The sequence below is a fragment of the Schistocerca nitens genome, chromosome 3 (assembly GCF_023898315.1).
Source record: "Schistocerca nitens isolate TAMUIC-IGC-003100 chromosome 3, iqSchNite1.1, whole genome shotgun sequence".
Lineage (NCBI taxonomy): Eukaryota > Metazoa > Arthropoda > Insecta > Orthoptera > Acrididae > Schistocerca > Schistocerca nitens.
The window spans coordinates 362,941,553-363,211,514 of record NC_064616.1 but is presented as its reverse complement, the minus strand read 5'-3'; the positions used below and the strand labels follow the sequence as shown (position 1 = coordinate 363,211,514).

Genomic DNA, 269,962 nt, shown 5'->3' with positions numbered 1-269,962 from the left:
GTGTTGCCTTTAAGGGATGAGAAACATGAATGATGAACGGTTCAGACCAGGAGAGTGTGGAAGTTTTTGAAATATGGTGTTGCAGAAAAATATTGGTAATAAGATATGTAGATTGAATGACTAATGAGATAAACAAGTTGCAGAAAAAAATATTTTTTTTAATAACTTGACTAGAAGAAGGGATGGACTGTTAGGACACGTTCTTATGCATCAATTAATCATCAGTTCGGTAATGGAGGGAATTCTGGGGCTAAAAATTGTTGAGGGAGAACACAGTTCAGATACTGTAGGCAGGTTCGAGTGGATGTAGGCTGCATTAGTTACGCAAAAATGCAGAGACTTGCACTGGATAGACTAGTGTGGAGAGCTGTTTCAAACCAGTCTTTGAACTCAAGAGCAAAACAACAACATGTTGAAAGAAGAGGCAAACAACATATTACTTCTTTCTACATATTTTGGGTCATCAGTATTTTGACTGGTTTGATGCAGCCTGCAACAACTTCCTCTCCTGTTCCTACTTCTTCACTTCAGAGTAGTGCTTACACCCTGCATTCTCAATTATTTGTTGGACATATTCAAATCTCTCTCTTCCCCTGCAGTATTTGCCCTCTACAACTCCCTCTACTACCAGGGAAGTTATCCACTGATGCCTGAACACACGTCTTATCATTGTGTAGTGTCTTATAGTCAGTGTATTCCATATACTCCTTTCCATTCTGCATCTCAGGAGAACCTGTTCATCTCTTATTTTATGAAACCAATCATTTTTAGCATCCTTCTGTAAAACCACATCTCAAGTGCTTCAATTCTCTTCTTTGCAAGTTTTCCCACTGTCGACGATTCACTTCCATAGAATGTTACACTCCAGATGTACATTCTCCGAAATTTCTTACATAAATTAGGGCCTCTGTTTCATATTAGTGGACTTCTCTTGAGGAGTACACTTTTTGTGTGTGCTAATCTGCTTCTTAAGTTGTCCTTGTTTCATCCATCATGAGTTATTTAGCTTCCTAGGTAGCAGAATTCCTTCTCTTGGTGTACTATGTGGTCTCTGTATTCAATGTTAAATTTATCAATAGTCAAACTTGTTCTACTCCTTATTACTTTCATTTTTCTTTCATTTATTCTCAGTCCATGTTCTGTGCTTGGTAGACCACTTATTCCATTTAACATGCCCTTTAATTCTTCCTCACTTTCACTAAGGATAACCATGTCATCAATGACCTTTGTCATTGTTGCCCTTTCACTCAAAATTTTAGTACCACTTTTGAACATTTATTTCTTTTCCATCATTCCTTATAAGTGTACACAGTGAGCTACAGGAGAGAAAGATGGAACCCCACTCCTCCCCACATCGTTTTTAATCCAAACTAATATCTAATTTTGTTCCATCCTTACTGTACCTTCTTGGTTCTTGTACATACTGTATATTACCTGTCTTTCCCTATAGATTACATGTATTTTCCTGATAATTTCCAACATCTTGCATGATTTTATACTGCTGGATGCTTGCTTTGGGTGAGAAATCCTATAAAACTGTCTTGATGTTTTTGACTTTCCAGTTTGTTGCGTTTTCCTTTCACGAAGCCAAACTGCTCCTCTTCAAACAGATTCTTGATTTTCTTTTCAATTCTCATGAGCAACTTGGACGCCTGAGCTGTTAAGCTGATTGCACAATAGTTATTGCATTTATCTATCTTTGCCACTTTCAATATTATGTGGATGATATTCTCCCAAGAAGTTTGATGATATGCCTCAAGTCTCATAGATTCTACACACTAACCTGATTAATCAGTTAATTTTCACTTCCCCTGATGATTTTAGAAATTCCAAAGAAATTTTTTCAAAACTGTGTCAAATTCTAACACTTAATACTGGATCCTGTGTGCCTTTCAAATCAACACCAATTTCTTCTTCAATCACATCTACAGACAATCCCGTCCCCTCATGGATGCCCTCAATGTACTCTTTCCACCTATCCACTCTCTCCTCTGATTTATCTTTTGTGGCATTCTTAATGTTGGGGCTTTTGCTTTTAATTTTGCCATAATTTATTCCAACTTTTGTATATACTGAATCTGTCCTGCTGCGGAAAACTTCTTTCTCATTATCTTCACATTTTCCCTTCGGCTATTTTGCTCAATCTTCCCAAGTGAATTGTACTGCTGTATTCCTTTCTTTTTCTGAACGTTTTTGTATTTGCATATTTTGACAAAAATATATATTCCCCTTTTCATTGATTTTCGTTAATATTGCATATACCATAGTTACATAAAAACACTGAATTCTTATTCATGCAATATTTCACTAAACTTCATCAATCATAGTATAATTTTTCAATCACTGATGACTGGGGTATATTTAGTTAATATGGAAACATTTTATGTAAATAAATATTTGTAATTTATGATTCTTACAAACCACGTGCATGGCAGAATTCAGTACTACTAGAACCTGTTTTTTTTTTTTTTTTTTTTTTTAATTTTTTTTATTTTTTTTTTTTAGATAGACCTAGTTTGTTTGAAGGCCCTCATTCTCCTCTTTCAACCAAACATTTTACTTTTTCTGAAAACTTAATATTTCAAAGTTATTTGCATCTAAAATTATCAAGTTCCAGAGTATTCCAAACTTAAGACTCAGTTGTCTCCAAAACCCTATGGTACAACTTTTAGCTGTGTTCTTTTCATTCCTCTTTTTTTCCCTTCAATTTTCTTAAAATAAATTGTTGGTTTAATAATTATTCAAATTATAAAATTTCAATTTCTATGAAATTCTTGGCAAATCCCTGTGCATATTAATACTTCCCTCTCATAAAGTACTAACTATTATTTTGACATTTTGTAATTATACAGCTATTAGTTAAACAAACTTGCTTCATTGCCTATTGTATCTTTCATTTTTTCTACCTTTCCTGTTAATATCCAAAATGCAATGGACATGTATTGTACCATTTTGTAATTTCTGTAACATGTATATCTACAAATAGGTGTTCCACATGAAGCCTGAGGCTGTTGCTATGTAGTCATCAATGAGTGCACAGTCTATGTTTTCATTATGTAATTTTCAACAGTCAGTGGCTGCTAGCTAAAAAATGAAGATATATGTCAGTTAGTTAAACTTTTACGAGGGCAGTTCAATAAGTAATGCAACACATTTTTTTTCTGAAACAGGGGTTGTTTTATTCAGCATTGAAATACACCAGGTTATTCCCCAATCTTTTAGCTACACAACACTATTTTTCAACGTAATCTCCATTCAATGCTACGGCCTTACGCCACCTTGAAATGAGGGCCTGTATGCCTGCACGGTACCATTCCACTGGTCGATGTCGGAGCCAACGTCGTACTGCATCAATAACTTCTTCATCATCCACGTAGTGCCTCCCACGGATTGCGTCCTTCATTGGGCCAAACATATGGAAATCCGACGGTGCGAGATCGGGGCTGTAGGGCGCATGAGGAAGAACAGTCCACTGAAGTTTTGTGAGCTCCTCTCGGGTGCGAAGATTTGTGTGAGGTCTTGCGTTGTCATGAAGAAGGAGAAGTTCGTTCAGATTTTTGTGCCTACGAACACGCTGAAGTCGTTTCTTCAATTTCTGAAGAGTAGCACAATACACTTCAGAGTTGATCGTTTGACCATGGGGAAGGACATCGAACAGAATAACCCCTTCAGCGTCCCAGAAGACTGTAAACATGACTTTACCGGCTGAGGGTATGGCTTTAAACTTTTTCTTGGTAGGGGAGTGGGTGTGGCGCCACTCCATTGATTGCCGTTTTGTTTCAGGTTCGAAGTGATGAACCCATGTTTCATCGCCTGTAACAATCTTTGACAAGAAATTGTCACCCTCAGCCACATGACGAGCAAGCAATTCCGCACAGATGGTTCTCCTTTGCTCTTTATGGTGTTCGGTTAGACAACGAGGGACCCAGCGGGAACAAACCTTTGAATATCCCAACTGGTGAACAATTGTGACAGCACTACCAACAGAGATGTCAAGTTGAGCACTGAGTTGTTTGATGGTGATCCGTCGATCATCTCGAACGAGTGTGTTCGCACGCTCCGCCATTGCAAGAGTGACAGCTGTGCACGGCCGGCCCGCACGCGGGAGATCAGACAGTCTTGCTTGACCTTGCGGCGATGATGACACATGCTTTGCCCAACAACTCACCGTGCTTTTTTCCACTGCCAGATCACCGTAGACATTCTGCAAGCGCCTATGAATATCTGAGATGCCCTGGTTTTCCGCCAAAAGAAACTCGATCACTGCCCGTTGTTTGCAATGCACATCCGTTACAGACGCCATTTTAACAGCTCCGTACAGCGCTGCCACCTGTCGGAAGTCAATGAAACTATACGAGACGAAGCGGGAATGTTTGAAAATAGTCCACAAGAAATTTCCGGGTTTTTCAACCAAAATTGGCCAAGAAAAAAAATGTGTTGCATTACTTATTGAACTGCCCTCGTATGTTTCTACTTACCAATCTTCTATGTTTCTACTTACTGATCTGTTTTATGAAATCTACATCATATTACCAGCAAGCTAACACTCTAAAGAGTGGAGTAATGATACATATCAATGGACTGAAAAGGTAAAAATGTGTTGTGTTGCATCATTATTAACTTTTTGTATAGCTTAACAGTCATCAGAAGAACATTAGACTGATGGATTTTAATGAGACTAAAGATGCTCAAAACAAGCCAGTAAGGTTCCTCATTACTTCAGGATCCCATTTCTTTACACACTGGTTCTTCTTGATTAGTCTTTTAAACTTCAACCTACTCTTCATCATTACCAAATTGTGACCTGAGTATGTACTTACTCCTGGGTATATCTTACAAAACTGTGTATGATTTCAGAATCTCTTTCTCACCGTGACATAATCCAGGTGTTATCTTCTGTGTCTGGAGGCCTTTTCTAAGTATACCTCCTCTTCATCTTCTGATTCTTGAATGGTGTATTTGCCATTACTAACTGAAATTTATTACAGAGCTCAAGAAGTCTTTCTCCTGTCTCATTCCTAATACAGAGCCCCTATTCTCCTGTAACTCTGTCTTCGATTACTTCCCCTAGTATGGAATTCCATTCCCTCATTATTAGGTTCTTACCTCTCTCTATTGAGGTACCTGTTCAGTATCCTCATATATTCTCTTTATCTGTTCATCTCATGCTTTTGATGCCATCATGTATACCTGAACTATTATTGTTGGCATTGATTTTCTTTCAAATCTGATCATAATCCTGTCTATGAACTGTTGACAGTAACTCACAATTGCCCTACATTCATATTCATAATGAATCCTGCTCTCATTATACCATTCTCTGCTTATCTTCATGTTACCCTATATTAATCTATCCAGAAAACTTTTCAGTTTACTGACTCTTACTGTAGCCATATGGAGCCATCCTGATTTAAGTTTTCCATGATTTCCCTAAATCACTTCAGGCAAATGCCATGATGGTCACTTTTTAAGAGTATGGCCACTTTCCTTCTGCAGCCTTCCCTAATCTGATGGGACCGATGAACTCCCTGTGTGGTCTCTTCCCCCAAAATCAACCAGCCATATGAAGCCTTGGAAGTTTCCTTTTCAGATTTCTATTTTCATTATCACATTCAGGCTGTGGCAGTCCATACTCTGACTAATAGAGTGTTATCCTATTGTCAGTTTTTCAGTCTATTTATTATGCTGGGCTGCCCTTCAGCAGTCCCATTCTAAATATTCAGCCTAGGGACTGATCTGAAATCTTTTGGAAATGGAGAGATTGTCATGATACTTTTTCAGTTATAGACCACACTTCCTGAAGGTACACATCGTGTGTCTTTAATACAGTGGTTCTCCTTTGCCTTCTGCATCTTTGTGTAATTGATCATTGCCAATTCTCCTGCCTTTTGAAGCAGTTCCCTTACCTGAGGGCAAGAAGGTGCTCTGAATTTGTATCCCCTCCTCCATTCTCTTTGAGATGGCTAATGGCATTATGAGGGTACTCTTGATATCGGAGATCTTTGGCTGCCATTGCTGATAATTTTCATTCCAAATCTAAGAAGTGGCTGGGATCAAATCCAAGACACGAGGCTTATTTTTCCTTCCACATAAACCATGCCGAATAACCATGATGGGGGAAGTGGAGAAATTTTGAACTTGTGCTGATGCTGACTGCCAGTTATTCCTCAAATGCACCGGTGATGAATTGACAAGAAAGGGAGGCAAATATAGTGGTACCAGCCACACACACACCATGAGATAGCTTGTGGAATAAAGTTGCATATTTTGGTGAAGTACTTTTTTCATATTATTCTTCGATGAATTGCCAGTTATATCATACCAAGTAGTTCCAATACTACTTTTGGTGATATAAGTGTACTTGTTGCATATTCAGATGAGGAACTTAATAATAAAGTAAATGATATATTGGGAAGAATCAATTCTTGGCTTGCAGCTAATGAATATGTTAGTTGCATTTGCAATAAATTTCTGAACATTAAGTTATTCATACAGGATTCATTTAGTGGTGACATTCTATTTCTCACAATGATGACAACATTTATTAAGCATCAGACATAAAGTTTGTGATACTGAAGGAAGAAGGGACAAATGTTACATGTTTGTGGGGAAATATTGTTCTTGTAACAAAAAGTTAAGGTCTTTAAAATGGCCCAGGGAGGGCCCAGCAGACAAAAAATCAGTCATCACCAATAGATATATTACCAACACTATGTAACAGTATCTTTAGCTTTGATAATGACCTCAATTTGACAAGAAAGACCACAAGTTTCTTTGGGTATGCCACATCCAACTGATGCCACCCACTGATAATTAGCTCCTGTAAAGCTAGCACATTGTGTTGAAGTTGTTTGCTGTGTTCCGCCTATTGTTCCAGATAGTCCAAGATATTTTCTATGGGATTAAGATCATGTGGATTGGTGGGCCACTCAAGGTATGATGGGGTATCTGAGTGTTTGCTATACCAGGAATGTGTAGACCAGTGAACATTACTGTTGTTATCTCGGAAGACAATGGTGCCCACAGCATATTCATACAATCGGTCACTGAGGATGTTGAAATAAACATTGTCTGTGTCTGTGTTCATGGTAAGTTGTATGAGTGGGCCCAAGTCATGGTACAAAAAACACCCTCATAATACGAGTTGCTATCCAAAATTTTTGGGACTGATGCTGCCATCTGTTGAAAAACTTAACTTTGGACTAATGGTCACCATCATCCTTGAAGCAGTTTCCATCCACACATATACACCAGTCCCAGCGCTTCTGCCACTGGTCAAACGTTTTCTGGAAGTCCTGTTTTTTGACGGTGTTTATCACCACCAGCAATGCTTCTTGAATTCTCTCTAGACTGGCAAACCGATGGCCTTTCAACTTCAGTTTCAGTTTTGGGAATAGTGCAAAGTTGCAAGGTGCCAAATCTGGTGAGTATGGTGGGTGGGTTACAACTACCATGTTGTTTTTTACCAAAAAGGTCCTGGTGAGCAAGAACGTGATAGGACGCGTTGTGATGCAGCAGCCAGTTCCCTTGGCGCCAAAGTTTGGGCTGTCGTCGCCACATGTTTTCGTGGAGCCGTCACAAAATGTCACAGTAGTATGCGGAATTCACTGTTTGGTTGCGTGGGATGAAATCTTTCTGCACAATTCGCTTGGTACCAAAGAAAATGATGACCATGCTCTTCACTTTGCTCTTCACCTGTCTCACTTTTTTGGGTCTTGGAGAGCCCGGACTCTTCCACTGGGATGATTGTTGCTTTGCCTCTAGGTCATAACCGTAAATCCAGCTCTTGTCGTCGGTGATAACCTGTGACAAGAAGGTTGGATCATCAGATGCAGTCTGACGAAGGTCTGTGCACACTTCAACACACTGTGCCTTCTGATTGACAGTCAAGATTCTTGGCACAAATTTTGTGGTGACACAATGCATGCCCAATTCATCAGTCAACATTTGTTGACATGTCACATAACCAATACCCACTTCACCTGCAAGGTCTTGAATTCGACGTCAATCCGTACGACCCAATTGTTGAAGTTTGGCAACAATGTCTGACGTTGTGTAGCTAATGGGCCTTCCAGTGTGAGCATCATCTTAAAAGTCTGTACGGCCGGCCCTGAACTGAGCATGCCACTCAAACACATGCATACGGCTCATGCTCTGTCCCCCAAACACTTGTTGAATCATTTCAAGGGTCTCCGTAGCACTTTTCCCAAGATTCGCACAGAATTTGATACACACGTGCTGTTCTGTTTGTGGATCCATCATAAAATTGCCACACACCAAACACAGAGTATTACGGAAATCACTGTGTACACGCAACACGTCCTCCCAGGTGAATGCCACTCCGCTCACTGACTCATCAGATATGCAGCTCTCGCCACCAAACGGTGCAAAGATCTACTACTCCTACTTTCCAGATGGCAGCACCAGTCCCAAAAATTTTGGATTCCACCTCATATTGCAGAACCACCTCTGGCCTGAACTATACCCTCGACACGTGGTGGTGGGTTAAACGCTGTACTGGGCAGTCTTTGCACTTGTTGCCTTACATCATTTGAAGTGAGTGAAATTGCAACTCATCAGACCACACACATGCCTACAGTCATCTACTGTCCAGTTTCTGTGTTGTTCATCTCGGTGGTGTCATGCAGCTTTATGTGCCACTGTGAGTAGTGGCCTTTTGTGAGGTACCCAACTCCGAGTGTCCATTCCATGCAGTTTCCTTTGCAGTGTTCCTCCTGAAATTGGTTGAGATGTACCTGCATCCACTGGTAGGAGCAATTTCTGTTGTATATGAAACCAGCTGCAACTGACAAGGTGTGACACTCATCTGATGTCCCTGTCAGTTATGAATGTTTTACATCACTATTCTTATGCCACATTACATTGTTCCAAGTCGTACACTATTTATTGTACACCCATTGGACAGTCCACATTAATACACCAACACATTGGTTAACTTCATTCCCATTATGGTCATGGGCACATCTAAACATGATAAAACCTTTCCACCATTCTGTCACGTCTTCATGTTCCCATTTGGGTCAGGTCATCTAAAGACCACTCGCCAATTTCAATGCTTCCACTTTTTCGTTCTTTCTTCTTCCTCCAGTATTCTTTCCTCTTCTCATTATGTATCTTGTTTCTCTCCTCAGACCATTTTGACCCTGTCTTCTTCTCGTCCTTCCTGGAAATACTACAATTTTTAACACTTTTCTCTTAAAAATCTCTCTTTCTGTTGCATCTTTTTCACTTATGTTGTTTCTTTCCTAACTTCTTGAATCCAGGCTTCTTGTCCCAACGATATTAAAAATCTTTTTGGTTAACCTGTTGCCATTCGTTCTATGTTGCAGCATACTTCTTAATTTCCATGCCTCTGTATTTATTAGGGGACCAAATATTTTTTGAATGATTCTTCTTTTTAGGACTTCAAGTTTGTGTAATTTGTAATTCAACACTAAACATTCACTTGCATAAAGACATTCTGGTTTTATTACTGTGTTGTAGTGTTGTATTTTCAAATTTTTGGACAGAGAACTTTTGTTGTGTTCCTGGTTATACCATACACTCCCTCCATTTTACATACTCTTTCTTCTGCAGCAAATGTTTCTAATCCATTTTCTCGAATCATTTCCCCCAAATATTTAAATTTATTAACCCTCTTTATCTGTCAAGTATCTGTTACTAGGACTGCTGGACCATTTTTTATATTTGTCATAACTTTTTTTCTACAGAAATTCTTAAACCTGCTTTGCTAGTGATTTTTTCTAAGAGATTGATTTGTATTTCTGCGTTTGGTAGGTTTTCAGAAAGAATGACAAAATTATCTGCAAATGCTACACTGGATCAGTTTACCTGGTGTTTCCCTGTCAACTGAATCAAATGCTTTTTTAAAATCTATGAATGTTACAACTGTTCTTTAGAATTTGTAAATCTGTTACAGATTATGGACTTCAACTTGAAACTTTGTTCTGAGCAAAATCTGCCCTTTCTAAATCCACTCTGATATTCTCCCAAATGGCTCTCAGGTGTTGCTTATACCTTGTTTAGTAATATTGTTGAAAATATTTTACAATGCACTGGCAATAGAGATATACCTCTATAGTTATTCACATCATGTTTATCACCTTTCTTGTGCAAAGGATGAACAAGAGCCACTTTCCAGTCTTCTGGAATCTTTTCATTTTCCCATATTTCTTCAAACATGATCTGAAGGTTAGTTATAATTTTTTAAGTTCAGTTGTAATACAGTCTTTTCCTCTAACTTTGTTGTTTTTCAGGGTATTTAGAGATTTTTTAATTTCTTCAGCTCTAGGTGGTGGATCTGTTCCTTTTTTTCATGAGTATTTGGAAATTCTAGCTTATAGTTTGGTTCTTCACAGTTCAAGAGTTGTTCAAAGTACTTTCTTAGTATTTCACAGTTCTAAGTACTGCTTAGACCTATTTTACCACTTTAATCTCTGAAGCAAAGACTTCTAGCTTGGTAGCCCTTAGATGATTTTTAAACATCTGATACAAATTCTTGTAGTTACTTTTAACATAGCTGTTTTGTATGTCAAGAAGTTGTTTCTTTCCTTTGCATTTTGAATTCATCAAGATGCTCAGTTTTCCCAGAACACTTCAATTTTTTCCACTATTTTGTTCTTTCTGCAACCGCTTTTTTACATGTTTCATTCCACAGGACTTCCTTCTTCATTTTTGTTGATTCAGATGCATTCTTCACTCCCCTGTTGATTTCTTTGGATAATTCATCCCATTTCCCTGATTTACCTATTTTAATTTCTTCTTGAAGATGTTTTATTGCCTCTTTTGTGATGTTGATCTTGTCTGTGTTATATTAATTCAGTGTTTGCTGTATCTTTTGGTTTTTATTAGGGATAAGTTTCAGTTTAATTTCACTCGGACAATGATTAGAGTCAAACTGCCTGTTTCTTGTTGCTTTTACCTTCATGATTTCCTTATACTGCATTGAGAAATAGCCACACAATCTAACTGGAACTAAGAAAGAACCAATGACTTCAGCAGTTTGGTCCCATAGGCACTTACCACCCCCCCCTCCCCACCCCCCCATCAGGGGGCTCAGCATTTAGTTGCTGTGTACGGGCTTGTCGACCCCGGGGTCCCTGAGCTGGGGACTGGGAAGCGCCACCAGTCCTCAATACCATAAGCTCTGAGCGTGCTTCAACGACCACCATAAGGCGTGACGGTGGAACGTTGTATGGTACAGAGCCCAGGGATCTTGGCTTAACTGCCTGGGTCGCGAGGATGGTATAAACCTCTATAAAAAAAACCTCAATCTCAAGGTGTGCTGCGTGCCGAGGAGACGCATGGCTGTTGAGGTAGAACAGTTGCTAGCGGGCGACTTCTGGGGAACCTGTTGCCCCCCGGTTGTATTAGGCTTACCCAGACAAGCGGGGCTCTGTCTGGGTGGACATTCCTTTCCCTAGCTGCTCGTGGGACCACCATGAAAAGAAATATGAATAGTGCACAAGCACAAGTCTCTAAGAAAGGAAAGTTCAATGCCTTAAAGTATGACCCCCAATTGTTCCCTTCCCTGCCCACACAAGGGGAGGAATGGCGGTTTAAATTACCTGGTGAGACATATTCTCCTCGATTTCTGGTTTGCAGCCGAACAGATGGGGACTCATTTCTGACCACAAAGCCTCAGCTTTTTGTGGAAAATTTAGAGGACAAGTTTGGAGAAGTTGAGGGCATGTCTGAAATGAGGTCTGGAGCAGTCCTCATACAGACAGCATCCCCAGCACAGTCACGGGCATTGCTTGCTTGTGACAAGCTCGGTGATGTTGCAGTCTCCATTACGCCTCATAAGAGCCTCAGTATGGTTCAGGGACTTATTTTTCATCATGACCTGTTGTTGCAGTCTGACGCTGAGCTCCGTGCAAATCTGGAACGCCGCGGTATCCACTTTGTACGACATGTCTTCAGGGGACCGAAAGATGGTAGGGTCGCCACTGGCGCCTTCATCTTGGCTTTCAAGGGTGACACCCTGCCTGTGAAGGTCAAGGTGATGATACATCGCTGTGATGTTAAGCCTTATGTCCCTCCTCCCATGCGCTGCTTTAAGTGCTGGAGGTTTGGGCATAAGTCATCGAGATGTGACGCCAACCCTACCTGTCAGGATTGTGGATGTGCCTCCCATCCCAATGTCCCATGTTCGCCGCCCCCTGTTTCTGTCAACTGCGGACAGAACCATTCAACTTGCTCGTCAGACTGTGCGATTTATCAAAAAGAACGAAAGATTATGAAGTATAAGACCTTGGACAGGCTCACTTTCACCGAAGCTAAACGCAAGTACGACCGACTTCACCCTGTGCACATTTCATCGACGTATGCTGTAGCAGCTTCGATGTCGCCATCCCTGGCGATGAGCCCCCAAGCTCAGCTGCTTTTTGTGGGCCCTCCAGCCCGGCCGTCTATTCCTGTCCCCCTGGTAGTTGGGGGAACACCCTCTTCCGGACCTCTGAGCCGGAGAAGTGCCCGCCTACTCTGGCTCTCCTCGCGCAGAAGGGATCAATTGGTGCCCTCCCTTCCACGGTTACTGCCCCTCCAGATGTCAGCCAGCAGCTGAAAAAGCCACCATCTGAGGGCTGTAGGGCTTCCAGGTCTTCCTCGGTCCATGAGACTGGGTCGAAAAATCCCACCCAGCCCGATAAACCGAAGGACAAACGGGACCCTACCAAAAAGAAGAAAAAGCAAAAGGAGAAGGACATAGAGACAGAAAAGGAGTTCACTACTGCACCTGAAGATGATATGGAGCATCTAGCGTCCACTCAGGAGCTAGATGTTGCTCGACCTGCATCTCTTTTGGATGTTGATCAGACTACTCCGCAATCGGTGGTGGCGAGCGCTTCTAAGGCGAGACCTATCTCCCCCCCCCCCCCCTCCCCCGCCCCGGATTCTTTCATGTCTTCACAGTCGGATACCATTATCCTTTAATGGAATTGCCGTGGTTTTTTCCACCACCTTGCTGAGTTGAAACAGCTTCTGTGCCGCTTCCCTGCCACTTGTCTTGCCCTACAGGAAACCTGGTTTCCTGTTCGGTGGACCCCCTCCCTCTGTGGCTACCGGGTTTACTATAAGAACCACGTACAATGCGACAGGGTGTCTGGAAGTGTCTGTGTTTATGTTCTTGCCACTGTTCCCAATGCCTTAGTGCCACTTCACACGGCTCTCGAGGCTGTGGCTGTTAGAATCCGGGCAGGAATGGAGCTTACCATCTGCTCCCTCTACCTTCCCCCGGATGAGGTTGTCCCTCTTGCTGACCTAGCTGCCTTGTTCGCCCAGCTCCCCCCGCCATTCCTCCTTTTGGGGGACTTTAATGCCCACCACCCATTATGGGGTGGGGCCCAGATCTCGGGCCAGGGTAGGAACGTTGAGGCTCTCTTGGCACAACAGGACATTTGCCTCCTTAACATTGGTGCTCCCACATATTTTACCTTGACTCATGGCACATACTCAGCCATTGACCTCTCTCTTAGTAGCCCAAGTCTTCTTCCATACCTCAGTTGGAGGTTCCATGACGACCTCTATGGAAGCGACCACTTTCCTATCCTGGTTTCTCTTCTTCAATTCCAACCCCCTGACCAGCTGCCACAATGGTCTCTTTGTGGAGCTGATTGGGCAGCCTACACCTCAGCTACTATGGCCATTGCTCCACTTCCTGGTGACATTGATTTGGCAGTGGATGAGGTCACTACGGCCATTGTTTCTGCTGCCGAGGCAACTGTCCCCTGCTCTTCAAGTACCCTAGATGTAAGTCAGTCCCTTGGTGGACACCAGAGATTGCAGAAGCTATCCGGGGCCGCCTTCAAGCCCTGCAATGACACTGGCGTCATCCTTCCCTAGAGAATCTGGTTGCCTTTAAACAGCTGCAGGCCTGGGCTCGGCGGTTAATCTGGCGGAGCAAACAGGACTGCTGGGAACGATATGTTACCACCATAGGTTCTCGAAACTCCCTATCTCAGGTGTGGTCGCGGGTTCGGTGCATTTTTGGCTTTTGCCCTCATGCGTCTGTCCCTCGCCTTTCTCTTTGGGGTACAATTTGTACTGACCCAATCGCCATCACCGAACATCTGGCAGAGTACTTCACTCATAGTTCTGCGACAGCTGGCTACAGCGCAGAATTCTGCGCCATTAAAGAGCAGGCTGAGCGTACGCAGTTGTCGTTTCGCACACACTGTTGGGAATGATACAACGCCCCGTTTAGTGAATGGGAGTTCCAAAGTGCCCTTACAGCTTGCCCCGATACCTCTCCAGGTCCAGACCGAATTCACAACCAGTTTCTTCACCATCTCTCGGCGCACTGTCAGGGTGAATTACTCGCCCTGTTTAACTGCATCTGGACGGAGGGCATTTTCCCAATTCGTTGGCAGGATAGCATTACCATCCCGGTGCTGAAACCTGGTGCAGATCCGCTGGTGGTTGATACCTATTGCCCTATCAGCCTTACCAATGTTACGTGCAAACTCCTGGAATGGATGGTGAGTTGGCGGCTTATGTGGATCCTCGAAGCTTGGGGCCTCCTGGCCCAGCAACAGGGGGGCTTCCGTCAGGGCCGCTCAGCGATCGAAAATTTAGTCTCGCTAGAGTTGGCTATTCGTACAGCTATTACCCACCAAGAACATCTAGTTGCTGTTTTGTTTGATCTTCGGAAGGTGTACAATACCACCTGGCGCCATCATATCCTTGCTACGCTGCACGAATGGGGCTTACGGGGTCCACTTCCGATTTTTCTACGGAATTTTCTCTCCAATCGCTCCTTTCGGGTTAGAGTTGGCACTTATTTTAGCTCTGCTCATATTCAGGAGAATGGTGTCCCGCAGGGCTCGGTTCTCAGTGTTCCCCTCTTTTTGGTGGTGATTAATGGTCTTGCAACTGTGGTGGGCTCATCGCTCTGTTCCTCTCTATATGCCGATGACTTTTGTCTTTATTACAGTTCCCCAAGCATCAGTGTCACTGAACGGTGGCTGCAGGGAGCTATCCGTAAGGCACATTTTTGGGCATCCAACCATGGTTTTCAGTTCTCAGCCTCTAAGACCCGAGTAATGCATTTCTGCCGTCGTCGAACGGTCCACCTCCATCCAGAGCTCTACCTTGCCAATGAACTCCTTCATATTGAGGAGACGCATCACTTTCTTGGCATGCTGTTTGATGCTCAGCTCACTTGGACACCTCATCTTCGTGAGCTTAAACAACGGTGCTGGTGGCACCTCAACATCCTTCGTTGCCTCAGCCACACCATTGGGGGGGGGGGGGGGGGGGCTACACGAACAACCCTCCTACAGCTCTATAAGGCCGTAGTGCAGTCCCGTCTCGACTACGGGAGTGTGGTGTACGACTCAGTAGCACCTTCAATGTTGCAGATCCTCGACCCGATTCTCCATTGTGGCGTCAGACTGGCGACAGGTGCCTTCCGCACTAATCCGGTGACTAGCCTTCTTGTAGAAGCTGGAATCCCTTCCCTACGACTCCGCCGACAACAGTCGCTTGCGTCATACATCGCCCGCGTCTATGCCTCGCCCAACCACCCAAACAGCAGGCCCCTTTTTCCATCTTCTGCACTCCCCTCCCCACGACGGTAGCCTAGGTCGGGTCTCCCGATCGCGGTCCGCGTTCATTCCCGTCTCTCGTCACTCGAGTCTTTTCCCCCTCCTCCATCCTTCCGGCCCTCGTCTACTACCCCTCCTTGATCCCTTCCTCGCTTGCGGCTTTGCTTGGATTTGTCCTGAGACTCCAAGTCCTCTGTTCCACTTGCCAGTCTTCGTCAACAATTCATGGCTCTTCTTGCCTCATTTCGCAATGTCAGTTTAGTCTACACCAATGGTTCTGTGGTCGATGGATGCACTGGGTTTGCTTTCATCCACGGTAACTACATTGAGCAGCATTCCCTGCCTTGTGGGAGCAGTGTTTTCACTGTGGAGCTGGTTGCTCTTTATCGTGCGCTCGCTCACCTTTCCTCCAGCCCTGGGGAGTCATTTGTCATATGCAGTGACTCCCTGAGTGGATTGCAAGCACTCGACCAGTGTTTTTCTTGGGACCCTTTGGTGCACGGTATTCAAGATACTGTTTTTGCTCTCGCCGAGTGTGTTCGTTCAGCGATGTTTGTGTGGACCCCGGGCCACATCGGCATTCCAGGAAATGAACGTGTCGATCGGTTGGCCAAGCAGGCCACCACTTCGCAACCCATGGAGCTTGGTCTCATGGAAAGAGACCTCCGGGCAGCCCTACATCGCAAGGTCTGCAATGTCTGGAGCTCTGAATGGTCTGTCTTGAACACGCCAAATAAGTACCGCATGGTAAAGTCGTCCACGGCCGTATGGAACTCATCCTTGAGGAGCATACATAGGGACTCAGTTGTTCTCTGCTGTCTCTGAATTGGACATACGCAGTTGACCCACAGCTATCTCCTTCACCGTGAGAACCCGCCCAAGTGTCGCTGTGATGCAGGGCTGAGAGTGGTCCATCTTCAGATGGCCTGCCCCCTTTTAGCCCCCTTGTGGCAGTCCTTTAATTTACCAGCAGCACTTCCTTTAATTCTAGGTGATGATGCCTCTATAGTTGACTCAGTTTTACGTTTTATCTGTGCAGCTGGGTTTTATCACTCACTCTAGTGTGGGCGCTCTTGCATGATTTCTCAGGCTACACCCACTTCAGCGACTTATAATTGTGACGTGGCTACCAAATAGTGTCTTTTATGGCAACAAGTTGTGTTGGTACCTCTATCAATGCTTTCCAGCTGGAGGTTCTTTGTTTGTAGTTCAGTGGTTGACCTTTTCCCTGATCCATCAACCACTGTAGTCTGTTTTACTCGAGACAACTATTTGCTCTGCCCCTTTTAAGTGTCCTCAATTTGGTGTTATTGTGGTGTTCATTTTAGCTCTGTACCCCTTGGTGTTCCCTCCCTCTGGGTGCAGAGGTTATGCTTTTACTGTATAGGATTTTTACAAGTATGTCAGTTTGGAACAGGGGACTGATGACCTCAATGTTTAGCCCCTATCAAACCCAAAAACCAACCAACCAACCACCACCACCACCACCACCACCACCACCACCTACACCACTAACTGGAGCTCCCATACTATTATATTTCGAGATACCCATATTTTTGATTTTCTTGGCAATTTTTTTGAAGGAAGTTGACAGTAGCTTCAACTAAAATATTTTACAAAGATTAATTAGTTCTGTACCATTTTTGTTCATTCTTTTATGGGCTGGTTATTCTTCTACTATTTTTCAAAAAGCTTTCTCCCTCCCTATTATTGCACTAAAATCCACCAGAGTATCATTTGATTTTGGAATTTTTAATATTTCATTTCCTAAAAGTTCCCAGAATGCTTCTACTTTACTTGGATTTTTCTCATTGTCATCATTGGTTGGAGCATAGCAATTAACAAAGATATATATATTGCATTTCACTGTGAGAAGAGAGAGTCTTTCTGAACTGGATTTGAATTCTGTAATGTTATCTGCTAAATTATTATGAATGTAGAAGGCCGTACCCAGTGTCAGATACATATGGGGCACACACTATTTGTTCATTTCTTTCATCAGTCGACTTGACTGAATTGAGTTATTGAGTAGTTGTACATTTCTACATAGCACGCACGTCTGCATCATCGTATTTTATATGTTTCTGTCTGGCACATAGATAGCTAACACATGCCTACGAGAAAAGTCACAGCCATTGTAGTGACCTTGATATGTTATTCTGTCTGGGATCTGTTTGAGAAAAGTCACAAATATTCTACGTTTTCTTGTAAAGAGAACCTTCAATACATAGCATTATAAATATGGACTTTTTACCAAATAGGAAGATAGTTATGTTCAGAAGCAGAAATATTAAGACTGAAGAATGAATAAGTAAAAAGTCCTAGTTGTACCAAGTGCAAGTGTGAAGATTAGTCAAGAGTGAGACTGACCAGTTGATTGTGAAGTATTAATAATAGTAATTTCTCAGTAAAAACATTGTTACAAGACATGCAACAATATTTTTACTGATACTGTAACAATAGTTTCCCATGCCTAACTCGTAGTAAGAGTTAGGTATGGGAAACTGTTGATGTGTATATCTCTGGTATTAGTGACTTTTGAGAAGATTCCTAAAAATGCATTGTTACTATATAGGTCCTAATTGAATGCACTAGAATAGAACATAATTGATAATAAAAGTTCCACACACGTAAATTGCCAGATGACATCATCATTGGAAACTCGTCCTTATATTATATGTTGTAAGGTATATATTGGCTTATTGCTTTCACAGTAGGTATTTGTTCACACTCCATAAAAGACTGGAAGTGAACATTCTGGCAGTGAATGTTCTTGAAACAACCAAGCCACAAATGTAAGGGAAGTAGAGTCACTGCCAGGTAGTCAGCTTGAAAGCTACAATCGTGTCATAACTTGGAAGTGATAAAAAGTGAACAACTGCGATTATTGGTCTTCAGTCACTGTTGGGCTTAGTGATAATAGAAATACATGGAGTATGACCGCATGTGTTTTAGTGATAAATGTACTAGTGTTTCATTTTTCAGTGTGAATAAAGTGTTTATTCGAGAATAATTTGCATCTAATTTACCTACATTGTAACAATATAATAAAATGGATCATTATGTAATAAAAAAAAAGAAAAGTAGAAACATCTGAAGATCCCAGTCACCATTCAGCCCCAAAAACACCACCAGATGTACAGGCAGAGCCCAGCACTTCATCGAAACTTCCACAATGAAGTTCATCAACTGATTCCTTTAATCCCACCAGTATTGACAATTATTTGGATATATTAGCATTAGGAAATATTATTTACGATATAAAACACAAGCTTCTCACAGCTCCAAGGAACCTGAAAAAGGTTATATCTTTCCTACTTCTGAGCACAACAAGAGGGACGAGTTGAACGCAGACAAGTGCATGATAGTCACTTTGAACAGTATCCATGGCTGGTGTTCTCACAAGTTAAAAAGGGACTTCTTTGCATTAACTGCTCAATTTTTGTGAATAAAAAATGGTTGGAGGAAAGAAATCCATTATCGCTAAGAAATTTGTGACTGAACTACTAACGAAGTTTGCCAAACTTACTGATGAAGATGGTGACCTTGAGACCCACTCTCAGCTCAGGTGCACATTGAAGGATCAACAGATGCAAAATTATTTTTGGTGACATGAGACAATTGTGAACTTGAGGTCATAAATCTGTTGTCAAGACAGAGAATACAGCATAATCTTCAATGAGACTATGGACATAGCGCACATCGCCCAACTCAGTTTAGCTGCAAGATATGTTGATGGTGATGGCAAATTGCACAAAAGATTTTTGGGTTTTGTTGACATCCATAAAGACAGTAATTGTAGTGGAGACATTGACAATGAAACTCGAGAGGCAAGATGAAGATCATTACGTTACTGATGAAGTATTAGGTACTATGATTCTAAGGAGAATGGAAAGCCTTTTTCTGTCACTGGAGAACTGTGTGGGTATAGGCTGTGATGGCTGCTCAGTTAATATGTTCAACCTGAAAGGAGCTGTGGCTACAATAAAAAGAAAGCTATCCACATGCAAGTAGCACCAAGTCGAAGTCATCAGCTCAACCTCACTGTCTCTTGCAGTTGCAAAGTTACAAGTGTGAGAAACTCACTTGGCACTATTGAAGAAGTAATATTGTTCTTTACAGCATCTAGCAAGCGGTTTGCAATATTGAAGAGTCACCTAAAACACTTGTTGCAGTCACATTGTCAAACAAGATGGGTTGAGCAACATGGTGTTGTTATTCAATTTGCAGCTGACCTCAGAACAGTTTGCAAAGTTCTCAAAGAAATCCAAAGTTCCAGGGATAGAACAACAGCTGCCAAAGCCTCAGTTTCACAGAGGGAGACTGCACTGTAGTTCCTTCTCTAGATTGTTGCACAGATGACAGAATGGTAGATATCGAAATAGATTACAGAGGGATAGAGAAACAATTAAAATCGCTCAAAAGAGTAAAGGCCGCTGGAACTGATGGGATGCCAGTTCGATTTTACAGAGTACGCGAAGGAACTTGCCCCCCTTCTTGCAGCGGTGTACCGTAGGTCTCTAGAAGAGCGTAGTGTACCAAAGGGTTAGAAAAGGGCACAGGTCACCCGCCCCATTTTCAAGAAAGGACATCGAACAGATGTGCAGAACTATAGACTTATATCTCTAACGTCGATCAGTTGTAGAATTTTGGAACACGTATTATGTTTGAGTATAATGACTTTTCTGGAGACTAGAAATCTACTCTGTAGGAATCAGCATGGTTTTCAAAAAAGACGATTGTGTGAAACCCAGCTCACGCTATTCGTCCACGAGACTCAGAGGGCCGTAGACACTGGTTCCCAGGTAGATCCCGTGTTTCTTGACTTTTGCAAGGCATTCAATACAGTTCCCCACAGTTGTTTAATGAACAAAGTAAGAGCATATGGACTATCAGACCAATTGTGTGATTAGATTGAAGAGTTCCTAGATAACAGAACGCAGCATGTCATTCTCAATGGAGAGAAGTCTTCTGAAGTAAGAGTGATTTCAGGTGTGCCGCAGGGGAGTGTCATAGGAATGTTGCAATTCACAATATACATAAATGCCCTTGTGGATGACATCGGAAGTTCACTGAGGCTTTTTGCGGATGATGCTGTGGTATATCGAGAGGTTGTAACAATGGAAAATTGTACTGAAATGCAGGAGGATCTGCAGCGAATTGACGCATGGTGCAGAGAATGGCAATTGAATCTCAATGTAGACAAGTGTAATGTGCTGCAAATACATAGAAAGAAGTGTCCCTTATCATTTAGGTACAATATAGCAGGTCAGCAACTGGAAGCAGTTAATTCCATAAATTATCTGGGAGTATGGATTAGGAGTGATTTAAAATGGAATGATCATATAAAGTTGATCGTCGGTAAAGCAGATGCCAGACTGAGATTCATTGGAAGAATCCTAAGGAAATGCAATACAAAAACAAAGGAAGTAGGTTACAGTACGCTTGTTGGCCCACTGCTTGAATACTGCTCAGCAGTGTGGGATCCGTACCAGATAGGGTTGATAGAAGAGATAGAGAAGATCCAATGGAGAGCAGCGTGCTTTGTTACAGGATCATTTAGTAATTGCAAAAGCGTTACGGAGATGATAGATAAACTCCAGTGGAAGACTGTGCAGGAGAGACGCTCAGTAGCTCGGTATGGGGTATTGTTGAAGTTTCAGGAACATACCTTCACTGAGGAGTCAAGCAGTATATTGCTCCCTCCTACGTATATGTCGTGAAGAGACCATGAGGATAAAATCAGAGAGATTAGAGTCCACACAGAGGCATATCGACAATCCTTCTTTCCATGAACAATACAAGACTGGAATAGAACGGAGAACCGATAGAGGTACACAAAGTAACCTCCGCCACACACCGTCAGATGGCTTGCGGCGTATGGATGTAGATGTAGATGTAGTTTCTCCTTTGGGCTCTCTCTAATTGTGAGTTTATCATCACTCTGTTTACACTGAGTGGCGTTATAAGCATTACATATCCAGTCAGCAAAATCTTACAAGGCCCTAGCTTGGACATCGTGAAGGCAAAAGAAAAATTAGATTTGATGCTCAAGGTGTATGATGGCATGAGAGCTAATACTGATACCCACTTTGCTCATATTGTTGAAGAGGCGAAGGCAGTTATGGAAGAGTTAGACCTGGAAATGAGTGTTCCTCATCTAACAGGCAGGCAAAGACACAGGGAAAACTAGGATCATAATGATGATGTTATGACATATTGGAAAAGAACTGTTTTTATTCCAACACTGGACCATGTTACAACTGACATGAGAGAACGTTTTGCTGAAGAAAATATTTATCATTTAAAATTCAAAATACTTTTGCCCTCACAACTCCTAAAAGGTGATGGCAATGATCTGGTGCACAAATTGAATCAGTGGTTAACTGAAATATCATTCTTTGCAGGAGAATCACTCTTTGTGGTTAAAAAGACACTAATAGGAGAGGTTCTCCAGTACAAGCAAATTATCATAAATGCCCTTAATGGTCATGATTCTGTTACACAAGCATTGCCTGTTTGTCCTAGATCTGACTGTCCTACTTTGCACACACAGTACAAAATATTTTCTTGTGTACCTGCATCTATTGCTACAGTAGAAAGAAGTTTTTCAACATTGTGGCATACAAAGACATGGCAGAGGTAAACAATGAAGCAGGGTCGACTTAATGGGTTAGCTCTGTTGAACACACACACTCACATTGATTGTCCTGTTGCTGATGTAATTAACCAATTTTCCAAGAAGAAAAGGCACATAGAATTCATCATCTAAAGAAGAGAAACACAATTGTGACTTTTTATATCATAAGATGGCATTGTCTTGTATATGTGTGTAATCAGTTTAAATAAAACTTTCTTAAACTTTGCATGTAACTTGATCATATTTTATCACAGTATAAGTAAAGGTAGCTCAAGATATCTTTAGCACCCCCTCCTTGAAGTTTTTCTGTATCTGCCACTGGCAGTACCAAGTATTGGCATGCTTTTCATGATTTTTGTTGCTGATTTATCCTTAAAAATTCTGTGGTTTTTGGTTTCTATAACATTTTTGTTCAAAAACCTGGTTTCTTCTACTACTAAAATTTGTATTTCATTCTTATCTAAGAGAATTAAAAGTTCTTTCTGTTTACCAATTTTTAGTAATGAGTTTACATTCAAGATCCTTGTGAAGAATTTCCTTTTGAACTTGAGTTTGGAAGGATATCAAGGATTCTCTGACTCTCCCTTACTGCAAATGTTGGGACTCCCCAGAACCCTGGGCCCTGATGCATTGCATAAAGCGATGGTGGATTCCTCTTTTGAGTTACCATGTTGGGTAGTGCTTACTTTTAGTGGACTTTCCTTTCTGCAATAGAAATTGTGTTTAAAGACTGAGTTTTCAAGGTGTATGTTAGTTCTGCCTTGTCGGACACCTTTATCCAGGAAAACGGTGTGTCTCAGGGTTCCATCCTCTTTGCTATCGCACTAACACTATAATGGCCTGTCTTCCACTGGACGTCTCTGACTCCCTTTTTGCTGACGATTTTGCCATCTATTGCAGTTCTCCATGGACCTGTCTCACTGAGTGGCGTCTTCAGTGATGTCTTGATCATATTTACTCCTGAAGTATCGATAATGGCATTTGCTTTTCCACTGCCAAAACCATCTGTATGAATTTCTGGTGACACAATTGGTTTCTCCCACCATCATTACATCTTGGGCTTGTTGCCCTACCGTTCATTGAAACTACAAAATTCGTGGGGCTCAAGCTCAATAAGAAACTATCTTAGTCCTCCCACCTGTCTTACCTGGCAGTCCACTGTGCGCAGTTCCTCAATGGCCTACATGTCCTCAATGGTACTTCCTGGGATGCCGATCGAACCACCCTCCTCTATTTGTATCGGTCCCTTGTCCATTTGAAACTCGACTATGGGTGCTTTGTTTATGCATCTGCATGTCCATCCCTCTTACACCGCCTCAACACTATCCACCATTGTGACATCTGTTTGGCAATGGGCACATTTTACATTAGCCTGGTTGAGAGTCTGTATGTTGAAGCTGCTGAACTACCACTGTCCTACTGCCGCGACCTTCTCCTCAGCAGGTATGCGTGCTATTTGTCTGCCATGCATGTCCACCCATCCTTTGATCGACAGTATGGGGTGTGTCCCTCTTCTCTGTTATCTCCTGGAGTCCGCTTTTGGCACTTGCTACAGCGGCTTAACTGCACACTACTTGCAACTTTCCCAGTGGGAGTGAACCCTTCACCACCTTGTCTTTGTGAAGTGGCCCATGTTAATCTTGGCCTTCATTTGCTTCCTAAGGACAGTACTCCAACTTCAGTCCATTGCCTTCAGTTTAATGACCTTTGCATGGAACTTCGCGATAGTACCTTTGTACACACTGATGGCTCTGAAACTGACCGTGGGGTCAGGTGTTCCTTCGTCATTGGCACCCGTGTCTTTCAGTATTGGCTTCCGGCACACTGCTTAGAATTTACAGCTGAGATCTTCGCCCTGTATCAGGCCATGAACTACATCCAGTGACACAGCCTTTTCAATTGTGTTGTCTGCTCAGACTCACTCAGTGCCCTTCAAAGTCGTATGTGCACTGTACACTGCCAATCCCTTAGTGCAGTGGGTCCAGGAAAACTGTCGCTTGCTCACTCTTGGTGGAGCCAGTGTGATGTTTCTGAGGGTTCCTGGTCATTTCAGTCTGCCAGGAAATGAGGCTTCTGACAGTGCTGCCAAGGCTGCAGTCCTCATATCCTCATACCTCAGCCCGCGAGTTCCTATATTCCCTCTGATGATCTGTGTGTTGCCGTCTGTCAGGAGGTGGTGTCTCTTTGGCATCGCCAAATGTCCTCCCTTCATGAGAATAGGTTCTGGCTTATTAAGTCTCTCCCAGTGGCTTGGATAACCTTCTCTTGGCCCTCCCGCTGTGAGAAGGTCATTTTAAATAGGCTGCGTACTGGGCATTGCCTTTTTAGCCATTGTCATTTGATAAATGGTGCTACCCTACCACATTGTACACATTGCACCCAAGTTTTAACTGTCTGCCACTTCCTGATGGAATGCCCATTTTTTAACAGTTTACCTTCGCACTTGGGTTTGCTGTCTGAGTTATCAGCCATTTTAACGAATGACGTGTGGGCTGTCGGCCCTGATTTACTTTTTCCTGCCAAAGTGATGTAGTAAAGGCCATTTAATTTTTAGTTTTGGACCTCTGTTTCTGAATGGTGTCTTTTTCATCTTTTTTTCCACTTACCTGTTTTTAGCTGTCTTCAATTATGTCAATTGGGACTGACATATAGCCATTTTTTAACTCATCTTTGTCTTTGTGTTGTATAGTTTTGACTTGGGTGCGTATGACCCCAGTTGTTTTTTGTGCCCTAAAGCAAAACAAAACCAAATAGAAATTGTACATGGTAGGAAATAAATTCCAAGCTAAGATCAATTGTTAGTCCAAAATGATTACTTTTCATGGTTTTCTCCATTAGATTTTTCCAGTCTCCCTGCTGTTGGGAGCTAGGATTCCTCCTCCACCTCTGAGACCATTATATGTTCCAAAACCATTTGCCTGTCTCACAGTGACCCAGTGGACTGATAAGTAAATTCATATGGGAGGCATAAGCATCTTGTACAGGGAGAGAAACTTCTGCTACAGAAAAAAAGAGCCATTTTAAATATTCTAATGCACCTTTGATAAGGGGCTTAGAGACTGGATCTAAAGAATGAATGTGGTGAACGCGATGGGAAAAGCAGAATGAGTTACTGATCAGTAACATATTATTCCTTGCCAACATCTTCCACCACTGATTTATAGGCGGTAAATCTTATAATCTGTGTCTCATTCTGCTGACAGTACCTGTCTGGCCATGATCCTCCATACACTGAAGCTCTCAAGATCATTTTTGCACAACTCCAGTTTTCCTTGGCCAATTTAATGAAAAAAAGTAGTATGTGCACATACAGCCCAGGCTGTCTATTTATTGAGATAATCATTGAGCATCATTTGTCATTTGATACAGTAACAGACAATGATCACCAGTGCTGAAACGCAGTTGTTCTTCCCATTCATCTACCATTTTGTTCTCATGCTCTTGGTGATAGCACTCATTGATGAGTGGTAAAGCACATGCCTAGAAACCATAAGTTCAAGGTACAGAATCCGGATCACAACTTGAAATTTTTCCATCTTCCTTTATGCTGGTCTTCACTTCTCAATGATATGAAGATATATCAGGAATGGTACATGGTACAGATTCCAAATTATGCTTTAGCCCCCTATCCTTGGCAGCATTACTAGGGTATCTTAGGGGGATGCAAATCGCTGACATGGTGTGCTATTGGAAGACTTGCTCACAGCTGAATGTCCCTCTTGAGGGTCTCTGAGCCAGTCCTGCCATATAACTTGTTACTGAGTACTCAGTCCAAATGCAATTAATGTATGTGTGCCAGAAACCACTTGCTAGTCTGGGTTCATTTAGCAGATAGAATGGCTTTTGAGACATGGAAATCAAAGTCAAAACTTATTGGATTCTGGTCATACATTTAACTGGCCACTACACATCCAAATGGATGTTAGATCGAGGATGGCCTTATTTAAAACCATGAACAAAATCAAGCATATGTGAAATTATACCACAAGCAAGGTTGATAGTGCTGCTGAGGCATTCATTCTACATTTCTTAGGTGAACTAAGAAGCGTGTTGTTCCACAATCAGGGCAAGTATGTGGCAGATATTTTCAGCTGAACTGGTGAAATGTGGGTATACAATAAATCTTAAAGTGATCAAATGAATGACTAATGAATTTCAGGTATTCCTGCCATGACAAATAACCAGTTTCATCCAAATGGATGTTAGACGGAGGATGGCCTTATTTAAAACAATGAATAAAATCAAGTATATGTGAAGTTATACGACAAGCAAGGTTGATAGTGCTGCTGAGGAATTCATTCTACAGTTCTTAGGTGAACTAAGAAGCGTGTTGTTCTATAATCAGGGCAAGAATGTGGCAGATATTTTCAGCGAATTGGTGAAATGTGGGTATACAATAAATCTTAAAGTGATCAAATCAATGACTAATGAATTTCAGGTATTCCTGCCATGACAAATAACCAGTTTCAGAGGATTTTTGGCAAAGAAAGAAGGAAGGTAAGAAATGTCAACTGTGCTGAGTGATGGCTATGTTGTAACTAGAAATGGGAACATCACCTAGACAACAGAGAAGATTTTTGTAGCAATTTTTGCTACTGGGAAGCTGGCATTGTACAGGACTGATGACAGCATACTGTGTCCTATAACTACAAAATTTATTAAGCATATTTAGTATATCAATAGAATCCATTCTCTGTACTATTACAAAGTTACTGCCTGTTTTCAATTTGTATTTAAAAGTGTTCTGTGCAAATGACATAGGCCTTCTTGCCTCAAAATTGTGTACATAGTCCACCATAAAGCAATTAAACAGCTGAACATTCAAATATAGTGTTATACATCCAAGGCCTGGGCAAAGTAAAACAAAGACTTGCATAATATGCCGTTGAGGGAATATGGTATAGTTGTAGGTAAAAAACTAGAATTCTCTCATATACAGATTTATTCACACTTAGCGTCTACACAGATACAAGTCCGGAGGCTAACTGCCGTTAGCATCCAACATGCTCTCCAAAGCCCTCTCCTCAAAGATAGCACACTTACGCACAGAACAAATATCGATTTTTATGGCGCTCTACACCACATAGCTCCCCCCACCCCCACCCCCCACCCCCGCGCAGTATGGAGTACGTCCCTGTGAATTGGGTGGGAGGGGGGGGTGAGAAGCTAGGAAAGTAACGCACAGTTCTTCTGCATCAGGCGGAAGCGGTCGACTGGTAGGAGACCGGGGGGTGAAGCCCGGTACGTTGACGGTGAAGTCAGCAAGTGACGCCGGCGGCAGAAGACGACGTCCCGTCCTGGAGTGAAGGTGTAGCACTTCGTCAGCCGGCAGGCGGAGAATCACCTTGCCAGAAGGCCTAACAAAGGCACGCAAATTGCTACATGCAGCGCTTCTGTGCACTTCCTCCCTCAATATTGTCACATGCGAGTACCACACACACTGTATCACCATCTACGACAACAGATAATTAATGTATGTCATCAGGGTGCACATGTGTTGTGAATTCTTGGATGGCACCTGTACGAGCAATGGTAGGGAGGCAGGGAGGTGTGGGAAAGCCATGGCAGGGGGAAGCATCTGCTAAGAGGGGGGTGGCAGGTGCACTAGACTGTGCAGGAGACAACCTCGGGCGATCAGCTGACAGACGAGGGAGCATGACCGAAGGCAACGAGGAGCCAGCGTGGATTGAACGGCGTGACAAAGAGCTGTCACACGAAGATGGTAACACAATGGTAGAATCCGAGTGGTTGGCAGTTCGACTGCGAGGGCTGTGAGGAGTGAAGCCCCGAAAAGATTGGCCACTCGAATTAGATGAACGCGGAGAAGGAGCAGTGCTCGGCAGAGAAACACGCTGTGGAAAATCAATACCCAAATGCATGGTGTTTGAAGATGGATGGCCACTCGAAGCAGGAGTGGGAGAAATAGGGGCAGAATCAGGGAGGTTCACCTGAGGCTCAATGAAAGCTGGTTTCACTCGGTTGAGTGAGACCGTGGTTACAGAGTCTTTTATGAGGAGATCCATGTTATTCTCAGAGCGTTTGACGACCTTGTAAGGACCTGTGTAGGGCGACTGAAGCGGGGCTTTGACTGAGTCGTCTCTGAGAAACACGTACTCACAAGAGTCTAGCGTGCGCGGTACATACACGCACGGAGGTGTATGAGCAGCCGGAGGTGGCGGCTGAATTTTGCTGCAGTGCAAGCGCACCCGCTCGAGAAGTGAAGGAAGTTCAGAGGGCCATGGAAGTGGGGTCGGAGTGACTAATTCTCCAGGCAAAGCCAGAGGTTTGCCATATACAAACTCGGCTACGGACCCCTTGAGGTCTTCCTTGAAAGTCGCACGAAGGCCAAGAAGCACGAAGGGCAGTGCCTCTGTCCATAGTGAGTCATGGCAACGCAGGGCAGACTTCAGGGTCCGATGCCATCGCTCGACAAGCCCATTGCTTTGGGGGTGGTATGCAGAAGTATGAATTTTGACAATACCACACATTTTACATAAGTCAGAGAAAACTGAAGACTCGAATTGTCGCCCCTGGTCAGTGGTGAGGCAAACAGGTGAGCCAAATCTAGAGATCCATGAATCTAAGAATGCTCGACTTACTGTCTCAGAGGTAATGTTCGGAATAGGCACAGCCTCAGCCCACCGAGTCATCCTGTCAATAGCTGTAAACAAGTAACGGAAACCCTCGGAAGGGGGCAAAGATCCTACGAGGTCGACATGAACATGGTGAAACCGGCCTGGAGGTTGGGCAAAACAGCCAAGGGGTGGAGAAGTGTGCCTGGAAACTTTGTTCTGTTGACACACCATGCATGCCCTTGCCCAAGACTGACAGTCACAGCGCATGTTTCTCCAGACAAACCGTTCAGCTACCAGACGGGTGGAGGCTTTGACACCGGGGTGTGCTAATGTGTGTAGTTTGTCAAAGACCTGGCATTGAAGGGGCTTAAGAATGAATGGCCGCAACGTACCAGTCGATTCATCACACCACACTAAGTCAGATATGCCAGGGAAAGTAGAGTGTACCGGTTGGAGAGAGGAGCTGTGGTCTGAAATTAACTGCCTGGTATCGGGGTCTGCCGATTGCAACCAAGGTAGGTCCGTTAAGTCAATTAAGGTTGTGACAGTACCAACACGTGAGAGAAAATCAGCGACCACATTGTCCGCTCCTCGGATGTAGCGAATGTCATTTGTAAATTGCAAGATGTAATCAATGTGACGAAAGCGTCGTGGGGGCGGATCAGCCACAGGATTTTTTATGGCAGGAACCAACAGCTTGTGATCAGTGAGCACATAGAAATCTCGTCCTTCAACATCAGTTCTGAAGTGTCTTATGGCCTTGTAAACTGCAAGTAATTCTCTGTCGAATGTTGAGTATTTCTTCTGCGCGTTGTTTAGCGCTCTCCTCAAAGATAGCACACTTACGCACAGAACAAATATCGATTTTTATGGCACTCTACGCCACACCGTCAAGTCATCTTTGGCACCCTAAGCAACATTAATCCTCATGGGTTCAATGAATGTAAACTGTGAATATTGTCAATGGGATTTTATACCATTCCTAGCAAGAAAACTCTTCAAATTCACTGAGAGATGCAAGAAGATGTTAATGTTCTGTTAATTGATCTTTTAACATAGGGCACAGAAGATCAATAATATTAAAATATGGTTATTATAAGATATCAGAGAGGATGTGTGGTTTCATCATCATGCTCATCACCCAAATCTCGGACATTTTGACCTTTGTGAGTAGGGGCATCTTCTAAGATGCAGCCCATGTCTGGGAACAATATCACAGAATGAATATGATCACCCACAATAGTCTAGACCTTGCTACTTGCCTTTCCTTGTTGTGTAACCACAAGATACAATTAATACCACAATGTGATGACCCAAAACATCACAGAACCTCCACCCATGCAGCACAATTAAAATAAGACTGACTGAGTTGTACTGTTCCCTTGGCATTCTCCATCTGAACATGACTTGAAATTGGCAACAGTAGATTTGTTGGTCCACTTGATGTATGTTCAGCTTTTGTGATTCTTGTATTGCTGAAACCATTTCTTTTCATTCACTTGTTTTAGTAAATAGATAGGCAATAGCAGGTCTTTTGTGAATACCATGTGAGATGGTGCAGCAGTTAAAACATTAATGCAGTATGCCTGGACTCTCACAATCTTAGGCCTGCAATTGCAACATTTATCTTTTGCATGTGGTCCCATGGCCTTCAGAGTTATTTGGCTTTACTGATGTAGGGGAGATCACATACTACCATAGTGTGTCCCAATTAGGTTGTTCAGTCCTGATTCAACATTTTAATTGGGACACAGTAATAAATGAAAGATTTATGGAATAGGATTGTGAATGATTACACATGTAATCTTCATGTGCATATGTATACTGACTTTTAACTAATAGCACTTTTTGTAAGTCTTTCAATATGAAATCAAATTATAGGCTCATGCATGACCAAGTATTCACAGATTTAGTATAAAAAAAATCAGACTTCTCTTTCAACATGCATACTAAATAAGCTCAAAATGTGACCAAACTCATCTAAAAAATTCTGCTCTATGTAGCTGTCTTCACACTGCAGTAAATTTCAACCTATTGCATTGTGGGTCCTAATATTGCAGAAGTCAAAAGTCTTAACCTGATGAATTATTCTATTTATCTAAGCTCACCAAAATTAAACAGTCTCAATATCAACTCAGTGAAAATTCATTAGTGCATAACAGCTGATGAACTCTTTCTAAATACTGACTTTGTGGTAAGCTAATTTTTCCTAAGTAAGGTAATAAGACTGCTGTGAAATACACTGTTTGCCATTAAAATTACAGCCCCATGGAGGATAAGAAATAGCACAATTTTATGTATATTGTGTATACAACAAAATAGGAAGAATAAATTATTAAATTTTTAGGTGGTTTGGGGGTATACAGGAAGCAAAATTTAGTACAGAGAGCTGCCATTGTGACTCTAATCCAGCTGAACAATGAGTCAAACTAACCTTGTCTTGAAGTAGATTTCTTCACTGTACCATAGGGACACTGCTTGCAGAATATGCAAGGTCCATAGAGAAGACTATATAAATTCCTGTCAGAGAGAATTGAAAAGCTCCATTTGTTTTGCCAGTACTTGGGGAAGCTGAATTAGGGATGGAAGCAAATGGCAAAGCACTTCCCTGAGGAGGAAGCCACCATCTCGGATAAAGTTTATAAGCAGATAGAGAATTACATGAGGGGAAAAAAATAGTGTCTCTCATTTGAGCATATCTTTATTCCTCCTAGAGTTTGTCACATTTTGTACAGACTGTAACAAATGTTAGTGACAAAACGTAAAGTCTGCAGAATGTGCTGATGTGTCACCCAACATGTTGCAAGTTTGTTGTTACGCACTTCATCCATTCCTCAAGGAATTTAACACACGTGTCTACTGCAATGCATGCATAATCATCAACAATCTGCTCTCTGAAGTGTGCAGAGTTTCTGATATTCACTGCATACATAACTGGCTTCACATGTCCCCACGGATGGAAATCTAATGAACTTAAATCCAAATACTGTGGTGGTCACTCTAGCAGGCCTTATGACCTATCAACCTTGGGGAAACTGGATATCTAGGTATGCCCGGACAGCTAACCTGTAATGCTGTGGGGGACCATTATCACCATCATACTGAAAGAAATTGTAAATGTCCCACCCCTTCAGACAATACTTGACAGCAGCAGATCTTTACTGAACAACTGCAGATAATGGGTTGCTGTTAGTGTACTCTGAATAACTGAGGCCCCAGCAATATGAGAATCCTATTTTCCAAACAAAACTATCACTTTCAGTGTGCCAGCTACCTTCAGTGGTTCCATCCAATGAAGATTGACACCTGAGTGGCATATGTGATTATGTTTATTTATCTCTCTGTTCACATAAAAATTAGCTTCATATGTAAAAAGTATGTCATATGTAACCTTTGCATTGCTTTAAAGGTTGCTACTTACATCTGGGCAAAATTCTCATTATTGTTGTATGGTTGTCCCCCAGTCTTCAGTGAGATGCACCGAGTACTGTGTTCTTGACTCTAACTGAACAGTGTCAGAACAGACATTGATGTTGATTCACCTGTAGTCATTTGTGATCATCCAGCTTTCAGTTTGTGTGCAATGAAGCCAGTTTCATGAAATTTTGTAAGACATTCTACCACCTTGCTGTGGATAATGAGTGGTTGGTCTGGGTGGCATTGGTTGACATCCTCTGTCACAGGTGCTTCTCTCTTCTGATGTCAGGATGATCTAAGTTTATTTGTCTTAAGTTAAAGCAGTCAGAATTCTCAACACACGTAAGAAAGAAATGTCAGTCGAAACTTGAAAATGAATAATGCTATGCTCAAATGAAAAATAACTTTGTTTTCTTGTGTAATTCTCCATATAGTATGTTACATGACCCTTTTTCCACTTGACAACTGAGCTGCAGCCAATATGGTGGCTTCCCAAATGGCTGCCATGTTGGTTATATGCCCCCCCCCCCCTCCCAGGTTTCCCACTCCACCATATCATACTTCTTCCTGGCTCTACAGCCCTTGATGGGTCTTGGAGTGCTCTACGACATCATTCCATTCACTCCTGTCCAGTGTCTTACTTACATCTCCATCCTCTGACACCAATAATTTTTAAAACTTCTTGTATGTCATCCAAGTATCAAAGTCTTGGTGTTACCCTGCTTTCTTGTCACACAGGATTTTGGCAGCAGTGCTATTACTGTTGAGTTCTCATGTTCCATATGAAAAACATGGCCAGCCCATTTCAGGCAGTTTATTTTAATGAACTTTATTATTTTGAGATCTTTATATAATCTGTAAAGTTCAAAATTATATTGTCTATGCTGTGCTTCATTTCCATTAGTCACCCCATAGATTTTGTGTAACGCCTTTCCTTCAAAACATCCTATTAGCTCTTCACATTGTTGTGTCAGTGTCAGGTTTCTGAGCCACATGTTAATACTTGATATATGAAAGTTTTATGCAATCGCAATTTTGTTCTGGATTGATTTCTGGACTTAAGTTGTGGGGCCAGCCCATTATAGAATTTATTAACTAGGTGGATGTGCTGCTTTATTTCCATACTAATATCATTTTGTTATGTTACTTATGTTCTCAGATAGACAAATTCAGTAACAGATTCTATTTGTACCTGGCCAATTTCTAACATTGTATTTAGTTGTCGTTGTATGTATTTTGTTCTAGTGATGTTCACTTCCAGTCCCATTTCTATTGCTACTACCACCAGTGCCCTATGTGTTTCTTTAGCTGCTAGTTCTATTCTTGCAAGAATATCCATGTCATCTGCATAGGACAGAAGCTGCACCATTCTGTTGTATATTGTGCCTGTTGTGTTGATTTCAGCTATCTTATTACCTTATCAAGTGCTATGTTAAAAAAGTATAAAGTCCACAGTTAGTTTCAAAATTTGGTGTTAAATTTCCTTGTATCCATACTTCGCACATTACTTTCTCCATAGTCAAACTTATGAGGCATATTAAATGTTGTAGTAAGCCCCATTCATTCATGGCTACAATATGGTTATTTCTTTTTATGGTGTCATATTCTACTTTAAAATAAATAAATATATGGCATGTTTCTATATTGGACTCACCTGTTTTTTCCAATAACTGCCTCAGGGTGGATATATGGTCGATAATTGATTTGCCAGATCTAAAAGCTGCTTTTTCTGCAAAGGGTTTTACATGGGTACAAAGCAGGGAGGATAATAATTTTATATGCAGTGTTCAAAAATGTAATTTCTGTATAGTTTGTACATTCCAGGATATCCCCTTTCTTATGCATAACACATATCTTGCCAATATCCCAATCATCTGGGATGACTTTTTGTGTCCATATACCTGAGATCAGGGCATGCATGCATCTAACTAAATGTTCCCCACCACACTTAATAAGGATGTCATTGTCAGGTGATTTCTTGGCTAGTTTCTTTATTGCTAGTAGAATCTCTTACATTGAGGGCATTCCATTTCCCTCTTCTTCCACTTGTTGGTTTTCAGTTTGTTCCCATGTTTCAGCATGCTCTGGGTTTAATAATTCCTTAAAATATTCTGCCCAGCAATGTAACACTCCTTACTGTGATGCTATTAGTTCACCATTTTTCCTCTACACTGTGTTGTCTTTGGTTGAAATTCCTTTCTAAAGCTACTGTCATTTCTATAGAATTTCCTGCATTTCTTTCTTGCTTGCAGAATTTGCTTTTCTGCACACCTTTTTTCTTTATAGTCATCCACAATAATTCTTGTTCTTGAGGCCTGCATCTTTTTGTATGCTTCATTCCCTGTTCTTGTTGCCCCCTCACACTCTTCATCATACCATTCATTCCTCCTGTTCTGTTTTTCCATACCAATCACTTCCTCTGCAGCAGCCTGTATTCCATTTCTGATTTTATTCCACTGCTGATTTATGTTATAATTCTGAAGGATTCCTGTCAATGTATTTTTCAGACTTATAGTTAGGTGGTCAGCCTTCCTAGGCCCTTAAGCTCTGAAATATTATACTTATTTTGTCTTTCTCCTTTAACTTTATTTGCATTTGAAATTTTCTGTTTAATTTTTGGTGTGAGGCGATAATGATCAGAATCCATATTACCACCTATGAAACTATGGCACTCTAGTAAATCAGAAACATGTCTGGTATGTATTAATATATGATCAGTTTGGTTCCTAGTATTATTGTCTGATGACAACTAGGTCATTTTATGTATACTATTACAACAGAACCATGTGCTACAAACTGTCATTTTAAGTGATGCTGCAAAATTTATCAGGCAGAGTCCATTGTTATTACTCTGTTTGTGGAGGCTGTATTTACCAGTGGTAGGGAAGAATACCTGCTCCTGCTATACCTTAGCAGTCATGTATCTTGTTACCATTTTACACTGTTGATAAGCTTTCTCCACTTCCTCATAGAAGAGCTGCTCTTCTGCTGTCTTCTCCTCAGGAGGGGTATGTGCATTTGGGAGACTTTAGTTAAGGAATTTCCTGTTTATTTGCATATAACATACCCTTGAAGTTATTGCTTTAAATCCTATTACTATTTGTTCAGTGCTTCAATTGACTATCAACCCCACATCAAATATGTGTTCCCTGTGATGGCCACTGTAGAACACAGTTCTCTGCTGTTTCTGGAAGGAACCCTGTCCAATCCATCTTATTGCTTGCAAGGCCATGATATCCACCTTCTATGTTTTCACTATTTCAATCAGGCTTTCAAGGGCTCCAATTCTATATAACATCTGTACATTCCATGATCCAATTCTCATGTTCCTTTTTACTTTGCCATGTCTTTGCGTTAGGGTCCATCTGGCTGTATTTCCTTGAGCTTCCATAGTAAGCATTTCTTCTGGGTATGTGTTATCAGCCCATAGCCCAACCCCTATTCTTTGAAGGACTATTTCTCTCACTCTCATTTGCCCTGACCCTGTTTCCCACTAAGGTTGGGTATCCAATCTTGCACAGGGTTGCTCAGGTTCCCGGTGTTCACCAACATGGAGGTGAGAAACGGAATTGAGTAGGAGAGGCTAAGTGATCTTCACTTGCTTAAAATCATGTCTTACACATCACTACCCCTATTTGAACCCTGCCCTCCATATCATACTACTTGACTTTAAATTTATATTTATCCACTTGTTTTTGTTTTAGAAGGCTGTGTCCATACTATTAACCACACTCTATAGTGTGTTGTGTGTGTGGTGATTGGTGTTGAGAATTGAATGGACATTGTAACTCTAGCTTTCTACATCATGAAGTAACTTTCTGGAAGAATGATTGAACAAACCAATATTCTACTCAGGAGGATGGAGGCTTTAATCCCCATCCAGCCATTCTGATTCGGGTTTTTTGTGGCTTCCCAAAATCACTTCAGTCAGATACCAGGATGGTTCCTAATGGAAGGTTATGGCTAAGTTGTCAAACTAGACCTGAGAGTATGTAAATACTTGTATGCAGGGTAAATTGCCTAAAACTTGCACCACAGATATTGTGGAAATGGAAAGTGCTATTGGTGTACAATTTTCACAGAATCAACTGACAATAAGGTGCTCATATTGTTAGCCAATCAACATATTGTAATAATACTTAGAAAGTGTATTTTTCTGAAAACGTCCACTTCTTTAAATTGAAAAATGCCTGTTCACATTAACAGACTGAAAGTAGAGTAAATTAGAATCTCAGTGATGTTTGTTACAGGATTCTAGTGCGAGGGATTTATGAGATATCGTACTTTGAAAAGTTCCCACACCAACACTTGTGCAATACCTGTGGTAGCACACACTACAGAACAACATAAGTGGAAGCACTAGTTATGTGGATTCTGACCATTAATGAGACAAATGACCATCACAGGTTCTGTTCAAAATGACCACCGGCAGCGGCAGTACACACTTCCAGTTTTGTATGGAACAACTGCTGCACACATCCTAACATTTCAGCAGAGAAGTCTGAACAGGCTGCAGTAATACATCATTGCATATCATTGACTGTAATTGATATGTCCTTGTGGACAGCGTCTTTCAGCTTTCCCCACAGAATAAAGTCTACCATCATCAAATCCATGGAATGGGCTGGCCGAGGTGCTGGCCCTCTGTATCAAATCCAATGATTTTGAAACAATTCGTGGAGACATGCTGTAGTATTTTGTGCACTATGAGCTGGACAGCCATCATATTGACACCACAGGTTCCTCTTAATCGGCAGAAGAACATTGTCTAGCATCGTTCTGAGATGGTCTGTTAGGAGGCTGCAATGCTTCTACATGTTCAGTGTCCTGTCTACAAAAAATGGGCCTATGAGCACATGGTTCACTATGCTGCACCACATGTTTATACTCAATGGACGCTAACATTCCACCTGATGAAGCCAATAGGGATTGTTAACAGACCAATAGCACTGGTCATTTACCTGGCAATGATTGGTAAATGTGACTTCATCACTTAATGAGATACATGATACATCTGAAGTATCCTGTACTAATGCTCATGTACAGAAGTTAACACAGCTCTCATAATCACTTCCATGCATCTGTTGATCGAGAGAGATGTGATAGGGATGTAACCTATGTCAATGAAGAATGTGTAGGACACTTGCCTGACTCATGTCACTTCCTCATGCGATTGAGTAGGAACTAACATGCAGAGCAACTGCAACAGCAGCAAGAGCATTAATTTGCCGGTCATCATTTGTTTCCTTCTGTTATGTTGTCTAGGTGTTATACTACCACTTCCACATAAATAGTTGAAGAGGTTGATAAATAATTGCCAAGGTGGTTGATGTCTGTTGGGATATCTTGCCATGTGTACCATACAAGAATGAACTGCATTCTTCCTACATTCTTCATACATCATGAGCATGTTGGCTTTTCCTACTCTGATAAATCCCATGATCAACTCATGATCTACTGCTGGGACTGTCACACACTAACTGATCAGCAAGTCATAGTGCACTCAAGGAACACAGAAGCACACTGTGTAAGCAAGTACAATGACATCAGACCTAGCAACTATGCAGACTGAATGACATATAACTGACTCTCACTAGAATCCTGCAACAAACACCACTCATAGTCTAATTTACCATACCTTTAGTTTGTTAATATCATTAGGCACTACCCATTTAAAACAGTGTATGTTTGCACAGAAAAAGCACTTCTAAGTATTATTACACTCTGTTGAGTGGCTAACAATATGAGCCCCTGACTATCAATCAATTCTGTGAAAACCACACATCACATCAATAGCACTTTCCATTTCTGCAATATTTTTGGTGTAAGTTTTAGTTGATTCACCTTGTAAATGAATCATGCTTTTTTAGTCTTTCATTGTAATACAGCAACATGTCCAAATCCATATAAAACTGATGCACAGATAAATGAAACCACTACTACTACTACTACTACTACTACTACTACAACTGCTACTACTTCTACTACTACTACTGGATATAGATTGTGTTTTTGATGCAAAGCACTGTTTTTTCTTGTTACTCAAACATATTTTGGCACCTATGTGCCAGCATCAGTGGCATTGATGATGGCACAGAGGTGCCGAAACATGTTTGGGTAACAAGAAAAAAAACAGTGCTTTATATAAAAGGCGGAACCTATACCCAATAATTTTAACTGCTGACATGGAAAAAACACAATAGCTGCAAATCCAAAAGATGAATATTACTACTGCTACAACAACAACAACAACAACAACTACTACTACTACTACTACTACTACCACCTCCACCTCCACCTCCACCACCACCACCACCACCACCACCACCACCACTACCCCCACAACCACCACCTGATATATTGGCGTGCTGTTGGCCAGCAGTTCAAACCCGACCACCAGCAATTAGTTATCATTTCTGTAATGTTCTTGAAACATCTTATGTTTGTATATTCTAGAATATTTAATGTTTATATAAATACCAGCATTCTGGAATATTTGATGTTTGTACAAATAACTGCAATCTCTGTCCAGCAGTTGAGTTCTCTTTTGTCATTAATAAATGTGCTTTCAATTCTGAGAGTTTGCTTCATTGATGACTCTGCCTTCAGATTTGGACTTGATTGTGATTTTGACATGACAATATTACTTCAGGTCTCATTCCAACAGGGCTTGAATTTAATTTAAGAACTGCATAATTTCGTTTTCTTAAAACCATAATTGTCTCATAAAAAGTTATAAGTATTAACCATACTGTGAAATACTCATCCTTTTGTGTACTGCTACTTGTTGAAAATTTTGATCAGTTTATTGAAAATGTGAGATGTCTTGTTATGTCATTCACATCATATAGTAGAGCTCTGTTTTGTAAACCCTCGACGCCAATTTTGTAAAGGCCTTGTCGCTACTGCTGTGGAGGCTAAGTTTGTGGGTTCGTGAAATGGCTTCTGGTGCAGTACACCGCTAAGACAGTTTCTCCCTGCCGCTTTTACACAGCTATGCCTCAGGGTCAGGTAACAGGATAGAAGAATGAAGGTTCTACAATACTCCAACAAATTAGTAACAAAATCACACAAATGAGTTAAAAGGTTTACTTACCTTTGTGACTTGTTGAATGATTAAGTCTGCAACACTGCTTGTAATATAACACAAAAAAGCCCCTCAATGGCTAAGTGCAAATAATCATAGATAGATTTCACAGTACATAGCAAATGCAGTTTACAACAACTGTCTGTTCACTTTAAGAGTTTACTACATGACGTTCTCTATCTAAGTCAGTCTGGGATGATGATCTATAACCAAGTGGGCAAGAGCTGCTCTTCCACCTTGCGAGTAGGCTTCTGTCCATTGTTGCCCAGTCATTGGTGGATTGGCAATTGCTGAGGCAAAGTTGATATCTTCATCCGCAGTGCCACCCGTGGCGCTGGTGGAACTCAAGCAAGTGACGAGTCTCTATGGCACTGGCACCAGCTCCCATCCATCTTTGTGCCTATGCTGCTTTTGCCCTGCCTGTGTCTTGTTTGGATGACTCAGCACACTGCATACACAAGGCAAACCAGAAGAGTGACACTGATTCCCATCACTTACTTTCATCACTCGACTTCACTCAGCAGGCAGTTCCCTTAGTCACCTTCACGGAGGTAAGCACATGGCAAGTATTACAACAAATACACGACCCTTCCAGGTGGCTAAGGAAACATGGTTGTAAACTCTGTCACGCTGCCCTGTGAGGTATAGTGCTGAAGTAAGGTGGTGTATTGCACCTGCACACAGTGCAACTTCACAGCCTACGTGCAAGTGAGGGCTGTCAAGTGAGATTTGTGGGGCTATAAATGCCATTCAGGTGTTTTTTTTCATTAGATGATGTGGTATTTGCCATCTTTAGCAACTTAATACAAACTAAGTGCAGTTTATTCATCCTATCTCTTGCATGTGGCAGCCAAGTAAAGACCACTCAGATTGCCTACATACTTGCAGTGCTCTACTGCTCAGCCTATTAAATCCCAGAATTTAGTATTCTATCTTTCTATTAAATGCCACATTCAGGCAAAATACTTATGCTAAAAATGATGCTGTTTTTCTATAATTCTCATTTCTTTTACTTGCAGCTGGTAACTTAAAAAATGCAATGGTTTCATTGTGTGCTATTCCTCTGTTTATTAGAGTGGTGGCAGATAATAGTTTCCTTATTATGGTTAGATTGTTTGCCATTACCGTTTAGTATATATTGGAAAAATCTGTGATATCTCATAAATCAAAGGTTTTTATGTAATTTAAATAAATTTCCTATTGCTGTGATTGTGTTTCTGGGTTATATAAGAATGTTATGTACACACATTGTTTGCAAATATTGCCTCAGTAAACAGCATCAGTTATTGAGGAAACACCATAATCTTTTGGCAAATTTCAGAAAATGAGTACTGAGTTGTTGGTAGGAGAATAGAATGTCATATCTGACACTTTAGAGATAAAGCTTCCTGGAGAGGTTTAAATATACAGGGTGTTCATTTTAAATGAAGACACTGAAATATCTCAAAAACTACACATCAGATAAAAAAAGTTATAAGTTCAATTTCTTTTCTCAGATGAGGACATCCAACAATACCACACTCGACCCACCACACTACCCTGTCTGTGGGTGGTAGGGGGATGGGGGGGCAACTTTGAAATCTTCAGTGGGAACCACCGTTTATTATTGCAGATAACAATCCTACAGAAAACTCTACATATGTCTTGTCTGAAGCATTTTCTTCATGACACCATAGATGGTGCTGTAATCAGAGCAACAGAAATGGTTACACAATAGTAATTTATGATGTGCTACTCAATGGCCTTCGAATATTCAATGGCATGTGAGACTCCACCTCCATGGTTGCCCAGCACATTACGCAATTGGAGCACAGGAGGTATTAGACCATGTTTACACTGATCAGTAGATCAGCAGAGGTGGCCCCCTTATTTGGCGCACTACATCACCAGATTTCTTTATGTGGCGATATTTAAAAGATAAGATGTACCAACAAGTGCCAACAGGTCGACTGCATCAGAAACACCAGTGCTGTCATTCCCACAGATATGCTTCTGTACTGTGCACAGTCATTTGAAAAATGGATCACAAAGTGTATTGAAGTTGGTGGTACTATATTTGAACACTTACTCTAATTGGAAAGGTAGAGTAGCACTCGCCTCAAGCCATGGCCACAGCAGTCCCTTGTTTGATATGTTGGAGGAATACAATCTTGTGAATGGGGTTTCCAATTAGAAGTTATGAAATACTGGCCTGTCTTATCCTTGCACCATGGAGGTGGGGTCCTACATGCCATTGGATATTCAAGCGCCATTGAGTAGCATATGGTAAATTATGATTATGTACCCATTTCTATTCCTCTGGTGACAGCACCATCTGTGGTGAAATGAAGCAAATGCTTCAGACAAAATGCATGTAGATTTTGCCATAGAATCTTAATCTGCAATAAAAAATGGGGGTTCCCATTGAAGATTTCAAAGTTGTCCCCTGCCACCCACACACAGGAAGGGGTGGCGGGGTTGAGTGTATTATCATTAGATGTCCCCCTCTGAGACAAACAAATTGGAATTATACCTTTTTTGATCCTATGCATAGTTTTCAAGGTATTTCAATGTATTCACTTAAAAGGAACACCCTATACAGTTAATTACCAGTTAGTTTGTTTTGCTTTGTATTTTATCTTTTTTAAGGCTGAGATCTCTCTACTTTCAGCATTCGCATATTTGTGTAAAAGCGTAACAACTAATTTGGGTATTATGTTTGCTCATTGTATGACAATACATGACATTCTCTACTTGGTTAGTTCAGTCATTATTGTTGCCTTCCACTACTTGTGTGGAAACCTATGATACAAGTAAACTAGAGCAGTCTCATGATTGTGCGGACTGAGAAATCTGGAGTAGGTCCTAATCTTTATAAGTTATTTGATGGACAAATGGTTTCAGAAGATACAATTAGAGCTCCAGTCTGAGTGATTGCTACAAATGAAGATACTGACCAGAAAGCCTAGAATGGCATTTGCCCTTATTAACTTTGTTGCAGTTTTGCTGTAGCATCTTATTGAACCCTGAACTCCATGATATTTAGATCCTAGTAATGTGAAGCAGTATATCTGTGAGAAATTTTATATCCTTAGTTGTAAAGGTTGCACACAAATAGCTGATTGATGTGATGATTCCCAGGTTGAATTTAGTTACATTTTTATTATAGCATCATGAAAAAGCAAAGTTCAACATTAAAAAGAATAACAAATTAAATTATTGTCTTTGATCAGATGTGAGTAACAGAATCAAAGTCTGTAGAGATGTTGGTCAAGTGATCATACTATCACAACTATTCAGTCAAAGTTTCACAGTAGCACTACCAGTACAGTGGCATGTGGTCCTGGGAAAGCCAGGATCAGAGGAAGCAGGAGGCTCAGACAAAGATTGCTGGCCACTTTACGTGGAGTGTCTTCTCTGGTAGCTGCAGGAGCAGCATCATGGAGCAGTACAGTGTAGACTTGGTGGAAAGCTCAAATAGATTTGCCATGAGATGTGGTCAGCACTTGGCCAAGGGCTGAGTGAAGAGTTACCTACTGGAGATTGAACTGCCACTTAAATACACAGCAGGCAGAGAAATATTCACATGGACACTTCACGGGCACATGACCTACGGATAAAAGCTATTTTCCACAATTGCAGTGCCAGTGTTGCTACAGCGCACAATGCCTATGAGCGATGATGGTGCCACTGGTGGCACCTTTTAGCGATTTGTGTGTAAACAGATTGTTTATTGACAATACAGGCTCCATATGTGATTTATTGTGAGACACATAAACAGTCTCTGAAGGAGGTGTGCCTAAGGCCCTGGAGCAGACAACCTGCTTGTCATGGGCATTGTGCCAAACGTAGGAATGGCCCACAAATGTTTAGATACTAGACCTCTCTTCTCGTTAAAGAAAAGATGGCAGATCCATCTTAACACTAGCCAAAAGATGCTGCAAGCTACCCCTCAGATTGGGAGCCAACCAAAGAATGAGATCACAGTGCTGCCAGGTGTCCACTGGAAGGGGCTGCCTCCTCCTGAGTTGATGCAGAGGCTATCCAAGAGTGATAGGAGCTCTTGGTGGCTAGAACCCTGTCTCAAGAACCTGGGTCCTTAAGTGGAGAAGTGGTGTCCACAGAGGTGGTGGGCAGCCTGGGCATGATGTAAAGGAGCTGTAGAGCTGAAATGAAAAAAAAAAAGTGCAGGAGAACTGTGGCACTAGAGGTGCATAATGACATAGCTGTGGTGTCCACAGAAGTGGTGGGCAGCCTGGTCATGGCTGTAAAGGAGATGTAGAGCTGAAATGAAAAAAAGTGCAAGAGAACTGTGGCACTAGAGGTGCAGAATGATGTAGCATGCTGGTGGAGTGGGTCTGGAAGGAATGACCATGGGATCAGACATGCCCAGCCGGTGGCCCATGGAAGCAAACATGGTGACTGACTGGAGCCAACTGGTAAGGTGCACATACACTGCTGGAAATAGTCAACGAAAACCACAGGCACAGCCAGCAGTGTGAAGATGTCAGTGGGTACTGGCAGCACTGAGAGACAGGGCTCAAACAATGTGGCAGCTGGAAAATGGAAGGTATTGGGGTAGATGAATCAACAGGATTCCAGCAACACTAGGAGACCGAGATCGGCCAATGCGGCCACCAGTGCAACAGCTGACAAGGTCTGATACATACAGCTGCTGGTGCAGTGGTATGGTGGCTGATGAGCTGCCAGGAGCAGTGGAAGACAGGGCTCGATCAATGTAGCCATTGGGAACACAATGGTGCTAGTGGACAATGCGGCAACAGCAGAATGCCAGTGGTACTGGGAAACAGAACTCAATCAAGTGGCCACCATAAACGAAGTGCCTTGTGGCTAGGGTTTCCTGTCGGGTAGACCGTTCACCTGGTGCAAGTCTTTCAAGTTGACACCACTTCAGCGACTTGCGTGTCGATGGGGATGAAATGATGATGAGGGGCAACACAACACCCAGTCCCCGAGCAGACCCAGTCGGGAATCGAACCCAGGTCATTAGGTATGACATTCCGTCATGCTGACCACTCAGCTACCAGGGGTGGATATCACCAAAATATGACAATGTGACAGCCAGGAAGCTTGTGGGGCAGAGGTCCCCAAAAAAAGAAATGTGTGAAAACCATGGACAGAGGGAAACACGTGGGAGTTGGAAATGGGACTGTGTTGTGGGAGTGCTGTGGGTTCTGAGAAAAGGAAGAGCTGAAAGGCCTGAAAACTTGAAGAACAGAACAGAACAATAGTTACAATTCAGCATTCACGATGCCTGGAGCATGGATAATATGGAATGTGTAGGAGCCTGTGAAAGGAAAAGACCAGGAGAGGGAAAAAAGCTAAGGACCATGAAAAATATCGTCAAAGAAAAACTGACACAGGGGCATGAGAAGAGAGAAAAGCACTACCACTGCCCTGAAGAAACAGGGAGGATCTGAGAAGGACCTACACCACAGCAACAAAATGCAACAAAATAGGTGTATGCAAGAATGCCAGTCAGATCACAGTGCAGAAATGACAAAGGATTAAGTGAGTTAAGAAAAACAATGTCTTATTGTAACTTACCCAGAAGAAGATGCACAAAGTGTTGCACCACACTCTCCTGGACAGCCAACCACGTCTGCATCGTCTCGAATTTATTGGAACAGTATCAGGCTTAGACAGAGGGCAAAAACTAGGCAGGACATAATGGGAGCAAGGACCAATAATTCTGACACCAGACGATTACACTGAGAAATGCTTCTTTTCTTCTTGTTGTCAGCTTTTATACCTGTTTTTGTAAATGTTGCACACAAATAGCTGATTGATGTGATGTTTCCCAGGTTATGTTTAAGTACACTTTTATTACAGCATCACAACAAAGCAGAGTTAAACATAAAATGGAATAACAACTGAAATTGTTCTTGATCTGATGAGTAACAGAATGAAATTCTGTAGTGGTGTTGGTCCAATGCTCACACTAACACAAGTATACAGTAAACATTTCACAGCAGCACTATTGATGCAGTGGCATGGGGTCATGGGATAGCTAGGGTCTGAAGAAGCAGGAGGCTCTGATATACATTGCTAAGTGGCATTCCTGGTAGCTGCAGGAGCATGGTGGTTCAGTGCAGTGTAGACTCAGTGGAAAACCCTGATGAATGGGCCATGGGATACAGCTAGCACTTTGCCCAGAGTTGAATGAAGTGCTGCCAGCTGGAAGCTGAGCCACCAAAATACACAGCAGGTGGAGGCATGTCCTCAGGTGGTTCACAAGCATGGGCATGTTGCTGCTGTGTACACTGCCTATGAGTGATGATGGTGCCCCTGGTGATGGCTGTTAGCCACCAGTGTGTAAACAGGTATTTTATTGAAAGTACAGTTTGTGAATGTGCAATGCACTCATGAGGCATGTAAACAGTCTCCGAAGGAGAAGCACCTGTGGCCCTGGAGTGAACTACACATGGTCAAGGGCATTATGCTGGAAGCAGGAGTGGCCAGCAAATGGACAGATACTAGAAGTTTCATGGCATTGTAGGTAATAGTTTAAAAGTGTCCTATTTCTTATGTAGGAAACAGTTATGGAAGGAAAATAAAAAAATACAGAGACTGACTATAACACTTTTAGTTCATTTTCCTTTTGTTGAAAGAGGTAGAGAGCACATTTTGTAGATTGATGAGTAGTTGACAAGATGGTTAGGCGTGTTTCCATGTTACTTATGTTTTCTGAAGCAGCATGTTCTTCACAGTGGGAAAACATCTTTTCAAACACCATGCAGCATGTATTAAATTCTAGATTCCAGAAGTTTGTAGTAAAATCCTTGTAGCTCAGTTTGCACAGCCTCAATTTGCAGATTGCATTTTATGTTTACCTTATGTAGATTGTCACTGAAAGTGCATTTTATGGACATCTGAGATAATTTATGAAAAGTTGGAGTGTGTATGCCTCCAAAGAGACTTAGCTGAGGTTATCAAAAGTTATTATGCAGAACGAATCTTTTACCCTGCAGCAGAGTGTATGCTGTTTTGAAATTACCTGGCAGATTAAATCACAAACCAAGAACCTTGCCTTTCATGTGCAATACTGTTACAGACTGACCTATTGAGTCACAACACACGACCCATGCTCACAGGTTCGGGTGAGAAGTACTGATGTGGGGCTGGATCATGAGTCATGCCTGGATAGCGACCATTGCCCATGGAAGTCAAGGTTCTAAGTTCACGTTCTACATGGGCATACAGCTTTAATCTGCCAGGAAGTTTCAGAAGTTGGTATAATACTTCTTTTTTAAGGTAATAATTTTATGTGTACAAATGAGCTGCATGGTATATAACATAATCTGACTCCACAGAGATCACGTAAGTTCAAAAATATGAACATAAAAAATAAAGTTGTGTAATGGGAGTAAAAGTTACTTATATTTCCCTACATGTTATGGGTTGAGAATGTACTGTGTATGTCATAATTAAATTATTTTTGTGACAATGTACGCAGTCATATTGGAAAAATCAAAACTGGTAAGTTACAAATTCCAATTAAATGGCTCATGGCATATAAAGAGGAAGTAACAGCTTTTGTATAATTGATACAATGAAACAAAAATGCATACTGCTGTTGCATTGCTACAAATGTAGCTTATTTATTTAAATTAATTACATAAATAAACTTATGAAATGTAGAATATATACAAAATATGAATAGCAGCTGATACTGTTACTTACATGCTAATGAGTATTCTTCCACCACACCCACAGCCATTATCCCAAAATGTGCCAAAAAGCCTTGTAAATAATTATTTACATGAGTTTTGAACCCTCATTATTCCTAGGCTTTTTGTATTCATCAATTTTACTACAGTATCATATGAATAAGACCCAAATCTTCAGATTTTGTTGGCAGCAAATGGCAGCTATGTCTAAGGTACATAATAATCTACTATTTCCAAAAGATTTTTCAAATAATAGTATCACTTTACCAACTGTTCATTTAACTAAATATAATACAATTATCAATCTCTTCTGACATTTCAATCCCACATCAAGTTTTCATTGCATAATACTGATCATGCCTTTAATTAGTATGGTGGTGGTCTTACAAAGATGATCCAAAAAATGTTTGAAAATTGAAAAATCAGATTGTTTATTGTTTCTATCTACACCACACAAACTATAAAATTATATTTATTTTTGCCCTGGATTATATTTACTACATTCATTTAAACTTCTAATGAAAGTTTAACTTATGGGACATGAAACAAAATGTGTTCCAAATACTGGCCATATAAATAATAATTCAGAATTTCTTCAGGAGGCAAAATATTTAGTACAAAGAAAGAGGTTAGCTAAACATGAAAAAAATATCATAAACACAGAGAAAATGTAGTACTAAATATATCACTTCCTGAGGGAGCAATACTAACTTTGACTCATGAAGACAAGTACGTTTCAATGATCCTGCCTCATAATTTAATGGTTTTCTCAAGTGAATTTTCTTTTTGATACAATTCAAAATTTCTTTAATTTAAAGTAAATCACTGTGCAACCAACATACACTGACAGCTGAAGATTTGGGCTTAATCATACGAAATTAGGGAAGTCCCACTAATCAGTAGGACTTAGAGTACATGATGAGCAAAAGAGCAGAAGTGTTACGGCAAAATGGGTATCACATATCCACATCCATAACAAGAACATTAAAGCATTTTGCATCAGTATTTTAAAATTTCACTTCTGAAACTGAGAAGAATTAGTTTAAAGTGAAGTATTTCACACAGCACTTCAAATGTTTGATCTGAATGGTTCTTCATGTTTCTTGCACGCATCAAACTTAAGTTCAACGTGATGGCAGTAATTATTTCCACTGGGCAACATTTATCATACAGCAACCCTCTATGCATAGACATGTAGCTGGATGTCCCTATGTGTAAAATTAATGTTGTCTGTTGAACTGTCTTAGACTTTGTTGCTGGTATTTTGATTTCACATAATAATGGAAATATCGTGAATTTCAACCCAGCACCTTCCTGGGAGACATCCACTTCTTCATGTAGTAGCAGAAAACTGTGCTGATGTAAATCAGTATCAGAAGTGCACATGTGACTCCGAGAGCAAGAACAGATGTTTTTGTTGGACAAGGTTCCACAATTGTAACTGTCTTATCTGGAAAGAAAAGCAGAAAAATAATGAACATAAGCAAACGTATGAGCTTTATCAGTGATTTAAACATATCGTTCTGCTTGTAATTTTCTGAAGCAGTACCCAATTAAATGGCAGCAAATAATGAATTATAGATCTATAAACATGAGACTTTATGGAAAATTCTCATTAGTGTCATTATAACCTTTCTCTCTTTACCTTTTGAAAAATCTGAAAATGGAGCTTCATTGCGAAGAAATTCACTGTTTTTCTCATCACCAAAATCAAGAACCAGAATTTCCTGGCTAAGAGTCATATCATCATTTTCTGATGATTCAGTGTTGCTGTGATTGGAGGCAATAGATCTCTTACGTCTCCCCCATGATTCGACAGAGTCATGTCCCCACTCACAGACAGCCTTAAAAAAAAAAAAAAAAAAAAAAAAAAAAAGATTAATATGGAGCTCATTAACTGAATGTGCCATTTTGAAATTTTCATTCTAAGGCACATAGATGGAGAACATTTTCTACATATCTAGTCAGCTGTACTCACTGGTTCACAAGGCCCAAGGCAGTACTTCACATTGCACTGAAATATGACACCATAGGATTCAGTGAATCTGAAGGCTTCATAAACTGACTGCAGCCCATTTCCATCTGGAGTGAATGCTGGGAATATACTGGGATCTATTGGACAGCTAGAACAAAATAAGTTGTACCAGTACAGAACAAAATAAGTTGTATCAGTGCACATTTTATAATTTTTCACCACTTTGTTATCTGTCATATTAATTTTTTCTTACCCCTCATCATCAATTATCTGAAATGTGCTCTTTGAATCTTTTGCCATTGCAACACAGCTTCTTGCAAATATACCATATGGAGCTAGAAATAAAAACACATTTAAAATTAGTTACAAATGCTATGTATGAATGAAATACATATTTGAAAAGAAAGGAAAAAGAGAAACTAAAGTAATACAATTAGGTGCCAAAATGTAAACGTTCATTTTAATGTGTGTTACTTTAAACATTGGTGGTTATAATTTTTAATAACTATGAAGACAGGACTATATCAGTTCATTCTGTAATGATATTTGTTTGCCTATGTACCGTGCAAGAAGATACTACTACCCTCATGCAACATCAATGAATTGTGGTCATTTGAGGATCAGGAACTGGAAATGTTAATTATCTTATTTCCTTGCAACTATACTGTTTACATAACCATGATTTTCTAAACTGCAGACATAACTGTTTTGGATGCATTCATTACAAGAAATATTTTTCATTGTCTCCACAGCATTTTTTCATCAAAAATTTTAAATTCAGTAGAAAACACAAGTTCTATTAAATTATATTATCTGTATTTGTAATCATTACCATTAAGAACCAATTCTGATTTTTTTCCAAATTTGCAGTGGATAATGAATGCTTTGTTTATTTTAGATTTTTCCTCAATAATTACTAGTGTTACCTTACTCTGTATTTAAGTTAGGGTAGATGAAGAGTTTAATGTATGTAATACCACCTTAAAAAGTCTGAGATCATTCTAAAAAGAACTATGACTTAAGAAGAATGTTTTCTGAGAATTGCAACAAATTATTAATCTTCAAAATCACACAGTTTTAGTGTTCTAGCTAGTTTTTTTTGCTAAAGCTGTCTACTAAGAAAAAATAATTTTCGAAATTTATACAGAATGCTTTGTAACTATAAAATTTGCTACCTAAAATCTAGGTTAATATATCTTGGTTCTTAGTTTAAGGTTATAATTTTCATTTATGTGCAACTTTTTATTTGCCACTATGAAACTGTAACATTTTCTGATAAAATTACATAATATTCCTTACTATCATCTGGAATTTCAATGCGGAATGTCAGCTTGTCACCAATGCGCACTGTCTCCACCTCACGACCTCTACTGTCCAAAATTCTGATACGTGGTGGAGGTGCTTCTGGTGCAGAAGTAATACTGATCATCTCTGGATCCCTAAACAAAAATGATAATGGTTGTTATTATGTGATGTAATTTGAAAGCATAGACACTTTCTTCTGTTCAGAAGTTCTCACTGTTGCTTTTACTTGGGTATATGAGCTCCTTAGAGAACAGCAGGACAAATATTTTGATGAGAAATAACCCTTTGAGACCAACATTTCACATTATATTGTTGATAAATTTGTTAAAACAAAACAGGGTAACATGCAACCAGACTGTTCAAAACCTTTTATTGAATAAATCATGGTAACCTAGTGACAAAAGTTACTGAAGGAGAGGTTTTCAAGGGCACAAAATATATATCAGTGGTGAAATTTTTGTTGCTGATGTATACTTCAGTCCACAGAATCTAAATGATGAAAAAGTATTTATTATGGCAGCTATGTTCTTGTTATATAATCAGGAAAGTTAGAACAAATTGGGCAGAATTATAAGAAACTTAAGCTTAAAATAACTAAAACCTAATTAATAGGTCTCAGATATAAGCTGTTGGTTACAAGGGTATTGGAAAATGGAAATATATAAAATAATTTGATGTTATAAAATACACAACAGAACAGAGCACTTTGTTGGGAGGTACTAGAGATCAGCTAGGATCTCATGATGAGGCACTGGAGATAAAAAAAAAAAACCTAGTGAATTATTTATTCACATAGGACCTACAGACTAGATGTCATTTTATTGTCTAAAACTAACATTAATAATAATAAGAACAACAATAACCGTACACATGGTACGGGAAGGTTATCAGAGTGGAAAAATTCCAATATCTCCGGGAATATGTACAATTAGGAGAATCTGACAAAGTGTCCAACATAGAGAGAACAGGAAAACTTCACAAAGTGTACAAACTGACATAGACACACTACAATAAAAGAAATAAGAAATATTTCAAGACAGGCCAAATCTGGGCACTACAATACAGTTGTACTACTAGAAATACTCTACGGGTCAGAAATGACCACAACCATAGCTTCAGGCATCACAGAGACAGTAAAAATTGAGCGTAAGATCCTCAGCAACATTTATGAAGTAGTACACTGGGATGGTATATGGATGAAGAGACCAACCGAAGAATTATATCAATGCACAGACAGGCTCACAGATATGATCAGGAAATGCCAACTAAGATGCTGTGGACACATGCTTAGAAAGAACAACAACAGACTCAAAAAGAGGATTTTTGATGTAGTAAACAGTTAAATGAAAAAAGACAATTCATTTCAAGAAATAGAAGAAGATCTGAAACAAGCAGGGATCAGTACTGAAATGGTAAATGAAAGAGACAAATCCAGAAACAAAATTACAAACTTTGACAACTGGACGAAATGTGATGGCATGTGAGCAAGGAGAGAGAGAGAGAGAGAGAGAGAGAGAGAGAGAGAGAGAGAGAGAGAGTGGGGGGGGGGGGGCACCTCACTCACATTGACCTGCACAATCACTCTATCTCACATGGCTTAAGACAATGGAAAAAGGGTGAAATGTGATATACCTGGGATTAAAAAGAAGAAAAATGACAGAGGAGACAAGAATAAGGCACAGGGAAGTGTGACTAGCTGACCACTTACAAAAAACAGTGGGTCTCCTGTGACCTTGTTAAAACATGAAGAACATTACCCTAAAGTATCAGGAAATAAGTTGGACAAATCACAAAATCTTTAAATTTTCATAACATTCATTTGGATGTTACTTAAAATAGAGGGCAGACCTCTGAGCAAGTCTGCCACTGTCATTTGGTGTGAAAATAAAACACACTCTTAATAAAATGTGGTGCAAGAAGCCATAAGTCAATAGGGCTGTGGCCTATGCGAAGATGAGTAAGGAGAACCTTGTCTCATCTGTGTAGCTGGAAGGAGGTACACTATTGCCACATTTTGCACTTTCCTAGACAGAGCTACTGCCTGTCACTTCCAACCATTCATATTTCCATCAATGCATGACTTTGTACCTCAACAGTGAGATGATAGCATGCAGGGGGATGGCACACTGAACTAACTGAGGATCATGACATGTCTCCTCGGCTGCTACTTCCACCTTTTTGCTCCCCGCAATACCTACGTTCCCTGCCATCCAGCAGAAAGTCACCTCCTTCCCCAGCCTTTGTATGTGGAGAAGGGTGTTATGGATATCCTGGACTACATTATCAGCTGGGTACGAACTTCACAGAGACAGAAAGGCACTCAGTGAGTTGGAATGGATGGGGAATTCAGCAAGCATGGTACATCTCATCTGTTCCAGTGCCCTCAAGATCACAGAAAATTTGGCATCAAATACAGTGAATTCTGGAGGCAACTGAATCTTGAGCACTCGATCTGGGAAAACAACAGAGAAAGCAATGGAGTCCCCCTGTTTAGACCCATCTGTGAATACAGCTACATAATTGTGGTGCACATTTAAAATACGAGAGAAATCATATTAAAAACAGAAGCAGGAGTTTAGTCTTTTCTGTAATGCACTAAATCCAAAATTACTCTGGGCCTTTGTAGTAACCAGAGTGACAGTTGGCTAAATCTGGCCTGCTTGCTCGATTAGGTGTTGGAACCTACTAGCAGCCCACCCTTTCCCTTGGGAGGAGAATAAAAGAATTTGGAGGGCTCCATCTTGGTCCCATGAGCAGCTAGGGAAATAAAAGTCGACCTAGACAGAGCCCCACATGCCTAGGTAAGCCTTATACAACTGAGGTGTTGTAGGTTCCTCAGAGGTTGCTCACTAGTGACTGTTCCACCTCAACAGCCATGCATCTCATTGTCACACAGCACACTTTGAGACTTTTATATATATATATATATATATATATATATATATATATATATATATATATATAACAGAGGGAAACATTCCACGTGGAAAAATATATCTAAAAAGAAAGAAAGTGATGAGACTTACCAAACAAAAGCGCTGGCAGGTCGATAGACACACAAACAAACACAAACATACACACAAAATTCTAGCTTTCGCAACAAACGGTTGCTTCGTCAGGAAAGAGGGAAGGAGAGGGAAAGATGAAAGGAAGTGGGTTTTAAGGGAGAGGGTAAGGAGTCATTCCAATCCCGGGAGCGGAAAGACTTACCTTAGGGGGAAAAAAGGACGGGTATACACTCGCACACACACACATATCCATCCGCATATACACAGACACACACACACACACACACACACACACACACACACACACACACACACACACACACACACACACACACACACACACACACCCCCTACTATCCTTGCAATCCAGGTGGTCAGTCCCAGGTTCTCATTCTCTGTGACACACAAGGTTCCATCGCCATGCTGCACGATGGTTGCTGAAGCATGCCCAGAGCTTACAGTGACAGAAGACTGATGGTGCATATGAGTCTGCAGCTCAGGAACTGTGGGTTCACCAAATGAATGCTGAGCCCCGGAGGGCATCAGCAAGGACCTAACAGCCTAGTAGGTGATGCATGACAGAAATAGTTCTGTATGTTTTTATTTCCAGTCTCTTCATACAAAACACACATTTAACAAAGTTTGGGGGCAGCAGCTAATATTCAGTTACTGAAAACAATATGAAATTGGAGGAGTTTTGTGTGCACTGTGCTACCTCATGAACAGGCACATAAGCAAAAGTGCGAGTAGATTAAATACAACAAATAACTGCTGGCAATTAATGGCAACAGTCCACTGGCTCCTTTTTCTCAACTGACAGCTAGTTGATTCAGATATGGTCACTTTTTAGCGACTTCTACAAAGGAACATGTCACAGTAAATAAGACACTGGTCAGAAAGAATAACTGCAACTCTGACATCATGATTTAAGTTTCCAATGGATCACAGAAAGTCACATCAGGGATATTGTACAAAGAGTTCTTAAACAATCTATAGCGATTTCCTTCTCAGACTGAAATGTTGCTCTGTCTCTAATGGTCTCAATGTTGATTAGGTGTAAACTCTACGTTTCTTTACTTCCAGAAGTTGTCACCTAAGAAAATCTGCGTCTGCCCTCAGATGTGAAAATCCATTGCCATCAATATTTTAGTATTCAAAATGAATTCTGCTCATCTATTGACCCATGCAGGAGAGACTGAATGGAAATACTTACAGAATCCTTGCAGGATATCTATGACACAGAATCCATAAGCAAAATACTACTGTTGTAGGGCACTGCCTTCTCAACATGTTACAGCAATCAGGAACTAGACTATATGAGAATGGGTACATAGACCTTCCCTGCCCCCCCTTTCCCTTCTCTTATTTTCCTGATGTGTGAACTGGTGCAGTGAGTTGCCCAGTGGACTTACATTTGGAAGGAGTGAGGTTAAAATTCACATCTGACCATCCTGATTTAGTGTTTTTCTGGTTACCATTAATAACTCAGTGCAATGCCAAGACAATACCTTGAACAAGATCATTGTTGATTTCTTTTGCTAAGATCGTCAATTCTGTGCCCTGTTTCTTATGATCTTATCATCAATGGGGTATTAAATCCTAGTCTTATTTCATTCCCTGTTCTCATAATGTAGCAACAATATCTTCAATAAAAACTGAAAAAAACTTTAAGAAGAAGGACGTTCAATGATACAAATGCCCTACAGGAGGCTGTCCACTAGTGACACCACACGATTCAAGCGGAGAGGGGGGGGGGGGGGCCTTGGGTTGTTTGGAGGAGGAGACCAAACAGCGAGGTCATTGGTCTCATCAGATTAGGGAAGAATGGGGAAGGAATTCGGCCATGCCCTTTGAAAGGAACCATCCCGGCATTTGCCTGGAGCGATTTAGGGAAATCATGGGAAACCTAAATCAGGACGGCTGGACGCGGGATTGAACCGTTGTTCTCCCGAATGTGAGTCCAGTGTGTGGAAGAGAGGGGTACTGCATCCTATAGGTCATCACGAGTAATACACAATGATACCATCAGTTCATAATGCTGGAAGGAGACATCAATGGCATCTGGATTACAATGTTTATTCATTGCATCATTGTAATTTTATGATGTTGATCTTGCTTATGAGTGTTTCATATGTAAAGGTTTCTTCATTGCAATACCAGTATGCTTTAAAATATATTCCTAGACAGTTATGACATAGGTGAATACTTCTGCTTGTTGTCTTTCCTTAAAAATAATAAAACTGAATATTATATGGCAGAAATAATTATTACTTCAGGAACTACAGTATTTAATACACAGCTGCACTTAATTTTTTGTTTTGAGTATTGATTTTTGTCAAATTCAGGCTGTCTTTGAGTCACAAAAAGTGTATTCAACAGTGCATTCTAAAATTGCAGTAATTAATCATCTTTGAGCACTACCTATAGAAAATAAATATTATGTCATTAAAAATTACCTGATTGGCATCATTCCAAATGTTATATTCTTTGAAGACATGTCATAAGTACATTTCACTTTGTATATCTTATCAGCCTTTGTCATGACCACACTGTGGTGTTGCAGAACTACAGTGTTAGTATAGACACCTGTCTGTAAAAGAAAAATTAGTAGAGCTTATATTATTTAATGCTTGCACTTCGTTTTTTTTCCAATTTGCATGTAAATAGCAGACAAAATATGTGAAGTTTAATTAAGAAAAATATTTAAGTGTAATTAAGAAAATGTTATTCCCCTTAATGGATTTTTCTTTGTATAAACCTTGTAATTTTTTTTCCTCATCTTTCATGTAAAAAGAAGACAAAATATGTAAAGTGTAACTAACAAAATGTTATTTCCCTTAATTGTTAAAAATATAAATCATGCTCTCTCTCTCTCTCTCTCTCTCTCTCTCTCTCTCTCTCTCTCTCTCTCTTTCTTTCTTTCTTTCTATATGACAATTCCTATATCATGTATATGATAAAATAGATGATAATAAATTGAATTGAATTAAATTGAGTGTATTGCTTCTGCCATTCTTACATAACAGTAGTATAACACTAAAAAATAAAAATTACAAAACAAAAAACATGTATCTGTCCATTTTTAACATAAGAAGACATCTGACTCTGTTAATAAAAGTGTTTTAGGGCAATAAAGAACACCGTAATTGAAAAGAACAGGCACAATTATACTGAGTACTACATTACTGAGTTGAAACTTCATTCGACAATTAATGAGATTAGTGATGCTTATGTAAGGATGTATGTAATAAATTCTTTGTGTTTGAATGAAGCATATGAAGTGTGGTCTCTACATGTCACAAATAAATAATTTTGAAAATAAATTTGTTAATAAAAAATCTTTATCGTGACTGAAACTACTACTTACTCTTTAATCAATGGTAAAATTTTTATATGCAAATGTGTATATGCAACAATGTGTAGTGCACTTTTTTTTTTTTTTTTTTTTTTTGTAATGTCTTAAAATTGGTGTGTACGGCACGTCAGTGGCAAGATCCAAGAAAGGAAATACTCATGTAAACCACTGTTTCACTTAATATGACACGGACTTTGGAAGAAAAGAAAACTGATTGATAAAGATTGTTTTTAATTGTTTTAATTTGTTATCCCATTTTTCTTTGAAGGCTGTTCATAAATTATTTATGTGCCTTGCAGAGAACACACTTTTGAACAAAATTTATTTTACCTAGATTTAGTATCAAGAACTAGAACTAGACTGAATGTGGAAAATGGACATGATTCATGTGAACTAGAGATTTACGGTTCAGGTGTGCCTTGCTGTGTCAGGCATAATGGAGTTCCTTGCCAGAATCTAGGCTTTTTGATGCCTGGAATCAAAAATGGAACTATTGTTTGACAATAGCATACTTTTGATAAGTTGATCTTGTATGTGAAAGCATTGCTGTGCTTAACTTAAGTGTGGAGCCTGTCAGTGTTTTCTATTATGCTAATGGGAAGTTTGGTTCACTCAGAGATGTGATATTATGGTTCAAGTGGTGGTGGGAGTGAGGAAGAGGGGGGGGGGGAGGAGAGATGACAGAGTGAGAAGACAGAGCTAATGATTATAGGTGTTACCATCTCATACACTGTCAGTTGAAGAGTTGCTGTAGCTGGAGACAAAGTTTGGTAAAAGGATCATTTAAGTGATGTGCTGAGTCTTATTATTCTAAGGTAGTTTTGTGTTCAGGTGGAGAAAAATATTCTGAGGGTGTTTTGGTGCTTTACTGTGGGCTTGCTGGACTGATTGTATTACATAGGGGGGGGGGGGGGGGCATGTTGTAGGGTTATGGTGTGAAATAAATGAATGCTACAATCCAGAGTAGGGATGCAGTGGTAGTTGGTAGCAAGAAGGGAAGTACAGAAAATAATGACAAAAAGGAAGTGATTCCTAGGGATGAGTGAAAGTAGAAAACTTAGGGGCAGGAGCTAAGATTATACAAATCTACATTTACTTTTTAGTGCTGCTGCTTACTGACAAAAAGTGCGGAAGACTTAAACAAAAAATTCTTATAACAGTTTGAGTTAAAATAGAGAACAGCCTTTTGAAGAAACATATGGTGCTCAGCAATAAGAAAGAAATAATGTTTAGAGTTTAATGTGTCACTGATATAAGCAGAGGTAGGTGTAGACAGGACACAACAAACTTTCAATAGGAAATTGAAAAAGAATGTAGGAAAGTCATCGAAAAGGAAGAAAGTTTTGTTGTTAGGCAGTTCTCATGCCAGAGGTGTAGGCCAACTTCTGCAGGAGGAATTAGGACCAGAATACCAGGTCACAAATTTTTTCAAACCAAGTGCTAGTCTGGATCAGGTGACAGAGGATTTAGGTTCACTCTGTAAAGGATTTACCAGGGAAGACACCGTGGTTATTGTGGGAGGGCCAGGGAACAGCATCGACAGAGATCCTGGGTACAGTATAGAGTGTGACCTGGTAAAGATTGCGTCGGCATCGAGACACACCAATGTTGAGTTCGTATCTGTCCTGAGACGCCATGACCGGCCTCATTTGAACTCTTCTGTTGGGAGAGTTAATTTGGAGTTGGAACGGCTGCTTGGGTCGGGTGCGGGGGCTCATATTGGTGTGGTTCCTGTTGATTATCTCAGTAGGTGGGACTATACCAGGCACGGCCTACATCTCAACAGGAAAGGGAAGGGGAAACTGGCTGGGGTAATAGCAGGAAATTTAAGGGGGGGGAGGCACTGCCATGAATGGTAAAATACCAGTGGTTACAGGTGTTGGAGCAGCACCTTTTTTTAGGATAGGTAAGACAGAAAGATGTCAAGTTCTACGAGAGGTCAGGATTGAAACAAATCTTCAGTTTAGGAAAGAAATTAAACAGCACAATTCTAGCACATTGGATCACCAATCACAGCTATCAATTATAAATTTTCACCAATCACCAGAAATTTTATCTCCACCAAGTTGTATCTCAGTCCTAGGTAATTGCATTGATGAATTAAAGTCACCCAACCCAGTTGACATAATCTGCCTCTCTGAACACCGTATGACCACTGGTATAGGAACTAGCCATAAGCACAATGAGAAACTCAGACAGGAGAGTACTGCAAATGTTAGAATAAGGAAAGGTTCTCATAAAAGTATAATTAAAAATAATGTAAGTATATTTCATCAAAATATTGGGAGTTTAAAGAATAAAGTAGATGAGCTTCTGGTTTGTTTAGAAGATTTAGAAGCTGAGAATGAAATAGATATACTATGCCTGTCTGAGCATCACATTGTTACTGATATGGATAAGGTAAATGTAAGTGGATATAAGCTCTCTGCACATGTAAAGAGAGAAAATATGGAGAAAGGAGGAGTTGCCATATATGTCAAAAGTTATCATTGTGCAAAAAGTATAGAAACAAAAAAGTTTTGTGTAGAGAAACATATAGAAGCATGTGCCTGTGAGCTTAAATTAAATAAAGGCACATTTATAATTGTAACTGTATATAGGTCCCCATCAGGAAATTTTCATCTATTTCTGAAAAATTTGGACTCCTTGTTGTGCTATCTGTCAGACAGGGGGAAGCAAATTATTATTTGTGGGGACTTCAATGTAGATTCTCTGAAAGAGGGTAATAGGAAAAATGACCTTGAAGTATTACTCGGTTCTTTCAATTTGACACCCGTTATTGATTTTCCTACTCGGGTGGTAAAAGATAGCAGCTCACTGATAGATAACTTCTTTATAGACCAAGATAAGTTTAACCAGATAAATGCTCAGCCTGTTGAGAATGGTCTTTCTGATCATGGTGCACAGCTAGTTACAATATATGACATAGCTCCATTCAGCAATACTAAACAGTCCTCCAAAGTAGTACGTCCAGTCAACGATTTAACAATTGCAAATTTCAGGGAAAGCCTACAGCAGTTAGACTGGGATGAGGTGTACCGTGAACCTGATGCCAATTTAAAATATAATTTATTTCATGACATTTTTGTAATTGCATTTGAAAACTGCTTCCCCAAGAAAATAGTTAAATATACTCGTAAGAAACCTTGTAACAAACCATGGCTTACTAAGGGTATAAAAATATCTTGTAACCGGAAAAGGGAAATGTATCTGACAGCAAGAAAGAGTAGTGACCCAGAAACTATCAAAAATTATAAAAACTACTGTGTTATATTAAGAAAAGTTATTAAAAAATCCAGGAGTATGTGTATCATGTCTGAAATCAGCAACTCTGATAATAAAATTAAAGCAATTTGGAATATTATTAAAAGAGAAACAGGTCAACCAAGAGCAGAGGAAGACAGTATTACCATCAAATTGAATGAAAACTTTACGAACAAAAAGTCAGAAGTTGAAAATATTTTTAATAATCATTTTCTAAATGTTGTGGATATAGTAGGATCCAGGTGTTCATTAGAAGATGCTAGGCTGTTAATGGAAGAGGCCATACCTATGCAATTTGATACAATTGAAATCTCACCCACTTCTCCCTCTGAAATTAGGAAAATAATAAACTTGCTTAAAAGCAAAAACTCACATGGAATTGATGGCATTTCCAGCAAAATACTAAAAGCTTGTTCTCAACAGATAAGTAAGATTCTCAGCCACCTGTGTAATAGCTCTCTGGAACAGGGCATTTTCCCTGATAGACTGAAATATGCTATTGTTATACCTTTGCATAAAAAGGGGGATAGATCTGATGTCAACAATTACCGTCCAATTTCCCTTCTAACAGCTTTATCCAAAATTTTTGAGAAAGTAATGTATTCAAGAGTAGCTTCACATATCTGTAAAAATGAAGTACTAACAAAATGTCAGTTTGGTTTCCAGAAAGGTTTTTCAACAGAAAATGCCATATATGCTTTCACCAGTCAAATTTTGAATGATCTGAATAACCGAACACCACCCATTGGGATTTTTTGTGATCTCTCAAAGGCTTTTGATTGTGTAAATCATGAAATTCTGCTAGACAAGCTCAAGTATTGTGGCATGAGTGGGACAGTGCACAAATGGTTTAATTCGTACCTAACTGGAAGAGTGCAGAAAGTTGAAATAAGTAGTTCTCATAACATGCAAAGATCAGCACATTCCTCAAACTGGGGAACTATCAAGAATGGGGTTCCACAAGGGTCAGTCTTGGGTCCTTTGTTGTTCTTATTATATATTAATGACTTGCCATTCTATATTCATGAAGAGGCAAAGTTAGTTCTCTTTGCTGATGATACAAGTATAGTAATCACACCTGACAAACAAGAATTAACTGATGAAATTGTCAATACTGTCTTTCAGAAAATTACTAAGTGGTTCCTTGTAAATGGACTCTCACTGAATTTTGATAAGACACAGTACATACAGTTCCGTACCGTGAATGGTATGACGCCATTAATAAATATAGACCTTAATCAGAAGCATATAGCTAAGGTAGAATATTGCAAATTTTTAGGTGTGTCCATTGATGAGAGATTAAATTGGAAGAAACACATTGATGATCTGCTGAAACGTTTGAGTTCAGCTACTTATGCAATAAGGGTCATTGCAAATTTTGGTGATAAACATCTTAGTAAATTAGCTTACTACGCCTATTTTCACTCATTGCTTTCATATGGCATCATATTTTGGGGTAATTCATCACTGAGGAATAAAGTATTTATTGCACAAAAGCGTGTAATCAGAATAATAGCTGGAGTCCACCCAAGATCATCCTGCAGACATTTATTTAAGGATCTAGGGATATTCACAGTAGCTTCTCAGTATATATACTCTCTTATGAAATTTGTTATTAACAACCAAACCCAATTCAAAAGTAATAGCAGTGTGCATAACTACAATACTAGGAGAAAGGATGATCTTCACTATTCAAGATTAAATCTAACTTTGGCACAGAAAGGGGTGAATTATACTGGCACTAAAGTCTTTGGTCACTTACCAAATAGTATCAAAAGTCTGACAGATAACCAACAAGTATTTAAGAAGAAATTAAAAGAATTTCTGAATGACAACTCCTTCTACTCCATAGAGGAATTTTTAGATATAAATTAAGAAAAAAAAAAACAAAAAAATAAATAAATAAATAAATAAATAAAAATAAAGAAAAACAAAAAAACACAATAAAATAAAGATGTTATATTAACTTAAGTATGTTGTTAAATTAACCTAATTATGTCATGTATTGGAAAATTCGACTCGTTCCACATCATTACGAAATATCGTATTCATGATCCATGGAACTAGTATTAATCTAATCTAATCTAATCTAATCTAATCTAATCTAATCTAATATTGAAGTTATAGATGAGGTAATAGCTCAGCAGAATGATAATGAGGACTGAATGTAGCCTAGCCTTGGTGAAGGGACCATTATGGCATTTAGGGAAATCATAGGGTAAGAAATAATAAATTAACAGATTTGGCATGAGATCTTTCAGATAATGAAATAGTTGGGTGAGTTAAAACTTTACTGGGTCATTTACCCATTTCCAAAGATAATGAACTTTATTCCTTTTATTTTCTGGTGGTAATTAAAGTGTCTGGTGTTATTATAGGAGTCGAAAGAGGGAAGGGTGAAGTCTATGCCTATAATAAAGTCTAATCCTGTTTATATACAATGAATTTTTCTCTGGCAGTACCAGAGGGTTGGAAGTATATGAAGTTAAAAAGATATTAATGCTTACTCACAGAAAGAGTGTATCTTATGATCACATTTGACTATGAAAGGTGATAGTGGAGAGAAAGAAGAGGTCTATGGGTCTGCCATTTAAATATATTTCTGATCAACGCTATTTTATGACATTTTAGTGGGTTCAGCATTTGAAAACAATGTTACATTACAGGTAATATTGGTAATGAAATGAATACAGTTCAAGAAGAGACCGTAAAATTTAAGTTTACCCCATTTTTTGTTTATGAAACCTCATCCAAGAATTTTCTGTTAGCTCTTTTATTTTTTCATTCTATGTTTCTAAATTCTTGAGCATTCATATTAATTTAGAGTCACCTGTCTGCAATTATCTATCATAGCCTTTTCCTTCCCTATTGCTGTGATGATCATTTCCTTTTTTCTTGTCTTATTTTAAGATACTTCTTCTGTTAGCATTTTAGCATTTAGATTATTTTTTTGTAAAATTATCAACTTTTTTACTTTTGTTCCCTTCTGTTTTATCCTTGCAATATGATTTTCCCTTTCATCACTTTTTCATCATCCTTCATACATTTTAGGAACTTCTAACAGCATCCTTTTTTTTTTAAATGTCCTGCTTCTTAAAATGTGTTTTGCTCATATTTAGTGAATTTTAAGTATGTTTTACTATCTTATGTTTTTTACTTGTCATGCGATGGCCATCTATTTACTCTCAGCTGTACAACTACAAATAAGAGCCAATGAATATTTATTAGCTCTCCAGTATTATCTTATTGATATGGGATTTATCTTTCAAACCAGCTGTTTTATGACATCTCAGCTATTCCAGCAGAGTATTCCATTCATATTTTCAATTCTTGAACTATGTATATTCAGTCGTATAAATTTTCATCTGTATGTGTATTTTCTATCTTTCTCAAATTCACCCCTTACTGTTGCCGCATCTCTGTTTCATCTAATATCTTATTTCCTATATATTGTTCATTAAATCCCCATTTAAATGTCACCCTTCCATCTGTTTCCATTTAATCTTTGACAAATCTAAAGAATCCAATGTCATCAATACACTGAGTTACTGAAAGACCTTATTTAAACATTTTATAGCTGCACCATAAATCTTAATTGCAACATTTGCTATATGGATGGTTTGCTCTCAAAGATAGGGTTGTGCAAATATGTAACTGAAATAGTGGGTCATAAAACAAAGTATTACATGCCCAGAATGAATATGTAGGATGTAAAATATGAATAGTTAATTATTCCAATTGAAGTTTCGCAGAACATTGTTGTCAAAATATGTATATGTGAATACTGCTGACTTGCATTGTTGTATGTTGGGGAGTTGATAATGCACAATGTCAAAAAATGCCATATGATTATAACATACTTTCATGATACTGTTACATGGTATTTAAATAAGATACCTTTTAAATGAATTTTTGAGCTCCCCACTTCTCCCTACATAGTCCGTACCATTACATTCTTATTTTCTGCACATTTCATACCACACAGTGCTTACTATTAAGATGATATAATTATTCTATTTGATAAAGAGTAGATTGAACGATTCCACTTTGGACTAGATAATCATCACTTTCTCATGTTCCTACACATGTACTAAATTTTTTTATGAAGCACATTGTTATTCTGTAAGTCCTGTCTCCAAGGAAGGTGATGCAACAGTTATGGCACAGAACTTGGTTCAGGAGGAGTGTTGTTCAGGTTCTTGTGTAGTTATCAAGCTTTAAGCTTTGCATAGTTTGCTTAAATTTTGATCAAAGTGAATGCTGGGCTGCTTCCTTTGGGGGGAGGATGGGAAGAGGGAAGGATGTGGGAAATCATGGCCAATTTCTTCTCCATTCTTGTTTATTCTAAAACTGTACTTCATCTGCTGGCCGCAGTGGCCAAGCGGTTCTTGGCACTTCAGTCCAGAATTGCGCAACTGCTACGGTCACAGGTTCGAATCCTGTCTCGGCCATGGATGTGTGTGATGTCCTTAGGTTAGTTTGGTTTAAGTAGTTCTAAGTTCTAGGGGACTGATGACCTCAGATGTTAAGTCCCATAGTGCTCAGAGCCATTTGAACCATTTTGTACTTAATCTCTAATGACGTTGTCACTGGTAAGATGCTTAAGGCCATCTCCCTTCCTTTGTAAATTTGGTCTCAAGAAGTTTCCTTGTAATTCATTTCCTGCAGACTTGGTGATGAGACAGGTTTATTGAAATTTCACTGTAAACAATGAGAGAAACAACTAAAAGTGCTTGTTGTGGAGGTTCATGTTTTTGCCTATGAGTCATTTTTAATTAATAGATTCAGCCATTCTTCATCTTTCATTGGCCTCATCATGAAGAACAATACATAGAAAAATAGAAAGAGTGACACTGTAAATCAATAAATAGAAGCAGCTATTAGAAACTATCAGTCATAGCTGATTATCTTAAACTGCTATAAACCACATTAAATGAGGACATTTTAGGTTTGAGTTCACCATGACTGCTGTGAACATTAAATGAACTACAAGTCTGATGTACGGTATCTTTTTCATGACTGAGTGCAGTAACTTTTTAGTTTAAGGTTTTGTGATAACTTACACTAAATTTAACATGATAAAATTAGGAGGAAAATTTCTACTTTTAAAAAAGCTGGTTGACAATTTGCAATTAGATATTTCAACCTTATATTGATGCATATTAATCCTACGTAAGTTTATGAGAAAGTTCAAACTGTTTTCATAACTTAAACATTATTAAAATCACAACAGAGCCAATTATGTCTCAGACATCATTTGTGACTTAAGTTTCCATAATTAATTAAACTATATTCCAAATTGGGAAGTTTACATTAAAATATACTTATTCTAGATCCAAACACTTTTCTCAATATCAAGCAACAGCTAAGATGAATGTTATCAGAAAGTGCACTTACAACTGATTGTGTGTTGCAGTCTTGGCCACTCATTGTTAAATCCAACCGGAAAAGGTTGCTGTTCTGAACATCAATGTTACAAGTTTCTGATCGTCCAAGTGCATATATGCGCCCATTGAAAGGTTTGTTTGTACGCACCTGGACAGCAATTCTGGTATCTTTACAGTTAACTGAAACTGTGTAACAGATTAGTGAATTAGAAAATTACTTGTAAGATAAAACACAAAAATATCAGACAGTATGTGTTTGTAATACTATATCTGTAATTTATAGTACTTTATAATTTAGGATTACATCCTGAATGAGAAATAAAGTAGTTTTATCCACATATAACTATTGTTCCACAAGACAATGTCTATGTGTGGCCTGTTATGAGAGTACACCTAGTAGGTCATATGTTTGACCTCAGGTCAACAGCTGCACAGTAGGAAGTAGGGAAGTAAAAAGCACTGGACTCAGCATCTCTTAACAAACATACAACAGTTAAAATTATCAGTAGTATCAAATATACACTTCCCTGTGGTGTGAGTTTACTAGCTGGATGAGTGTCAGTTACAGCTGCAATAGAGTGAGAAAAGGATAAATAAACTCTATTACACCCCAACTAGTTTGCTAGTTTGAGAATCATGTACACAATGTTCATTAATATTTAATTATTATTCTTGGTGAACCTTCTAGTAGATAATAATACTGACATTACAAAACTGTTTGATTTTGTGACAGTTCTTGATTTTGTGTAATGTGTTCACAAAATTTTATTGTGATTAATATCAGAGCAATGTAAGAATTAAACTTGCTTGTCACATATATGGGTGATAACTATACATTCTGCATTTATTATCATCATAGTACTATTCCACTGAATTTTAAAATGTATAGTTTTATCCTCACCATCATAACAGGTGCCGGTCTTATCACAGTTGATATCTGTACGACTCTGATTGTTCACACTAGGATCTTCTGTAGTATCAAAGACAACTGGTAATGTTTCCAGTGATGGATTGCTTGACTCTGTTGAAAAAAGCAAGAATTACATTATTAATGTAATGTATTTGTAGGAACTGATCTAATCTTAAATAATTATTCCATTTACTCACTTTCACACGCATTTTCATAGTATGAACCAATGCGCTCTCCATTGTCTATAAGTGGACGCTCAGCTTTTAAATAGGTGCTTGGTCCATCAGGTAGTGTTTTGTGATCAAGATGAAACAGGCGACAATTGTATGCACTTCCAATTGGAGGTCCTTGGTAAAGAAATGACCGACAAAGAAACTCACTCTCTATTTCACATGCAAGCCGGCAAGCTGCTTCACTGTTCACCTGTACAATGATGGAACAGAGGATGATGAAACGTAGGCATAGAACTGTACATGGTTACGTGCTTATTAGAAAAAAATAGAAGTGATCAAGTTATTCAGGACTAATAGCTTCACAAAAAGTTAGATATATGAAAACTATTCATTTGCAACTAGAAGGACATGAAGAAACAAGGCAGTTTCATACAAATTAAATCAAGTTTTTTGTTTTCAATTTGTACTGCTATAAATGATATTAATAGAAGTGAATCCTCAAATCTTTGGCCATTACCAAATGAAGTTATCATTTACTAAAGATAACAGGCCTCACTCACTTGAATAGAAAATTGAACTTCAGTGACAAATATTTAGTGCAGAAGATTTAGCTTCAATATTCACAATGACAGAAATTGATACCTCTATTTGGTCAAAACTCACAGTCATGGGGATCAAATAGGTAAAAAGTTAAGGCCTAATGGAAATCATTGGATATCACAGGAGATATTGAATTCAAAAGATGAAAGGAGAAAATATAAAAATGTAAGAAATAGAGTAGATGAAAGTGAATACAGATGTCTATAAAATGAGATTGACAGATAGGGCAAAATAGCTAAGCAGGAATTGCTAGAGAACAAACGCAAGTCTCTTCTTCTTCTGCCAATCCATGATTAGGCCCTATGACCTGTTCCAGCCTCATCATCTCTTCCTTGCCTTCCCACACCCCTTTGTCCAATAGTATTGTATTCCACTGTTTGTTGAGGGTTCTCTGAGGTGACATATGCAATACATCCTGCTTCCTTTCCAATCCTGATTTTGTTGGATTATTTTTCCAGTTAATGCCTGTACCCCTGGTTCCTTCCTTATTTCTTCATTTCTTATTTTCTTCTCTTGTGCAGCCTTTCACTGATCTAAGGAATTTCATATTTGATGTTTCAAGTTGTCTTAGGTCTTTTGATCTTAATATCCAACTCTCTGCTCCATATAGTACTATGGGTAATGCCATGACTTTACAACATTTCCAGTTTTACCCTTTGATGTTCTTTTCATCATGCCACATATTTGTTGATAGGTATTAATTTTCTCATTTATATCTTTCTATTTTGCAACAGTTATGTCACATCCTAGATACTGCAAATGAGACACCTGTTTTGTTGTTATGTTATTAATACTTACAGGGTATTTTCATAAAAAATGCCATTGTTTATGTTATTGTTGTTGATATCTTTAGATTCTAATTTAGGCTTATATTGTTTAATCTATGTACCACTATTTGTAATTTGTCTTTACTGTCCTGCATGATTACCTGACTGTCATCAAAAAAGCATTGTATTTAGAAATTTACCTGGTGCAATTCTTATACCTTGACATATCCTGCCCATCATCCATTCCCTGACCCAGTTGTTGATGTAGGTGTTGAACAGTGTTGGTGACATACTACAGCCTTGCCTTACTCCCTGGTTTATCTCTATTTCAGGTGTCATCTCTTTGCCAGTATCTATTCTTATTTTGGTGTTTCTATATAAAGCACAGCATACTGTTACCAGGTGTTAGGGAAGCCTGTTTTCTTCATTATTGACCAGAGCTTTTTCTGCCGATACGGTCAAATGCTTTCTCAAAGTCAATAAATATAAAGTGTGTCTCAAAACTGAATTCTCAACTTTTTTGTATAATTTGTTTCAGAGTGAAAGCATCATTTGCACAAGGTCTTCTATATGGAAGCCTGCTTGCTGTTCTAATAAACTTGAATCAGAGATGTTTCGAAGCCTTTCAATAATTAATTTACTGTAGATTTTATAAGAAGCATTCAGAAGATTGATCCCCCTGTAATTACTGTGTTACTACTGTCTCCTTCTTTCAACAGTGAAACAGCTTTAATGTTCTTAATTTGTCCTGTATGCCAACAAATGTTATATAGAGGAGCATATTCTGGGAGCATATGCAAAAAGGTGAAATACAGATACTGCTTGTAGGAAAATTAAAGAAAAATTTGGAGAAAAGAGAAGCAACTATATGAATATTAAGAGCTCAAATGGAAAACCAATGCTAAGCAAAGAAGGGAATGCTGTAAGTTTGAAGGAATATACAGAGAGGCTATGCAAGAGAAATGAACTTGAAGGCAATATTATAGAAAGGGAAGAGGAAGTAGATGAAGATGTGGTAAGAGATATGATACTATGAGAAGAATTTAGCAGAGCACTGAAAGATATAAGCTGAAACAAGGCTACTGGAGCAAACAACATTTCCTCAGAATTCCCATTATCCTTAGGAGAGCCAGCCATGACTCAACTATTCCACCAGATATGCAATATTTATATGAGACAGGAGAAATACCATCATGCTTCTAAAATAAGGTAATAGTTCCAGTTCCAGTACTGAACTATCAATTTAATGCCATGGTTCCAAAATACTGACACAAGTTATTTACCGAAGAATGGAAAACTAGTGGAAGCTGACCTCAGGGAAGATCAGTTTGGGTTTCGGAGAAATGTAGGAACACACAAAGCAATACAACTTATCTTAGAAGACAAACCTACATTTATAGCTTTTGTAGATTTGGATAAAGCTTTTGACAATGCAGCTGGAATACACTATTTGAAATGCTGAAGGAAGCAGCAGTTACTTTATAGAGGGTGAAAGGTTATATACAAGTTGTACAGAAACCAGATTCCTGTTATGAGCCAAAGTGTATGAAAGGGAAGTAATGGTTCAGGAGGGAGCGAGCCAGTATTGTAATCTATCACAGATGTTATTTAATCTGTACACTGATCAAGCAGTAATGAAAACAAAAGAAAAAATTTGGAGTAACAATTAAAGTTCAGAGAGAAGAAATAAAAACTTTGAGGTTTGCCAATGACATCATAATTCTTTCTGGGAAAGAACTTGGAAGAGCAGTTGAACAGAATGGGCATTGCCTGGAAAGGAGAACGTAAGATGAACATAAACAAAAGCAAAACAAGGGTAATGGAATGCACTGAAATTAAATCAGGTGATACTGAGGGAATTAGATTAGGAAATGAGACACTAAAAGTACTAGATGAATTTTGCTATTTGGGGTGTAAAATAACTGGTGATGGAGAGATTAGAGAGGATACAAAATGTAGACTGACAATGGCAAGAAAATAATTTCTAAATAAGAGAAATTTGTTAACATTGGGTACAAATTTAAGAGTCAAGAAGTCTTTTCTCAAGGTATTTGTCTGTAGTGTAGCCTTGTATGGAAGTGAATCATGGATGATTAGCAGGTCAGAGAAGAAGATAATAGAAGCCTCTAAAAACTTGTGCTACAGAAGAATGCTGAAGAGTAGATGAGTAGAACTTGTAACTAATGGGGAAGTACTGAATAGAATTGGGGAGAAAAGAAATTTTTAGCATTACTTGACTAAAAGAAGGGATAATTTGATAGGACACATTCTGAGACATCAAGATATCATCAATTTGATACTGGAGGGAAGTGTGGAGGGTAAAAACAATAGAGGGATACCAAAAGATGAATAGAGTAAGCAGGTTCAAATGGAGAGCTGCATCAAACCAATCTTTGGACTGAAAACACAACAATAACATGTATAATACCAAGGCCTGCGCTAAAAAAGGGAGGGGTGGGGGGGGGGGGGGAGGGCAACTGGTGGCAACTCATGTTAGTTTCATAGTGAATGATGCAATAGTTGTGAGATTTCTCTGCTATATTAACATTATTAGTCTTGTTTACTCTTCATTGCGAAGAAAGGAAGGAAAAATGAAATGAATGCCATTAGTCCATTTCCATTACATGTTCTGGCTTTGTTCAAGCTGATACTGAATTGATAGATTTGTCCCCATCCTGTGTCTAATTCGTGATATGTCCATATGGTCATATTCTACATGGGGGGATAGCATTCCGGTCAATGGCCAACCATTCCAACTATGACGTCAAGGTATCTAGGAAATGAGGTTATGATTGCTGGGTAGCCTCACATCCACAATTGTTGGGTACACAGTCACAGACACTGCAATATGGCACACAGAAGATGTGGTAGAGGGCAATAGAAAGAAAGGAAATGGGACAGTAGCAAACTGATATGGCCCAATGGCTTAATGTGAATCATTCTGTTGTTTCTCAGATATGGCGACAGTTTATACAGACTGAAACTGTATCCCACAGATGAGGGCAGGGCTGACCACATGTGACTTCAGAAGAGAGGACTGTTATTTGACTGTGAGTTCATGACATTACCACCTTAGTACTGCATGGCAACTGGCATATGAGCTCGCAGCACTCGCTGAACATGTTGTATCAAGGCAAACGGTATTCAGAAGGATATGTATTCATAGAAGGGAATGTTTAGAGTGGAGTTATCAACATGCCACCTGGACAATAGAACAGTGGGACAATGTTGTTTTCACAGATGAGTCCCGATTCAGTCTGGAGAGTGATTCTTGATAGAATCACATCTGGAGGGAATGTGGAATATTATTTCAGGACCCAAAAATTGTGGAAGGCGACCAAGATTGAGGAGGATCCCTAATGGTGCGGGCAGGGATTGTGTTTACCCCTTAAACCACTCTTCATGAAATTGTATGGGTCAATTGGCAAGGTTTAACTGCTGTCAGATATCGTGATGAGATCTTGGGATCTCATTTGCAGTTGTTGCTAGGTACTGTGGGCCCAGATGTCTTACTGATGGACTATACTGCTCGACCTCATAGAGCACATTTGGTTGATGTTTTTTTTTTTTTTGTAAACAGAAGATACTGTGTGCATGGCATGGCCTCCTCAATCTCCCAATTTGAATCCCATAGACCATGCCTGGATGCACTACGGAGATGGCTTGCATCACGTCAGCATCCACCAACCACTCTCCAAGACTGCAAGCAGCTCTGCTGGAAGAATGGGTACTACTGCCTCAACACGAGATTGGTGACGTCATTCACAGCATGCCCCATCATTTTTGTTTACTGTTATGCATGTTGCAGTTGTTTGAATTCTGTATTTTTTACATTGTTTCTACTTTACTACCACCTGCTTATACTGTTTTGTCGCAAAATAAACACAACCTTGCAAAATTTCCTTTTGTTGCTTTAATTTTGAACTCCAGTGAATCAAAAATCTTTCTCTAAATTTTTATGAAATAGCATCACACTACTTTCAGTACATTCCAAACAATTTTTCTCCCTGTTTTCTGTTACTTTTGGATCATGTAGTACTGTACAAAGTGTCCATTGAGACCAAAGACACATCAACTGAAGAGGAGGATACAAGAAGAATAGATTGTTAAATTATGGCTGTTGAGATTACTTTCCATATAGTGTATATAGCTGTATAGCAGTGACCAAATATATTATGCTGTAATATCCAGTTTATTTATATTTTAACTAAAGACAATTATTTGATGGCATTGAGATATTAAACAAAATTTTGTTGTTTCTTCTAGAGAAAAGAGCTATGCTGTGTTAAATTAACACATAGAGTATTCATCTCATTCCCTTCTCAGTGCCAAGCAAGGGAGAAAACATAAAATGTAATGTCATCTACATCTACATCTACATCCATACTCCGCAAGCTACCTGACGGTGTGTGGCGGAGGGTACCTTGAGTACCTCTATCGGTTCTCCCTTCTATTCCAGTCTCGTATTGTTTGTGGAAAGAAGGATTGTCGGTATGCTTCTGTGTGGGCTCTAATCTCTCTGATTTTATCCTCATGGTCTCTTCGCGAGATATACGTAGGAGGGAGCAGTATACTGCTTGACTCTTTGGTGAAGGTATGTTCTCGAAACTTTAACAAACCCCGTACTGAGCTACTGAGCGTCTCTCCTGCAGAGTCCTCCACTGGAGTTTATCTATCATCATCCGATTGCGATTACTAAATGATCCTGTAACGAAGCACGCTGCTCTCCGTTGGATCTTCTCTATCTCTTCTATCAACCCTATCTGGTACGGATCCCACACTGCTGAGCAGTATTCAAGCAGTGGGCAAACAAGTGTAGTGTAACCTACTTCCTTTGTTTTCGGATTGCATTTCCTTAGGATTCTTCCAATGAATCTCAGTCTGGCATCTGCTTTACTGATGATCAACTTTATATGATCATTCCATTTTAAATCACTACTGGCATCCAAGTCATTAAAGACAGAATATAAATTCAGATTGGGTAAGAATGGAGAAGGAACTTGAATGTTGCTTTGTTTAAGGAACAACCATTACATCTACATCAGGTGACCTCAAGAATCCATAAACACCTAAATCTAGGTGGTTAGATGGGGTTTATAAGCACGGTCCTACTGAATATGAAACTGATCTCTTTAACAGAGTGCTAAAGGTCTTCATTGTTAAACTCACTAATTTGTGATGTGAGAGGAACCAATGATAATAGTAATGTATTTATATTTTAGCTGGAATTGAATACTGTGAATATGACTGTTTTTTACCACATTACTCACCCAGATGGGAAAACTTAGTTCTGAAAGTCTTTAATTTATCAGAGGAACTCCAATCACACACATGAGAAGATGACTGAAATCTTTTGGACATAGCCATTTCAACAAATATGTCACAAATTTGTAATATCGAACAAATTATTAATACAGTATTAGCACGGTGTCATTTACACTATACAAATAATCAGGATATAAAATTTAGTTGAAATAAAAAGACAGAGCAAAAATGTTACAGTGTCCTATAGGATGGAAATCAAATGAAAAATGACATTATTTACTGTCACTTCTTTTTCTGGCAAAATACGTGGTTGCTGAATTTACTATTTTGTTTCAAAAGAAGGTGAAACCCATTTTGTCAAAATGAATAAATAAAAATTGTAATGGAAGAGAAAAATACAATTTTTCATTAGCAGAAGAGCAAACTCATTCTTAATTATTTCTCTGATGAATTAATTAATTAATTCATCCATACCTCTTCGTGTTCTGTAGATCTCACTGAGGAGGATAACCTTCAGGGATGTGGTACAAGTCTAGGTGTATGTTAACAAAAAACAAGACAATAACAGAAACTGTTTCATATACTATATTAACAATAAACTTTCACTAAGTAGTATTGGTTAGTTCTACTCATGCTTATACCATCTAAATGTAATTGACCAAATTAGGAAGCAAGCTGTCAACTGCTGCCTTCTCAGTTATACTACAGTGTTCTGTTTTTCCTGCTATTAGCAGCTTCATGTATACTTGATTACAATGGTATTTTTCAAGGAACATATGTACCTACATCTGTAAATATTGATGTGAATCCTATTTGCAGTATATTACTGCTTACCATAGCCTTACAACAAACAATGCTACTTGTCTTGTAGCTAGTGTACAAACTTCAAGGAGCATTTCAGTTTAGCATTTCTTTACGAAAGGTTTCATGATCATATTACAGGATTTTGTATTATAATATGTGTACCTGTAGTTCCTTGTCAACATAATAGTGTAGACTGGCATACTGTGCAACTTTATCATCTGAAACTCCAATCCTTGGGGAGATATACTGTCTGTTGCCTTTGCATGCTTGGTTAGCTGAAATAGAAAAACAGTTTTTTTCTGAAATTACATGGATGAAAACTGAAATCATCTCACTATAGATATATTGCTCTCCAATATCATACAATTTGTATTTCATACAGAAGAAATGCTTATTTTGAGTGTACAATGCTTCAAAAACTTCCATTTATTATTTGAATAAAAACATTGACCGGAAGATAAAGCCAAAAAAGTGCTAACAAGAGAATTTTTCTTGTTTATGTCAGCCAGGTCTTCATTTGTAATGCTGTGTATGCCATACTCAGTAGAGAATCCTTTATTGAAAGGCAGTTACTAAGCTCTACTCAGAAAAGTGGGTCAGCATTTCATTATAATGACGTTATAAAGAACGTGTAGGAACTCTGCGACAACTGGAAGAGCTGAGCTGTGTCTGTAGTTTATGGACTGATTATGAAGATAGTTGTAGGGGTATCCCATTGAGACAGCACAAATGTTTAATATTTTATTAGGAACACTAAGAAACATAAGTAAATTATAGGTTTTCAGTGATCTAATGAGATTGGTAAGACAGAGATTTAGGAACCAGGTTTTAAATTGTAAGACATTTCCAGGGGCAGATGTGGACTCTACCACAATCTGTTGGTTATGAACTGTAGATTAAAACTGAAGAAACTGCAAAGAGTTGGGAATTTAAGGAGATGGGACCTGGATAAACTGACTAAACCAGGGGTTGTACAGAGTTTCAGGGAGAGCATAAGGGAACAATTGACAGGAATGGGGGAAAGAAATACAGTAGAAGAAGAATGGGTAGCTTTGAGAGATGAAATAGTGAAGGCAGCAGAGGATCAAGTATGTAAAAAGACGAGGGCTAGTAGAAATCATTGGGTAACAGAAGAAATATTGAATTTAATTGATGAAAAGAGAAAATATAAAAATTCAGTAAATGAAGCAGGCAAAATGGAATACAAACGTCTAAAAAATGAGATCGACAGGAAGCGCAAAATGGCTAAGCAGGGATGGCTAGAGGACAAATGTAAGGATGTAGAGGCTTATCTCACTAGGTGTAAGATAGATACCACCTACAGGGAAATTAAAGAGACCTTTGGAGAAAAGAGAACCACTTGTATGAATATCAACAGATCAGATGGAAACCCAGTTCTAAGCAAAGAAGGGAAAGCAGAAAGGTGGAAGGAGTACATAGAGGGTCTATACAAGGGTGATGTACTTGAGAACAATATTGTGGAAATGGAAGAGGATGTAGATGAAGATGAAATGGGAGATACGATACTGGATGAAGAGTTTGACAGAGCACTGAAAGACCTGAGTCGAAACAAGGCCCCCGGGAGTAGACAACATTCTGTTAGAACTACTGACGGTGTTGAGAGAGCCAGTCCTGACAAAACTCTACCATTTGGTGAGCAAGATGTATGAGACAGGCAAAATACCCTCAGACTTCAAGAAGAATATAATAATTCCAATCCCAAAGAAAGCAAGTGCTGACAAATGTGAAAATTACCAAACAATCAGTTTAATAAGTCATGGATGCAAAATACTAACGCGAGTTCTTTACAGACAAATGGAAAAACTGGTAGAAGCTGACCTCGGGGAAGATCAGTTTGGATTCCGTAGAAATATTGGAACATGTGAGGCAATACTGACCCTATGACTTATCTTAGAAAATAGATTAAGGAAAGACAAACCTACGTTTCTAGCATTTGTAGACTTAGAGAAAGCTTTTGACAATGTTGACTGGAATACTCTCTTTCAAATTCTGAAGGTGTCAGGGGAAAATACAGGGAGCGAAAGACTATTTACAATTTGTACAGAAACCAGATGGCAGTTATAAGAGTCAAGGGACATGAAAGGGAAGCAGTGGTTGGGAAGGGAGTGAGACAGGGTTGTAGCCTCTCCTCGATGTTATTCAATCTGTATATTGAGCAAGCAGCGAAGGAAACAAAAGAAAAATTTGTAGTAGATATTAAAATCCATGGAGAAGAAATAAAAAATTTGAGGTTCGCCGATGACATTGTAATTCTGTCAGACACAGCAAAGGACTTGGAAGAGCAGTTGAATGGAATGGATAGTGTCTTGAAAGGAGGATGTAAGATGAACATCAACAAAAGCAAAATTAGGATAATGGAATGTCATTGAATTAAGTCGGGTGATGCTGAGGGAATTAGATTAGGAAATGAGACACTTAAAGTGGTAAAGGAGTTATGCTATTTGGGGAGCAAAATAACTGATGATGGTCAAAGTAGAGAGGATATAAAATGTAGACTGGCAATGGCAAGGAAAGCGTTTCTGAAGAAGAAAAATTTGTTAACATAGAGTATAGATTTAAGTGTCAGGAAGTCGTTTCTGAAAGTATTTGTATGGAGCGTAGCCATGTATGGAAATGAAACGTGGATGATAACTAGTTTGGACAAGAAGAGAATAGAAGCTTTCAAAATGTGGTGCTACAGAAGAATGCTGAAGATTCGATGGGTAGATCATATAACTAATGAGGAGGTATTGAGTAGGATTAGGGAGACGAGAAGTTTGTGGCACAACTTGACTAGAAGAAGGGATCGGTTGGTAGGACATGTTCTGAGGCATTAAGGGATCACCAATTTAGTATTGGAGGGCAGCATGGAGGGTAAAAATCGTTGAGGGAGGCCAAGAGATGAATACACTAAACAGATTCAGAAGGATGTAGGTTGCAGTAGGTACTGGGAGATGAAGAAGCTTGCGCAGGATACAGTAGCATGGAGAGCTGCATCAAACCAGTCTCAGGACTGAAGACCACAACAACAACAACAACAACAACTATAAAATTGGTAACATTTTTAGTACCAGTAACAGTATGTTTTCATATTTACTGTCAGTAGGGTCGTGGGACATTAAACTCTTGTACACATACCTGTAATATGACATGATTAAAATTTGATCCTTAGCTGCAGATTCTCTGGCTGGAATGGAATACAAAGTGGTGCTACTGACATGGAAAATGATGAGAGATTTGCAAATGCAGCTAACTCTTTTAATTTTGTGACTAAGTCCTATTCTTTTGAATATCCAAGTGATTAGCACAATGTAAGCTTATAGTTCACATGAATAGAAACAGATGATGTGGGAGAACTGTGCAGAGAAGTTAACACTTCAGTATCTACATTCTGAATGTTATGGGATGAATAAACTACATTCTACATTCTACACTCTGTAGCTAAAAGCCTAGAGCAAAGAATATGGCATGTATTATTTAGAAGTTTATTTACTTATTATTATGTATTGTAATATATGTTCCATAGATATATTTTTGCATGTAGGTCTGGAAAGGGAATCACATTCTGAGCACAAAAATACAAATTAATAATCAAAATAAACACTCAATAAATACTGATTAACAATCACATGCAAAGGTCAGAAACAAAAACCACTGATATTATCTAAACAAAGAGTTTAATTTACTAAGTACAAAGACTATTTTCATTACTTACAGAAACAAACACTGTGATTTATTAGGTGTAATTAAAGTAGCATGAGACATTAAAGCTGGAAAACAGAAAGATACAAGGGACAGTCATATCTGTCTCTGTTAAAGAATTCATCTAGACACTAGAAACTTTTTTCCTAGCAAAGATTCCTCTATATTACTTATAAGTCAACGATTATTACCTTGTGCGGACTTAATATCACTTGTAAATGTGTTCAAGATATTTGTGATGGTGTACTTTACACCTTCTTGCCCCAGGAAAAATTCTTCAGGTCACAGTGTATTTCACATTTCCTTCTTGTGATATAGTAGTTGTATGCCTCTCTCATTTCATGTTGAGAATAATTGTCAAGCACAAATGACATGATCAGAAAGATATATTGTGAGGCAGTAGTTAATATCACCTCTTACTTGAAAAGATTATGAGAGGAGATTGTTGGACACACTCTACATACAACTCTGTTGATCTTTTTCTAAATGGTACAGACTTTTTTCGATATCAGTCAATTGCCTCATAAGATGATTCTGTAACGCATCAATGGTTGGAAGTAGTCAAAACAGGCAGATTCTGAGACATTGATGTCTCTGATTTTGGAGATTATCAGAGGACAAATGTTGCTGAGCTAAGCCTTTCCAAGGTTTGGAAGATTTGGTGTTCCCAATTAAGCCTATTATGGGCATGGACACCCAGGAATTTTGAACAGTGTACCCTCTGTTTCTGCTGGCTCACATGTGCAATATTAATCTCCTGAGGGCTTTGTGACCAGAATGGGGCTGAATGTAATTAGTTTTGCTAAGGTTTATTGGTACAGAATATACTGTGAGCCAGTTCAGAATCTCTTCAAGTAATGGGTCTTAAGTTGGTGGATGTTTTATTGTCTATCATAATGCTTGTGTCATCTGCAAACATTGTGAAGTTGCTTGCTCTGTTGGAGGACAGGAGGACAGAGGTAGGTTGTTGATTATATAAAAAAAGAAAGGCAGCAGAATACGGACATAACTTTTTGGGACTCCATAATGTACTATGCTCCAGTCAGACTCTACCCATACTACCTGTGTATTGTCTCCATCTAACATTATTTTCTATCATATGTCCTGCAGATAGAATATTACCCAATTATCCAGTTGTACTTTGATTCCACAGTAGCATTCTTTCTCCATAAGTGTCCTATGGCTGACAGAATCAAAAGCCATAGACATTTTTCAAAACATGTCAACTGGAAATGTTTTCTTGTCAAGACATTCCAAAATTTTATTTGTAAAGAAAAAAAATGGCATTGGTTGCAGAGATAACTGTTCTGAATCCAAATTGGTTTCTTCTAATTACAGTATGTCAAAGTTGTCAAGGTGAGTGATAATCCTGGTATATAATTTATTTTTCAAATACTTTAGAAAATGCAGTCAAAAGTAAGATAGGACTAGAATTTGTAACATATGTAGCATCCCCTTTTCTTGTACAGGAGCTTTATAATAGCACATTTTGTCATGTTATGGAAGACACTGCAATTGGGGGACACATTAAATATACGAGTGAGGACTTAACTGTTTACAGCAGGATTTTAGCAGTTGCTCAAAATATTGTTGACATCTGTTGAGTTATTGATTTTTAAAGAAATAATGGTTTTCCTTACTTTCTTTACTGTTACAGGGGCTATACTTATCTGATCTCTAGAATTAGGGTAATGTTCTTTCAGTATTTTAATGGTCTTTGCTAAATAGCCATCATGCCTTTTTTTTTCAGCAAACTTAAACAGTACACCATAAAAAATTTTATCACATTTTTACCACAGTCTCTTCATGACATACATGCTGATTTTCAGTATTCAAAACAAGGGTTTGGAACTTACTGGGGCAATTAGCACCAGTCTCACCCTTACCACTTGCCATATTGCTTTGATTTTTGTTACTAGGTTTATTAATTTTGGAGCTTAAATCAAACTTTTAGACTTGTGAATAACTTTACTCATTATTTTACACTATTTTTTATGTTGATTTAACTGGGTGGTGTTCTTTAAATTTTTTATGCAATATACAGCTCTACGTTTCTTTTGCATGAAGTCTTTATGCCAGTAGTGATCTGTTGTTCTTTGGTGGGCTATTTAGTTTGGGCCTTACATCTCTTTTTTGAGAAGGTACTTTCAAATATTAGTTCCACTTTGGCACTGAACAAACTGTACTCGAAACAGGCATTATCTAAATTACATACATGACTCCAGTTTATGTCTTGGAGACACAATTTAAAAGACTGAATAATTTCATCATTAATTGTTCTAGCTACTTTCCAGTATGGCCAACTTTCATTCTCACAATTACTTGCAGTGTTAACTTCAGTGTTTGTTGATCATGATCAGGGAGACCTTTTAGGACTTGCCTAGTGATTATAGCACTTATTTTGGTCCAGCCTATAAATATAGTGTCAATTAATGTGCTTGTTCATGAAGATATACTAGTATGGAAACTAACTACAGAAGCAAGGTTGTTTGTGAATATCAAATTTTTAAATCTCATGTCACCGAAATTTGTTACAAAATTTACAGTGAAGTTCCCAAGCACTATCACATCCCTCCTGTAAGATGCGCGTTAGGAGAGTGTCTAACTGCTTCAAAAAGAGACTAAAATTTCCTGAAGGTGCCCCATATGGTGTTATTATTGATGAGTAAGAATTACACTCACATTCAGAAGAAGTAGAACACCTTGAACGACTGGAGACAGGACATTCATATTCACAGGATATGTACTTTAGTATGTTCTGAAGCAATGATTAGCGTTTGAACTATGTCAGTCCGCAGGTGCAAGGTCAGTATCAATATTGCAGTGCAACACCACCTACCGGTAAAATGTGTCTGCGCCTCTTGTTGTTGCTAGAAACTGAAGGTAATGGATCAGTGTGACTTGAGCAGACATGTAGGCTGCCTTGCAGACATACGCACAAACCATACCATCAAATCAGAGAGGTGAAAAGAGGGTGCATTATTGGCATGAGAGAATGTGATCCATCCATTCAGGAAATTGCTGCTCATGTGGGATGAAGTGTTTGGCAATGCAACAGGTGTGTGCAGAATGGTTCATGGAATGCCATAGAACATGAGGAGATGGGTCAGGTTGCGACACCCAGACCGTCCCCCAAGAAGATCAACACTTCATGCGAATGGCATTGCAGGACAGATCTACATCCTCCTCAATGCTGGTGAAACAGTGGAACAGTGGAACACATCATACACTACCAGGGGTGAGTCTATTACCGTTTATTATGGCATAGGTTATGCGCACATCATCCACTTCGCCACCTACCTTTGACAAATGTGCAGAAACATACTAGATGGCAATGGTGTATGGAATGACATCACTGTGGACAGGAATAGCGTCAGTGTCGATGAAAGAATCCAGGTTCTATTTGTGTGAAAATGATGACCACATTTTGGTTTGCCACAGACAGGGGAAGTGGCATCACAGTGACAGCATTTGCACAAGACATGCAGGTCTTATAGTGTGGGGTGCTATTCAGTACAACCACAAATCACAGTTGGTGTGTGTCCAGCACATTGTGATCAGTGTGACCTATGTGAATAACATCCTGTGTCCTATAGCCATACCCTTTCTGCACAACACCCCAGACACTATTTTTGAGCAAAGCAATGCACGACCACATGATGCTGCATTAACACCTGTCTTCTTGGTGTCTCAGGATGTCAGCCTTTTGCCCTGGCCTGCCAGACCATCATACTTGTTGACAATAAAAAATGTATGGGATATGGTGAAATGACAGTTGCAGTGGTATGACCCAATGCCAACTACCACCACAGATGAACTTTGGACCCAGGTGAATGCAGTATGGAAGGCTATACCACAGGCTGCCATTCATGCCTTATACACATCGATGCCACCACATATGGAACAAGTTATCAGGTTCCATGGTGGACCCTGTGCCTACTAGGCAACAGGATGCATGCCGAACAGATGTGACTGAAATGCAACTCATTTCTGCAGAACATACTAATGTACTTGTCCTATGAATATGAACATCCTCTCTCTAGTCATTCAAGGTGTTCTGTTTTTTTTTCTGAATATGCATGTCTTTAAGGACAGATGTGTGGCACAATTTCCATTCTAATTACAATTGATTTTGTGGTTTCAACACTATCAGTAATTTTCAGAGTCAACCCTGGATGACATTCAGAAAACTATAGTTTAAAAGCCCATCAACAAAATGATTGTTAACCAACTTTGGCAACAAAGATGAAGGAAGAAATCAGTTACAGCTTTGTTGAATGCACCATACTTTCATTTACTGCAAATGATTTAGGGAAGTTACACAAAATCTAAATCAAGATGACTCTATAAGTATCTGATTTTTATTCGACAATCTTTAGAAACATTGTATTCAGCATGTGCAAATTGTTCCTAAATTTTTTTATGTAAGTGCCTTTGTCCAAGACAGTTGCATTATCAAAGCTTATTATTAAAAATTTCTTGATACTCCCATATAATCAGAACAATCAGTGGCTATACATTTGGTTCCTTTCTGTACATATACACTACTTCTCTTATTTGTCATTATGATACACCTTGGAAGTATCCTTCACAGTGAATCTGTATTTTTGTATTTGTATTGCATACTGGTATGATTTACACCTGAACAACCATAGAAATGAATGCTATTATGTTTATACAGTTTTTGATTAACCATAAGTAGATGTCAGACACTAAATAAGTCTATGGCCGTACTGAATATTCAACACAAATGTGTGTGTGTGTGTGTGTGTGTGTAATGTTTTACGGTGGCCAAAGATTACTGAATACACGAACCAAGAATTGCATACAGTACCCTCTCATGTGCCTGGCCAATATTTTAAGCAGCTTATTTCTTATTTTTATTTATTGCTTTCAGGCTGCTGCACAATTTGGCATACAATATTTCAATTAAGATTATATGTGTGGAACTTCATATAAAACGTACTTACATTTGAGGCACAGATTTTCAAAGTAGTCTACTCCTTGAGCATCAACAAATTGAACATACTGTCCTGTAGTACGCCTATCAGATTCACTGAGATGGCATTGCAGCGTAACATAATTATATTCCAGTGAACGACATATGAAGCGGTCCTAAAAGAAAGAACATTCATTATTTAATATTTATATCCTTCATCAGTACACTGTAAATTATACAATCAATGGTGAGAAAATTTTTTTTGGATTTAATTGTTTCTCTCCTTTATATCACACTTTAACAGAGAAGCCAAAGAAAAATTGTTTATGAAATTTGTGCTGTCTATGAAAGTAGCAAGATAGCCTAAAGTGATGGGCAAACAGTATGTCTGGAAATCAAATTTAATTAAAGTATTTTGGATGAAATTCACTGCTAAAAATAGCATTTAAATAAATTTTTGTTATCAGTTTGGAAATAGTGAAATTGAACTTAATTTTCTTTGTTTAATTTTTTGAATATGATACCTCTGCTTGTTGTGAAAGCTAAATTGACACATTGTTTTAAAAATGTGAGCCATAAGTTGAAATGGCTAGTTATAGTCATAAACTTATTTGCACAATATTTACAACTTTGATTCCTACAAAAGATGAATCCTTAAAGTTTACCTGTGAATAATATTCATATAGGTCAAATACATTACTTCATATTTTAACTTTTGTTAGGTATGATATTGAAAATTTTCAATTTATAGTGTTATTGAATTACCAGTTTTACCTCTGTACCTTTGTTTTTCACTTTCATAACTCAATTTACTGTATATCCAATAACATCTGATTAAAGAAAAAGTACTGAAATAAGACCCTGTGTCTGAAAACTTGAGATAACAATCAAGGCTTAGATGAGAGCTGAGAGTCATAGTGTAGAGAGATTAATTTTGTGTAATAAAACCTGTGTTTGAGGAGTCATTAAAGTTTCAAATATAACCTTGGAAAAAATAAAGCTGTGACTATGATACTTGTTGATGGTATTAGTCATTCTCTACATATTGACCCTTGAGTGTGTCACATTTTTCACAATGGTGGACAGTTTGGCAGAGAGCTGGGTTGTAGAAATCTGCATTTTTGCTGTTCAGGAAATGTTCCACCTCAAAAATCAAAAATCACATTTATGTCATTCTGGAAATGTCTGTCATATAACGATTTCTTCATATGAGGAAACAGGAAGAAGTCACTGGGTCCCACGTCAGGAGATATGGGGAACGTGAGGGAGGGCAGCAAGCAAAATTTTATAGCATAAAGAAGCAGCATGTGTGACTGTACACTATGAGCTGGGGCACTTTCAAGGAGCAAAAACATCCTATCGGAAAGCTTAACGAAGCACTTCATTTTGACAACACCCTGTAACCTCATCATGAGATTTTGCTAATATGCTCTTGTGAAGATTTGCCTCTTCTGAGCATAATCTGTTAGCATCACACCATGGTAGTCCCAAAAAACACTCATAATCTTTCCTGGTGGTATGTGGGTCTTCAAATTTTCCAGTGATGATGAATCCAGATATAGACTGGGACACTCAGATGTTTAGGACGGGTGGTAGGGACAGAGCATCGAGTGATATTATACCTCGACCAATTAAACAGAGAACCAACTCGTGGAGATAACATCAAGGACCCAGCGATAACAAACAGACCTAAACTTTTCGAGTCTGTAAGTGCAGAATAGGGAATCAGTGATCATAAGGCCGCTGCAGCATCCCCGAATATGGAAGTAAATAGGAATATAAAAAAAAGGAGGAAGGTTTATCTGTTTAGCAAGAGTAATAGGAGGCAGATTTCAGACTACCTAGCAGATCAAAATGAAAATTTCTATTCTGACACTGACAATGTTGAGTGTTTATGGAAAAAGTTCAAGGCAATCATAAAATGCATTTTAGACAGGTACGTGCCGAGTAAAACTGTGAGGGATGGGAAAAACCCACCATAGTTCAACAACAAAGTTAGGAAACTACTGCGAAAGCAAAGAGAGCTTCACTGCAAATTTAAACGCAGCTAAAACCTTAAGGAGGGCTATGCATGAAGCATTCAGTGAATTCGAAAGTAAAACTCTATGTACCGACTTGACAGAAAATCCTAGGAAGTTCTGGTCTTACGTTAAATCAGTAAGTGGATCGAAACAGCATATCCAGACACTCTGGGATGATAATGGCATTGAAACAGAGGATGACACGTGTAAAGCTGACATACTAAACACCTTCCAAAGCTGTTTCACAGAGGAACACCACACCGCAGTTCCTTCTCTAAATCCTCTCACGAACAAAAAAATGGCTGACATCGAAATAAGTGTCCAAGGAATCGAAAAGCAACTGAAATCACTCAACAGAGGAAAGTCCACTGGACCTGACAGGATACCAATTCGATTCCACACAGAGTACATGAAAGAACTTGCTCCCCTTCTAACAGCCGTGTACCGCAAGTCTCTAGAGGAACGGAAGGTTCCAAATGATTGGAAAAGAGCACAGGTAGTTCCAGTTTTCAAGAAGGGTCGTCAAGCAGATGCACAAAACTATAGGCCTACATCTCTTACATTGATCTGTTGTAGAAGTTTAAAACATGTTTTTTGCTCACATATCATATCATTTCTGGAAATCTAGAATCTGCTCTCTAGGAATCAACATGGACTCTGGAAACAGAGATTGTGTGCGACCCTACTCGCTTTATTTGTTCATGAGACCCAGAAAATATTAGATACAGGCTCCCAGGTAGATGCCATTTTCCTTGACTTCCAGAAGGTGTTCGATACAGTTCCACACTGTCACCTGATAAACAAAGCAAGAGCCTACGGAATATCAGACCAGCTGTGTGGCTGGATTGAAGAGTTTTTAGCAAACAGAACACAGCATGTTGTTATCAATGGAGAGACGTCTACAGACATTAAAGTAACCTCTGGTGTGCCACAGGTGAGTGTTATGGGACCATTGCTTTTCACAATATATATAAATGACCTAGTATATAGTGTCGGAAGTTCCATGCAGCTTTTCGCGGATGATGCTGTAGTATACAGAGAAGTTGCAGCATTAGAAAATTGCAGCAAAATGCAGGAAGATCTGCAGCGAATAGGCATTTGGTGCAGGGAGTGGCAACTGACCTTTAACATAGACAAATGTAATGTATTGCGAATACATAGAAAGAAGGATTCTTTATTGTGTGATTATATGACAGCAGAACAAACATTGGAAGCAGTTACTTCTGTAAAATATCTGAGAGTATGCATACAGAACGATTTGAAGTGGAATGATCATATAAAATTAATTGTTGGTAAGGCGGGTGCCAGGTTGAGATCCATTGGGAGAGTCCTTAGAAAATGTAGTCCATCAACAAAGGAGGTGGCTTACAAAACACTCGTTCGACCTATACTTGAGTATTGCTCATCAGTGTGGGATATGTACCAGGTCGGGTTGACAGAGAAGATCCAAAGTTGAGTGGCGTGTTTCGTCACAGGCTTATTTGGTAAGAGTGGTAGCATTACGGAGATGTTTAGTAAACTCAAGTGGCAGACTCTGCAAGAGAGGCGCTCTAGATCTCGGTGTAGCTTGTTGTCCAGGTTTCGAGAGGGTGCATTTCTGGAGGAGTTATTGAATATATTGCTTCCCCCTACTTATACCTCCCGAGGAGATCACGAATGTAAAATTAGATTGATTTGAGCTCACACGGAGGCTTTCCGGCACTCGCTCTTCCCACAAACCATCTGCGACTGGAACAGGAAAGGGAGGTAAGTACAGTGGTGTGTAAAGTGCCCTCCGCCACACACCGTTGGGTGGCTTGTGGAGTATAAATGTAGATTTAGATGTAGGATCCACGTATTTTCAGTATTTGTTTTGTTTCTGTGTCTTGAGCTCACAGGGATACAAGCTGAACTTGTCTGTGGTGATGAGGTGGTTAAAGTAGTCATCTGGATGTCCTAACACAACTACAATGTTTCCACTGCTGTTTTGGTCTGGCAGGCTTTTTTGAATGGGTATGAGCAGTCACAGGACCCAGTTGGCACTGACCTTGGCCACATACAGAATTTGTGTGAGATGTTGAGAACTGAACTATGACTGATTTTCACTTCTTCCACAATCCACTATCACTCTGACTGCAATATGATAGTCTTTGAGCACCTAGACCTCCACCTCTCTCACAATTTCTAGTTCTTCACAGAGGGATGATTTGCCACTTTGTTGTTTGTCATTCAGACTTATTTGGCCACAATGAAAGCATCTATTTCCATACACTTCCACTAACTCAGGATAGATTGTTGCAGTGTTCTTTTCCTTAAAATAAAGTACACAGATTACCATGTGGTTCACCACATTATCAATGGGCTTTGCCATTTTGTTTTGGTTCCTCTTGTGGGGATTTCAGTGTGTACCAGGAGTGCAGATGTACACCTGCTAACAAATAAAAATATTAATTATGTAACTTCCTTGAAGTGATAATTAAAACTTTATGACTATCCCTCAAAGAGTTAAGCTACGGTAAATTTCTCGAATTTTCTTTTTCTTTTTGTGTTTAATACCATTCCTTGACTTCTGAATGGTATCACAGGTCCTGTTCTTGGGAAACATGATCCATTTCCCATATAAACATGGTGGATTTTTATATGATTATACCTAGAAACATACCTCATTCAGACAAGCAGCTTGGCAGGCTTCTTTTGTAGATGTGTAGATAAGAGCATTGTCTAGTCCACGTATCATTTTATTTGGAACTCTTTCAAACGCCCAGGGTCGAAGGCACACATTATCTGAAAGTCATTTTATAAGTTTTAAATTTCTTGCAATAGAGAGTGGGGTACTCACAACACTTTTGGCATACACAAACACAGATATCAGTCACAATCCAGTGTTTGTAATGGTCAGCAGTAGTTTTTATGGAAATCTTGTCAAAAAACTAAATGACTGTATATCAGGTAACTTGTTTCTGCAAGAAGGAAATTTTGAAATCTATACTAATAATAAAACTGTAAAAGCATCATGTCTGTCTGTTTGAACATACTATCTCCAAATCAACTACACTTGAGTATAGTCTGGAACAATGTATAGGCTGTATTTCCTCAAAATTGGAACACAGAAAAAGCCTATTATAATTTAAAGTTTACTTAAAAATCATCTGCTCAGGTTAATAGTTTGGATATTTAATCATTATGGCATAATACACTAAGGAACCAATAGGTGGCACTTTTAGTTTTGTAGTACACCACAGAACCAGTAGATGGCACTGTTAGCTTTCTTTTACCTCTGTGATATAAGTATGTTTGGAAGTTTACATCAGTGACAGAATTAAGTTCCACAATCTCATCTTTGCAAATACAACCTAACATTTAATTTACTTGGCTAGGATATACAGATTTACTGATTTCACTTTGTGTATTAAACACTTAATGACAGTGTTTTGCTTTTTTCGATAGGTTTTATTTGTATTTAACTTCTTTTCTAGGAAAGTTTGTTTTACCTCAGCAACAGAAGTGTTTTCCGAATTTTACATCACTGAGAGAATGAAGCACCACAATTTTATCTTTATGAATACAAATTAACATTAAATTTATGTGGGTGGATATTATTTACATTCTTTGCCAAGGAAAACACATTTATTAAAATTGCTTTGTGATTTGGGTGTTTACTGATTACATTTTGATTTCCTTTTCATTACAAGTAAAAATGTCTAAAAGGTGATCAAGTCTTTGTGAATACAGCAGAGCTGCTAAAAGACTGAGCAACATTCTGTCTCAAGAATCCAGTGAAGATCATGATGTAAGACTCACTGTGGCTCAAGATCATCAGGCTTTCTCACTCTTTGGAGACTCATTCCAAAAGCAAAAGCAAGGTGCAATGCAACTCTGCTCAAAAGCATCATGCATTATCTTGCTCCTCAGAACACTTCACTCACAGAGGCTGAAAGTTACTTCTCTCCAATGTAATGTTGTAGAAGCAGAAATTTTGATGGGAATGGTGCAGGTGAGTGGGTTTTTGTACCACTAATCTTGCTTATTCCTAAAAATTTACCACTTTGCATTACATTTGTAGAATTCCCAGTGAGCTTGAGTTATGCTATGACCATAAACAAAGCATAAGGCCAAGTGTTGCGTGTTGCGTGCATGGACCTTAGTGTCAGTTGCTTTTTGCATGGCCAGCTCTGTGTGGCTCTCCCATATTAATGAAGCAAACAAGCTCTCTATTTATATCCCCATGTGTGTGTGTGTGTGTGTGTGTGTGTGTGTGTGTGTGTGTGTGTGTTTTGTCTATTTCTAATGAAGGTCTTGTTCGCCGAAAGCTTACTTGCCAACAGTCTTTTTGTTGTGCCTATCTGTGACTCAGCATCTCCACTAACTGTTGAGTTGCAACTATCCTTTTCATAATATTGTCATATTCCATCATGGATTTTCCATTGTTTAAAAATAAATTCCACATGCACAAAGTCTTGATTACAGCTATAAATAAATATGTGGGCAACAGCAGCTTTATCAGTCATTAACACAATAAATTAACTTCAACTGAAAACATGTTAAAATTAAAAGAAATTTCAGTCTCACAAAAATGTATTCTCCCTTCCCAAAGTGTATCTCAGGAGGTAGACAACACTACAAAGTAAGTGACTGTTTGTTGAGGTGATACAGTATGGGACTCCATATATTGCAAGACTAGTGATGACTAACATGGTATGAAGTGTTCTGCAGCAGCAGTAGTGGAGAAAATGGTGATAGCTATAGTGAAGTGAACGAGGAATACAAGCTACTTCCTTGTGAAGAAGAGGGATGTTCAAAGATTAAAACCTGGCAGCTCTAGTATGGAAGGCCCACCCCACAACCATTGCATATTCTTCATGCTATTAGGAGACACCATCCTTCCTGCCAAAAAATCAAAATAATATTGGAAATATTACTGGAAGTGTGGAGGACACCCCAATAGATAGCAATGTGGGGAACATCTTTACTCACACCACTGTTTGTATTCCAGATGGAATCTTTTGGAAAAATCTACATACTTCAACAATAACTGAATCAGGAACACATATTTCTGACATAACAAAGCATATAACTGGAATGTGAGAGAACATCAGTCAATAACAGATAATTTTTTTACAAGTTAAAAAGTAACCTTAAGGAATGTAAAGAGGGAGAGAGACAAATCATTGTATACTAATGACAACAGTATGTATTAAAATTAGATGGGTGAAGCAAAAGTTTGTGAAAGATTATAAAGAAAAGAAATGAAACAAAAGTAGTGTACTACTATGTGTTAAAATAATTTTCCATCAGAATACCATAAACATTAATGAAATAGATGGAATGATGAAATAAAGGGAAGTCTAAGCTATCAAACAGATAAAAAAATATTAGAATGAATAATGGGAAGTGGCAGATTTCAAAACTGGCTACAAAACAAACAATTAATAATGAATATGGATGCTTAGTGACAGAAGTGAAACAACAGAAAGAGTATAGCAGTTCAATTACTTCAGAAATACTTTGTTTCACACAAACACACAGACATCCAGACACCCATCTCAGAGGTGGAGATCAACATTTAAGAAAATGGGTCATGACATTGAGAAGGACAAGCTGAAGTAAATTTGGGAGCAGGTGTTGAGGTTATGCAGGAAGAAGCAAAGATTGTCCTTCCCATGAGTCCAGATCATGAAAGTGTCATCAATGAATGTGAACCAGATGAACTGTTAACCATTCTGTCAAAAAGTCTCTTCCTTACAGATATGCCACCAGTGGATGTTACATTTGCAGTTGAAAACAATTATCAAAATATACTGCTAATCTTACCAAAGTATTTATTGACAGCATTATTCTATTCATCTCATCCATAAACAGGTCTCCCATGCTGTCTGCTCCTCTGACAATAGTGAATCTGTTAACCAGCCACAGCTAGCACACCCAATGTCACCCTCACCTTGAAAAACTCAACCACATCCTTCATCAGGACTTCGACTACTCCTCGTCATGTCCTGAACCAAGGAATATCTTGTCCAAAAACCTACTTGCATAACCCAAAGTAGTGTTCTGCCATCCACCCAACCTATGGAGTATCCTTCCTTGTCCATCCCTACTTTGACACTGCTTCCAATCCTGCACCACTTGGATCATTCCCTTGTGGTCGACCCAGGTACGAAACTTGTCCCATACATCCAGTCACCACCTTCTACTGCAGTCCAGTCACAGATATTTTCTACCCAATAAAAGACAGGGCCATGTGTGAAAGCAGTGATGTTATATATCAGCTATGTTGCAGTTACTGTACAGCATTCTATGTGGGCATGACAGGTAACCAACTGTCTATTCGCATGAATGGCCTATGGCAAACTGCAAACTTGACCAGCTAGTAATGAAAATTCTGCACACCATTATATAAATAATTTTAACAGTTGAAAAGGAAGATTAGACTTTAAGATCCTGTCGACAACGAGGTCATTAGAGGTGGGGTACAAACTCAGATAGTGACAAGGACGAGGAAATAAAGCAGTTGTTCTCTTTCAAAGGAACCATCCCTTCATTTGCCTAGAGTGATTTAGAAAAATCACAGAAAACCTGAATGTGGATGGTCAGACACAGATTTGAACTGCTGTTCTCTTAAATGCAAGTCCAATGTGCTAACCACAGTGTTGCCTCACCCAGTTTTAACTGCTGCTGCACTACACAGGCTTCTCTGAACTATGCAGGTGGGAGTTGTCTCTGTAGCATGTCCTCCACTCTCACAATCCCCCTTTCCCCTAAACCTCTGCTAACGTGTTCCCCACTGTCTCTCCCTACCTTTTCCTTTCTCTCTTCGGTCACTGTCCTCTCCACTCCTTCACTGTCCAGACTGTGTACTGCCTTCTGCCCCCACTGTTCCTCCCATGCCTCCTCCCATCTCCCCCCTGTGGACATTCTCTCTCTCTCCTCTCTCTCTCTCTCTCTCTCTCTCTCTCTCTCTCTCTCTCTCTCTCTCCCTCTCCCCCTCCCCCCCTCTCCCCCCCCCCATCCCTGTTTTCTCCCCCCTTCCTGTCTTCTTCTTCATCTCCAACTTCCTCTACTTTCCCTTTCTACCTTTTTTCCTTTCCCTCTCTCTATATCTCTTATATACTCTATCTTTTGAACTCCTTTAGTTTTGTTGTTCAGCTGCTGAGTCATCTGCTAAAGACCTGCCTCGCACTATCCTGCTACCCTCTCCCTCCTCCCCCTCCTTTGCCTCATGCATCCTTCTCTACTCCCTTCCCACCTCCATCGGTCCAGACAACTCCTCTCAAAAATCTAGAATCAGTCTCACCACAGAAGTGAATATTTGGGTGTCTGGATGTCTGTCTGATTGTTTGTGTGAATGTGTATACTTTTGCTAGAAAAAGAGCCAGAGCTCTAAAGGTAGCGAATACTGTTTTCTGTTGGATGTGTCTACGTACCACATATTAGTCCACTGTGGGTGAGTGGTTGCCTTTCCCTTATGTCATACATTGTTCTGTCCATGAATTTCCAACACTGTAGTATAAAAATTCAATTATATGAATGTGGCCACTTACAATATCCTCAATAGCAAACTGAGAAAATAAACCTTCTTGACATTATTACAAGACAATGGAAATGCCATATGTTATATATGGCAGTGAGACTAGGGTAGTAACAACAGGAAATAAATATGGACTCCATACTGCAGAGACAATATTTTTTGAGAAGAGTCACTAGCTGCAGGGTACATGATAGGAAACTAAATACAGTAATCAGGCAAGAATAAGGAATTAAAATGTGTTTACAGGAAGATTAAGGAGAAAAATTGGAAAAACTATTCCAAAGAAATGAGATAAAATAGAACGCCGAAAAAGATGTTGATCCCACTGGCAAAAGATCATTAAATGGACTAGAGAACAAGTAAACTGTAATGTATGTCCATGATATAAAAATAACAAGTAAATCTCCAATAGCCAAGAAAGAACTAGAAGCTATCCAGTTCTAAACTAATAGTGTACACTTTATAAATAGAGAAAGAAAAGAAATTTTGAACAATTGCCAACAATAACTGGTAGCAGAAAAAGCATTTTTATCTTGCATGTGTACGAATATAGTCAGATATGTTTGGTCACATCAAATACCACTAACTATTCTTGTGTGTTACCACTTCCATGTTTTATTCTAAACAATATATCAATAGTACTCTGAAAAATGAAATTCTGTTTATGGACACAAGTGGTGGACATTTCATTCACTAAGTTTTGTTTTAACATCATCACATTTATAATACGATAACCATCATTAGTGATTTTGGCCATGCATTGGCCATCTTCATATTGTATACATTGGCCATCTTCAGACACTATAGGTACAGAAAATGAATATGGCCAAAATGAGTGATGATTCTTATCATATTATAAATGTGATGGCCCCTAAAATAAAAATAAAAATGTGTAATTCTCTTATTGTTTTTATTAAGTTACCACTCCAGGACTTTGCTAATGAATGTTACAGTATTAGAGTGTTCTACAGTTATATAATAAAAAGAGGAGCAGGGAGAAAATATGTTTCTCTGCTGTGTATCTTTCCATTTCCTCATACATCATGTTTCTAAAGATCCATAGTAAGAGTGGATATATATTTGCTGAACATGGAAGATTCATAAGTGCACAATCATTAAAAGTCTTTTAATTTGGAAGTATTGATATTAATGAGTTTTTTTATATTAATTATGATTGCCTTATCTCACATATGATTAAAATACGTATTCATTACCTGATCTTATCTGAAGTTTGACCATGTAATACATGTTAACAGACCGCTGAGGTGTTACTGATGGATTTGTTGCTGAAGTTTCATTTTGGAGTTCACACAATGTTTCTTGCTTTGGTGTTAATGGATTAACTACAAAGCTGCAACAACAGAAACAAAAGATTTATGTGGACTATTCTTATTTATATTTGAGAAGTCAGGGTAGATTTCAAAAGGCTTCAACATGAGACTTCTCATTAACTTGAGGAACGTGACACAATATTACGAAATTTTTGTGTCACTTCTTAAGAACATGTATCATTTATGCAAATTTCATACTTGAGTGAACAATTAATAAAACTGAAAGCAGGAATACTTTATACATACATTTGCAATTGAAAAATTTTAATACTGCATATAGCACAATTCAAAATGTCATCTCATTCTATCAGGTAAAAAAAAAAAAGAAACTAGATCCACAGTTCTACATTAGTAGCAAGTAAGTGACTAAGTGAGTAAGTAATTAAGTAAATTGACAATGGAAGAACTATAACTAAGAAAGATTCATAGGATTCCATTTACACATCACTCAAAATTCCATGAGATATATGTGGCATTTAAATACATATACATATAGACATATTTCCCAAATTAATAAGGCACGCCAGTCTGTGGTGCCTCACTTTATGATCTTGTGTGTAATGAAGAAGTGCATGTGTCAGTGAGCCAAGGCAAATACAGAGTGTGATCAAACGAAGGAGTATTTACTGTAATAACTTAATGGAGTCACACACATCTGCTTATCTGGAAGAGCTTATTGACTTATGAGAGGAATGCCAGACTAAAAATCCAGAATCTCAGGAACTGTCCTTGGTCAGTCCTGAGACTATAAACTGCTCAAACAACATTTTGTATGACTTTTATGACTTGCATAGTTAAAAACAATAACGTCTTCCTTAATACTTGTTTTGGTACATGAAATCATCACATACCTAGGAAATTGAGGAAAAGTAAATTTCCATTTTCAGTGCAGTTCAGTAGGCAATGGACCAATGTAAGTTGTGTACATTGATCATCTATCAACATGCCTCAGAGGATCATTTCTAGCTTAGACCCTGTGTACCATGTCACTTTACAGTGAAAAGAGTTGTGGGCAATTGCTTGCTGAAGCAGTATGAACCATGGTGGCAATGTTAAAATATTCACCACTAATGTGAGGCACAAAACATTGAATATCTACCTCACCATAGTCACTTGTGATCCAAAACACCAGCTGTTGATCACTGCCTACAAATAATGGCTTTTAGATACCCTTGACAGAACCCAAGAGAATTGTGTGCTGCCTTGTTGGAGGCAATGTGAATGGTTGTATTGATCAGGCTTTATGAAGCCTTGTCTACATGATCAATTTTGTCTTTAGGTATCCATTACAAACAACATTACAAACTCATCAGCACCATGTTGCACGTGGAAAGTGGGCAAGGGGGCACCTAGAATGGAATCTGGAACAGTAGCATCAAGTTCCCTTCACTGACAAGTAAATGATTTGTTTCATACTTGGTGATCATCATAAACAAATGTGGAGATGGCCAGGTACCAATGGCTGGTTCGAGAAAATTTCTCCACATGAGTGACTTATCATTTCGCACATCTCCCCCACTTTTCCATGTGTACACTTTCACCCATGTCAGTGATATGTGCTGTATACAAAGGTTGCATATGGGCATCCCTGGCCTTGTACAAAGGTTGGTGCCCCAGTGGCTGCTTCTAATTGTGATACGTACTGTATGGAAGTCTTACAGTTGTCACACCTCTGGCACATCTCTTAGCTTGGCACCTCAAGTGGCTGTTTGTGCCTTTTAGGCCTTAAACCAGCCCTGTGTGGATCACTCATGGTTTTGCCATATCGTGTATGGAAGGTGGAAGGGGATGGGGGCCAGTCATGTTTCTGCATTTTAGTGATGAGTTCATCTTTCAGTGCGATAATACATAAGAACACCACACCCAACCTCCTCCAGGAGGCAGGAATCAAGCGAATGGAATGGCTTGCAGTATCTGCTTACATGAATCCAGTTGAGGAGGCTTGGGACCAGTTGAAATTTGCAGTGCCTTGTTGCATGAATGGTCTAGACACACAGGATGTCCAGGAGAGCTTCTGTTGAATAGGTGGACAGGCCTGAGCAGCATAGTCTCAATCAAGTTGTGGACAACATTCCAAGGAGGATCCTAGTATGTTACAGTGCATAGGGTGGAGTGACATTATGTTGATTGTTACAAGGAGCAGATTTTGATTTCACAGATGCCACAAAATTAACAATTTCAAACAGATTGCTTTTATTTTGTTTATGGTTTTCTTTTTGTTTTACAGTAAACAAGTTCCTTTTTCCTTATTCTTTCATTCCCTGCTCCTCATGAGCCTAAGCTCAAACACTTTTGTAGACATATGGGTGGTGCAAACTTTTCTGAGCTGATGTATTGCCTGTTGTCTTCTGTGTAGGGTTCTTTGGCCAATGTTTCTTTAACAATTTTCCTGACTTTTGCTAGCATGAGTGGCTGACACTGTCAAAGGTTCAACCTCCATTGCTGGTGGCAGACTGAGAGGGTGAACCTTTGACAATGGCAGCTATTCATGCTGACAAAATGTCAGGAAACAAACAAATGTTGACTGAAGTACCTGAGATGGAAGACAACATGCAATATGTCAAAAAGTGGCCACAAAAGCCTCAAAACGTTTTTGAGCTTTTTATTTTCATGCTCTTTACTTCAGTTTCACCTCTGAAAATATTTTGTGTAAGTTAAAAATGCCACCATGATTCAAATGTAGACCCATCAATGGATGGTTGAATAAAGGTACAGGCATATGGGAATACCATCTAGAATATTGTACTGCCTTATATAGCACTGGAGTGCTGAAATCAAAATTTGTATTAGAGACTACTTTATATTTTCTTTTAACATACTGGGGGTGTTTGAGTGGTTAGTTTAGACAATGTCATTTGTAGAACTGAGAACTGTACAGACCCATTGGTTGTTCCTCATACATTGTCTATTCTGTGGAGTACTATATTACTTGTTAGTAAATTAAGTGGAAAATATCTGGCATAATGTCATTTTCTTCGGTCTCTAACATTTTTTTGCAGGTTACTGGGACATCCACATGCCAGTATTCAATTTTACTCAGCATGAAGCAATAATGGTAAATCAGCTTACCTGAAAGCAGCTGCTTGGCAGTCAGCTTCTTCCCGGCACCAACCCTGGCACTCATACAGTGTCAGATTCTTCACAGAGTAATATGTTGTGCCCCGATAGTCCTGGTCTGTAAGCTTCTCGAATGCTGTACGACCTGTAAAATGAGAAAAAGCTTTAAAACTAAGATGATGAAGTTGTATATCTGCAGGTATTTTAGCTCTTTTTTCCTTTCTTTTTCTTCCATATAACCAAGCACCTTTATACTTAAAATGAAATGAAACTATTATTTAATTGGTGGCAGTAACAGATCTTTTCTCTTTTAAAAAAAGCCTATGACAAGTTTTGGCCTCTCAAGTTACATCAGGTACCTTGGTAAGTTAAAAAATAAATGTATTGAGCTGTCTACCAGCCATAATTGAGTACTCTAAAGCTGATAAACTATCTGTAGACAGAAACAATGAAGTACATAACACAAAATGAAAAATACACCATTAAATGAATAACGTGTACAACCTAATAAACTTAACTGTTAAATCACGCGAACAATGTCAAATGTAAGAATACAGTCAAAAGCTGGGAACATATAACTATCAGTGATGAACAGCTCTTATAAGCAAGCAAAGTACATATTATTCTGGTCAGCAGATTACTGGTATGGCATGTCAGTCTAATAGTCTGATAGGCTTCACATTTATCTGCAGATGTTTTGTTTGGCAATGTGATGATAATGTTTTTGCTTAGACCTGAAACATAAGTTGCATGTTTCATAGATTTTTGACACCAGTTCAGATAACTTCACAGTTCCTACATCTAACAAAGATTTCAATATCTTTGAAGGTATGTTATTGACTCCTGCTGCCTTCCTTAGCTCTGTTGAACTGTCAACTCATTACTGGATCACTTAACTCTTCCACACCGACTTCCTCCCACTCTACTATTACACTTCAGAACAGTTCCTCTCCATTATACAGGCCTTTGATGTACTCTTGCCATCTGCCTGCTCTTTCTTCTGCATTGAATAGTGGTTTTCCACCTGCACCTAGTAAGTTTAAACCTTTGTATTTTATTTCTCTGGAGTTCTGTTTAACCTTCTTATAGGCTGTATAATTCTTTACTACAATTATATCTTTCTCAGTGCCTTGAGATGTTTCTCTCATCCATTCTGACTTTGCTTGTTTGCATTTTTTGTTAATTTTATTCTTAGGTAACCTGATACTAATGACTTTCTACTTCAATATTAAGACTGTTATTTATTCTTCTTCTGTCTGTAAGATCAAGTATTTCTTGAGTTATTCATGGTCATGGCTTCTCTATCTTTACTTTTGCTACATGTTAAATGTCCTCTCCTTCCTTAATTGCTTCCTATCTTTGTTAAGTTCCACTTCTCTTCTACTGAATTACTCTTGACACTTTTACCTAGGCCATTTGTCACTGCCTCACAGGATTTCCACTTTGTCTGATTCTGTCCTCAATTTTCAGTATTCCATTTCATCAGAAAGTCCTTTCTTATCCTCTTAAATCTCAACCTGCTATTCATCACTGCTAGGTTATGGTCTGAGTATGCATTTTGTGACAGTTCTGCCTTCTTTCTTTGTACTGTGATGTGATACTGCCTGAAAAATAAGGTGCAGAAGTACAACACTGACTACTTTAAATAATGTAGCCAACAGGTGCACAGTTGCATTCCACAGTAGTTTACTTTCACTGATCAAAAACCCCCAATAATCCACAGTTATATATGGCCAGTGCAGTATAGTTTTAACTTTCCATAAGACTCATTAATAGTTTCCAGGCAAACCTCCACATACTGCTACAATGAAATTAGAATTATATTAATACCTTCAGCTGCTGATAAATAAATAAATAAATATATATATATATATATATATATATATATATATATATATATATATATATATATATATATATATATAAACGAGGACAGGTGAAAATGTGTGCTCCAACCAGAACTCGAACCCAGGATCTCCTGCTTACATGGCAGACGTTCTATCCATCTGAGCCACCGAGGACACAGAGGATAGTGCGACTGCAGGGACTATCTTGCGCACACCTCCTGCGAGACCCACATTCTCACCTCGTATGTCCACATACTACATTTGTAGTGTCCCACCCCAACATACTCATTAGTCGTGGAAGACATTCTTACCAAGTCCTGTAAGAGTTCGAGGCATATGTGTGCATCCGCACAGAAGAAGAAAGTCATAGCCAGTATTGCCAGAACTATATACTTATATGGATATGGTGTCTGTTCTTTCAGACATGTCTGAAAGAACAGAAACCATATCCATATAAGTATATACTGCTACAATAGTTTACTATTGAACATCTACGAGCAGTAAAAACCTAACTACAAAGTTCACAGTTCTTGAAGAATAGAAAGGTACATGTGGAGCAGACACTGTCATTGTTTTAACACACAGCCTAATTGTGTAACACTTATTTCACAATTAAGTTGAAGCATGTTGTTGTTCTAACCAACACAGGTTTCTTGTCTGAAGCTCGGTCACGGACTGACTGTCTCGGGACCAAAAATTGGGCCCTTACATATCCTCACAATAATAGGTATGTAAACTGCACATTGTTCGAAGTTAAATTTACAGAAATTACAATTGAAACTTAACCCATTAAATTAACTGAATACATCAAAAAATTGGTTCTTTTAAAGAGTTTCTTCTACTAGAAGGTTTAAGCCGAATTATTTGTTTAAATGATGAAATTAACATATATAGGTATGCAAACAATACTTTTGACAAAACTGTTAATTACTTTGGAATTTATTAAGGACGGGCTTTGCTAACATGTTTTCGAATCAAGTCAAATAAATGCTTAAAGAATGTTATTAGTTGTTCATCCAAATGTTTATATTTAATACAGAATTTATATTTGTTTATACATCAACAATAGAATTTAATTTATGAAACAGTCACTGATTTCACCCTATAACAAAAGATACTAACTAGGCATAGTCAAAATAAATTGGAAAATCAATTACATACATAAAACTAAGCACAAAATTAGATCTAGTGTTATATTCTTCAACACTGAGATCAAACCTTTCTCTTTTATGAAAATGCAGATTATGCCCACATATGTTAATGGTAATTAGTTAAGAACAAAATGAATTTTAAGGTGTGTGTGTGTGTGTGTGTGTGTGTGTGTGTGTGTGTGTGAATCTTTAAGGGATCAAACTGCTGAGGTCATTGGTCCCTTGACTTACACACTACCTAAACTAACTTACGCTAAGAACGACACACACATACATGTCCAAGGGAGAACTCGAACCTCCGATAGGAGGGCGAATTTTAAGGAAGCAGATGGCAAAACAAGAGGGGAAGTAAAATTATCCCAGCTTGCTTCATAACAATTTGAGTACATTTTGCATTTGAGTATTTGATTTCTAATTCTTGTCTAACCATGATGAGGTCTAATTGATATCTCCACAGCTTCCTCTACTGTGATTCTGGAAGACGGACTTTTCTATGAGTTGGGACCAGTGGAAAAACTCTAATAGACTCTCTCTACTCCCAGTCTTTTCTTCAAGGCTATATTCCCCAAGAACTCTATCTTCCACTCCCATTCCTATAATAGTGGTCCCCACTCCCATTCCTATAATAGTGGTCCAATCACCTAGGACTATCAAATTTTCATCCCCCCCTCACAAATTTTATCAGTTCCTCTGTTGCCACATATATTATGTGTGTTTCTTCATGATCAGTTTGTGATGTGAGCGTGTAAACTTCCACAAGTGTGGTTGGTGTTGGATTACTTTCAATCCTCAGAAGAATCATTAGGTCACTGATGCTCTTGCTATCATCTTACAAGGGAACCTCCCCATCGCACCCCCCTCAGATTTAGTTATAAGTTGGCACAGTGGATAGGCCTTGAAAAACTGAACACAGATCTGTCGAGAAAACAGGAAGAAGTTGTGTGGAACTATGAAAAAAATAAGCAAAATATACAAACTGAGTATCCATGTGTAAAATAGGCAACAACCAGGAAAACATGAGACGAGGAGCTCTGTGGTCCCGTGGTCAGCGTGAGCAGCTACGGGACGAGAGGTCCTTGGTTCAAATCTCCCCTCGAGTGAAAATTTTAATTTCTTTATTTTCGCACAGTTATGATCTGTCCGTTCGTTCATTGACGTCTCTGTTCACTGTAGTAAGTTTAGTGTCTGTGTTTTGCGACCGCACCGCAAAACGGTGCGATTAGTAGACGAAAGGACGTGCCTCTCCAATGGGAACCGAAAACATTTGATCGCAGGATCATAGGTCAACCGATTCCTCAACAGGAAAACACGTCTGATATATTCTATACGACACTGGTGACAGATAATAATTGTCTGAAAATAAAAAATTAAATTCTTCACTCAAGGGAAGACTTGAATCCAGGACCTCTCGTTCCACAGCTGCTCACGCTAACCACGGGACCACGGCGTTCCTCAACTCATATTTTACTTTATGTTGCCTATCTTGCACATGGACTACTCAGTTTGTATATTTTGCTTATTTTTTTCATAGTTCCACACAACTTCTTCCTGTTTTCTCGATAGATCAATGTTCAGTTTTTCAAGGCCTATCCACTGTGCCAACTTACAACTAAATCTGAGGGGGGTGCGATGGGGAGGTTCCCTTGTTAGACTCATCTCACGAGAAATCTTTGTCTTCTTTCCATTTCACTTCACTAATCTCTACTAAATCTAAGTTACACTACTGGCCATTAAAATTGCTACACCACGAAGATGAGGTGCTACAGACACGAAATTTAACCGACAGGAAGATGCAAATGATTAGCTTTTCAGAGCATTCACACAAGGTTGGCGCCTGTGGCGACACCTACAACGTGCTGACATGAGGAAAATTTCCAACCAATTTCTCATACAAAAACAACAGTTGACCGGCGTTGCCTGGTGAAACGTTGTTGTGATGCCTCGTGTAAGGAGGAGAAATGCATACCATCACGTTTCCGACTTCGATAAAGGTCGGATTGTAGCCTATTGCGATTGCGGTCTACCGTATCGCTACACTGCTGCTCGCGTTCGTCGAGATCCAATGACTGTTAGCAGAATATGGAACCGGTGGGTTCATGAGGGTAATACGGAACGCCGTGCTGGATCCGAACGGCCTCGTAGCACTTGCAGTCGAGATGACAGGCATCTTATCCTCATGCCTGTAACGGATCGTGCAGCCACATCTCGATCCCTGAGTCAACAGATGGGGACGTTTGCAAGACAACAACCATCTGCACGAAAAGTTCGACGACGTTTGCAGCAGCATGGACTATCAGCTCGGAGACCATGGCTGCGGTTACCCTTGACGTTGCATCACAGACAGGAGCGCCTGCGATTGTGTACTCAACGACGAACCTGGGTGCACGAATGGCAAAACGTCCTTTTTTCGGATGAATCCAGGTTCTGTTTACAGCATCATGATGGTCGCATCCGTGTTCGGCGACATCGCGGTGAACGCGTGTACTCGTCATCGCCATACCGGTGTATCACCCGGCGTGATGGTGTGGGGTGCCATTGGTTACACGTCTAGGTCACCTCTTGTTCGCATTGAAGGCTGTTTGAACAGTGGACGTTACATTTCAGATGTGTTACGACCCGTGGCTCTACCCTTCATTCGATCCCTGCGAAAGCCTACATTTCAGCAGGATAATGCACGACCACATATTGCAGGTCCTGTACATGCCTTTATGGATACAGAAAATGTTCGACTGCTGCCCTGGCCAGCACATTCTCCAGATCTCTCACCAATTGAAAACGTCTGGTCAATGGTGGCCGAGCAACTGGCTGGTCACAATACGCCAGTCACTACTCTTGAAGAACTGTGGTATCGTGTTGAAGCTGCATGGGCAGCTGTACCTGTACACGCCATCCAAGCTGTGTTAGACTCAATGCCCAGTCGTATCAAGGCCGTTATTACGGTCAGAGGTGGTTGTTCTAGGTACTGATTTCTCAGGATCTATGCACCCAAATTGCGTGAAAATGTGATCAAATGTCAGTTCTAGTATAATATATTTGTCCAATGAATACCCGTTTATCATCTGCATTTCTTCTTGGTGTAGCAATTTTAATGGCCAGTAGTGTAGTTAAACCTGCTCTTTATCTCTTCAGGTGAGGATCCAAGTGGGAGGGGGAGGACGGTCATTACTCCACATCCCAAGAAGGAATTAATAGAAGTGTTTGTATTTTTACATATATAATTTCCAGATTTCGTCGCTAAAAAATTGGAAAATAAAGCAGCGTGAAAACTACGAGTTCCAAGATGGCAAGAAAATCTAGAACTTACAAGCACTGTTTAATTCAGTGCTTGTGAGGACCTTCTCAAGTGGATGGGTTTGCTGCCTGACCAGTAACATTTCAACCAGGTTAGGCGCACAGGTGACCTACCAAATGTCAGCAACAAATGGCTCATGAGTTCACAAGAAGAAGAGGCAAATTACAGGTATCTGAGTAAGGGAAGAGAGAAAGGGTAATAATCTCCGCTAAGGAAAACCACAAGCGAAAAAAAAGCAGAAAACAGAAAAATATAGGTAGAAATGATTCAAAGAAACAGAATTTCCACATTAATATGTTTGTATAGTCATAGTCTGCAGCCCAGAGTTCACAATTGTATTGCTTAGTGAAACACTTGTAATTGTGAGTGCGCAATTTTATACTGTGTGCATGATGCCATTATCAAAGGTTTTTTTGAGGGTGCTGGGAAGACACAGGCAGTAACAAACTGTGATCCCCCCTAGAACCAAACCTTGGATCTGCACCTTTATCTCTTTATAGATTCTCCAATTTCTCTATGAAATTCAGACGCCTAACATTCGACACCCTGATTCATAGAACAGTTTCCTTTATTCTTCACCCTCCTGATAACCCTCTTCTGACCAGTCTTCATCTGGAGATCCAAAACGGACTTATTTATCTCTGGCTTTTTATGCAGAGGAACTGGTCATCATGCGACTATGATAGAGGGCTATATGTCCTGTGGAGAAACGTTGTGGTGACTCTAATACAGTGGTTCCATTGCCTTCTGCATCCTCAAGTAATTTAGCATTGCTTATTATTCCATCTTTACAGCTAGTTTCCCATGTATAAAGCAAGAGAGTACCCTGAACCTCTATCTGCTTCTTCACCCTCTATTGACAAGGCAACTAGTAGAATGAGGGTCACTCCTTACATCAGAATTCTTCGGCTGGCATAGCTGATGACTTTTTATTCAAAATTTAAGGTGTGGCTTGGCTCAAACCCTGAATCCATGACCTCTGATTTAGAGGTACTTGAAGACACTACCCTAGACCATAGTACCCAGAGGATCATACACCAATCCTAATCTATCAGTAGTTGGTTTAGTAACAACTTGTGAGATTTAACTGTAAAAAAGAACAGCAGTGCAGTGACAAATTAGGCTACAAAGTGAAAGAACTATGATTAGTTCAAAAAATGGTTCAAATGGCTCTGAGCACTATGGGACTCAACTGCTGTGGTCATAAGTCCCCTAGAACTTAGAACTACTTAAACCTAACTAACCTAAGGACATCACACACATCCATGCCCGAGGTAGGATTCGAACCTGCGACCGTAGCAGTCGCACGGTTCCGGACTGCGCGCCTAGAACCGCGAGACCACCGCGGCCGGCGAACTATGATTAGTCACTCATACAAATACTGACTGGCTATAGGACAATGTGTAAAAGTACAGTGGTCAGTTTCTCACCGATTTTGTTTTCAATACTGTGTCACTAGTAACAATATGGGTGCAAAATCCAAAGTTCAAATTTTAATGGGAATGCATGAGAGATAATGAAAGGTTGATTTAGTGACTTGATGACATCTGATGGATTTTGTACTGCAATAAGAAATAGAAAAACAATCCCCAGTGTCAAGTGGGGTTGAATCCATGAACATGGAGTGCGGAAGACCTTCACACTATCCACAAATCCGTCGACTGCAGTGATGATGATAATCATATAATAATAATCATGCAATTAGTAATAAAGCTTCCGGAAAAATAGGGCTAGTTATATAAACTAAACTTGTTTTGAGTCTTAAATGAAGAGAAACGTTTATGAAAACATGGTATTTTTGACGTTTTATTGGAAACGCTCTTCTAGCAAATAGGGCCGAACTTGGCTGGTGTTTTCTTGGCTGCAATAGGAACATGAGGATATTTATAATGTACGCACCGTGACTGGGGAACTCACCTCTGACGGAAGCGACCCCGCCCAGAAGAGCTGCAGCAACGACCAGCATCCATCGCAGCCGGGCTAACGTGCTGCTGCTCATGGTGGTCTAAAACAAACACGCAGACCATTACATGATTGCAGTCCAAATAAGCGCCGAACTGCAAATATATGCAAAACAAAGCAGCAGCTGCACTAGCCGCTCCAGGTGAATTGATTGTATTATATAGTAAAGATGTGTCGGGTGCGTCCCCTACTGAATATTAGCTGAATGTGAGAGTGAAGGCTGCTCATTTTAATAAATCGTTGAGATGTCGTTGATTAAAACCACTAAAATAAAGACGCAGTTTGTTAAAATATAGGTTGACTTTCAAATATATTAGTATTGCGTCTGATGAGGGAATGCGCTGCCTTAGATTTTAAAATTTAGTGCAGAGTGGAATTTCCCAATTGTCCGCAGCCTTGACACTCATTTTCCATGCCTAAACTTTCCTTCAAAGTGGTAACATTGGCTAAGGATCTATTGCATGTTGGCTTTTCTTTCGGGATCTTCGATCGACGTTCGTTTAACGATATTTTCCACGTTTCGCCAACGCTAGCGGTTAGCATTGTCAAAGGTTCACCCTCAACGTTGACTGAAGGTCCCGGCACAAAACCCAACAAGCAATATGTCAACAAGTGACCACGAAAGTCTCAACAGTTCGGTAACACAATGGTTTGCCACTAGATTACTAGGTGATTATCGACAGAGCAGTGTATTTCGATTGCTACGCGCTCGCAATCTTCTGATATTAAATCGCTGTTAAATGGTCAGGAATTCAGAATATCTGCTCGTCATGTCTTTTGCCCGTGGTGGTGTTACATCGCTGCATTTTGTCGCAGGATCGTCGTGGGTCTGGCAGATTGTCCTTTAGCAGGTTCCCATTGAAATTTTTTCAGCACTTTGATATGGGCTATATTGATCTGCTACACCCCCACCGGTGCGCCTTAGGTGTCGTTCGATTTCTTCTGTCAAGTCCATTGGCTAAGGATCCCAAAACTGGAGCAGAACCGCACCGAAAATGTTGCAGTAGAATCTTGTACTCTGTTTCACTAATAAATACACTGCGCTTTTCCAGGATTATTCCATGCCAGTACCAGTATGCATCTGTTGCCACTTACGTCAGGTATTCGCTCCATTTCACATCACTTCGTACTGAAAGGCTCCAAAAGTTCGCGGTTAGAGTGCTGCATCTGATACTATATTGTTCTTTCCCTGTCTATCTGCAGTTGATGAATAAACATGACAGCCGGCCGTTTGACCGAGCGGTTCTAGGCGCTTCAGTCTGGAACCGCGCGACCGCTACGGTCGCAGGTCGAATCCTGCCTCGGGCTTGGATGTGTGTGATGTCCTTAGGTTAGTTAGGTTTAAGTAGTTCTAAGTTCTAAGGGACTGATGACCTCAGATGTTAAGTCCCATAGTGCTCAGAGCCATTTGAACCATTTTTGAATAAACATAACAGCGCCGTTTTGAATGATCTGAAGTGGGATGTGGCAATCGTCTCCTTTTTTCCCAGCTTAAAACTCGCTTAATGGTCACAAGGGGAAAATCAAAAAATTTCGGGAGAGTTCAGAGAGTTATCAGTACCGCTATCTTTCTTAACCACATCACCTGCTAATGGAATACAGAAGCAGATGTATATGTAGATGAAGGCGATGCAGACTGAGAGTGCAGTCGGGTGTAATATTCCGCGGACTTCATACACTGAACAGCCAAAACATTACGAACGCTGTCCAACACGACGTTGGATGCCTCCTGGTAACCGTGCGGGCATGTGACGCGGTAACAAAAGTAGTATGTAAGCGGAGCAGCCACGGACTGGGGACCACCCTAGCGAAAATATGGGCTGCAAATGGGGAAATACATTGAGACAAGTGGCTTTGAAAAGGGCAGATTATTATTACTCTCTCTCTCTCTCTCTCTGAACGACTATCTAGAAAGGGACACTACCACTAGGCGGTAAATCATCAAGTCCACAACTCTTCACAGAACGTGGGGTTTGGAAGCTTGCCTGTTCTGTAAAGTAGGGTAGATCGTGATATGTGGCATCTCTGTCTAAAGAGCACAATGCTAGTGCACACTCACGTGTTTTGGAGCACGCCATTCGTCGTACATTGTTGGACATGGAGCTCCTCAGCAGAATATTCATACATGTTCACATGTTGATCCAACGGCATCGTCAGTTACGACTGCAGCGAGCGCGGGACCATCGGGATTCGACCTTCGATCAATGGAAATGTTTCGGCTCTTCGGGTGAATCACATTTTTTGTTACACTAGGCCGATGATCGTCTCCACAAACGCCGTCATTGAGGTGAATGGCGACTTGAAACGTGCAGCGCACCACGGGCGCAGACTGATAGAGCAGTATTATGCTATGGGAGACATTCTCCTGCGCTTGCATGGGATCTGTGGTAGTAACCGAAGATACGCTGACAGCTGCGAACCACCTGCGTTCCTTAATACATAATGCCTTCTCCGACGGCGATGTCACCTTTCAGCAGTATAATTGTCCGTGGCTCGGAGCCACAACCGTGCTGCAGTGGTCTGAGGAGCATTGTTGTGAACTCACGTCAATGTCTCGGCGACAAAATTCGCCTGATGTAAATCCTACGGAACCCATCTGGGTCGCTATAGGGCGCCATCGCCGCGTACGCAAATCAGCGGCCCGTTATTTACGCGAAGTACATGACCTGTGCGTAGACATCTAATGCCACATACATCCACAAACCATCAACAAACTGTCGGATCACTGATACGCAGAATCAGCGATGTATTTCATCCCACAGATGGACAAAGGAGCTATTAAGCAGGTGGTCATAATGTTTTGGCTCATCTGTGCATAGCATCTAATCAATACCCTTTTTCAACCTGCTACTCGGAAAGACGTCCAGCAGCCTCGGTGACTAATGTTAATGTACCGGTAATTCATTGTTTCTTACTCAAACACCCTATCACCCACAATAAAACAACAACGTGTCTTTTTAAATATAACATCATTCATAACGTAAACTTGAAGCTGTCATCAAAATATTATTTGTAGGAAGTTAACCTGTAAAACAAAAAGGGAAATTGCACACAGACTCCCTACGTAACTGTCATCGAAGATAGTTAAAGTGAGCCATTAAATAAACTAACAGTGCTTCTTCCGTAATTCCTATTACGATTTGGGGCACATCGACGACTCTTTCCTTGTTTTTCAAAATTGTGAGTGGATGTTGGAATAGTGATTCTAACAGTTTCTCGTCGAACTTTCGCCGAATTCTGTTGCAGGCAGGTTCATTACTATTAACAATAATCCGAACATAGTTTTTACACCAGCACACACAGTCTGTAAACTACTGTAACGTGCTTAGTTTATAAAATTGTAGGTGCCGAAACACATCTTTTCCGCCAAACCACCCCCCGTCCCATCCCCTGCCCCCGCCATCCCCCTCAGCCATAAAACTCAAAAGTTTCGATTTTTGAAAACTTGTTATAAAACTTAGTGACAAATCTTTTTTCACAAAATAGTGCTCTAAAATTCAGGCGTTTAAAACATAATTTCTTATTATGAAAACAATAAAACGATAGTATTTCATATAAATGACAGGTCCTACCATCTGTTTTCGTAATAGTACCACTTTGCTCCCTAGTTCTGCTCGATACTTATCCGCACAAGTCAGTAGTTTACGTTACTATCAAGTCATGTTTTCAACTTCTGCTAACAGTAACGTTTAAACAGTTGTATTATAGCTAGCTAGCTACCCATTGTCACGTTCACTGGTGCCGGCGCAGTGCCAAATTATAGCTACGTTGCGATTTAATGCAAGAGTACTATTTTAAAATCTCCGGTGCCGACTTGTTCCTGTGAGTTAAAAAAATTCCTAGGAGCTGCTGGAGCACAAACATAGGTCTCTTCACCATTGTACCAGGTATTACGATTTCTTCCCGTTCCATTAGCGAATGGAGTGCAGCAGGAAAAGCTGCTTAAATGCTTGTGAGCGTACTAAAATAGTTCTAATCCAGTCTTCGCGGTCGCTTTGGGAGCATCAGGTTGTGGACTCTGGTATATTCCTATATTCCTTCCTTAAGACTGGTTCTTGAAACTTTGTAAGTAGGCTTTCACGGGATAGCTGACGTCTGTTTCGTCTGCCTGTAGAGTTTTTTCACAATTTCCCTGATACTCTCCCTTGAGTCGAATAAACCTATCACCATTCGTGCTATCCTTCTTTGTATACGGGCACTATCACATGGTGGTTCAGTTTGGTATGGGTCTCACACATTTGAGGTTCTCACGAGTGTTTTGCACGCAATCTCCTTAGCAGTCCTTCACAGACTAATTACTTTTTCCCAGCGTTCTACTAATGAAATGATGTTTCTCACTTGTTTTACCTACGACTCAGCCTACTTGACCATTCTGTTTCATATCGTCACAGCTTGTTATACATAGCAGGGATATAGCCAGTTTTTTTTTTTTTTTTTTTTTGTGAAACGGGCGGGGGGAGCGATTTGTTAAAAATGGCTCATGTTTTTCATTTTATTCTGAAAATACTTTTATTTGTTGTATATACCCAACAGTAATATACATGGAGAAGCGAAATTCGCGCACTCGGGCTTCGCAGCGCGACTCCTCACATGCCAGCGACAAAAAAATGTCTCTCACAAAATTCCGACTGGCGAGTACATCCGGCAGAAAAAGGTCGTTAAAAAGTGGCAATCTGGAAACACTGTAACAACACGTGCCGTAGCTACCTCTGACAGGACGTACTAGTCGTCTGTACAGTTGGTGCAGTGGATAGAGTTTTGGGTTAGCATGCAGGAGGTCGACAGTTCGATCCTGAGTTCAAGCATATGCTTTTTATTTGGTAAATGTAGTCCAGGTGGTATGGTATCTGGCACCTTAATCGTCAACAGCGATTGCAGCAGGTCATCTGGATAACATTTGCACTTACATACGACAATCGTAGAAATGGAAGAGTGGCCAGCTTTGAAAGAAGCCCTTTCCACATCGTGGACTCGAATTTATTCGCACCACTTCATCTACTCGATGCGAAACCTGTTTTCTTTGTACCCTCCTCTAATGGTCACGTACATTAGTACCAACTATTATTCTTGCCTCGTTCAAGTCCATTACATTTCGTTAGGGCCTTACGTTACCAGTAGGACTAGCAACGTCCTTTGCGAATAATATCAAAATGGTTCAAATGGTTCTGAGCACTATGGGACTTAACATCTTAGGTCATCAGTCCCCTAGAACTTAGAACTAATTAAACCTAACTAACCTAAGGACATCACACGCATCCATGCCCGAGGCAGGATTCGAACCTGCGGCCGTAGACCGAATAATATCCAAACTCGGTTACTATTTGTATGTGTTATCACCATAGTCCCATTAATTGTTTCAACAGTCTATTTCTTATTTGTCTAACCACGTATTTGTTGCATTCAGCGTTACAAAATGTTGTAAATTTAGGATACATGTGACATAAGAAACGGTGTATATATTACAGTATGAAATTTCAGAATGAAATCAGTAAACAAAAAAATGCACCCCATCCCTGGACTGAACCCTCGACCTCCTGCATGCTAACCCAAAACTCTATCCACTGCAACAACTGTACAGCACAAGTAATAAGTGCTGTCAGAGGCAGCTACGGTACGTGTTGTTACAGTGCTGCCAGATTGCCACTCTTTAACGTCCTGTTTCTGCCGGATGTACTCGCCAGACGAAATTTTGTGAGAGACATTTTTTATCGCTGGCATGTGAGGAGTCGCGCTGCGAACCCGGAGTGCGCGAATTTCGCTTCTCCCTATATATATTGCCTCTTTGCTAACAAAACACAGCTCAGTCTTCTAATACAAGGTTCACTATCGCAGAGCAGAAGAATCTTAACGTTGGGTTGAATAACTTATAAAGTTAAACGGGTTCATACCTCCTTTGACAATAGTCATTTTTCTCCTGCTATAATCTTATGTACAATTTATGGTTTATCTGAAGCAAGTCAGATTTCTCCAGCACATCAAAGCATCCGAAGTTCCTCAATTCAGTCTCAAGTTTTATTAAATTATCTCTCATATCATAAAAAAAATCTTCAATTTCCTTAAGTGATCAAGAACTTTTTAAAATTATTATTTCAATAATCAGCTTGAAACCGTAACAATCAAATTTATTAGTGAAACAAAACAGAATACACAGATACTATGAACTTCAGAAATGGGATCTTAACATTGATTCACGCATTAATTTCAGCTAAACTTCTAATGTATCTCTTTCTCGTCGTATGATTGAAAATCAAAACATAGGGACGATCAAGAAGTTTCTGTCTGGAGGCCGTACAGTCCAGAATCGGTATGCCACTCAGGCAAAAATCGCCTTGGGCATTGAGGCAATCATCCCATCATCATACCAGGTTGAAGATATTGATAAAACATCGTGTACTGCTGCATGAAGGAGTCCGTAACTGCCTGCTGCAAACTCTCATCCAACAGGAGTCGTCGACGCTCCAAGGCCTTTTTTGAGGGACCGAAGGCGTGATGATCGTATCGGGAGGGTTCGAGACCATAAGGCAGATGCTCGAGTGTCTCCTACTTGAGATGGCGTAACTAGTGCGTTACGACATTTGCGATATGCGGACGTGCGTTATCATGAAGCAGCAGCATCCCTTGTCGCACCATTCCACAACGGCGCTTTTCGACAGACATGCTGCCCATTATATATTTTTCATCTCCGATGGATGTCAACCAGTGCTTGTCCTACAGCAGTCAAGAAAACAATAACAGCACGTTGGTCCTGTTTAGATGCATTTGGTAATAATGTCGTCATAGTTCACGTTTCCTCATTTACCACACGCGCATCGGAAAGACACGAATGCCACACTAATCCTTTGCCTACATGTCGGTGATACGTTGCATAAACTCTGTAGTAACGCCCTCAAACAGAAACTCATTGATTGCCCCTTATATTTTTCAGCTGGACTATATGGCAAATAGTTCGTGTGAAATTTCAGTTAGGTTGTGGGGTGGGGGGGTTTGTCTGGAACTCCTGCAACCTCTCCTACCCCTCTACCTCTCCCCCGTTTGGCTACGTCTTTGCACGTAGCTATTTGTATGATCTGATTGATTCCAACTGTGACCACGTTTCTTAACTGCATTATCTGTAAAAAGTTTGACGTTACTGTTAATATGGTCAGTCAGGTCATTAATGTACAGCGTGAACCGCAAATGTTCCAACACACAGCTCAGGGGCTTGCCTCAACTTACACTATGTGATCAAAAGTATCCGGACGCCTGGCTGAAAATGCCTTACAGGTTAGTGGCGCCCTCCACCGGTAATGCTGAAAATCAGTATGGTGTTTGCCCACTCTTAGTCTTGATGACAGCTTCCACTCTCGCAGGCCTACGTTCAATCAGGTGCTGGAATGTTTCTTTGGGAATGGCACCCCATTCTTCGCGGAGTGCTGCACTGAGGAGAGGTATCGATGTAGGTCGATGAGTCCTGGCACGAAGTCGGCGTTCCAAAACATCCCAAAGGTGTTGTATAGGATTCAGGTCAGGACTTTGTGCAGGCCAGTCCATTACAGGGATGTTATTGTCGTTTAACCACTCCGCCTCATGCCGTGCATTACGAACAGGTCTCGATCGTGTTGAAAGATGCGATCGCCAACCCCGAATTGCTCTTCAGCAATGGGAAGCAACAAGGTGCTTAAAATATCAATGTAGGACTGTGCTGTGATAGTGCCACGCGAAACAACAAGGGGTGCAAGCTCCCTCCATGAAAAACACGACCACACCATAACACCACCGCCTCCGAATCGGGCATTCGCCGTACCCACACCCTGCCATCGGACCGCCACACTGTGTACCACGATGTGTCACTCCACACAACGTTTTTCCACTGTTGAATCGTCCAACGTTTACGCTCCTTACACCAAGAGACGCGTCGTCTGGCATTTACCGGCGTGATGTGTAGCTTATGAGCAGCCACTCGACCATAAATCAGTTTTCTCACCTGCCGCCTAACTGTTATAGTACTTGCAGTGCAGCCTGATGCAGTTTGGAAGTCCTGTGTGATGGTCTGGATAGATGTCTGTCTATTACACATTACGAGCCTCTTCAACTGTCGGCGGTCTCTGTCAGTCAATAGACGAGGTCGACCTGTACGCTTTTGTGCTGTACGTGTCCCTTCACGGTTCCACTTCACTATCACATCGGATACAGTGGAGGTAGGTATGTTTAGGAGTGTGGAAATCTCGCGTAAAGACGTATGACACAAGTGACACCCAATCACCTGACCACGTTCGAAGTCCGTGAGTTCTGCGGAGAGCCCCATTCTGCTCTCTCACGATGTCTAATGACTACTGAGGTCGCTGATATGGAGTACCTGGCAGTAGGTGGCAGCACAATGCACCTAATATGAAAAACTTATATTTTTGGGGGGTGTCCAGATACTTTTGATCACATAGCGTACTTGTACATCCGTCAATGACTATCTACCCAAGTACATGTGCTGCGTCCCCTACAAAAAAATCCTCAAGCCAATTAGAAATCTCGTTTGATACCCTATATGATTGTACTTACTTTAATAAGCGTTGTTGCGATATCGAGTCAAGTGCTTTTCGGTAGTCAAGAAATACTGAATCCATCTGATTACCACGGCTTTCAGGATGTCATGTGAGCGCAAGTTTGGTTCTCATGCTGGCTGGTGTGCAGAAGGTCATTGTATTCGAGATACCTCAATGTTCAAAAATGGTTCAAATGACTCTGAGCACTATGGTACTTAACTTCTGAGGTCATCAGTCCCCTAGAACTTTAGAACTTAGAACTACTTAAACCTAACTAACCTAAGAACATCACACACATCCATGCTCGAGGCAGGATTCGAACCTGCAACCGTAGCGGTCGCGCGGTTCCAGGCTGTAGCGCCTAGGACCGCTCGCCCCCCCCCCCCCCCCCCCCCCCCCCGGCCGGCGATACTTCAATGTATCTGAGTCCAGAATATGGTGTAAAATTTTACAACAGATGGATTTCATTGATAATAGAAGATGTCAATGTACATCCACATCCACTGTGAAAACTACCCTGAAGTGCGTGGCAGAGGGTAAGTCCCATTGTACAAGTTATTAAGGCATCTTACCGTTCCATTCGCGTATGGGGCTTGGAAAGAATGACTATTTAAATGTCTCTATGCACACTATAAATAATCTGTCTTGTCCTCACGATTCCTACTGCCTACTGGGGCGATACAGAGAGGATTTTAGTATATTCCAAGAGTCCTCATTTAAGGCCAGTTCTCGAAACTCTGCAAGCAGGCTTTTATCGGTATAGTGTACGTCTATCTTCAAGAGTCTGCCAGTTATTCAGCATCTCTATGAATGTATCACACGGGTCATCTACATCTACATCTACATCTACATGACTACTCTGCAATTCACATTTAAGTGCTTGGCAGAGGGTTCATCGAACCACAATCATACTATCTCTCTACCATTCCACTCCCGAACAGCGCGCGGGAAAAACGAACGCCTAAACCTTTCTGTTCGAGCTCTGATTTCTCTTATTTTATTTTGATGATCATTCCTACCTATGTAGGTTGGGCTCAACAAAATATTTTCGCATTCGGAAGAGAAAGTTGGTGACTGAAATTTCGTAAATAGATCTGGCCGCGACGAAAAACGTCTTTGCTGTAATGACTTCCATCCCAATTCGCATATCATATCTGCCACACTCTCTCCCCTATTACGTGATAATACAAAACGAGCTGCCCTTTTTTGCACCCTTTCGATGTCCTCCGTCAATCCCACCTGGTAAGGATCCCACACCACGCAGCAATATTCTAACAGAGGACGAGCGAGTGTAGTGTAAGCTGTCTCTTTAGTGGACTTGTTGCATCTTCTAAGTGTCCTGCCAATGAAACGCAACCTTTGGCTCGCCTTGCCCACAATATTATCTATGTGGTCTTTCCAACTGAAGTTGTTCGTAATTTTAACACCCAGGTACTTAGTTGAATTGACAGCCTTGAGAATTGTACTATTTATCGAGTAATCGAATTCCAACGGATATCTTTTGGAACTCATGTGGATCACCTCACACTTTTCTTTATTTAGCGTCAACTGCCACCTGCCACACCATACAGCAATCTTTTCTAAATCGCTTTGCAACCGATACTGGTCTTCGGATGACCTTACTAGAGGGTAAATTACAGCATCATTTGCGAACAACCTAAGAGAACTGCTCAGATTGTCACCAAGGTCATTTATATAGATCAGGAACAGCAGAGGTCCCAGGACGCTTCCCTGGGGAACACCTGATATCACTTCAGTTTTACTCGATGATTTGCCGTCTATTACTACGAACTGCGACCTTCCTGACAGGAAATCACGAATCCAGTCGCGCAACTGAGACGATACCGCATAGGCCCGCAGCTTGATTAGAAGTCGCTTGTGAGGAACGGTGTCAAAAGCTTTCCGGAAATCTAGAAATACGGAATCAAGTTGAGATCCCCTGTCGATAGCGGCCATTACTTCGTGCGAATAGAGAGCTAGCTGCGTTGCACAAGAACGATGTTTTCTGAAACCATGCTGATTAGATATCAATAGATCATTCCCTTCGAGGTGATTCATAATGTTTGAGCACAGTATATGCTCCAAAACCCTACTGCAAACCGACGTCAATGATATAGATCTGTAGTTACTCCTACTACCCTTCTTAAACACTGGTGCGACCTGCGCAATTTTTCAATCTGTAGGTACAGATCTATCGGTGAGCGAGCGGTTGTATATGAGTGCTAAGTAGGGAGCTATTGTATCAGCGTAATCTGAAAGGAACCTAATCGGTATACAATCTGGACCTGAAGACTTGCCCGTATCAAGCGATTTGAGTTGCTTCGCAACCCCTAAGGTATCTACTTCTAAGAAACTCATGCTAGCAGCTGTTCGTGTTTCAAATTCTGGAATATTCCATTCGTCTTCCCTGGTGAAGGAATTTCGGAAAACTGCGTTCAGTAACTCCGCTTTAGCGGCACAGTCGTCGGTAACAGTACCACCGGCACTGCGCAGCGAAGGTATTGACTGCGTCTTGCCGCTTGTGTACTTTACATACGACCAGAATTTCTTCGGATTTTCTACCAAATTTCGAGACAGTGTTTCGTTGTGGAACCTATTAAAGGCATCTCGCATTGAAGTCCGTGCCAAATTTCGCGCGTCTGTAAATTTTAGCCAATCTTCGGGATTTCGCGTTCTTCTGAACATCGCATGCTTTTTCCGTTGCCTCTGCAACAGCGTTCGGACCTGTTTTGTGTACCACGGGGGATCAGTTCCATCTCTTACCAATTTATGAGGTATGAATCTCTCAATTGCTGTTGCTACTATATCTTTGAATTTGAGCCACATCTCGTCTACATTTGCATAGTCAGTTCGGAAGGAATGGAGATTGTCTCTTCTAGTGACACTTTATCCGCTTTTTTAAATAAAATTATTTTGCGTTTGTTTCTGGTGGATTTGGAAGAAACGGTATTGAGCCTAGCTACAACGACCTTGTGATCACTAATCAATCGAACATGTAACCATTTTTGCTGACCTTCTCTGTATTCGTTCAGTGTCCTATTTCGTACGGGTCGAACATACCTGAGCAATAGTCTAGGATGTATCGCACGAGTGATTTGTAAGCAATCTCCTTTGTACACTGATTGCATTTCCATGGAATTCTACCAATAAACCGAAGTCTACCACCTGCTCTGGCTGTATCTGAGCCTACGTGGTCGTTTCATTTCACATCCCTACAAAGAATTACACGCAGGTTTTTGTATGAACCTACCGGTTCCAGCAGTGGCTCGTTGATATTATAATCAAAGAATATTATGTTTTTTCGTTTTGCGATGTCCACAATTTTACGATTCTGAATATTTAAATCAAGTTGCCAGTCTTTGCACAACTTTGAAATATTTTCACGATCTGACTGAATATTAGTACAGCCTCTTTGAGACTCTACCTTATTACAGATGACTGCATGAAGTAACTGAGTTTACTGTTAATATTGTGTGCACGATCATTAGTAGACAATAGGAACAGCAAGGCTCCCAACACTCGTCCCTGGGGCACTTCCGAAATTACTTCTACATCTGTCGATGGTTCTCCACGCAAGATGACATGCTGTCTCCTCCCTATCAAGAAATCTTCAACCTAGTCACAAATTCCGCTTGATATCACATACGATCGTTCCTTTAATAATAAGAGAATACCTTTTGGAAGTCGATAAATACTGCGTATACCTGACGGCCTTGTTCCGTGGGTTTCAGTACGTCATTTGAGAAAAGGGCAAGTTGTATTTCACATCATCGATGTTTACGGAATCCAAGTTGGTTGCCATGAAGACGGTCGTTCTGTTTGAGGTACCTCATTACGTTTAAGCCAAGAATATTTCAAAGATTCAGTGGTACTGATTAAACATTAACGCGCACGACTGACGTTACGAGTTACAGAAACAACAATCGGATGAAATCAGGGTCTCTGCTAGGACAACTGAAGGAAGGAAGATTAATCTTTAACTTGCCGCCAACGCCTAGGTTATTAGAAGCAGAGCATAAGTTTGGTTTGTGGAAGGGTCCTAAGAGTGTAGACGATGTCCTTCCAAAGAAACCCTTCCTTTATCTGTCTTGAGCGATTTTGGGAAACCACGAAAAAACTAAATCCGGATGGCCCGAGGGAACTTGAACCGCTGTCCTCCAGTGAGTTACCACTGCGTCCCCTCGCCCCTCGGTCGGTCCGGAACACCTGCCACACAGCAAAACGTTATGGGGGTCTCAATGAATATGTAACACTTGGCGTGCGTAAATTAAAGACTGCGTGTGTTATTTGTTTCTGAAAAGGGCTGTTCGTCACAGCTAACGCAGACAAAACAATGTACCCGTACGATCGCTTCGTAAAGCAATATGAAATGAGACGACCGTAGATCACAGACGTGATAGAGAACAGCAATGACCAATGAAAACAAACAAATACGCACAAAAAAGAAGAATAGAACTTTTTCGATGGATTTATTGTTTCTTATATTTAACAGTTGCGGCTGAAATCTGTCGCGTCATTGCTCCATAAATAGAAATTTTTTATATGAGATGTTGTTCTACTGAGTATTTGCTGACTGTATTCGATTAAGGGGGGTAGGACGTCAAACTGGCCGATTTGGAGCAGGAGAGGCACCACAGGACATTTTAATTTGCACTGTCGACACTTTTACAAATAAATTCATAAAACTTTGTCAGCATGACCAGGAAGGATTCAGAATTCACACTCATAGCAGTGGAAGTTCGAAAACATAACGAAGTAATTTTCTTACATGTGAAATTTCATCATTTTTTTCACTTACTAATGGCAGCATTTGTTGCTATAGGTATACTTTTCTTCGTAAGTAAGAGAGATTCTTCGATGAATTTTGCACAGCATACAAACCATACTTAAAGGTGTATGAAACTCTAGAATTTTCCAAATCTATTAAAAACTGTGGTAAAAATTGAGGTAATTAACTATACAATTTGTGTTTTTCCTAAACATGAAGTTTAAAATATAACAGCTCATTCGTTTTTTCATAAATTAAATAACTTCTAGAGTTTCATACACCTGTAAGTATGGTATGTATGCTGTGCAAAATTCATGGAAGAATCTCTCTAACTTATGAAGAAAAGTGTACCTATAGCAACAAATGCAGCTATTAGTAAGTGAAAAAATAATGAAATTTCGCGCGTAAAAAAGAAAATTATTTTGTTATGTTTTCGAACTTTCACTGCAATGAGTGTGAATCCTGAATCCTTTCTGGTGATGCTGACAAAGTTTTATGAACATATTTGTAAAAGTATAGGCACTAGAAATTAAAATGTCGTGTGATGCCTCTCCTGCTCCAATTCGGCCCGTTTGGCGTCCTACCCCCCTTAAGCAGATGCTGTTAGATGTCGGGGTTGTTAATAGTGACAGCTGTTCTAGTGGCAAGATGTTTGATGAAAAGTGTATACCGTAATCTCTTAGACGTTTAAATTAGAAAGCTCCCAACTATTCGGGTTAACGCGGACCTAAGACTGCAAGGATAAACGGAAAACACGTATATTCCGAAGTACACATATTTTTACCGGAACATACTACAATGATGAGCGAAAACATTATGACCACCTGTTTATTAACTTGCCTTTCCGTATTTGGAACGAATTACATCACTAATTCTGCGTATCTGGCATCCGACGGTTCGTTGCTAGGTTTATTGAGGTATTAAATGTCTACACACAGGTCATGTACTTCGCGTAAATAACGGGCCCCTGATTTGTGTACGCAGTGATAGCGCCCGATAGCGACCCAAGGCAGGTGTGTATCGTATTCCCTGTAGCTGCGGTATGGCATATATTGGTCAAACTATCAGGACCGTGGAGGACAGATGTACTGAGCATAAACGGCACACACGATTACAGCAGCCAAATAGATCTGCTATTGCCGAACATTGCTTGGATACTGGTCACCCCATGTTATATAATAACACCGAGATATTGGCATGTACGTCCAGCTATTGGGACAGTGTCATTAAGGAGGCAGTTGAGATTAAACTAGCGAGCAACCTCGTTAACAGGGATGGAGGTTTCTGTTTAAACTCTGTTTGGAATCCGGCTCTCTCCCTTGTCAAAAAACAGAGGAACAGAGTCAATGCTGCCTCACCTGTGAATTCATAGTCTCACTATCGATAGCTCTGACTTTGGTCATCTTTGGTGGCACTAGTGTTCAGTGTGTGTGTTATCTTTCCTGCTTCTGTCGCAGAACCGAGGTATTAAATTTGCATGCACGCCGCCTGTCCGTTGCAGTTTGCCTTGAAAATGGCGGGGTGTTCTCCCGCCGAAATATCGGCGGTCGCTGAAAGTGTTACCTGGCTGAATTCCCGGAAGTTATTTGAAAGTTGTATACGCCAGGAGAAACTCAGGTCTCACAGCTGTCAGCGTGTCTTCGATTACTACCACAGGTCCCATGCAAGCGAAGGGAGATGTCTCCTATAGCATAATATTGCGCCTACCAGCCTCCGTCCATAGCGAGCTACACGTTTCGAGCCGCCGTTCACCTCGGTGACGGCGTTTGTGGAGACGACCAGCGTCCTAGTGTAGCAAAAATGTGATTCATCCGAAGAGCCGACACGTTTCCTTCGGTCGACGGTCGAATTCCGATGGTCCCGTGCCCACGGCAATCGTAACTGATGATGTCATTGGGTCAACACGCGAACGAGTACGGGTGGTCTGCTGAGGAGCTCCATGTTCAACAGTGTACGATGAACGGTGTGCTCTGAAACACTTAGGCGTGCGAAGCTCTTATCTTCGCTAGGATGGTCCCCGGTCCGTGGCTGCTCCGCTTGCATACCTTTGTTACCGCGTCACGTGCGCGCAACGTCACCAGGCGGCATCCAACTTCGCGGTGGACAGTGGTCATTATGTTTCGGCTCATCAGTGTACATGTCATATCACTACTTTATTTACGCGTCAGTCGTAGAAAACTGACAACATATTTACAAAATTACACTTAATACACATTTTGTTTCGAATTACTTGCTTTCATTTCACTTTAGAGAAATAAGAGTCAATTTTTTTTTTCTGTTTCTCGTTCACTTTTACCTGACGACGGTCCTCATTTTCTAGACAAGAAATGGGTGTATCCACACGAATTTTGTCTTGCACACACTAATAACAGTTTAACAATTTCAGCGCCTCTGTATGCGTGACGACGAGTTCCTCGATAGCCTCGCCTCTGCTCACCTCCACTACCGAACGTACTTTATCCACTCTCTACGCGTCATTTAGCTACTCGAATGCCGTTTTTTCACTCGTGGAAGTCTTGATCATCTACGTCTTCACAACCAGAAACTTGCATTCTAAACGAAAATATTTGTTCAAATGACAGCATGCCAGAGTATTTCAGGCTTTATTTTTTTTCTCAAAAATCGCCGAACTATGCACGGATAATCCGCAAGCTCGATACTCTACACACGGATAATCGGGAGCTTACTGCCACTGCAACCTGAAGGATTTGTTCGAAATAGTTTATACTTGGCTTGTAGATTCCACATCGGAAGACTCTATCAGTATGGCAGGCCATCGCGTAATCGAAAATGTTTTCACTAAATTTTTCCGACATGCGTTCTTACTAAAATCTTATTTATTAAGTGTTGCGGTGAAGCTGCCCCTAAGACGTCAATACTACTTTACAATGATGACGTGCAATTTTATTATAGACAGCCCAATTAAATTACGCAGTTATGTGGTCCGTTCCGAAATGTTGGATCATCAAGATGTTGCTGCTATGTTAGTTGCCCTACTTTGTTGTAAGAAGAGGGGGAAAATGCATGAAGAATTCGTGTAATATGATGGGAGAGTTGAGCGGGAACGACGTTAATGTTACCAGATCTTTTTATACAAACACTTGATACATCACTAGAAATCCAACAAAGAGATATTCTGCTTTAGGAATTTGTACATATGAGAAGAGAAGTTTGTGGCACAACTTGACTAGAAGAAGGGATCGGTTGGTAGGACATGTTTTGAGGCATCAAGGGATCACAAATTTAGCATTGGAGGGCAGCGTGGAGGGTAAAAATCGTAGAGGGAGACCAAGAGATCAATACACTAAGCAGATTCAGAAGGATGTAGGTTGCAGTAGGTACTGGGAGATGAAGAAGCTTGCACAGGATAGAGTAGCATGGAGAGCTGCATCAAACCAGTCTCAGGACTGAAGACCACAACAACAACAACATTGGTCTTCAACGTGTAGAAGTTATTTGTCAGATATTTGCACAAAACTGTGGGTGACTTTTACGTGTCTGAGCAACAGTAAGCATGTGTTACTTTTCTATTGCCTGTTGTTATATTCACACACCTTCACATTCCAAATTGCCTGTAAAATACTGGCAGTTATATGCATTTAATAATGAATGACCTTCTTTCATTTTTTGCCTCTTTTTCCAAGTAGCCTTCTAATAACGAAAAATATGAAAATCGAACATGAACTATGAAGAAAGTAAGAACGAAGATCAAGTCCTGTAAACGAATCTTGCGAGCTGCTGGCAAGGTATTGCGCAATAATGTCCACAGATGGCACGCAATTTCTCATACCGTGCAACAAATTTTAAAAGTTGACGGTAGCCGATAGTATTCAGACTGATTTGTTTAACGGAAACTGCTTCGTGCGGAAATGCCTGTCCCTAGCGACTGACAGTGCTTCTGTTGTGTTTTCCGCTACCATTGATTAGAAACGTTCAGCAATTGTCTGGGAATACATGTTTTCGAGGTGCTATATTTAAAGCAAACAATGAAATCACAATACTGCCATTATACTGCAAAGACGGTGTGTGCTGAATCATTCATTGCGTTGTGATATCAATGGAGAGATACCTTTCGTTATTTTCAACGAAGCGCCACTCCACAGTTTTGCTTCACATTTCCACCTACATAAAAACGCAGAAGTAACACAGTAACCCGCTTGAAGCCGACTTGACTAAATAGATGGGTCATACTGTATTACAACACATGCACGGGGACTTATGGATAAAAGAATTCAGACCTCCTCCTTCCGTGTTTTGTCACCCATCAAAATTTTTAACATCTTATCAAAAAAACTATGGGTTGATTTGGAGGGGGGGGGGGAGTGGAGGACCGATTTAGTCGAATCCTTTTCTGATTTTTTTACGACTTCCTAGTCCTTACGAAATGTAATCAGTAATACGTAAAATGCAACAAGTGCGTTGAGGCGAGACTTTCAAATTTTTCGACTGCGTAAGTGGAGGCAGCAAATGGAAAAGGAACGTTTTGGAAGAGGTGAAAGCTCTGACTGTCGTTTTAGAGGCGAGGCATAAGGCTTCTGTCGGGCAGAACGAGACACGCAACCCAGTTGAAAGCTGGAAGCTGTGCGTGTGAAGCCTGAGATCCCCGCGGAAGTTTTTTGCGTCTATTTCGGGGCGCAGGTAGAATTCCGGCGAAGGTAGCGCGGCCGGTTGATGACCCGCACAGCTGCAGCGCAGCAAGGACGCCTCGAGCGTTCCCTCCTGCTGCCCGCTGCCACTCTCGAGATCTCAGGTCTTCTGCTGGACGTTATCCTACCCGAGTCGAACGTATGTCATAAATTGATTAAACACGTGCACACGATGCTGCAGTAAGAATGTTGGTACAAACGGCTAAGCACAGAGCTACTGGCACGTCCACGTGTACGAGCTTCGCCGTGCCAAATGAACTTGCGTGGGCAAAATGTTCGGGAGATTAATGGCCACGGAAGCCGTGCTTATCGCTTTGCACGAGCTGAAAGTCTTCACGTCCGCAAGTACTTTAATGAAATGTTTCGTATCACATTCGTCTACATCAGGCCTGGGGAAGATTTGTGCTTCGCAAGCGCAGCCGAGTCTGCTCAGCGCTCCGGCTTGCTCCCCCCCCCCCCCCCCCCCACCCCGCCCGCCACTGCGCTTTCCCGAGCAGGTGTAGGAGTGAGACGGGTGTTCGCCGGCGGCTGCACACGCAGGAAACTTAGCAGGACGAGTTTGCAACACAGTGCGACTACTTCTAATAGGCGAATACAGTAGCATACGACAAGACAAAGACAAACTACCTTGCGGAAGTAGATATGAACCCTCACTAGCAATAATAATCTCAGAAACCGGTATAGTACGGTAAGCTAAGATTTCCCGAGTTTCAAAGGATTCCAAACCGGCTCTTCCTGCATTGTTACAAGCAACGAAAGCTACAGTTAGCCATCCGTTACCCAAACTGGAGGAAGAAGAAACTTTCATTAAAGAAAAATTTAACTTCGCACCACAAAATAAAGTAGGTCCATTAATAAGAACAAATTGAGTAGTTTTACCAACTCCTCTTACTTCGTTCTTTTTACCCTTCGCAGAAGATGTCGAAGCACCAAGAGTGCCGTCCACATTGACAAGTGATTTGTAAATCAGCATTCGCCGGCGACGACGAAAACAACGTTTACGCATCATTGTAAGCAGGAATTTGTCATGTGTGTTTATTTTCAACTTTTCATTTTTTCTGCCAAAGCAATAACTTTTATTACTTCATTAAGTTCAAAAGACAATGCTAATACGGTGAGCAGAACTACAAAAAGATTTACATATAGGCAGTCGCATTAAGATGCGGTGTTTATAAATTTATACATATTTCTATTTTAGAATATGTGATACAGTACATCTGCAACTATGGTTCGTGATACAGTGAAATACATGGCGTTACGGAGATTAATAACTGTTAAACCCGAATTTTGGCAGGACGTTGTCAATTTCATAACAGAAAAAATATCGCAGACATGAGTTGAAATAAACACTGAAATAAGGTTAGCTGCTTTCCCGTGCAGTCGACGATATTGCTCTTGGGGTAATATTTAATAAAAGTGTTGTAAATTTCTGGATTGTACAAACAGGTTGTTGAGCTGGTTGCTACAGTGTACATCTATTAGGTAATAAGTTGGATATAATGGGCAACATCACCAGCCAAAAGCGAGAGCGGTCTGAGAAATAAATCGAAGTCAGTCTTCAGTCGTGTAATATCTTGAAATTTATTTGAGAACTCATGATTAAATGTTTAAATTACTGAAACGTAGTCAGTCACGTCTGGACAATAAATGACTGTCTTAAGTTCGGAGAAGCGTTCTCTGTCATGAACTTCGAGGTGATTTTTCCACGGGATTGATTTTTGTTTGATAGCATCAATCTCGTCCGCCATATCTGTAACCAAAATGATTCTTTCCTTGCATTAAGACCTTTAGTGAATTCAAATAATTGGTGATGTTGACCATAAAATATTTTGTGACAAAATGAAACACCTACAGCCGTCCTGATGATTTTATTTTATTTCGTTGCAACCAGTTTCACCGCTTCTGTGCGCCATCTTCAGGTTGTAGTTGATGCGGAAAGGCTCGATACGATCCCTATATACATCCAATCAGTTGTCAGCGTAACTGGATACGCAGATAATGTGTCAGCACTCTAACCATCAACTAACTGAAACTGTTTGCAGCAAAATAAAATCATATCATAACGACGGTTGTTGGTGTTTTATTTTGTCACAATAGTAAACGGCCGTCGTCCCAAAGACCGCCTTCCAAAAGGATGGATATACAAAAAATAAAAGATTTTGTCACTGCTCTACTTACCCTTAACTCATTTTTTTGTTTCAGCCACCTTCAGTTCAGCTAGCTTTCACTGTCGTTCTTCAGAAGACAAGTGCATCTTATCGTCTTCGTGGCTGGTATTGTAATGTCGATCCAATAAGTGTTTTTCCAGTTAATAATAGTGTGATGACATATTAACCACTTTGCATGGCTTTTAAACAATACGAAAAGTAAAGTTATTCCCATTTGGCGTTGAACGATGTGGCTACTCCGTCTTGTTTCTTTCTTTTTTTTTTCTTTTTTTGGAAATGTGTAGACGTCACAGTATTCCTAATGCAGAACGTAAATCTAACTTAACACACGTAGTATTGTCAGCAAACCTCTAGCGGCGTCCGGGAGCAGCCCTCAATTTGCTCTTCGCATCACCCCTCAGTCCCACTCGCCATTGAGCTCGACAACGAAAGCGAGCTATTTAAACCCATGCGAGGTTCACCAGTAACTCGAAAGTTTAGAGTTGACACAATACTAATTAAAAAAGGCTCTCTACCACTGACAGATTTCTAGAAACACTCTGGTATGAAGCTATAACATATCGACGGTTGATTTGAAATAATTGAAGCGTCGTCTTCTGGAGACCAGGATATATGATGAATAGGAGGAAAGCGTTACTGCACACGTAGCTCCTCTACATCTGCGTATAATACTGCGAGCAACACTATTTCAAATTTTTTTCACACTATATGAAACTAATATTTGTCAGATATTATTTTATTTCGCCTTTGTAACTGAGTGGTCAGTGTAGATAGCTGCTATACCGAGGATACGGGTTCGATTGCCGGCAATGCCAAGAATTTTTCTTTGGTGAGAATACTGGTACGGGGTACACTCAGCCTCGTGATATCAAGTGAGGAGCTACTTGACCGAGTAGTGTCGGCTGCACAGTCTGGAAAGTCTGCAAAACGGACGGGAGAACGGTGTGCTGGCCGCATGCCCCTCCATCCACATTCGCATGACGCTGCAAGGCAGAGGGCGTCACGGCGGCCTTCACGGCCTGACGAGGAGCTCGTTAAAAAAAAAAAGTCATTTTTATGGGTCTTCTACAAATATTTGTCGAGGTTAGAACGTATTACTAGTTTAATGTGTCAAGGGATGTTTAGGGACGAAACCTTCGATGTCTGCGGCATCCTGTAGATGCCAATGTACTGTAGGACAGTGATACTACTCATCAGATGGTGGAAGTAGATGAACATGAATGTGTCACCTTGTTTCCGTCGCACACGTTGCCGTAAACTAGTCCCCCAGTTGCATCTGTTCTCTAACATAAGCACCACCTTCCAAATAGTTCTACTATTCTATGTTCTGACACAAAGATTTGGCACAATTTTTTTCCTTTAATAACAAGTCCTGCTTAAGTTTTCTCAGGAGCACTTTCTATCTGCTGTCCTGGATCTTCACATTTCACTGAATATATAAATAGGAACAGGCGAGGCAATACTGACCCTACGACTTATCGTGGAAGGTAGGTTAAAGAAAGGCAAACCCATGTTTATCGCGTTTGTGTAATTAGAGAAAACTTTTCGTTATGCTGATTCGAATCCACTATTTGAAATTCTGAAGGTAGCAGGGGTAAAATATAGGGAGCGAAACGTTATATACAATTGGTACAGAAACAAGGCGGCAGTTGTAAGAGACGAGGTGCACGAAAGGCAAACAGTGGTAGAAAAGGGAGTAAGACCTAGTTGTAGTCTGTCCCCTATGTTATTCAACCTGTACAATGAGCAAGCAGTAAACGAAACGAAAGAAATTTTTAGAGAATACATTGTAATTCTCTAAGAGACTGCAAAGAACTTCGATGGAATCGACAGGATATGAGATGAACATCAACAAAAATAAAACAAAGGTAATCGAATATAGTCGAATTAAAACAGGCGATGCTCAGGGAATTAGATCAGGAAATGTGATACTAAAAGTAGTAGACGAATTTTGTTATTTGGGCAGTAAAATAACTAATGATGGCCGGAGTAGAGAGCATATAAAATGTAGACTGGCAATGGCAAGAAGAGCGTTCCTGTAGCAGAGAAACTTGTTAACATCGAATATAAATTTAAGTGTTAGGAAGTCTCTTCTGAAAGTATTTGTCTGTGGTGTAGCCTTGTATGGAAGTGTAACGTTGACGATAAACAGTTTAGACAAGAAGAGAATAGAAGCCTTTGAAATGTGGTGCTACAAAAGAATGTTGGGGATTTGATGGGTAGATGGCGTAACTAATGATGAAATACTGAAGGGGAATGAGGAAAAAAAAATGTGGCTTAACTTGAATAAAAGAATGGCTCGGTTGACAGGACACATTCTGAGACATGAAGGAATTGTCATTTTAGGACTGGAGGAAAGTATGGGCGACGAAAATTGTTTAGGGAGACCAAGATACGCATACAATAAGTAGGTTCAAATGCATATCGGGTGCAACAGTTACTTGAAGAGGACGAGCCTTTCATAGGATAGAATAGCTCGGAGAGTTGCATCAACCCAGCCTTCGGGCTGAGTACTACAATAACACCACCAACAACATAAATAACTGCGACTGGGCAGTGTACAGGGTTCGTATGTTGCAAGTCCTTGGCAGTTACAAAGCTTTTCCCTAAAAAGACGTCTCTCCCTAACTAGTAACTTAATGGTTGTTGTATTTGCAGTGTACTTCGACATGGAGGCTAGGGAAAAAATCGAGTTAAGGTCGATTCTTATTGGACATTACGGAACGGAACGTCAAAACATTCCACAATGCATTTGAAACTGCAGCATTTCCATAGACTGTGTACGAAACGATTCTCGAAAAGAAAGTTTTGAGTGACGGAGTAGTGACGTCATCGGAAGTAAACTATTCTCGCCGTGCTCATTCATGTTGTTGTTGTAGGTTTTGTGATTATTTGTCTTCATAATCTACATTTTATTGCTTGTTTTGTTTTCGTGACAAGAGAAATCCAATATCTGAAAGCGAAAAATAATTCAAGTTCCACAATACAATTCCTGGAATAAGAAAATGCCTAAATAATGCGTAAATAATAACGTGAGTTGACGACAAGTTGTTTTTATGAAGATTGCTTCAACAGTATTTCGCAAACACAAAGAAAACAAGATGCAAATGATAAAGCGAACTGTCGACCCGGCCGTAGCGGGAACTAAACTGTCACGTGATTAGGTATAGCCACGTTTCAATTCAAAGTAGCGCGATGGTTACTTCGCAGTGCAAGCGCGAAAAGCGGTCACTCACTGAAAACGCCAGCGCGGACAAGTGTGACGAACTGCTGTTAACGCCATTAAATTAACTGACGATGAGAAGGAGAAAGAGGTGACACTGCTGACCGGAAAATGTGGCGGATTGTGGAAGAAAAACGTTAACGAGGAGTATGCCGCTAGTGTGCAAATGGTTCAAATGGCTCTGAGCACTATGGGACTCAACTTCTGAGGTCATTAGTCCCCTAGAACTTAGAACTAGTTAAACCTAACTAACCTAATGACATCACAAACATCCATTCCCGAGGCAGGATTCGAACCTGCGACCGTAGCGGTCTTGCGGTTCCAGACTGCAGCGCCTTTAACCGCACGGCCACTTCGGCCGGCTCCCAAAGAAGTGCAGACAATAAATATCCCACTGACGACTGCAGCTAAGTGTGGTATTACACAGAAATTCCTGCGGTATCATGACCAATACAAAGAAATACCAACAGATCTAGACTTCTAGGCTACCAACATTTTAGAAGGTGCCAGAATAAGAGAGTTATCATGTGCGAACCAGTTAAAATAGAATAAAAAAAAGGCATATTGCATTAGAATGTTACAAAAAAATGCAGCATAAGGTCGCTTCCGCAGCTGACTAGTCATCGTATCTGTCTACTTATCATGTGGGGGGACCTGTGCTCAGTTTGCGGTATTGCCAGGAATTTTCCCTGATGGGAGGGCTGGATCGGGTTCTACGCAGGCCACGTGATGTCAACTGAGGAGCTATTCGAATGAGGAGTGTCTGCTCCAGGGTTTGGAAGACCAGCAACGTCGCAAGAGCGGTGGCGGACTCCATGCTCCACCATACACCATCCGAATAAAGCCATATGGAAGAGTAGAGACGGCGGCAGGTCGACATAACACGGTCCTGTGGGCCCGATCGCGAAGTTTTTTTCAGTTGTTTATTGGGACGAAAGGCGGAGCTGCATTCGTCGCAGTGTGAGTAAATGTTGTCAAGTGATGGTATGCGGGGAGTATCGTTAAACAAAAGTGCCGGTGAATGTTTTATTGTTGTTCTATGCAGAGTATTAGCGTATGGCATGCAGCGCGTGACAGAGCTCCACTCGTAAGAATACGAGAGTGTACGTTGTTTCTCAGGCGTAAACGAGACGGTGCAACTACTCTGGATAGGGCTTCAGTTCGCTTTGTCACCTAATACTGTTTTCTAAATATGTTTTGATGTACTTGTATGTATTTATTTTCTCGAGAAAATAAACGTCGATGTTGTACGACACTTTTTCTGTTCTTTCAGTTCCCAGCAGTGTGTAGAATTCAACATACGATCTCTGTCAAGAATATCCGCTACGAATTTTGCTTTAACCGTTAAGGAAACTCTACTACTATTGTTAGTTCGTGAATGGTGCAACATCATTGCGAAATTTTGTAAGATGAACGGTCTCTTATAGGATCACTTTCAATGTTCAGCAGCTTGACGTTACGTTGGCAGTATACCAAGTGTTGTGGTTCCCAACTGATGTGAAATTTAATTTTCTGATGGCTGTTTACGAAAAGATTAAAAGTGTGATTTATTCACCATTATACATTATTTAAAAATAATCTTTACAATCACTGTTTCGTTAAGACTCTAATATTCATTGGGTCAGTAACCCTAAATGTTTAATTACAATCATTAGCACATGACTTAAAGCGATAGAAACGAATGTATGCAAAGCGTTATTTGAAAGTCACTTTCAGTCAGCGATTACGACAACCATCAATGTACCCAGTACATTAGTAGTTTGAAAAAGCTTAACAGTTGTGGGCCAACTTGCCTGAGGAGAGGGTACAACGGCTTTTATGATACCCTTCCCAATCGAAGCGATGCAAGTATCCAGGCCAGATATGGCGCAACTTCATACTGATAAGTGGGCTATACTGTCAAGTCCTTCGTAAATTTGACTCGAGTTTATGATCGCTGATGTACCATCACTTACTCTCTCAACCCGTGAGGTTTAAAATCGTTTCCTCCTACCATAATGGGAGCTTCACTTTTTTTGTCAGGCAGTCTATCTTTTTAATGACAACTTAGCGACATATGTCTTAGAAGTTCCACTTTTTTTAGTAGTTTGTGAATTCTAGGTCCAATGTTCCACTAGATAAACATCGAACACCACCAAAACGTAACAGTAAATTGGCCTGTGGAAACGACTCTTAGCAGCCAAAGATTCAACCAAGACTGTCTTCGCCTTCGTAGCTTGACACCTTAATTTCACGCTATACCGAATTTGTAGCTCCATGACTGCATGTAGCTCTGTGCTGAACCCTACAGAGATGAAGACGGTTTCAATTTCTGAAAGTGACATATTTTCAACCTTGAAATTCAAAAGTTTTTTTCTCTTTTTCCAGCCCGGAAAACGGCATTTTGTGTTTCCGAGCATTGCATTTGGCACCAGAGGCATAGTGTAACACGGACTTTTTTTTAAGCCACCGTGGGTCTAAGTTTACTTGACAATAGGTACACTGCTATTGAGAATAAGTTTGCAATATGGGTAGAGGGAGCCGTTGTGGGATTTGGGGATGGATGTCGGCGGGGTATATCACAACTATGTTTACGTACCGCTGTCGAGGGAGGAATGCCTATGCTAGGAAATGGCACCAGACTCTGGGTGTCCAATCAGTCCTTTTCTACAGCTCGATAAGGGCTGTGCGAGCAAGCGACAGACGACAGATTGGGGACCTTATTTGGGCAATTTTCTGTAAAGCTTCATATTCTCTTTCAATGTAGGGAAGCGCCGGAACCGCAGCTGCGCCAAAGAAACGAGATAGTTTCCCGTGAACAGCGTAATAACTAAATAAACATATATTGTGTAGGTACTGCTACATCCACACAATTTCTTTCCGCACTCGACAGAGCCAAATCTGTGGTTTCGTAGAATCACGGATAATCCTTTCTATAAATGCATCGGAATACTGCAACGGATGAAAAATCTGTACTACAGATACCAGGAGGATAGTAAGTGCCCTTCCCCTCCCCCCGGCCCCCTTCCTCCCACCATTGTGTATACCAACCTGTTGAACAACTGTCCCTGTCTCCCACCCAATAATGCCAGTACAATTATAGTTAGGCGTGGTGTGCGACATGTAGGAGTAGGTAGAACGCTTCGGCATTTGCGTGGGTTGTGACATGTCCTGTGGATCAGTAGGCTGTAAAGAACTGGTTGCAAGTGAAAGAACTTGAGAACTGCTACGACAAATGGATCCGATTTCTGCAGCTCTCGGGGTATCGGCTCCACTGATAAACGCTATAGCCATTATTTTTGTGCTGTTCGTGGTACACTGTGTACATTTCTGACAGCCAGAATCAGTTGCACGTGTTATGTTACTAAGTCTAAGACGAAGAGGACGACTGCGTCAGGAAGTGGCTGACATTCAGCCTAGGACTAGTTGCTGAGCCAGCTTTTCATACCCGGCTGCGAATAGTTACGGCGAAACTATAGCAGCCTTCAGTAGTTTGCACGCTGCAAGGTGAACTGCTTTTGCGCTCTTACCTGCAGACTTGCAGCGGGCGGTGCCCTGAAAATGTCACAGTCTCGACCTCTCTTTCCCTACTTATGTCGCAGGGTCTACCTTTACTCTCTGCCAGCAATTATGAGTTGTGTATTTGAATTTTAAGACAATTTCAACAGCAGAAGTGTCGTGATAGGGCGTAGTTAATTAGGATTCCTCTGAACAAAGCTGCCGAACAGCTCAACATGGACGAGTTCAATCTGTTACACGTGCGCTCTATATGGCTTCGTCAGTTCAGTCTGTTAATGAAATGTGTATTCTGACACAGAGGTTCGCAAAACTCACAAGCAGCTTACCACCTCACTTCCTCAAGGGAAGATAAAATTTTTCTGGTTTTTATTGTTGATTTGATATTGTGCATTTTCCTAGTCACTTCAGAAGAGAAATACGTTCTTGCGTTAAGAAAGGCCTTAGTCACTACCTTTATTAGGTCTGTGGATTCGACTACTCTAGGGCATTAAAATACAAAAACACTGACGCAACAGAAAAAAAAAAAACAGAAAATGAGGAACATGAGCAACGCTGTTGTCTGATGAATGTTGCAGTTATCTGTTAGATGTATTATTTCCCTGTCTGTCAAAATCTGCATCCAAGTCGTCAAGGAAGATGATTCCATGGTATGTAATGACTTCTGTATGATTATTCAAGATGCTGCGCATTGATTCAAATGTAAAACATGGAATATTTATATGATCTTAGACGCTTTTAATGGTAACTGCTTTGCAATGAATTTAAGTAAGAACGAGTGTTACGTGGGCGTCTGTTTTAGCAAGTATGATGACCATTTCTGAAGGGGGCATAGGGAGGAATTTGCCTTTGCGACAAGAGCGCCATGAACAGGCTGTGGCACGTGCAGCGACCACGGACACATACGGGCGAACACCTCACGCGGGCGCAATACCGTATGGCAAGGAGAAAGATGTTATACGTCTGATGGGGTGCAAAACTTTAGTTTTCCATTTTTGTTGTAGTGTTTATCTTAAACAGTAAAAGCTCAGTTTTCCTATGAGAAGGAAAGAAGTTGAAGGGTTGTCTTCCATTTATAGGTCACAAAAGATTTCCAAAAACGGGTCTGTGATTAACTAGCAGTTGAAATAATAATACTATGATTCCATGAAAAGAGACAACTGGGATACGTTTTCTTTCATAATATTGCAGCTGGTAGTGAGCTCTACACGCAGGCTGCTGCTAAGACACTAGACTCGTATTCGAGAGGTTGACGGTTCAGATCTCTGCTCGGAATCTCACAGTTCATTAAGTTTCAAAATTATGCTTTTAAAAGTAAAATGGCCTTAGACCTGAGAGAAACAAGCTGCGGAAACAAGCTGCACTATCTCCCAAAAAAGTTAAACTATAGCACGAATCATACATTTTGTTATATTTTCGGAACATAGCATTTCTTTTCATTCACAAGTGACGAAATATTTGGTGTCAAGCAAGACGTAAAACTCTCCTCATTATTGCATAGCGAATATAGGACCTTTTCCAGCTTTTATTGTTTTCAAGCCATAACATTTTGTTATATTTTCACAAAGTGGCATTTCTTTTTATTTACAAGTGATGTGGTGTCAAGCAAGACATAAAACGCTTCTCATTGTTGCATAGTGAATATAGGACCATTTTCAGTTTTTTATTATTTTCATGCCTATAAAGTTGCTATGATAACCGTCACTTGGGAAATTCTTCTATATGTACGACACGACACCAGATAGGTTTATTTGCTTAAATAATTATTTGCTATATTTAATCTTAGTAAAGAGTAGATGATAAAGTTCTCAAATATTTTCCCTCCACACTGTTTGCCTTGATATAGACGCAATTTGTCAATGATACAGTAATCTTATCACACATGTTAATGCTCAGTAGATCCTTACTGCAGTTTACTTAAATGCTTCGTTATATCAGCAACAAAAAGTTCGTTCTCTATTTGTAATCAGTGAGTGATGGTGGTACTTTCCTTTTCGCTCCCATAAATAGTGTAGTTTCTTCCCGATTCGAGAACTTATATCTCAATTCAGCCATCGTATCACACGACAGCTATGTTACCATGTCTTGCAAACGCTCTTGAACTGACAATATTTGGCACCATGGCTCCGCACAAGGTCACACCATCGCCATAGCTGGTGGGAGGGGATCACATGCGTCTTGCCAGGAAAGCAACTGCAAGATGGCCCACGCTTAAGGCATTAATCTCACTTTCGTGAGGACGGCAGTTCAAATGCAGATTTAGGTTTTAATAGTTGCCCTAAAGATAAGGGGCGATCAAAAAGTTTCCACCCGAAGGCCGTACAGTCTAGAATCGGTATGCCAATCAGGTAAAATCACCGTGAACGTTGAGGCTATCATCCCATGGAGGCTTCAGGTTGAAGACACACGTTTGGTAAGACACCGTGTCCTGCTGCTTGAAGAAGTTCGTAACTGCCTCCTGTACATCCTTGTCCTACAGGAATCGTCGACCCTTCAAGGTCTTTTGGGACCGAAGGCGTGATAATCGCATGGGAAGAGATCAGGACTATAGGGCGTGTGCTCGAGTGTCTCTCACTTGAGTTGACATTTGCAGAGTGGGGACGTACGTTATTATGAAGCAGCAGCACCGCTCGCCGGACTACTCCAGAACGGTGGTTTTCGACAGACGTGCTACCCTATACACATCCTTCATTCTGTTAGGGCGGGCGCACACGGCAGACTTTTTATCGTGCAACTGTATCGTCTTTTCCACAGAGTCTGTACAATCATATGTAAGAGCGCACACGGAGCGACGCGACAGCGACACAACTTTTCAGTTGCTCTGGCGGCCGACAGAAGGGCGACGCATCTGTCTCCGTCCTGTCTACCTGAATTACTCATAAATGAAGTAGAAAAGAGTCCTGCATTGTTCAATAAAACTTTAAAAGCTTATTCTGACGCTAATTTGAAAAGCAAACTACGGGAAGAAGTGTGTGTAAACGTGTGGAGTACGATCTGGGGACAACTCTCTACACAAAAAAACAAGCAGGTAAGCTATTATTTTACAAAGCTGCTTTTATTTACATATTTTAACATTGTTATTATATTACACTTCTTAATAATATTTTGTGAATAGGACAAGTAAGTTTTTCAATGTTGTTGAGTCGTAGTGAAATCAGAGTCCATCGTACTGCGACGGAACAGATCCTCGAGGGGACGTAAAATAGGTTGCAAAATAGTTGCGTATATTGACAGCAGATATCGTTCTAGCCTGGTGTTCAATGTCTATACTCTGCAGTGGACATTCATAAGCCATATCTATAAAATTGATTCCATCTCTTCTGCGCACAAAACTGTGCAGCACACAACATGCTCTGATTATTGTATCGCAGAAATCGATGGTAACATCAAGAGGTCTATGGAAAATATGCCATTTGTTCGGCAATATGCCAAATGTGCATTCAACCATACGACGAGTAGTTGTATGCCTATGGCCGACTGCAGTCTCAAAACAATCCATCTCTGTGCACTGATCGACTGCACTACAAAAATCCTTGAAAATGGGTTGCTCATCGTGTGCGAGCTCTCAAAAACCGAAGCAACAGGAAAGCGACAAAGACGAAATGGTTGCGCTACAGTAAGTCTCCCGTGTGCGCCTGCCCTTATGGACGCCTACCAGTATTTGTCCTTCGGTAGCCAAGAACAGAATAATTGTATGTTGGTCCTGTTTGGACGCATTTGGTAATAACGACGCCATAGTTGACGTTTGTGCATTTATCGCACGCACGTAGGAAAGACACGAATTCCACACTAATCCCTTGCCTACATGTCGATGCTTATATACCCACATCGGAATCGCGCTATGTTACATATACACTACAGCAACGCCTTCAATTGGAAACTCTTTGATCGCCTCTTACAGCTTAAGGAAATTTCCGGCCAGTTTCTTCGACAGGGCCGAAACTGGTTTAACCTCTAGAGCAGAATCTAGTCAGACGCATGAATAAAAATGGGTGCAGCGTCATGGCTGAGACTGAAATTTTGTGACTGGTGTGAGCAAGTAGTGAAAAGCCGAATGCCGAAGGCTGGCCGCTGCAGACACGATGTTGCGCCAGAGCCCTGTACAAAAGGAGTATGTAGTTGCAAAGGGCGTGCCATTTTGCCTTACCGAAGTTGCCGACTGGCGAGATCTGAATGATTTCGGGGGATGCGAAGAACCGACAGGAGGAGATGACCCCTTTCTTGTTTGCACAAGCGAGCCGTTAAGATGAAAACGATACGCCTGCGTCAGATGCCCCTCGGCTTCATGCATAATATGGCAGGTCAGTTTCCTGCTGCGGCGTAGCTTTGCTATTTGTCTACCAGAAACTCTTTGGTAACGATACGCGTGAAGACCGACAAAAGCACTCTTTGTCAATTGAAGTTCGTGACAGATTGTTAATAGCGAGGGGCTGAATTTGAATCCCGATATCCATTCCTTTTGTTAGGTTCCCGTGCATTCCCTAAATCATTCCACCCTTACCGCAGGGCAATCGTTTAAAAACGCAATTTATTCCAATATTATTCATAAGAAACTTCAAATTCTTTATTATTACTCAACAAAAGAAAACTGACCTCCAAAACCCATGAAAAATTAGATTACTCACAAACACGTCCTAATTAAAAATTATGAGCGTTGTTACCTCGCTGTGCAAGCATAGAAAGAGTTAGGGGAAAATATCTTCGCGGGCAGGCTCGAAGCTTTGTTATTAACTTCATTAAATTCGTCTTCTATGCAAAAGGGAAAGGGATGACAGATTTAGGTGACGGAATGTGCTTGTAGAATGTTCAAGTGGAGTAAGTCGACAGCGCGCAAATTACGGAAGAAGAGACACGATGCTGAAGGCAGTAGCATCGGTTTATGGTCCTCGAAGGAAAAGAACCAAGGTGTTCACAATACGCGTTCCGTAGACGACACTGGTAAATGTGGCATAGGCAGTAATTTCTGCAGTATTACGAACTACAGACTACAGACTCTGCAAAAACTAAAGCTTTTGCTTGTTTTGAAAATAATTTATTTTCGGACACAATAACAAAAATTTCAATACGAAATTAGCAGTTTTGGCCGTTGCCGACCATATTCAGATTTACGAGACAAATAAGTATAAAAGTTAAGACAGAAGCTACGCAGATTACGTCAAATTTAAAATAAAGTAAAATGAAGTGTTGTCATACCATAAGACAGATGCTGTGGTTCACATATTGACGTGGGTCCTGTATAAAAAAGCTAAGAAGACTGCGCAGAAGGACTTTGGTCAATAAACTGTTTAAAATTACATTAAGTAGTCTGCAGTTGGCGTAATTTATAGCACAGATGCGACAGTACGGTGTGAGCGAGAGGGTTGGCCGGCTGCTGTGGCAGAGCGGTTCTAGGCGCTTCAGTCTGGAACCGCGCTGCTGCTACGGTCGCAGGTTCGAATCATGCCTCGGGCATGGATGTGTGTGATGTCCTTAGGTTAGTTGGGTTTAAGTAGTTCTAAGTCTAAGGGACTGATGACCTCAGATGTTAAGTCCCATAGTGCTTAGAGCCATTTGAACTATTTTTTAGAGAGGGCTGTCAACAAGGAAATGAGCACGTGCACAGAGAACACGGCGTCAGACTTAGATGCCCTTTGTTGGTCAAAAAAGAAATCATCTGCATCATGCAAGTCACGGTGTACGTTCAATGCTCACTGTTCATAGTACTGTCTATGTAAGAGACCCTTCTTGTACAATACGAATTTCTAGAGTTATTAAAATTTAAAAAAAATTAAAATTTGACTGTCTTGAGCTTATTGGCATACTGTCATACCATTTTATGTAATGTATCTACTTCTCAACAGTGCATCACATTCTGTTGTAAAATAAGGCAATTGCAAATCTTTATTGTAATTTTATACATTGGACTGACTGATGTACTTCTTTAATTTTGTTGAAATATGTCAGTAGCACATGAATAGTTAGTTATTAGCTCACTTGGAGATTAGCTATTGTATACAGGACTCTCCTGACGAATATTCGTTGACACTGTGGTTTCCTCAGTTGTCGGAGTGAAACCCTGCATCTGTCTCATTGTCTAACAACACGTTATTTAACTGGATTTTAAATTTGACGCAATCTCGCACATCTCATTTAACCTTTAAAATGATTTATTTTGTAGATCTGAAGATGGACGGTGACAGAAGAAAGAGGTAATTCGTAGTGAAATGGTTGCGATGGTGCAGGAAAATAAATTATTTTCAATACAAGCATTTCAACGATCACAGACTTCTCAGACTCGATTGAAATGCCGTTATTCCCAAAATAGAACTCTCGTCAAGCGTACTAAACTTAAAAGACTAGCAAAGAAGCACCCAGAAAATTGTTTCTCTGTTTTAATAGGAGCCAGAGTATACGAATGATCACGTACAAAGGAGAAAACCTAATTGCAAAGGGGGTAGATTGCATTAGATTTTTGGGAAAAATGAAGCATTGGGATTAAACAGAGACTGGTTTGCGTAGCCGATACGTGAGCCCACAAATTTTACCCTCCAGTAAAACGTTACCAAATTGACAGTGTGGGGAGAGTATTGCCGAACAAGAATGCTCTGTCTCTAATGACCTCAACGTCGATGGAACTGATCTCTTTTCTTTTTTACCTTCCAAGGATGCCCAAGTACTCGAGCAGCAAAATAAGCGTTGTTGCAATTGCCTACTCATACGCACACAAGTATTATAAGCTCACCAAGACGATTTTAACTGACCCCAGAACGCAAACTGAAAACAGCAAGAAAACCCTAGACGTGAGTCAAGTTGTCTGTCTCCATCAAGCCATTCGTGACAGCCATGTTATTATATTGCCGTGATATCACTGGTTCTTAATTTTTTCGCGTTTCGTTCATGGGACTGCGAAAAACGACTCTAAAGCTGTGCTCAACAGTATTCCTTGATCTCCATCTACAATTTTTACGCCCCCCTCTCCCCCACCCTTTCCTCTGTTACCAAACTGTCGATACCATCACGCCTCAGCACATGCCCTACCAATCGATCATTTCTTTTAGTCTAGTTGCTCCATAGATTTTTCTTTTACCCAATTCCATTTAGAACATCCTCGCTAGTTACGCGATCTAGCATTATTCAGCATTATTTCATGACACCATGTTTCAAAAACTTCTATTCGTTTCTTGTCTGAAAAGTTTATCGTTCACGTTTCACTTGCGTACAAAAGACTTCCTAACACTAATAACAACTATAATAATAATTTCGTGTTACACAGTGGCCTGGTGCAAGTCTTTCAATAAAGCACCACTTCGGCTATTTGCATGTTCCTAACCTACTCCAGTTATCCAACCTGGGAAAGAGGAACGACAATTTAGCTTGGAATACAAACCACGAGTCGTTTCTGGAGAATCTCGACATCATTGTGAGGTGAATGCTAGATCCAAAGTTACGCTATCCCATGTTAACAAATTTCTGTTCTTCATAGTAATGCTTTTCTTGCTATTACCAGCTTACATTTTACATCCTCCCAACTTCGTCCGTTGTCAGTTATTTTGTTGTCCAAACGGCAAAACTCGTGTACTACTTTAATGTCTCATTTCCTAATCTAATTCCCTCAGTATCGCCTGATTAAATTGACTGTATTCCATTATCCTTGTTTTACTTTTGTTAACGTTCATCTAATATCCTCTTTTAAAGACACTATCTATGCCTTTCAAATGCTCTTCCGCCGTCTCTGACACAATGACAATGCCATCGGCAAACCTCAGAGTTTTAATTTCTTCTCTCTGAACTCTAATTCCCTTACAAATTTCTCTCTAGTTTTCTTCAAGCTCGCTAAATGGACAGGTTGAATAACTTCGGTGAGAGGCAACAATCCTGTCTCACTCCCTTCTCAATTCCTGGTTCTCTTTAATGCCCTTCGACTCTTAACTGTAGCCTTGTTTCTGTACAAGTTGTACGCGTTTATTAGATTATATTATTCCGAAGAGCGTCTGTCTCGGTCTAGTTTATGAAAAAGGCCAATAACTGTCGCTAGCACTAGCTGAAATGGTAATTGCTCGTCGAAAGTTAAGTTGTATACCACTCGCTCACTATTTATTTTTGTGGATAGAGCTAGCTACAAAATAAGAGAAAATGAATATTATAATTTGTGATTACGTTAGACGTTTGATTGCAGGTATTGAGAGACGGCAGGATGCTGTCCGGGTTCGGGAGTGACGACCGGCCGCTGACGTCATTGCCATGCGCGTCCCTGCATCGCCAAAGCTGCTCCTCGCAGTTGCCTCGTCTCTCGCATGAGCGGCCCTGTTTCCTGCCTTTATAGAACAGGCGGCTATGAACCTAAAAGTTGTATGTGCAGGTTCGATGTGTCCTAGACATTCATTTTTTCTTGTAATTCCTTCAACGCAAGAATCACGAAGGACACGCCCAATTTTTTCCCTCATGATCATATTCGAGCTTGAATTCTGTCTGTAATGACTTCGCCATCGAGGGGATGTTAAATACAAATCTTTCTTACTTATTTCAACTAATTTTTCGTATTTTAACCTATTTTATTCCTAGTTATGCATCCTTTATGGACTCGCATTTTAACATGCACATGGAGACGGGACATACGAGTATGTACTGTAAGCGGGCAGAGTTTCCCTTTTTAGAAATAAATAACTTTTACAACTTCAGCAGATTTTACCATTGACAATGAATAACAGTTGTAGATGTCCCGTGGATGGAGACTTATTTCAACTCTTCGATATATACTCCAGGAAGGTGACAGGCTAATAATTTATTATTTCTGCACTGTGTACCAGTACGATCAAAAAACTTTTACACAGAGGTGACAAAAGTAATGGGATAGCGATGTGCTCATGTACAGATGGCGGTAGTATTGCGTACACCATGTATAAAAGGGCAGTGTATTGGCGGAGCTGTCATTAGTAATCAGATGATCCAAGTGAAAAGCTTTCGGACGTGATTGTGGACGCACGACGGAAATTAGCAGACTTTCAATGCGGAATGGTAGTTGGAACTAGACGCATGGGACATTCCATTTCGGAAATAGTTAGGGAAGTCAGTATTCTGAGAGCCACATTATCAAGAGTGTGCCGAGATTAACAAATTTCAGGGATTGTCTCTCACCACGGACAACGCAGTGGCCGACGGTATACACTTAACTACCGAAGGCAGTGGCGTATCTGTAGTGTTCTCAGTGCTAACAGACAAACAACACTAGGACAGTGCGGCGAAATTTGGCGTTAATGGGCTACGGCAGCAGACGAGCGACGCGAGTGCCTTTGCTAACAGTACGACATCGTCAGCAACGTCTCTCCTGGGCTCGTGGTCGTATCGGTTGGACCCTAGACGACTGGAAAAGATGAGTCCCCATTTCAGTTTGTAAGAGCTGATGGTAGGGTTCGAGAGCGGTACAGATCCCACAAAGTCAAGGACTCAAGTTGTCCACAAGGCACTGTGCAAGCTCGCCACAATGGTATGGGCTGTGTTTACATGGAATGGGTTGGATCCTCTGTTCCAACTGAACCGATCATTGACTGGAAATGGTGTTGTTGGCTACTTGGAGACGATTTACAGCCATTCATGGACTTCATGTTCCCAAACAACGATGTCATTTTAATGGATAACAATGAGTCATATCACCGGACTGCAACTGTTTGCGATTGGTTTGAAGAACATTCTGGACAGTTCAAGCCAATGATTTGGCCACACAGATCGCCCGACATGAATCTCAGAGAACATTTATCGGACAGAATGGAGAGGTCAGTTCTTGCACTAAATCCTGTACAGACAACACTTTCGCAATTATGGACGGCTATAGAGGCAGCATGGCTCAGTATACTTGCAGCGGACATCCAACGACTTGTTGAGTCCATGCCACGTCGAGTTTCTGCCCTGCGCCGGGCAAAAGGAGGTCCGTCATTATATTTGGAGGTATCCCATGATTTTTGCCACTTCAGTGTTAATCTGGAGATTGTGGAGGACAGAGGAGAGATCTTGTTTCACGTTCAGACTCAACAGATCAATCTCGGATATTAGCTCCGCTTGAAAAGAGGCATTATTGTGTTAGTAGATGTCACCCCTCCTAGTCGGGCCTGGTGGGCTACTGAGTGAAGTTTCATTGATAAAACTGAGGGATGTCAAGCGACATCCGCATAGAAGTACTGACAAAAAATGATGAAAAGATCAAAAGACAGAACGAAAAAAAAGGTGTAAAGCGTGTCCCGGTCGGACCACAGATTTTTAATTCTGCGTTTTAACCTTGCCTTCACCTCTCATCTATGTGAGGAGTCGCCAGAAACGACACTCTATTGGATTCCACGTTAAACTGTAGGTCCCCTTTTCCCATCTGAATAACTGGAGTGGGTTAGGGATTCGCATGTCAGCGAAATGACGTCCAATTGAAAGACTTGGAACAGTACGTCGAGCCACACGAAATTATTATTGTTATTACCCTCTTCTGGGAACAACACCTGGGCCATTAAGTAAATATGATGACAAAAAGTGGTCAGCGACACTGCGAAACTGCTCAGATTGATTGAAGATAGCTTTGTGGAACTGAAAACTGGCGCAGTATCACATTTGCGGCCGCAGCCAAAACTCGCGCACTTAGTAATGTTAATTAATGAAAAGCCACTTAAGTTGCTTCTCTTGGAACTTAATAAAGTTCACACGGCCGCTTTCGGCCTTTATTTTAGGCCATTATCAGGTGTACCTGAAAGGTATGTTGCAGAGAAACAATGTCATATTATAAAAAAAAAAAAAAATATCGTTTGACATTGCTCCTCTACAGCATAATTTTGAGATACAGTTGATAATGGGCTAATATAAAGGCCGAAACCGGTCGTATAAACTTAATTAAGTTCTAAAGAAAACAACTGCAGAGGCTTTTCATTGACTGAACAACAGTTGCAGAATCAGCACACTCCATACGTGGAGAAGCTGATACGCTGAGGTTTTCAAAAGTCTTAATATAATCTCGGGCCTCATTTTGGCCGGCGTAGTGCAGCAGCTCAACGTGGCATGGACTCAACAAGTCACTGGAAGTTGCCTGCGAGTATATTGAGCCATGCTGCCTCTATAGCCGTCCATAATGGCGAAAATGTTACCGGTACAGGATTTTGTGCAAGAAGTGACCTCTCCATTATGATCCATAAATGTTCGCCGGGATTCATGTCGGGCGATCTGTGTGGCCAAACCATTCGCTCGAGTTGTCCAGAAGGTTCTTCAAACCAATCGCAAACAATTGCGGCCCGATGACATGGCGCATTGTCATCTATAAAAATTCCATCGTTGCTTGGGAACATGAAGTCGATGAATGATTACAAATCGTCTCCAAGTAGCCGAACATAACCATTTCCAATCAATGATCAGTTCAGTTGGACCAGAGGACCCAATCTGGCTGAGCTGCTGCTGGTTGTACACGCATGCTAAGCCCCCAAGGGAAAGAATACTCACGCTCTAATGTCCTCAATGGCTTTGTAAGATTAGTAGTCCTTGTCATTAGGAGCGCGACAGCTGGTAACTATCTATGGCGTGTAGCGGTTCCAAGCAGAATGAGGGGCGCTATCGGAGTGCAGGTCACGCGTCGGATATCCTCTCTGGTACCGCTGCGCGGGACATTAGTCTTCGCGACAATACAGCTTCCCATTTTGGCGATCCAGCTCTTGATCTGTTTCGAGGTACTTGAACCCAAATAAAACGCTCTAAAACTAAATTCATAAAGAAATACGGTTACACAGATGCCGACGCGTGATCAGCGAATATACGTGGAAGGATATAGTACAATTTCTAGAAGAACTTCTCTGGATCAGGGTTTAATATTTATCTACAGCATCACAAAAAAAGGCTCTGAGTACTATGGGACTTAACATCTGTGGTCATCAGTCCCCTAGAACTTAGAACTACTTCAATCTAACTAACCTAAGGACCTCACACACGTCCATGCCCGAGGCAGGATTCAAACCTGCGACCGTAGCGGTCACGCGGTTCCAGACTGAAGCGCCTAGAACCTCACGGACACACTGGCCGGCTACAGCATCACAGATACATTAATATTTCAGTATCGACAATGACGGCAAAAACCTAGTCTTGGTCTACTTCAACGTACATCGGGAAAGTGCAGTTCACAGAAGGAAGAAATGAAGTATCCTGTGATTAAAGTGCCAGTCAATCCTAACTGAAAGCAGTCAACTCTTACAAATATATGGTTGTAGCAATTTGTGAGAATGTGAAATAGAATGATTACATAGGCTGAATCGTAAGTAAAGCAGGTGGCAGACTTAGGTTCATTGGTATGATATGTCATACATCCATGCTCCGCAAGCCGCCTTACGATGTGTGGCGGAGTGTACTTTTTGTACCAGTGTCACTTCCCCAGTTTCCTGTTGCGTTTAGTTCGTGGAAAGAACGATCGCTGGTAAGCCTCGAAATTCTCTTATTTTATCTTCATGGTCTTCTCACAAGATATATGTAGGAGGAAGCAATACATTGGTTGACTCTTCTAGGACTGTACGTTCTCGGAACTTTAACAGTAGACTATACCGTGATGGAGAACGCCTGTGTTGCAATGTCTGTCACTCGATCTGGCTGAGCAACTCCATGACGCTTTCGCGCTTACGGAATGAAACTGTAACGAAACGAGCTGCTCATCTTTGGATCTTCTCTATTTCCTCTATCAGCCCTATGTGGTACGAATACCATACTAACGAGCAATTTTCAAGTATTGGTCGAAGCAGTTTTGTAAACTACTTTCTTTGTTGATGGACTACATTTCCTGAGGATCTTCCCAATGAATCTCAGTCTGGAATCTGCCTCAAATGCGATTAGTCTGGCATCTGCCTTAAATGCTATTAATTTTGTGTGGTCGCTCCATTTCAAATCGCTCCGCACACACATACTGCTGGTTATTTTATGAAGCAACTGCTTCTAGTGATTGTTATGCAATTGTGTAATCATATAATAAAGGGGTTTTCTATCTGTGTATTCCCAACACTCTACATTTGTTATGTTAAGGGTCAATTGCCACTCCCTGCCCCTTCAGGTATTCCTCTATTTCGCTACAATTTTCTAGCCTCACAACGGGTGTACAACAGCATCACCCGCAAAACGCTTCCTGGAACTTCCGACGTTATCTACAGAGGAACTGTAGTCAGTACACGAAGAAGATACTTAGAAAACGTTTGTGCATGTCATCTTACAGTAGTGCTCCAGTGTGTGAGACCCATACCAGATGGGACTAACAGGGGGTATTTAACGCATTCAAAAAAGTACAGCAGAAATGGTCACAGGTTTATATGAGCCACGGGATAGCGTCACCGAGATGCTAAAAAACCTTAATTGGCAGATGCTCGAAGATGGGCGCCAGTTACATTCTATTTACACGGTTTAAAGTGCGAGTATTAAATGAAGAATCTAGCAATATATTACAGCCCCAACGTATCGCTCCCGTAGCGGTCGCGAAGACAGTTTTAGTCTAATTGTAGCCTGCACAAAGTAATTTAGTCAATCTTCCCGCGTTCCTTACGCGATTGCACCGGCAAGAAACCCTCATATCCTGAACAGTGGATAGTATACGTACCCTCTGCCATGCATTTCACAATCGCTTACAGAGCGTGGACGTAGGTTTAGATATAAATGAAGATAACGAAAAGGGATACAGAATCCTACTTCTCCGGAAGAGGACGACGAGTGCGCCACCCAGTCTGGTAATAATTATCTGCAGTTAGAGCGAAAAACGTAACTGACAATTACGAGTAGATAAATTAAACGTTAAGCTATTGAACTCTTCAGATTGTCTGCTAGAGTAGCATATTCTTCAGACAAACAGCAGAAACAGTTGTGCAACAAAATTTACTGAGAATGTGAATAACGTGTGTGACCTATTGAGCTTTTATACCAGAAACCATGGTCGGAATTGGAACAACAATGCAGGAGAGACTGAGATATAAATTTGCTACGCCAAGTTAAATGATGGACGTTCGTAAGTCTCTTTAAGGCACTATCGATTGTTGCTGTGTTTATTGAACGTGGCCAGTTGACTTCCATAAAACTGTTCTCAATCCAAAGGTTGGTTTAAGCCGCACAGTGCTTTACTAGGTACGCTCACATCGGAAGTGGTATACCCTTGCCTTCTCCTCATATCTGAAGTGACTTCCTCAGTCAGTTATAGGTAGCCTATAGTTTAGCAAGTACCCTGAACCACGGTGCAACATAACATTTTTCACATGCACAACTCGTTGTCAGAGGTGGAAGAAGTGGTAAGTGGCGGAATAATTCTCCTACCACCTGAGGATTGAACCCCGAAACACGAGATTTGTAGACTGACAGGTAGAGTGATGCGCTAGTGAGACAGATCTTGATCGCTGTTGAAGCTGTAACGTATTTTTCATGTAGTACATGTTTTATTGATTGCCACCCCAACTCACGTACCATAACCATGAAGTTCTCACCCCTATTTCGCGATAATACAGAACGAGCTGTCCTTTTTTGAACTTTTTCGATGTCCTCCGTTTATCCTATTGATACGGGTCCCATACCGCACAACAATAATCAAGAAGAAGGCGGAGAGGCGTAATGTAGGTAGTCTCTTTAGTACACTTATTTCATCATCTGAGTGTTTGGTTCGCTTCCCCAACGACTTTATCTATGTGATCGTTCCACTTTAAGTTATTCGTAATTTTAATTCGTATGCACAGTCTGAGACAAAAAGCGTTGCACCACGAAGGAATTATCCGAAATGGTGTGTACTTAGTTGAAATGAGTCTTTAGATTTGTATGATTTATTGTGTAACCGAAATTTAACGAACTATTTTTAATATCTATGCGGATAACTTAACATTTTCCTTTATTTAGAGTCAACTGACATTTTTCGCAAAATACACATGTCTTGTCTGTACCATCATTTTGCCGTTGGTTTTGATCTTTTGTTGATTTTACAAGACGGCAAACGAGAGCATCACCGGCAAACAATCTAAGAACGCTGCTCAGATTGTCTCCTAAATCGTTTATGTGGATTAGGAACAGAAAAGGGCCTGTAACACTTCCTTGGGGAACGCCAGATATCACTTCTGTCTTACTCGATGACTTTTCAATTAATTTTCAAACTTGAAATCACGAATCCAGTCGCACAGCTGCGAAAATACTACACAGGCACGCCATTAGAAGTCACTCGTGCGGAACGGTATCAAAAGCCTTTGGAAATCTAGAAATATGTAATCAATTTGATATCATCTGCCGATAGCACACATTAATTAGTGTGAAGAAAGCGCCGACAGGTGTGGCCGAGCGGTTCTAGGCGCTACAGCCTGGAACCGCGCGACCGTTACAGTCGCAGGTTCGAATCCTGCCTTGGGCATGGATGTGTGTGATGTCCTTACGTTAGTTAGGTTTAAATAGTTCTACGTTATAGGGGACTGATGACCTCCGAAGTTAAGTCCCATAGTGCTCAGAGCCATTTGAACCATTTTGACGAAAGCGCTAGTTGTGTTTCTTAGGAACTATACTTTCTCAATCCATGCGGACTATTTGTCAATAGATCGTTCTCCTCGACGTACTTCATAATGTTTGAACATATCATGTGTTCCAAAATCGTACCGCAAATCGACGTCAGTGATATGGGTCTGTAATTCAGCGGATTACTCGTATTTCCTTTTTTATATATTGGCGTCACCTCTGCAACTTTCCAGTCTTTAGGTACGGATCTTTCGTCGAGTGAGCAGTTGTAGTGATTTTACTAAGTATGGAGCTATTGTATCAGCAGTTACTATATAATCTGGATTGAAAGACTTGCCTTTATTAAGTGATTTAAACTCCTTCGTTACGCCGTGGATATCTCCTTCTAAGTTACTCATGTTGGCAGCTGTTCTTAATTAGAATTCTGGAATGTTTATTTCGTCTTCTTTGGTGAAGGAATTTCGGAAAATATGACAACGCTGTCGCACACGAGTACGCGGCTTCTCCGAGTCCTTCACGGTGATTACTCAACATCTGACGCTATTCACGCCCTAACAGGCCTAGTAACAACACTAAACATGAACGACACTAATGGACTTTTGTGGCCGTTCTACCTGTCACAGAGAACTGCCACTCTAAGTATTTACATACCCGCGGATGGTGTGTACGAGTGCGAAGTAACATTGATATCATCCTTGTCTTTTGGGTCCTTTACTGTGTCAGACGGTGCATATACAATGGGCGAACAAGAACTGCAACACTAACTTGCAGAGGTGGTAACATGGACCAAAAGAAGAAAAAAATGCGAGGAGCCTGAAGCAGAAACAGCTAACCTGTGGAGAGAGAGAGAGCGGAGGAGCGGTGAGGAGTGCTGGGGTCCGTTACGTGGCGCTGACCCACTTGGGCGTGACCCGTGCCGCTGACCCGCTGCCACTGCTCTGCCGGCTTCCGCGTCACCAAGGCCGTCACGGGCCAGAAGAGCTACGCACGGGATCACGGTCCACCGACACACCGCGCACGCTGGCGTTATGTGACAGCGGCCGTTCTCCTAGTACAGGTCGACACTAGGGCTGTTGGAAAACGTGTGGTTTCGTTATACAGTCAAAGATATTCTACGAGACGCTAAGTATAGATTAAGTACTACCTTATTCGTTTCGTTACTCACACATTTTCTTTCCCGCGCGTGGTTGTTACCCGACGGAGACCGCGCCGGTAGATTCTGTACTTCGATTCGTTACTCTCTCTTCATCCAATTTTGTTACCTTCGCAATTTCGTTCTCGTTCTGACATCGACTTGCATACGTTTGTAACAAGGTGTTCGTACTGCTTATAAGACTTTTAAACCTGCGACCCTGTAAGAATTCCCTTATCTTCTTAAGTGTGCAATTCGCAAAGAGAACGTTCGTGGCTCATCTACATCTACACTATTACTCTGCAAATCAGATTTAATTGCCTGGCAGGGGGTTCATCGAAACACCTTCACAAAAATTCTCTGTTATTCCACTGTCGAACAGCAACGCGGAAAAAATGAATACCAATATATTTCCGTGCGAGCTCTGATTTCCGTTATTTTATGATCGTTTCTCCACATGTAGGTTGGCGTCAACAAAATATTTTCGCATTCGGAGCAGAAAGATGGTGATTGAAATTTCGTGAGAAGATACCCTCCGCAGCGATAAACGCCTTTGTTTAAATGATGTCGGCCCAAATCCTTATCACGTCCGTGACACGCTCCCCTCGTGCTGAAATAGTATCGCTTCTGACATCGACTTGCACATTTGTAAAAAGGTGTTTGTACTGATTATAAGACTTTTAAACCTGCGACCCTGTAAGAATCCCCTTATATTCTTAAGTGTGCAATTCGCAAAAATAGCTCCGTGTGGAGATCGACACACCCACTCGTTCGCGACGCTCGTGATCCTGATGCGCGACGCAGTTGCACTACTGTTTGGCGTGGGAAATATTAAATGGCTAACTCAGGCCAGTTCTCTGTTTTGCCGTATTAGTGAAATAATTTTTAATATAAGACGAGAATCCCTCTTTGACCTGTTAGACAACTCATATCGCTGACCTTGGTGTAATCCTGCGATACCCGTGGAAATTTCTAGATCCGGACACTGAAATGAGAAGCTACAGCGTGGGCAGTTTCCGTTTAACCTCCAAATGGCATCTTTTAACTTTCTCAGCTGATAACAAGTCTTGGATAGGCGTTCGAGATGTGATTGTCATAAACGCACTTCAGGTCCCACGGAAACAATATCATATGTTCCTATCTTAATGTCCGTTTCTTCGACCAGCACCTGCTCCCCTATCTAATTCAAAGCTCCGAATATTCGCACCCGTTTGCTCTAAGTGCCGTACGCTCGACTTGGAAATTCGCTACTGGCTATCAGTCTTCCGTGCAGGATCGCTACCTCCAGAAAACAACAGCATTTTCCTCCGAAGCTCGGATATGCCTACATCAGGGGCAAAACCTGGTCCCGCTGGACTGTCCGCAATTCTCGAAATTTGTTTAACATTTGAGACCTTTTAGCCAGTCAACTTGGGGTTGCAGGACAATCAGCTTGTCTCTCCGCTACGCTATCCTCTATGGTCCAGACCTCTCCATCGTTAATTGCAGCCTTCTTCAGTGCTGTCACGTAACAGTAACAGGTGTAACCTAATTTGCAAATGAATGGTGTTCAAAGTTCTCACTACTTCCATCTGAATATTGGTCAGCCCTGGGGCAAAGTATTCAACTCTCTTTGAAAGCTTTCCCGACTGCCACACTATGCTCGGATGTGGGAAAAGTCCAACTCACCATTCTATGTCTGGCGGCGAATAGAATATTACAGCTACCGCGCTGTTAAGAACGTTTTCCAAAAATGCTGTCGTCTCAACGGCAGCGGATGTCATTCACACTGCAATTATAACACAAAACTGAAATCTGGAAGGAATAATTATTTCTCCGACAACCTGTCCCTACTGGCTTGGAAAAGATACGTAACAGTATTGCGTGCGTACAGAGAGTGGTCGTATTTTCTGCCAACTTCATAGTTACATTTATACTCTGCAAATCCTCTTAAGATGTATGGCAGAGGATAGACATACACTGCTGGCCACCGTAAATGCAACACCCTGAAGGAAGCATCCGAATCAAGTGAAATTTACACCATGGGTTTGCAGCGATGAGATATGCAACTGATTAGAATTTCAGCGCAGACGCACATCACGCGCGCCTGTGGCGCCACCTCATAGCGCCATTTAAGGCTTGGCGATTTCGACGAGTGTACGTTCGGCACGTGTGTTTACCTTGTGGTTGTTTCACAAGACGATCAGTTATGCCTCGTAGACAACAGCGAACATCTTTTGATCAAGTATCCGAGTTCGACAGAGGAAGGATAGTGGCTTACCGAGATTGTGGATTATCATACAGAGAAATCGCTAGTCGTGTTGGACGAAACCAAACAACTGTAATGCGGATATGTGACCGTTGGATGCAGGAGGGTACGACGGACCGACGTGGTCTATCGCATTCACCTCAGTGCACCACTGCACGTGCTGATAGGCAAATTGTGCGCATGACAGTGACGGATCGCTCAGTGACATCCCGAACCATAGCACAGCACATTGCGTCTGTAACGCATCATCCAGTGTCTGCGCGTACCATTCGACGCCGTTTACAGCAGAGTGGTCTGTCCGCAAGACGTCCATTGCTTCGTCTACCATTGACGCAGAACCACAGACGTCTCCGTCGCCAATGGTGTGATGACAGACGGCTGTGGACGGCAGAATGGAATGACGTTGTCTTTATTGACGAGGCACGCTTCTGTCTGCAGCACCACGATGGTCGGATTCGAGTGTGGAGACACCGTGGAGAGAGGATGCTGGACAGCTGCATTATGCACCGCCACACTGGTCTTGCACCGGGTATTATGGTATGGGGCGGTATTGGATATTACTCTCGCACGCCTCTAGTACGCATTGCCGGTACTTTAAATAGCCGGCGCTACATATCCGATGTGCTGGAGCCAGTTGTCCTTCCTTACCTTCAGGGCTCGGCCACAGCCATATTTCAACAGGATAATGCGCGACCACACGTGGCACGCATTGTCCAAAGGTTCTTCTTCAATAACCAGATTGAATTGCTTCCCTGGCCGGCTCGCTCTCCGGATCTTTCGCCGATAGAAAACATGTGGTCCATGGTTGCTCAACGAGTGACCCAGATTACATCCCCAGCTGCCACACCAGATGATCTTTGGCAACGTGTGGAAGCTGCTTGGGCTGCTGTACCCCAGGAACACATCCAACGTCTCTTTGACTCAATGTCGAGACGTGTGGCAGCGGTGATCTCCAACAATGGCGGCTACTCTGGCTACTGATTCTGGCAGGAACCACATGTCACAGACGTCTGTAAACGTAATCATTTGATACTTGGTCAACATGTTATCTACAAAATAAATCGTGTTGTGCTACCTCTTGTCTTTCTTGGTGTTGCATTTACGGTGGCCAGAAGTGTATGTCTGATACCCATATCTGATCCTCCCTTCCCTGTACCACACGCGAATGGCGCGTTGAAAGGGTGATTGTCGGTAAACCACCGTCCTAGCTCCAATTTCTCGCATTTTCTCGTTGTGGTCATTTCGCGAGATGTATGTGGAACGTTCCCTCTCTGTATTTTAATAGAAAACCTCTCAGTGATGCACAACGCCTCTCTTGTAGAGCCGGTCGATGTGGCCGAGCGGTTCTAGGCGCTTCAGTCTCGAACCGCGCCACCGCTACGGTCGCAGGTTCGAATCCTGCCTCGGGCATGGATGTGTGATGTCCTTAGGTTAGTTAGGTTTAAGTAGTTCTAAGTTCTCGGGGACTGATGACCTCAGATGTTAAGTCCCATAGTGCTCAGAGCCATTTGAACCATTTTTTTCTCTTGTAGCGTCTGTCCCTGTAGTTGGTTGAACATTGCCGGAAAGCTCTTGCGCGGACAAAACGATCCCGTGACGGACAGTGTCGCTCTTCGTTGTATTTTGTCTATCTCTTCTATTAATCTAACCTGGCAAGGCTCCCACACTACTGACCAACATTCAAGAATCAGTCGAACAAGCGTTTGTGGTTGAATTACTTTTCCGTAATATTCTTCCTATGAATTTCAACTCGGCCTTTGCTTTTCCTGCTATTTGTTTTGTGCGATCTTTCCACTTAAGGCCGCCCTGGATGGTTACTTCTAGATATTTTACGGTAGTTACGGTTTCCATCGATTTGTCATCAACGACGCAATTGTACAACGGTGGATTCTTCTTCTACGTAGGTGCAAAAGGTTACATTTATTTACGTTTAGGGTCACTACCAGTCCCTCCACCATTCATCAGTCGTCTGCAGGTCTTTCTGTAGTTCGCTACAGACTTCTGGCGTTGCTACCTTCTTATAGACTAACGCATAATCTACAAACAGCCTCATGGAGCGTCCGGCGTTATGCACTAGAGCATTTATAAATACTGTAAAGAGTAACGGTCCTATCACACTTCCATGGGGATCTCCTGAAATTACCTTTACATTTGTCGATTTTGTTCCGTTAAGAGCAACGTTATGACCTCTCTCTGCAAGAAAATCCTGGCTCCAGTCATAAATCTGGTCCGATACTCGGTAAGCTCGTATTTTTTTCACTAAATGACGATGCATGTCTATGATATTTCAGTAAATATTTCTTATTGTGTATTAAATTCCAGTTGCTAAGGAAAGCTTAAGAAGAAAATATTAGACGCCAGTGAAAATTCCTAAAGTGAAATCAAGTGTGAATTGTGTCGATCACCATATTTAGTAAAAGAAGCTCAAAAAAATAATTTCAAACATGATTTATGATGACATCTTATTTTACAGTCTGCTGTCGCACTTTTGCACAGTGACATCTGGCTTCTTTCATTTACAGAACGTCATCATAGTTGCGGAGTAAGCAGCCAGTTTCACATACTGTGCACTGTGTGACTTTGGACGCTGTGTACTGCATGTAAAACTGACTACTTGCTCCACGACAACTACTGATCCGCATATGTTCTATTCCGGCATTTCCCTCAGGGTAAAACGGGAACGCAAAGCTGGAAACCTGGATAGGAATGTGGACTCTGCCTCTCCTGGATGCCCGTCCAATCTGCTACTAACGATCGTATCACTTCGTTCGGTGCAGCCCTGGTCGGTACCTGCTAGTGTACCACCCTTCTCTCATCTAATTTTGTTATCTGGTTTACAAGTACATTGCTGGTCGTTGAAATCGCAACACCATGAAGACAGCATGCAACTAACGTCAAATTGGCACGCAGTGTATTAGAAGTTGGGAGATGCAAATGATGAGCATTACAGCGCAACCGCACAATGTACACAGGAGTGACACAATCTGCATTCTGTGCATTAGGAAAGACAAGTGGGCGTTTCTCATTCAGAAATAGCATTTGAATGTCGGTTGTTCGTCAAAAAATAATGTTATGCCTCGTGCAAGAAAGAGAACCGCCTACAGCACGTGCTGGAATTCAACATCGGCAGGACTGTGGCTTTTGAGCCAGCAGTTTATCATTGCGTCATGTTACTTTTCGCATTGGTAGGAGTCCACGACTGTCATGTGAATATGGAGCCGATGGGTTCAGGAGGGTCATACTTAACACCATGCAGGATCTCAACGGTTTCGTACGACTGGCTTCCGCGAAGGTAGACTTATTGTCCATTCGACAGTGATCGAGAAGTCTCTTCATCCCCAACGGGTGACTGTGTAGTGTGCAATGTCTAGTGACGGAATAGTCGGTGCGATATTCCTTGATGGCACGCTGACTACTGAAGGGTACATGAAGGTTTTGGAAGCTGATTTCATCCCTATTATCTCTGATTTGGACAAGATGTGGTTCATGCAAGGCGGAGCTCGACCCCATCGAAGCACGATAGTGTTTGATGTTCTGGGGGAGCACTTTGCGGACCGCATTCTTTCTCTGGGGTACCCAGAGGCCACAGACATGGGCCTCGATTGGCAGCCATATTATCTGGATGTGAACACTTGCGACTCCTTTTTGTGGGGCTATATTAAAGACAAGGTGTACAGCAACAACCCCAAGAGCATTGCTGAGCTGAAAACAGCCATTCAGGAGGTCACCGACAGCATCGCTGTTCCGACAATTCAACGGGTCATGCAGAGTTGCGCTATTCGTCTGCGTCACATCATTGCCAATGATGGCAGGCATATCGATCATGTCATAACCTAAATCCGAATATCTGTATCGACGTTTACACGTTGAATAAATTGCGTGCACGCCGTAGTCTGTAACTAATTTACGTTTATTTTATATAGTTCAATAATTGTAATCCTCTAAGTTACATACTTATCATTACTGCAGTTATAAGCTGCATACGCAAACCTTCCTCGTGAATCAGTCCCTCTATTAGTGAAAACCGTGTCAAAATCCTTGCAGTAGTTCGTGAGATTTGCGTTCACATACAGACAGAAAATCACGGTGGGGGACTCCAGTTTATAATGTGTATAGATATATTAAACAGATAACACGGAATTCCTTGTGATCATCCTGGTGTGAAATAAACGAAGACAGTGTCGAGTCTACATTGAGAAAGGCACTTTAATAGTAGGAACTGAAGACGGAGTAATGTTACGAGGCAATACCAAAGGAAGAAGGACGAATGGTGCGATAAAGGCGTACCGTAATAGGTTTCGGCTAGGTGTGCTGCTTTTCTCAGCTCGTTGGCCAGGCACTATCTCGGCAGTGGAAACAATGGGATTCCAGCGATGTCAGCTAGTGCCTTCGGTTCCAGTGAGCGCTCGCGGCGGGAGTAGGCCAGGCCACGACGTAACGGGAAGCCGGTCTACGTGCAGCAGTCCCGCTCCGTCTTCCTGCAATTAGCGGCCCTTACCAGCCGGCTCCGATCGCCTCATAGCTAATAATACCCGAACCGTAAAAAAAGAACACACAAAAATGAATACATCTCTTGCGCAGCGGAAATGGATTAAATCTCCGTAGAAAAACGAGGATGATGAACCAAATCAGCGAGTGTGATTATTTGCACGAATCAAAAAATAAGCATCGTAGAATCGAATGCAACTGCATAGTTTTCTGCCTCCACTGGCCGAACCTGATCGACAAACTGTGCTCAAATTGTCCTCGAGGTTGCTTCCTACTCGCTTTTACATTTCCGTCCATCTGACTACTTAGCGCTGTGATGAGGATTTGTCCTTAGTGCGCATTGCTACGACAGGTCCCCTCCTAAGATGCCTGCGATGTGGTACAGTGGCTTCGTAATCGGCAGGAGAGGAATTCAAATCTCCGTCCGGTCTTCCAGATTTAGTTTTTAAATGGCTCTGAGCACTTTGGGACTCAACTTCTGAGGTCATCAGTCCCCTAGAACTTAGAACTACTTAAACCTAACTAACCTAAGGACATCACACACATCCACGCCCGAGGCAGGATTCGTAGCGGTCGCGCGGTTCCAAACTGTAGCGCCTAGAACCGCTCGGCCACCCCGGCCGTCTAAATGGTCTCCCAACTAACTATATCTGCAGAGAGCACGGATGATACTGATCCGGCTCGAAGACTAATAATAATAGCGTGTGGCTCAATTGTCGGCTGTATGTCTTTCAACTGGACGCCTCTTCGGCAACTTGCGTGTCCCTAACCTACCTCAGTTGTCTAACAGGCGAAAGGGGTCCCACAGATTAACGTGGAATTCGAATCACATGTCGTTGCTGGTGATTACTCACATCGTTGATAGGTGTTGGCTAGCTAGGTTAATGACAGATAGGAAATTTCCGGGGTTCAATCAGGCTTTGCTCCTGGGACCTCTCGGTTTCCAAGCACGCCCTTTACTGCTATACTATCAGGACTGATGGCTTGTAGACTGCATGGAGGGTATTATATATTGATTGTGCTGCTGACGAAGGAGATGGCGCAGTGGTTATCGCACTAGGCATGCATTCGGGAGGAGCAGCCATCAAGTCAAATGCTCAATTAGCTTTCTCTCAGTTGGTATAGACGAATGCTAGAATGTTAAACACTAAACTTTCTGTTTTCCTACTGCTAAGGCATGACGAGAATAGCAACGCTCCTGTAAGCCCGACAGCAATTGGTTATGTTCCTACTTAAACAGTTTTATCTAGTGTATCGATGCAGAAAAGAAACAAATGTTGAATACCTGACTATGGTATAAAAAACCGAAAAACGACTCATAATAAATAAATTTTGGTAGAAAAGCTGCTGTTTGTGTCCTTTTCTCTCTTAAAAATGCTAAAAAGGACTTCGGGTGTAGAAAATAGTCCGTTAAAATATTTGCCACAGCCGCGCGGAGTGGCCGCACTGTTTGAGGCGTCATGTCACGGACTGCACGGCCTCTCCCGCCGGAGGTTCGAGTCCTCCATCGGGCATGGGTGTGTGTGTTGTTCTTAGCATAAGTTAGTTTAAGTAGTGTTGTAAGTCTAGGGACCGATGACCTCAGCAGTTTGGTCCGTTAGGAATTCACACATTGGAACATATTTACCACACAACTGCGTCGATGGAATAATTTAAAATTGATTTTTCTTCGTTTTCCATTTTGGTGATAGGTGTGCCACACATAATAATAAGGTGCTCCTCTGAAGGTTTTCACAGGCGCCTAGAATGGACAGCTCCTGCGACATTACGTAACTTTCTCTCGGACAACGAAACGCGCTCACTTTCGTCTGTGGTGCGCAGCAGTGAGTAAATGTTCCACTTTCCTTCGGGGTAGCTTGTCATATAACGCTCTCTCTCTCTCTCTCTCTCTGAAATGCATGAAGTGTCCACCTTCACATCTCACCGGGAAGCAGCTGGCAGAGTAGTCCAGAAAGTAAAGCACATACGACCTAAATGTCGTGTTACGATATACACTGAAGAGCCAAAGAAACTGGTACAGGCCGGCCGGTGTGGCCGTGCGGTTAAAGGCGCTTCAGTCTGGAACCGCGTGACCGCTACGGTCGCAGGTTCGAATCCTGCCTCGGGCATGGATGTGTGTGATGTCCTTAGGTTAGTTAGGTTTAATTAGTTCTAAGTTCTAGGCGACTGATGACCTCAGAAGTTAAGTCGCATAGTGCTCAGGGCCCTTTGAACCATTTTTGAAACTGGTACACCTTCTTACTATCGTGTAGGGTCCCCGCGAGCACGCAGAAGTGCCGCAACACGACGTGGCACAGACTCGACGAATGTCTGAAGTAGTTCTGTAGGGAATTGACACCATGAACATTGCAGGGCTGTCTATAAATCCGTAAGAGTACGAGGGGTGGAGATCTCTTCTGAACAGCACGTTGCAAGGCATCTCAAACATGCTCAATACTGTTTATGTCTGGGAAGTCTGGCGGCCAGCGGAAGTGTTTAAACTCAAAAGAGTATTCCTGGAGTCACTCCTTAGAAATACTGGACGTGTGGGGGGATCCCGCATTGTCCTTCTGGAATTGCCCAAGTTCGTCGGAATGCACAATGGACATGAATGGATGCAGGTGATCAGACAAGACGCTTACGTACGTGTCACCTGTCAGAGTCGTATCTAGACGTATCATGGGTACCATATCACTCCAACTGAACACTTAAATCCTAAAACTAAGGACATACGTACGCAGTCCACACAGTCCAGCATGTTATCGTTGTGCTTATTCGTCTATTTAAGGTATTATTGACATGTATGCAAAGCCTCCATCTGGGTCGGAATACCATGTAGCAATAGATGGAATGTTCTTTTTATATCTATGTCGCCTCATCTCATATCAACACAATGTTATAATCCGTCGTCCCACTCAGTTGTGGCGAGAAAATTTGACTTTTCATCATTAATATTTACGTTCGGGTTCTGTGTTCACTGCGGCGTTCTAAGTCACCCGAGACGTGTCGTGATTCAGTTCCATTTTCTGAAGAGTGACGAAAAGACCAGCTCGAGTCTGATTTTGAATGGCCTTATAGATTCACAGCCTCCGCCTTAACCTCCCGCAGTACTTTCACGAACACAGCTTCTGATTCACAAGGCAGTGCAATTTCCATTAAAAATTCAAACTGCAGTTGCTTTTTCAGTAAGGAAACCAGAATCAGGTGTTACTTGTATTTTACTGCTACCATCCACATTTTATTTTTTTATGGCTACAGATATTACATAATTTCTCAGTTGCAATGTGATAAATTAAACATAAAATAAATAAATGTGAGTGGTAGCAGAAAAATATAAATAACTATTTCACGCAGTCAAGTTTCTGCATAGCTACAATAAATGACAGTAAGTTAGATGGAGCTCTCGATGACTTAAAAATCGACGAAGCTTAGACCCCAAACAAAATGAATTGTTCTTCATGGTATGGTCGTACCGTAAAATCACATGGGAAGTTATATCTTGCATGTGAAAAGATCAGTGGGGTAATCTGTGACCAGCATTTATTCTTTTGTAACCAACTCGTTATACACGTACCCCTTTGCTGGACGCCTAGAAGATCTTAACAGTTGGTAAGCAAGTTGAGCTAGCGCTCAGTAGTGTCCCAGATGTGTTCCATCGGGTTCAGATCAAGCTCCTCAAACCACTGTAGTACGATCCTGGCCTTGTGACACGGACATTGCCATACTGGAAGACGTTATCATCCTCCGGGAAGACATCAATCATGATTAGTTCCAGGTGGTCAGCAGTAATGTTCACTTAGTCCACGGCTGTCATGGTGTGTTCAATTACTGCTACAGGTCCCACGGAAGCTCAGGTGAATACCCCCACAGCATAATGCTGCCTCGACCGGCCTGCGCCCGAGGCGCAGTGCTTATTTCGATCAGCCGTTCGCCTGAATGACGGTATATTCAAACACTATCATCGACCTGGTGTAATAAAACACGTGATTCGTCCGACTAGGCGACACGTTTCCATTGATCGACGGTCAAATCTCGATGATCCCACCCCACTAAAATCGTAACTGAGGATGTCTTTCAGTGAACACTTAGGAGACATCAGATGCGGAACACCTATTCTGATTAACAGTACGGGCAAGCCTCAAGCCTCCATGTTCTGTGATGAGGCGTGGACGCCCAACACTTTGTCGCCTACTCGTGGTTTGACCGACCTTCAACCACTTTCCGCAGATGTTCTCTACAGTAGCACGCGAACAGCCGACCAGCTTCGCTGTTTAAGAGATGTTCGTTCCCAGGCGTTGGGCCATAACAGTCTACCCTTTGTCAAAGTCGCTTAAGTGAGAAGATCTCCCCGTTAGAATGAGTCCCCATTCGTCTATGCTCCGCTTTTGTTCTTCCCTCACTGTGCCACATGCCCAAGAGAATTGTTGTGATTTTGGAATATGTAAACAGTATATTTATTTATTTACATTACAATTCTATCAGTTGAACTTTACCGGATTTCAAATTTTGTATTTCTCGTGATTGCCTGTCCATTTCAGCCACAGATCTATACTGAACGCAACATGCCTTTTGCAACTTACGGATGATTAGAACAACATCTGTATCTGACTGAAGCCTAAATCGTACCACCGAGACTATATTGTACAGTGCGAAATGTTATCATAATTACTCTTGCAAACGATTCTTTCGCAGCCCCTAGCAGATACAGATAAGTCCTTCGTTGCCCAGCCTCGAAGACCTTCCTATTACTACATTTACATGGGATTCCCAAAACTGGATTCCGCAAACTGATTTCCTAATACCGCTTCTGGTTGGTCACGCAAATACTACAATACCGGTTCCGGAAATCCGGTTGTAGCTGCCGAATTCCCACTTCCACAAACGATTTTCTCTCCCAAGTAAACGCACGACCGTTTTTTAAACGTGTTACTTAAAAAAATCGGCTAATCTGGATGGAGTGAGGTTTGGTGCAGTGAAGAAGTAGAGATGCTACACTGATCGTGTAATTTAAATGAAGAGAAACAGTAATTGTGGTGAGCGAATCAGGAACCAGAACGGCTGATTTCCAGACGCCGTATTTGTTCAGTCAGTGAAGCCTTAACATGTGAACACGACACCGATAAATGGTTTCCGAAATTCGGTTTCCGTCTTCCGGAAGTTGTGTCGTATGTAAACGTAGTGTGCGGAAGACCTGCTAAACACTTCACATAAACTTATGTCCGGACACAGATAAAGGCGAGGAAACTAGCAGAGATTGATAATTAAAGTCAGCGTGATACTGCTAGGCCCCTCAATGAGCGACCGGAACAGGTATTTTTTAAAAGGAAGGCCGGTAGCGCGGCTGGGCGCGGAGGTAACCGGTCGGTACGGGAGCCGTGCCGTGCCGTCCGCTGGAGTCTTCCGCCGGTGGTGGGGGCGGACCGGCTGAGGGTAGGGGAAGCATTCCTGTACGTTATCTGGTGCTGGCGCTCGCGGTCGCCGGATCCCGTTGCCGTGACCGTCATGTCCTCATTGTCAAACAACGGAACGAACCGCGCGCACCTGTGCCCGCTCAGCTGGACGCCTTATCGACACTCTTCTCTTTTGTAAGAAACACGCGTCATTTGATTTTTCTTTCGATTTTGAGTCTCTCCTGCATACAATGTAAATAACAACTGAAATCCTAATCTTAAAGTCCGTCAATTTTCTCTTCATGAGCGAATTTATTCACTAAAGCACATTTCGAAGCACAGCTTCATCTTCAGTATATTAGTTGATCATTACAGGACCTTCGGAAAAATCGAATTTGTGGATTTTGTTGCTTTTTGTTGATAATGACATCGCTGTTGAATATCGTCCTCGTATTATTTACACTCGTGTATATGCATACAAAATTTTAGAAGACTAGTGTACAGAGCACGAGGAATCTGATCAAATGTACCCAGACACGTATTAGTGGACATTAATATGGGACGTGTCCACGCTTCGCCTTTGTGAAGGCTCGGACTCTAGTGGCGACACTTTCAGTGAGGTCTCTGAATGCCTGTGGAGGGATGACAGGCAGTTTTTCCTCATGAGCCGAAACGAGAGAAGTTGGTGACGTTGGTGTACCATTGGGCCGGCCGGTGTGGCCGAGCGGTTCTAGGCGCTTCAGTCTGGAACCGAAAATAAGAATCAGCTTGATTTTTCAAGGAACTCCTCAACAGAATAGAAGGAGTGACCTATGAGGAAACTCTTCAGTTTCGATTTGAAAGCGCATGGATTACTGCTAAGATTTTTGAATTCTTGTGTTAGCTTATTGAACATAGATGCAGCAGTATACTGCACACCTTTCTACACAAGAGTTTAGGAAGCACGATTCAAATGCAGATTGGGTTTCTGCCGAATATTAACTGAGTGAAAGCTGCTAATTTCTGGGAATAAGTTGATATCGTTAACAAGTTGGCTCAAATGACTCTGAGCACTATGGGACTCAACATCTGAGGTCATCAGTCCCCTAGAACTTAGAACTACTTAAACCTAACTAACCTAAGAACATCACACACATCCATGCCCGAGGCAGTCGCGCTCGTTAACAAGAATGTCAAAATACCCAGACCAGTGAACAGGGGTTGACAAGAGGTTCGCGAACTTACACCACTTATTGCCCGATGTGCCCGTTTCTGAGCCAAAAATAGCCTTTTAAAATGGGACGAGTTATTCCAAAATATAATACCATACGACATAAGCAAATGAAAATAAGCAAAGTACACTAATTTTCGTGTCGAGCGATAACTTACTTCAGGTACCGTTTGAATAGTAAAAATGGCAGCATTAAGTCTTTGAACAAGATCCTGAACGTGGGCTTTCCACGACAGTTAACTATCTGTCAGAACACCTAGAAATTTGAACTGTTCAGTTTCACTAATCATATGTCCATTCTGTATCTGAAGTAAGTGATCGCCGGCCGGGGTGGCCGAGCGGTTCTAGGCGCTACAGTCTGGAACCGCGCGACCGCACTCAGTATATATTCGGCAGAAACCCAATCTGCATTTGAATCGTGCTTCCTTAATTCTTGTGTAGAAAGGTGTGCAGTATACAGCTGCATCCATTTTCAATAAGCTAACTTCTGTAATGGTCCAACTTCTGGAGCAATATTTCGTAATCATCACAATCAAACGCATTAGTTAAATCAAAAAATTGCCTAGCGTTCCTAACTTTTTGTTTAATCCAACCAGTACCTCACAGAGAAAAGAGAATATAGCATTTTCAGTTGTTAAACGACTTCTAAAGCCGAACTGTACATCTGATAGAAAATTATGTGATATAAAATGACCAATTATCTTTACATACACAGCTTTTTCAATAACTTTAGCAAACACTGATGGTGTATAAACAGGTCTATAATCGTCTACATTATCCCTTTCTCCCTTTTTATAATGCGGCTTTACTACTGAGTACATCTCTTGCCATAATTAGAATTCCACCGCTGTAACCTGTACGGGTACTTAGCGTAGTTTATTAGATCACTTGCGGTACGCGTCCGGATTTTATGTAGGGCAAACTGGAAGATCTTACAGTGTCAGGTACAAGAAACATTTATTGGGAAAAAGAGGCACTAATGTACACAATTCCACTTTTGCTGATCATTTGTTAATTTTTGGTCACAAGTCGAAAAGTGTTGAAGAAATTTCGATTTTACATAGGGAAAAGAAAGGTCAGAGGCTCGACGTACTCGAAGAGCTGGAGATTTTCAAGCATATTTCTAAGAACAATGGCCTCATCCTCAATAAACAGTTACAATTACGTAACGAATTATGGCTTTAATCCACTACTCCCAAAATTTTGATTTCTTTATTTTTTACTATGTTTTCCTGCCTCTAGTTCCGAAACATCTGTTTCATACAACCTCATATAGATACGTACTACTAAAGTTTCCTTCATGCGGATGTTTTTTTGGACTGTGCAACTGTTTGTATAAATATTCTACAATATTCTGGACTTCATGTCCATGGGCATTTCTGTAAAACCTAATAGATGGCTCTCAGTTGTACTTTATTTGTTTGACTATTTTCTACTTTCAAAGATTCGTTAAGCTCTCATCCTTTGAATTTTGTTGTTTCATAATTAAGGGGTATTTAATTCGATTACATCCGTTATAATGTCTCAAACGTCCGCACCCGAAAGGCTCACAACTTGTCCTGTTTTCGTGGCAGCAATGTAAGCCACTGGACCGTTAAGTCTGATGTTCATTGCAAGATATACGAGGTGCGGCTAGAAAAAAACCGGACTGATGCTGGAAAAAACATTTATTTACAATTATTTACAATTTCATGTTATCTCCTTCAATGTACTCTCCTCCTCGGTCTCTACACCGCTCCATACGAATTTTCCACTGTTCATAGCAATGCTGCAGATCATTTTCGGTAAGTCCATACATTACTTCCGTCGCTTTTTCTTTTACTGCTTCAACAGTCTCAAATCTAGTTCCTTTCAAAGCTGGTGGTGGTGGTGGTTAGTGTTTAACGTCCCGTCGACAACGAGGTCATTAGAGACGGAGCTCATGCTCGGGTTAGGGAAGGATTTGGAAGGAAATCGGCCGTGCCCTTTCAAAGGAACCATCCCGGCATTTGCCTGAAGCGATTTAGGGAAATCACGGAAAACCTAAATCAGGATGGCTGGAGACGGGATTGAACCGTCGTCCTCCCGAATGCGAGTCCAGTGTGCTAACCACTGCGCCACCTCGCTCGGTCCCTTTCAAAGCTGACTTGACTTTAGGGAAAAGAAAAAAGTCACAGGGGGCCAAATCAGGTGAGTAGGGTGGATGATCTAAGATGGGAATGTTGTGTTTTGCCAAAAACGTCTTCACTGACAACGCACTGTGAGCTGGGGCATTGTCTTGATGAAGGATCCATGACTTTTTTCTCCACAAATCGTTCCGTTTTCTCCGTACTCGCTCACGTAGGGTAGCCAGGACGCTAATGTAGTAATGCTGATTCACTGTTTGTCCCTCTGGTACCCAATCAATGTGCACAATCCCTTTGATGTCAAAAAAAAAAAAAAACAATCATCATTGCCTTGAATTTCGATTTTGACATTCGTGCTTTTTTTTGTCGTGGAGAACCAGGAGTTTTCCAATGCATCGATTGGCGTTTAGTTTCGGGATCGTAAGTAAAAAACCACGATTCATCGCAAGTAATAACATTTTGTAAGAAGGTGGGATCACTTTCAATGTTTTCCAGGATGTCAGAACAAATCATTCTTCGGCGTTCCTTCTGTTCAATTGTGAGACACTTTGGAACCATTTTTGAGCACACTTTGTTCATGTTGAAACTTTCATGAAGAATCTGCCTAACACTTTCCTTGTCAACTCCTGTTAACTCAGACACTGCTCTGATTGTTAAACGGCGATCTTGTCGAACAAGTTTACCGATTTTTTCAATGTTTGCATCAGTTTTTGCTGACAATGGTCTGCCAGTGCGAGTGTCATCACTGGTGTCTTCGCGGCCATCTTTAATCGTTTAAACCACTCAAACACTTGTGTTCGCGATAAACAATCATCGCCGTACACTTGTAACATTACAAACGTTTCACTTGCAGATTTTCCTAGTTTGAAACAAAATTTGATGTTAACACGCTGTTCTTTCTGTACACTCAACATTTTCCGACGCACAGACAAAATGTCAACTACTTAAAACAGACGCCACGGGCAGACTAAGTGCAGGAGGCAGATGAAACTCGAGCAGTAGGCGGAGCGAGAGTCACGTGACAGGCCACGCGACTTTCAGCCTTATTGCATTCGTTTTATTGTTTCACCAGTACTAGTCCGGTTTTTTTCTAGCCACACCTCGTACGTATTAAATGCTGGAACATTTTTAACTTGAGCGTGTCTGCTCGTAACTTTGACTATTGACTGCTCGCAGTGTAACTACGTAAGTAACCTTTCGATGTCATGACATTTTTTTGTTAAAGTTTTTGTCAAACTTATTTGCAACCGGTTGGCTGTGTTATTTCTCCTTTCATAGTGTAGTTTTACTGGAGCTAAACATCATATTACTTACGAAACTCTTTCATTTTCGACTATGCTCTGGTAATAAAATGTCCAATCTCTCGTTTTCTCTCGTTAGATAGTTACTGATTCGAGTGACGGTACACGAGGACAGATACGTAATACAAATACTTATATTCAACTGCTGAATCAACCGAAAACAGCGAAAGAGTCCTCGTTACAAGTATAGTATACAACAATTACTAACAACAAAAATGTACTGTATTGAGTTATCGGCTGCACTGCAGAAGACGAACAGCGACATTAACAACAACGTCTACTGTTATGTAAATAAAGGAATGATTGTGAAACTTGCAAGGGCGAGGAAAACAGAAGATACAGCTTTCTAAACATATTTATCTAAATCGTTTAATCATTTCTTGTGGATGAACTGACCAAATGTGTACCCGGAATCTGTTATATACCTTTCATATATCAGTAGCTTTCCATATTTATTGAGATGTGAAACATTGCTAGATCACTATCTGTTGAACTGTTTGTTCCAATAAAGTCAAATGGCGATAGCTGAATGGCTGAACAACTCTTTTTGTCCAGTTTTATGTAATAACTCTGATCTGCCGCAGCTGTTATCGTGTTTAGGAAAGAAAACAGACTCAAGGGAACGAAAATAAGGGATGTAGTGATAATCAATTTTACTTTAATTGCCAAAGAACATAACTACTTATAACTCCGGTACTAGAGGAACGCACAAATGGCTCACTGATAGACCTATTATCTTCAGTCGACTTTTGTCCACAGAAATTCTTCAGATGAGACTGCGACTCTTTCTTACATACCATAGAAGCCTTGAGGAAATTCTCTTCGCTAAGAAATGCTATTAGGTCTGGAATATCGTAGGAGGGAGATAATTATTTCCAGACTTTGTTTATGGCGGCATAGACACTTATGGCTCTGTACGTGCAGTTCTCAGTCATCGACGTTGTCGTAATAACACTTTAACAGTAGCTCTCCGCGACTGTTAATATTTTGTTAACCCCGTGGATGGAGCTTAATTCGGCATCATCTCAGACAATTACGAGCTGCAATTGTAGTCTAAGAGCCAACTTAATGTTGGTAGTGGAATCTCAGTTTATGTTCACCTGCAGCAGTAATGAATAACTTAGCCGGAAGGTCTCTGGTCTTGGTGACGAAGATGAGAGTATAAGTGGTCGTTGCCTCATGGTAAGTTGCGTTATCGGTGGCCTGGGACTCCTTGTGAGCGAGAAGAAGTAACAGCAGAGCACTTGTCTTGCAGTGGGAAACTTGTGCATTTCAATTTCAATTTGATTTTCTCAGAACTGTCCTTAAGCGTATGGAAACTAGCAATGTCTGAGCGCATGTATCATCAAACGTTGACGACCTCATGCTGATGAATGGTTTTACAGATGCACTGTGGCTATTTAATATATAAAAATATGGTGGAATTGTCTAATGCCGGCCGGAATGGCCGAGCGGTTCTAGGCGCTACAGTCCGGAACAGCGCGACCGCTACGGTCGCAGGTTCGAATCCTACCTCGGGCATGGATGTGTGTGATGTCCTTAGGTTAGTTAGGTTTAAGGTGTTGAAAGTTCTAGGGGACTGATGACCTCAGAAGTTAAGTCCCATGGTGCTCAGAGCCATTTGAACCATTTGAATTGTCTAATACAAATGCAATTCTATTCTATGATAACGGGTCGCCTGCAGCCGTTTTAACTGCGACACGGAAGGACACCACATATTGAAGACGCGAATGTCTACGTTCGCTTGCAGACCCTTAGCTGTCTATTGCGCCTCGCACCTAACCATTAGAATCATCAGCATTTCACCCTATTTCTGCTAGCATAACTCCGCATCTCCGTGCCGTATCAACTTCGGAATTCACCTGAAACAGCAGTCAAAAACAGTCTCCCATAACCTCGACGCTTGCAGAATATTAAATTCAATCTTCCCTTCCTTCCTCCGCTGGTCGCAGCCAATACGAAAGCTGAAATAACACTTGGTGGCTGACAGTCTTGCGTTTATTAGTGTCAGAGGGCAACACTGCGGTACCTCCGCATCACCCTCGCTGCATAAGAGCATCGCCATGCAAATCGACCATTGCATAACGGAGTGCACACCCGTTCCAATCCTCCCACCAAGAAAAATTCTTTGGCAGTACTGGGCACTGAACATTGTTCTTCCATGAGACAGTTAACCACGGTGGCGGGTAGAAGCTACACCAACAATACAGGAGTCATGGAAAACCATCCTGAAAAGTTTACACCACTCAGCGGCTTGCGAAGCCGTAAACGTGCCATAGTTTCTTCTACCAGTTCAGCAAGAAATAAACGACACAGCTTGCATTACTAGAGGACTATTTGCCCTGTTGTATTAGTGCGCGACAGTTTTGCCACCTTTACTGCGTCTTTTTACTTACTTTATATTTATTTGCCGGCATGGTGGCTCATCTTGTTCGGTCAGAGGGCTAACTGCCCTCTGTAGTAAAAAGAATGAGTAACTGGATCAACGATGAACTTGAACAGGTGTCATGCGACGTCCGCCTCGAACACATGCAACGACGAATAACGAAAAAAATGAGATAAACAGAAAAAGTGATTAGCATGGCTGTCCCTCATGTAGAGAAGCCTGGTTCGATTCCCGGTACTGCCAGCAATGTTTTTCTTGACAGAAGGACTGAAACGGGTTTATTCAGCTTCGAGGTGCCAACTGAAGAACTACTTGACCGAGTAGTAGCGGCTCCATGGGACAAAAACACAACGGTTAGGCGAGCGGTGTGCTTCATACCGATCCAACGCAGCCCCGCTGGGGCTGCCAAGACCGGTGGGCGAAGTTTAGTTGGTTTAATTTTTATGTGTAACATGCACCACAGGAACAGCTGAAGGCCGCGTTTCACAGTTGCTATCGTTACTATTACAATACATAAATAAAACTGTTTCCTTCTTTTATATGCAATTATTTGAACAGCCCCGAAACCCACCACCTCATTACACTACTTAACTATTTAAAAAGTAGAAAAATAATTAATGAAAAGAAACTGATCTAGAGAAGAAGAAAAGATAGGAGAAAAGGAGAATGTGAGATGAACAAAAACAACGTACTACTTAACTAGAGACAAACATTAAAAATAACGAAAAGATTTTGCCAGCTATGGTAAAATATAGTAAGAAAATTAAAGAGACAATAGTAGGCTTAAGTAGGAATTATTCATTATGCTGTTATTGTTTTATCAAGATGTTCAAATGTGTGTGAAATCTTATGGGACTTAACTGCTAAGGTCATCAGTCCCTAAGCTTACACACTACTTGACGTAAATTACCCTAACAGACAGACCCATGCCCGAGGGAGGACTCGAACCTCCGCCGGGACCAGCTGCACAGTCCATGACTGCAGCGCCTGAGACCTCTCGGCTAATCCCGCACGGCTATTGTTTTATCTGCACATGATAAAAGGCAGTCCACTGATCACAGCCAGTCAAAAACATGAAGTCCAGTGTCAATCCTAGATTGACTATCAACATCTGCTAGAATGATGAAGTCCACATCATTCGAATCCGACGCCGAGTTTCAGTCTCGATAAATGTAGCCTCTTTCATTCTACAGCTGTTGACTGTTAGTGTAGGATTAACACTGGTCTTCAGGTTTTTGGCACAGGATGTGGCTGTGGTTCTCTCCTTTGTCCCCACGACAGATCCTGTTGGTGGCCGAGGTGGTCTATGGGAAAAAAAGAAGGTAGAGCAACAGACTCCACTCCTGGAGGTCCCGGGTTCAATCCTGGATAGGAGTGCGGATTTTACTCCTTCTAGTCCCTCCAGGATGGCCCCAAGTCCATTCGGCCTGCTATCAAATCAGCACCATGGATCTTTCCCCAGGGTAAAAGGCGCCAGGTCGATGAATCCACCACCCTACCCCTCAGTGAAGAAAGGCTGCACTCTGCCTGCAGTCAGGCCAGTAGCCCAGTCACTGGTTTGCGCCATAGACTTCACCTTGCCTTTTATCTTTATCTGTAGATGTGGCGTGCTGTCATCCTTTCTTCTGCTGGAGTGCGCACGAAGCCGGTTCAAAATGGTTCAAATGGCTCTAAGCAGTATAGGACTTAACATCTGAGGTCATCAGTCCCCTAGACTTAGAACTACTTAAACCTAACTAACCTAAGGACATCACATACATCCATGCCCAAGGCAGGATTCGAACCTGCGACCGTAGCAGCAGCGCGGTTCCGGACTGAAGCGCCTAGAACCGCTCGGTCACAACGGGCGACTACGAAGCCGGAACCACCGGTACTCATCAGGGACAAAGGAGTTAGATAACTAATGCTGACGTCAAACATCATTTCCTTACACTGTCTCATCTGACGCAGGGTTTACAATGATGCAGTCCTGATTGACATTACCGATCTTCTTGTTCACTTCCTCTCTCCTGGAAAATGTGTCTGATAGTCTAATCAAAACAGCAAGTGCTTCCCTGTCACATGTAATAACATATAAACTACGGCCTCTTAAACAGTCTTATCTCTGCATCCAGTGTAAGTCTTTGATCGAAGCGCTCTGTCACTACATGTTCCCGTTTTTCCATAAATGATTCCATCAGAACTTCTTATATTGAATGTGTTGAGATAATTAGGAAAAGTCTGTGTTACCTCTGTATCTAGGTCATCCCCTTCTAAGGAATTACGTGATTCATTTTCGTACCTGACCTTAAGGTGCGATTCCAGTGCGGCGGGTGAGATGATGCCCTGTCGAGCAGTCGAGCCTTAATATCCGCTCGCGATCGAGAGCGTTGTCATTGCAGTTCGCCTCGATCTGACAGTTTTGCTGCTCAAAATGGATGATTCACAACTCATCAAGCTAGTGCGAAAACATCCAATTTGATACAGCTCTGAACACCATCAATACAATAATGCTAGTGTCAGGGACACTGTGTCGATGGATAGTCCAGGATTGCTGAAAGTACTATGTGGTTACAATATTTCATTGACTATGACAACTTAATGATAATTTATTAATATGAAAGCATGAAGAATAAGCACAGTTTACTTTCATTCCTGTCGGTCTGTTTCGCTTGCCATCAGACATCTCTCACCTATTTTAATCAACAGTTCTACTGCTAATATTAACCAGGGTTAACCAAAGAGCTCTCGAATGACGTGGGAAGTACTTCATTCCTGCTTTTTTATTTTTTGAAAGAAGGAGAAGTTGCCTCAGTATCTGGATGGGAAGAAGTTATTACCCAATCAGCAAAATAATTTCTACTTCATGGGCTATCATTTATCGAAAATATATTTTCAGTATCATGAACCAGTTACGAAATATTAATGTAGTCGACGTTACAGGAACCACCATGTGCACTGTTTATGTGCTGACGACTTCTACCTGCGCACACATATTTATGTTTCACACACGTATCTGCATAACACGTACCCCAATAAATTGACAGAGTGATTGCCAACAAGATAACCTTAAGAATGAGTGTGTCTAAGAGGAGAAAGATATTTTTGAAGCTCGGTATATGCCCTTTCACACGGAGCAGATGACTGGATTATAGGCAACACACATGGCAAACAAATGCCGTAGACTGCCTACACCCTGCCGCCTCTCAGGGGCTTAGTCAGTTATAAAAGACACCTAGCGTCGCCGGGAAGTGGCAGCGGACATTTTGTCTCTAACAGAAGATGTTCCCTATGACGTGATCTATCATGCGTAGACGTTTGATTCAAAGACTTTGAAACATCGTGTATATTTACAGTCCTGTGTTCAGAACGAAAATTTAGCTTTTCCAGCCCCACCGCCCCCCCCCCCACTCCCCCATAATCAAGACCTTTATTATTATAAGGGCAATTACTGTAGAGAAATGTTTAGCTATCACACATATTTTGAGAGCTAATCAAGAAAAGACACACACACACACACACACACACACACATGAGCACAATCAGAATGAGCTGTGTGAAAGGGCGATTTTTGGGAGCACTTCTCACAAACTCACGTTTAGATATGTCATACAAAAACTGAGACCTCCTTGTGGAATAATTCTGGAAAGCCTACGAAACACACTTACTGGATAAAAATTTGTCAAATCGCCATCAGTGGCACTTGTGGCTTAAGCCATTACCGGAACAGTAGTTCGCCATCAAATTAACATCCATTGAAAAGTGTGGAGTATTTCTCGTTGTACTTGAAGGCACTCGTACAAGGTACGCGAGATGCTTTTCATATGATCGTTTTGTATGGAGCATTTATTGAATATGCGGTCATTATTGAATTCCAGTATGCGACTAGTTGAGTAAATTAAGAACAACGTTCCTTGAGTGATTCTGTGTTGTTTTGTGCAAATCTCGTTGTAATGTACATCTCAAACATCACTGAGCATACGAAAAGACGAACTGATTGCCGTGGTAAGCAAATCTGTGCATAAGAGTACAGATAACTTTTTTTGTTTTTATTATTTCCTCGATAAAAAATTTCTTTTGATTACGCGAGATCCGTTTGTTTCTCCAAGACGTTTTGGGAATGGGTCATTCGACTTTCCTAGAAATAAGTGCCAAATTAGTACAGGAGGAAAGAACCCCCGGCCTGCCATAGAAGGCAACCAGACAGACAATGCGACCGTGAGCAGTGAGCAGTGTGCAGAGGGAGTGTCTGCCTCCGGCCGGAAATTTGACGACGCTACTTGGGTACGGGAGGAAGACGCGGAAGTCAAAGCTGTGTCCTACACTTCCTGCAGAAAGGCTACCGTCGCATTCCAATACCACAGTATTTTCGTTTAAGCTTAACTGTTACACCGGTGAGAATCCACTATAATAATTTCGTCTATTACTGACGTTTTTTTTAAATTAACATTTCTCATATGGAGTCAGATATGCAACAATACGGAAAGTTTCGTAACAAAGAATTTGTTACAAAATTGTGAGAATGTCGATTTCTGGTAAACATATTGTTAGTGGCTAGGAGTCAGTTCTTTATTGAAGTGATATTGCTTCGAACGCGGGTAGATGGACGAGTTTTCATTGTGTTCCCATACAGTGTGTTCCAAGTCTACAGTCTTAAAACTATAAAGACGGTGGAGGGTCCCAAAATCAGCATTTGGGATTAAAACACAATGATTGGAAATGAATACTGCTGACAGTACGTGACCTTGTGTTCTTCATGGTTGAGGCTTATTTCAACTGTGATGACGTTATGAGCTGCTACAATAGACACGTTCGGTGTGATAAAATACCGCAGTCTCATATCATCTGTCGCGTGGAATTATACACGATCAACTAACAGAACCTTACTTCCTGCCATCCATTTGAATGGAGCACTTTACCTAGTGCTCCATGGCCATCGAATTTGACTCCAATTGTTTATTTCCTGTGGGACTACATGCGGTCATTGGTGAATATAACTCAAGTAGAAACTGCAGAGCAACTGGTCCTAGCTGCCTGCGTCATTCTACTGTTTGGATATTCGACAGAGTACCGCAAAATTCTACGTATGCATTGGAATTGGAGGTATTTACTCCGAACAGTAGTTATTGCGTTGAGCTTACGTAATCACTACAAGGTGTAAGTTGTTTATATAAACAAGAAGAAAACAGCAGCTAAGCACTAATTTTTAACTGTTAGTTTGTAATCTCAAAGAAATTTCTCTGTCATCCGTGTAAGGTTTGTTACATCTACCCATCGAACAATAGTAACCTGCGTCATAAATTCCAGTCAACATTCATGTACGTATGCTGGAAGAAAGAAACGGATGCCATTTTCGTGACGAGTGACGCAGATCCTGTGCAGAAATCGACTATGAGAGACGAACGTCCGTCAGTAGCTCTATTTATTACACTGACTGATGTTCCTTGTATTTCTCTCCTGAAAACTGCAAATATTGATGTAGATGTACTGAAGGCTTAATACAAATACGCTTACATGTATACATGCGCTATTTCAGCAACAGCCACGAAAGCCAAAGTTATACGGAAAGCTACCGGTCAAAAGATAACTGCCGGTGGTGACATCTGTTTCAATTTCAAGTCTTAAGGAGAACGATAGCGAAGAGTTACGATAGAATCCGTAATTTTTAGACCTGCATTAATTTCGTACAACCGAACCCATCGGTGCAATACTGGGCGATTAAACAGGAAAATCTGGGTTGGAATTTGAGACCGGGTATCTCGCACGATTTTCGCAAATCACTCTAAGAAAGTCCTGAAATTCTTCCTTAAATTTGGCTACAGCTGGTATCTTCCGCATATTCTATCAGACTGGGATACTGACGCATTGCGAAGCAGAAAAAAATACGTCTTTAGCTGTTTCTACTTAATTAGCTCGTAAATGGAGTTTTGTCCCATGAAGAAGGCACCAATAAATTACGAGTACCGTTGTACAGTCGGTATATCACGAAATATTTTGGCTAGGAAAGCTCCTGTCATATAAGGCTTACTTTTTACGTGATTTTCTTTGCTCTTCTAGGTCTTATTCCAGTGTCTTACCCAATGCGATGTCAGAAAAAGAAGTAAAAGGTAGCACCACTCTTCCTACTCGACCAAAGGCGCCTTCTCCGCATGAACGCCGCTCTTCACCTGACCTCACGAGTTTCAGGGAACACCGTTACTGACCGCTTTCCTTGCAGCAGAAAAATCCAGAGCAGAGCCCAGTGTCAAACGCGATTCCCCTGCCTCGCAAAAAGGCCACTCTGTCATTGCGAAATACTGAGTCCTGTAGGCAAATTAACCAGAGCGCTGAAATGCAACGCCGGTAGTTTGTTAAAGTCAGTTTCAGGAAGTGATCATGTCGCAAAACCCTGTACTTCAAATAAAGACTCTTATCGAGATTTTACCGTCGTATTTTTTACTACAGTGAATGCATAAGACACATGTTATTTTCGGGAAAAAAGTGTGTATTTTAACACAGCCTTATCCTTCTAGAATCTATAACCTGTCAGCAACGGGCAGATTTGCAGCAAAAATCAATACAAAGCAAAGTATGTATGAAGAAATAAGCATTATTACTTAATTATTTGTACTACTAGTCTAGGTTGAAACAAGTTATTTTGAAACTTTAGCTTCCAGTCAGTTTAAAACTGTAAGCTGAGACGGGACTCGAACCCGGAAGCTCGCGTTTCGCGGACAATGCTCCTGTCGACAGAACTACCCACGTTCGATTGACGACCTGCTCCCGCAACTTTACTTCTGAAATTTTCTCTCCCCTACTTCACAATCTTCGCAAAAGTTCTCCCTTAATTATTTCTGTTATCTGGTGAGTGTGCATCGCGGCAATATACAAGACGTATCGAACAGTAGCTCGATTTGAGTCACATTCGGCTATTCTGAGCGATGCTTGCAGTAACTTCGCCGTCTGGGAAGCACTAGGGACGTCGAAACTGCGACCAGCGAGATGGCTGGCAGTGCCCCTTGTGACCGTCATGATTACATTTTCAGGAAGTCAGTATAAATTTCTGCAGGTGAGTTATTCATCGTGTGTTGCTGTCTCCTCCGATTCTCCCCTCAGTCCTCGACCATTCTGAGGTAGCTTCCCTCCCAAGATTATAAAGAAGTCTTACAAAAGAGAGCAAGAAAAAACCGAGCACATTTAATGACACTGCCGTAGATGGGAAATTAAACACTAACAATTCTATAGACTGGAAGCGCTTCTAACAATTTATATTGCGAAGGTAGCTACGATCGAGTTCTGGAGTACCTCTACCAGAGGTTACTTTTTGTCATAGCTACAGAGTAAACAGTTCTGGGTTCTTGTTTCCTACAGACTACATATTAACATCTCGAGGCACTTCCTAGAATACAGATAAGGTGAACAAAAACGCATAAAAAAGCACCTCGGATGCCGTTGGCGAACTATTCATCTGACTACCGACAGCATTACATGAAGAAACGTGGCGCTATTAGCAAGGCCCCGCAACATTAACCTGGATAAGATCACACTCTGATACGTGGGGAACCAGTTGGTCTGGCGATGAAAGCGTTCTGAACTTTTAACATACTGAACGGTCTGCAGGTTCACTGAACTTTAACGCTACAGTCCTCCTGCGAACATCCTGTGTAATGCATTCTTTTTTAGAGAAACGAAATTCATTTGTAATTTTTTGTCAAACTGCAGCGAATTACCAGTCTAGTAACATTAATAATTCCGAAAATTTCTAGGGCACGAAAGTTGTATAATTTATGTCACGAATGACTATTGCAACATTGTCAGTTACATTAACGACAGGGAAAAAAAAGACACGGATACAGCACTCGCATCGTTTCAGTATACCGTCGATGTAAAATTTATTTTATGTCGAAATCTGTCCTTTGTTGAGCCTATGTAACTTCGTAGCAAGGTTCGTCTTAAACCAATATATACTTTATTGTCGAAAGAAACTGTAGTATAACATTTCCAGTGTAGAGATGGCTGTATTGGCACATTCCGGAAGCCAATTAAACAAAAGTTTGCTCGAAAATACTACCCATCTTGGTTCAAATGGCTCTGAGCACTATGGGACTTAACTTCTGAGATCATCAGTCCCCTAGAGCTTAGAACTACTTAAACCTAAATAACCTAAGGACATCACACACATCCATGCCCGAGGCGGGATTCGAACCTGCGACCGTAGCAGTCGCGCAGTTCCGGACCGCAGCGCCTAGAACCGCTCGGCTACCGCGGCCGGCTACCCACCTTGGTTTGTGTGTAACTTCAGTCATAACAAATACGGCGTCAGAAATTATGCTACTGAGAATTAAGAATTATGAAAGTTGATACTAAATAATAAAAATTCGTTTTCAGACGCGCACACGCTAAAAAATAACAGTTAAGACAGAGAAAGAAGAATATAGTATGCTGATAATTTTCCGTGCTGCTGCGCGAAACTACGAAGGAAGAGATTCGCGTCAAGAAAATTTTGGAAGTATTTTCTGCTACGCTACTTTATCAATTTCAGAATAATCCTTGATTAAAGCCGCTAGCTTCGCAAGCATAAAGCGGAACTTCGAAATAAATATTGGTGCCAACAAATCACTATCACAGAAACTAGAGTTACTATCTGCAGCACTACATTTCTGACACAGACAATGGTAACACGTAGAGGCAAAATTCTTGTTTGATCTCTTTACCTTCTTTCTGCCGTTTACTGCCTACACCACGAAACACGATTTATGTATTTTGAGACCGAGGAAATGCAGAGTCTTCGTCGTTGCTCCTCTATGACAAGCGGGACCAACGTTATAAACTGTTGAATGTGATGAAGTATTAGATCGAGGACGATCAAAGCATTTTATATCACATGGAGCACTGTAAAACAACTGCACAAATAAAATCTTTAATGTAAAAGAAAATTCTACGTTTTAGAATCTTCACGCTAATTTGGTGTTTCATCGGACTGGGATTGTACAGACGCCAGTATCTCGCAACAATTAAATATCAAGTTTAAAATTTCTTGAAGTGATGCGGAAGTGCTTCGGTCTCTCTAGGAATATCCGAAGCGCTTCGCTGCAAAAACTTGGAGGCCGAGACAAGAGACAACGTAAACTTTCGTGTTCTTTTACAGGGATTTTTTAACGTTAAAACACGCACGAAATGGAATGAATAGTAGTGGCGAACTACACATAGGTAAATGTACCGAATCTACCTGTCGAAGGTAACGGTTGTTATAAAGATGGAGTGTGTTACGGTGACCGTCTGAGCACGTACCTGTAGGCGAGGCTGAGGAGCAGACGTGCGGTAGCGGCGCACTGCACTTGGCAAACTGGCAGTGGGTCTGGCGGCGCCACAGTTTTATAAGTGTGGTGGCCAACGGTGTCTGCAGGTGAGGCGCGCCGCCATTGGCCGCGGCTGCGGCGGCCGCGTCATGGTCACTGCTCCCTGCTGCCGCCGCTGCTGCTCCATTGTTGGCTGCGAGTGGGAGGCCGTGGGCGAGATGCAGCTCCATCCTGCGTCTTTCATCTCATTGTTTACTCCATTAATACTGCCTCTTCCAAAAGAACATTCCTAGTACAAGCACTTGGATGTGTCAATGAAAACAGAATGTAATACACAATACGTCTGCAAGTTTGATTAGCCCTGCTACAAGTCCGGAAAAAAATACAGTTTTCAAAAAATCAATATGCGCTACAATTTCTGGAAACTACATTACAGAGAAAGGTACATGTGACATGAACTTTATATCACAAGTAGCATTTGTAGATTTAGACATAACTTGTGATAATGTTTTTTTATTGACTTTGATCATTCACTCAACACGCCAAATCTATTTTGGAATATTCACTACATCATTAGATGTAACTGGGAAGCCAATCGTGTATACGGCACCTAATCAAAAGATTCCGGACACCCAATGTGGAAGTGACCACTATAAGTCGCGAAAGGCGGACCCGCCAGTATAAGAAGAGGGGCGGTTGGGGTAGTGTTGTACTGTAAGTAGTTTTTTTAATTTTTTTTATTTTTTAGCACTATGGGACTTAACATCTCAGGTCATCAGTCCCCTAGAACTTAGAACTACTTAAACCTAACTAACCTAAAGTCATCACACACATCCATACCCGAGGCAGGATTCGAACCTGCGACCGTAGCGGTCGCGCGGTTTCAGACTGTAGAGCCTAGAACCGCTCGGCCACTCCGGCCGGCCCAGTCGGATATCACATTACTTCCTCCGCATACGTCTCGCGAAATGACTGCAACGAGAAAATTTGATATATCAGAAGCTAATATGGATGTTTACCGACATTCTTTCTCCCCAGGCAACATTCGCGAATGGCGCAGGGGAGGGGAGCTCAGAGAGTGGTATGAAAAGTATAGAGTATAGATGTAGATGTAGATGTGACAGTGTTGCGTAGTCAACGCGATCCATACCGTCAAGGCTGGTTCTACGCTTGTATGAAGGTGACAAATGCAAACTGGCAACGTTTGTTCCCATCAGAACTTCCACATAGGCACATCGATCATGATGCTGTACCTAAAACCGGCACTCTCATGACAAGACGACGTGGTGCCATTCTTGTGTACAGTGTTATCGGTTTGTGCACCACTGTCGGGAGCCTCCCTATGGTACCGCGTCAAGGGAAGCCGCAACAGTGTTCGCCGGACTGACAGTCCGTGATTTTCCAAGTATCGCCGCACTCTCAGTGTGGATAATTGTCTTGCTGCAGAGTCATCTCCTGACTCAAAGTACGTGTCGTGCCTATATGATTTCCCACAGTAGGATGAACAAAGCGTCTGTCCTATCGGGTGCTAGTCGTACAGGACCGTGAAGATCCTACAGGGCGTTGGGTATGAGCTTCATGAACTCGTCGAAAAAGCGAAGGAAGATCGATTCTTTATATCAGGTCGTGAACTCATCGAGTCCATATTCGCATGACAGTCGTGGGAGCTCGAACAATGTGAACAGTTTTGTCACAGAACGATAAACTGCCGTCTCGATACAGTACGAAGCTGCCTCTGTCGAATTCCAACACATACTGGTAGATGTTTCTCATTCTTACACGATTCATAACAACTGATATTAAAATGAGATTTATGAATAAGAAACCCGCTGCTTAATGTTTCCTTACATACAGAATGTACACTCTAGGGCTAAAGAAACTGGCACACCTGCCTAATATCGTGTAGAGCCCCTGCGAGTATGTAGAAGTGCCGCATCACGACGTGGCATGGACTCCACTAATGTCTGAAGTAGTGCTGGAGGGAATTGACATCATAAATCCTGCAGGGCTGTTCATAAATCCGTAAGAGTACAAAGGGGTGGAGATCTCTTCTTAACAGCACGTTGCAAGGCATTCAAGATATGCTCAATAATGTTTATGTCTGGGAAATCTGGTGAGAGCGGAAGTGTTTAAACTCAGAAGAGTGTTCCTGTAGCCACTCTGTAGCAATTCTGTTCGTGTGGGGTGTCGCATTGTCCTGCTGGAATTGCCCCAAGTCCGTCCGCATGCACAATGGGCATGAATGGATGCAGGTGAACAGCCATGGTGCTTACGTAGGTGACACCTATCAGAGTCGTATCTAGACGTATTAGAGGTCCCATATCACTCCAACTGCACTCGGGGCCACACCATTACAGAGCCTCCATCAGCTTGAACAGTCCCTTGTTGACATGTAGGGTCCATGGATTCATGAGATTGTCTCCGTACCTATGCACGTCCATTCGCTCGATACAATTTGAAACGAGACACATCCGGCCAGGCAAAATGTTTCCAGTCATCAACATTCGTGAGGACGACGGTTCAATCCCGCGTCCGGCCATTCTGATTTAGGTTTTCCGTGATTTCCGTAAATCGCTCCAGGCAAATGCCGGGATGGCTCCTCTGAAAGGGCACGGCCGACTTCCTTCCCCGTCCTTCCCTAATCCGCTAAGACCGATGACCTCGCTGTCTGGTCTTCTTTCCCCCAAACAACCCAAAATGGCTCTGAGCACTATAGGACTTAACATCTATGGTCATCAGGCCCCTAGAACTTAGAACTACTTAAACCTAACTAACCTAAGGACATCACACAACACCCAGTCAAACAACCCAAAACCCAGTCATCAACAGTCCCATACCGGTATTGACGGGCCCAAGCGAAGCATGCAGCTTGGTGTCGTGCATGCAGTCCTCAAGGGGACACTAGTGGACCATCGGCTCCGAAAGCCCATATCGATGATGTTTCGTTGAATGGTTCGCACGCTGACACTTGTTCGTGGCCCAGCATTGAAATCTGCGGCAAATTGCGGAAGGGTTGCACTTCTGTCAGGTTGAACGATTCTCTTCAGTCGTCGTACGTCCCGTTCTCGCTGGTCTTTTTCCGATATAGGAGATTTGATGTTTTACCGGATTTCTGATATTCACGGTACACTCGTGAAATGGTCGTACGGGAAAATCCCCACTTCATCGCTATCTCGGAGATGCTGTGTACCATCGCTAGTGCGCCTACTATAATACCACGTTCAAACTCACTTAAATCTTGATAACCTGCTGTTATAGCAGCACTAACCGATCTAACAACTGCGCCAGACACTTGTTGTCTTATATAGGCCTTGCCGACCGCAGCGCCGTATTCTGCCTGTTTCAGTATCTCTGTGTTTGAATATTCATGCCTATATCAGTTTCTTTGGTCCTTCGGTGTATATTGCATTAATCCTACATACTTTGTAATGCTCATCATATGCCTCTCCAAGCATGTAGTAAACTTCATGCTAATTTTCGTTTTTTACATCCTGCTCTCATGGAACTGCAATGTTAATCACCACCAGTGTACATACTTAAGACACAAATATGAGCTTCAAAATTATATTATCTCCATTTTGTGCGTCAGATTATGTACCTCTTTCGGAATTCACTTCTATAAATCATTGTGGAAAATGATCAAAGAGTGAATAAATATTATTCTTATGAGACATCATTTAGGTAGTGGGAAATTAGGAAATGGAAGAGGAGTCAGGCAATGATGTTCCAGATCACCAAAACAGGTCTAGAGGAAGTTTACAGATATTTAAAAATTGAAAAGAAAGAAGGTTCAAATGGCTCTGAGCACTATGGGACTCAACTGCTGTGGTCATAAGTCCCCTAGAACTTAGAACTACTTAAACCTAACTAACCTAAGGACAGCACACAACACCCAGCCATCACGAGGCAGAGAAAATCCCTGACCCCGCCGGGAATCGAACCCGGGAACCCGGGCGTGGGAAGCGAGAACGTTACCGCACGACCACGAGATGCGGGCAAAAGAAAGAAGGAATGCATGTTATTTAATATGCCCGAACCAATTTCGTTTTGGTGACCTTATAATGGCCACGTCTAGTGTAGGTAAACTTCTGAAACTAATGGAAGGACTTAATGGAGCTAAAACAAATGTGGGCATGAAACTCAATTACAATAATATGAAGATAATGTATAAGAGACGACTGAAAAGTTTCTGTTTGAGGGAATTGTTGCAGCATATACGCAATCCCTGATGCCAGTATACAAGCACCGAATGTAGGCAAGGAATTAGTGTGGCATTCCCGCCTTTCTGAAGAGCGTGTGGTAAATGTGGAGATGTGAGCTGTGGCGATGTTATTACTAAATGCGTCCAAACAGGCCCAATGTACTGTTATTATTTTGTTTGCTGCCAAAGGACAGACACTGGTAGACAGTCATCGGAGAATGAAGAATGTGTATGGGGGAGCATGTCAATCGAATACCACAGCTGGGGAACGGTGCACCTGCTTCCTTGCTAGGTCGGGATTCGACACGAGACACTGGTCGATCTTAGAGGCCAGCCTCATCCATTACAGACAAGAGGGAGACACTGGAGCACCAGCCCTGTAATCCTGATCTCTTCCCATGCAATTATCACCTCTTCAGTCCCTTAGAAAAGGCCTCGAAGAGACGACGATTCTTGTTGGATGAAAATGTGCAGCTTGACGGACTTCTTCACACAGCAGGACACTGTGTTTTACCAAACGGGTATCTTCAACCTGGTGCATCGGTGGGATGATTGCCTCGATGCTCATGGCTTTTTTGCCTGATTAGTATATCAATTCTGGATTGTATGGCCTTCGGACGGAGATTTTTTGATGGTACCTTGAATAATCGACACATAGAAAAGGAACTAGAACAAATGAATAACGAGGTCATAGAACTGTAATATAAGGCTGGTTTATTTATCGCAATGGAAGACAGTGACTGGATATACAGTAAGAAGAGTGAACATAAAAACAAAAATTGCCTAGAGTGCTTTTTGTAAACGAAATAGAGCTTTCACAACTAAAATTTCTGATGTGCTAGAAATGTATTAGCAGTTTTTACTTATGACCAAAGCCATTCAAAAAGTGAAAGTTGCCGAGTGGGGCATGGAGAGATGCATGATATAAATTAGTAGAAGAGACAGGAAACAAACGTGTGAGAGCAGCGCGGGATTAGCCGAGCGGTCTACGGTGCTGCAGTCACGGACTGTGCGGCTGGTCCCGGCGGAGGTTCGAGTCCTCCCTCGGGCATGGGTGTGTGTGTTTGCCCTTAGGATAATTTAGCTTAAGTAGTGTGTAAGCTTAAGGACTGATGACCTTAGCAGTTAAGTCCCATAAGATTTCACACACATTTGAACATTTTGAACAAACGGGTGAGAAAAAAACAACTAGAGTGAAGGAAGTAATCACGACTATAATAAAAATAATTTAGCCAGATGAATGGAAGGAAAATGGAACACGCTATTTCGTGGATGGGGTCCAAGGGACAAGAAAAGACCGAGATGATGAGTTAAAGGAAGGTGAGTGGATGACATCATGAAGAATTCGGTATCAACATGTATGCATATTGCTAAAGACTAAAATGTATATAGAAGTCTGGATGAGACCTTTATTAGCAGTATGTGTCCAATGCCTGATGCATATGGTGATGGTGATATACAATATTTGATCAAAAGTATCCAGATACCAATTAGTAGACAATAATATGCTGTGTGTCTACCCTTCGCCTTTATGACGGCTTGAGTTCTGCTGTGGGCACTTTCAGTGAAGTGTCTAAATGTCTGTGGAGGATGTCAGCTCATTCTTGCACAAGAGCCAAAAGCAGAGAAGGTAGTCATGTTGCACATTGGTGTCCAGAACAAAGTCGATGTTCTAACTCATTCCAAAGGCATTCCATTGGTTTCAGTTCAGTTATTGTCAGCAAACCATTGCCCACAGATGATGCTTTATGACAGGATGCACTGTCATTTTTGTGTACATAGCTCAAGAGATACTACTACAAGAGGCCGCCATTACGCAAGCACAGTCACTCACGTGGCACCTTCTCAGCTCCACGCAGCCACCTCCACCTGTCGCTCTTTGGGACCACTTTCTGCTTCCGCCACCCCATCCATCAGTGCATCGTACTGGTCCGGTGCTAGTGTTACCAGCTGCCGGAGAGAGCATTGTCAACTGGTGGAGTACTTTTCTTCGACCTAGAATGGACAGAGATGGAGATCCTTCCTCCTACAGGTAGAAAAGAGGACATGCCACAGACATTCTCAGTTCAGGCCCTGCAACGCCAGAGATACACATACTTTCTGCAGTTCGTCGAGTACTGGAAATGCCAACGTTTTATACAGCTACGCTACAGAACACAGTTTCGCAAATTCCGTTCAGAAGATTACATTTCGACTTAGCAGTTACTATTTACAGAGAACAAAGAAACAGTCGAACAAGTGTCTACATAATTACCTTCAGTCATAATGACAATATCACAGACTGCCAAGAGACAGCCAAGTTAGTTAGATTTCATTGCATGAGGTACAGTACATCAAGTGGCAAACATTAAAATGTTACTAATGTTAACTAAAGTTTTGTAACAAACTCTTAATAACTGTATTGATTACTTCTTACTGTGTTGCTACATTTCAGTGCCACCGTGTCAAGCAGGTGATGAATGAGTAATAACTAGCATGCGAACTGCCACCCATTATATTGAACCATTGTAGGAGTTAACTTTTTTGCTACTGCAGATGTTTGGGCTGAATCGATATTAACATACAGTCACAACATTCCAACAGTCATGCTAATACATTCCTCAACTATACGATACAGAAATGTGTGGCTCATTAGGAGCTGCTCGACCATTGTACCCTGTGTTTTTTGGCTCCCGGTGCATACTCACTGTGCCAGCTGGTCTGCTGGCAGTACTTTGGAACTCAAGAGTGATTCCATCCGGTGATTTCATGCAATGCAGTTCTCGACAGTCCCTGTCCATCGGTAAATGAGGTCTGCGTGGTCTTGAATTAGCTGTGGTTGTTCCTTCGTGTTCCCACCTCACAATCCTGTCACCAACAATTAACTTGCGCAGTGTTAGATGTGTTGAAATGTTCCAGATGTATTTCTTACTCAGATGACATTCAATGACTAATCTACGTTCGACATTATGAGCTGTCCTGATCGACCTGTTGCTGCCTCTCTACTGAGACGCAATACAACCTGCCTCCTTTTGCAATGGCAAGCTCACCTCTGATGACACGCTGTGGTCAATTCTGCGTTAAAAGAGGTGTTCAGATACTTTTAATCAGATAGTGTATATAAATTTTGTAACATATTTAATTGACATTCGTTGTTTCTATTTACAGTGCATACATAACAGTAATAAACTCGACCTAGGAATTTTAACTAACAGCAGTGTGCAATGGGCTAGATTTTCTCATATTAACCGAATTTTCTCTATTGTTATGATTGAAGAAGTAGCGTAAGAGTTGCCGCGTCGATGTAATCTCCGCTGTTTCCGTGACGGATCATTCAAGACAATGGTGCGTCGAATCCATACTTCCTGCTGCAAGACTCTTTGCATGATTGTTGTCACAAGGTACCCTATACATCACCGTACGATCGAATGGTGAAAGCACTTAACTTCTGTTCAACTTATTTACAGTAAAAATTTTTCATGGATGATGCCATCCTCAACGAATTTAGGATATTGTTGTCTTTGTTTCCTGAAAAGTTATTCGAACATCATTCAAAATCAACTTTAAGTCTGTTGAGGACTAACATTTTACAGTCAGTCTCGCAAGGATTGTGGTATTACTATAGAAATAATTTATTCAGCTGCGCGCATTACCTTTGCTTATTTATAAACTAGATACACACAGCTGGTACTCACTACTCTCACTCCCCAGTGTGAATTAACTTGTTTCTCTTATTCTTTTCATCGGTACCGAACGAGATGGCTCAGTGTTTAGGACGCTGGAGTCGCATCCGGGAGGACGACGCTTCAAATCCCCATCCGCCCATCCAGCTTTAGGTTTCTCGTGATGTTCCTAAATCATTTAAGCGAAATGCCGCGTTAATTGCTTTGAAAGGTGACAGCCGATTGCCTTTCCCATACTTCTCATACGCGTCTCTAATGACCTCGTTGTCAACGATCTTCCATCCTTCCTTCCTTCTTTTCACAAAGTCGAAAGAATATCTGCTGTCATTTTCCGTGCATACTTGACGATCAGTAAAACATAAAATTTCGGTACACGACACAATTACTTCACGGACGGAAAGGAATTGTATTATTAGTTGGTTCGAATATGTTTTGAGAAGTGTCGACTGTCTCGCTTTGACCCCGAGGTCAGGTTATTTAATCATAACTCCAGTACCACAAATGTGAGCACTTTTGCTCTCATCTATACTCTGTTCGTCATAAGAATAAACCTGATGTAAACAAACACAAACGCGATGACTGGTCAGAAGATGTAACGAACGTACACTGGCGTTGTTACGCTCTTGGAAGTAGGTCCTACTTATGTAATAGATATCTTATTACTAAGTTACGTTAAATGAAACTTTAAGATATTCTAATGTATTAACAGCCATCAATGTTTTTTTAAATCAGGCTTTAGCTATGTAATTTTTGTTTCAAAAATCGTGCACAGTCACAGTCTCTGTACCGTTGTGCTCCGATTGTCGCGCTGTTAATACGCACTACCGGAAGTGGCTGAGACTGCTTCCTTTTCCGTAGTGAAACACGCTTGTGAAACACTGTTAAAAAGGCCGAAAAATAGGTTGATCTTAATGTTTTTGATAAATTTACAGAAAAAATCGATTTGAAGATTTCCGAGGGAATGTGTTTGATACAGTGGAGATACGAATGCACACTGGATGTACTGCGGAATCGGTAGCGTAGTGGATTGATAATCCGATGCAGTTCATGGATCATTAGTTCAAAGCTCGCCCACATTTTCCTTTTTTTCGTTCAATTTGAAGTACCTACATCTCGTGATTGTAAAATACATCATCATTTTTTTAGGAGTAATGCACGTCTTCATGTTTGTAATTACATATTGGACGCGAGATTCTTAATTATCGTTATTTAATGTAAGATTGTTAATACAGGTTGTCTAAATAAAAAAAAAGATAACAGTTTAATTTTTAGGGCAAAAATGAAAAACGAAATACTGTTTGTTCGGACTATGTCAATTGTTTTATACCAGAGGTGTATTGTCACACGAACCAGAGTGAGAAGTGTCGTAGAAACATGAAAAATAATTATTTTCATAGCGTCGAGCACACCATACAGATCCTATATTTTTACATTTGCCACTGTACCATTATAACATGAACCCTACAAAACTGATGTGGAGCCAAGTTTAGCGATTTGTCGCGGGAAATAACAAGACAGTTAAGCTGCTAAACGTTCTGGAACTAACGTACGCAGCTTTTTCACATGTTACTGCCGAACACTGGCGGGATATAGAATGGCATGTCATAAAAGAAGAGGAGACAATGCCTAGGTGGCTTCGTGGATTCTTTTGTTGATCGGATTCGGATAAGGAAGGAGCTAAAAGATCACCAGACGACTGACTGTTATTAATATCTTCAGTGGCTTCAGTATTCAACAATACCGTGAAATCCCTGCAGTCTGATTTTGCATCACACATAGCTCACTCAGAAAATTACCCTGTGTTTAAGTTAGGAATTTCCGTCGTTCTTGTCTGTAATTAGAATATTCTATTAGGTGAGCATTTTATGCTTTCCGTGTGGTCACCTAGGAAGCGTACGGTAGTGCTGGAGTTTTGCCGAATGTTATTTTATTCTCTTTAAAAATTAAATATCATTCGAAGCTATATTATTTCTCTTGCGTCGAGTTGCTCACGACATTGCAGTTTAGTTGGACCGGCTGGCTGGCCAGTTCTGTCTAAGTTAAATGCGCCGGTAAAGATGTTGTAAAAACGTATCGTTCTGGTCGTACTTGACTGTACTGGATGTAGCTTTGCTTCCGGTCCACGTTAAAGGAAACCCAATGAGATTCAAGCAAACGCGGAAGAATACATAGTGTATGTTTACATCAGGTCTATTCTTATGATGAACACATTATAGCATTCATAAAAATTCCTGATCTGATCGCTGGACAGTAAATTGCACAACGTAGACAGTCTCCACTTAAACTATGAACTGGTTCCTTTCAGCATGCTTTAATCTCTGAAAACAGAACTCACGAGACTTAAATAAACATAGACCACTAGTTTTTGCGTAAACCATAAAGTTTTTTCACTCTAACATACCTCAACAAGTCCGTTCTCTTGAACAAAACCTTATCCAGGTTTTTATTAACTCTACAACCTAACACAGGGATCTCGGTGAAAACTGACAAGCTCAGGTAATATCACAATACTCTTCTTTGAAAAACAGACCTGCTAAAAACCTACTGTCCGCCCCTCGCAGGACATCTGACTTCTCCACTATACGTCACGCAAAACCGTGACGGACTTCTCGGAAAAAAAAACCCGGTCAGAATAACTAATCGGTACCACCTGTTTCTAGTAGGCGCGTAATCAGTTTAATGTAGAGGTTAGTGTCATTGATACAGGGGAGGCAGATATGGTCCCCGACAACTTCCCGAATTTTTGGGTTGTGGTAGTATGCAAAGGGGTTCGAACGTCTTATGAGATCACATGAGAGACTCTTAAACGAGGAATCGATGATATCAATACTAATGGAAAATGGAAATGAGCGTTTGGCGTCATTGGCTGGGAGGCCCCTTACGGGGCAGGTCCGGCCGCCTTGGTGCAGGTCTTATTACATTCGACTCCACATTGGGCGACCTGCGCGCCGCATGGGGATGAAATGATGATGAAGACAACACAACACTCAGTCCCTGAGCGGAGAAAATCCCCGACCCAGCTGGGAATCGAACGTGGGCCCGTAGGACGGCAATCCGTCACGCTGACCACTCAGCTATCAGGGCGGGGACATCAATACTAATACACTGGCTAAAATGAATGGAGATCATATATTCACAACACATTCGTCATGACTTGTTGAGACATTGCGCCGTCAAGGTAAATGATGAAAATGTACTTTGGAAATCCCATTGTTAATTTTGGAAAGCCTTTAGAGATATTTGCACACAGTTATCTTTGTAATAATGCAATTGTTCATCTTTGAATGTGGTGGTTGTCAGGCCCGATAATCGACCACACATTAAACTATGATTCTTCAGTTTTTGCCGGAGTGTATCATTCATGGAAGGTTCTCGGTCCAAAAACCGAATCGTTGTCTGCCACAATGATTCGGCTGATAGATCGTGAACTTTTCGTAGATCTGATTTTCTTTTTTCCCTCAATCAGTAGTTTCTTTTGGAAGACAACGACAGCCTCAGTTCCTACACTCCATCTCTAACGACTGCTCTGCCAACGTGGAAGGCTGAACTTATGGAAAAATAATCTTCCTAACTGGTTTTATTTTCTGCTTTTACTGCCAAATTAAAGCCGAATTTCTAATGTATTCCTTAACAGTCATCACTGTGTTATTCAGTTTTGGTCGAAATCTCTGTAGCGAAACTAGCGAACACCTCAGGTAAAACATCATTTTTATCTGGCAAGATACCTGAATTGTTCGGCAATAATCCTACATTCATCTTATACATGTTAGGGAAGCCATGAATACAATTTAAAGAACGATGGAAACACTGGGATGTGAGCTTGACCAATATACAATTACTACTTTGCAGCAAAATCAACCACTTACGTGGTAACTATTAGTGAGAGCAGTCTACCGTGATTTCATCTTATTACTGGGTCATAAGGGAATCAATAAATTTATTATTAATTTCAAGAATTGTAATTTTTGTAACAGTTTGAGCTAATTTAATGTCATTCATAAGGAATTTCATGCTTCTGCGTTGCTTTGTGTTACAACCAGAATCAATGTGGTTGTTTTTTTTTAGAAATATTTGCGGGGTAGATTTCACGCATATGACTAATCCGACTAAAAACTAGTGCTAATATAAGACCAAGCAATCCGTATAACACGCCTTTGACGAAATTTTCCTTAGTTCTTTTGATGTGCTACACTTAATATACATAAAGCCATTGAACAAAATAAAAAAAAATGAGTACCTTTAGAGTTTCATTCCTTCGGGATGCAGAAGGGAACGACCGCCTGGAAAAATTGTTCCAATGCTGTGCGGTTTGTGCATTATATTACAATAGGGTACAGAGTACACTGCCCAGGCACATTAATGTGACCACCTGTCAAAAGCCTGAACAACAACCGGTTGGAGGAAGCGAGTCATTGAGGTTCTGGGAGGTACCGACAGTGAAAGGAGCCGTGGCAACTCCAGTGCAATGCCCAGCTGCACTAGACTTCTCGTCTGAGTATCCAAGGAGCGAACAGACAGATAGATGTGGTCCCACAAATTCCCAATTGAGTTTAAATTCGGGTAGTTTAGTACCCAGGGGATTATGGTAAACTCATCCTAGCGCTCTTCGATCCATGTACGTACACTGTGTGTTGTGTGACACGTTGCTTTGTCCTCCTAGTAGATGCCATCGCAATGAGAAAATACGGACTGCATGTAACGATGGACATGGTTGCCAAGGATAGACGCATACTTGTGTTGATTCATTGTGCCTTCCAGAATGGGAAAATCTCTCAGGGAATATCAAGAAAACGTTCCCCGACCATAATGCTCCCTCCTCCAGCTGGATCCTTCCAACGACTGTTGCTGGGCCGTACATGACAACGGCCATCTGTTCGATGGAACGTAAACCGTGATTCGTGTGAAAAGGCCACCTGTCGCCACTCAGTGGACTCCCAGTTGCGATACTGACGCGCAATTCCAGTCTTCGTCGCTGATGAACAGCAGTCAGGAAGGGTGCATGAACCAAGCACCAGCTGCGGAGGCCACACGCAGCAACGTTCGTTGAACGGTCATAGAGGAGACGATTTTGGTAGCTTCTTGATTCATCTGGACAGGCAGTTACGTCTTTTCACCCGTACTCATCTCCGAATCTGTCGTTCACCCCTGTCTGCACCACAGCTGCCTCAGCGCCGATTTTGGATAGCGCTATTTTGCCATGCACAGTATACTTTGACCACGACGACACGCAAACGGTTTACAAACTTTGCCATTTCGGGAGTACTTCCATCCATGGCGCAAAAGCCAATGACCATGCCCTTTTGGACGTCAGATAAATCGCTCCGTTTCTACAGTACGACAACGAATAAACTATTTTCCGCGTCCCCCGACACGCTTTAGCATCCTCCACTGCTAGTAGTGGCAGTTGCTATCTGTAAGTGGTTACTGCATGTTGACATCGAACATAGTTGGTGGTCACATTGATGTGATAATGAGGCTGGACCGTGTATAGACGGATAAAATTTTGGTGACTTTGACTCTAATGCCATTTTTTTCTTAGATATATCATCGCTACGAATTTTCTGCATCTCAAGTGGAATGTTACCTATAATTACGAAGTTATGAAATTACCAGCCAATGCTGATTAAGGAATATCAGTTTCTCTCATAGAAATAGGGAATGGTTATTACGGAACTTGAATTTGATGTAGATACAAATCGACTGGGACAGTACTTCGCTTAATAGCTTTAGAAAGGTGCTTGCAAAGATCTGCTATGTGAACTCATTTCTTGTCTCCGATGCATCGGTTTTGGCCTCTACCCTCAGCGGCCATAGCATTATGACCATCTGCTTAATATCGTGTTGATCTACCGCTGGAACGCAATACAGCAGCGATTCTGAGCGGCATGAATTCAGCAAGTCCTGATTGGCTTCTGGAGGTATGTGGCATGTGGCACCAAATATCTAAGCGTAGGTATTGCAATTTGGTTTGTTGGTGAAGAGCTGACGCTAGATAGCGTCCCATATTTGGACCATCCGATTCAGATCAGGAGAATTTGGAGTCCAAGACAACAACGTGAGTTTACTATCATGTTCCTCAAACCACTGTTACACGAGTCTGGTCTTGTGACAGGGAAAGTTGTCCTCCTGGAAGATTGCATCGCTGTCGCGGAAGACATCAAAGTATGAAGGGATGCAGCTGGTCTGCAATAAAGTTCAAGTAGCCCATAGGTATCATGGTGCCTTATATCTCATGGAAACCCAAATGAGTATCGCCCATAGCATAATAATGTCCTCACTGGCCTGCACCTGTGGCACAGTTGGATAATGGCGTATCAGGACACTACCATCGACCTGATGTAAGAAGAAACGTGGTTCATCCGACCAGACGACACGTTTCCATTGATCCACGACTCTTATTCAGTGATCGTGTGTCCATTACAATCATAACTTATGATGTTATTGAGTCAACATGGGAACACGGAGGCGTCGTCTGCTGTGGAGCGCAATGTTCAACAATGTGCGCTGAATGGTATTGTCCGGAACACTTGTCCCTGTATCAGTATTGTATTCTGTCGTCAGATCTGCCACTGATCAACGCCTATCCTGCTTTACAGAGAGGGCAAGCCTTAGACCCTTATTCCCTGTGTTGAGCCGTGGATATACAACACTTTGTCCCATAGTCGTGGTTTCACTGCTCCTTCAACTATTTTCCGTAGATACTCACGACAGTAGCAAACGAACAGCTGACCATTCTCGGCCTACGAGTTGCTCGTTCCCAGGCGCTGGCCACAGCAATCTTCCCTTCGTCAAAGTCGCTTATGTCGGTGGATTTCCACATTTTCAGCCCGATCGTTGCTATATTGAGTTCCTCTTTGTTCTGTTCTGCTTATATAATTTTATTACCGCGCCACATATCTGCAACGCCACCAGGTAGCATTCTCGTGGGTGGTAGGTGTCGTAATGCATTGGTTCACGTGTGTATGGGGCACTATTACTGTTTATAAACGACATTAAGCCTGGGCCCTTCCAATGGATGCTCGACAGTTAAGCAATACTTCTCAACGTTTTTTTTACTCTGATCTGAAGCGAAGAATGGTAACCTCTCTGATTAATGGTGTCAACATTCTCTCCTCTCCGACACCACGACACTGTTTTTTTATCGAGTTGTGGAGGGGCTTCGCCCTCCTAAAAAGAACCTACACGTGTGCTGTGATACACTAGTAGCCACTTCCTTCGTGCAGTTCGCTCCTCACCTATCAAAAGGAAACTTCTTAGCAGGGCAAAATTGTGCGCCGAACTCGGGAGTTTGCCTTTCCCGGCCAATGCTCTTCTGGACTGAGCTATCCAAGAACGACTGACAGCACGCCTTTAAAGCTTTACTTCCTCCAGTATCTTTGTCCCTCTTCCCAAATTTCACAGAAGTTCCCTCTAAATTATTTTGATTAGCTGGGTGAGTCAGAGCAGCCGCAATATACCAGACGTATCGAGCAGTAGCTCTCTTTGAGCCCCATCCACCTATTTAGACCGATGCTTGCAGTATCTTCGTATCTAGAAAGTATTGAGGAGGTCGAAGTCGCGACCAGTGCGATAGCTAACCTGTAATTGAAGCGACTAGTACTCCTGGAAGAACGAATATTGCGAAAAAATGGCTTAACCACCGCCTGGGAGTTAGTTTCCATAACGAATCATTCACTCTGCAGTGGGGTGTGCGCTGTTATGAAACTTCCTGACAGACTGATGCTGAGAAGTCCACATTAAGATGAATATGCAATTCTCCAACAAACTTCAGGGGTTGAAAAGTCCACCTCCAAGATCGTCACAAAATTGTATGCTCCTCTGATTTTTCCTCCACTGGCACCAAACTGGACGACGTCGATAGGGCCTGAAAACGATGCTTCAAAACGAGGGAGCAGCTGCCTTCAATTCAGGGAGCTCCCTGCAGCAGATGAGGATGGCGAGCGAGGTGGCGCAGTGGTTAGCACACTGGACTCGCATTCAGGAGGACGACGGTTCAAACCCGCCTCCGGCCATCCTAATTTAGATTTTCCGTGATTTCCCTAAATCGCTTCAGGGACATGCCGGGATGGTTCCTTTGAAAGGGCATCGTTGATTTCCTTCCTTGTCCTTCAGTATTACGATGGGACCAATGACCTCGCTGTTTGGTACCCTCCCCCAAATCAACCAAACTCAGGATGGCGCCTGACGCCAGGCGACAAGCTCATTCAAACTTTCAGAAGCCACGATTTGCAGCAGACAGTACTCAGGGCATTCAATAGCCACCGACAGAACTTCCTCCACAACAACATCCCCTTGCTGTCTACTTGCATTCTCTCGAACTTACAATTACTGATGAATCTCATTTCGTCTACTCCCTAATCACTATAATCCATGAACGTACCGATGCCACTGCTACACCCCTGGCTCTAGCTGGAGAGCTAAACAGCAATCACAATACACAATATAAAACAAGCATTTCACAAAACACGTAACACTGTCCCCAGGCGTGAATTCATAGCCCATCGACACCTAAAAGAATGCACTCTCATGTTACTAGTAACCCTTGCAACTTTTACATTACGATACTCTCCACAGGTTACCATCCCTAACCGCCAAAATCTTACTTTTCCTTAAACCAAACAAATCCCTAATCATATGTCCAGTTACCGCCCCACCAGTTTCACCACAAGTTAAAAAAGAGTGATGGAAGTGTGTCCCATCTTTTCAACTAAACGAAAGGCAGTTACTTTTTTGCCATACATGTTCCGCTTCTTTTATTTATGAAGTATCGCCTTGGTCCATTGATCATGACCAGGCCAAATATCTCAGGAAATAATCGTCAAACGAAAAAACTACAAAGAACGAAACTTGTCTAGCTTCAAGGGGGAAACCAGATGGCGCTATGGTTGGCCCGCTAGATGGCGCTGCCATAGGTCAAACGGATATCAACTGCGTTTTTTAAAATAGGAACCCCAATTTTTTATTATATATTCGTGCAGTACGCAAAGAAATATAAATGTTTTAATTGGACCACTTTTTTCGCTTTGTGATAGATGGCGCTGTAATAGTCACAAACATATGGCTCACAATTTCAGACGTACAGTTGGTAACAGGTAGGTTTTTTAAATTAAAATACAGAACGTAGGTACGTCTGAACATTTTATTTCGGTTGTTCCAATGTGATACATGTACCTTTGTGAACTTGTCATTTCTGAGAACGCATGCTGTTACAGCGTGATTATCTGTAAATTCCACATTAATGCAATAAATACTCATAATGATGTCCGACAACCTCAATGCAGTTGGCAATATGTATAACGACATTGCTCTTAACAGCGAGTTGTTCGCCTTCCGTAATGTTCGCACACGCATTGGCAATGCGCTGACGCATGTTGTCAGGCGTTCTCAGTGGATCACGATAGCAAATATCCTTCAACTTTCACCATAGAAAGAAATCGGAGACGTCAGATCCGGTGAACGTGCGGGCTATGGTAGGGTGCTTCGACGACCAATCCACCTGTCATGAACTATGCTATTCAATACCGCTTCAACCGCACGCGAGCTATGTGCCGGACATCCATCATGTTGGAAGTACATCGCCATTCTGTCATGCAGTGAAACAAGGGGGAAACCAGATGGCGCTATGGTTGGCCCGCTAGAGGGCGCTGCCATAAGGCAAACGGATATCAACTGCGGTTTTTTAAATAGGAACCCCCATTTTTATTACATATTCGTGTAGTACGTAAAGAAATGTGAATGTTTTAGTTGGACCGCTTTTTTCGCTTTGTGATAGATGGCGCTGTAATAGTCACAAACGTATAAGTACGTGGTATCACGTAACACTCCGCCAGTGCGGACGGTGTTTGCATCGTGATACATTACCCTTGTTAAAATGGACCGTTTACCAATTGAGGAAATGGTCGATATCGTGTTGATGTATGGCTATTGTGATCAAAATGCCCAACGGGCGTGTGCTATGTATGCTGCTCAGTATCCTGGACGACATCATCCAAGTGTCCGGACCGTTCGCCGGATAGTTACGTTTTTTAAGGAAACAGGAAGTGTTCAGCCACATGTGAAACGCCAACCACGACCTGTAACAAATGATGATGCCCAAGTAGGTGTTTTAGCTGCTGTCGCGGCTAATCCGCGCATCAGTAGCAGACAAATTGCGCGAGAATTGGGAATCTCAAAAACGTCGGTGTTGAGAATGCTACATCAACATCGACTGCACCCGTACCATATTTCTATGCACTGGTGGATTTTCCGTTGCCCAATAGCGCATATTATGCCGGTTTACGTCACCGCTGTTGGTGAATGACGCTTCGTCGCTAAATAGAACGCGTGCAATAATCTGTCATCGTCCCGTAATTTCTCTTGTGCCCAGTGGCATAACTGTACACGACGTTCAAAGTCGGCGCCATGCAATTCATGGTGATTAGCAAAACGTGAAGCCTGTAATTAGAATTCCTAGTGCCCACTTCATCTGAGAAATACACTTAGATCTACAGCTTAAAGCTCTGAGGAATTAGGAAATTGTCTGGGATTCATAATCAAAAACGATCGTGAAAAAAAAACGTTCTCTATTTTCTGAAAGTCACAGATGAAAAAAAAAGAAACCACACAATCTGACTAACAGAGCAGTTCAGAGTCTAATGCGCTGATGCAACTATAACTGTCCAAATTAAATGTTTAAGTGAATGCTCGCCATAATTTGATGATAATGCTCATCAAACGCCACGCTAAATAATGGTAGAATGTCTGTTCCGCGGCGGCACGTGAAAATACGACATACACAAACTGAAGATCGATAATTAAAGTCATCCCAGAATTAACACTTCACTCGAAAATGATTTCATGGTTACGCGTATCCCAAGTAACTTAATACGGCATCCGAGGCTGTTTATAGCAATGATACCTACGCGACTCCCGACACAGATGGTGTGCTATTCAGCGTCTGGAGAGAACTGGGGCCTCGCTTCCTCGCGCAGCGTTCTTATATATAAAGCCGCGGTGAGGACGGCTAAGGGAACGCCTGATCAAATCGGCTCTCCCGATTAGCCGCTGGGCTAGTAATGCACCACATTAAGTTATTGAATAAATCAGAGCTTCTTTTGCTGATGGCCGATGAAGCTCTCAATTTAAATGTGCATTCAGCACACAGGTAAGTAATCATAATAAAAGTTTGACGTGGCTAAGTTAAATATTTTGGGCGAGAGAATTAATTTAATTACACTGCACGCAGTAGACGAGCTCTGAACTTGCCCTTTGGAGATACGCTATCGCTATAGTTTTATAGTTATTCAAATGAAACTTCTCACATCTTAATGGTTATAGCGGATCTCCATTCTACTTAAATATAAACATCCTAGCCTTAATTATTAGCCTACTTAATCTATCTAGCTTCCTTAATTTTTAAGACAAAAACCAGAAAATTATGAATTTCAACTAAAATCTTAATTTGTGAGATCCAAAGTACTGTTTCTATTAAATTATTATGAAAAAGGAATCTAAATATAAATTTTTAAGTCTCTAGCTCTTTTCTGTTGCGCCAATGATTTTTACAGAAAAACGTCCAAATTTCGAAAATGGTTCAAGTTATCGAACTGATATTCAACACATATTACTTTAGTATTACTCCTGACATGCTAGAACCGTTTCAGGTTATTTGCTTGATTTTGAAAGTATTGCGCAACATTTATGACGTCAGAGCTAGTTACAGCGGACTGGCTGGCGCACAATGGAAAGACTGATGTGAATTTACTACAGCGTGAGTAGGCTGCTTCCCTACAACGCCCGCAGGGCATTTTGATCTCAACACGATATCGACCTTTTCCGCAATTGGTAAACGGTCCATTTTAACAAGGGTAATGGGTTGGTTCAAATGGCTCTGAACACTATGGGACTTAACTGCTGATGTCAACAGTCCCCTAGAACTAAGAACTACTTAAACCTAACTAACCTAAGGACATCCCGATTCGAACCTGCGACCGTAGCGGTCGCGCGGCTCCAGACTGTAGCGCCTAGAACCGCTCGGCCACTCCGGCCGGCACAAGGGTAATGTATCACGAAGCAAATACCGTCCGCACTGGCGGAATATTACGTGATACCACGTACTTATACGTTTGTGACTATTACAGCGCCATCTATCACAAAGCGAAAAAAGTGGTCAACTAAAACATTCATATTTCTTTACGTACTACACGAATATGTAATAAAAAATGGGGGTTCCTATTTAAAGAAACGCAGTTGATATCCGTTTGACCTAACAGAGCGAGGTGGCGCAGTGGTTAGACACTGGACTCGCATTCGGGAGGACGACGGTTCAATCCCGCGTCTGGCCATCCTGATTTAGGTTTTCCGTGATTTCCCTAAATCGCTCCAGGCAAATGCCGGGATGGTTCCTTTCAAAGGGCACGGCCGACTTCCTTCCCCATCCTTCCCTAATCCGATGAGACCGATGACCTCGCTGTCTGGTCTCCTTCCCCAAACCAACCAACCAACCGTTTGACCCATGGCAGCGCCCTCTAGCGGGGCAACCATAACGCCATCTGGTTTCCCACTTCAAGCTAGACGAGTTTCGTTCTTTGTAGTTTTTTTCGTTTGATGCTTATTTCGTGAGATATGTGGCCCGGTCACTTTCGATGGACCACTCTGTATACTGGGTGTTACAAAAAGGTACGGCCAAACTTTCAGGAAACATTCCTCACACACAAATAAAGAAAAGATGTAATGTGGACATGTGTTCGGAAACGCTTAATTTCCATGTTACAGCTCATTTTAGTTTCGTCAGTATGTACTGTACTTCCTCGATTCACCGCCAGTTGGTCCAATTGAAGGAAGGTAATGTTGACTTCGGTGCTTGTGTTGACATGCGACTCATTGCTCTACAGTACTAGCATGAAGCACATCAGCTTCTCAACAACAGATTCGGTGACCGATGGATTGGTAGAGGCGGACCAATTCCATGGCCTCCACGCTCTCCTGACCTCAACCCTCTTGACTTTCATATATGGGGGCATTTGAAAGCTCTTGTCTACGCAACCCTGGTACCAAATGTAGAGACTCTTTGTGTTCGTATTGTGGACGGTTGTGATACAATACGCCATTCTCCAGGGCTGCATCAGCGCATCAGGGATTCCATGCGACGGAGGGTGGATGCATGTATCCTCGCTAGCGGAGGACGTTTTGCACCTTTCCTGTAACAAAGTGTTTGAAGTCACGCTGGTACGTTCTGTTGCTATGTCTTTCCATTGCATGATTAATGCGATTTGAAGAGAAGTAATAAAATGAGCTCTAACATGGAAAGTAAGCGTTTCCGGACACATGTCCACATAACATATTTTCTTTCTTTGTGTGTGAGGAATGTTTCCTGAAAGTTTGGCCGTACCTTTTTGTAACACCCTGTATACAGGGTGACTCACCAAACTCTGCCACCTCAAATATCTCTGGAACAACAATAGATATTGAAAAACGGTTTTCACCAGCATGAACGTACGGCAGGGGCTTAGAAAAGCAAATACTATGCGAAATTTTAAAACGTAAACGAGTACTATTTTCAACACAACCTTGTGTATTTTTAAATGGACACCACCTATTATTTCGTATGCAATCAATAGCATGAAAAATCGCAAAAATGATGGCGTTGGTTACATTGCAATTCGTCAATTACATCCCGAGAAATTGCGAAGCGAAGTTGACGCTTGAAATAAATGAAGCGCACAGCTAGCGCACGTCCTGACACTCAAGCGTGCGCCTCACGCTTCCGGTAATCGTGATGTGATTGACGTACTACGTCAGTGGAGTGTTAGTGTATGGTGTGGGATTGTATGACAACACATCATTGCCCATATTTCATTGATGGCACTCCTAAAGGGGGATAGTTTAGCCCCTTCCTGAGCTGTACGCTACTTGAATCCGTCCATCTCTTATAATGTGTCAAATAATGCTGTATCAAAATGATGGATGTCCTGCGCATAATGTTTATTGTTGCGAAATGACAACTAGAGGTACAGTTAGTGGTAACACACTTGGTTTCACGTTTCTAAACCTCATAAGTTCTGAAATATGTGGCTTGTAAAGGATAGCAACGGCGTCACAGTTTCTGACGTAATGCATCGCATTTAGTACTGTGCTAAGAGCAGGGGTTGCCTGCACTGGGGCCTGTATCCTGCCGTAAACGTACCAGTCTGGTCTGCTGAACTGCTCTCATTCTGTAACGTAATTCACATACGTTGCCACATTAAAACCTGTTTCCTTGTGGCTTGTTACATTTGCCGTCATCTAGTCGATATACAGGCCTTCAGTAATGAAGAAAAACTAGATATTATTTTAATTTATGGTGAATGTCACAGAAATGCAACCGAAGCTGTGACACTGTGTGCTGAACGCTACCCAGATCGGCGGTGTCCGTCGCGTCGAACCATTAGCAACAACTGCAAGACAGTCACGGAAACAGGAAGCTGGGCTCCAACGAAACGTTGACGTACAACGCCAGCGACTGGCAATGGAAATGAAATTGCTGTTCTGGCTACTGTAGCGCGCAATCCTCAGGTGGGTGTACGACAAACTGCACGGGGTGTAGGACTAAGCCGCAGTAGTGTGTCCAGAATCTTGCATCGGCATCGGTTTCATCCGATCCATAACTCACTGCACCAAGAACTGTACGGAAATGACTTTGAATCCATATCTCACTGCACCAAGAACTGTATGGGAATGACTTTGAATCCCGCATTGCATTCTGTCGTTCTTCACTTCAGCAGTTGCAAGGTAATCCAGTATTCCTAAGCAATACATTGTTTACGGACGAGGCTTCATTTACAAATCATGGTAATGTGAATCTGCGGAACATGCACTACTGGTCCGTGCAAAATACCCACGGGATCCGCCAAGTTGAATATATGTTGACGTGACACAGTTTCATTGGTCAAGATGTGGGTGGATTTTCTATGCTGGATGTAATGCACAACAATTCAGTTTCTATGGAAGACAGGGTACTAGCAAATGTATTTAGCAAAGTGAATTTAAGTGTGTTATCTCTAATCGTAGCACTAGTTGTCATTTCGCTAGAATAAACATACATTTACAATTTGAAAAACGTAACTTTGCGTTGGACGTGTTGCTTGTTTATTTTTGTGGACTGTGCATACCTTACCGTTGTGTGAACCTCTGTCACAGGCAGTGTGAGGTACACGCTTGAGTCTCAGGACGTGTGCTAGCTGTGCACTTCATTTATTTCGAGCGTCAACTTCGCTTCGCAACTTCTCGGGATGTAATTGACGTATTGCAATGTATGGCTCTGAACACTATGGGACTTAATTTCTGAGGTCATCAGTCCCCTAGAACTTAGAACTACTTAAACCTAACTAACCTAAGGACATCACACACACCCATGCCCGATTCAGGATTCGAACCTGCGACCGTAGCGGTCGCGCGATTCCAGACTGTAGCGCCTAGAACCGATCGGCCACTCCGGCCGGCTATTGCGATGTAACCACGCCATTATTTTTGTGATTTTTCATGCTATTGGTCACATACGAAATAATAGGTGGTGTTCATTTAAAAATATACATGTTTGTGCAGAAAACAGTATTTGTTTGCGTTTTAAAATTTCGCATAGTATTTGGTTTCCTAAGCCCCTGCCGTACGTTCATGCTGGTAAAACCGTTTTTGAATATCTATTGTTGTTCCAGAGATATAACACAATCCTTTAGGTATTCCCACAAAAAGAAATCTAATGGTGTTAAATCGGACGACCTTGCGGACCATGAATGAGGACCATGGCGCCCCATCCACCTTCCTGCAAACCTGTTGTTTAGTTCTTCCACAACAGCACTCGCAGAATGGGCTGGGTGACCATCGTGCTGCATCCACATATGGACTCTCGTGTATAGACACACATGTTCAAGGAGACCACCAAAACTGTCGACTATAAACGCGCAATATAACTCACCGGTCAGTGTACCTGGGAAGTTGCGTGGACCGATGATTTCATCCCCAAGGATTCCACGCCATACATTAATAGACCACGTACGTTGACGGTCGACAGGTCGTACCCACTGCGGCCCAGCAGTGCACGTTATGGCGATTCACTGCACCATAATTTGTGAACGTGGACTCATCAGAGAACATAACACCTTGTAAAGATTCAAGCGTGAAATTACCCATGGCCCATTCACAGAATGTAAATCTCGCACGGAAATCGTTCCCATGCAGTCTCTGTGTCAGTGACAGGCGGTACGGGTGAAACCTGTGGCCGTGTACTATACGCCACACAGATGTGAGACTGACACCAGCGACTGCAGCAACGGCTCGTAGGCTGTCATGAGGCTCATGGTGTACTTCAGCTATAAAACACCTCCGTCTCCTCACTTCTTGCAGTTCTTCGTCTGTTACTACCGCACATTACCAAGCTGCCTGTTTCCCGAAGTCGTTGTTCGGCACGTAAGAACGTAATGGCTGCCGGGGTTCTTCGCCTAGGATATCTCACGGCGTACGCATGGCTGCTTCAGTGGCATCGTGTCGGCACTCGCCGAGCGTCAGCAACATGTCAACGTACTCGTTGTTCGTGTATGCCATCTTCATCCGATGTCGGTAACTGTGGTATATTGAGCCCCGTTTGTTTGTGTGGCTCGAACTGTCGGGTATACGGCCGTGCGCGGCGATAATTGGCAGTCTAATAGTGCATCGAGGAAGCTTCTCGCTCCGTGACACCGGCGATGTTACACCTCGGGCGCAAAACATTTAGAAGGCGCATTGCGTTATGCGCAGCGTGTGTGGTATCTGCCCCTGAAACTTTGGAGGGTTGTAGCTCCGAAACTAAAAGTGATAGGCATGAAATTTAAATTGATGTATACACATATGTTGTTACTGATTCCAGTGCATGTTAGAAACAACTGTTGTTTCGTTTAAAAATTTTTATCTTTTTGCTGTAACTCTTTGGATAATAATACAATAAACTATGTTCATAGCTCCAAAGACAGTGTAACGTTTCTTATGGTGACCAACAGCAATAAATAATTCCGTCGCCCATTACTTCGCAACTTACAGAGGCAAACACATTTAGTAAAACACCCTATATATATATATATATATATATATATATATATATATATATATATATATATAGGGTGATCCATTGAAAGTCACCGGGCCAAATATCTCACGAAATAAGCATCAAACGAAAAAAACTACAAAGAACGAAACTCGTCTAGCTTGAAGTGGGAAACCAGATGGCGCTATGGTTGCCCCGCTAGAGGGCGCTGCCATAGGACAAACGGATATCAACTGCGGTTTTTTTAAATAGGAACCCCCATTTTTATTACATATTCGTGTAGTACGTAAAGAAATGTGAATGTTTTAGTTGGACCGCTTTTTTCGCTTTGTGATAGATGGCGTTGTAATAGTCACAAACGTATAAGTACGTGGTATCACGTAGCACTCCGTCAGTGCCGACGGTATTTGCTTCGTGATACATTACCCTTGTTAAAATGGACCGTTTACCAATTGATGAAAAGGTCGATATCGTGTTGATGTATGGCTATTGTAATCAAAATGCCCAACGGGCGTGTGTTATGTATGCTGCTCGGCATCCTGGACGACATCATCCAAGTGTCCGGACCGTTCGCCGGATAGTTACGTTATTTAAGGAAACAGGAAGTGTTCAGCCACATGTGAAACGTCAACCACAACCTGTAACAAATGATGATGCCCAAGTAGGTGTTTTAGCTGCTGTCGTAGCTAATCCGAACATCAGTAGCAGACAAATTGCGCGAGAATCGGGAATCTCAAAAACGTCGGTGTTGAGAATTCTACATCAACATCGACTGCACCAGTACCATATTTGTATGCACCAGGAATTGCATGGCGACGACTTTGAACGTCGTGTACAGTTATGCCACTGGGCACAAGAGAAATTACGGGACGATGACAGATTTTTTGCACGCGTTCTATTTACCGACGAAGCGTCATTCGCCAACAGCGGTAACGTAAACCGGCATAATATGCACTATTGGGCAACGGAAAATCCACGATGGCTGCAACAAGTGGAACATTTCTTTACGTACTACACGAATATGTAATAAAAATGGGGGCTCCTATTTAAAAAACCGCAGTTGATATCCGTTTGCCCTATGGCAGCGCCCTCTAGCGGGCCAACCGTAGCGCCATCTGGTTTTCCCTTTCAAGCTAGACGAGTTTCGTTCTTTGTAGTTTTTTTTTTCGTTTGATGCTTATTTCCACCAGTGGAACATCAGCGACCTTGGCGGGTTAATGTATGGTGCGGCATTGTGAGAGGAAGGATATTTGGCTCCCATTTTATGGATGGTAATCTAAATGGTGCAATGTATGCTGATTTCCTACGTAATGTTCTACCGATGTTACTACAAGATGTTTCACTGCGGCACATAGCTCGCGTGCAGTTGAAGCGGTATTGAATAGCATATTTCATGACAAGTGGATTGGCCGTCGAAGCACACGTTCACCGGATCTGACGTCCCCAGATTTCTTTCTGTGGGGAATGTTGAAGGATATTTGCACGAATATGTAATAAAAAATGGTGGTTCCTATTTTAAAAAACGCAGTTGACATCCGTTTGATACACACATATATGAATCATTTATATTGATGCAACTTTTGTCAGTAATTATGTGTGAGAACCATTTCTGTCATGGGTGGAATGCAGTCCTTTAATATTTCTGGAATGAATCCGAGTGAAACGTATTCTTCTTCTGTTTTGGCTTGCTCCTAGGTATTTTTTTTATGGAAGTGAAAGTTTATGGTGATTGTGTACGTGGCCCGCAATTGATCTGAGTGTGGCCCGCCCCTGCTCATTCGTTCTTATAATTATTTTTAACCATATAGAAATTTTTTCTTTTGCCGGCCGGTATGGCCGAGCGGTTCTAGGCGCTTGAGTCTGTAACCGCGCGGCTGCTGCGGTCGCAGGTTCGAATCCTGCCTCGGGCATGGATGTGTGTGATGTCCTTAGATTAGTTAGGTTTAAGTAGTTCCAAGTTATAGGGGACTGATGACATCAGATGTTAAGTCCCATAGTGCTCAGAGCCTGTTGAACCAAATTTGTTCTTTTGGCCCATTATGTCTGGAATTGGGACAGGGAGATCTCAGTTTGGAGTAACAACTTGCGTCACTGCACATTATTTTTGAGTTTACGGCCCTTACATAGTTACAGTGAGTGGCTTGCAAGTTGTTGCACGTCTGTATACACATGATGAATCTGGTTGTCTTTATGTGCAATAGTTACATTTACTTAAGTTCAGGTCAACTGGCAGTCTCTGTAGCGGTCCTCCACAGGTGTTCCTGAATTCGCTACTGCCTTCACATGGACATCTCCATCACCCACAAAACGTTCTACATCTATACACATACATCGCAAGCCACTGTACAGTACAAGGGGGAGGGTACATCATACCAGTATTATGTACTACCTTTTCTTCCCATTCTCGTGCATTGCTCGACTAAAAAATGATTGTCTGTATACCTCCATAAGTACCCTAATCTACCCATATGTTTCCGTGAGAGATACGTCGTATTTCCCAGAGATTTTTACCTGTCGTATATTGAAATGAAATTTAGTTTCACGTGAGCTCCCGAGACCCACCGCACGGCGTCCAAGGAGACGAGGCGCACGCCAGAGTTTAAGTCTTGGTGTTGACTTATGTACCGCATTTTTAAAATGTGAGTACGCGTATTCAGGCTGTTTCAGTTTTATTTTTAGACCATGCCCTCTTAGACATATTATAGATTCAGGTATATCTTCTGAAGAAGGCTCAATTATTTGGGCTGAAACCTAGGTAAAGGTTGGTTTCATTACCGCAATCGAGGCTGACCGTTTCTTATATATTAGATTATCACTATTGCTGACTGTGTTACAATGTTGGAAGTACGGAAATAAGTTTTACAAGGGTACGGTCTCTTCTTTTTGGGAAGGAATGAAACACAAGGTTAAATATAATTACAAGTACGAACGGCTAGGGACGGGCCACTATCAGATCAATTGCGGGCCGCATGTGCCTGCGGGCCGCGGTCAATGTATCCTTGCTGTACGCTAATGCCGGAAACATTAAGTGCCATACAAAAAATACACAGGAAGAAGCTAAAGCAGAAGAAGACCGCAGTATCGGCTGCTATGTAGTCGGCCACACTTTCAAATATGCGGGCCGCCAATTATGCCGCCGTGTTTTTACATCCGCCACCGTGGCACAAGGGCGCTGCCATGCAGTGATACGAGGCCTTCAATGAGATGCAAACATCCCCTCTCTGGAGTTCCTGCAGCTGGTGTACTCAAGCTAGAACACTCATGGACTGACCCCACTTTGTGTGTTTGCCACCTCAATAACATTTTCAGACTTTCGGAGTGGGCAGGCCTCGATTGAAGAGCGACACATTTATAAATCTTTTGTATCTGAATATATTTCTGCAATCAAATCTACTGTTAGCAGCTGACACTGCAATTACCGCAGCAAAGTTATGTATTATTTTCAGTATTTGATATTAGCCATAGAACAAATTAATATATGAATCCTCTATTGATGAAAAGCGTCTGTTCCTCGCTCGTGTATCCACTAAAAAACCACAAAGCGTGAAAGGAAGTCAAAACAAAAGATATGTTTTGCTCGGATTCATTTTGCAGAATAGTTGAGGGAATGCAATACACCTGCAAAAGAAGTGGTTTTCAGAACATTGCTACTGACAAAGTAATCATGTTCAATGACTGTTTGTGACTGATCTGCTACACAGTTGCAACAGTAGAAGTGATGCAGAGGAGAGTTCTGTAACACATCTTGTAATGTATTGTGTTAGTAGATGGCATATTTGTCACAAAACTGCAAGACTTTGATTGGAAGTCCCATAAGTGAAACGTGTGTGTGTGTGTGTGTGTGTGTGTGTGTGTGTGTGTGTGTACCAGATAGATCTCATCTGCGTACAACTAAACAACAATTTTCGTCCATCTTTGCAAAGAAATGTTTCATGGACACACGCACTGTCTATATGGCGGAGGATATGCCCTAAACTCACTTTTGGAGGTCTTCGATCTTGACTTAACCACTATTCTAAAACAACGAGGGATGGGTACGCTTTTGTATGAATGCCTGAATTATGATGTAATGGTTTTTATATTTCAAAATCGAATACATGCAAATGGTATATATTGAAGACTGGAAGATTCGTGAATGGTGCAACAATATTGTGGGTAGGGGGGGGGGGGGGGGGATCGATACTCTGAGAAAACGGAGCTGAGAGGCGATCTGTTTACTGCTCCTTCTATGTTTTCTCAGTAAACATGTTACTTCCTCCTACATACGTCTCGCGAAATGACTGCAATGAGAAAATTGTGGTTAATGTGGTTTAATGTGGCTTTACCGAGAGATAAACAACCTACTCAAGGGTATGTGGGAGGACATGTTAAAAGAGCATGACTACGTTGAGTGTATCGGGAAGTAAGTAAGTTCAAGTTACATAATCGATGACACTACCACCCCATATATTCACAACGAAATTGTATTGACAGAGTGTGTATGGGTTTTCTTCTGTTGAACACACCCTATCTTGCAAAAATGACTTCATCTGTGAACAACACGAAAGCGGGTCAATTGTGTTATTATACATACGGCTTAAAGAAAACATTTACAGCGATTACAGCATCCCACACAGTTATCACGAAATAATCACAACGAGAAAGACATTATTTTCACCCACTATTCACGAATGGAGCAGGAAGAGATGGTAGCAGCAGAAGTTTCGTCGTTCGTTGCTGAATAAATATATTTGAGTGGGTTAGGAAAGAAAGGCGACAATTCTATTGCATTGTACAGCTATATGTCGATGGCTGACGTTTTGATGGAGAAACTGTTAAATGCGAGAATACCTTGAGTTCTTTTTAGAGAAAGTGCAATGTTTCAGTTTTAGATCGTTACGTGTCTGCACCGTCTTTGAATTACCTTTTCATTGTTGTTATTTAACGTTTTAGCTTTAGAGTCTAATTTAAAAGAGGTAAACGCAACACTTAATCTTATATACAATGACTGAAAAAAAGGGAAGCACCCAGAAGACATGATCAGATGTCTCTGTAACCTCGTGAACATACATGCCATCAGCGACTATGTAAATGGTTAGAATTGCAGTTCTCTGTGACAGGTAGAACACCCACCAGAGAGCAATGGTATTGTTCATGTTTAGCATTGTTACCAGGCCTGGTTGGGCGTAAGTGGCATGAAAAAAGTCATGTCGAGTGATAACCGTGAAGGACATGGTGATGCCGCATGCATGTTTGAGACAGTGCTGTCAGCAGCTAACAGAATTTGAAAAGGGACTTCGTTGTGGGTCTCCATTTGGCCAACTGGTTGAATCGTGCAATATCCAGATTTTTGGGGCATTGGGATGTGAGAGCAGCTCAATGTTAGGCAGCATGGGAATGTGAGGGTAGGCGTACTCTTTGTCGACGTTCATGTGTACCACGCCTAACTACCACAAGGGGCTAATCATTGTATTGTGCACCAAGCACATCGTACCTGATTTGCATCTTCACCTGCCGTCTGACAACAAGTAATGGACTTCCTGCAACATTCTGTGTCATCCCACACCACTGACCAGAAACCAGCAGCATCTGAAGTATGGAATTACGCCCAACCACAAACAGTTGCATTTCGAGTGGTGCCCTGACCAGGAAGCATAAAGTGCTGATGAATGGCTTCACACTGTGTTCAGTGAAGAATCATGGTTCTGCACTATCACGGATGACAATCGTTGGCGAGTATGGCGACGACGTGGAGAGAGGTCCCTTTATTCCAATGTTTTGGAGGGACACAGGGGTATTACGTCTGGTGTTATGGCGTGAGGAGCCATCAGGTACGACTTCAATTCATGGCTGGTAGCAATTGAGGGAACTCTGACAACGCAATGTTAGATCTCAGACATCCTACCTCCTCATGTGTTAGCTCTCATGCGGCAGTATGGTGGTGCCGTTTTTCGACATGGCAATGGTAGTCCACATATGAGAGGTGTTTCTATGAACTATCTGCATGATGTTGACGTATTACCGTGGCCAGCAAGATCCCCAGATCTGTCTATGATAGAACATGTGTGGGAGCATTTTGGACGTCAATTCCGTCCCAGCGCCAGTATACACGATATCAAGGACCATTTGCAACAGTTGTGGGCCAGTTTGCCTCAGGAGGAAATACAACGTCATTATGTCACCCTCCCCTGTCGAATTAGTGCATGCATCCAGACCAGAGGGGATGCAACACTTTACTGATAAGTGGGTTCATACTGCCAAGTTCTTTACAAATTTTAAGCGACTTTGCAATCACTGAACTAACAATACATACCCTTTGAACCCGCGAACTTTCATTTCGTATCTTCCTCCCATTGTGGGCGCTTCACTTTTTTGTCAAGCAATTTGCATACCATCAAGGAAATTCGTCTTATATTTATTTAAAAATATTTACTATTTCATTCATTAATTTTTTTGTTTCATCTTTGTGTGCTTTTAAATTTTCTGAACCGCTGACCCCTGACACACCACTCATATTGTGCGAGGGACATGAAATAATACTAAAGAAATAAAAACCCTTTCTATTATGCATATAGAACATGCAAACATGACTGGCATGAAGACGATGTCCTCTTAAGAGGAATGAATATGTCATTGGGTATACGTCAGCTGGGAGGATTGAAGGCTCATCTACTAGGGAAATGATTTAAAGATGAGAATGAGCTCACTGCTGGTGTAGCAAGGTGGTATAATAATTGACCTCAAGATTTTATTAGTTCCTTTCATTTTATCAATCGTTTAGCAAGGAAAATTGTTATTTCCTTCTCTCTGCCCCCTCGCTCTAATCTGCCTGCCTTGTCGGCCTCTCTCTGTCTCTCTCTCTCCTACTCTCTCTTTCTCTCTGTGTCTGTCGCTCTTTCTCTCTCTGTCTGCTGTAGCTTTCTCTATCTCTCTCTCTCTCTCTCTCTCTCTCACTCACTCTCTCTCTCTCTCTCTCTCTCTCTCTCTCTCTCTCTCTCTCTCTCACACACACACACACACACACACACACACACGAAAAGAAAACATGCATATAAATAAACACTGTGTTGAGTGCGGAACACGTGATATTACAGTACTGTCGCTCTTGTGATGTTTACAGTTAATGAAGTGAAGTGGCAAAAACGCAAATGGAGTGTAAGAAAAAGCCGGTTCAATAAAGAAAAGACATTACTGAAAGTGAAACTACAATCAAGTTTCTTTCGATTTCAACCTTCACTAATAACTAAGGAGAAAACAGTGGACTTCATAACAAGTAAACAAGAGGCAAAAACAGTATAAGTAAACTGTGCGCCAATTTCATGAAGAAATAAATAATAAAAATCTAGAAATGTTATTTGTACTATGCTGTATTTCCAGAATGACCACAAAGTGGATGCTTTACAAACAAAAAGCGAAACGCGTCTGCTGAAAAATATTCTTTAATTGCAGTAAGCTTGAAACGAAGGCCTCAGTAAACTGCAGAAGACCACCATGCAAACAAACATATTTTATGAAAATGTTTATGTGTTCACACTAATTCGTAGACCCCCATTGCCTTTGGATGTCACCTGTGTGCAAACTCAGAGTCAGTTAAGTCCACAAAAAAATGACTGCTTTTGTGTTCGACGAAGTCCCTGCGGTCTACGTATCGTCAGAATGGTTGGAATTATTGCCACTATAGGCCGTAGATACGCTCAACCCGGAAGTTTCAGCGGGGCAAACGCCTCTCGGATCTTTGAGATGACAAGAAGCGTAGTTTATTATAGAAAATTAATGACTTCTTCTCTGACAGAACCGTTCATCGCAGCTTCCAGTGTAAATGCAGGATACATTAGTTTGTATTCAATGGAACAGACAATTAGGACGCAGGAAACTGTAATTCTTTCGCTGTCAGGTGAACTGCGTTGCCTTGAGCGTGTGCTCGTGCACCTAAACCTAACACAGCTTAAAGCAGCCTAAAAATATTACAGCACTAGCATAACACATTTATAAACTTCGGAGAGTCTTGCACCAGCACTTGAGTTTCAGAAAATGGTGTACTGTCCTATATGTAGGACAAGAAAAGTGCTGGGTGGGAGGATAACATTCTGAGCAAATGTAATACAAACTTCGTCTACCTCATCGATCAGTGGTTGACACTGGACTCGCATTCGGGAGGACGAGGGTTCAATCCCGCGTCCGGCCATCCTGATTTAGGTTTTCCGTGATTTCCCTCAATCGCTCCAGGCAAATGCCGGGATGGTTCCTTTCAAAGGGCACGGCTGACTTCCTTCCCCGTCCTTCCCTAATCCGATGAGACCGATGACCTCGCTGTCTGGTCTCCTTCCCCAAACAACCCAACCCCAACCCCAACCTCATCGATGGCATATCACAGTAAAGACCGGGAACAACTAGCGATTCGCAAAGGGAAGTTCGGAGTAGAGACAAGTCAACAAATACACATAGATTTTTTAACAATATTTTAGAGATTCGGCTGAAACCAAATCATCTAACGCTTTAGTAGTTTTATATGCGCAAATTCCTGTCTTTGAAATAAGTGATTTTTGGCTTTCTCATTAAATATCGCATTGTAGTGTTGTAGTACGGAAACGCCCTCAACGAAGGTCGCGGCGAGAAGGCTTTTTCTTCATTATCATTGTCTAACTACTCGTATCTACATGTAGCGGTCTGGCAGGCAGAGCAGTAGCGCCCAACACTTGAGGTCTCGAGTTCAATCCTGAACAGAGACGGGGATCTTTGCTCCTTCGTCCCTACAAGATGGCCGCCAAGTCCACTTAGCCTCCTATTAAATGAGCACTGTGGTCTTTTCCAGGATTAAAAGGAGGCTGAGGCGATAGGAACGTCACCCTAGTACCACTGCGAAGAAAGGTTCTCACGGGTCTCCGTCACATACTTTAAGTATCGACATCCACATTTATACACTGCAAGCCAATTTATAGTGTATAGCGGAGTGTGATTTGTGTACGACTGTGACTTCCCCCTTTCCCGTTCTTGTCGCTAATGGTGTATGGGAAGAGCGATTAGAGACTATGAGCTTGAAACTCTCCAGCTTTACCTTCGTGATTTTTTCGCGACGTGTATGTAGGAGAAAGTAATATGGCACCATGCCGAATTGAATTGTTTGGCCTCTCGCTTGAGTGGGATGTCGTCAGATCTTAAAACGGTCGTCAAAGTTACAGTTGAGCATTGGATGGACAAGACACGCCGTGTCGGAAAATTATATCGTAGCAAGACCGTTGGCGTACTGCGTCAAGGGTTAACACTGTGTTAGCAAAAAGGGTCTCTGTCCACTATCGCGAATGCTTTCAACAGATAGAGGGAACACAGTGCACGAAATCAGAATTAACCGGATACCGGACTGACTAGTCGCGTTGCACGTTCCGCGCTTATGGGAGGGTACGAGTACGTCGCACATTAGATGAAGTGGTGCATTGAACATTCCACAATGGTATCTCAACGTGTGAACGTCACTGCAGACGCTCAGCGTTTCTATGAAGCTAGGCACAGACAGTTCATATTTAAAGATGTTGCATTCGTAGCGTACACAGAAGATGCCGGAGTAATAGAGACATTCTCAGTAAACATAGCATCACTGAGGTCGTTCAAGGACGTGAATTGCACTAAAACGCGGAAGAGTGGAAATTAGTTAACACATTTCTACTTTGGAATTAACTGGGATGATCCTGGCATATTCTACAAAGATACGTTGACGTCGCTTCAGTTATTCGACCACACGGATACCATCATCTACGTGAAGAGGAAGGAGACGATCCCATTGATGCGTCGAGTCTTCAAGTTTACTGCTACTCAAGACCTGGAATTCCACGGATGTCCTGATCTCCATCGACTCAGGAAGAAGAAGATGTGTGAAAATAGTGTTGCTGTGTCTGATTATGAAAATGTAAAATTACTTTTAATTTGGATGAGAAATAAACGACTTTTTACCTCATAATATGTGTATGATTTCTCTTCAACCTGTCCCCGCTTTGACAGTGTACTGTTTCGTCCAGATATTATGTCTGTGGTTTTCATCAAGCACAGGAGATGTAATTTTAGACATGTTTGCTACGTGTCCTGAGGTCACGTGCCTCCTGCTCCCATAACCCAATTCGTGCTGCACGATAGGCGTAGTTCCATGCAACCATTCTATATATTTTGTTATCTTCCATCTTAAACTTCATCTCCTTAATAGCAGTCATCTTCAGAAAAGCTAATGTCATTTGTGACCTGCACAGCCGCAATAGGGGATTGTTTTTTTTTTTTGTAAATATCAACAACGAAGAGGTATGGTAACGAAATTTTTTCGTTTATTCAGTTCATAGAGATAAAATTGAGTTCTTGAGACTACAGCTCAGTTCTTGAGATACAGTATAGTTCTTGAGGTACAATTTGACTCTGATATTCCAATGCAGAGATACTTTCAACTTACATGACACAACAGTAACACTGGTTGAGAATAATTTTTACAATTTTTTTGCCAGTAGCACTGTGTCAGGATGTTTACAGTGTTTGCAGATATATAAATCTACATTAAAACCAATGTGGAGATACTTTTACTAAATTTCACAGCCCTAGCAGCAAAGCTTTTACAATAATTCTGATGGACTGTATACACTTAAAAATTAATCTGACTTGGATCGCTAGTGTCAGGGGAAAACTTAAGAACTATCCTATTTACGAGATGAACATAATACGTTATGCGTGAATAAATAAATAAAGTGTACATACACACACACAAAAACTCTTACACTATGATAGAAGGGTCATACAACTACACTGCAGACTTACTCTCTCTATCTATCTCTCTCTCTCTCTCACTCATTCTCTCCCTCTCACTCAATCAGAGTCCCGCACTCCTTCCCTTGCTAAAAGTGTGTAGTGTGAGTATGGGAGAGTTTCAATTCCGTCATCACAAATGACTGTTTTATCGTCATGAGGCGACTGGCTGAGTTTAGACTGCAGCAAAATGTACAGACGTGCTCAAAAGTATGCGAAGGACCTGAATTGTATTTCGCCTGATTCGCATGCATCCCACATTACGCAGCTGTCTAGCAGGTCCTCTAATCACTTCTCGGTACAGTCGTTTGACTATTGAAAATGGTTCCAACAAGTCACCACCAGAAAACACTGCTCTGTATCGCAGTAACACAAGATGTAAACCGTAAAGTAATACCACGATATTACAAATATGAGGGAACACCTTATCACAGATAAGACTGTCCTTAAGGCTTGTAAGCTCACATTTATCACAATAAATGACATACCTGAAATGTTAACACTCATTATTACGTCAGATAGGTAATGCACGTAGTAAGTTCGTCTTATTCATGATTTCCTCTTCAAAGTAACATACCGTACGTATTATGTAACACAAAATTATATTAAAAATTTAAGTTATTCACGAGCAGCTAGTTGAGACTATGCATGAACTTCAAATGACACGACATACCGTCTCGTTTTGCATATGGATTCAAACCCACGTCATGCAGACTAAGCAAAGATTTCGTGACTGACGGAAACTAACAGTCATTCATGACTAGGCATACAGAGTGATATACCTCGATTTCAGACAGTATCAGTTAGCAAATATCAACTTTAAATTACATAACGTAAACATTTTTAACGGATGCGAATTCCTACCTGGCATCTATTGTCCCTGTTAACGAACTATGAGATGTGTTAAATATTGCTTCTTCACAAGTAATTTACTTGAAAGACCGTGAGGTAAAGCTTTGTGTTGGACAGGGATTCGAACCTAATAGGATTGTTATCGAAGCACAATCAACTGTGACATATCGGATTTTCTCGGCAGTAGCTAGATGTTTTAACTGAAATGACGAGACGAAACATTAATTTTTTCCTTCCCAGGACTCCAACCCGGCACCTATCGCTGTTATATTCTAGAGATAACGAACGTTAAATATGGGTTTGTTACACCAGCAGTGTCGTGTGAGCATGTTTGAACTAGAAATATTATGACGTAGAGTTCAGTGCTGACTGGGAGTCGAACCCCGCATATATCGTTGTAGACTACACGCAAAGAGACGTCAGTTACCGACTTCTGTTCCACCAGCAGCTTGGAATAACATCCTTGAACTTACAGTGATCTCACAAATAGTTATGTGTCTCACTGGGAGTCAAAAATGTCAGATATCGTTAGTGTTGACAACGAATGAAATACATTAAAAATCTAAATTATTATCCACCAGCAGATAGGTGTTGTTATTCTACAGCTAGATAATACATAATGAAAACTTTAGTGCTGGGCCAGGATTCGAACCCATTCACGCGCAATATGTGGAGATGTTGAAGAATCTGCAGTTTTGAACAAACAACAAAGTGTAGTCGAGCTGTATTGTCAGGAAGGGATCAAATTCCGCGTTAAGGGCGGTCTGAGTTGCATTCCCAGTTCAGAACCAATTTTATCGACATACAGAAGCTCAAATAAAAGATGGAATAAGTGTCCTGTGACCCAACATAGCGTTTGTTTCGTCACTAGAAATAAATAACTAGTATAATAAAGGTGACTGGTGATAGAGTTTCTACATGTTGCCATTCCTGACTTTATTGTGGTCCAACCTAACGTCTACTTGGTAGAGAAGGAGTATCATATTTAATGTGAATTTCAGACCACAATGCCATTATACCTTCTTCACTTGGCGTAGCCAGAAGAGAATAGTCTGTCTATCCTTATCAAAAACCACTGGAAGAAGTTGGAATCGAACCCGGACCGTAAATATAAGAACCTATTATCATTCAAATAGGCCACCAAATCCTGTCCTCTACTACTCATTTTTCTATCGTAACACTGTTGCGCTTCACTGGATGAGAATTCTGACACACGGGCTCCCTGTAGTGGTTTGCAGCATGTTCAGTACATTCATTTACTTGGTTGACCGAATCGCCATGAACTAGCTGCCTCGGGTACCAAGTGCATACATTCGACACTATTTTGTAATCACTGAAATAAAATCACGTAACTACCACCTACACAGAACTGCCAACAGTGTAGGATGCAGAAATTTAAACAGGAAGTGTTCCTTTCCACTTCAGCTACTCTATTGCGCTATCTGTTTGTTGAAAACGTCGTGCAGTGCAAAAGAAAAGCTGTAACTGTCTGTCTCTCAGAAGTCTAGATCCGGCCATATACATTATCTCACAGCACTGTGGAATGCGGAAGTTCTCGAGGACTCGTTATTGAGTTCTGGAGCTGCGGTAGCAACATGTCGCCTAGAAGTGTAACGGTAAGTGTCGTGCACCGTTGATAAGATGTCGCTAGTTCGAATACAATCACTTCTCCTTTTTTTAAACCGCAATTCTGCTGTCTGCTGAAGTTATTTATGTAATGGAACTTTGAACATAATTACCTTCACTTCTCAACCCAAAATAGTCGAATGTGGAAAAAGGGCTAACTTCTGTGACATTTTGTTCTTTTCAGGTTTAATAGATGGCCAGGCAGCAGATGCATCTCGAAGCTTTTGTATTATGTATGGAGACAGCGCATCGTGCCTAAATACATCAGAAAAGTATTTTCTACATTAGCTGTCGCGTGGTAGTGGCATTTTATTCTTCTTCAAACCTTGTTTGACAGCTTTAACTCAGAACAAGTTTTCTACATACATGTAATCAAGAAACTGCATGTGCAGTGTCAGACTGTTAGAGGTAACATCAGAGAATTAGCATATATCGTTGATGATTAATTTCTCTCTCATGTTTACTATTGTTTTAACAACACTAAAAGAACCATTACGGAAATTGTGCACTGTATTATAGGAAATGAAATAAAACTACCCATGATAACCTTAGGACGAAGGTCTGTTTTAATAAAACTGAGTATCTGAACACAGACGTGCCTCTGTCAACACGAATTAGTAAAATACTACTCACTTAGATTTGGATTGGGTCTGTGTTTAATTGGTATGCTGTGTCATACTCAAGAGGTATGCAAATGTGGCATTTCTCAAATAAAGTTATGTATTCCTAGAAACCCAAAATTTGCTTGTCAGCAGCGGAAAGAGGCGTTACCTGTTGTGCAGCATTGTAAGTTTTTCACCATTGCACTATGAGCCGAAAGTATTTTCTTGCGATTTCCTTATCGATATTTGATCTGACTGCTTGTAGCCCTGCACACTGTATACAGAAGTGGAAGAGAGAGCACCACTAAATTCTACAACCCATATGCATTGCATACACACAGAAATTACTATTACAGTGTACTTATGGAGCCCATTGAGTGAACTGCGAATTTTCTGGTGAGAAAGGGCAGTGGCAAACAGTCTTCGCTACATTAGGTTACTTAAACTGGTGTCACTCTGAGCTAGAATTTATGGTCTGCGACTATGTGTAAGGTCAATGAGTGGGATGCGGGTTGTGCAACTGTGAAATACTTTCCTACATTATACAAGCGAATATTAAATTTGAACTAATATTGCGAAAATTTTGAACTTGTATAGCTTAGAATGAAAATCTTTCTGTTTATTTCAAAGGAAAACAATTGATTTCTAAAACATTTTCTGTCATACACAAGTTGAAACAGGTAACGTCGACCAAATCATATGGAAGAACTGACAGCGACGTATATCAGAAGACAGTAAGATCCCTTGGCTTTCGGTTTGACAGTATTCGACAGCCATTTCTAGGCGAAAGTAATTGAAGAAAGGCAGCACGTTTTTGTTATCACGTAACGTCTTCTTCAATTACTTTAGTTTTAATGTAATCTACGAGTAATTGCTGATGTTTGATATGAACATGGAAAGGATTCCGTAGACAGGGAATGAACCAGTTCTTGGGCAACTACATCTATAATTACCAAAAGGCACTACGTGATATTCAAGCACATGTATTCCCACAGCAGTATGAAGAAAATGATAGTAATAATGACGGTAATAATCTAATTATCCGGTAACTTCACACTTCACAGTGGATTTTCTCGAACTAAGAAATTTGCTGAATTGGTGAAAATTTCAAAATGGTTTCACATCGAGGCTATGATGCCTAGAAGAGTCTTTACATCCTGCTGACATGAGAACAGCGTAATCTCCGTGTCAGAAGCTTGCTTCTACTTAACCATTTAATAGACTCACATTTTTTCCCACCATGACTAATTTTGTAAGCTAAGTACATCATATTTTACAGCACACTCTTGGGGCTGGGAAATGTGGCCACAATAGTCTGGTGGAACGAACTATCACAGCTGTAATGCGTGGGTTAAGGCATTTACTTTTAAGAGGCACAAACAGATTTACTTTTCCTCTGGTAACATCAAGAGAAAGACGTTATAATCCAGAATCCGCATTAAACATCAGGTTCCTTCATTACCAACTGGGCAGAGCCGGTTTACGTCGGGAAATGAGATAGGCGAAAGACATGGTAAACAGCAGCCGGCCGAAGTGGACGAGCGGTTCTAGGCGCTACAGTCTGGAGCCGCGCGACCGCTACAGTCGCAGGTTCGATTCCTGCCTCGGGCGTGGATGTGTGTGTTGTCCTTAGGTTAGTTAGATTTAAGTAGTTCTAAGCTCTAGTGGACTGATGACCTCAGACGTTAAGTCCCATAGTGCTCAGAGCCAATTGAAAAATTTTTTTGTAGCCTGTAAACTTACTTACATAAGAGAATTTTATTTTATTTGATGAACCGATACCCATTTAAAGGAACAGGAGTCTTATTTTACTTGTACTTGTTCCCGAGACTGCAAGCTACTCTAGGTCTCCTCCAAAGGTAAGTATGTAAGAAATGAAAGATTTCTTTACATATCATGATTCAATTTTTTTCAACAGTTTTTACTCTTTCTCTCATTCTTTTTATTTCTCTCTCTCTGTCTCTCAGACACACACACACACACACACACACACACACACACACACACACATTCTTTTTTATTTTTATTTTTCTGTCTATGAGAATTACTGATTTATGATGCTTAGTTTGCAGTCAGTTCTGAGAATTAATAGTAACTACGCTCTAGTCCCTAAACCTAGTTACAGAAATGCGAATCAGATGCTTTACGTATTCCAGGCCGTGGCAGCCCCGACTTTGAGACGCCAGCTATGGTCACTTCCCAGCCCGCTGTAGGAACACATCGGTTCGTCTTCTTCCTGCTGGTACTGTAAATGAGATTTGGCAACAAGGCAAGGTATGTTTGGCAACTCTGTGATCGACGAGTTACTTCCTGGTGTGCTCGGAATTAAGCCTCAAAGCTCACTTTATATTTCCTGTCATTTCCATTGAATAATCTGAGTTATTATCGCTTGAGGTGTAACAAAAGTTTGTAAATTTACGGTTTTTAGCCCAGGAAAGTTGTTGCACGAGGAAATAGCAACTAATCTCGTCCTTTTAATAGCGGTTTACGAGTTTTAGCCACTATTAGCCTCGTAAGAAGAAACAAAGCCACATACCACTTTGTTAGTTCTGTGGTGATGTGCTGACCTCTGAAAAATAGTCTCTTAAGGTTCACGGTTCCAGTCTCGCTGACTGTAACGTTTTTATCCCTGATGTGAAAGGACTACAAGCAGTCAGATCAAATATCGATAAGGAAATCGCAAGAAAATACTTTTGGCTCAAAGTGCAATGGTGAGAACTTACAATGCTGCGCAACAGGTAACGCCTCATTCCGCTGCTGACAAGCAAATTTTGGGTTACTAGGAATACATAAATTTATTTGTGAAATGCCACATTTGCGTACTTCTTGAGTATGACACAGCATACCAATTGAACACAGACCCAATCGAAATCTAAGTGAGTAGTATTTTACTAATTCGTGTCGATAGAGGCACGTCTGTGTTCAGATACTCAGTTTTATTAAAACAGACCTTCGTCCTAAGGTTATCATGGGTAGTTTTATTTCATTTAATATAATACAGTGCACAATTTCCGTAATGGTTCTTTAAGTGTTGTTAAAACAATAGTAAACATGAGAGAGAAATTAATCATCAATGATGTATGCTAATTCTCTGATGTTACCTCTAACAGTCTGACACTGCACATGCAGTTTCTTGATTACATGTATGTAGAAAACTTGTTCTGAGTTAAAGCTGTCAAACAAGGTTTGAGGAAGAATAAAATGCCACTTCCACGTGACAGCTAATGTAGAAAATACTTTTCTGATGTATTTTGGCACGATGCACTGTCCCCATGTTGTTGTTGTTGTGGTCTTCAGTCCTGAGACTGGTTTGATGCAGCTCTTCATGCTACTCTATCCTGTGCAAGCTTCTTCATCTCCCAGTAATCTCCCTCCTCGATTTTTACCCTCCACGCTGCCTTCCAATGCTAAATTTGTGATCCCCTGATGCCTCAGAACATGTCCTACCAACCGGTTCCTTCTTCTTGTCAAGTTGTGCCACAAACTCCTCTTCTCCCCAATTCTATTCAATACCTCCTCATTATTTATGTGATCTACCCATCTAATCTTCAGCATTCTTCTGTAGCACCACATTTCGAAAGCTTCTATTCTCTTCTTGTCCAAACTATTTATCGTTTCACTTCCATACATGGCTACACTCCATACAAATACTTTCAGAAACGACTTCCTGCCACTTAAATCTATACTCGATGTTAACAAATTTCTCTTCTTCAGAAACGCTTTCCTTGCCATTGCCAGTCTACATTTTATATCCTCTCTACTTAGACCGTCATCAGTTATTTTGCTCCCCAAATAACAAAACTCCTTTACTACTTTAAGTTTTTATTTCTTCTCCATGTATTTTAATACTTACTCCGAATTTTTCTTTTGTTTCCTTTACTGCTTACTCAATATACAGATTGAATAACATCGGGGATAGGCTACAACCCTGTCTCACTCCCTCCACAACCAGTGCTTCTCCTTCATGCCATCTGGTTTCTGTACAAATTGTATATAGCCTTTCGCTCCCTGTATTTTACACCTGCCACCTTTAGAATTTGAACGAGAGTATTCCAGTCAACATTGTCAAAAGCTTTTTCTAAGTCTACAAATGCTAGAAACGTAGGTTTGCCTTTCCTTAATCTAGCTTCTAAGAGGAGTCGTAGGGTCAGTATTGCCTCACATGTTCCAATATTTCAACGGAATCCAAACTGATCTTCCCCGAGGTCGGCTTCTACCAGTTTTTCCACTCGTCTGTAAAGAATTCGTGTTAGTATTTTGCATCCGTGACTTATTAAACTGATTGTTCAGTAATTTTCACATCTGTAACAGTTCTGATACTAAATGTAACTGTGTTTTCCCTTTTGATGCTAGTCAATTGTCAGGATGAGCATTCTAAAGCATTATGTCAGGGTGAAAATACTAAATTAATTAATTTTTCCTTCTTAACAACGTGTGGGCAGTGTGGGTTCTTCCTTGGCTCGGGTATGAGGTCGAATGAAAAATCATTTTTACATAAGATAACTTTTATTGAAGATTTGTACAACTGTTTCTTACTCGATGTTCTGGCTTGGAGAGCGGCAGCTGTGTCGTTTGCGAAGTCTTCTGCTGCGGCAGCGGCGGCGGCAGCGGCGGCGGCGGCGTCTGATTACGCGTGACAGTGTGTATCTCATGTCGCCGTCTCGCCCAGCTGACTGAAGACGTGCAGCGCGAGGTGGCCCATTTAATTATTGCGAGCGAAGTTGTGCATTGGATGATGATACCTTGGATGTGGCGTCCCAGTGTTTCTCTTCTCTAAGCGGCCGCAAGTGTTGTGCGTCGGCCAGCGGAGCGGCGCGGCGGGGGAAGGCCAGTGTCCTGGACTCGAACAACGGACTCCCGCTTGCCAGTCTTCGGCTGTCAGATCTACATCCCAGCTCACAGGTGACTGCTGATCACGAGTCACCCGGGTATGTAAAAATCAGACTTCAAATACCTTTTAACTTCTGTCTTCTGGCGTCGTGGCTGCTGCTTACTATTCCATTACAGCGGTGGACTTGGTGCGTCTGTGCATGATGCAGTCTCTTCTTGCATGACGGTCTTCAGCACCGAAACTGACTGAAAACTACTGCTACGCTTCTTCACTTCTTCGTCTTCTTCGTCTCTCGTCTGTCGGGCCCACTGCGTCTCGCGTATTTATTCACTTCAGTTTACTGGAGGTGAACGACTTCACGGTCATTGCCTCTTCTGTCACGTTGAGAAGCTTCTCGAAGAATCTTCTTAACGTCGGTCATTGACTCTTGGAATGTAGGCGAGGGCCTTTGCTCACATGCGACAACTGAGAAATACGTGAGCCGGTCGGGTGATGCCCTGACGGCTGAATCGACATCGCCCGCTTATGTGGAACTTGCTGACTTCACGGTCATTGTCTCTTCTGCTCTGCTGTTCTGCCCGCTGTTTGCCAGTATGTAACTCTCTAAACTAAACCAAGTTTTTCATTTATATTCTAATTTCTACTTCACTCTGATTTCACTAATTTATTTACTTAACTACCACTCAACATTCCTCCACCCTTCGGAAAAATTCGCCCTCGAATTTACCACTCAACATTCCTCCACTCTTCACATGGCAAAAGCACTAACACAAGCAATGAAAACTCTCGACTTAGAAGATTACACACGCTTCACATTAAGTATCTTGAAAATACTTTATCACTTTACAAAAGCACTGTACGCTCATGAATCACATAGTTCACACATAAATCATTGTAATAAGTGTAACAAATCTTGATGACAATGAATAAAAAAAAATAGATTATTCACTTAGAAAGTTACATAGCAACACCTGTTTAATCTACCCTATATTAATGCAAGTATATCTATTCTACAGTATTGTTTATTTTGACATGAGACTGTTTAGTAAAGATTGAAGTACAATAAACAAAATTAATACACTAATGCTCAAAAGTAACCACTGAAGTACACCAGTTAAAAGTGTGGTATCCAGTTAACAGGGATTCGATGAATTGGTATATTATTATTTGGCTTATTTTTTCGTCTTAAATAAAAGAAAACTGTACAAAGCAGAAACACCAACACAAAGGTTCCAGAGATACCCGTTCCTAGCATTATAATTCTAGTTTTGTGTTCACCTTTTAATTTTAAGACATGTTGCATCATAACATTGGCATCAATTTTGCCTTGCTGTGAGTTTATGAACGTATCTAATGACTTCAGAAGGGAACTGTCAAGGGAGTCATTGAGGTAGGATAGGTTTTATGTAGAAAATGCTTCCATGGCGTTTTCTGAAAAAAAGCAAACAACATGGTTATGGGCCTACCAACCTAGTAAAAACAAAAACAAAAAAAAGAAGGAATACATTGTTAACTACAAGATCTACATGTATCTATGTTCAACTTTTCTTTCTTAAAAAATAAACCATTACCATGTATTAATTATTTACATTTGTATATTATCCACAGTCTACTAAGATTCCACTAGGACATTCGCACCCTTGGTCGAAGATTGTATGGTGCCATGTCTGTATGTTGTGCTGGCGTGGCCATTCTTTTTCCTTTTCAGGTACTTCCTCCACCCTTCGGAAAAGCAGACACTACTGTTGAAGGAATTACATCTGGAGTGCCCTTAAAAGGTTTTAAACGACTTGCATGGACAATAGTAGTTCGGGTGGGCAGTTGCAGTTTAACGTTGACTGGTGACGTGATCTCAATAATTTGATAAGGACCTCTGTAGTTTGTTACAAATTTCTTCGTTTTTCCTTTCGCAATGTATGGGGTTGACAGCATCATCCACTGACCGATTTTGTAATTTGGATATTTAGCTTGGGCATTACCTAATCTTTCCTGTCGTTCCAAAGACTTTGTATTAGATTTTTGAACCTTTTTCCATACATCCTTCATCATGCGACTGAAATCTCTTACTGTTTCTCCGACTTTTCCGTTTTTCTGCCTGACTGCATCAAAAGGGGACGGCATTTTTCTCCCATAGACCACTTCATAAGGTGACATGCCAGTTGCTTCATGCGTTTTGGCGTTGTATACCGACACGATTATTGGTAAATACGTATCCCAATTAGAATGTTGTTCGTTAATATAATAACTAAGCATCTTGCCAATTGTCCGATGAACTCTTTCTGTGCGTCCGTTGCACTGAGGGTGTAATGGAGTTGTGCGTAATTTACGTATTTTTAGTAAGTGGCAGAGCTGTTTCATTAATTCAGACATAAAATTAGATCCCTGATCTGTGATAATAGCTTCAGGTACGCCAAATTTAAGTATCCAGTTGTTAACAAAAGCTTGGGCAACTGTATTTGCTTGCTGATCTGGGAGACTCACCATAGCTAGGTAGCGTGAAAAGTGATCTATAATTGTAAGAACATACTTATTACCAGCAGGTGTTTTATGAAATGGCCCATAGAGATCCAGTCCACAGATCTGAAATGGACATGAAGCCTCGGGGAACCTCTGTAAGGGTATTTTGAAACGAGAAAGTTCAGCTCGTTGTGCGCACGCATTGCAATTGCGAACGTACTGCGCCACATCCTGCTTTCTGGTTTGCCACCAAAATCGCTCTGCTACACGTCTTTCGGTTGTCCGCTGTCCACTGTGTCCTGCAAGGATATGATCGTGGGCCTCTGCCATTATTTCTTGTCTAAGGTGTTGGGGAACAACAATTCGCGGTCGAAGTTTTGTTTTACGGCATAATACACCATCTTAAAAGCAAAATTGTTTTTGAGTTGCGTATTTTTTGCATTCTGTATCCTGATCTTGTGCCTTTCTCCAGTCCTCAGAATCTCGGCGTGTTGCTTCCAAAAGTGCTATTTTCCGACTTAGACAATCTGCATTCGTGTGTTTTTTGCCTGGTTTATGGATAACTTCGAAATCCATTTCGGAAAGACATACGGCCCAACGGGTGAGACGACTAGATGGATCCTTTAACCCAAGCAACCATTTTAAAGCTGCGTGGTCTGTAATAACCTTGAATTTCCTACCATACAAGTAGCATTTAAAGTATTTGATGCCATAAATAACACTTAACAGTTCATTCTCCGTTGTGGAATAATTTCTTTCTGCCGTTGTTAGTTTTCTCGAAGCGTAGGCTATGGGGTGTTCCGCGCCATTAATATTCTGACTCAAAACAACTCCTACTGAATGACCACTTGCGTCACAGGATAAAATAAATTCTTTATTATAATCTGGGTAGGCTAATACTGGACTGTGTGTTAACTTATCTTTAAGGGTTTGAAATGCTGATTCACAATCTTCAGACCAATGAAATTTTGCACCCTTTTTCAATAATTGGGTTAAGGGTCGGGCAATCTCAGCAAAATTTTGAACATATTTTCGGTAATACGATGCGAGACCAATGAAACTTTGTACCTCCTTAACGCGTTGTGGTGTTGGGAAGTCCTTAACTGCCGAAATTAATCGAGGATCTGTTTTAATTCCTTTTTCACTAATGACATGCCCAAGGTATGTAACCTCTGTCAATGCAAAACTACATTTTTCCATATTTAATGTTAATTTAGCTTTTCTAAGTCTCTGAAAAACATTACGCAGACGCACAGCATGTTCATTAATGTCTTTGGAGAATACAATAATATCGTCTAGATATACACAACATTGTTGAGTTTTGAGTCCTCGCAATACTCCATCGAGTAGTCTTTGAAAAGTTGCTGGTGCATTTTTCAAACCGAAAGACATTATTTTAAATTGCCAGTGGCCTCCAGTGGTAGGAAATGCTGTTTTATGCCTATCTATATCCGCTACGTAGATCGATTGTTGAAAAGTATTTACTGTTACCCAAACTGTCAATGATATCTGTAATGTTTGGAAGAGGATAAACATCTGAGATAGTTTGTTTGTTAAGGTGTCTGTAGTCACAACAAAATCTATATCGTTTCGTACCGTTGGGAGACTTCTTTGGAATAATTACGATATTTGAATTATAAGGCGAATCAGAATATTCTATAATCCCATCTTTTAGATGTGTTCTAAAAATTCATCCAGTACTGGCTGTAAGTGATGCGGAACTCTATAAGGCTTCCTATAAACTGGGGGGGGGGGGGGTATTTCCTGTTGGGATCCTATGCTGTGTGATATCTGTTGCTGGCAGTGGACCTTCTGCATTAAATAAATCTTGGAACTCAACTAAAACGGCTTCTATCGTGTCTCTATCATTTCCTTTCAAATGCTCAATCTTCTGGCGTAATGCGGTTTTATAGGCGTCTGGTTTCTGACCATCAGTAATATCTGACCAAATGAAATCTTCTTCTTCAAAAGTACTGACTGTAGCTACTAATATTCCCTTATGCAACTCTTTGTCCTCCATTCCGAAATTGTCAATGTGTACCGGTACTTTTCTTTCTCCCTCAACGTCTTGAACCCGTACAACACTCCTACGTACAAAACAATGTGATACATCTAATTCCTCATTTTCCTCTAAAGGCTCTATTAGACACACTGTATCTGTAGGTACTTCGGGGTCAACGGTCATCCAGAAAAGTTTTCCTGAGCCAGATGGTATCTTATTCCGCGAATCAACCTTCAAGGACGTTGCACGCAGTGTAGTTGATTTCGCCTTCCGGTTGGGGAAATCTTACGGCAGTGGGCCCTTTGCAGCGATGTCACCTAGCTGAAACACTATTCCGCTAAGTTCTACAGTTTGCTGTCTGAGGTCGATTTTAGCGTGATGTTTATTCAGGAAATCAAACCCTAGGATCGCGTCGTACCCGTCAGTTACCTTTGTTACCACTTCTACATCTTCCTGAAATTGTACACTGTGAATATAGAAAATCAGTGATGTACATTCTAATGACTTCACTGTACCTCCTCCTACTCCACTCAATCTATACCTTGGAGGGTCATATTTCTTTTCTCCAATACATTCATTACTTACTATTGATACGTTTGCGCCTGTATCCACTAGTATCCTTGCCTCTTTATCCTGTATGGTAGCAGATAACCAGCATTCCGCCTTCACATTTGCCTTAATGGCATGAAATTTTACGGGGAACGCCTGGCGGCGGCTCCGACATCCCCGTTTGAGTTTAACTGATTTCTATTTCCAAAAACTTTCTTAGACCTGCATTCCTTGAATGTGTGACCTATTCTTTGACAATTAGTGCATTTACGTTGTCTGCAATTTTTTGCTATATGGCCCTGTCGATCGCACCTAAAACATCGTACTCCTGCTGAAAATACATTTCGCTTCTCCTTGTATCTGGTGGCAATGTCTATTTCTTCGAAAGCCGTCGCCACAGATACAGCTTCTGATAAATTTTTAGGAAACTCTGCCCTGTCACGACGGGACGTTTCAGGAGGTAACCCACGTAAAAATGTATCCAGAGCTCTATCTTCTGCCTCTTGTAAAATAACTTTATTTGCTTCACCACTAGTTGTCAACTGATAGGTGTTAATATTAACTTTTCTAATCCTATCTACAAAGCTTTCTAACGACTCGTTTTGCCTCTGAGTGGTAGTGTTTAATTTTTCCCTATAAAATCTACAGCTGTTCTGTTTTTGAAAACGTTTAAGTAATCCTTTCTTCAATTCCTCAAATGTTGGTGCATTCCGTAATTCTTCATGGTATAATACGTGTGCTTTAGCCTCTCCTAGCAATCTTAACTTTGTCATTTGTAAGAGCTGTTCATCTGACCATGATCCTAACTTTGCAGCTGCTACTAAATCATCAAAAAAGGCTGTTATGTCTTCGCCAGGTTTTCCTGAAAAAGGAGTTACTAAGGCTGCTGCTGAGGAATCTAGGGTGGGAGGGATTGAACTGGTTTGCCTAACCTTACTCAACTGTTTAAATAATGCATTATTATCACATTTAAGCTGTGCTATTTGATTAACTAAGCTCTGAATAGCTTCATCAGTAGAAACCGCTTGTGGTGCTGACTCTGACTTAGAACGATTTCGTGTCATCATTTTACAAACTGTTAGTTAAACAATCTTACCACACTGAATGAAAAGGATGTTTAAATATTTTCGACAAACTCTTAAAATTATGAGAGAGAATACACTTCTAAATAAAGAAAATATTACGACTGCTATGTACACCTCTATCCTTTCCCACATTGAACGACACTTACTGTGGACCTTTAGTGACTGTCATTCACACCTCATATTCAGCCAAGGGTTATTTCTCTGACACCAAATGTAACAGTTCTGATACTAAATGTAACTGGGTTTTCCCTTTTGATGCTAGTCAATTGTCACGATGAGCATTCTAAAGCATTATGTCAGGGTGAAAATACTAAATTAATTAATTTTTCTCTCTTAACAGCATGTGGGCAGGGTGGGTTCTTCCTTGGCTCGGGTATGAGGTCGAATGAAACATCATTTTTACATAAGATAACTTTTATTGAAGATTTGTACAACTGTTTCTTACTCGATGTTCTGGCTCGGAGAGCAGCAGCTGTGTCGTTTGCGAAGTCTTCTGCTGCGGCAGCGGCGGCGGCGGCGGCGGCGGCGTCTGATTACACGTGGCAGTGTGTATCTCATGTCGCCGTCTCGCCCAGCTGACTGGAGATGCACAGCGCGAGGTGGCCCATTTAATTATTGCGAGCGAAGTCGTGCATCGGATGGTGATACCTTGGATGTGGCGTCCCAGTGTTTCTCTTCTCTAAGCGGTCACGTGTGTTGTGCGTCGACCAGTGGAGCGGCGCGGCGGGGGAAGGCCAGTGTCCTGGACTCGAACAACGGACTCCCGCTTGCCCGTCTTCGGCTGTCAGATCTTCATCCCAGCTCACAGGTGACTGCTGATGTGAGTCACCCGGGTATGTAAAAAGCTGACTTCAAATACCTTTTAACTTCTGTCTTCTGGCGTCGTGGCTGCTGCTTACTATTCCATTACAGCGGCGGACTTGGTGCGTCTGTGCATGATGCAGTCTCTTCTTGCATGACGGTCTTCAGCACCGAAACTGACTGAAAACTACTGCCACGCTTCTTCACTTCTTCATCTTCTTCATCTCTCGTCTGTTGGGCCCACTGCGTCTCGTGTATTTATTCACTTCAGTTTACTGGAGGTGAACGACTTCAAGGTCATTGCCTTTTCTGTCACGTTGAGAAACTTCTCGAAGAATCTTCTTAACGTCGGTCATTGCCTCTTGGAAGGTAGGCGAGGGCCTTTGCTCACATGTGATGACTGAGAAACACGTGAGCCGGTCATTGCCTCTTCTGTCACGTTGAAAAGCTTCTCGAAGAATCTTCTTAACGTCGGTCATTGGCTCTTGGAATGTAGGCGAGGGCCTTTGCTCACATGCGACAACTGAGAAACACGTGAGCCGTTCAGGCGATGCCCTGACAGCTGAATTGACAGCGCCCGCTTATGTGGAACTTGCTGACTTCACGGTCATTGTCTCTTCTGCTCTGCTGTTCTGCCCGCTGTTTGCCAGTATGTAACTCTCTAAACTAAACCAAGTTTTTCATTTATATTCTAATTTCTACTTCACTTTGATTTCACTAATTTATTTACTTAAGTACCACTCAACACATCTGTCAGCACCTGCTTTCTTTGGGTTTGGAATTATTATATTCTTCTTGAAGTCTGAGGGTATTTCGCCTGTCTCATACATCTTGCTCACCAGATGGTAGAGTTTTGTCAGTACTGGCTCTCCCAAGACTGTCAGTAGTTCTAATGGAATGTTGTCTACTCCCAGGGCCTTATTTCGACTCAGGCCTTTCAGTGCTCTGTCAAACTCTTCACGCAGTATCATATCTCCCATTTCATCTTCTTCTACCTCCTCTTCCATTTCCATTATATTGTCCTCAATAACATCGCCCTTGTATAGACCCTCTATATACTCCTTCCACCTTTCTGCTTTACCTTCTAAGCTTAGAACTGGGTTTCCATATGAGCTCTTGATGTTCATACAAGTGGTTCTCTTTTCTCCAAAGGTCTCTTTAATTTTCCTGTAGGCAGTATCTATCTTACCCCTAGTGAGATAAGCCTCTACATCCTTACATTTGTCCTCTAGCCATGCCTGCTTAGCCATTTTGCACTTCCTGTCGATCTCATTTTTGAGACGTTTGTATTCCTTTTTGCTTGCTTCACTTACTGCATTTTTGTATTTTCTCCTTTCATCAATTAAATTCAGTATCTCTTCTGTTACCCAAGGATTTCTACTAGCCCTCGTCTTTTTACCTACTTGATCCCCTGCTACCTTCATTATTTCATTCCTCAAAGCTACCCATTCTTCTTCTACTGTATGTCTTTCCCCCATTCCTGTCAATTGTTACCTTATGCTCTCCCTGAAACTCTGTACAACCTCTGGTTCTTTCAGTTTATCCAGATCCCATCTCCCTAAATTCTCACCTTTTTGCAGTTTCTTCAGTTTTAATCTACAGTTCATAACCAATAGATTGTGGTCAGAGTACACATCTGTCCCTGGAAATGTCTTACAATTTAATACCTGGTTCCTAAATCTCTGTCTTACCATTATATAATCTATCTGATACCTTCTAGTATATCCAGGATTCTTCCATGTGTGCAACACCAAAACAAACATTACGAAAATTGTGCACTGTATTATAAGAAATGAAATAAAACTACCCGCGATAAAATCACAATGAAGGTCTGTTTTAATAACACTGAGTATCTGTACACAGACGTGCCTCTATTGGCACGAATTAGTAAAATATACTCACTTAGATTTCGATTGGGTCTGTGTTTAATTGGTATGCTGTGTCGTACTCAAGAAGTAAGCAAATGTGGCATTTCATAAATAAAGTTGTGTATTCCTAGAAACCCAAAATTTGCTTGTCAGCAGCGGGAAGAGGCGTTACCTGTTGTGCAACATTGTAAGTTTTTCACCATTGTACTATGAGCCAAAAGTATTTTCTTGCGATTTCCTTATCGATATTTGATCTGACTGCTTGTAGCCCTTTAACATCAGGGATAAAAACGTTACAGTCAGCGAGACTGGAACCGTGAACCTTAAGAGACTATTTTTCAGAGGTCAGCACATTACCACAGAACTAACAAAGTGGTATGTGGCTTTGTTTCTTCTTACGAGGCCAATAGTGGCTAGAACTCGTAAACCGCTATTAAAAGGACGAGATTAGTTGCTATTTCCTCTTGTAACAACTTTCCTGGGCTAAAAACCGTAAATTTACAAACTTTTGTTACACCTCAAGCGATAATAACTCAGATTATTCAATGGAAATGACAGGAAATATAAAGTGAACTTTGAGGCTTAATTCCGAGCACACCAGGAAGTAACTCGTCGATCACAGAGTTGCCAAACATACCTTGCTTGTTGCCAAATCTCATTTACAGTACCAGCAGGAAGAAGACAAACCGATGTGTTCCTACAGCGGGCTGGGAAGTGACCATAGCTGGCGTCTCAAAGTCGGGGCTGCCACGGCCTGGAATACGTAAAGCATCTGATTCGCATTTCTGTAACTAGGTTTAGGGACTAGAGCGTAGTTACTATTAATTCTCAGAACTGACTGCAAACTGAGCATCATAAATCAGTAATTCTCATAGACAGACAAATAAAAATAAAAAAGAATGTGTGTGTGTGTGTGTGTGTGTGTGTGTGTGTGTCTGAGAGACAGAGAGAGAGAAATAAAAAGAATGAGAGAAAGAGTAAAAACTGTTGAAAAAAATTGAATCATGATATGTAAAGAAATCTTTCATTTCTTACATACTTACCTTTGGAGGAGACCTAGAGTAGCTTGCAGTCTCGGGAAAAGGAACAAAATGATTGAATTATACTGTTCCGAGAGATTCAGATCCTGGAAAGAGGAGATACGAATTCTAATCACAGTGCAGCACCAAATTGTTCAATGTCTCTAGTTCAATCAAGTACAAGTAAAATAAGACTCCTGTTCCTTTAAATGGGTATCGGTTCATCAAATAAAATAAAATTCTCTTATGTAAGTAAGTTTACTGGCTACAAAAAAATTTTTCAATTGGCTCTGAGCACTATGGGACTTAACGTCTGAGGTCATCAGTCCACTAGAGCTTAGAACTACTTAAATCTAACTAACCTAAGGACAACACACACATCCACGCCCGAGGCAGGAATCGAACCTGCGACTGTAGCGGTCGCGCGGCTCCAGACTGTAGCGCCTAGAACCGCTCGTCCACTTCGGCCGGCTGCTGTTTACCATGTCTTTCGCCTATCTCATTTCCCGACGTAAACCGGCTCTGCCCAGTTGGTAATGAAGGAACCTGATGTTTAATGCGGATTCTGGATTATAACGTCTTTCTCTTGATGTTACCAGAGGAAAAGTAAATCTGTTTGTGCCTCTTAAAAGTAAATGCCTTAACCCACGCATTACAGCTGTGATAGTTCGTTCCACCAGACTATTGTGGCCACATTTCCCAGCCCCAAGAGTGTGCTGTAAAATATGATGTACTTAGCTTACAAAATTAGTCATGGTGGGAAAAAATGTGAGTCTATTAAATGGTTAAGTAGAAGCAAGCTTCTGACACGGAGATTACGCTGTTCTCATGTCAGCAGGATGTAAAGACTCTTCTAGGCATCATAGCCTCGATGTGAAACCATTTTGAAATTTTCACCAATTCAGCAAATTTCTTAGTTCGAGAAAATCCACTGTGAAGTGTGAAGTTACCGGATAATTAGATTATTACCGTCATTATTACTATCATTTTCTTCATACTGCTGTGGGAATACATGTGCTTGAATATCACGTAGTGCCTTTTGGTAATTATAGATGTAGTTGCCCAAGAACTGGTTCATTCCCTGTCTACGGAATCCTTTCCATGTTCATATCAAACATCAGCAATTACTCGTAGATTACATTAAAACTAAAGTAATTGAAGAAGACGTTACGTGATAACAAAAACGTGCTGCCTTTCTTCAATTACTTTCGCCTAGAAATGGCTGTCGAATACTGTCAAACCGAAAGCCAAGGGATCTTACTGTCTTCTGATATACGTCGCTGTCAGTTCTTCCATATGATTTGGTCGACGTTACCTGTTTCAACTTGTGTATGACAGAAAATGTTTTAGAAATCAATTGTTTTCCTTTGAAATAAACAGAAAGATTTTCATTCTAAGCTATACAAGTTCAAAATTTTCGCAATATTAGTTCAAATTTAATATTCGCTTGTATAATGTAGGAAAGTATTTCACAGTTGCACAACCCGCATCCCACTCATTGACCTTACACATAGTCGCAGACCATAAATTCTAGCTCAGAGTGACACCAGTTTAAGTAACCTAATGTAGCGAAGACTGTTTGCCACTGCCCTTTCTCACCAGAAAATTCGCAGTTCACTCAATGGGCTCCATAAGTACACTGTAATAGTAATTTCTGTGTGTATGCAATGCATATGGGTTGTAGAATTTAGTGGTGCTCTCTCTTCCACTTCTGTATACAGTGTGCAGGGCTACAAGCAGTCAGATCAAATATCGATAAGGAAATCGCAAGAAAATACTTTCGGCTCATAGTGCAATGGTGAAAAACTTACAATGCTGCACAACAGGTAACGCCTCTTTCCGCTGCTGACAAGCAAATTTTGGGTTTCTAGGAATACATAACTTTATTTGAGAAATGCCACATTTGCATACCTCTTGAGTATGACACAGCATACCAATTAAACACAGACCCAATCCAAATCTAAGTGAGTAGTATTTTACTAATTCGTGTTGACAGAGGCACGTCTGTGTTCAGATACTCAGTTTTATTAAAACAGACCTTCGTCCTAAGGTTATCATGGGTAGTTTTATTTCATTTCCTATAATACAGTGCACAATTTCCGTAATGGTTCTTTTAGTGTTGTTAAAACAATAGTAAACATGAGAGAGAAATTAATCATCAACGATATATGCTAATTCTCTGATGTTACCTCTAACAGTCTGACACTGCACATGCAGTTTCTTGATTACATGTATGTAGAAAACTTGTTCTGAGTTAAAGCTGTCAAACAAGGTTTGAAGAAGAATAAAATGCCACTACCACGCGACAGCTAATGTAGAAAATACTTTTCTGATGTATTTAGGCACGATGCGCTGTCTCCATACATAATACAAAAGCTTCGAGATGCATCTGCTGCCTGGCCATCTATTAAACCTGAAAAGAACAAAATGTCACAGAAGTTAGCCCTTTTTCCACATTCGACTATTTTGGGTTGAGAAGTGAAGGTAATTATGTTCAAAGTTCCATTACATAAATAACTTCAGCAGACAGCAGAATTGCGGTTTAAAAAAAGGAGAAGTGATTGTATTCGAACTAGCGACATCTTATCAACGGTGCACGACACTTACCGTTACACTTCTAGGCGACATGTTGCTACCGCAGCTCCAGAACTCAATAACGGGTCCTCGAGAACTTCCGCATTCCACAGTGCTGTGAGATAATGTATATGGCCGGATCTAGACTTCTGAGAGACAGACAGTTACAGCTTTTCTTTTGCACTGCACGACGTTTTCAACAAACAGATAGCGCAATAGAGTAGCTGAAGTGGAAAGGAACACTTCCTGTTTAAATTTCTGCATCCTACACTGTTGGCAGTTCTGTGTAGGTGGTAGTTACGTGATTTTATTTCAGTGATTACAAAATAGTGTCGAATGTATGCACTTGGTACCCGAGGCAGCTAGTTCATGGCGATTCGGTCAACCAAGTAAATGAATGTACTGAACATGCTGCAAACCACTACAGGGAGCCCGTGTGTCAGAATTCTCATCCAGTGAAGCGCAACAGTGTTACGATAGAAAAATGAGTAGTAGAGGACAGGATTTGGTGGCCTATTTGAATGATAATAGGTTCTTATATTTACGGTCCGGGTTCGATTCCAACTTCTTCCAGTGGTTTTTGATAAGGATAGACAGACTATTCTCTTCTGGCTACGCCAAGTGAAGAAGGTATAATGGCATTGTGGTCTGAAATTCACATTAAATATGATACTCCTTCTCTACCAAGTAGACGTTAGGTTGGACCACAATAAAGTCAGGAATGGCAACATGTAGAAACTCTATCACCAGTCACCTTTATTATACTAGTTATTTATTTCTAGTGACGAAACAAACGCTATGTTGGGTCACAGGACACTTATTCCATCTTTTATTTGAGCTTCTGTATGTCGATAAAATTGGTTCTGAACTGGGAATGCAACTCAGACCGCCCTTAACGCGGAATTTGATCCCTTCCTGACAATACAGCTCGACTACACTTTGTTGTTTGTTCAAAACTGCAGATTCTTCAACATCTCCACATATTGCGCGTGAATGGGTTCGAATCCTGGCCCAGCACTAAAGTTTTCATTATGTATTATCTAGCTGTAGAATAACAACACCTATCTGCTGGTGGATAATAATTTAGATTTTTAATGTATTTCATTCGTTGTCAACACTAACGATATCTGACATTTTTGACTCCCAGTGAGACACATAACTATTTGTGAGATCACTGTAAGTTCAAGGATGTTATTCCAAGCTGCTGGTGGAACAGAAGTCGGCAACTGACGTCTCTTTGCGTGTAGTCTACAACGATATATGCGGGGTTCGACTCCCAGTCAGCACTGAACTCTACGTCATATTATTTCTAGTTCAAACATGCTCACACGACACTGCTGGTGTAACAAACCCATATTTAACGTTCGTTATCTCTAGAATATAACAGCGATAGGTGCCGGGTTGGAGTCCTGGGAAGGAAAAAATTAATGTTTCGTCTCGTCATTTCAGTTAAAACATCTAGCTACTGCCGAGAAAATCCGATATGTCACAGTTGATTGTGCTTCGATAACAATCCTATTAGGTTCGAATCCCTGTCCAACACAAAGCTTTACCTCACGGTCTTTCAAGTAAATTACTTGTGAAGAAGCAATATTTAACACATCTCATAGTTCGTTAACAGGGACAATAGATGCCAGGTAGGAATTCGCATCCGTTAAAAATATTTAGGTTATGTAATTTAAAGTTGATATTTGCTAACTGATACTGTCTAAAATCGAGATATATCACTCTCTGTATGCCTAGTCACGAATGACTGTTAGTTTCCGTCAGTCACGAAATCTTTGCTTAGTCTGCATGACGTGGGTTTGAATCCATATGCAAAACGAGACGGTATGTCGTGTCATTTGAAGTTCATGCATAGTCTCAACTAGCTGCTCGTGAATAACTTAAATTTTTAATATAATTTTGTGTTACATAATACGTACGGTATGTTACTTTGAAGAGGAAATCATGAATAAGACGAACTTACTACGTGCATTACCTATCTGACGTAATAATGAGTGTTAACATTTCAGGTATGTCATTTATTGTGATAAATGTGAGCTTACAAGCCTTAAGGACAGTCTTATCTGTGATAAGGTGTTCCCTCATATTTGTAATATCGTGGTATTACTTTACAGTTTACAGCTTGTGTTATTGCGATACAGAGCAGTGTTTTCTAGTGGTGACTTGTTGGAACCATTTTCAATAGTCAAACGACTGTACCGAGAAGTGATTAGAGGACCTGCTAGACAGCTGCGTAATGTGGGATGCATGCGAATCAGGCGAAATACAATTCAGGCTGTTCGGGTACTTTTGAGCACGACTGTACTTCTCGTGTCCTCTCAATCGAACTCTAGTTTGCCGTACCATATGCGGCGGCTGCAGTGCAGCATCGCGAGCAGTGCTGTATAGGCAACACAAATATTCTTCATTACAGGTGGTTTGAGTCCACCATAGGGCATGGGTGTGTGCATTGTTCTTAGCATAGGTTAGTGTAAGTTAGTTTAAGGGGTGTGTAAGTCTAGGGACCGATGACCTCAGCAGTTTGGTCTTTTAAGAATTCACACACGTTTGAACGTTTATTCAGTACAGTGGGCTCTCGATGCCATACGACGGACACATTTATCCCACCTCTATGTGGCACCTTCCAATGTGCGTTTTGCATACATTTTTGATAGCAGACCTACAAACTGAAAAATCGGCAATCCATTCGCCTTCATCTACATCTACATCTACATCCATACTCCGCAAGCCACCTGACGGTGTGTGGCGGAGGGTACCCTGAGTACCTCTATCGGTTCTCCCTTCTATTCCAGTCTCGTATTGTTCGTGGAAAGAAGGATTGTCTGTATGCTTCTGTGTGGGCTCTAATGTCTCTGATTTTATCCTCATGGCCTCTTCGCGAGATATACGTAGGAGGGAGCAATATACTGCTGGACTCTTCGGTGAAGGTATGTTCTCGAAACTTTAACAAAAGCCCGTACCGAGCTACTGAGCGTCTCTCTTGCAGAGTCTTCCACTGGAGTTTATCTATCATCTCCGTAACGCTTTCGCGATTACTAAATGATCCTGTAACGAAGCGCGCTGCTCTCCGTTGGATCTTCTCTATCTCTTCTATCAACCCTATCTGGTGCGGATCCCACACCGCTGAGCATGATTCAAGCAGTGGGCGAAGAAGCGTACTGTAACCTATTCCCTTTGTTTTCGGATTGCATTTCCTTAGGATTCTTCCAATGAATCTCAGTCTGGCATCTGCTTTACCGACGATCAACTTTATATGATCATTCCATTTTAAATCACTCCTAATGGGTATTCCCAGATATTTTATGGAATTAACTGCTTCCAGTTGTTGACCTGCTATTTTGTAGCTAAATTATAAGGGATCTATCTTTCTATGTATTCGCCGGCCAGTGTGGCCGAGCGGTTCTAGGCGCTTCAGTATGGAACCGCGCGACCGCTACGGTCACAGGTTCGAATCCTGCCTCGGGCATGGATGTGTGTGATGTCCTTAGGTTAGTTAAGTTTAAGTAGTTCTAAGTTCTAGGGGACTGATGACCTCAGATGTTAAGTCCAATAGTGCTCAGAGCCATTTGAACCATTTTTCTATGTATTCGCAGCACATTACACTTGTCTACATTGAGATTCAATTGCCATTCCCTGCACCATGCGTCAATTCGCTGCAGATCCTCCTGCATTTCAGTACAATTTTCCATTGTTACAACCTCTCGATACACCACAGCATCATCTGCAAAAAGCCTCAGTGAACTTCCGATGTCATCCATCAGTTCATTTATGTATATTGTGAACAGCAACGGTCCCATGACACTCCCCTCTGGCACACCTGAAATCAGTCTTACTTCGGAAGACTTCTCTCCATTGTGAATGACATGCTGCGTTCTGTTATCTAGGAACTCCTCAATCCAATCACACAATTGGTCTAATAGTCCATATGCTCTTCCTTTGTTCATTAAACGACTGTGGGGAACTGTATCGAACGCTTTGCGGAAGTCAAGAAACACGGCATCTACCCGTGAACCCGTGCCTATGGCCCTCTGAGTCTCGTGGACGAATAGCGCGAGCTGGGTTTCACACGACCGTCTTTTTCGCAACCCATGCTGATTCCTACAGAGTAGATTTCTAGTCTCCAGGAAAGTCATTATACTCGAACATAACACGTGTTCCAAAATTCTACAACTTGTCCTTCATAAGGCCGATAACCTTCTTATTCTGTGGATCATCGGCCGTTATGAGGACGTATTGAATTCATTGCCTGGGTAACTCATTACTGCAGAGGGATCGCAGTTCTTCGCCCAATAGATGAAGTTAACTGTATCCATATAAAGTAATATAGGATCTGCGAAATGAGTTTTCTCCAAAACACGGTGAAAACAGTACATGTTGAGTTTGGATAGGTCTAGCATGTACGTCCCCACATAAACAGATTTCGTAAACTCTACTGCTGTCTTCGCCATCTCCACAGCAACAAAGTTCTTATTGAACATCGTGACCCGCTTAAAATTTGGTCTCGCAGTGCATTTCTTACGCCATAACGCCCATCCCATTAGGTTCTAATCAAAATTAAAACTGAAACGGAAGCCAAATATTGTACATGAACCAGCGCACGTCTCTTAGAAAGTGATGATTCTGTTTGCTTGAAGATGACATTTGTAAGATTATGACTGAAGGGGGTTGACATGCGGACAGAAGGGCTCAAAAAATGCAAAAACAAAATGTACAAAGACATTGCCAAAATTAATACAATGTTATTATTACGTATATGCTGATCAGCTAGAACATTATGACCACCGATCTAGTATTAATATAAACCAGTCCAGGCGATAGCAGCGTCACCTGGTATCTGTCGTATTCCTGGGGAACAGCTCCATAACAACTGTACTGAGGGACGGAGACAAGCTGGCGGCGGTTCCTTTATGCTCTGATGAACATTCGCAAGGGCGGGGAATGGCTTCTAGTCAGACACACGCAAGGTGCTTGTAGCCTCTGTGAGCATGCTGTCCGTGTGTAGAATGGGAAGACACGTGATCTACCAGAGTTTGACCAAGAGCAGATTGTGATGGCCCAGAGACTCGGCACAAGCATTTCGGAAACTGCAAGACTTGTTGGGTGTTCGAGAAGTGCTGTGTCGAGAGTCTTCAACACGTGACGAAACCAAGGTGAAACCACGTCCAGACGTCGCTGGGCGGCCATCTCGTTACAGGTGTCGACGTCGTAGGCTGGTTAGAATGGTAAAACAGGACAGGCGACGAACTGTGGTGGTACTAACGTCACACTTTAAATCTGGGCAGAGTACAAGTGTCTCTGAACACACAGTGCGTCGGACACTGCTGACGATGGGCCTCCGCAGCCGACGACCCATGCATGTGCCAGTGTTAACATCACGGCATCTGCAAAAATGGACACGAGACCATCGGCACTGGACGTTGGCACAGTGGCAGAGCGTTGCATGGTCTGATGCGTCACGATATCTTCCTCATCATGCCGATGGGAGGGCACAAATCTGTCGTATTCCTGGGGAACAGCTCCTTAACAACTGTACTGAGGGACGGAGACAAGCTGGCGGCGGTTCCTTTATGCTCTGAGGAACATTCGCAAGGGCATCCATGGATCATGTGGAGTTCGTTCAAGGCACCATAGCATTCAAGGAGTATCGTGCACTGGTTGCAGACCACGTACACCCCTTCATGACGATCATGTCGCCCGACGGCAGTGGCAGTTTTCAGCAAGATAATGCGTTATGTCACAAGGCCACGAGTGTGATGGAGTGGTTAGAGGAACACCGTAAAGAGTTCCAATTGATGAACTGGCCGCCCCAACTCGCCAGATCTGAACCCAATCGAAACACGTCCCCCAGAATTTGTGGGAATTAGGTGACTTGTGTGGGCATTTGGTGTCAACTGCGAACTCCCTCCAGCGACCTACCGACACCTCATTGCTTCCGTGCCACGACGCGTCGCCGCTGTTACCTGTGCCAAAGGTGGACATACCGGCTCTTAGGTAGGTGGCCATGATGTTCTCTCTGATCAGTATATTATTAATCGACAGCATTTGATTTGTGGAGTACAAATCTGAAATAAAATTATTCCAAGCAATGTATTTTGAAAGTTATCGATCAATTCTTATCGATGTTTTAATCAATTGACATTAATTAAAGCCTTGTCTCATTGTGAAACTAGCGGCCTGAATCTAGGTATTCTGATCTACAATTTCGACTGAGATAACTCAACTTTTGCCAAAGGCTGTTTTTAAAAAGTGTCACGAACAAGAGGACCGCTTTGTACGTTTATCTCATGGAAGATATGATCCTGAAAAACTTCTCATCACTTAGAGTAAATGTTAGTGATGCTAGCACAGTTTCTAAAGGAAAAACCGAAAGTGATAGTTTGAATAACATAGTGCCAGTTGATAAACAGAAGTAAAATCATTGACGTGGAAGGAGGCTGAAAATTTCAAACAATTTTTTGTTTTGGTCGAAAATGTCATGTTTCATCAGAACAAACTTCAGTTGAGTGAAAAACTGGATGATAGGGAACAAAGAAATTTCAGTGAGAGGAAACAAATCAGACGTTAATTGAGTGCCTGAAATCGATTTTTGACTGATAGAAGTAACCGTGAATTGAACGAAATTATATCACAAAGTGTACCACCTACGTAATATGGGGCGGCCATTGCTTCAGGTGATCATTCTTCGCTTTGCACTAATGCAAGAAAAAACATTTTCGGTAAGTTGTTAACGTAAAACGTGTAGTCTTTTGCCGTGTGGAACGATTTTCTTGTATACCAGCCCTTTTGAAAGGAAGAATACAGTGATATTGTGAAAAGTTTCACCAAGAGTAGCTGAAAATGTAAATTTGAGGATTCAGGTTCTGGCACATCTCACTTTTGCCTCTTTTTCGGGGTAAACATATGATAATATGGCCACAGCCCTATTCTTGAATACTCACTTTAAGAAGTTTGCTAAAATGTATTGATCACTTTATTACACCCATCGACAGACTCATAACATAGTAAAAACGAAAAGGTAATTGAGCTATCTAAGGAAAAATTTGTTGCTTAAAAATAATCCAATATTTTTAAGCAATAACTGAGTTTTAAACGGTTCGATGTACTTTTTTTACGATGTTCGAAGGCTGTTGAAGACAGAAATAAAGTGGTAAATAACTTTTCTACGATGTTCGAAGGCTGTTGAAGACAGAAATAAAGTGGTAAATAAGTTTCCCTACGTTCGTAAATTACTTACACCTATATACAAATCGCTAATCAGAAATGTTGTATTGATATTTCAAACTGCTAACAATCTACCTGGGTGCCCACGTTACGTAGGATGTCATATGAATGGAGGTAAGAAACGTTACAGCGCTTAGGCGGTGCTAGTTCCTATACCTCGTATTCGTAGACGAGCGCCTCCCACTCGCGGAAGCGGGTGGCATCGAGATTCACTGCTGTAGAATGCACGTCGCCACAGTCCCACGGTGCTGCGGCCCCGCATATCAACACCCCTCGTCCTGCATGCCTATGCGTTACTGCGTTCTGCACCGTCCCTACATTGTCGTCGTGGGGCGAGACAAGCCGCCGTCATGACTTGGAAGTGGACAACATTACTGGTCGAAGCAGTTATTAATTGTTATAGTAATGAAACAGTTTTTGCACTGTTGTGCACGACTTTCAGTGCCACACATATACAGAGCTAATTTGGGCAAGAAATTGAACAAAATGCAATAACTCAGTAACGAGCCGACGGAGACTGAGGGTCCCTTATATCAAACTACTCAGGAAGTATTCCCGAACAATCTCTGAAAGTTTGTCGGTGGAGTTCTGGCTCACACTGTATATGAACGAACTGTGGTGGCACTAACGTCAGACTTCAAATCTAGGCAGAGTACAAGTGTCTCTGAACACACAGTGCGTCGGACACTCCTGACGATGGGCCTCCGCAGCCGACGACCCATGCATGTGCCAGTGTTAACACCACGGCATCTGCAAAAATGGACACGAGACCATCGGCACTGGACGTTGGCACAGTGGCAGAGCGTTGCATGGTCTGATGCGTCACGATTTCTTCCTCTTCATGCCGATGGGAGTGCACAAATCTGTCGTATTCCTGGGGAACAGCTCCTTAACAACTGTACTGAGGGACGGAGACAAGCTGGCGGCGGTTCCTTTATGCTCCGAGGAACATTCGCAAGGGCATCCATGGATCATGTGGAGTTCGTTCAAGGCACCATAGCATTCAAGGAGTATCGTGCACTGGTTACAGACCACGTACACCCCTTCATGACGATCATGTTGCCCGACGGCAGTGGCAGTTTTCAGCAAGATAATGCGTTATGTCACAAGGCCAGGAGTGTGATGGAGTGGTTAGAGGAACACAGTAAAGAGTTCCAATTGATGAACTGGCCACTCCAACTCGCTAGATCTGAACCCAATCGAAACACGTCCCCCAGAATTTGTGGGAATTAGGTGACTTGTGTGTGCACATTTGGTGTCAACTGCGAACGGTAACGTTCCTATCAGACTTCCTTGGCGTACTCTTGAAATTATCTATGTGTGTGTCTATTTTCTTCCGTTAAGAGCAAAGTGTTGAGTTCTGTCTGTAAGGAAGTCCTGAATCCTGCCATATATGTGGTCTGATACTCAGTAAACTTGTATTTTGTTCACTAAACGAGACTGCGGAACTGTATCAAATGCCTTCTTTAGGCAAGGAGCACTTCATCAACCTGGGCGCCTGTGTTTATGGCCCTCAGGATGTCATAATCCACTCAAAGAAAAAACAGACGCACCACGAACGAATTATCCAAATGGGACGGAAATCGGTAGAAGTAATGTAGATGTGCAGACGAAATATGATTAAAAGTTCAGAAAAACTGGATGATTTATTTATGAGATAGAGCTTCACAAATCGAGCAAGTCAATAACCCGTTGGTCTACCTCTGGCCGTTATGCAAGCAGTTATTGACTGATAGAGTTGTTGGATGTGCTTCTGAGGGATGTTGTACGAAATTCAATCCAACTGGCACGTTAGATCACAAAGATCCCTGGCTGGGTTGGAGTGACTTGCCCATAACGCTCCTAACTATCTCAGTTCGGGAGACATCCGGCGTCCTGTCTGGCCAAGATAGGGTTTGTCTTGCACGAAGAGAAGCATTAGGAACTCTTATCGTGTGCGGACGGGCATTATCTTGCTGGGAAGGCTTACCATGGAGGTCAACAAAACGGGCCCAGAGGTGGAACAACACTTTCTTTTTCTTAGAGTGTACTTGAGCGCGAAACATGTTCCATAATTCTATAAGAAACTGAGCTCAACGCTGTAGACCTATAATTATGTGCATCTGTCCTACGACCCTTCTTGAAAACGGAAATGACCTGAGATTTGTGAGAGTCGTTAGATGTCCTTCGATGCTCCAGCGACCTATGTTAAAATGCTACTGGAAGGAAAACATTCTTTCACATAATTTATGTAGATTTTCACAGGTATCTCATCCTGTTGCGATTCCATTCCACTATTGAATGATTTTAATTGATTTTTCATTCCGCGATCATTTATGCCAATTTCTACCATTTCGGAATTCGTGTTCTGAGCCAAAGGAGGAACCGTATCACGATCTTCCTCGGTGATGCAGTTTTGGAAGATCTAGTATTTGCCTTCTCTCTGTCATCTTCCGTTTCGGTGCTAGTATGGACACTGAGCGACTGAGTAGATTATTTCATTTCGCTTACTGATTTTAACTAAGACCAAATGTTTTATGGTTTTTAGTTACATTGGTTGTCAAAAATTTACTTCCATATTCACTAAACTCTTCTCTCAGTGCTATTTTTAGGCTCATTCCAATTTCAAAAAAATGGTTCAAATGGCTCTGAGCACTATGGGACTTAACTTCTAAGGTCATCGGTCCCCTAGAACTTAGAACTACTTAAACCTAACTAACCTAAGGACATCAAACACATCCATGCCCGAGGCAGGATTCAAACCTGCGACCGTAGCGGTCGCGCGGTTCCAGACTGTAGCGCCTAGAACCGCTCGGCCACCCCGGCCGGCATTTCAGTTTCGTTCAGTTTTTGTTTGTCATCTAGGCTATGGGTTCCCATATTTCTGTGATGCATTTCCGTATGTTCTTGTAGCAACTTTCAAAATTTGCTATTGAACAACGTGGGACCTTACTCATTCATTACAATCTTACTTGGCAGCTATTGGTTTAAGACGTATTGAACGTATTTATTTATACTCCACACCTTCGTCCTCAGAACTGAAAATTTTGTGTCAACTACTCAGATACTCTGCAGTTTTGTCAAGGAAAACGTTTTCTTACCTTCCTTAATATTATTTGTAACACCCGTAGTCATTGGTACCATCACTGGCATATGACAACTTCGTCCACATGTCCCAGCAGCAACTCCCCAAATACTATCCCCTCAACAGTTAATTGTTGAGAATCTTGGACAGTTCTCTGTGGCTTTAGCCATTGAGCTTCTCATAGGTTTCTACACACAGCAACAAGTTTTTTTCCAATTCGGATGGCCGGCCGGTGTGGTCAAGCGGTTCTAGGCGCTACAGTCTGGAACCGCGCGACCGCTACGGTCGCAGGTTCGAATCCTGCCTCGGGCATGGACGTATGTGATGTCCTTAGGTTAGTTAGGTTTAAGTAGTTCTAAGTTCTAGGGGACTGATGACATCAGCAGGTAAGTCCCTTAGTGCTCAGAGCCATTTGAACCAATTCGGATGACGTCTATTCCAAAACTTTTGTTTATATATTCCTTCTGCTTTCTCTACGGTACATCCTGCTACACCACACACTGTTCAGTGATGCCCTCTTCACCGTTAAGTAATTCGAAAAGTTCATTGAGGGAGGCACTACAATTCTCCACCCAATTGCGGGGGTAGAAAAATTCGCATCCGTGAACGTCGCAGAATCAAACGAAAATCTGGTTTAGACCTTCCACTTGGCAGCAAACCGGAGGACGTCGATCGATTCTGAGTATTGTGGCACAAATAGTGGGCCGTCTATTTGAATCTTTGGATACGGGCTTGTCGTTAGTGTAGATATTTAATAGAGCAGGCCGAGCACACTGCCTTCTAGATTATTTCTTTATTCCACCATTTATTACTTTTATCCAGAATCTCTGTGAGGAACCTGCGATTTTGAAGAAGAGTTATCATACAGAGGAACCTGCGATTTTGGAGAAGAATTATGATAGTCTGTGTTAGCTTCTGATGCATCGCCATCTCATAGATTTTCTTCATCAGAAGTGTATAGTGGATGGTACCATATGCAGTCTAGATATGACAGGTCTAGAAAGTCTACACGCTTAACATCTCTATTTTCGTGTCCGTCCTATATATACTGTGCTGGATTGAAGATTTCAGACTCTGTGACAAGAGTCATCAAAATAGATCAATTCCTGGCCGCGAATGATCAGTTTAGTACAGAAGTGTTCTTGCACTTCACCAGGAGGCAAAAATGTGCAGCCCCATGGAACACGAAAGGAAATTTGTGGTAAGTTCCTATGGGACCAAACTGCTAAGGTCATCGGTCCCTAGGCTTACACACTACGTAATCTAACTTAAACTAACTTACACTAAGGACAACACACACACCCATGCCCGAGGGAGAACTCGAAGCCCCGATGGGGGGAGCCGTTCGAAGCGAGGCAAGGCGCCATAGACCGCACGGCTACCCCGCGCGGCCCTGTGGAACACGACATGTAGAACTGTTTTGAGCGCTGGAGGCAACGAATGCAAACGTGTGTTGACTGAAATAGGTCTTCATTTGAAGGCGACCACTACCAACTGAATATATACCCCAAATATGTACGTACAGAAAATTGCAGAATCAGTGTATTTTCTTTTTGTCATCCGTGATTTTTTGGTGGAGTATAAGAACACGTATGGACTGCCGGTCCACTACCTTTGAGTTGATCAATTTTGATGAAAATTGTGACAGCTTAAATACGCAGTCCAACTGTCGCACAGATCTGAGTAGTCTTATTGTTTCTCCTCCTCCTCCTCATCATCATCATCATCATCACCTTTTTCTTTTTCTTCTGCACTTCAAATATTAGGCCTTTGCCTGTTATGGTTTCCAGTTCTTCCTTGGACTTCCAAGACTTCTTCATTTTAGCGAATTATAATTTTTGACTTTCTAAACTAATGTACCATTGCTCATTCTGTCGAGATGATCACTCCATTTACTTCTGTTGTTTGAAATTTTATTTTCTTTCGTTAAATATGTTTAATTCCTTCCTAATGTCGCTGTTTCCTAATATTTCTACTCTGATATAGCCTCTCACAGCGACAATATATCTCGTGTCAGTTGCCGGGTCGTAGTTTTTTGTCGTTTGTCAATGACCCACGAATCACTTTCCAAGGGTAGTGTGGGGCCGACATTACTTTATATAACTTGTTTGTTGTTATTTTTTATGTCTTGTTTCTGAAGTACCTGTTTATTTCATTGTTCCACTTATTTTTCCAAATTTTGCTACCTTCTTGTCTATATCTCTGTAATACTTGTATGTAATATCCACATCCCAGATTATTAAAATGCCTGACCTATTCTCCTACTGTACTGTTCACTACTATTTTTGTTCTTATGAGGTCCCATCTTATAAAAGCCACCTTTTAGTTTTCTTTGTGGATATGGTCATATTGTAGTCTTTGGCTACCTTGCTTGGAAGATAAATTCCTTTTTGTAGGTCATTCTCTCTGTGTGTTAAGATCGTGACATCATCTGTATATATAACACAATTCAGGGTAGTGTGTTTGTCTATTGTAATACCTGGATGAGACTTGCTTTTGACAATAAATCGTCTGTATGTATATTAAAAAGCCTGGGTGAAATTACGAAATGCTACATCTCTGTCTGACTCTCCCCCACACATCCCTCAAACACACACACACACACACACACACACACACACATACACACACGTGCGCGCACACACACACTTTTAGTGACGAAAGGCACGGCCGGCTCTCCATTTATATCTAACGCGATTGTTAACTATCGTATAAGCTTCTTAAAGAGTTAATTAAATGGAATGAGGACTCTATTTTCTTCATTATGTTCCACAGTTTTTATCTATTATCTTTATCAAAGGTCTTTTCCGGATCAACAAATGTTAAGTGGGTCTCTAGATTAAATTCTACATGTTTTTAAATGATCGCTTTGATCACAAATATCACGCCTGTTGGCGAACTTCCTCTATGGACGTCCATTTGTTCTTCACTTTATAAATATTCTGATATTCCGTTTCATCTGTTATTCATGGTCCTAGCGTAAGCTTTGTATGCTGCCTCTAGTAACCTAATCCCTCTATAATTCTGGCTGTTACGCCCATCTCCTTTTTTAAACAGCAGTATAACTTCAACTTGTTGCCATTCTCTTTGTATGACACTTCTTGTGCTACGCATATTGAACGAATTTAGCAGACTCACACAGAGAGAAATTCCACATTATCTTATGAATTCATTGTTGATTCTGCCTGTACGTGCAGCTTTCCTGTGCTTCAAGGCCATCATAGCCACAAATGCACAAATCGTCCACACTTTACGGGTGTATATATCTCATTTCTCCATCTTCCGTTTGCCCGTCTGCGTACCAAAGATATTTGTAATGCTCGAGTCATTGCTGCTGTTCTGTGTTATTTATCTGTGCTATTTTTCTGTCTGTTTTGTTAAGTTTTTTCATTGCCTTATAGGCTAGTGCTTGTCTAACGTGGATGTCATCTTCGATTATACTTAGAAACTGTTCTCATGATTATTGTTGGGCATCTTTAACTGCCTTTTTACCGCCGGCCGCTGTGGCGGAGCGAATCTAGGCGCTTCAGTCTGGAACCGCGCTGCTGCTACGGTCGCAGGTTCGAATCCTGCCTCGGGCATGGATGTGTGTGATGTCCTTAGGTTAGTTAGGTTTAAGTAGTTCTAAGTCTAGAGTAAGCAGTAAAGGAAACAAAAGACAAATTCGGGGTAGGTATTAAAATCCATAGAGAAGAAATAAAAACTTTGAGGTTCGCCGATGACATTTAATTCTGTCAGAGGCGGCAAAGGACATGCAAGAACAGTTGAACGGAATGCACAGTGTCTTGAAAGGAGGATATAAGATGAACATCAACAAAAGCAAAACGAAGATAATGGAATGTAGTCGACTTAAGTCGGGTGATGCTGAGGGAATTAGATTAGGAAATGAGACACTTAAAGTAGTAAAGGAATTTTGCTATTTGGGGAGCAAAATAACTGATGATGGTCGAAGTAGAGAGGATATAAAATGTAGACTGGCAATGGCAAGGAAAGCGTTGCTGAAGAAGAGAAATTTGTTAACATCGAGTATAGATTTAAGTGTCAGGAAGTCGTTTCTGAAAGTATTTGTATGGAGTGTAGCCATGCGTGGAAGTGAAACATGGACGATAAATAGTTTGGACAAGAAGAGAATAGAAGTTTTCGAAATGTGGTGCTACAGAAGAATGCTGAAAATTGGATGGGTAGATCACATAACTAATGAGGAGGTAATGAATAGAATTGGGGAGAATAGGAGTTTTTGGCACAACTTGACTAGAAGAAGGGATCGGTTGATAGGTCATGTTCTGAGGCATCAAGGGATCACCAATTTAGTATTGAAGGGGAGCGTGGAGGGTAAAAATCGTAGAGGGGGACCAAGAGATAAATACACTAAGCAGATTAAGAAGGATGTAGGTTGCGGTAGGTACTGGGAGGTGAAGAAGCTTGCACAGGATAGAGTAGCATGGAGAGATGCATCAAACCAGTCTCTGGACCGAAGACCACAACAACAACAACAAGTGTAGGGGACTGATGACCTCAGATGTTAAGTGCCTTAGTGCTCAGAGTCATTTGAATCATTTTTCCTTTTTATCACTGACCCTTTTATGTTTGAAAGTGTGATTATTTTCTTCTGTTGAGTTGTTAAAATAATCGAGATAAACATTTTTTGAACTTTATGGTTGTTTCAAGGTGTAGCGCTCAGAATTTAAGCCCGTTTTCCGTCGTATCTTTTTCTTCTTACCGACTGCTTTATCAGCAGTCTTAATAACTTTTCTTATACTAGTCTATTCCTGCTCAGCATCTTCTACGCCTTCTGTCTGCTGCTGATAAATATTCCTTTTGTGTTAAAGGCGTGTTAGTGCATGCCCTGTGTTTGGTTGAGTCTCACAACGTCTCTTGGTAGGGAAATTGCTCATCTGTGTCAAATTTGTTAAAGCGTTGCATGAAAATTTTCTTGAAAACCATTCAGAACTGTAACTTGCTTCGTTCCCTTCTAATTGGACGAGCTGAAACGACCAACCGAAAGAAAGCATAACGAGATTATGCGGCTCCGCTTCCTTGGCTGACAGACGTGACCTAGAGAATACAGGGAGCTTTCTGCCGATGTGCAAACGCCTCGGATCAGATACGAGAGATGTCTTCGGCCATTCTGATGCACTAAAGCGGAGCCGACAATTCCGTTCCGTTCCGTATGAGTATTGTAATGCGGCATAACTGTATAGGGTGCAAATAACGGCAAGCTCCAACAATCGCCACGGAAGGCAGAGGGCAATGCCTGCCCCCGTACAAAGGGATCCCGACGCGCAGACCGTTCCTGCGAGCACACGCTCCGGCTCCTTTCTCACGGGAAGCAAATAAAATGCTAAATAAACAACGCTGCTGACGGTCATTGCAACAAGGCTGGCGGCTTTTTATGAAAATGAGAAGTTTTCTTTGAATGCTTGTATTACTCTAAAACTGTACGCCTTCAAAGACCTCAACAGTCAAATCAAAATGTATGTAATACACACACCAACAACTGAATTAGTGGTCAGTTGCTGAGAGAGCACTAAGCGCTCCTAGCGACACAGCGAATGGAACAGTTCGGCTTTCATGCTGTGACGTACTCGCCTGCTTATCGACCTCTGGTAAGTCTGTGCTTTTACAGTGTACGTCTTAAATGGGAAACTGCTGATCTGTGTCAAATTTGTTGAAGCGTTACATAAAAATCCTTTGAAATTTTCTTAATAACCAACTCGTTTCAGCAATGACGTCATTTTCCAAAACGCTTGAGAAGATGAAGTATTCTGGAATAGTTTTCCACCTGAGCAACAGTAATATCTTCACCGTTTGGATTTCAGAAAAGTTGGTCAACTGCATTTACACGTTCATTCATAAAATTTTACAGGCATTAAATAACAAAAAGTAAGTGTTGGTATTTTTTGTGACCTATCTAAGGCACTTGACTGTTTATGGAACCATCTTCCGTCTAACATACAACAAACGGAAGTAGTTCTTTTTCTGGATGACACTAGTACTGTAATCAATCCAAATGTATATATAGCAACAAAAGAAATAGTAAATAAAATTCTTAGAAGTATTACTGAGTGGTTTTCTGCGAACGGCCTTCCTCTAAGTTTCATAAAGGCACAACATATTCAGTTATCACATCTAGAGTTATTACACCAGTGATGCCGTAACGCATGGTAAGGAAATAATAACTAGGGCGGAAATTTCTAATATTTTAGGTGTCCGTGTTGATGGGAATTTAAACTGGAAAAAACACGGTTTTGGACTCCTAAAGCAACTTAGTTGAGCCACATTTGCACTTTGAAACACTGCAAATGTTGGGGACAAACTAATCAATAAGTTGACATATTTTGCGTATTTTCAATGAATAATATCATGTGGAATAATGTTCTGGGCAGCTCATCTCTAAGAAACAAAATTTTCATTACTCGAAAACGTGATGTAAGAATAACATGTGGTACTGTTTAGGATGTTAGGCATTTTGTCTATAGCTTCGCAGGATATTTACCTCATAACGAAGTTTGTTGTAAATAATCCACGGCAATACAAGTAGGACGGTGATGTACATAATTACAATACCAGATGAAATAATGGCATTCATTACTCCACATTAAGATTGTCTTTAGAACAAAAAGGGGTGCACAATGCTACCACCAAAATGTTTGGTCAGCTGTCCATGATATTAAATGTCTGACAGAATGCAAAGTTAAAATTGAAAACAAACTGTAAAAGTTTCTTCTTCACAGCTCCTTCTATTCTACAGAGGAATTTCGATTTTTTTGTTTAAAAAGAGGTAGGTAGGAATTAATAATTCACATCTGTATTCAAAAAGAACAAATTTGTAAATGGTGAGTACGTAGCCATATTAACATATGAATGTGTAATAATAATGTAAAACGACATGTTCCATATAATTACGATTAATCATACGAATCATTCATGAAACAGGAAACTAACTGATGTTAGACAGGTGCTGTGTTAGTCAGTTGCTGGCACAAATGCAGTATTAATTGTGTTGTATATGGACACTGCTATCAGCTTTCTATTCGGTACATGATCGTACCAGGCACCAGCAGAAGATCGCAGCGGCGGTCGTTCCCCTAGTACTTGAAACTAACCAAAGGGGAAAGATCATATGTGGCTGACGTTCTTGTGACATGTGAGCATTCATTTATTTGTTATCATTGGATATATCTTAAAGTCAACTTATTACACAGTGCTTTTTTAAGTACATATGTTACCGCAGCGGATAACATCGCAGTGAGTTGTGCGCCCACTTAGGCCCTACAGAAGCAATTTACGGCTCTCAGTCTTAGCCAGTCCACCAGTTCAACAACTACGGGAAGCATGATCGATATGGTAAATGGCCGCAAAAAACAGATTCTTCCCTTCAGTAGTGAAGTTCATAACTGCGGCTGGCTCCAGCTATTCGTTGTGCTCACCCCCTTCTGTAGGTGCAAGGCGTGGGACGGCGAAATGACACGGAAAATTCCTTTCGCCAATCCTCAGATTCATTCTCTTAATTTGGTCTGTCTGTGTGGGCGCTCCCTAGCCCTCGTTAAGGTAAATGTATAAGCGGAGGAGAGAAGACGGGAATCATTCTAGTTACGATGCTGGCCAGAAATAGGAAAATTCAGCGATATAATTTGACAATGGGAAAACTCTCATGGCCGGGAACTTGGAACTTAGCATCTCGGAAACGGAGAAGCTGGTCAGCAGTTCGCTCGTTACTGTCGTGAGCATCTATTAAAAATTGTTGAAGGACGGTGAAACCACGAGTAGGCGACAAGGTTTTGAACGTCCACGCCTCATCACAGAACATGGAGGACGGAAACTTGTTCGCTTTGTCAAGTAGGATACGCGGTGATTTGGGGCAGGTCTGACGATAGTGTTCGGTGCTCGAGCAGGAAAAAGGGTTTCGAAACATGCTGTTCAGCGCACGTTGTTGGATATGGAACTTCGCAACAGAAGATCCCTACGTTACCCCCTGTTCACCAAACGGCGTTATCAATTACGATTGCAATGGACACGGGATCATCGAGACGTGCTGCCTGCTAGAAAGAATTCCATTTCTCGTAATACTAGATCGCTCGTCTGGATTCCCCATCATCCAGGTCAATGGCTGCTCGAAACATACACCGTGCCACGGCTGGTTGGGCAGTGTTACGCAATGGTTGACATTTACTTGAGTTTCCATGGGACTGTGGTAGTAACCGAAGGCACAGTGACAGTTGTAGACTGTCGTACGTGAACGTTATCATGAAACACCACCACCCTTCATGCCTGATGGTTTCCCCTACGTCAGTGACATCTTCCAGCAGGATAACTGTCAGTGCCACAACGTCAGAATCGTTCTAGAGTGGTCTGAGGATCGTGATAGTGAACTCACGTTGATGTCTTCGCCCGACTAGCATCCAAAACGCATAGAGGAATATTTCCCAACAACGTATCAAAGCTCTCTTTGTTCCTACGTCAAGATATTTGACTTCAGGCCTTACTGAAATCTCAGTCAGAGGTAATATACGAGGTGTGATAAGATATTTTATTAGAAACAACGTAATAAGCTTACATAGAATTAGACACCATCTTGTTCAAAGTACTGTCCTTGGCTAGCAATGCACTTGTCCCAACGTTGAATCGACGACTGGAAACATTTCTGGAAGGCTAATTTCGAAAGGGCGCTCAGGAATGGTTTTAAAACATTTTTCTTTACGCACAGTTTTAATTTTCGGGAAAAGCCAGAAGTTGCATGGTGCTAAATTTGGTTAGTAACTTTGATATGGACAGAAAGGGAACATTTTTTCCTGCCGCCGGCCGGAGTCGCCGAGCGGTTCTAGGCGCTACAATCTGGAACCGCGTGACCGCTACGGTCGCAGGTTCGAATCCTGCCTCGGGCATGGATGTGTGTGTGATGTCCTTAGGTTAGTTAGGTTTAAGTACTTCTAAGTTGTAGGGGACTGATGACCTCAGAAGTTAAGTCCCATAGTGCTCAGAGCCATTTGAACCTTTTTTTTTCCTGCCGAAAAATCGCGAATCAAAAGCAACATATGGAACGTAGCGTTGTTGTGATGAAGAGGGAAGCCATTGGCCCATTTTTCTGATCTCTTTCTTCGTACATCGTTTCGCAGACGTTGCAGTAAGCCCTTTTAAAATTCGGCATTTACAGTTGTTCTCCTTGAACAGAACTCTAATAGCACTATGCCCTCAAAATCGAAAAAAAAACAGTGAACATGACTTTGATTCGATTTTGACCGACGTGTCGTTTTAGGGAGAGGAAGTTCACTGGTTTTGCACTGGGAACTCTGAATTTTCGTTTCAGAATCATTTCCGTAGACCCAAGTTTCATCTCCAGATACAATGCTGGACATGAAGTCTGGATCTGAATGAAGAGGATCCTTCAACTCGGTGCAAATGGACACAGGAATTTCTTTCTGTTCATTACTCAAAAAGTTTCGGAACACATTTTGCACTCACTCATCTCATTTACGAATGATCGGTTAAATCGCTTTGCTTGGACCCGTGCGAACTGCTAAGTTCTTCGGTAAGCTCTCGAATAGTTTTCGCCTACCACTTTTTGCACGTTTACTTCTGTTTTTGAGGTTAATGGATGTCCCTAACGTTGCTCGCCTTCTACTGATTCATTTCCGCTTTTAAATCGCTCATACCACTTCATAGGTACAGCATTACGCCATACACCAATTATTGGCACTTTTTTGCAAATTGAAACAGAACTTAAATGTTGTTCGGAATCCTTGGTGCTCGACAGATGCGGTAAATACGCACATCCTCAATGCAGCATCTGTGGACGCTGACTGACAAGTCATAACGTGTTCTAACTCGACGCTGCCTGTCTCAACGGATCAGACTATCGGGCAAATTGTAGCAAATTGCAGCGTCAACACTTACTGATAAAAAAACGCTTTCACCATACTCTTTGATCTGTAAGCAACGCCATTTGTATGGTCTCCGTGTCTTTTCTGCGGCATAACATCAATTTCAAGCGCATGTATCGCTCTTAGTGTTTCTGTTTTCGCAGTTGTTAGCGTTTCATCGAAGTTCGCTGTCATCCCTGAAGAATACTGATAAAAATCGTACCTCTTGTAATTGTCTAAAGAAGAATTTAGGATCATTGTTTTGGGGCACGTGTGAAGTCCCAAGGTGGCATACGAAACCGTTGGGAGCGGCGTTAATGAGTGTCCCCACAATGCTCAAGCAACGGCCGCATCCCCATACGGACGTAGCGCTTCTTGCGGCTGGTGGAGTTATCGTCTGCAGAAGCATTAGAGTCGCCAGCTAACTGTATGTTGTCACGCCGTCCGTCTCCGTAACGGCCGCGTCAGCTCCCTATCCTTCCATCTCTGATACCTGACACGATAGCTGAGACCTCGCATAACAGTTAGTACTAGAATAGTCACAGAAAAAACACTCACCGCATTGTGTCCAAAATTTGCACTAGCCTACAAACAGATGTAACACATAACTGATTCACGGTTGCAGAGAAACAAGGCATAGTTATTTAACGTCCCCTGCTCATTCTTCCAGGCCCACTTGTTCTCTCTCTCTTCTAGTATTCTGGACGCACCTTCACATGGCAAGAGGTGGGGACACGTAATGCACCCATGGACATTGTCGGACATGATCTTTTCGGTGGTCCAGGTGTTATGGTGTAGAGGACATAAAGCTGCATTTGCGTACTGACCTCCAACGGCGAAACAAAATAAGGTATGTAAAAAAATTGTCTACAGAGATTACAGCAGCCTCAGGAGTTGCAATTTCCGGCCAGACTGTGTACCGGGGATCACAGAAATCTGTATGTCGAACACACCAGAATGTATTCTCTCTCGGAGAAACCCAGAGACAGACACGTTTACTGTGCAATAATCAATATCGAGAACCTTGGAAGAAAGGAATAATATACTCTTCACAGATGTCTACGGCTTTAGTTTGCACTATGACTCTTGGTTCACATTCGCAAATGTTCAGATGTGTGTGAATTTCTAAGGGACCAAACTGCTTGCTATGAACAACACGCACACCCATGCCCGAGGGAGGACTCGAACCTCCGGCGGGAGGGTCCGCGCACTCAGTGACATGGCGCCTCTAACCGCGCGGCCTTCACATTCGCCCGAAAGGGAAGTGCTAGCTGATACAACCAGAACATTGTGGATGGAGATTAGTTTGGGGCAATGGGGAACCATCATATTCGACGAACGTATGGAGCCTGTCACCTTTGCTGGAAGTTAGAGGTATATTGTTTAGGAGGTGTGGTACTACTGCCACATGTGGGAAATTCCAGAGGTACAAATGCCGGCCGCGGTGGCCTTGCGGTTCTAGGCGCTTCAGTCTGGAATCGCGCAACTGCTACGGTCGCAGGTTCGAATCCTGCCTCGGCCATGGATGTGTGTGATGTCCTTAGGTTAGTTCGGTTTAATTAGTTCTAAGTTCTAGGGGACTGATGACCACAGATGTTAAGTCCCATACTGCTCAGAGCCATTTGAACCATTTTTGGTACAAATGGCCTGGACTTCCTTTACATGGAGCAGCTGTACCAGATAAATCAAAATATACATCTCATGGATTAGCTTGCGGGACCTCTGGAAGTAGAACTGACATTTACAAAGGAGAAGAACTGTAGGTCGTTATCCGTTACCATGGATGCTGTCAGACTTTCACGCAGCTCTTCCTCATAGTTGGAACTGGTCTTGAGCCTTCACATGGTTAGCCAGGCGGGTGGCTGTGCGGAGCTAGGAATAAACCCCGTTAATAATTTTGTAGTGTCTGGTTTTATTAATATTTTAAAATTGTATTTTGGGGATGACGACTGGTACAGTGTCATGTTATAGGCAGGGTGTGAGAGCACTCCTAATCTACCTACCAGTTCCTCTAACAAGTGGAACTCGAAAAAGGAGACTCCGTCCTGCGTAGCTTCGGAAGCATCGTCATTATCCTACTTACAGGCCTGAATCAAGCAGTTACTTTCCATGTGAAATACAATACCATTGTAGCACATTGTGTGTCAGTATGTATGTACAGTATGCAACTACTTGCTAGGTTATAATGCTGTGTACTCTTGAGTGAAAATAACGCCAGACTCGAAATTAGCCAGTAGCAATTAAATAGATTAGTAATTGACACATATGAGCGCAGAAATGTTTGGAACAGTTTCGTTGATCTCTTATGTCTCTCACCATTTACGAAACTAAATTGTGATGATGAGAAACATCTCAAAGTACTACAATGCGGCTAAACATATTGATGATAATGATTATGATAACGATAGTCATGATCATGAAGATTGATTCTTTTGCCATATTAACTAAATCTTCCATCGCTTCTTGCTAGAATAACTTCATAATTATAAATGAAAAGGACAATATTGTGTATATTCTACAGAACTAACTTATTTTGTTAATCGATTTTCGGCTTACGAGGCCATCACCAGACCTAAGCTGACTATCGTCCTCAAAGGGGGTACAATCTTCAAGAGCAATATTTTATGCGTCAAGAGTGAAGTGCTAATACAGAGTAAATGATATCTTTGATAGTGCAGTGGTAATACAATTAAAATTGTTAAACGGCAAATAAATACACACATCAAAAGTTTTGCATCACCTCGCTTCCCAGAACTCCTGTAGACAGACCTTGACTGTGGATATTGTATCACAAACACAGTCCCTTTGACTGCTCAGAGATGTCACTAAACCCGTCGAAAGATGTAAACAATCATGCGTGAGCAGCGCCTATTAGACGGAAGGGGTCCGATAGCCGCAACTTCACTCCCAATGTCCATGACGAGGTTCATCTTTGCAACCACGACACCACGCTGCGCGATACAGATGGGCTCAACAACATGCCGAAAGGACCGCTCAGGATTGGCATCACGTTCTCTTCAGCGATGAGTGTCGCATATGCCTTCAACCAGACAATCATCGGAGACGTGTTTGGAGGCAACCCGGTCAGGCTGAACGCCTTAGACAAACTGTCCAGCGAGTGCAGCAAGGTGGAGGTTTACTGCTGTTTTGCGGTGGCATTATGTGGGGCTGACGTACACCGCTGGTGGTCATGGAAGGCGCCGTAACGGCTGTTCGATACGTGAATGCCATCCTCCGACCGATAGTGCAACTATATGGGCAGCATATTGGCGAGGCATTCGTCTTCATGGACGACAATTCGCGCCCCCATCGTGCACATCTTGTAAATGACTTCCTTCAGGGTAACGACATCGCTCGACTAGAGTGGGCAGCATGTACTCCAGACATGAACCGTATCGAACATGCCTGGGATAGATTGAAAAGGGCTGTTTATGGACGAAGAGACCCACCAACCACTCTGAGGGACCTACGCCGAATAGCCATTGAGCAGTGGGACACTCTGGACCAACAGTGCCTTGATGAACTTGTGGATAGTATGCCACGACGAATACAGGCATGCATCAATGCAAGAGGGCGTGCTACTGGGTATCAGAGGTATCGGTGTGTGCAGCAGTCTGGACAACCACCTTTGAAGGTCTCGCTGTATGGTGGTACAACATGCAATGTGTGGTTTTCCTGAGAAATAAAAATGGTAGAAATGATGTTTATGTTGATTTCTATTCCAATTTTCTATGGAGGTTCCGGAATTCTTGGAACCGAGGAGATGCAAAACTTTTTTTGATTTGTGTACAAAGGGAACAAAATAGAAACCCGTTAAATATAAACAGGAAAAAATAGCACCCATAACACAGTTCAAACAAGCGAAATAAAATAAAATTCGTGTACGACAAGAGTACTGTCGAATACATTGAAGTGGTATTATTTATGGAAGGTGATACAGAAACAGAATAAAAGACAAAACTGACATTTGTAATTATAGAATATATGGATTACATAGACAAACCTAATTAAATAACTGAATACAAGAGAAAATGAGGAATAGAATAGATGAGACAGTGTAGGAAGCGATCTAAAATTGTGAGGATTAGGTGAAGTTTAAGAGAGACGAAATATCGAACAGCATTTGGTCAATTAATATGAAATAAGAACTGTGGGCCACATGTTTATTGCTTTCCAGGGTTTTCAACAAATTACGTTTTTGTTCTTTGTTTGCTCAGTGGGGGACATGGGGCTGTGGCTGGTAGCTGCTGCCAACACTCAGTACATGCTCAGCAAGTGAGGAGCCATACTTATGCAACACAGTGATACTTTTTACTCTCAATTCTCAGTAACACACAAATGTGCAGCTTTCCACTCATTGGTGCACCGCTCTTTTATCTGTTTCTATGTCCAATGAGATTTCAAAGCAGAGTTAGACACGATACAATTTATTTCATTAACCAATGGCTATAACTCTGTCTTAATGGACCACATCTTGCACAGGAAACCGAAATTGAAAATTATAGCCCTCCTCTATGCTTCCGCTGCTGTTCCTTCCAATGTCTGCAGGAAGTGGTCCACAATCCCATACCTAAGACAGGTATCACAGAGTGTAGCCATAACAGTCAAATCCTATAACCACTGGATTTCCTCCTATTAGAGGAAGACCACAGCCTAGTGCATTTTTATCAGTCAAACTAAGACCCAAAAATGAGCCAACAGTGGCGTGTACAAAATTACTTGTCCTGATTGTGATAAGTTCTGTATTGGCCAATCAGGCAGAAGCACAGTAACGCGCTAGGTTGATCATGAACGCAGCTAGTGGTTGTAGAATTATGACTCCGTGTTTGCTGAGAATGTACTGAATGAGTGTCACAGATATGAAGGGACTTCAAGAATTGAGTTACGAATGATTATGGCTATCCAAGTAACTTTTTATGGAATGCTGCACTACACTTCAAAGTGACACAGATACATGACTCTATTTCTCAACATAGTCGCCAAGTCTGTGTAAAGAACGGTCGGAATGTTCTACCAATCCTTCAAATTGTCGACAATAGAAATCGGCCCCTTGATCACGGAGCGGTTCGAGAACTGCTGTGTGAACGTCCTCATCGGTCTGCGATTGCTATGAATCAGCTCCTCAACTGTCTGGTGATTGTCGTCTGTGTTCGATGTAGACGGCCTTCCTTCCCAGTTAGCATCGCAAAGACAAAATTACGCTAACTACAGCACGCATAGAGGCATTTAAGCACTCATTCTTCCTGCGCTCCATTCTTGAATGGAATGGTGAAAAGCCATAAATACAGTTACAATGGGACGTACCCTCTGCCACACACTTCACAGTGGTTTGCAGAGTATGGATGTAGATGTAAACAACTTAATCTGTTGGAAGCTCTGAAATCAATAAACATCTGGCGCACAGTCCTGATCGATATTAAATGACCAAACACAGCTCAATAATTTCCCTTTTCCAAACTTCACTTAATCCTCATAGTTTTCTGTATATTCCATTCTGTTCCTCTTTTTATCTTGTATTTGTTTATTTAATTCAGTTTGTCTGTGTTCTCCTCTACTCTGTTGATACAAATGCCAACTGTATCTTTTACCTTCTTCCTGTGCCACCTTCCGTATATAATAGCGCTTCAACCTGTTCTTCAGTACTCTTATCGCATACTACTTTTGTATTATTCGGATTGTTAATTTAGTTTAAATTACGTTACAAGCGCTGTTTTTCATGTTAATAGCTAATGTGTTGCTCGTTTGTTTCCTTCATATTTATTTATCGTTCAACTTTAACATTTTTAATTGCGTTGGCTCTGCACTATCAAACATGCCACTTACTCTGTATTAGTACCTCATTCTCGATGTGTAACATCTTTTACAATATTATTCTTGAATACTACTCCCTCTTTGACAATGATAATCAGTTGAAATCTGATGATTGCTTTGTAAGCCGAAAACCGGTTAAAAATAAATTAATAATCTAGAATATACATAATATTGCGCTTTTCATATACTTTTCCAGAGTATCCAGGTAGCTGTAGGTGTAGATGTAGGCCAGGATTGTACAAAGTCCTTATAAATATTGAACAGACGAGTTCTTTCTGCCCTTTGTATTTTAATACACCGAATGCTTTGTGAGGCGGTGCTTCCCGAACTCTAAGTATGAGAGCCAGATGAGCTTATCATCGGACGGAGGCCCAAAAACAATACTTAAAACTGAAAGTGGTGTATTTTATTATAATGTCTGAAATGTAGTAAACGCGACTTAAATGAACACATAGAGAGTTCTCGAAAAATATTTTGAAGTTTTTTCCTTCTACTCGTCTAGCCAATACCGTGATTTGCAAGTAGCGTACATTTTTTGAGAGATTTGGGAAAAGAGCAGAAAACTAAAAAATTGGCTGAAAACTAGGAGCAGTGAACCGGGCTCCGACGTTCTACCATTTACAGGTACTGAAAGGAAAGTTTATACTTGAAACACTATGTCGAAGGACATCGTTCTGTTGTATGAGATGATCTGATAGGACATCGCCAACTCGGTATCTAAAATTACAGGAGGAGATGAAGGACTGAAAAAATAGAAATATTTCAACGAATCTGTGGAGCTCTCAGAGGATATTATTCCTCCAAATACCATCGTAGCCCTTATGACAGTTGAATAAAAAATCTGTTGGGTGGTGACTGCCAAGCAAAGTCTGTTGTTTACTCATATCCTGTAGAATAAGGTTGTCAAAGATGGCATCTCCTGAATCAACAGTGAAAGCAACTACGGATCCTAAGACCCAGAGATGGCAGTGGTTGAACATCCTCCACAAAGTCTTTCCCAAAGAAAACAACTCTACTATAGGAATGCGGCCATTTGTAGCCCTTATCGCGTTATAGGGTGGCAGTTAAAATAGCTTCTTCCTATGAATTAAGGAAGATTTCAACAGGGTTTACCACAATGTGCTGCTACAGGCTGTCATGAAATTTATTGTGACTTGATAATGCGTCACGTACTGTAGACAAGACCAGATGTAACACCAACACAGAGTAAGGTAGATTGTAAATTACATCCCTGGTAGAACTGAGATCCCTACCGATCCTTTAAGAAATCAGTCAGGGTACGAAAAGCTAGATACCAGCTAGCGCGATGGCACTAATTCGAGTGAAATGCTCAACATCGTCTGGCTAATGTCTCCTTTGCTGCTTTGGAGAAACCCATCCCTGCTTACAACATTAAAAGCACCTAGTACCCTGGCTTTACATCCTCCTGATGGTTTCTAATACCATCTAACATTTAGCGTAACATTTACGGAATTCAGAAATTACTGCCATGATCTGTTCTTATAATTAGAAGAATTTGACCTTTGCTGTCCGAAAGACTGTATGGTTCTCTGTAGACAGACAGCATTTGGAACTGAGCAGAACCAGACACAATCTCACAACTACAAAGTGGCATTCTTCACTCCCCAGGAACAAGCGCTGTGGAGATACATCAGTGACTTGCTGAATCGTGTTCGTGACGCTATCCAACAAATCCTTGACACTGGTTCGAGCTTCATATACAGCCAGTTGGTCGTACAGCACAGTTTAACCCTGCTGAGCTTCCATCCCGACTACTCGATCTGTCAGATATATCCTGATCGGGAAGTAGTGACCGAAGTTCAACCTCACAGTGAGCAGTGTCGGCGAGGGCATGAAAGCGGACCCAGAGATGGATCTAAGTCTTGGTAGGCCTACAGATACAAGGAACACACATCTGCCTTATTTGCCAACTGGACACTAACAGCAACTGACAAAGGCAATGCTACAGTTGTTGTCTCCCATAAGGACTACACTGATAAGATGCAGAGCCTGCTAAATGACGATTCCTACCGGAAGATCAGCGTTGACCCTACAAAGAAGGTGGACAACAAGACGAGGTCGCTTCTCAAGGACGCAGAATTACCGGAGGGTGACGCTAAGAAATTGTTACCCCAAGGTCCGGTACCGCCCAGACTATATGGACTCCCGAAGGTTCACAAAGAGGGGGTACCATTACGCCCCATTGTCAGCAACATCAGGGCACCTACATATTTGTTGGCCAAATACCTGACGGGAATATTAAGTCCTTACGTGGGTAAATGCCCTCATCACATCCGTAATTCCGTGGATTTTGTTAAACGCCTTCATAGCTTCACGTTGGGTGAGTCAGATATCATGGTGAGTTTTGACGTCGTTTCCTTGTTCACGAGGGTACCCCTGCGAGAGTCACTAGAATTGATTAGTCAGAAGTTTGACAAGAAGACCACTGAACTTTTTAGGCATGTCTTGACTTCCACGTATTTTCTTTTTAATGGAGAATACTACGAACAGACGGAGGGAGTCGCCATGGGTAGCCCACTCTCACCGGTGGTAGCGAATTTGTACATGGAGAACTTCGAGGAGGAAGCCCTGTCGTCATCCGAATGGAAACCTACTTGCTTTTTCCGTTACGTGGACGACACTTTCGTCATCTGGCCACATGGTATGGATAAACTCCTTGACTTCCTTACACATCTAAACTCCATACACCCCAACATCAAATTCACTATGGAGACTGAAACGGAGGGTAAACTACCTTTCCTTGACGTCTTGGTCAAGAGAAGGCCTGACGGCACCCTAGGTCATGGGGTGTATCGGAAGACAACGCACACTGATCTGTATTTGCACGCAGACAGCTGCCACCACCCTTCACAGAGGAATGGGGTACTTAAAACTCTAGTACATAGGGCGCGCACTATCTCTGACGCAGAGAGTCTACCCCAGGAATTGGAACATCTGAGAACTGTATTTCGAAAAAATGGGTACTCAGAGTGGCAGATTCAACGTGCTCTCCGCCCAACCACTACAGCACAACCTGTGGATATGGATGAAATCACGAGGGAGGAGGTAGGCACTGCGTTTATCCCATATACAGGCGCACTCTCGGGAAAGATCGCCCGCATTTTGAAGAAACACCGGGTCGGAACGGTGTTTTGTCCTCCGAATAAAACTCGTGCACTGGTGGGGAGCGCCAAAGATGACCTCGGTTTGAGGAAGGCCGGCGTGTACCAGATTCCGTGTCAATGTGGCAAGTCGTATATTGGTCAGACGATGCGTACCGTCGAGGATCGATGCCGTGAACACCAGAGGCACACTCGACTGATGTATCCGAGCAAGTCGGCGGTCGCTGAACATTGTTTGTCGGAAAATCACGCTATGGAGTATGAACGCACGAGGATTCTGGTACAGACGTCGAGATACTGGGACAGCGTTGTTAGAGAGGCCATCGAAATTCGCACCAATGACGACCTCATAAATCGTGACTGTGGCTATAATCTTAGCAAGGCTTGGGAACCAGCGATTGGGTTAATCAAGAGTAAATCGAGCAAATGTATAGTTGTGACGACCACAGCGGACGGAGCCATCACACCAACGCCGTCGCAATCTGTTCCACCGCGCGACCGTGGCGCGGGGGCGCGGACGGCGGAGTGAGCGCGCCGCGGGCGGAGGGTATTTAAATCCGCCGCCTCCGCGACCGAACCCAGTTCCACCTGAGCAGCCATAGTGTACGGATCTCCGTGCCGGCACGTTCACAGGAGCTCAGTCCGTCAGTTCACCTGATGATGGCGACATGTATGATCGCCGAAATATTGTGCCCGTTGGACACTGTAGACCGGCAGTACACCCGTGGATATTTTGATTAGCAACTGATTATGGTTGCAAGATTTTGGGGAGGGATGGAGGTAAAGAGTGGTATCTCTTGTTAACAAATATGACAGCTTAACCTGACTATCTTTCTTCACTGAGATCATCCTTTCTGTGATAAATGGCTGTCAGGTAATTATGAAATGCCTTTTTTTGCAATCATAGGCATGATGATTTACCTTGGGCTATCAATTTGAGTTCCTTCACATGTGCCCTGAACCAGTATATGTTGGCTTCTAATTATACTTTCGAATGAAGAATAATTTTCTTTAGACACTTTCATTTTTAAAATGACGAAAGATAAATGATATTTAGTTTTTGTAGGCGTTTTTATTAAACTACGAACTAATGATTCTGTGAGATAATTGGTACTGTTTATTTCTCACAAATTGCTTTTCGTGGAATGAGAAGCAATTCTCGCTGCATCGCTAGTGAACCTAACTGTCCACATTGAGGGTGTACTCTTGTTTCAAAACATACTTCCTTTGCACCACTTTTCTTTCTAGTGACACTTGCTTCACCCACACCTTGTACCCGATTTAATATAATTTCCTGTGGCTCAACGGCTGGTGCAAGTCTTTCAATTGGACGCAACTTCAGCGACTTGCGTGCCCATAACCTGCCACAGTTATACAACAGGGAAAAGCGCACTTACATTTTACCTTGGAATCCGAAAGACGTGTCATTTCTGGTGATTCATTACATCGTTAAAGGCTAGGTGAAAATGCAGACTGAAAAATTCGTGATCTCATCGGTATTCGATCCCATAACCTCTCTGTTTCCAATCGTGTGCTTTACCAGTTGATCACCAAGCCCAACAATAAACTGACTTAAAACGTGTGCGCTACATTTAGGCCTACTGTTTGTACCTCACGTGATTGCTGGACTCTTTACTTCTATACAAACAGAAATTGGAAGACTTCAGGCTGCCAATGCTTTGTGTTCCGGCGTAAAGTGAAGCGCCGGCACGACACTGGAAACGACAGAGCAGAGAGGGCTGTGAAGAAGACGGCAGCCAATTGCGCGCTTACCGACCCCTCTCCAGGACGAAAACGCGACATCAACGGCATCTATACGAAGAGAACATAAGCGCCGCGGCATCAAGATTGGGCAGTTCAAGACCAGCGTACTGAAGAATATTGCTTGTTTATCTGTCGTCTTTTGCCTGCGACACATCTTTTTGACACAAAGTTAAGTATTGTAATCATTTCCTTTTGTAACAAAAGTCATTAATACAATTTGCTTGAAATTTTGTCTAGCGATCCGAGAAAGCAGGTTTCCTAGGCACTCCATACTTGACGAGTAGGCAGGATACAACAGTTAGTGTCTGAACACTGCCACTAATAATAAGGATAATAATAATAATAATACAGTTTAGGCTCTACAGCAGTGTAATAACTATATAGATAATGATGCGTTTTGCTGTCAATAAGTTCGTTTATTGCTGCGAAGTGAAGAATGAGGCAATTTATGGCCTGTTGCTGGAACTATCTACAACTCGGAGAACGCATTTTTATGAGATATTTGAGCACATGTGATGTATAAAAATGTCTCAGTTTTACTGTTATAGACGCATTGTACAAAGTACAAGTATGTGTGTATTGGGTGGACCTTGTAAGGAAGATGATGTTTATACATTTGTTTCAGTAGCTGTAACCTCCACCACATTGTGTCATGTGTTTTGCTAGCATTTAAATAAGTATGTAATTATTGGTAACGTAAGCAATCAGTATTAAAGTTTTTCGAAATAATGATAATAGTAATGGACTTTTAAGAATAATTTACTTTTATGACCGAAGTACAACTTTTTACCCCTCAGAGAATTACATTTTAGTCCTCACGGGGTTGGAAAACACTGGAATAAACCGTCCCACGCGTAGGTTGCCGTTAATACAACACAAACGGCAGCGTAGGAGTGCTGCCGTGGGCGGGAAGCATGGACCGCCGATGAATGGCGTCGCATTGTGTTTAGTGATGAATCGCGGTTCTGCACTACCACGGATGACCACCGTCAGTGAAAATGGCGGCGACCTGGACAAAGGTCTCAGACTTCCAAATGTTTCGGAGAGGCACAGCAGTGTTATTCCTGATGTCATGGTATGGGGAGCCATTGGGTAGGACTTCAGGTGACGGCTGGTAGTAATTGAGGGAATTCTGGCACACAACGGTACGTTGCACCTGTTCCCAGGTTCGATTTTCGGCACACAGTTATAATCTGTCAGGAAGTTCCAAGCTAACGTTCCTTGGCAGAGAAAAGTAGTTTTTCCTAGTGTAACTTATCAATCCGAATAGCATATCTTCAAAATTAGACCATGGATTTTCTTACTATCAGGTCACCAAGCATACAGTCACTCTTTCTTATTTGTGTCTTTCTCAACCTCTGTAATCTATTCCAGTTAGTACCGAAGATGTTACATTTTTAGGCTAACCTGTACACTTTCGCAATTTAGACTGTCATAGCCGGCCGAAGTGGCCGTGCGGTTAAAGGCGCTGCAGTCTGGAACCGCGAGACCGCTACGGTCGCAGGTTCGAATCCTGCCTCGGGCATGGATGTTTGTGATGTCCTTAGGTTAGTTAGGTTTAACTAGTTCTAAGTTCTAGGGGACTAATGACCTCAGCAGTTGAGTCCCATAGTGCTCAGAGCCATTTGAACCATTTAGACTGTCATATGATGGCATTAATTTCAAATTATAATCAAAGGAATAATATTTTACTACAAGAGAAGGTTCAGCGGAAGAGTTGGCAACACAAATTACGAAGTAGGCAATGATGAAAGAAAGACAAATTTTTACGCAGATTATGGCTTAGCTGCACAGCCAGCAGTTTCGAGAGACAGTGTAGTTGGTTCCCTCCAATAAATAGCGTCGAACGGCGTGCCTTATTTTGAGACGCTTGCGTCAGAAACCACACGTGAAGAAGCTGGCCAACTACGTAAGGACTGTTGTTATAACCAATGGGCGGTACGCTACTTCTGGGAAGGAAAGGTACTGGCATGTACACCATCCGTTCAAAAAGTTCCGAGACTACTTTTAATCCTGGGAAACAAGCAAATAAGCGCAGTAAATACGGTGGCAGCTTGTACTAACAACGGAAATGCAATCGATCAGTCATTCGCGAGCAGGCAGTGTAGTAGATTTGCGGCCGTAGTGTATCAACGTTGTTGTGTCACAAAACGCAACGGACCAGCCAGCATCTCTGAATCAAGCGTTCGAGACATTACTCTGAATCTTTTTAAGAATATAAAAGTGTGTACAAAGTTTGTCCCGCGCACCTTGACTCCCGAACACGTGGACGTCAGCTGCGACTTGATTAAAATGCAAAACACGGAAAGTTGTTTTCTGTGAAACAAATCATCACGACTGACAAGTCTTAGTGTTATCAATACGAACCTACCAAAAAGTGACAAAGTGTAGAAATTCACGTGAAGAGTCAACACATTGACGACATAGCCAACATTCAAGCCATCTTCACGTTTGTCACTTTTTTGTGAACCCAGTCTCGAAAATTTTTGGACTAGGGTGTATGTCGTAATGACCATATCGACGCCAGCTAAGGATACAGTACAACAAGCGATGCTTCCAAACAGCAGCTCCTTGTGCGACGTGTCTGCCACTGAGTATGTATACAGTGTCGTTAGCACAGCCTGCGGCTAAAGTGGTGGGCAGATTTATAGCTGAGATACCTAGAAAGTGCCTTTGTTGAACGCTCTGCAACGTTAATGAACCTCAGCACAGCGATGTCCTCACACCGGCCTCTACTAGGGGCACGCTTCGATTACGGACGCTTATGCTGCGGATCAGCATCAGACAGCTGATACGAAGCCTTGCGTATAGTTACTAGGGTGTTCATGTCAACACCAACCAACGCATTACTGGTTGACGCGAATGAACCACAGTTAAAGTTGGGACGGATATTCCTCTGCAAGAAATTCCTCCTGCGACTCTATTTCGACGAAAAAATTAGGGAATTAACATACTAATGTGTGTGAGGAAGATACTGGATAAATAAGTAACTTCCATCCATCGCGGCTGAATACATGGAGATGCAGACATTAAAGCACCAGGTGTGGAAAACTCTTCTACCGCATTACAACAGGCCTTACGAAACGCCTACTCTGTAGATTGATGCCCGGACCAGTTTAATGTCTCAAAACCAGGACCCAACTAAGGCACCGGGAATGGAAATCCTGTGTCACTATCACGATGCGTGCAAGGTGTATACAGATGGGTTCAAGGCTAGTGACGGCGCTGGCAGCGCTTATTGAGTACCCCGAAGCAAACAACAAGGCCTATTCAAGTAGGGTCCACACTCCACTATTACGATAGTCGTGCGGATTGCTATTTTGAAAGCCTTACTGTAGGCATAGACGTCAGCAGCAGACACAGAAGTCATCAACTCTGATAGTATGTCAGCCCTACAACTGATTAGAAACCATAATAATAGCTGTACCAACCCCATAGTCGCAGCAGTTATCGATGTTGTGTTTTGGGTGCAGAGAAAGTCGCAACATCGTGATGATATGGACTAATGGCCACTCTGAGATATCTCGAAATGAACAAGTAGATGTCCTAGCAACGAATGCATCTCTGCATGGAGCTGTTAAATATGATGAAGTCCCTCACGGACATAATACTCACGCTCAGAAAGCGGTTTTCCTTGGAATGGCAGGAGGAATGATTGTGAACATCTACAACCAAAGGTAGCCACTATGCATTAGTTCATCCCACGATTCCAAGAGTACCATAGTATAACAAGACACAAATTATAGCATGGCTGAAATTTAATTACTGGAAGTTCAAGAAACACCTATATCGGCTCAACCTAAGCGTCACCCCTTTATGTGTTTGCAGAGAGGGAGAAGAAGGTCCCAACCACATGTTTCTACGATGTCCTCGCAACACGTATCACATAAACGTCCTTGCAAGTAATCTTCGGGCTCTTGGTCATCAGCCCCAAATAGCTTCCAAACCCCAAACCTTGTTGGCATCCGCCGGCCGATGTGGCCGAGCGATTCTAGGCGCTTCAGACTGGAACCGCGCGACCGCTACGGTCGCCGGTTCGAATCCTGCCTCCGGCATGGATGTGTGTGATGTCCTTAGATTAGTTAGGTTTAAGTAGTTCTAAGTTCTAGGGAACTGATGACCTCAGATGTTAAGTCGCATAGTGCTCAGAGCCATTTTGTTTGCATCCAGCGATATAGAAACGTATAAGCTGCTGTATGAGTTCGTCAACAGTGCCAACATCAAGACATAGCTCCCTGCTCTGCTAATTTAATGCTCCTGATGCTTAGAATACTAGGGAAAGACCAAAGTTCAATTAATTGAGTGTATGCCCACTTGCTACTCCGCAGAATATGGAATGCTCAACCTCTAAATGTATGTCACAATGTACCTCCTATGTGTACGTGTCAGAATATTGGTGTGTAGCTGTAATGCAGAACTCTGGTTCTTGTAAAATGTTCTCCTGTTCTGTGTAGATTGCACTTAAAGACCTGTACAGACATTCAATTTTCTATCCTTAGCTTTTGAAACAATTCTCAGAGGACATACAAAGAACATTTTATTGTTAATTTAAATATATAGTTATTAATGTAGACAGAGTTGAAAATATCCCAAATGCATAACAACGGCGATTTATCATTTCTTACTGTGTTTTATAGTATACTACCACTGCGTATCCCGTGTTCATTTTAGTCTTGTTGACACGTTTTTGTGTACTCTGGTTGTAAATCTTTATTATGTCGAATAAGTTCTTTGTTAATCCTATGTTACATCGTACCAGTGTACGACTTAAAATAATGTCTACCATGGATTGTCAAAACTAATTGCAATATAATATTTCATGTGACAAGGTGGGTCTATGGGCACGATCGGAAAAGAGAGAGAGAGAGAGAGAGAGAGAAACCACAGCACAATGATACATGACTGAGCCGCCATCCGACGAGAATCGTCGTAACTGCCGTCTGCTTCACGTCTGCTGTGCAGCGAGCTACCTTAATTTAAGTATTAACTGTATTTTTCTTACTTGTCACTTCTTCTTCCGTGTGTTTTTGCTTTTAGGAAGCTTTAATTGTCGAGTGCTAGTAATAGTGTTCCATAGATTTCGTGTTTGTTTTGAATACAGTCAGAGAGAGTCCCTTTAGTCAGCCATAGTGCCAGTAGTGCTAGTGTTTGTTTTCAATACAGTTCAGAGACAGGTAGTGCTATTTTCATTGTTTTCTACAAGAAGTGGCTAGCAACCACAGTTTAGTCAACAATCAGCCGCCTTTAGTGAATTAGCAGTCTAGTTAAAAGTTGATTAACTCTCTACAGTAAATTGATTTCTTAGGATGGATAGGATGTGTGACTGCTGTGTACGGACGCAGGAGCTGGCCAATGTTCGTGAACAGCTGAACGTGTTGATGGCCACAGTCAGCCGTCTTCAGGCTGCTGCCTCGGAGTGTAGCGGCAGTGGGGAGTCTGGTGCGTCGCATGGTACACCCCAGGTGTTACATGCTTTACCCACTGTCCCTGCTGTCGAGACATCTTCGTGGGTACCGGGCGCGGTTGGGCCACCCTCTCCCCAAGGGGCGGGTTCTGCGGCGTTCACGGCGCACGAGGCGGAGGGTCAATGTGGAGGCTGGCCGTGTGGCATCGCCCGCTCTGCCTGTGAGTGGACATGTGGCCGCTCCTTCAGCAAGGTCCGAGCAGGCACACGGCGGGAGGGGTTTATTAGTTATTGGGAGCTCCAACGTTAGGCGGGTGATGGAGCCCCTTAGGGAAATAGCGGAAAGGTCGGGGAAGAAGGCCAGTGTTCACTCTGTCTGCTTGCCGGGGGGTCTCATCCGATATGTGGAGGAGGCCCTACCGGCGGCGATAGAGAGCACTGGGTGCACCCGACTGCAAATTGTTGCTAATGTCGGTACCAATGACTCCTGCCGTCTGGGTTCAGAGGTCATCCTCAGTTCGTACAGGCGGTTGGCGGAATTGGTGAAGGCAGAAAGCCTCGCTCGCGGGGTGGAATCAGAGCTAACTATTTGTAGTATCGTTCCCAGAACCGACCGCGGTCCTCTGGTTTGGAGCCGAGTGGAAGGCTTAAACCAGGGGCTCAGACGATTCTGCGGAGATCTGGGGTGCAAATTTCTCGACCTCCGCTATCGGGTGGAGAAATGTAGGGTCCCCCTGAATAGGACAGGCGTGCACTACACGCAGGAAGCGGCTACAAGGGTAGCGGAGTACGTGTGGAGTGCACATGTGGGTTTTTTAGGTTAGAGAATTACCTCCCTAGGCCCGACAAGACGCCTCCTGAGACGCGGCAAGGTAGGAGTAGGCAAAATGCAACAGGGAATAACAATATTAATGTGCTAATAGTAAACTGCAGGAGCGTCTATAGAAAGGTCCCAGAACTGCTCTCATTAATAAACGGTCACAATGCCCATATAGTACTAGGCACAGAAAGTTGGCTGAAACCAGACGTAAACAGTAATGAAATTCTAAACTCAGATTGGAATGTATACCGCAGAGACAGGCTGGACAATGAAGGGGGAGGCGTGTTTATAGCGATAAGAAGTGAAATAGTATCGAAGGAAATTGACGGAGATCCGAAATGTGAAATAATTTGGGTGAAGGTCACGGTTAAAGCAGGCTCAGACATGGTAATTGGATGTCTCTATAGGCCCTCTGGCTCAGCAGCTGTTGTGGCTGAGCACCTGAAGGATAATTTGGATATTATTTCGAGTAGATTTCCCCACCATGTTATAGTTCTGGGTGGAGATTTTAATTTGCCGGATATAGACTGGGAGACTCAAACGTTCATAACGGTTGGCAGGGACAAAGAATCCAGTGAAAATGTTTTAAGTGCTTTATTTGAAAACTACCTTGAGCAGTTAAACAGAGAACCGACTCGTGGCGATAA

At 41.4% G+C, this 269,962-nt stretch overlaps 1 protein-coding gene across 1 annotated transcript; it reads right to left on the bottom strand.

Annotated features, from left to right (window-relative positions):
- Window positions 1-46,928: 46,928 nt before the first annotated feature.
- LOC126249599 (uncharacterized) lies at window positions 46,929-176,373 on the bottom strand. Its single transcript, XM_049951260.1, has 16 exons — window positions 176,320-176,373; window positions 104,530-104,617; window positions 96,335-96,467; window positions 93,149-93,285; window positions 87,072-87,193; window positions 82,441-82,585; window positions 73,931-74,043; window positions 66,357-66,582; window positions 66,151-66,270; window positions 65,260-65,435; window positions 55,700-55,833; window positions 50,230-50,369; window positions 49,184-49,265; window positions 48,934-49,078; window positions 48,601-48,799; window positions 46,929-48,405 (listed from the first exon to the last, which is right to left on the bottom strand). Exons 2-16 carry the CDS (start codon window positions 104,609-104,611, stop codon window positions 48,254-48,256), a joined length of 2,106 nt encoding a protein of 701 aa, XP_049807217.1. The 5' UTR covers window positions 104,612-104,617; window positions 176,320-176,373; the 3' UTR covers window positions 46,929-48,253.
- Between the last annotated feature and the right edge of the window lie 93,589 nt (window positions 176,374-269,962).

What these genes read in the sequence shown, in the direction of transcription:
- LOC126249599 (XM_049951260.1), bottom strand. Translation starts at nt 104,611, where the DNA reads ATGAGCAGCAGCACGTTAGCCCGGCTGCGATGGATGCTGGTCGTTGCT. An exon ending in TTTGGAATGATGCCAATCAG is followed by an intron (nt 50,370 to 55,699) that starts GTAATTTTTAAT and finishes ATTTTTGTTTAG; the next exon opens with GGATCCAGAGATGATCAGTA. An exon ending in ATTTTCAGATTTTTCAAAAG is followed by an intron (nt 48,406 to 48,600) that starts GTAAAGAGAGAA and finishes TTTTCTTTCCAG; the next exon opens with ATAAGACAGTTACAATTGTG.